Source organism: Myxocyprinus asiaticus, chromosome 29, assembly GCF_019703515.2.
Source record: "Myxocyprinus asiaticus isolate MX2 ecotype Aquarium Trade chromosome 29, UBuf_Myxa_2, whole genome shotgun sequence".
Classification (NCBI taxonomy): Eukaryota; Metazoa; Chordata; class Actinopteri; order Cypriniformes; family Catostomidae; genus Myxocyprinus; species Myxocyprinus asiaticus.
This window is the reverse complement of record NC_059372.1, coordinates 43,988,649-44,218,846: the sequence shown is the minus strand read 5'-3', so window position 1 is coordinate 44,218,846 and position 230,198 is coordinate 43,988,649. Positions and strand designations below refer to the sequence as shown.

Genomic DNA, 230,198 nt, shown 5'->3' with positions numbered 1-230,198 from the left:
GTTATACGCGGCCCAGAGCCAAAGAAGGCTCGGTTCGAGGCACACAGTGTTTCTACCCTCTTCCCCAATACTGTTCATCAAGAGCGGGTCATTGTTCAAAATGTTGCTTCTATGTGTATTACTCAAATAAACAGTGTTCTCAGAAAAGAGAAAAATGCACTCATTGTACAAACACAGGACGTTCACACATTCTCAGAAAAAGGGCCATTTCACCTTCACGTATCATACACCCCACACATTATGCTCAACCGCTTCCCTTCACTTCTCTTTAATCTCCTATAGCAAGCAAATCAATATGCCTGCTGTCCCGCTGCATGAACACGTGGCGAGCCGTCACGGGCGTGTAAGACTGGGTGATAAAAATGATCGAGCATGGTTATACGATTCAGTTTCTACGCCATCCCTTTAGGTGCGCAGTTGGCTCAGTACTCAAACCAGCCCATCTGGCACCAACAATCATCCATGTGATTATCTAATCAGCCAATCATGTGGCTGCAGTGCATAAAATCATTCAGATACAGGTCAGGAGCTTCAGTTAATGTTCACATCAACCATCAGAATAGGGAAAAATGTGATCTCAGTGATTTGGACCATGGCATGATTGTTGGTGCCAGATAGGCTGGTTTGTGTATTTCTGTAACTGCTGATCACCTGGGATTTTCACGCACAACAGTCTCTAGAATTTACTCAGAATGTGCTAAAAACAAAAAACTTCCAGTGAGCGGCAGTTCTGTGGATGGAAATGCCTTGTTGATGAGAGAGGTCAACAGAGAATGGCCAGACTGCTTCGAACTGACAAAGTCTACGGTAACTCAGATAACCGCTCTGTACAATTGTGGTGAGAAGGATATCATCTCAGAATGCATTCTGAGATGCGGCTTGGCGCTTTTTTGGCGGCACGAGGGGGACCTTCACATTATTAGGCAGGTGGTTGTAATGTTGTGGCTGATCAGTGTATATAAGCTGGCACTCAGTCACCATTTCTTCAGAATTTTCTGACTGAGGGATAAGAGTGAGTCACTCGTATTATGAAACTCCAAAGTAGTAGTGCGGCCAGCTTTCGCAATGTCTCATTCCCTTCATCTCAGGAAACCGAGGTTACATGTGTAACCGGAGATGTTCCCCTTTGATTCAGTTCACTCAACATTGCTGTAAAAACTATGGAGAACGATATCCCATCACGCCGCACTACGTGACATCACTTTCCCAGAGTTGTAACACTAAATAGAGATATTCATAAGGAGCCACAGGCCGATGACTTATAAGTCATATTTAAGTGTATATGAATAGTCCCATGTGGCGGAAGCCAGATAGAAGTGAATGTTGTCTGGGATCTATATGAACCATATAGAGTAGATACACACAGTATGGTTTATTATCCCTCTCACAACATGGTTGGAAAAGAAGGTTTTTTTCTATTGGGAGTGCTTATGACTTTTAAAGGGGCAGTTCAACAGCATATAATTAGGTGGCTGTGTTGATTATAGTCGGTAGCCCACCCGTAACATGGGCTTGGGCTCACCCTCTTGAATGTAAGAAGCGCTCTATACAGAGAACGTGTTTTGTGAGGACCATCCTGCATCCTGTCCTGTAAGGACACACCGTTTGTCCACGCCCATGAAGAGGCCATGCCTCTGGTTGAATGCATTTTGACTCCAATGGGGCAGCTAGTGCACTGTGATTCATAAGCGAGGGCGTTCACATCAACGATCCAGTGAGAGAGCCTTTGTTTGGAGACAGACATTCCTTTTGTGCATCCTCCATAAAAAATAAAGAGCTGATCTGACAGCCTAAACCAGGGGTGTCAAACTCGGTTCCTGGAGGGCCACAGTCCAGCAGAGTTTAGCTCCAACCCTAATTAAACACACCTGAAGCAGCAAGGTCTTCAGGAGTGCTTGAAGATTACAAGGAGGCATTTTGGAGCAGGGCTGGAACCAAACTCTGCAGGGCTGCGGCCCTCCAGGAACTGAGTTTGACACCCCTGGCCTAAACTGATGGGTAGGCTCAACATATGTATGCAATGCCCTCACTGAGTATAACATGTGCATAGATTCCTCTTCATCTGAATTAAATGGTGGGGGAAAGAAGGCTTGTTAACGAACCACCTGAGCCCTGAAGGGCCTTGATAAAACCTTTGGCATATAGCCTTTTCTAGGTTTAATGGAGGTTTTGACAAATCTGGACCAAACTCCAGGCATGAGCTGTCAGTTGACAGCACCTGCATGCCACCAACCTGTTTAAATGAGGACAAAGCCAATAGGAGTGTGGTCTTTAATGAAAGCACCCGCATCCCAACATATTCCAGTGGCTTGAAGGGGGAGTTTGTGAGTGCCTTCTGCATCAGATTTAAGTCTCAAGTTGGCACCTTAGCAGTGTGAGGGGTTTTTAAATGCCTCGCTACCCTAAGGAACTTTATGACTAGATTATGTTTGCCTATCAAAGAGCCAGCCTCCAGGGCATGGAATGCAGAGATAGTCGCAACATAAACCTTGAGCATTGACGGGGTAAGACCAGCTTCCAGCTGCTCTTGAAGGAATGTCAAAATATCAGCTATGGGGCATTTCACTGGGTCTTTACCACTTGAAGAGCAACAATTTGCAAACACGTGCAATTTAAATGCATAGAGGCATCTCGTGGATGGTGCTCTAGCCTGTAAAATGGTGTTCATCACCGACTGAGCCAATTCTGGCTCGTCCGATGTGCTCCGTTCAGAGGTCACACATGTAGGTTCCACAGCTCTGGCTGGGGATGCCAAATCGTGCTTTGTGCTTGAGAGAGATGGTCTCTCCTCAGTGGTATTTCCCATGGAAGGCCATCTAGTATTTTTGTCATCTCCAGAAACCAGGACTGAATTAACAGAACTGTTTCCATGTCCACTCGAACTTTGCTGATGACAGAATGAAGGAAGCACACAAGGGAAAACACATACTAGCATTTTTACGGCCATTTGTGAGCCAGCGCTTCCACTTCCAGCAGGGATTGGGATATGGAGTACCAAAGGCGGCAGTGGGAGTTCTCCGTGGAGGCGAATAGGTCGACTTCCACTTTGCTGAATATTTCCTAAATCTCCTTTCCCCTGGTAATGCTCACTGGTGTGACAATAGATCCACTCCGAAATTCAGATGGCCCAGGACATGTGTCGAACGCAATGAGAGGAGATGATGCCCGCTCCATTGGAGGAGGCGTTGTGTCATGCTCATTAATTGTGGCGATCAGAGTTTGCTCTGGCGATTTATGTACGGCACTACTGTTGTGTTATCTGAATGAATCAGAAGATGGCGATTCACAATGTTGGAATGAAAAGCTCTCAAAGCTAGAAAGACAGCCAAAAGTTCTAGGTGGTTGATGTGCCACGCCCGTTTCGCATCTGTCTAGATGCCAAAAGTCGGGCATCCATCACACACTGCATCCCTACCTGTGTTGGATGCATCTGTGGTCACCACTTTTCTTCTGAAAATTTGACCCAGCATAACACCCTGTTGGTAGAAGGCCGGTGCTGTCCATGGTGCTAGAGCAGCCAGGCAGCGGTGAGTCACCATGATGCGCATGCGCCCGTGGCTCCAGGCGCGATGTGGAACGTGTTGCTTGAGCCAGTACTGGAGAGGTCTCATGTGTAACAGACCAAACGGTATGACGGCGGATGCTGCCGCCATAAAACCCAGCATTCTCTGAAATGACTTCAGTGGCAATGTTTTCCCCAGTTTGAACTGAGACAGACACCGAAGAATGGTCTGTACATGCTCGTTCATGTGGTAAAAAGGAGATTTGCTTTCTTGGGAAAAGAGTGCTTTTCGCCCATTTGACATTCAGACACAGATTTTTCAGATGGAAAAGCAGCAAGTCTCTGTTTGCTCAGTAATGCCTCAATTTTCTCGAAAACTGGAAACACTGTGTCTCTGTGGCACCTACAAAAATTCTGTATGTTATGAGCGATTCCAATGATGGGGGTGATACAATCTGTTTGTTTAATCAATGGCAGACAGAGGGCATTTTCAGAAAGCTGTTTTAAAACAATTGCAATTCCATTCGGTGGTGCTAGTGGTGCAGGAACCATCCTGGTTACTTTCGTAACCTCCGTTCCCTGATGGACGGAACGAGACATTGTGTCGATGTAGTGACACTAGGGGTCACATTTGGGAGCCCCAAACACCTCTGCTTTTTTTGAAAAAAGGCCAATGAGAATTGGCGAGTGGAATTTGGATGCCACTCCCCCGGACATACGGGTATAAAAGGAGCTGGTATGCAACCACTCATTCAGGTTTTGTGCTGAGGAGCTGAGACCAGGTCCTGGCCATTTCAGCGGGTAGTTCAGCATTGTGGCATGAGGGACACAACGTCCCTCCATCAGGTTCCCTATCTGTCACTCACTCGACATTGTGTTGATGTAGTGACACTAGGGGTCCCTATACAAAACGCCACAACTAGCTGAACTGTGTTGCGTGAACTGGCGGTGCGTGATGGGCAGACTGCTGTGTGCCTTGTAGCCAGCGCAACAGGCCATCACGTAACCTCCCCCAACGCTCTTATGAGCGTCGAACGGTCCATCAGGAACAAATTGACTGCCCAACTTTAGGGACAGGCTAGCCCAGCCGAGGCCTCTTTCCCTCTCTTTTCTCCCCAAAAAGAGTGGAATTTTTTAACTGACTGGGAGCCATAAGTGTCTGCGTCGGGGGGTGTCCCTCCCAAGGGGAAGACACCGCTGAGACCACACCCCGCCCAAAAAGGGGGGGGGGGTATTTTGAGTGGAATACGTCACATGGTCTTGCCAAGTCTTGTCAGAAGTATGTCATGTGGAGAGGTCCCAAGGCAGGTCCTACCCGAAGGGGGAGGAGTTTCTACAGAGCATGGCGACCGGGGGCAGAGGGGCCTCTGCCCAAGGAAGACACAGTTTGCCGTCAGGGAAACAATTTTGCGGAAGATATCACATGGGGTCGCCTTCGGGGAACCAGCACATGTGGAGCACCTACCTCAGTACAGGGGCTCATTAGCGCACATACTGGTCTGGTCAGTGAGTTTCTCCGCAAACTCAGCTGCCAGAGGGCTAAGGAGGAAAGTCATCCAGGGATCACAGTCTGTGAACATGACTGGGAGTCAAGAGCACACGTCTTCACCTCAAGGGAGGGGAAAGGCGCTATGCGCAAGCGGTACACCCGGACAGTTGTCCCGTAACTAACCTGCTTGTGCCTGCCAATACACGGGACGAGACCGGCTCAACCCGGAGATTGTAGAACCTCACAAAGGTGTTGGGTGTTGCCCTACTCTGCAGATGTCTGCCAAAGAGGCATCACTGGCCAGGGCCCAGGAGGCTGCCACACTGCGGGTGGAGTGGGCTCGTAACCCCGCAGGGGGTGGCAGTTCCTGAGCCTGATATGCCATCATGATGGCGTCGATGATCCAGTGGGCAATCCTCTGTTTGGAGACAGCATTTCCTTTCCACTGTCCACCAAAGCAAACAAAGAGCTGCTCGGAGCTTCTAAGGCTCTGCGTGCGATCCAGATAGATGCGTAAAGCTCGCACTGGACACATCAACACCAAGGCTGGGTCTGCCTCCTCTTGAGGCAGCGCTTGCAGGTTCACCACCTGATCCCTAAAAGGATTCATGGGCAGCCTTGGGCACACAGCCCGGTCAGGGTCTCAGGATCATGTGAGAGAAACCCAGACCGAACTCCAGACATGATTCGCTGACAGAGAACGCCTGCAGGTCCCCTACCCTTTTGATGGAAGTGAGCGCAGTCAGGAGGGCAGTCTTCAAAGAGAGTGCCTTAAGCTCAGCTCAAAGGGAGCTCCCTGTAGATCCCGGAGGACTACGGAGAGGTCCCATGAGGGGACAAGGCGCGATCTGGAGGGATTCAACCTCCTACTGCCTCTCAGGAACCTGATGATCAAGTCGTGCTTCCCCAAATACTTACCATCTACTGCATCGTGATGCGCCGAAATAGCGGCTACATACACCTTCAGGGTGGATGGGGACAGTCGCCCCTCCAGCCTCTCCTGGAGGAAGGAAAGCACTGAACTGACTGCGCATCTCTGGGGGTCTTCGCGTTGAGAAGAACACCACTTAGCGAACAGACGCCACTTCAAGGCATACAGGCGCCAGACGTGGAGAGTCCAGAGGTCTGGTCACGGGTGCCAGATGGTACCCTGTCCCTGAGAAAGAAGGTCCTTCCTCAGGGGAATTCGCCGGGGGGGAGCTGTTGTGAGATCCGAGAACCACGTCTGGGTGGGCCAGTAGGGTGCTACTCATCCTTCCTGATCTTGCACAGGGTCTGTGCAAGTAGGCTCACTGGGGGAAACACGTATTTGCATAGTCCAAGGGGCCAGCTGTGTGCCAGCAGATCTATACCGAGGGGTGCCTCGGTCAGGGCGTACCAAAGCGGGCAGTGGGAGGATTCCCGGGAAGCAAACAGATCTACCTGTGCTCGACCGAATCGACTCCAAATCAGCTGGACCACCTGAGGGTGGAGTCTCCACTCTCCCCTGAGGGTAACCTGACGTGACATCATGTCCGCTGCGGTGTTGAGGTCGCCCGGGATGTGAGTGACTCGTAGCGACTTGAGGCGCTGCTGACTCCAGAGGAGGAGACGGCGGGCGAGTTGTGACATGCAGTGGGAACGTAGACCGCCTTGGTGACCACCTCCGCCTCCGATGCTGCGCTCGATAACTTGTCTTCTTCTCAGGCTCCAAACGAGATGTCGAACTCGCCCTGAGACGAGCCGGCAATCTCGTCCGAGTGCCCGACCGGAGCAAGCGAGCATGCTGGGGAATAGGAGGTCCGTGGGGGGATACCTGGCAGAGGTGGTCCCATTGAGGTCCCCAAATCGCCCCCAGTGCTAACCGGCACGGCCTCATACCCGTAGGTAGAAGGACCGAGGCGGGGAACCGCTGGGGTGGCTTGCTTTCTTACAAATGCAAGCCTCGACCGCAACATTGCCATGGTCATGTTCTCGCAGTGAGGACAAGACCCATCCATGAATGATATCTCCGTGTGGGCAGCGCCCAGACACGAAAGACAGTGATCGTGGCTGTCAGAAGCGAAGAGATATCGACCACAACCATGAATAACACACAGACGGAAAGGCATCTTTAAAAAGACGTTCCGTGTGTACCGCTCTTTTAGAAAGAAAATATACTTAATATACTATACTATACTTTTTTTTTTTTTTTAGAATACGTGTGCAGAGGGGGAGAAGCTGCTGAAATGCACCGTAGAATCCAGCAGATGAGGTGAATGAACTTCACGGATGAATTCAGAATCAGATCAGAATCAGAATGAGCTTTATTGCCAAGTATGCTTAACACATACAAGGAATTTGTCTTGGTAACAGGAGCTTCCAGTGTACAACAGTACAAAAACAATACAAAAACATCAGCAAGACATAGATGATAATAAAAAAGAAAAAATAATTATACACATATGTACAGACACACACATACATACATACACACATACACATGGGTAGTGCAAATCTAATACAATTTGTTATGTACAGTGCAAATGTTTTTTTGTTTTTTTTCAGAGGAATGAAATGGCAGAAGAGGTTGGATGTGTTGGATAAATATAAGAAAGACTAAACTGTGTATTGCACATAGTTATTGCTCAATGGGGCAATATAACTGTTCATGAGATGGATAGCCTGAGGGAAAAAACTGTTCCTGTGCCTGATGGTTCTGGTGCTCAGAGCTCTGAAGCATTGGCCAGAAGGCAACAGTTCAGAAAGGTAGTGGGCGGGGTGAGTTTTCCAGCCTTTTTCCTCACTCTGGAAGTGTATAGTTCTTGAAGGGGGGCAGGGGGCAACCAATAATCCTCTCAGCAGTCTGAACTGTCCTTTGTAGTCTTCTGATGTCTGATTTCGTAGCTGAACTAAACCAGACAGTTATTGAAGTGCAATGGACAGACTCAATGACTGCTGAGTAGAACTGTATCAGTAGCGCCTGTGGCAGGTTGAACTTCCTCAGCTGGCGAAGGAAGTACAACCTCTGCTGGGCCTTTTTCACAATGGAGTCAATGTGGGTCTCCCACTTCAGGTCCTGTGAGATGGTAGTGCCCAGGAACCTGAATGACTCCACTGCTGCCACAGTGCTGTTTAGAATGGTGAGGGGGGACAGTGTTGGGGTGTTCCTCCTAAAGTCCACAATCATCTCCACCGTTTTGAGCGTGTTCAGCTCAAGGTTGTTTTGACTGCACCAGACAGCCAGCTGTTCAACCTCCCTTCTGTATGACTCATCATCATCTCGGATGAGGCCGATGACAGTGGTGTCGTCTGCAAACTTCAGGAGCTTGACAGAGGGGTCCTTGGTGATGCAGTCATTGGCGTTGAGGGAGAAGAGTAGTGGGGAGAGCACACATCCCTGGGGGGCACCAGTGCTGATTGTACAGGTGCTGGAAGTGAGTTTCCCCTGTCTCACAAGCTGCTGCCTGTCCCTCAGAAAGCTGGTAATCCACTGACAGATAGACATGGGAACAGAGAGTTGGTGTAATTTATTCTGGAATTTAGCTGGGATGATGGTTTTGAAAGTCGAACTGAAGTCCACAAAAAGGATCCTTGCATATGTACCTGGTCTGTCCAGATGTTGCAGGATATGATGCAATCCCATGTTGACTGCATCATCCACAGAACTGTTTGCTCTATAAGCAAATTGAAGGGGATCTAGAAAGGGTCCAGTGATGTTCTTCAGGTGGGCCAACACCAGTCTCTCAAATTGTTTCATGACCACAGACGTCAGGGCGACAGGTCTGTAGTCATTAAATCCTGTGATTTTTGTTTTTTTGGGACAGGAATAATGATTGAGCATTTGAAGCAGCATGGGACTTCACACTGCTCCAGTGATCTATTGAAGATCTGTGTGAAGATGGGGGTCAGCTGGTTAGCACAGGATCGAAGACACGCTGTTGAGACGCCATCTGGGCCTGAAGCTTTCCTCGTCTTTTGTTTCTGAAAGACGCAGCTCACATCATCTTCACAGATCTTAAGTGCAGGTTGAGTAGCAGGATGGAGGAGGAGGGGGGTTGCAGGAGGTGTTGGTGTTTGTGTGAAGTGAAGGTCAGATTGGGTGTGGGGTGTGAAATTGGGCCTTTCAAATCTGCAGTAGAACACATTCAGTTCGTCAGCCAGTTGTTGGTCCACCACAGGGTTGGGGGTAGGGGTCCTGTAATTTGTGAGTTGTTTCATGCCACTCCACACTGATGCAGCGTCATTAGCTGAAAACTTGTTTTTCAGCTGCTCAGAGTATCTTCTTTTAGCCACTCTGATTTCCTTGTTCAGTGTGTTTCTGGCCTGATTGAACAAGACTTTATCCGCACTCCTGTAAGCATCCTATTTGGCCTGACGAAGCTGCCTGAGCTCTGCTGTAAACCACAGTCTGTCATTGTTGAACTTTAAATAAGTCCTAGTAGGAATGCACATATCCTCACAGAAACTGATATATGATGTAACAGTATCTGTGAGCTCGTCCAGGTCTGTGGCTGCAGCCTCAAAAACACTCCAATCCATGCAATCGAAGCAGGCTTGCAGTTCCCGATCTGCTTCAATGGTCCATCTCTTTACAGTCCTTACTACTGGCTTGGTTGATTTTAATTTCTGCCTGTAGGTTTGAAGAAGATGAACCAGACAGTGATCAGAGAGTCCCAAAGCTGCTCTACGGACAGAGTGATATGCATCCTTTATTGTTGTGTAGCAATTATCCAGTATGTTCCTGTCACTGGTGGGGCATGTAATGTGTGTTTGTATTTGGGCAGTTCACATGTGAGATTTGCTTTGTTAAAATCCCCAAGAATAATAATAACTGAGTCCGGGTATTGTTGTTCCATGTCTGTGATTTGATCAGCCAGCTGTTGCAGCGCCTAATTTAAACACGTGTTTGGCGCGATATACACACTCACCAGAATAAACAAGGAAAACTCCCGCGGTGAGTATAAAGGCTTACAGTTAATAAAGAGCGCTTCCAAATTAGGACAGCACATCCTCTTTAACGTTGTTACATCTGTACACCAACTTTCATTGAAGTAAAAGCATGTTCCACCGCCTCTCGTTTTCCCCGTTAACTCCGTGATGCGATCCTCTCTGAACAGCTGGAAGCCCGGCAGATTTAACGCGCTGTCTGGAATGGCTTCATTCAGCCAGGTGTCTGTGAAGCACAAGGCAGCAGAGGTTGAAAAGTCCTTGTTTGTGCAGGTGAGGAGATGTAGTTAATCCGTTTTGTTAGGAAGAGAGTGGAGATTCGCAAGATGAATGCTCGGCAGCATTGTTCAAAAGCCCCGCCGACGGAGTTTGACCAGTGCACTGGCTCGTCTTCCTCGCCTGCGTCTCCTGAACAACAAAGCCGTGCCTCCAACTAAAATGTCTAGCAAAACATCTGAATATTCAAAAACCAGGAAAAGATTGTCTGATATAAGCTGTCGAATGTTCAGCAGTTCGTCTCTGGTAAAACTGACTGGAAAAAGATTACTAAACACAGGACAAACAAACAAAAACAACAAAACAATAGGAGCGCTCCACACTGAGGCTGCCATCCGCGGCGCCATCATGTTATATAATGATCCTAAACACACCTCAAAATCCACAATGGACTACCTCAAGAGGCGCAAGCTGAAGGTTTTGCCATGGCCCTCACAGTCCCCTGACCTAAACATCATTGAAAATCTGTGGATAGACCTCAACAGAGCAGTGCATGCAAGACGGCCCAAGAATCTCACAGAACTAGAAGCCTTTTGCAAGAAAGAATGTGCTAAAATCCCCTAAACAAAAATTGAAAGACAAAAAGCTTTTACAAGCTGTGATACTTGCCAGGGGGTGTTACTAAGTACTGACCATGCAGGGTGCCCAAACTTTGCTTTGGGCCCTTTTTCTTTTTTGTTATTTTGAAACTGTAAAAGATGAATATAAAAAATAAAATTGCTTAAAATATTAAAGAAATGTGTCATCTAAGCCTTTTGGAAATCAGGCCATCTTTTGCTCGCTTAGCTATTCACAGCAACAGAAATTTTGATCAGGGGTGCCCAAACTTTTGCATGCCACTATATATATATATATATATATATATATATATATATATATATATATATATATGTGAATATATATGAATATTTTGCAAAAAAATTTAAATACATTGTTTCTATACTTATAAACAACTTTGAATCAGTACTGATTGTAGTTAATTACCTCATGAAAGACATGAGGTAATTAACAGTGTTGTACCTTTTTGTCTTTTTTGTCATATTTTCAAATACTTTTTTGCTTCAAATCAAAGTGTGCACACTAGTTTCACAGAATGAACGTTACTATAACAAAATTTTTGAACTAACTTTTACGTGCCACATTCTAAGTTTTACTGCAGTTTCCTAGTGAAATTAACACAAGACGCTAGGACAACTGGGCATTTTATACAATTTTACACAAATCACAAAAGCTGATAATGACTTTACAAACACTTATTTTTCACACTATCGCTAATACATTTTAATGCTTGTATTACAGACTCACCTACATTTACACACTTAATCCAATGTGATTAGATTGCATGGTAGCTCACCTGATAGAATGTTGGACTTTGGACTTGGAAGACTGTGTGCGGTTCAAGTCCAGTCAAGCACGCAAGCTGACATGTGAGACGAAAGTGTCATAGAAGCAACATGAGATGAGTTGGTTGCTTAAAAAAAAAAAAAAGTGCTTTTCATATCTCATTATGTTTTTGGACGTTATCGGTAGGTATAGGTAAAGGTTTTAGGTTATGGCAGTATGTTTTACTCATTAAAACCTCAATCTCATCTGAATCATAAACCTCGTCTGATTATTACACAATTTCGCTTGCTTTTGGCACCCCACGATGTACATTTCACTGGGAAACTTCAGCCAAATATGTAAAAAAGGCACGTAATTTCATTTTGCAAAAATGTTGCCACGGTCACGTAATTTTCTTGAGACCAGGCTGAAAGTTTGTAATGTTGTGATTCACCTCAGAGCTGGTTGGTGTGGTTCATGGCTTTCAACTCTTTTATGAAGTCTTTTATGAAATCCCTATGGAAAAAATGAATGGCAAAATTACTTTCAGAACCAAGACGACTGAATAAGTGAGTGGGCACTGTTGGGCTTTATTACAAGATTGAAGTCTGAAGTCTGTGAAAGCTCTGACTTGATAGTTGTGACGTCATGTAAAAAGAACCAATATGGCAGCATCCTCATATTTATGTAGTGCATAGTGAACACACATTTCTGTTTGATATTCCATTTTATCATGCCAGTGTGACATGGTGCACTTTCTTTGTTCTTAAACATTTTGCAAGAACATATGGAGGTGAATTAATGAATTGTAGTGATAATATTTTGTTGTTATCAACAAAGCAGTTATGTCATTATGAGTGTTGCCACAGAAACAAAGCACTTCCAAGGTCCCAGGATGTTAACGGCTCTCAGTAGCATCATCAGAGTTTGTAGAGTAGAGTTGCCATCTCATAATTATAGTGATTCAGACATGACGTGACCGCAATTTAACTTCATGAGGTATAATTTATAACTATAGCACAAACAGTGCAGAATGAGTTCTGCGCAATGCGCTAACAACCACACTGAACACCTTAGCAACCATACATCAACGGTCTGTCAACCACACAGAACACCTATTGTGGTGGTGCGATTGGTTTGGGTAGAACTTTACAATATGTTTGTATTTGTTAACATTAGTTAACTACAGTCGTTAACAGTTCAAGTTATTTTTATTTGTATAGCGCTTTTCACAAGACACGTCATTTCAAAGCAGCTTTACGGTAAATTATGCTGTAACAGCAAATGAAGCTATAATGTCTTAAAGACCTCATTGAGCAGTTTAAATGAAAAACGTGATTAAAAATCAAGCTTTAAAAATTATTTGTCTTTAGCAAGCCAAAGGCGACTGTGGCAGGTAACACAAAACTCCATAAGATGTTAGTTAAAGGAGGAATAAAACCTTGGGAGAAACCAGGTTCAGCTGGGTGCATGAATATAATGCCAATACCAGTCTGCTATGAGTAATACATGTCATGTTTTAATTGAGTAAACTGAGCAGATGTTGATGGGCAATGTTTAAAACTAAAGGATACTGACTGAACTGTAAGATTAATGATTAAGTGTCTTTGAAGTCCATCCCGAATTGACTGTGGAAGTGCACGTAGATGCAGTGTCATTTTTATTTGTCTGATGAATTCTATAGATGGCATTAATTTATTATACTATATGTATTCCATTTAAAGAGAGTGTTATCCATCCTATGACCAAGATGTTGCAAGCAGAGGTGAGTATAGTGTGCCCCGCAATCTAATAATAATAATTAATAATTGTATTTATTTATCACATGTTATACATATACAGTGAAATTCTTTTTTTTCACATATCCCAGCTAAGCTGGGAGTGCAGGGTCAGCCATGATACAGCACCCCTGGAGCAGATAGAGTCAAGGGCCTTGCTCAAGGGCCCAACAGTGGCATCTTGGCAGTGCTGGGGCTTGAACCCCCAACCTTCTGATCAGTAATCCAGAGCCTTGACCACTGAGCCACCACTGCCCCAAAAAAAATCTGGCTGGAAGCTTGTGGCAGTTAATTTTTGGTGAAGTCCATTTTAAGTCTGAGGTGCAAGCAGTGGCCAGTGAAGAATCCCTTGTAATATGGCTGAAGTTGGCAGCAGTTCATCCTCTATGAAGTCCATTATAATAGATTGAAGTGATGCACACAGTGATCATCGAAGTGCCTGTCGCTGTCTGGCTGGCACAGGCTGCAGTTAGTAGTCATTGCTCAGTGACACATAGCGGTGGGAGACGAACATTGGGCTGGACCGGAGCTGGATCAATGAGACAGGAAAACAAATAGAATAATATGAGCGTAGATGCCATTCGCTTTAAAGCTGAGTTATAGAATTTTCCAAATTTCCAATTCAAGCAGACCAGACTAATGCAGCATAACTATGAATTGATAGATAAATTAGGTGTGCACCTGGCTGAAAAGAGGAGTATTTAGACTAGACTTAAACTGAGATATTGTGTCTGAGTCCCGAACAATGTTAGGAATGCAATTCCATAGTTTAAGAGTCAAATAGGAAAAGGATCTAACTCTTTTTATGAATTTTGATATTATAGGTACTATCAACAGGCTGGAATTTTGCGATCATATTATACGTGATGGATTATAGCGTGATAGAAGGTCGCTAAATTACCGAGGAGCTTTGTAAGTGATTAATAGAATTTTAAAATGGACCAACAGCGAACAATACTTTTATAGGATAATTTCTACATATACTAGTAAATTTTTTATATCAAAAGTTGGAGGCTATACAGTATGTTAACATTAATCAATGTAATATGAACATGAACAAACAATGAATCATAGTATTTTGACAAATTAACAATAAAACAAGATTAAAAAATGCTGTGAAAATCATTGTTTATTATTAATTCATGATACCTAATGCATTTACTATTGTAAACTAATAGAACCTTATTGTAAAGTGTTACCAAACCACTCATATTTTCAGAAAATGGGTAAATCTAGCTTGACCTAATATTATGTGTAATACCTTTGTGACTCCAGAGGATCTTTTTTCTTGCTTGCTTGCTTTCTTGCATTCTTGCTTTCTTGCTCTTTCTTTCTTTCTTTCTTTCTTTTTTCTTGCTTGCTTGCTTTCTTTCTTTCTTGCTTTCTTTCTTTAACACACTGCTGTTTTTGCTGTACAGTCTTGCTGCCCCACACAAACACACTCATATCTAGTGTCAAGCACACATGCGTTGATCATTCACTCGGGCCTCTGGCCAAACCACAGACACGCTTCTGAAGCACGGTCAGAAAATTATGCACTTCAACAACACATAATCAGCAAAACAACACAAAAACACTCTCTCCAAGCAGACAGGTTGGTTACTTTCAATTTCGTAAACCAAGAAAAGTTATGCAAAACAAGTTGTTTAATTTTTATTGACTACAGCTTATTTAGTGCACTAGTATCTGTTATGTAAGTGGCCATGATGTTGACATTCTCTTTTATTTTATTCAAATTTTTATATGCAAATTTCATAATGGCAGAATATCCTACTGCACATTTACGCTACTGCCTAAAGACTAAATTTAAAAGTACTTATTTTGTATGCTATTATTGTTATTTAATATTCTTATAAAGAAATTCAATTAATTTGTTTATATCATTATTTGTTGATGAATATTTCATAATCTAGCAAATGTTTGGGGTGTTTATAAGCACTCAATAAACAGATAATGCAAAGTAATTGAAATTGTTGACTTTCTGATTAAATTTACTGTATTATTGACATAAAAATCAATAGCATGTTTGTTTTATGAATTTTCCCTCAATGTGTATGTTTAGTCAGCACTAAACACTAAATAGTATAGATAACCTTTTGGAACATAGGGTTTATTGATAGTGCTTACTTGCAGAGAATTGCAAAGCTGTATTTACTGTGTAAACCTTTTCATGCTGAGTTACCAAGTGTCCTTCATGTTCCCATTGTGTGACAAACCTGAACATCCAGTTTGTCAGTGGGACATCTATGGTCTGACCAGCATAAGAGCTTAGTGCTGGTGGACACATCAAAGCTTTACATTCAGACTTTCAGGAAAGAAACTACGGTGACTACACACAAAACAGAAAGGAAAAATAAGATGGCACAAAATAATCAAGTAAGTCATTTTTAAGTTCTTTGTATTGCTCTTAATTACATCCTCCAGTTGTAGATGGCTCAGCCTTTTGTTTTTGTTCATCAATGTCAGAAATTAACTTTGAACTGATTTTCAGTATATACTAATATATATATATATATATATATATACTAAACTCATAACTCATAACTCATAGCCTAGACTATAAAATTAAGAAATATCACATGCTAGATAAAAAATAAGAAACATTTTAAATATTTGGGTAATATTTTTGGTGACATTTTGGCCCTGAGGCCTGATTAATTTCTGACACTGGTTTATATATCTAACATATGTAAATATTTCTATTAGCCATTAGTGTCTTCATCAGGAGACGTCAATCTGGGAGCATCTGTCAACCCTCAGTAAGATATCACTGTTTTATTAGTAATTTGTCATAACAAAAAGAAGCAGGGACAAAACGTCCTGTAAACGTTCATATCTGTATGAATACACAATGAAGGATTTATGTACATTGATAATGATTATGAAGCATTCATTATGATATATTGTGCTTTCAGTGCCAAACCCACTGACTTTGACTTCATGGCTGTTATTGGTAAAGGAACATTTGGGAAGGTGATTATTGTCTAATACCACTGTCTGATTAGGAACACACCTTAGGTCTTCATTAATGATTAACACTTTAACAGGAAGTCTAGTAAGGTTACCTTGATGACTTATAAGTGACTTATAAGTTGATTAGCAAGAAAAACAATACAGAAATAAATTTTTTCCCAAAAAGGAAGCAACACACAGTCTGAGATTTCATGTCGATTGCAGGTGCTCTTGGCAAAACTCAAAGCTGATGGAAAATTCTATGCAGTAAAGGTTTTGCAAAAAAAGGTTATATTGAAGAAAAAAGAGGTTGGTATTTATTTGTTTTGCTAACATGCCACCTTACTCTTTTTTTTTTTTTTTTTTTATATGAGCCATTGAGAGACTATTACACAGCTCTGATAGTGATATCTTCTAATCTCATTTTACTGTCATTTGTACCATAACAATCTGATCATTGTTTGCTTTTCAAAGACATTTACATGTTGGAATAGAATTATTACAGTATTAATTAAAATGATCCCAGTAGTTTTATTAATAAAACACAAGTGGATCGTAAGCAGTGTAATCTGATTACAAAGTAATTAGTTACTGAAATGTAATTACCTTTTAGTAATTTAACACATACAATTTTTAATTCTTGTAATCAGATCAGTTACTGACATTGAATTAAGATAATTACTTTTAAAGTATATTACTTAAGTTACACATATTTCTAAAATAATATTAAACTGATGAGCCAAAACTTTATGACCACCTGCCTATTATGCTGTTGGTCCTCCACGTGCTGCCAAAACAGCACTGACCTTTAGAGGCATGGACTCTACAAAACCCCTGAAGGTGTCCTGTGGTATCTGGCACCAAGACATTAGCAGCAGATCCTTCAAGTCCCGTAAATTGCGAGGTGGAATTGCCATGGATTGAACTTGGGGGTCCAGCACATCCCACAGATGCTTAATCGGATTGAGATCTGGGGAATTTGGAGGCCAGGGCAATGCCTTGAACTCTTCATCATATTCCTCAAACCATTCCCGAACAATGTGTGCAGTGTGGCAGGGCACATTATTCTGCTGAAAGAGGCCACTTCTATCAAGGAATACCATTGACATGAAGGGGTGTGTCACGTGTCAAATTGACGTCCCCAGGCTGGACCCAGGGTTTCCCAGTAGAACATTGCCCAGAACATCACACTCCCTCCACCAGCTTGTCGTCTTCCCACAGTGCATCCTGGTACCTCCCAAGGTAAACGGCACACACGTACACGGCCGTCCACGTGATGTAAAAGAAAATCGGACTTATAGGAGCAGACAACCTTCTTCCACTGCTCCAAGGTCCAGTTCCGATGCTCGCATGCCCATTGTAGGCGCTTTCGTTGGTCGAAAGCAGGGGTCATCACGGGCACTCTGTCTGGTCGGCTGCTACGCAGCCCAATGTGCAGCAGGTTGCAATGCACTGTGTGTTGTGACACATTCCTCCTGTAATAATAATAATAATAATAATAATTCCTTACATTTATATAGCGCTTTTCTAGGCACTCAAAGCACTTTACATAGTATAGGGGGAATCTCAACCACCACCAGTGTGCAGCATCCACCTGAATGATGCGACATCAGCCATAGTGCGACAGAACACCCACCACACACTAGCTATTGGTGGAGAGGAGAGTAGAGTGATGTAGTCAATCCAGGGATGGAGATTATTAGGAGGCCATGATAGATAAGGGACAATGGGGGGGATTTTGGCCAGGACACTGGGGTTATACCCCTATTCTTTATGAGAAGTGCCCTGGGATTTTTAATGACCACAGAGAGTCAGGACCTCGGTTTAAAGTCTCATCCGAAAGACTGTGCTTTTTTACAGTATAGTGTCCCTGTCACTATACTGGGGTATTAGGACCCACAAACACCACAGGGTGAGCACTCCCTGCTGGCCTCCCTAATACCACTTCCAGCAGCAACCTTAGATTTCCCCAGTAGGTCTCCCATCCGGGTACTGGCCAGGCTCAACCCTGCTTAGCTTTAGAGGGCAACCAAGCAAGCGCTGCAGTGTGATATCGCTGCTGACAATATGGCTGTAACCATCATTAAAATTTTCTGTGACTTGTGCCACAATAGACCTTCTGTCGGTTCAGACCAGACGGGATAGACTTCGCTGCCCTCGTGCAATTGATGAGCCTTGGGCGTCCAACACCCTGTCGCCAATTTGTGGTTTGTCCCTCCTCAGACCACTGTCAGTAGGTACTCGCCACTGCTGACCGGGAGCACCCCACAAGCCTTGTCATTTCAGAGATGCACTGACCCAATCACCTGGCCATAACAATTTGGCCCTTGTCAAAGTCGCTCAGGTCTTTACTCCTGCCCATTTCTCCTGCATTCAACATGTTGACTAAGAGAACTGATTGTTCGCTTAACATTTAATCTACCCACACCTTGACATGTGGCCTTGTTAGGAGATGATCAACGTTATTCGCTTCACCTGTGAGTGGTCACAATGTTTTGGCTCATCGGTGTATATATAATACATTTCAAATATAATTTTTTCTGTTCATATGTACATCTGTTCTATGCCCTTATGACTTTCTTTCTTCAATGAAACACAAAAGATGTTTGGCAGAATGTTAGGAACTAACAGCCTCTGTTACCATTCACTTTCATTACATATTTTTGCATACAATGAATGCGAATGGTGACATTCTGTCTAACATGGGTTTGGAACAACATGACGGTGAGTAAATGCTGACAGATTAAAAAAAAAAAGTTTACTTTAAATTACTGGAAGTTACTTTCATGCCACTTTTACATGCCACTGTTTTAATAACATAACTAATGAGATCATTTTCATTACTATTCATTTAGCTAAGCAGGCAGCACCGACAAGAATTGGATTGAGTGGCTCATTGCATCTTGAAACTGCTTCAAACTGTAGCATTTTCATTTGTATGTTCTGGCCTGATGGTGTCCGCTCGTGTGTATTCTCTTGTTTTCCTATTGTGCCTTGTGTACATTAGCAAAAGAACATAATGGCGGAGAGGAACGTGCTGCTGAAGAGCCTGAAACACCCTTTTCTAGTTGGGTTGCACTACTCCTTTCAGACCCCTGAAAAACTCTATTTTGTGCTGGATTACGTCAATGGTGGAGAGGTATGACATCACTGGTATACCACTAAGTGCATCTACAATGTTACAGTGGCAAATCCTGCCCCCCTTAGACCCCAAAACCAGTCCATTGGCTGACAAATTTTCTTAAAAACTTTTCATTAGACTTTTTTCAGGCTTAGATAGATTTTATACTACATTATACACTACATGGCCAAAAGTACAGTATGTGGAAACCCCCTTTTAATGAACAGGTTTGGTTATTCCAGTTATTCCAGTGAAGACAACTCTAAAGGCTTCAGAATACAATGGCATTCTAGAGTGTTGTGTGCTTCTAACTTTGTGGCAACTGTTTATAGAGACACTTTTCTCTTGCAGTAGGATAATGCCCTTATGCACAAAGCGAGATTTATAAAGAAATGTCTTACTGAGACTGGAGTTGAAGAACTTCACTGGCCTACATAAAGCCAAGACCTGGACAGGGCATCTGTCATGCTGGAACTGAAAAGAGCCTCAAACTGTGGACAAAAAGTTGGAAGCACAGAACTCTCTAGAATATCATTGTATGGTGTAGCATTAAGATTTGTCTTCATTAAGATTTGCCTCTTTTCAGCAAACTGCACTGGTTGCCAATGGTTGCTTGCATCAAATTCAAGGCATTGATGCTTGCTTACAGAACAACCACTGGCTCCCCACCCCGTCTACACTCGCTACTTCAAGTCTATGTGCCCTCCAGAAGCTTAAGATTAGCAGGTAAGCGGCGCCTCATGGTACCATCTCCCACAAATGAGGCACAAAATCACTTTCCTTGACCTCCACTTCATTCATTCCTCGCTGGTGGAATGACCTTGCAAACCCCACCCGAGCAGCAAATACTTGACCCAATCCTTCTAATGCAAAAACTTGCAGTAGTTTTCTTTACAAAAAAAAAAAAAAAAAAACATCTCTTATTACTCGCTTCTATTGTACTCCTTATTTGTAAATTACATATTAATTAAAAGGGTGTGCCCACATAATTTTGGCCATTTAGTGTATATTAAAGTGCATATTTTACTATGTTCAGTTTTTGTCTGAACATAGTAAAATGGCAAAATATGTGACATTTACTGTTAGTAGTTGGTTTTAGATGTCCTCTGTTTTCTCTTCTCCAGCTGTTTTATCACCTGCAAAGAGAGCGCTGTTTCTCAGAACCACGGGCTCGCTTCTACACAGCTGAGGTGGCCAGTGCCATCGGTTACCTCCACTCTCTCAATATAGTTTACAGGTTAGTACCTGAGAGAGCTTATCACACTATAATCGCACTGTTGGCCTGACCTCACTTTCATATCTTTATGTTGCCATACAGAGACCTCAAACCAGAAAACATTCTATTAGACTCCCAGGTAAGATTCTTATTTAGGACTTACACTGTACATGTATGTAGCACAACATACATGGTTGAGCGCAACAATCTGGTTCCGGAAGTAAACAACTTTAAATCAACAGTTTTACATATTTCCATAATTTTTTATTTGATTATGTCATTGGCAATGCTTCATGGGACTGTAATTCATGCCCTCATTAAAGATGTTAAGTACACAATCTTGTACCTTTTTGTCTGATTTTCAAATACTTTTTTGTTTCAAATCAAAGTTTGTAATGTGATTCACCCAGGAGCTGGTTGTTTGGTTTAAGGCTTACAACTCTTTTATGAAGTACTTAATGAAATCCCTATGGAAAACATAAATGGGTAAAATACTTCAGGAACAAAGATGGCAGAAAATAAAAATGCATTTTAATATTGTAAATCATTTGTGTTTTGAATCTGTTTCAGGGTCACGTGGTGCTAACAGATTTTGGTTTGTGTAAAGAAGGTGTTGAACCAGAAGGAACCACCACAACTTTTTGCGGCACTCCAGAGGTACAAATCAAGTATTATCCAGTTTTATCCATCATCTTCACATAAGTCATATGATATTCTCTCTCTCTAAGTATCTAGCACCTGAGGTTTTACGTAAAGAGCCCTATGACCGCACGGTGGACTGGTGGTGTCTTGGAGCTGTGCTCTACGAGATGCTGTACAGCTTAGTAGGTTATCATCACTAAGTTGCTCGCAGACATTGGATGTATTTTATTCACTTAATTTTACTTAATTTTTGATGTTAATAAGATATAATTTAACTTTGGATGACTGTGGTAAACAGCCTCCGTTCTACAGTCGAGACGTATCGGAGATGTACAATAGCATCTTGCATAAACCTCTCCACTTGTCGCCTGGAAAATCTGAGGCTGTGTGTCACCTGCTCCACGGACTCCTGCAGAAAGACCAGCGTCGGCGAATAGGAGCTATCGCTGATTTTGTGAGTGACCATTGGTGATAAAAGCATTTGTGGAGTTTGTAGCTTTTATAAAGTCTGAGAATACCATATGTTAAGCAGGGGTTTTCAACCTTTTAGGACACGTTTGTCTAATTTGAGTTTGCCCGCACCATCACACAACAAACAAAGAAATGCGTCAAAAAACACATTATTATAAACCTTTGTCTGTTTCTGAGTCTGTTCCTGAATCTGTTCCTGAGTACATGTCAAGTCAAGTCATTTTTATTTGAATAGATCTTTTCACAACACACATCGTTTCAAAGCAGCTTTACAGAAAATCATGCATTAACAGAAAATGAAACTGTAATATATATAAAGTCTTAGAGTTATCATTGTGTAGTTTGATTAAATATGATTATAAATTGTGTATAAAAATAAATAAATAAATAATAATTGTATTTAGAACCCCAGTGAGCAAGCCGAAGGAGACTGTGGCAAGGAACACAAAACTCCATAAGATGTTGGTTAATGGAGAAAAATAACCTTGGGTGGGGGCCAGTTCCCCTCTGGCTAAACAGCATGAATATAATGCCAATATTAGTTATTTATGTGCAGTGCAAGTCATGTTTTAAAATGAGTAAACTAAGGACGTGTTAAGGGACAGTGTTTAAACAAAGATTTTGTATGAACTGTAAGATTAATGACTAATGTCTTTGAAGTTCATCCTAGATTAACTGAAGAAATTCACATAGATGCATTGTCCTTTGTTAGTTGGCTGATGAAGGCTTTTGTTGGCAATTCATTGATAGTCTATGTATTCCATTTTAAGAGTGTATTCCATCATTAGACCAAGGTGATGCAGGCAGAGATCAATGAGGTGTATCACAGTTCAATCGGCAGGTCATTTCGTTGAGGTCTATCCTAAGTCCAAGGTTCAGGCAGTGGCATATAAAGTATCCCATGTCTTATGGTTGGAGTTGGCATCAGTTCATCCCCTGAAGTCCATTGTAATAGACTGAAGTGATGTCTGACTGGCACTAGCTGCATCTAGTCATCATCACTCAGAGTCACGTAGCAGTGTAGTCCGACACCAAGCAGGAATGGAGCTGGACCTGGCCAACTCTGGTAACCTCGAGATATGAATCCCGAGGTTGAGATAGGGAAACAAATATAATAATATTAGCGTAGATGCCATTCAATTTATTGCAGAGTTATAGATCATGATAAATGTTTCTGGTTCCGGCAGACCTAACTAAATAAACTGAGTTTATGGATAAATTAGGTGAATGCCTAGCTAAATGGATAAGTCTTTAATCTAGAGTTAAACTGAGTGAGTGTGTCTGCATCCTGAACAGTGTTAAGGAGACTATTCCATAGTTTAGGAGCCAAATAGGAAAAAGATCTATCTCCTTTTGTGGATTTTGATATTCTAGAAACTATTAACAGGCCAGAATTTTGTGATCGTAATGAACGTGATGGAATATAGCATGGTAGAAGGTCACTTAAGTACTGCAGAGCTAGACTATTCAAAGCTTCGTAAGTAGTTAACAAAATTTTAAAATGAATAATAAATGTAACAAATTTAGCAAATATAACGATGATAAAATGGGGCTAATATGATCATATTTCTTGGTTCTAGTCTGGATGCTGCATTTTAAACCAATTTAAGTTTATTTATTGAACTTGCTGGACATCCTCCAAGTAATGCATTACAATAATCTAGTCTTGAGGTCATGAACACATGAATTAGTTTTTCTGCATCAGCAACAGAGAGCATGTATCGTAACTTAGCAATATTTCTGAGGTGGAATGCTGTTCTACAAACATTGGGAATCTGATTTTTAAAGGACAGATTGATATCAAATATAACACCCAAGTTCTTCACTGTAGAAGACGATGTAACAGTGACTAATTTGTCACTCTCATTGAGAGTCAAATTATATGTTAGTGGCTTATTTTTAGAGGTTTTTGTTCAAATAATTAGTACCTCTGTTTTGTTGGAATTGAGTAGAAGGACATTTCTGGCCATCCAATCTTTGATTTCATTGACACACTGCTAATTTGAAGAATTGTGAAATTTCATCGGATTTTGAAGAAATATAAAGTTGGGTATCGTCGGCATAACAGTGGAAACTTATTCCATGATTCCTGATAATATCTCCCAGGGGAAGCATATATAAGGAGAAAAGCAGAGGCCCTAAAACTGATGGCACTCCATACTTTTGTTTGATTTGACAATTCCTCATTTACACAGACAAAGTGGTAACGGTCTGCTAAATAGGACCTAAAACAAGCTAATGCAAATTCACAAATGCCAACATAATTCTCAAGCCTATTCAAGAGAATGTCGTGATCTATGGTGTCGAAGGCAGCACTAAGATCTAAAAGCACTAGAAGAGAAATGCAGCCATGGTCAGATGATAAGAGCAAGTCATTTGTAACTCTGATTAGTGCAGTCTTTATACTGTGATGGGGCTGTGACAAATCACAAACTCTCTTAAAGATGGAGGAGGCGGGAGTCAGGTGAACATCCAAAAACATAAGTGTGGCAAGGAGGAGGGTTTGGCTGGTCCGTGATGACACATGCCCGGCCCCTAATCAGGCTAATCAAGCCCACGAGAGGGATAAAGGCAGACGGAGGTGGCAGTTTTGGAGAGAGAGAGCTATAGGCATCTGTCCTGTATGTGTGTTATGTCTTTTGTTTTAAGTTAATCATTAAATGATTATTTTATATTGTCAAGCCGGTTCTCACCTCCTCCTTTCCCTTTTACCCCGTTACAGTAAGACTTTTATTAAAAACCATGCGAGGAGCAGATGTGTAGACGGCGAGCTCTGCGCACTTTGCTAGTTTTTTTAATTATTTTCATGTTATAATCCGGTGAGATTTGATACACCCAGCTACATATTTGTTCTTGGAGGTAAACATGGCAAAGAAGTCAAAATCCTCGGGCTCTGGAGACATTAAAAGACACTTACGTGCTCAAGCTGAAACCTCTGATGGGCCTGCAGTCCAGGGACTCGATTTGAACGGTGTGGAGGGTGAAATCCAGCGTCAACTGTCCAACATGTCTGTGATGCTGACGAAGGTTGTTGCTGACTTGGAAGATCTCGCTGTAATACATCGATCGATTACGGCGATGGAAACAAAATTCTCTGAGTTGGTTACAAGAGTGGAAGATGTTGAGAAACAGATCGATTATCTGGAGTCATTGGAAAGGGAATTGTCCGCTAATCCACTAGCGACCAAAACAGATGTGGAGGGCATTTTGGAAAAACTGGAAGATTTGGAAAATAGGAGCCGAAGAAATAACGTATGGATTGTTGGAATTCCTGAGCATGAAGAAGGCAGAGATATGGTGAAATTCCTAGACAAGCTCTTCCCGAGTCTGCTTGACATAACAGGCCACAAGCTGGAAATCGAGCGAGCTCACAGAGTCCTGGCTCAGAGATCCGCAGAGGGAGACGGGCCCCGATCAATTCTGGCCAAATTTCGGAGATCATCCGATAAAGATCTTGTGTTGCGCGAGGCGAGGAGCAAAGGAAAGCTTTCTTGGAAGAATCACAATATTTTCTTGTTCCAGGACTTTGCAAATTCGACGAGAGAACCGCGATCGATTCAAGGAATGTAAGAAACTCGTACATCAACGGAAGATCGCTTTTGCACTGATGTTTCCGGCCAAACTGAGAATAGATGCTAAGAATGGTCGCAAAGTATTTACATGTCCCAAGCAAGCACTGTCTTTCATAGAAATAATGGGTGAGTAAGCCATTTGCTGTTTCTCATGTAGCTCCAGAGTGGATTAACTCGCTGTACTTACTCTGGCTGTCTGAGGAACCTGGGTGCCATTTTTGTTTCTGTTTGTGTTGGTTCCGCCTTGCGGCTGGAGTTTCTTTTGTGGAATAACAATTCTTCAAGAAACTTTTGCATGGACGGAAGATCGCTTTTACACTGAAGTTCCCAGCCAGATTGAGAATGGATACTAAGGATGGCCGCAGAATATCTACATGCCTACACAAAGGATGTCTTTTATAAAGTTGACTGACTGTGTCAGAGTTTTTGCTCTAATGTTATATTTTGGCCACTAGATGCCCTCATTATGTTTCATTTCAGTTTCCCGCCATTGTATCATGTGTTATTGTTTTCACATGTGCCTCGTTCTGGGCTGTGTATTTAAGCTGATCACTTCCTTTTGTTTCTTTGCTTGGTTATTGATGTTCCTAGCCAGTTGCTGCCGTAAGTCTGCTCTAGTTCTAAGTACTAAACTTTGAAAGCCTTTTGGATTGTTTTTTCCCTGTGTTTATTTTTGCTGTTTTTTGGTGTCTTTTTCCTGAGTTCTTTGGAGATTATTTTTTCCTCCTTTTGGATCCTTTCTGGACTAAAGATTTTTCTGTTTTGTGGTCGTCAGTAAGAAATTGCTTTTTGTACCCTTTTTGCTATTTTTGTTAAACTCTTCTGAGTTCATTTAAGAATGCGTCTGACTATTGGGTTCAACTCCCTTCTGTGGCTCAGTGGTGGAAATTAAGACTCTTGCGCCAGAGGCCCAAGTTTGAATCCTGGCTCTGACAGAATAACCAAGCCACATTATGAACCCAGAGACGCCTAATTCTCAGGAACTCCTGGCCACAATTGCTCAGCAGGAGTCCACAATCCAACACCATGAGTCAGCACTAGTTCAGCAGGAGACTGTGATGGCTAAACACTCACAAGTGCTGTCTGATCTCATGATTTCTGTCTGTCAGATCCTGGACCGGCTGCCCTCTACTTCAGCTACTGCTTCTACTGCTGCCTCAGTACCCCTTCCGGATTCTCGAGTGCTCTCTCCTCTGAGTGAACCTCGCCTACCTCCACCACAACATTTCTCAGGTGATCCCAGTGCATGTGATGGGTTCCTGACTCAATGCTCTCTCACATTTGAATTACAACCATCTTCCTTCCCCTCAGATCGGGCCAAGATCGCATATGTTATCACCCTCCTTTCTGGCAAGGCTCTTTCTTGGGCAACAGTGGTCTGGAAGGCACAGGCACCCTTCGGTTCAAGTTATTCTGTGTTTGAAAAGGAGTTCAAGCGAGTCTTTGACCACCCCCTCAGTGGCCGGCAAGCCTCTAAGAGACTTCTCACCCTCTGACAAGGCAATGGCAGCGCAGCTGAATATGCCATACAGTTTCGGACAGTTGCAGCAGGGAGCGGCTGGAACGACGAGGCCCTCATGGTGTGTTTCCTGAATGGTCTGTCTGAGGCAATCAAGGATGATATGACTACCAGAGAACCTGCTCATGATCTCGAGACCCTCATGGATCAAGCAATCTGGCTGGATAATCGCCTGAGGGAGAGAAGACTGAACCGGCCATCTGTTTCCACATTGTCTGCCAGTCCAGCACTTGCTCAAATGCTACCAGTGCCCCACGAGTCCTCGGAACCCATGCAATTGGGAAGGACTAGGCTTTCCCCATCAGAACAGGACCGTCACATGAGAGAGCGCTGTTGTCTATATTGTGGATTGTATGGTCATTTTCTCTCCGCCTGCCCCGAGCTTTCGGGAAAACGCCCAGTCCCGTACAGGCAAGGAAGGACTGTAGCGGGAGTTACACGCACAGCTTCACCTTCCAACTCTGGATTGTTCCTTCCCATCACACTCACTTGGGGAGATCAAAAACACCAACTCCAGGCACTGATTGATTCTGGTGCTGCCGGGAATTTCATGGATATTTCCTTTGCCAAAAGTCTCCAGATTCCTATTAATTCCCTTCCTGCCCCCCTAACTGCAACAGCCTTGGATGGAAGACCGTTAGCTCCAGGGAAAATAACCCACCTCACCTCTCTCCTTTGTCTCATCACTTACCAGCACCAGGAGAGAATGTGCTTTCACCTTATACAGACTCCAGAGTTCCCTATTATCCTCGGTCACCCCGGCTCCTCCAGCATAACCCACACTTTGACTGGTCCACTGGCGCTGTTCTCAGTTGGGGTCCCACCTGTCAGACTACATGCTTGGCCCAGAACTCCCCTGATCTTGTTCTCGAGTCCCAAAAAGCCCTAGATCTGTCTCAAGTCCCTGCTCAGTACCACCACCTCAAAGCAGTGTTCAGCAAAAGGAAGGCCACCTCCTTACCTCCTCATCACCCCTATGATTGCGCCATTGAGCTGCTCCCAGGAACCTGTCCCCCCAGAGGTCGTATATTCTCTTTGTCTCCCCCCGAACAAACTGCTATGGACAAATACATTAACGAATCCCTTGCGACAGGTATCATCCAACCATCCACTTCCCCTGCTGGAGCTGGATTTTTTTCGTTGGGAAGAAGGATGGCAGACTCCGGCCATGTATTGATTACAGGGGCCTTAATAAGACCACTATTCGAAACCACTATCCCTTGCCGCTAATGGCCACTGCTTTCAAAATCCTGCAAGAAGCCTCCATCTTCACTAAGCTTGACTTGCGCAATGCCTACCATCTTGTGCGCATCAGACAAGGAGATGAATGGAAGACCGCCTTCAACACGCCCACTGGGCACTATGAATATTTAGTTATGCCCTTCGGTCTCACTAATGCTCCTGCAGTATTTCAAGCTCTCATCAATGATGTTCTCAGAGACATGCTCAACCAATTTGTGTTTGTCTACTTAGACGATATCCTCATCTTCTCGAGTTCCCTCCAAGAGCATGTAAAACACATCAGTAAGGTTCTCAGACGTCTTCTTGATAACCATCTTTATGTTAAACCTGAGAAATATGAGTTCCATGTGACCAAAGTTCAGTTCCTGGGGTTCATTGTCAAGCCTGGCCAGATACAAATGGACCCTCAAAAGGTTCAAGCAGTTGTGGATTGGCCCTCCCCCTCATCGGTAAAGGAAGTACAGCGTTTCCTTGGCTTCGCCAATTTTTATCACATGTTCATCCGGAACTTCAGTACTGTGGCGGCTCCTTTATCTGCCCTCACCAAGGGGAATACAACCAGCTTTAATTGGGGACATGAAGCAGAGTTGGCCTTCAGCAAACTCAAAAGCCATTTTACCTCTGCACCTATTCTCATTCTCCCTAACCCAGATAAACCCTTCATTGTGGAGGTCGATGCTTCGGACGTAGGGGTTGGAGCTGTGCTGTCCCAAAGGGGGGAGGACAACAAGTTGCATCCATGTGCATTCCTTTCCCACCGCCTTACACCGACTGAGATAAACTATCATGTAGGGGATCGAGAGTCACTGGCAGTTAAGCTAGCGCTTGAAGAATGGAGGCATTGGCTTGAGGGGGCCAAACACACATTCCAAGTATTCACGGACCACAAAAATCTGGAATACATTCAGCAGGCAAAGCGACTCAACCCCCACCAGGCACGTTGGTCCTTATTCTTCAACTGATTCAAGTTCATCTTATCCTACCGCCCTGGCTCTAAGAACCTAAAACCCGATGCTTTGTCCCGAGTATATGTAAACACTCCTCAGGAAGATTTTATTGCATCGAATATTCCCAGATCCAAGATAATAGCTCTTATCAGGTGGGATCTGGAAAATACTGTAAAACAAGCCCAAGCCCGAGAACCTGACGCAGGAGGGGGGCCAACCCACTGCCTGTTTGTCCCTAAAGCTGTCCGCTCCCAGATCCTCCAGTGGGGACACTCCTCTCGTCTCACTTGTCATCCTGGTACCTCTCGCACTCTTGAGTTCCTCCAAAAATGATTTTGGTGGCCAACTATCAATCAGGATGTGACAACATTTGTAAATGCATGTCCCATGTGCAACCAAAGTAAGGTCCCTCACCATTCTCCTCAGGGGCTATTGCATCCTCTCTCCATACCTCATAGACCTTGGTCTCATCTTTCCATGGATTTTATCACTGGACTTCCGCTATCACAAGGCAACACCACTATCATGGTCATAGTTGATAGATTCTCCAAGGTCGCCCAATTTATTCCTCTGCCCAAACTACCCACCGCTAAAGAAACTGCTGAATTGGTTATAAATCATGTCTTCCGAGTCTTTGGCATCCCACAAGACATCATCTCTGATCGAGGACCCCAATTTTCCTTCCGATTCTGGCGGGCATTTTGTCAATCTCTGGGGGCTACAGTGAGCCTATCTTCTGGGTTCCACCTGGAGTCCAATGGGCAAACGGAGAGGCTTAACCAAGATCTTGAGACTACACTGAGGTGTATGGCAGCTAACAGCCCATCCTCTTGGTCTTCCTTCATCATGTGGGCATAATACGCTCACAATACCCTTCGCTCCTCTGCTACAGGCATGTCCCCTTTCGAGTGCCAGTTGAGATACACCCCTCCACTATTCCCTGAGCAAGAAGTGGAGGTTGCAGTTCCCTCTGCTCAACAGTTCGTTAAATGTTGCCGCCAGGCATGGAAAAAAGCCCGACTCAAGCTCTTGAAGGTCTCTCAGCAGTATCAGCACCAGGCCAATCGCAGACACAGACCTGCCCCCACTCTGCGCCCCGGCCAAAGAGTCTGGCTCTCCACTAAGAACATTCCCTTGCGGGTGGAATCCCATAAACTTTCCCAGAGGTTCATTGGCCCCTTCAAGATTGCCAGGAAAGTAAACCCAGTTACTTATCGTTTATACTTGCCTAAGTCTTTGAAGATAAATCCCACTTTTCATGTCTCGCTGTTAAAACCTGTTTTGTTTTCTCCTTTTCTTGCGACAGGTAAACCTCCCCCTCCTCGTATCATTGGTGGCAAGCCAGCTTACACAGTCCACAGAATACTGGATGCCTGTCAAGTACGTGGTTCCCGGCAGTATCTTGTGGACTGGGAAGGCTATGGCCCTGAGGAGCGCTCCTGGGTTCCTGCCAAGGACATCTTGGACCCCAAACTAATTCAAGAATTTCATGCTCGCAAGTCCAGTCGTCCTGGAGGGAACGTCAGGAGCTGTTCCTAGAGGGAGGGGTCCTGTCAGAGTTTTTGCTCTAATGTTATATTTTGGCCACTAGAGGCCCTCATTGTGTTTCATTTCAGTTTCCCGCAAACAATAACACGTGCCTCGTTCTGGGCTGTGTATTTAAGCTGATCACTTCCTTTTGTTTCTTTGCTTGGTTATTGATGTTCCTAGCCAGTTGCTGCCGTAAGTCTGCTCTATTTCTAAGTACTACACTTTGAAAGCCTTTTGGATTGTTTTTTCCCTGTGTTTATTTTTGCTGTTTTTTGGTGTCTTTTTCCTGAGTTCTTTGGAGATTATTTTTTCCTCCTTTTGGATCCTTTTTGGACTAAAGATTTTTCGTCAGTAAGAAATTGCTTTTTGTACCCTTTTTTGACTATTGAGTTCAACTCCCTTCTGTGGCTCAGTGGTGGAAATTAAGACTCTTGCGCCAGACACCCAAGTTCATTGAGTAAGTCATTGTGTGTTTTTTTTATGCGGCCTCCGAGTGAATAATACACACTTGACCGTCCGAGAAACCGGGATGCCTGTTTTGTTTCTTTTTGTACTGGTTCCGCCTAGCGGCTGGAGTTTGTTTTGTGGAATAACACTGCTTTGGGACAGTTGTGGATGAATCTGTTCGTTCTTTGTGCTTATGAATCCTGTTGGCTGGAGTTTGTTTTGTGGAGTATTTTTGCAGGACACTGGAATGATTACGTCATCTGCTGCACTCATAAACAGCTGGCTCACTGAACACTTGTTTGTCTGTCCCAGGAAACTGAACGGATTTATATCAGCTGGAATTTGTTTTGTGGAGGAACACACCTTCGAGACAGTTCTGTGAATTAATCTACATGTCTTTTGTGTTTATTCTGCCTATTGGCTGGAGTTTGTTTTACAAAGTATTTTCTGTTATAAAATTTTGCCTCACAAAATTTGTGCAGAAGCACCGGACTTGAGCAATCCGATGGCAAAGTTGTCGCGGGGGCTCTCGTAGGCATACATGGACCTTTTGAGTTTAGAGGGATTGATGCCTGTTGGCGCTGTTGTGTGTGGGATTAATGTGCACGTTTTTCTTTTTTCTGTTTGTTTGGTTCGGTAGGGAGTTTGGGGTTTGATTGTTGCACTAATCTTGGAATGTGGTCTGTATAATCTTGTTTTTGACACAATTAATTTTTTCTATTATATCAAAATGTCAAATGTTATTATGAGTGGGTTATCTTTCTCCATGTGGAATGTGAATAGGTTGGGGCACCCTATAAAAAGAAGGAAGGTTATTTCTTTTCTTAAGCGTAAGAAATGTGATATAGTGTTTCTTCAAGAAACACATATTTCCTCGCAGGAAGCTGAAAAATTTGGGAAGATATGGTGTGGGCATGTTTTCTTTAGCGCTGGCTCAAGTAAGAGCAGGGGAGTCATTACATTGATAAGTAAACATCTACAATTCAAATCTCTCAAACAGATTAAAGCTAAATTAGGGAGAATCATTATTGTTTTAGCAGAAATTCAGGGGCAAAAGTTGGTTTTGGCTAATATTTACGTGCCTAACGTTGATGATCAGGGCTTTTTTATTGATCTGGAAGGGAGGTTGCAAGCCACTGGCACCCCTCATGATATAATATTTGAAGGAGACTTTAATCTTTTGATGGACTCAGTCCTTGATCATAGTGAAGCAAAAGTGTGTAAGCCCCCTAGAGCAACACTGACGCTTCACAGGATGTGTAAAAATCTTGGTCTTGCAGATATTGCCACATACGGAGAAAAATAAATCATATAGTTGGTGCTTTAATGTATCCCTTTTGCAAAATCCTGATTTCCAACAAATGTTATAGACTGAAATCAAAGTTTATATGGAGACCAACTGGTCCTTAGTATCCTCTGTGGGGGTGGCTTGGGAGGCACTTAAGGCGGTTCTTAGGGGTCGGATTATACAGTATGCCTCATTTACCCCAAAATACAAAGCCTGAGAACTTGTGGAGTTGGAAGGGAATATTAAAAGTGCAGAGGCAGAGCTGAAGCACAGAATGTTGTCTGATGGCCTCAGAGAATTGACCCAATTTTATTTTGTTTTTTCAGGGCAAGACAGTCATACTTTGAGTTGGGGGAAAAAGCAGGGAAGCTTTTGGCTAGATATATAAAGCAGAGAGAGTTTTTTCTACCATTCCCTCAGTGAAATCTGCTGGTGGTGAAATTGTTACCTCGGCTATTGATATTAATAATGCCTTTAAAGAGTTCTATCTTGATATTTATAGTTCCAAGTCTTCGTCTACTAATGAAGATATTCGAAAATTTGTGGAACCATTAGAACTCCCTAAACTGACGACTGAGCAAAAAAAATCTCTTGATCCTGAGATAACCTTGGAGGAGCTTGACGAGGTAATTAAGGCTTTACTTACAGGCAAGTCTCCAGGGCCAGATGGTTTGGCTGCTGAATTTTTTAGATCTTATGCTACAGAATTGGCTCCACTTTTGTTAGAAGTTTTTTCGGAATCATTAAAGAATGGAAAGCTTCCTCCAACCATGACACAAGCCCGGATCAGTCTGATTCTAAAAACGGACAAAGATCCAAGTGAGTGTAAAAGTTACCATCCAATTTCCCTGATCCAGCTAGATGTAAACATTTTGTAAAACATTTTGGCTAACCGATTAAGTAAAGTTATGACATCTCTTATACATATAGATCAGGTGGGGTTATTTGGGGCCGTAGTTCTTCTGATAACATTAGGCGTTTCATCAATATCATGTGGTCAGTAGCGAATGATCAGTCTCTGGTCACTGTATCTCACTTGACGCCGAAAAGGTGTTTGATATGGTAGAATGGGATTATCTTTTTACGATTTTGGAAATGTACGGGTTCGGGAATACATTCATTGGTTGGATTAAATTACTTTATAAACACCCTGTAGCAGCAGTACAAGCAAATTAATTAATTTCAGATTATTTTACTCTGAATAGGGGCAATCGGCAGGGTTGCCCTCTTTCCCCATTATTGTTCTGTCTTGCCCTGGAACCATTAGCTGCCACGATAAGAAAGGAGGATGATTTTCCAGGGGTGATGGCGGGAGGTGTGGCGCATAAGCTTCTGCTTTATGCAGATGATATTTTATTATTTGTCTCTGACTCTACTAGATCTGTGCCTTGCCTCCACAGAATTATTAATTCCTTTTCCAAGTTCTCAGGATACAAGGTCAATTGGTCTAAATCCGAAGCTTTGGCCCTGACAGCGTACTGTCCAGTAACGGCCTTCCAGCCGGGCGCCTTCAAGTTACTTTTGACCCTTTAATTGAAAGATTTTCGAGCGATGTGGACAGGTTGGCTTCATTACATTTATCGATGATTGGGAAGATTAATGTTACTAAAATGAACTGTATTCCAAAATTCAACTACCTGCTACAGTCACTCCCTATAGATGTTATTTCAGGCTATTTGATAGCATAGCGAGGTCCTTCATTTGGAATGGTAAACATCCCAGACTACATTTCAACAAATTACATAGGCCGATTGACAAAGTTGGGCTAGGCCTACCCAAGATTTTGTTTTATTATTATGCGTTCGGTCTCAGGCATTTGGCTCATTGGTCGGTTCCACCTGAAAGAGCCCCTCCCTGGTTTTCTATTGAACAGGAAGTCCTTGCCCCTATTTCACTGTTGCAAAGCCTTTCTATCAAAGTAACCGAAGAAGTTAAGTCACACCCCATTATTTCACATTTGCACATGATTTGGACAAGAGTGGCCAGAGTATTTAATTTGGACATTTATTTAAATGTTGCCTCAAGCATATGGCTATAGATTATATAGTCTTGGTTTTAAAGACCAAGAGGATTGGGTAATTTGGACTTGTTTGTGGGAAAGTGGAGCAGATATCTGGCATTTTTGGAGGACTCTCAGGGAGGGACAGTGGAGAGAGAGGTGTAGATGTTATGTGTGTGATTATTATATTTTATTTAATTATTTTATTTTATTTTTTTTATATTTGTTTTTGTGTGTCTATAATCATGTGGGACCACAGGGGTGTTCTTGTGGGTGGGGTTGGGGATTGGGAGGGGGGGTAGTATTAGAGGGGGTTAAGTATTGATTCTGTTTGTAAATGTTCTTGCTTTTATTTGTTAATATATGAATCAATAAAAAATGTTAATCTGAAAACAATTTTTTTAGTGTGACACAAATAAAATAGCTTTTCAGCACACAATCCTTGACCCACACACAAAGCTCCGTGTGTCTCTCTCACTGTTGGCTTTTCAGCCCAACGTGGAATGCACACGTCAACTTGGCTGCGTGCGTCTCTCTCTCTCTCTCCATGTGTCTCTCCTCCACTGTAGCTCTGGCTGCAGCTTTATCAATTGCCCGCTAACACTGTAATCGCCAGCAGCTGCGAGAGATAATTCGCCTCAGGTGTCCATCCCGGCCTCGCTCAGTACCGTCCTTGCTCGGCCACGCCCTGCTCACCACATGCCCCCATCGCCCGACTCAGGCCGGGAGCCATTTGGCTTATTCCTTACTCTCCCCCATTTCCGAAGAGGAAATGTTGCCCTTTCGGCTGACCTGGTGCTGGATGGTTTTCCCTGCCTCTGTGGAACAGGGACTAGGGGAAGGAGAGGGGAGGGAGGAGAGAGAGAGTGAGAAAGAGAGAGAAGAAAAAAATCTCGCTGGCCCCTGAACACGCCATCAAACGGTCCTCAGCCAGCTGCACTGCCTCCGTCCGTGACACCGGGCAATGGCACTGGACCCACTCAGCCGTCCCTTTCTGTTGCCAGCTGACGAATTGCTCTAGCACCGCCAGATTGAGCAGCAACTCGGCGTTGCGATCTTCAGCTAGTGGCAAGGACTCCAGGACAGCGTCTTCCACCTCCAAATCCTGGGTTTCGGCAACAATGTGACAAATCATGAACTCTCTTAAAGATGGAGGAGGAGGGAGCCGGGTGAACATCCAAAACATAAGAATTTTATTAAAAACACTTTTCAGTGTGACACAAAATAAAATTGCTTTTCAGCACACAATCTTTGACCCACATACAGCTCCGTGTGTCTCTCTCACTGTTGGCTTTTTAGCCCAATGCGGAATGCACAGGTCAACTCGGCTGCATGCGTCTCTCTCTCTCCGTGTGTATCTCCTCCACTGCTGCTCTGGCTGTGTCTTTATCTCTCACCCGCTAACACCATAATCGCCAACAGCTGCGATAGATAATTCACCTCAGGTGTCCATCCCGGCCACACTCCATACCGTCCTCACTCGGCCATGCCCTGCTCGCCACAGGGGCCTAAATCCTGACTGAAATTGTTCATATATACAATTTCTCTGTAGAAATTAACATAGTTGGGGGACACTACCTTTTCTAGTATTTTCAACATAAATGGGTGATTTGAAATCGTCTATAACTAGCCAATTCTCCAGGATCAAGCTGTGGCTTCTTAATAAGTGGTTTGATAACTGCCATTTTAAAGTTTCTCAGGACATGTCCTAAGGATAGCGAGGAGTTAATAATATTAACAAGAGGTTCTGAGATTACAGGGAATATCTCTTTTAAGAGCTTAGTTAGTATTGGATCTAACATACATGTTATGGCTTTTGATGTTTCAATACGTTTTGTAAGCTCTTCATGAACTCTGACAGCGAAGGATTGAAGTTGCTTGTGAGGAAAATTACGAGACACTGTTTTCTGAGGTACTGTGAAAGACGACTGTATAATTCCAATTTTATTTCTGGTGATTTCAATTTTATCAGTAAAGAAATTAATGAAGTCGATACTATTGTGCTGCGATGGAATATCTGGTTCAGTCGAGGCTTTATTCCTAACCAATTTAGCCACAGTACTGAATAAACACCTAGGATTACTATGGTTATTTTCTATGAGTTTGCTAAAATATGCTGACCTGGCAGCTTTTAGTGCCTGTCTGTAGCTACAGACTCTATCCTTCCATGCACCACGAAATACCTCTAATTTTGTATTCTTCCACTTGCGCTCCATTTTCTGAGCTGCTCTCTTGAGAGCATGAGTGTGATCAGTGTACCATGGTGCCAGGCTTTTTTCTTTAATCGAAGTGGAGTGACACTATCAAGAGTGCTAGAGAAGACTGTATTTATATTTTCTCTCTTATTACTTCAAGTTCTTCTAGACTTTTTGACTTACTGAGTACATGAGATAAATCTGGAAGATAAGTAGTTAAGCTACCTTTAGTGGTTGAATGAATAGTTCACCTGAACGATAGCGTGGTGTAGATTGAGTAATGTTAGCTGATCACAGCATACAAGAGACAAGGTAATGATCTGAGATGTCATCGCTCTGCGGCAGAATTTTTATAGTATCAACATCAAATCCATATGACAGAATTAAATCTAGTGTATGATTATGGTGATGAGTTAGTCCTGTCACATTTTGTCTGTCTCCAAGAGAGTTGAGAATATCGATAAATGCTAATCCCAATGTGTCATTTTCATTATTTATGTGAATGTTGAAGTCACCAACAATTAAAGCTCTATCCACAGTAACTACTAGATCTGATATAAAATTTGCAAATTCACCAAGGAAATCAGAATATGGCCCGGGTGATCTACACCGATCAGCCACAACCTTAAAACCACCTGCCTAATATTGTGTAGGTCCCCCTCGTGCCACCAAAACAGCGCCAACCCGCAACTCAGAATAGCATTCTGAGATGTTACTCTTCACACCACAATTGTACAAAACGGTTATCTGAGTTGATGTAGACTTTGTCCGTTCGAACCAGTCTGGTCATTCTCTGTTGACCTCTCTCATCAACAAGGCATTTCCATCCGCAGAACTGCCGCTCACTGGAATGTTTTTGTTTTTGGCACAATTCTGAGTAAATTATAGAAACTGTTGTGCATGAAAATCTGAAGAGATCAGCAGTTACTGAAATACTCAAACCAGCCCGTCTGTTACCATAATTATTTACTGGATTATTTTTGAATGTCGGGTGTTCCCTTTCAAGTCGGTCACTTCGACGCTGTATCAGTAGCTGACGCTATGAGAGCTTCTCTTAGGAGTACCGTTCTCTGCAACCCTATTCAACCATGGCAATTACATATTGGCAGGTGGCGCTTGTTTCTCCACCCTTATGCAAGCGTATCATGTGAAAATAGATAATTTCAAGGACTATTCGGCAGTTAGACTCTGGTTTTCAGGACAGCCTGTGGAATAGTACCCTCATACTTCAATTCACTCCTCCAGCCAGCTCACTCTCTATGGTGAATAAACAAGCAGCACCTGGTGGTCCCGTTGCATAGAGGCACAAAGTCTATTTCATGATCATTCACTTTCTCTGTTCCTCTGTGGTGGAATGATCTTCCAACCTCCACACGATCTGCTGCTTTAACAAAACAAAAAACAAAAATCTTGTATGCCATTTTCTTCTGCACTAGCTTATATACTACTCCAGCCAAATTGAGAACTTGGTAGTGCGGTACTGCAGATATGTCTTTTAACTTTTGCACGACAAATTGCTTGCTATGCTCCTCATTTGTAAGTCGCTATGTTCTTTGAGAAAAGTTGTTGACTGAGTTTTATTTAAAGGATCCGGTAATGACATCTCATTGTTTATTAAATTTATTTTCAAATATCTTATTTGTCCTGTTTTAGCTAGACTCTAAAAGTACACGTTAGTCATTGTTCTTTGACAGTCCTGGGTTAAAAATGGAGCTACCAGAAATGCTTCAGGACCAGACATGTGTAGTAGTGTTCTAATTCCTTTGTTATTGTTTACATCCTTGCAATGGTCTATAAGCTACCTCATCAGAAATCTCCTCTTCAAGGTCGCAAGATCATCGCCAAATCAGCACTAATCATCGCTGGATCTGCTCCCTTTCAGTGAGTGCACATCCTTTCTTTGCCTGTTCAGTGCACTGGTGGCGATTTGCAGCTAGCTCCAATGCGCTGCTATCATTTACGTTCAGCGAAGATGATGATGTCAGGGACATTTTTTCGCTTGGCTTTTATTAGTGAGACATGTACTGTACATGCTCAAGTGAGGCGCTTACCGCAATTTCCCCATGCAGGCAGAAAAACGGAACAAGGCTTCTCTGAGACTGTCTCTTGCACCATTGCCTTTTATTGCTTGTTATTAGCTCTACACCACGAATTGCAACTCTGGCCACAAAGTCCTCTGCCCAGGAAATTGGCAGGTCTATGGTGGCCCGGTGTCTGTGGAGTGACACCCACTGGCTAAAGTCAGGAATTTGCTTTTCGCTTTCTCTGCAGTTTGAGCCTGGAACAAGAGCATGACAACTCATCTGTAACACAGGATGGTTTGTCTTGTTAGCGACTAAAGACGTATGCAGTACAAAAGGGCCAGGACAGAAAAAACACCTCAGTATCCTCAGTGCAGCCCTCTTTCTTTCCCCAGCATTGTGAGCCAGGAATGGGTTGGCAGCATGATGCAGATCTCTTTAAGTTATTGTTTTGTGTTTTTAGCAATGTGTCAGAACACTACTAAGTCGCTACTTGGGGATTTAAGGTGTACACAGTGCTTTCTTCAGGCCTTAGGAAGGCCAGGTAAAGCAGCCCTCTCGATTCCCCACTGCCGACGAGCCGGAAACGAGAATATGGTCACAGTGTGTTCACTGTTTCTTTTGCTGTTGGTTCAGTGCCATGATTGTCACATTCCAATAATGTTTTCAAACCCCCTTGCGGTTGAACGAGGCAAAAAACTACACCCAAAAATTAGCGAAATTCCAGCTTTAATTGATAAACATGGTTGTGCTGAACTACCGCATAGGAGATCTTCAGCTGGGTACTGAACACAGTCGTACACGGCTATGTGCTTCAGCTCGCAAGGTATCCGCTTTGCTTTAATGGCGTCCTCTCCTCCACCATCATGGTGCGGGACATGCTGCATGTCTAAAGAATTGCTAGCAATAGGCCCTTTCCCACTGGCAGTACTAAAGCCCGTTTTAGGTACTTTCCCCTGGGACTATTACTTTTCTTCGCTTTCGCACCTTAGGAACTAGAGTTCCTCTGAGCCGTTTTTGGGGGATTTTTAGCTCCTACTCTGGAGTAGGTACTTTGGGGGCGTATAGAGACACTTGAAGACTGTGGGAGGGGCTTCAGTCTGTGATTGTTCAAAATCCTATGACCCACAAAAGCATTGAGAAAGGAGAGGAGTCCACAACCGCCATTGTAAAGAACTAGCTGCTAGTCTGCTACTCAGAGGGTTTTACAATTCCCTTAACAGAAATAAAATAAACCAAAGAGGATCACCCATTTCACATATGTGTGTGTGTGTGTGTGTGTGTGTGTGTGTGTGTAACTTCATCGGGAGACACACTTTGAGTTTTCATCGCATCTGTACTGTTTGTTATGTGTGACTATACAGAAAATAAAGTGATTTCTGGATTACTACATTGAATTTTTCCTGGGGTGATGGATATAAATAATCAGATGTTTATCGAGAGTGAGTAATGAACTGTATTAAACACTAAACAGTCATGAAATCTAGTTTGTATGAGGGAAGTATTGCATGCCTGTTACTGTGTGGTTAACTTGCATCAAGATGTATTTTTTAAGTCAATGAGTGAGTATTTCAGTACAGTAATTTGTGTTGAGTCATAAAAGCCTTTGTTGTATAAGATTGTGTTGATAAATAATATAGTGCTTTTAACATGTCGTCCACTAAATTCAGCGTGTACTGCGTGGTAGTCTGACCGCTCGTCTCATCTCTTACTGCTGCTGAAGCATGCACAGTGTAACCTGCTTCCGAAAACGGGAAAATGCTGCCTTCGGGGGCTGAGGTAGGATGAAATAAGGTGCTTTTAAAACTGTTCAGAGACCAGTTTCCTCTAGAGCTCCATTCATCCAAAAACGCTGTCGTTTAAACAATTAAAGGTGGCATAAGCGATTCCTGAGAAAAACTGTTGATATTTGAACTCAACAGCCAGACACACCCCTCCATTCAGTGCTTCTTCAGAAGCTCTGCCTCACTGCCCCATTTCCCCCATCTCCCCTCCCCCCCAATCGGTCTGATCCACTTTGTTTATTTTCCCATTTACAGAGCCAGGGCTGTGTACAAACACCAGATTTTTTTTCAGCGCACACACAGAACGGACAGCAAGTGGACCGTGTAGAGATATCCATGGAATTTGACAAGAAGTGTATTGGATTAAAATGACTTACTCCACCACTGATTAGGCAGCTGCCTACGTTTTCAGATGCAGCCAAAGCTCATGTAAAACAGCCCTAACAAAAGTGTAACTCCGACCCCGGCATTCTTCATCACTGTTGTTGATTTCGTCGTTGTTTATAATGAATCACACGTTCCAACCTTCTCAAAAGAAAAATGGTCGATACTAGATTATACCACTACGGTGGTAACTTTTGGCAATGCAAATGCAACAGGGGAAAGTCTCCTCGGGTGTTCCGTTCTTCGTAAAAGTTCTCATCCAGAAAGTTACTAAAGGAAAATTACAGGACTGTAGGTGGGAAAGGGCCTAATGACTGAAAATACAGGATCACAACAGTTTTAGGGGCAGGTTCACTAAACAGTTGCTCCACTTTTGCGTGTGGTATTTCAGTACTAACACCTGCAACTTATTCACTAACCACCCGCAATCACATTTAGCAGGCGCAATCAGCACTGAATCTGTGCTGCGTCTTCAGTTTTTAAATATAGTCATTGTCATTCCTTTCTGTGCAAACACGCCTCCTTCCTATGTAAATTAGGCTCATTAAAGATTGCGCTTCATTCACAAAACTTCGTGCAATTTACCGCCAAATAAAATTATTTTTTATTTTTTTTAAAGAGATGTTTGTGAACATTTTCAACCGTTCATTTTAGCAGTAATTAATCAAATAATCATCAAATGATGTTGAAAAGCAAAATAACCATGCATATATCCAGATGCGCATTGTCATCAAGCACATGTTCTGCATGTTTAAGAGATGATCCAGATGTCTGGATCAAAGTGATGCTGTTCAGCACCGGCAGGGTGGGTCAAATACGGTGGTCTCCAGCATCCTAGGCTCAGAATCGGACCGTAAGATCAAAATTGCTCGTGCGAATTGCGTTCAGCAGAGTTTTTTTGGGTGTGTTTGCACCGTTGCTTGATCTGCATAATTCCTTTAGTGAATTCGGCGCTAAACGAGCGAAGTTTGCATATGCAAAATTTTTTTTGCTTTTAATGGCCGCAATTCATTCTTTTTTCTGATTAACAATTTTTTATTGATTTACATATTGAACACAGAAAAACAAAACATATATATACAGAATCAACAATTAACCTCCACTATCCCCCCTTCCAATCCCCAAACCCACCCTGGCCCCCAACAACATCCTAGTGGTCCTACATGATTATAGACACACACAAAAAAATAAAATAAAAAATAATAACAATCACACATCCAGCAAGGTCAGATATCCGCCACATTTCTCCATAAACAGATATTCAACAATTTCTCTAGTCTTTTAAATGACCCTTCTTCAAAGGCTGCCACCCTTCTCCGAGCACCACTCCTGAAATGAGGGCGCTCCAGCCGACCTCCAACCCCTTAAAAGAATCTGTCTGGCGATCATGATGCTGGATAGGACCCAACTCTTTGTGTGTCTATTCTCAACATCGATGACCACCCCATCACCCAGAATACAGAGTCTGGGGCAAGCAATTCATTCTTAATGAATCTGCTCCTTTATGTTTTTCCTTCTCTTGAGTTTATGTTTTAACACCATAATCTCATGCCTCTCTGCCCCACAGGTTGAAAACCCTTGTGTTGAAGGACAATGGTGTTATTGAAAAGGAAATTCAGTTGATTCAAGTCAGCCAACCTTTTCATTGTGAAATTGTTTGTCAGGTCAAGTGTAATTGTTAACCTGTCAACTGTTATGACTTGCAGCTGGAGATTAAAAATCATGTGTTCTTTGCCCACATAAACTGGGACGACCTCTACCACAAGCGAATTACTCCTCCATATAACCCCAATGTGGTACGTTCTTACAAACCCTGTCTGTTCTAGACCAAATGTGCCAGCCCTTTGGTCTATATTGTTTTCAAACTGTGACAGAGGTTATTAATATGACTTACTTCTGAACTAACATCTAACATTACTTTGTTATTTATGGATTCAGTTAAACAGTTCCATCTGGCACTGTTGCTAGTGGCGAGTTGTGTAATTAGACTTGTGGCTTGTTTCTTCAGAGAGGCCCCGCAGACCTTCAGCACATTGACCCAGAGTTCACCAGAGAGATGGTTCCCAACTCTGTGGGCCGTACGCCTGAACCCACCCCCAGCCTGGCCACCAGCAGCTCCAATGCCTTCACCGGCTTCTCCTATATCTCTGGAGAAGATAGCTTTCTTTGAGGCACATTCTCTCACATCAGGAGATCTTCAAGCATCAAGCACATGTCATTTCTGGACATTGGAAAAACATTGGAATGTTTTTGAGTATATTATCCTTTATTTACCATACCTATATACCATGTTAATGAGGGTAAAAAAAACAAAACAATGCAAAGTAGGAATTGTTACTGTTGGATGATGACTTGTTGATTTTGTGCTCATTGTGCATGACTAACAAAATGAAGTTTCATCAGTATGCACAATTTTCACTGTGCAACATTGAAGGACACTGCAGCAAGTTGCAAAATCTGTAAAATTCTTGATTTCTCATATTGCTTGTCTCATAGGGATCAAAGTATGGATCTGTGTTTCTTATCTAAGGTTTAATATGCTTTATATCCAATTTCCGAAACAAGCATGGATGTGATGTTTTTGGAAAAAATCCGAAACATTGTTTTATATTTTGTAATAAGATGCAATTGTATATTATGAATAATTCATAAATGTGAACATCATTTACATTTACATTTATTCATTTGCCAGATGCTTTTATCCAAAATGACTTACAAAAGAGGAAAACATAAGCGAATCATCTTAAGGAGACAGTGGTATGAAAAGTGCCATATTACAAAGTTTCACTAGCATCAGAATAGTATTCAAAACAGATTAATGTGCAACAAGAATTTGTTTTTTTTTAATGACTGGTTAAGTGCTCATGGAAAAGATGTGTTTTTAGTCATTTTTTGAAGACAGAGAGTGAGTCAGCTTCATGGATGGAGTTGGGAAGGTCATGCCACCAACGTGGTACGATGAAGCTGAAAGTCCGGGAAAGTGTTTCGGTGCCTCTTTGCGTTGATACAACAAGGCGACGTTTCTTAGCTGACCACAGGCTTCTAGTGGGCGCGTAGCTCTGCATAAATGATTTTAGGTATGCTGGAGCAGACCCAGTGACTGTTCTGTATGCCAGCATCAGAGCCTTGAATTTTTATACGTGCATCCACCGGCAGCCAGTGGAGAGAGATGAGGAGTGGTGTAACATGCTTTCTCTTTGGTTCATTAAAGACCAGACGTGCTGCTGCATTCTGAATCATTTGCAGGGGTCTAATTGCACATGCAGTGAGGCCTGCAATGAGAGCATTACAGTAGTCCAGTCTAGTTATGACAAGTGACTGGACAAGCAGTTGTGTGGCATGTTCAGAGAGGAAGGGTCTTATCTTCCTGATATTGTAGAGTGTAAATCTACATGATCTTGTGGTCTTTGAGATGTGGTCTGTGAAATGTAGTTTGTTGTCGATGGTTACCCCTAGATTTCTGACAGTTTTGGAAGGCGTTACTGTAGTTGCACCCAGCTGCACGGTGATGTTGTGTTCAGCAGCAGGGCTGGCTGGAAAGACATCATAAATCCGCTTCATTAAATATATGTATTATTTGTAACATGGTGGGTTGGATACGGACAAACATGGAGAATTTGATCCCAAGTGCAGAGTCAGTCTAATTAGAGACAAAACAAAATCTTTAATGTCAACCTTTAATTCCACAAAAAACTCGGAGACTCGAAGCATATAACAAAGCTTGAAAAAAACCTGAAGTTCTAAAACTAAAGTAAACAAAAGGACACTTAGCTGACGCAGATTTTGCTCAAAAATCCAGAATACATGTAATACAATTACCAAGACAGACTAAGCATTGAACAACGGAAAGAGTAGTGCAGAAGGACAGAAACAAACAAAAGCAATTAAACACAGCTGTGAGCACTAACTGACAAAACAGACTGGAACTTATGGCCATAAAAGGAAAAAGAAGGTGAATGTGACAAACATTTTGAAAATTACATTACAGGTATCTTGATTTCATGGTGAAATGTCCACTGTGTGGTGCTAAAAGGGAGTTAGACTTTCTCCCAAACAGATGGTTTTTTTTATTTAATTTTTTTTATTGCATTTATACACATACTGAAAGAACCAGACAAAGCTATTGCACTGAGGGAAGAAACAAACAACCAAAAAAAGAAAAGGAGGATAAGGAAATACAAAATGGTAAATACAAATAAAGAACAGAAATATATAGATAGCAGATGTATAGAAATAATTTCAAAGAAAAGAGGATAAGAAAATAATAGAATATAGCATACATATGAAGATAAAAAAAATTATGTATGTAAATTAGAGTTGTGGCTATTGTAATATTCTTAAAGCAGCTGTGTTTCTTTATTGATTTACTTAAAAAGTATAAGTATTAAATCAAATGTCTTTACATTTGCTTTTTTTTAATTTGAAGCCATTGCTGGTCATAATGGTTGGGGTGAATTCATTTTTATAACAAAAGATAGTTGGTTGGCTAAGTAATAGTAAACATTTTGGGCATCTAGTCTTCCTTAAATTGTGGGTTTTTGCAGAGTTGCCCATTTTATTTTGGGTTTTTAGTTTTTCCAATAAAATGTACTGATTAGTCTATCTAATATTTTTAACCAACTGCTTGGTGGTTGTATAGGTGTCATTTTAAAGAGGTAGTTAACTTTGGGTAGTATTCTCATTTTTAATGCTGCAATACAGACAATAATTGATAATGGTAATATTGTCCAGCAAGCTCATTTGTCTTCTATTGATTTTGAGAGTGGTGTGAAGTTGAGGTTAAATAGTTCTGATACACTGTAAAAACTGTTTTACTGACATTTACCGTAAATAATTGCAGATTTTTTTCTGTCTTATTCATAATAAGAGAACATACCTGTAAAACACAGAAAAACCAAGTTTTTCAATAAATCTATTGTAAAAGTACAGTCAAAGTCTGTAACTTTAAATTATAAGAATCCACCATTTTATAACACAACTGTAAAATATTTTGAGTGTTAATTTAGTAGATATCAGTGTAAAAACACAGTTACCAGTGTAAAAACGCTGACCAAAAATGTTTTTTTTTATTTATTTTTTTACATTTTTCCTGCTCTGTGCGCATTTATTTAAAAACAGAATTTTTGTTTTTTACGCATGTTTGCTGTACATTTTAAGTAATAAACACATTATAAAACCTAATGAAAATAAATTTTACAGAACTGTTCTATAAAATTACTTCAGGTACAGTGTAATAAAAAAATACGACAACTGCAACTTAACAGTAATTTTCCGTTTTCTAACATTAAATGCATGGTACATTTATTTAAGTTCCACATCAACAAAGACATTACATTTAACCAAAAACAGTAGCTTAACATCTGCATTTGACCAAAACTGGACTTATGGTCAAATATTCATGATTTAAAAGTATGCAATGATTGGTCGATCATTTTTTAGTCCTTCCTGTCTGTCAGTATAGATTTATATCTATATTTGCATACCGCCGCGCAACTTGTTCACGCAGACAATCACACGTCATCAGCGCGGGTTCCTTGATGCTGTGCAGAGCGAGCGCGAGAATGGAAGGCGAACCACCAGTAAAAGGAATCAAGAAAAGAAAGACCGCGTTAGAACTTCTACAACGAAAAAACGTCTGGATCAAGAGCGTACTAAAAGCAGAATTAACATTGGTGTTGCTTTTCCACGCTGGAGGCAACTTCGGGATTCAAAGGGTCTGAAAAATGCCATGGTTGCTGTTCTTCTTTTGGACAGTGAACATCACAACTCTGCTGCTACTATAGCTAACATCACAACAACAGCATATCTTGGCAAGCTAGAAAGTAAGCTGAATGTCCGTGGGCAAGTAATGTAACGTTCCCTGACACACAAATCATGGCTGGAATATTGTTGTGTGGCTCAGTCCGAGCCACTTTGTTTATTTCCCATTTACAGAGCCAGGGCTGTGTACAAATACCGGAGTATTTTTTTAGCTTACACACTGAACGGACAGTTAGCATACTGTGAGGAGATATTCACTGAATTTGACAAAAAGATGTGTATTGGATTAGAATCGCATACCCCACCTTCAAAGTCCCAATCTTTTAAATTTTTTCAGCACACTTTCCATCTTACTGTTATTGTTGAAAATGCACTAAACAACTGTGTGTAGGCCCCTTTTAAGGACTGTAACAACTGTTTCAGTATTAGATTCTGTGATTGGCCCTTGTGCTTTGTGTGTGTGGGGGGGGGGGGGGTTATATATGTAAAAATATTAAGAACACTTTACCCTGTTATTTCACCATTTTAATTCTACTTAATTATGTGTATATATATATATATATGTGTGTGTGTGTGTGTATATATATATATATATGTGTGTGTGTGTGTATATATATATATATTAGTATATACAGTTGTGCTCAAAAGTTTGCATACCCTTGGAGAATTGGTAATATATGTACCATTTTTAAAGAAAACATGAGTGAGCAGGCAAAACACATTTCTGTTATTTCTTATGGGATTCATATTCAACTGTAGGTTATAACAGAATGGCACAATCATAAAACAAAACATGGCAACAAAGAAAAAATGAAATTACCCTTGTTCAAAAGTCTGCATACCCTTAGTTCTTAATACAGTGTATTGCCCCCTTTAGCATCAATGACAGCGTTCAGTCGTTTGTAATAGTTGTCTATGAGGCCCCAAATTCTTGCAGGTAGTATAGCTGCCCATTCGTCTTGGCAAAATGCCTCCAGGTCATGCAAATGATATTAAGGACAGGTGACTGTGATGGCCACTCCAGAACCTTCACTTTTTTCTGCTGTAACCACTGGAGGGTCAACTTGGTCTTGTGCTTAGGGTCATTGTCATGCTGGAAGTCCAAGAGCGTCCCATGCGCAGCTTTCGTACAGAAGAATGCAAATTGTCTGTCAGTATTTTCTGATTACATGCTGCATTCATCTTGCCATCAATTTTCACAAGATTCCCCGTGCCTTTAGAGCTCACACACCCCCAAAACATCAGTAAGCCACCACCATGCTTCACAGTGGGGCTGGTATTCTTTTCACTATAGACCTTGTTGTCCATAAAGCTCTATTTTGGTCTCGTCACTCCAAATTACAGTGTGCCAGAAACTGTGAAACGTGTCAAGGTGTTGTTGGGCATATTGTAACCGGGCTTTTTTGTGGCATTGGTGCAGTAAAGGCTTTTTTCTGGCAACTCGACCATGCAGCTCATTTTTGTTCAAGTATCGACGTATTATGCTCCTTGAAACAACCACACCGTCTTTTTCCAGAGCAGCCTGTATTTCTCCTGAGGTTTCCTGTGGGTTTTTCTTTGTATCCCGAACAATTCTTCTGGCAGTTGTGGCTGAAATCTTTCTTGGTCTGCCTGACCTTGGCTTGGTATCAAGAGATCCTTGAATTTTCCACTTCTTAATAAGTGATTGAACAGTAATGACTGGCATTTTCAAGGCTTTGGATATCTTTTTATATCCTTTTCCATCTTTATAAAGTTCCGTTACCTTGTTACGCAGGTCTTTTGACAGTTCTTTTCTGCTCCCCATGGCTCAGTATCTAGCCTGCTCAGTGCATCCACGTGAGAGCTAACAAACTCATTGACTATTTATACACAGACACTAATTGCAATTTAAAAAGCCACAGGTGTGGGAAATTAAACTTTAATTGCCATTTAAACCTGTGTGTGTCACCTTGTGTGTCTGTAACAAGGTCAAACATTCAAGGGTATGTAAACTTTTGATCAGGGCCATTTGGGTGGTTTCTGTTATCATTAAGATTTAAAAAGGAGCCAAACAACTATGATCACTATCCTTAAATAATATTTGATCACTATCCTTAAATAAAAGACAGTTTTTTTTGTTTGTTTTTTTTTTGCATGATCAGTCATATTTTCAAAATCGATGCCAAAATTTCACAATTTCTGCCAGGGTATGCAAACCTTTGAGCACAACTGTATATGTGTGTATGTATATGTATAGTATGTATGTGACTACACTATTTTTTTCTGTTAGTCAGACAATGTCTCTCATCAAGAGCAGCTTAATGCTTCATTTGCAGCTAAGTGGGCAGAGGGAGTCGGGTTTGACACACAGTGCTCTTTTTATTGAATCAAGTTGTTTTGAGTCGTGAATTAAGAATCGATTTAAATCTGATTGTAACACCAAGAATCGGAATCAAACTGAATCGTGAGATTGCCCCAAATTCCCACCCCTACATGGCAGTACCACCATGTCCAAATAATATTTTCCCCATGCAATCCTAATCTGAATCTTTTAATGAATGTATACTGATACAGTCCATACTACAGATAAATTGAGAATTATATAGAATGTAATTAGTGCCTTTATTCACATTATTGTTTATATTTTAGATACATATTATAAATTTGTAAAACCTTAGAAGCATTATTGTAAATATCCACTGTAACCATTTCTTTGCTTCCATTTGGTGTTTATTTTGAATGGTAGGTTCAGTTGTCATAATTGTTGAATTTCAGCTGTCAAAATAAAAGATTGAAAGCATGTATTGTTGTTGCACTTTTATTGTTCTGGCCAATAGGTTCACATTGTTTTAAAAGAGCAATAGTGTATTGGTTGGTATGTTTTTATGTAAAATTAAAGTGCACCATTCTTTTATCTGCTGAAGTAAAATGTTCACTTAATTAAGCATATTGATTCCTGTATAAAACCTGTAATTTGAAGAACAAAAGAACCACAAAAATATGTATACTTAGAGGAATATATTGTAAAATTGGTAGACCTTAAGGTGGTTTTAACAAACTTAAAATGTTATTACATCCCAAGCACTGTAAATGAATTGGAAAGTGTTGCATATTTAATGGATTATTTGATTTCTATGAATTTCTGTGAATATATTGAATGATTACATAAAATAAAAGATTAGATCTGTGAACACACTAACCATAAACTTTTATATAGGTTTAATTACATGTAATTTTACATTATTTTTCTGTATTTAACCAATAGAATCCAGTGCTGTAACAATGAGATCTCATGGATAAACAGTACATCATAATAGTTTGTAGGCAGGTCAACCAATATTTAATGGTTATCCACTGTAAATTTATAGGTTAAGAACATTTACAGTGCATCTGGAAAGTATTCACAGCGCTTCACTTTTTCCACATTTTGTTATGTTACAGCCTTATTCCAAAATGGATTAAATTCATTATTTTCCTCAAAATTCTACAAACAATACCCCACAATGACAATGTGAAAGAAGTTTGTTTGAAATCTTTGCAAATTTATTAAAAATAAAAAACGAAAAAAATCACATGTACATAAGTATTCACAGCCTTTGCTCAATACTTTGCTGAAGCACCTTTGGCACCAATTACAACCTCAAGTCTTTTTGAGTATGATGCTACAAGCTTGGCACACCTATTTTTGGGCAGTTTCTCCCATTCTTCTTTGCAGGACTTCTCAAGCTCCATCAGGTTGGATGGGGAGCATCGGTGCACAGCCATTTTCAGATCTCTCCAGAGATGTTCAATCGGGTTCAAGTCTGGGCTCTGGCTGGGCCACTCAAGGACATTCACAGAGTTGTCCCGGAGCCACACCTTTGTTATCTTGGCTGTGTGCTTAGGGTTGTTGTCCTGTTGGAAGATGAACCTTCGCCCCAGTCTGAGGTCCAGAGTGCTCTGGAGCAGATTTTCATCAAGGATGTCTCTGTACATTGCTGCATTCATCTTTCACTCGATCCTGACTAGTCTCCCAGTTCCTGCCACTGAAAAACATCCCCACAGCATGATGCTGCCACCACCATGCTTCACTGTAGGGATGGTATTGGCCAGGTGATGAGCGGTGCCTGGTTTCCTCCAGGCATGACGCTTGCCATTCAGGCCAAAGAGTTCAATCTTTGTTTCTCATGGTCTGAGAGTCCTTCAGGTGCCTTTTGGCAAACTCCAGGCGGGCTGTCATGTGCCTTTTACTGAGGAGTGGCTTCCGTCTGGCCACTCTACCATACAGGCCTGATTGGTGGAGTGCTGCAGAGATGGTTGTTCTTCTGGAAGGTTCTCCTCTCTCCACAGAGAAATGCTGGAGCTCTGTCAGAGTGACCATCAGGTTCTTGGTCACCTCCCTGACTAAAGCCCTTCTCCCCTGATCGCTCAATTTGGCCGGGCGACCAGCTCTAGGAAGAGTCTTGGTGGTTCCAAACTTCTTACATTTATGGATGATGGAGGCCACTGTGCTCATTGGGACCTTCAATGCTGCAGACATTTTTCTGAACCCTTCCCCAGATCTGTGCCTCCATACAATCCTGTCTCGGAGGTCTACAGACAATTCCTTGGACTTCATGGCTTGGTTTGTGCTCTGACATGCACTGTTAACTGTGGGACCTTATATAGATATATATACCCATATACCCTTATATACTCACGGCTGCCAGTATTTTACTGTAAATTTAACAGATTTTATTTAATGGATCAATTACAACACATTTCAACAGCACAAGAGATGACTATAAAATAATGAAGAATTTACAGACATTAAGCAAGAACAAACAGCACTGCTGCCACAAGAGCTCAAAAGGACCAATGGAAAAAAATTCTGAATGTCATAAAGATGTACAAATAGCTGATATTTCAATGTGTAAGTGAATTAATATAGGTCCACAACAAGAAAATACAGGCTTATTCATTTTAAAAGCTTACAATCTTAATTTAAAATATAAAAGCTTTGTATTGGTTTAAAAATTTAAAAAACGATTAATATCATTTAACATTTTATAAATTAATATAGCCTACTATTGAATAATTAAAAAGAGAGCACTTGGCATATGAGAAAATGGTATGCCATAAATAAGACCAGTAATGAACTTAAAGTGAAGTATTGTATGTTCATGGCCAGCAAATCCATGAAAGGTTTCCACAATGATATGTGGAAAATCATGTCAGATACTGTTGGCATTCTGAGTGATTTTTTAATATTGATATATTAAGTGATATATTGTTGCAATGAACACCACGGCAGGTTATTTATACCACGGGTCTGTTGAATCCTTGATTCTGATTGCTTGACAAACGTTCGAATGTGTGCAATTATTTTTCAGTAAACACATGGCTATGAAGTAGTTCCAGGTCTTGTCTGTATAACGGTTCCATATCACTTTGCCAAATTATTTCAGTTATTTATTAGAGTGGTACAGGCTACCACAACAAAATAACCAATTAAAACAAAGACATTGCTTAAGTAAATCAGATAAGAACGATAAACAATGTCTTTTCTGTTGAAAAAAGCCCTTGCGCTCCCTCTTTCACTCTCAGCCACACTCACACACACTGACACATAAATACTGTACATACACACACACATACACCTAGAGAGACTCGAGTCACGACCAGTTTTTTTATCATCCGAAATATCTTTTTATACCTGTGGAAAGCACCATCATGCTACCCCTCCCCCTTTCTTTCGCTCTCACACACACTCTCACACAAGGACACACACACATACTCTCGAGCAACAAACAGAGCCTTCATGTCTGCGGACCCCTTCGACTCAGTGGGGTTGTAAACAGTTGTTTACAACAAAGGCTATATACAAGAATGGCGACACTACCGCGCTGCTGCTGAGAAGTATACTTAAACTTACATCATGGCTATTTGAAGCGCTATAACTGCTGACAAGAGCTGCAGCAAACAGAGGTAATCTCACACGTGATCTCTCTCAGTTTCTCTTTCTCTCTCTCTCTCTCTCTCTCTCTCTCTCTCTCTCTCTCTCACACACACACACCAATACCTTGTTGCTCCAGTAAGAGCTTGAAAGCAGCAAGCCTCTGTTACTAGTTCAAAAGCGACGTTTTCAAACTAGAAACAAAGGCTTGGGCTGTACCAAACCAAGACTATGAATCCGTGGTGGAAGAACGTAGTTCCACTCACAAAAGCGTTTTAGGGACGAAAACCAGAAAATGTCTTGAGAATAAACCCTGAACTATGTCTTAAGGTGTGGTAACCATGGTATAAGCAGAATAACTGACTCCGGCCCATTGAAATATTGAAAAATGATGCACACCCGAGGTATAACTCCGCTACACACTGTGGCTGCATTACCATCTTGAGGTGTGCATTATTTTTTAATAATTCAATGGTACGTCATCAATTATTCCTTACATAAAACATTCTCCTTTCAGAATGTTCAGTTTTACAGGTAAGAGAACTGATTCCTTGTCAAATTAGAATGATATCTTAGTTTTACCGGAAGTAAATCTCATCTGTGAGTGATTTTATGTAACAGATTTTAAGTTGCAAAAAAGATGGTCATACAAGTTAAAAAAATTATTTGTTGGTAATAAGGTTTTTCAATAGGAACAATGGATTCCTATGGCCCTATTCATATCGGGTCCGCCAAAGTATTTTTTTTTTACAGATAGCAGTACGATTTTTTTTTCTTCGGAATGCGAAGAAAACTGACCAATGAATTTGGAGCCGTTTTTTTTTTTTTTTCATTTATTAGACGCGTGTTAATTTAAAAGTTATTAAGCAGGGAATTAGATGCGTGTTAATTTAAAAGTTACTAAGCAGGGAATTAACATCATCACAGACTTTAAAGGGAATAAAAACTCCACCATGAACACCGCTGCCTCTCTCCCGGATGAGCTAAATACTTTTTATGTTTGTTTTGAGGGAAATAACACCACCCTCACGGAGAGAGCTCTCGCGGCTGAAGCTACAGAGGTTAGTTCACTCTCCGTCTCTATAGCGGATGTAACCCGATCCTTCCGATGGGTGAATATCCGCAAAGCCGCGGGCCCAGACGGCATTCTGGGCCGCGTCATCGGAGCGTGCGCGAACCAGCTGGCTGGTGTTTTTACGGACATTTTTAACCTTTCCCTCTCTTTGTCTGTAGTCCCCACATGCTTTAAAACATCCACCATTGTGCCTGTTCCAAAACAATCAAAAATAACTTGCTTAAATGACTGGCATCCTGTTGCTCTGACCCCCATCATCAGCAAATGCTTTGAGAGACTAATCAGAGATTACATCTGCTCTGTGCTGCCTCTCTCTCTAGACCCGCTGCAGTTTGCTTACCGCAACAACTGCTCCACTGATGATGCCATTGCATCTACAATACACACTGCTCTCTCCCACCTGGAAAAAAAGAACACTTATGTAAGAATGCTGTTTGTAGACTACAGCTCAGCATTCAACACCATAGTGCCCTCCAAGCTAGATGAGAAACTCCGGGCTCTGGGCTTACACAGCTCACTGTGCAGCTGGATCCTGGACTTCCTGTCAGGCAGATGCCAGGTGTTTAGAATAGGCAGCAACATCTCCTCATCACTGACCCTCAACACTGGAGCCCCGCAGGGCTGTGTTCTCAGCCCACTACTGTATTCCTTGTACACACATGACTGTGTGGCAACACATAGCTCCAATGCCATCATTAAGTTTGCTGATGACACGACGGTGGTAGGTCTGATCACTGACAATGATGAAACAGCCTACAGAGAGGAGGTGCACACTCTGACACACTGGTGTCAGGAGCACAACCTCTCCCTCAATGTCAGTAAGACAAAGGAGCTTGTGGTGGACTTCAGAAGAAAAGACAGAGAACACAGTCCCATCACCATCAATGGAGCACCGGTGGAGAGAGTCAGCAACTTCAAGTTTCTGGGTGTCCACATCACTGAGGAACCCAGATGGTCCATCCACACTGAAGTCGTTGTGAAGAAGGCTCATCAGCGCCTCTTCTTCCTGAGATGGCTGAGGAAGTTTGGAATGAACCGCCACATCCTCACACGGTTCTACACCAGCACTGTAGAGAGCATCCTGACTGGCTGCATCTCCGCCTGGTACGGCAATAGCACCACCCACAACCGCAAAGCACTGCAAAGGGTGGTGCAAACTGCCAGACACATCATCGGAGGTGAGCTTCCCTCCCTCCAGGAAATATATACAAGGCGGTGTGAAAAAAGCTAGGAGGATCATCAGAGACTCCAGCCACCCGAACCATGGGCTGTTCTCACTGCTACCATCAGGTAGGCGGTATTGCAGCATCAGGACCCGCACCAGCCGACTCCATGATAGCTTCTTCCCCCAAGCAATCAGACTTTTGAACTCTTGATCTCCCACGATCAAAATACATCAACACTGCACTTTATTACCCTTACTCTTATATCTCACACCGGACTGTCATAAATTATATTATTATTATATTATATTCTCTCTTAACAACTGACTATCAACCGACAGCCTGAATGTCAATACAGTACAATACTGTACATTCTATATATACTATATATACTTTTTTATATATTTTTATTTTTTATTTTTATTGAATAATATGTATCTATATTGTGCGTATTGTATACTGTACAGTGTATGTTATTATTTGTATATTGTTGAGTGTAATTATGTGTATATCAGATGTTTAAATTGTGCTGTGTTAATTTGATGTTATTGTAAATTGGTATATGTCTCATCACTGTCACGACTGCTATGTTGATCGGAACTGCACCCAAGAATTTCACACACCATTGCACTTGTGTATATGGCTGTGTGACAATAAAGTGATTTGATTTGATTTGATTTGAAACCGACGTTAAACACAGAAAGAATACAACTAAGAACATCATTGAAAATAGATGTGGAATTATAATTAATGGAATTGTGTTAAACACACTAAATAAACATGTTTATGCTTTTCAGATTACATTAAATAATTATTCTGAAGAGTATCCTATATATCAAAATTAACCAGTTTACAATTGACATCTATGAACAGATAATCTGTTGTGAATAAATGTAATTGACAAGTTCAAAATGGCAAATTACCATACTACTCTTACTATTTCTATCATACAGTAGATAGACATGGTAGAAGTAGTAAGAGAAGTATGGGTGGTATGCCATTCCGAACAACATTGTTGCTTTTGTGAATATAGTGTTCATTTCACCGGGAAACTATGGTGGCCCATGGGTGCACAACACAAAAAATTTTGCAAAGCAAATAAAATCTGAGAACACAAAAGAAATAAGCCACAGCACAATGGAAATAAGCCACAACACAACAACATTATCAGAAAGTAAATATTTATAAAAATGCTGTACTTATTTGTCCTGAAGTACTCAGTCTGGACAAGGCATACCTGGTTGAGTTTCTAACAGAACTTTTATTGCACATAACTTTATCAACATTTCCAAAGATATCAAATCAATTTATATTCAAAAAGACATTTATAGCATACATGTTGTCTCTTCTGTTTGGATGGAAACCCATTACGTGTTGACCGGGGAACTTCTCTTGTGAGTGACTTGCGAGTGGGATAACAAACAATTGTGGTAAGTCATGGCATCAGCACACGTTATTTCTACTTACACTGCATGCCACATGTTTATTATAGCTTCATCTGTCAGCAATGAGGGATTTACATGTGATAAATGTAAGGAATTAGTCAGGCTGATGGAGAAAATGTATGTGTTAGAGACACGCATCTGAACGCTAGTGGAGGTCAGTGAGAAAGAGAACCTGTAGATGCTGTTTTGGATGCAGGTAGTACAGTGAGCAACACACACTTCGGTTCCGGCTGTAGAGCCCCTGTAGCAGGGCGTTTGTGTGACATCTAGGCAGCATACTCATTGGGCAAAGCAATACCACTCCCCCATTCCTGTTAGGATTTCCAATAGATTCTACCCACTCAGTGATGTACCCACTGAGAAGCCTGTTGGAAACGCCCTGGTTACAGGTGATTCTATTGTAAGGAACGTGGAAATAGAGACTCCAGCCACCATATAACAATGCATTACAGGAGCCAGAGTGTCTGACATCAAATCAAATTTACAAGTGCTGGTTAATGCTAAACGTAGGTTTTCTAAGATCATGTCGGCACTAACAGTGTCCTGCTTCGCCAGTCGGAGAACACTAAAGATAACACTATAATATGCTCTGGTCCCCTCCCTGCTCATCACGGTGATGAGGTTTATAGTAGATTAGTGTTACTGAATGGCTGGATGTCTGAGTGGTGTCCACAGAATAGCACAGGATTTATAGTCAAGTGGATGAGTTTTAGGGGTAGACCTGACCTGCTAAAGAGAGACAGACTCCATCCCTCCAGGGAAGGTGCCACTCTCCTCTCTAGTAATTTGGCTCATATTCTTAATAGTAATAGTGTTTGACAAACTGGGGCCCAGGTCAGGAAGCAGACAAACTGACTAATCCGAACATCTGCTAGCTGCCTTGAGACATCACACAGGTCACATAACACATAAACACATAGAGACTGTATCACCTAGATATAATATAGAGACTGTGTCTGTTCCCCGAGCTACCCAACACAAAACCCTCACTAAGTAATTTAGAAAAAAATTTGATTGAAATCAAACTTGAAAATAACAACAACAAAAAAATGGAAGATAAAAATCATATAAAGGTAGGGCTACTAAACATTAGATCGCTTTTATCCAAAGCACTAATTGTAAATGAAATTATTACAAATCATAGTTTAGATTTGCTCTGTTTGACTGAAACCTGGCTTGAACCAGATGAATATATTAGTTTAAACGAGTCTACTCCCCTAAGTTATTATTATAAACATGAGCCTCCCCAGAAAGGTCGGGGAGGGGGTGTTGCTACAATTTACAGTGATGTTTTTGGTGTTACTCAGAGGTCAAGATATAACTTCAATTCTTTTGAACTGATAATGCTTAATGTGACATCCTCAGTTATAAATAAATAATCTCTGTCATCTTTTGTTATTGCTACAGTATATAGACCACCAGGGCCATATTCTGATTTCCTTAGAGAATTTTATGATTTTCTGTCAGATCTAGTAGTTACTGTGGATATAGCTTTAATCGTTGGTGACTTCAACATGCACATAAAGAAAATGATACACTTGGGATTAGCATTTATTGATATTTTTAACTCTGTTGGGGTCAAAATATGACAGGATCAACTCATTGCCATAATCATACGCATAATTTTGTCATATGGAATTGATGTTGATAATAGAGCAATTCTGCCTCAGAGCGATGACATCTCAGATCATTACCTCATCTTTTGTATGCTGTGCTTAGCAAAGATCACTCAATCTACATTATCGATTGGGTAGAACTATTCTTTCGACCACTAAAGATAGCTTCATTAATAACCTTCCAGATTTGTTTCAAATACTCAGTAAACCAAAAAATGTAGAAGAACTTAATGTAGGGGGCCTGGGTATCTCAGCGAGTATTGACGCTGACTACCACCCCTGGAGTCACGAGTTCGAATCCAGGGTGGTCTGAGTGACTCCAGCCAGGTCTCCTAAGTAACCAAATTGGCCCAGTTGCTAGGTAGGGTAAAGTCACATGGGGTAAGCTCCTCGTAGTCACGATTAGTGGTTCTCGCTCTCAATGGGGCGCGTGGTAATTTGTGCTTGGATTGCGGAGAGTAGCATGAGCCTCCACATGCGGAGTCTCCACGGTGTCATGCACAACGAGCCACATGATAAGATGCGTGGATTGACGGTCTCGGAAGCGGAGACAACTGAGACTTGTCCTCTGCCACCCAGATTGAGGTGAGTAACCTACTAAGTAGTGGGAATTGAGCATGCCAAATTGGGAGAAAAGGAGATAAAAAAAAGAAAAAGAACTTAATGTAATTGCAGAAAATATAGATACTTGATCCTGGGGAGTTGGCTAATTATAGACCGATCTCAAATCTCACATTTATGTCGAAAATACTAGAAAAGGTAGTATCCTCCCATCTATGTTCATTAAAAAAAAAAAAAAAAACAATTTATATATGAAGAATTCCAGTCAGGATTTAGGCACCATCACAGTACAGAGACTGCACTTATCAGAGTTACAAATGACTTGCTCTTATCATTTGATAGTGGCTTAATTTCCGTTCTAGTGCTTTTAGATCTTAGTGCTGCCTTCGACACCATAGATTACGAAATTCTCTTGGATAGGCTTGAGAATTATGTTGGCATTTGTGGACAGGCATTAGCTTGGTTTAGGTCCTATTTATCTGACCGCAACCACTTTGTCTGTGTAAATGAGGAATTGTCAGATCAAACTAAAGTTAAGTATAGAGTGCCACAGGGATCAGTTTTAGGGGCTCTCCTTTTCTCCTTATAAATTATCAGGAATCGAGGAATTAGTTTTCACTGTTATGCCGATGATACCCAACTTTATATTTTCTCGAAACCCGACGAAATTTCACAGTTCTTCAAGTTAGCAGTGTATCAATGATATCAAAGATTGGATGGCTAGAAATTTCCTTCAACTCAATTCCGACAATACAGAGGTACTAATTATTAGACCAAAAACCTAAAAATAAAATAAAATTTGACTCTCGATGGATGCACTGTCACGTCGTCTTCAACAGCGAAGAACTTATTATATTTGACGTGTTATATTTGACAGCAATTTGTCTATTGAAAACCATAATTCCAGTGTTTGTAGAACAGCATTCTTCCATCTCAGAAATATTGCTAAATTACGACACATGCTCTCTGTTTCTAATGCTGAAAAACTCATTCATGCATTCATGACCTCAAAACTAGATTATTGTAATGCATTACTGGGAGAATGTCCTTCAGGTACCATAAATAAACTTCATTTAGATCAAAATGCAGCAGCTAGAGTGCTGAATAGAACCAAGTAATATGATAATATCAGCCGATTCTTAGCGTCGCTACATTGGCTACCTATTAAATTTCATATTAATTTTAAAGTACGTCTAACTACTTACAAAGTTTTGAACGGTCTAGCACCACAGTACTTAAGTGACTTCTACCACGCAATATTCCATCACATTCACTAAGATTGCAAAATTCTGGCCAATTAATAATACCTAGAATATCAAAATCCACAAAAGAATCAGAATCAGAATGAGCTTTACTGGCAAGTATGTTTACACATACAAGGAATATGTCTTGGTGACAGGAGCTTCCAGTACACAACAATACAAAAACAGCAACAAGACTTTTAAAAAATAATTAAAATTGAATAAAAAATAGATAAATATTGAAAAGAAAAAAGTATATATAGAATACACAATAGACTATATATATACATATATATATATATATATATATATATATATATATATATATATATATATATATATATGTATATATACACACACATACGTACATACATACACACATACATACACATATACATACATATACACATATATGAATATATATACATACATACATACACACACACACGTACATAGTGCAAATCTAAATACAAATCAGTTATGTACAGTGCAAGGGAATGTAATGGCAGAAGAGGTAGGATGTGTTGGATAATATAAAAAGACTAAGCTGTGAATTGCACATTAATTATTGCTCAAAGGGGCAGTTTTAACTGTTCGTGAGATGGATAGCCTGGGGGAAAAAAACTGTTCCTGTGCCTGACGGTTCTGGTGCTCAGAGCTCTGAAGTGTCGGCCAGAAGGCAACAGTTCAAAAAGTTAGTGGGCAGGGTGAGTGGGGTCCAGAGTGATTTTTCCAGCCTTTTTCCTCACTCTGGAAGTGTATAGTTCTTGAAGGGAGGGCAGGGGCAACCAATAATCCTCTCAGCAGTCCGAACTGTCCTTTGTAGTCTTCTGATATCCGATTTCGTAGCTGAACCAAACCAGACAGTTATAGAAGTGCAGAGAACAGACTCAATGACTGCTGAGTAGAACTGTATCAGCAGCGCCTGTGGCAGGTTGAACTTCCTCAACTGGTGAAGGAAGTACAACCTCTGCTATATATAAAATGTATATTTTAAAGGCTCATTATTACGGTTTAGTATTTCTCTGTAATGTAGAACAGTGTTAGCAATGTTACTTATAACATTCTTTCTCAGACCTGGAACTCAAACCATTTTCTGATGCCCCCCCCAAAAATATATATATTTAAGTAATTAAATTAATATCATAAACAAGTCGACTAATGGCTTAAACCAACGACTACTAGTAGACCAGGAATATCTTTGGTCGGGGGCAGCCCTATTCTAATCAGTTCTGTTTCCTGTACAGCGCCAATGCGGTTTTCACCTAACAAACAGAGGTTGAGCAATGCCCATGAGCAGCCAACATGAAATGAACGAATCACTCTCTGACACTACTCGTTCTTCTGAGTCACATAAAAGATTCGTTTAAAATGAACGAATCGTTAATAAACGACCCATTACTATTACGGTGCGAAATGTAAGTACATGAGTCGGACGTGAGTAATGGTTTTTATGACTGTAGGTATGATTTTAATATTTTGATTTAAATTGTACATAGAGCAAATAGTAGCATGAAACCATTTGAAACAGATCCACAATATTCCTGAGTCCCATGACGCTTTGCGGGCGATGTGGGCGGAACTTCCGGTTAAGCGTAAACAATCCTTATGTTATGTACTAATGCATCATTAAAATGACAGAGAACAAATGATCACAGAATTATAGTGAGGCGATATTGTTCTTCCACGCCTATCTGTTTATGATTATGGGTTTCAGGATGATGGCCAAATATTGCAAATATAAAAGCATTTTAGTTATTTTGTTGAGTCTTTATTAATCGATGGAAGAACCTGAGCAGACTAACCTGAAAAGCTATGTAGCCTATTAGCGCCTTCACAGCTGTAAAACTGGGCATGTTCTGAGAACTGTAGATAATTATGTTTAATTATCTAGGGGGTTCTGGGGCATGCTCCCCCGTAAGAAATTTTGTACATTTTAAAGTTAAATACTTCCATCTGGTGCACTTTGAGAGCTAAATTAAGAGGCTAGTGTTGTGCACTTGTAAACAATTTTGTGCCCTTAATGCTGCAGTAGGCAACTCTGAAATAAATCGAATTGTGAGAAACAGCGCCCCCAGTTCTTCCCCATATACATGATGCTATTCACCCCCAGCCAGTGTTTAACTGACAGCTGTTCACAAACAGAGCCAAGGCCTGCCTCGCCAAAAGCGATTGGCTAAAATTAGCTGGATTAACACTACCCGACCCACAATGTTCACTCAGAGCTAGAGTCTGTGGTGCTAACTCATCTCTCACAGGGCCTCATTTAACTTAGACACCATGTTTATTTAGATTTTTTTTTTCAATGAATAAATACTACCTACTGTAGCTTTAACAGTTTCGTGCTCTAGGAAACAATTTAATCAAACACATTGTATAGACAAATGGTGATGACATGGCAAAAGAGTCACACACACACAAAGCATGGTAAACGAGGTGGTAAACAAAGATTTATTATTATATTATATTGGTCAACTCTATAGGCAAACTTTGCATTGGGAATCTGTACATTTCATTTTCCTGGGTTTGGAGAAAAAGAGTTCTAGTGCCCTTCTGTAATCGAACTCCTCTGGGCTTTGATGGAGGCCCTCAGGCAGGCAGCCAGGTGCTCTCCTTGGAGCCTGTTCTGAAGGTCTGATTTGACCTGAAAATGAAGGTAGCTACAATTACCAAATGAATGGAAATCAAATGTGCATTTAGAGCACACTGTTTGTACTCTTTTAGTTAAGATGATTATGCAGTTTATTATGTAAGTGCAATGTGTTCAATGTTTGGTATACATTTTAGCAACTTGGGTTATACTGCCATGCTCTCTGTCCTTACCCTGTTCATTGTGGAGAAGTCTCTCTCAAAGTTGACACTTGACAGGGAATGACAAGTGCAATTGCTGCCAAACGGCTGAGTAATGGGTAGATCTGTCCCCATTCGTCGAACTCACTGGCTAGCAGGGTCATTATTTCAGCTTGGTTCTTGTCCTTGGGAAATCATTTTAAAGAGATCTTAATTTACATTATTTCAATTAACAATGTGTGTCTGCAGTGTGTGGACAAGACCAAATATGAGACCGTTAGTTATGACAGATGTGTAAAGTGAGTTAGGTTTATTTACAATAGGACATTTTCCAACAGGTAAGTATAAAGGTCAGTTTATTGGGTTTTACGTAGTGAACCATAGTTTTAATTTATTTTTTTTACTTTTAATCCTGCTGTAGAAGAATGACTAATTCAGATAGAAGAAAAAAAAATTAATACATAAAATGAGATGTAATGTTTGTGTTGAGGATCACGATGCTTGGTATCATTAACCCACTTTGAAAGCCCCTCCTCCACACATGTGCTCCTTGAAAGACTGCCACTCCTGGAGTATCAATGTCTCCTTCCCAGGGAGAAACCTTTTCGCCAGGGTCTGAAGGTGGGGATAGTTGTCGTCATCACTTAGTGCAGCTGCCTGTGGTCCTAAAACGCTGAAGGCCCCAATCATATTCAGATTTTGGAACCTGCTTTCTAGGTGGTGTATCAGGCCACTGATGTAAGGACTGGCACCCTACAATTAGCAGAAAAGAAAAATAAAACCCCTAAACTCTTCAAACAGCAGAGAATTTAGGACACCCTTCCAATGAATGAAAATACCTTCAATGAAAATGACATGTTCAAACCAACATGTTTACAACAAGGCTCTGACTTTTTACCTGTCTCATGAATCTTGTCCACTGCTCCTCCCATGCCAGGTCCTCAACACCCTGTCCTCTCCTGTTCCTCTCCTCCTCATGATGAATGGTGAAGGTTCCAAGTCCAAGGGGGTCATCAAGGTCTTGGTGGAGACGGGACAGGAAGGACCCAGGGAGTGGTGTCTCACCTGCATCCTTGATGCATCTGAGGGCCTCAATCATGATGGGAACCTAAAGTTAAAGAGATGTTAGTTGGCATCAGATTGCTGTAAATATAACCACTTATAGTAAAATGTCTCGAATGGTAACAACACTGTCAGTGGTAATGATAAACATTGCCAACAGTATCATAGAAAGACATAACATAAACCCAATGAAATGTATACTATTCCAGACAAAGCAGGAAAAATCACATCCCTGGTGATGTTATTCATACTAGCTTCTATTTCTCCTCAGAGATCACTGACTGCAGGGTCCATCAGATATATGGTTGTATTACTTGATGTGCAGATCAAGCTGACGAAGCAGGGAAACATCTATGGTTTCATCAAGCTCCAGGCTAATGGCTTGGGATGCTCTCATCTGCTCTATGAGAGGCTCCTCGATGACCTTGGAAATGATTTCTAGCATCTCATCAATTATGCAATGAGAGCAGTAGTTGTTCCTGCGATCAACCTTGAAATCAGAAAATGAAAAAAAAAATGCTATAATTAGTTTCATTGGGAAAGAACATCATAGACACTTCCGGGTTGGCTCATTTGACAAATTTTTCTAATAACAATTTTTTATTGATTCATATACACTACTGTGCAAAAGTTTTAGGCACTTGGGAAAGATTTTGCATAGTGAAGATGTCTTCAAAAATAATGCCATAAATAGTTTTCATTCATCAATTAATGTCATACAAAGTCCAGTAAACATAAAAAAGCTAAAACAATATTTGGTGTGACCACCTTTGCCTTTAAAACAGCACCAATTCTACTAGGTACACCTGGATACAGTTTTTCTTGGTTGGCAGATAGGATGTTCCAAGTTTCTTAGAGAATTTGCCACAGTTCTTCTAACTATTTCAGCTGTCTCAATTGCTTCTGTCTCTTCTTGTAATCCTAGACTGACTCAATATTCAGTGGGGTGCTCTGTGGGGACCATGCCATCTGTTGCAGGGCTCCCTGTTCTTCTATTCTTTTCTATTTGCAAAATAAATATTTGGGAGTCTAAAATGTATATTTCCTATTGACACTAAAGCTGAAAATCTAAATAACCATCTGTGATGAGGAGGAGGGATAATCAGCTGAGGAGAGGGATAAGTGCAGCGGGATGCGGCAGTTCGGGGAGAGAGAGAGCCACATGCAGCTGCCATGTGTGCATCTCCTCGGCTGATTAGCCCGATTAGGGGCCGGGTGTGCGTAGTCACGGCCCCGCCCCGCCCTCCTCCTCGTCACACCATCTTAAGACAAATGTTTCTGTGAAGCATTTTATGTGCCTAGGACTTTTGCACAGTACTGTATTAAACACAGAAAAACAAAACATATGTACATAGAATCAATATTTAATCCCCACTATTACCCCTCCCAATCCCAATCCCCAACCCCACACTGGCCCTCAACAACATCCCAGTGGTCATACATGATTACATGTATACATGACAACTACACCTCTCTCTCCACTGCCTCCCCCCGAGCGCCCTCCAAAAACTCTTCAAAAGCCACCACCCTCCCCATCTCCGAGCACCACTCCTGAAATGGGGGCAGTCCAGCCGAACTCCATCCCCTTAAAACTATCTGTCTGGTGATCATGACACTGGTTAAGACCAAACTCTTTATGTGTCTGTTCTCTACATCGATGACCACCCATCGCCCAAAATACAGAGTTTGGGACAAAATGAAATCTGAGTGCCCAATACATCACACACAAAACTCTGAACCTTCGACCAAAATTCTTGGATCTTAACACAACACCAAAAGACATGGGTTGTGCCTCCATCCTTTGATTGGCATCACTAGCAGGTGGGTGTGTCTTTAAGACCAAACCTATAAGGCGCACCCTTGCATCTCTAGATGCAGACTTGACGTTTTTTTGAATCCTAGCCTATGCTACTCCCAAAAATAGTACAGAGCAGGTGGCGCAGTTGTAACTAACTAAAAAACTGAGATCGGGGAATCCCAAAATATTTTACCAAATTTTCAAAGGATCTCAACACTCCTCTCTCATACTGAGTGTAGTAACCCCCCTCACAATCCACTCTGACCAGCAGACTTATTAATATATAATTTTGGGTTCAGCCATATGCTCGAGGCAACATTTAAATAAATGTCCGAATTAAACACTCTGAACACTTTTGTCCATACCGAGTGCAAATGTGAGATAATGGGGTGTAACTTAAATTCTCTGGTTAAATTGAAAGAAAGGCTTTGCAATGGTGAAATAGGGGCAAGAACTTCCTGTTCAATACAAAACCAGGGAGGGGCTCTCTCAAGTGGAAGCAACCATTGAGCCAAATATCTGAGAATGAACGCATAATAATAAAACAAAATCTTGGGTAGGCCTAGCCCAACTTTGTCAATCGGCCTATGCAGCTGACTGAAATGTAATCTGGGACATTTACCATTCGAAATGAAGGACTTCGCTATGCTAACAAATTGCTTGAAATATGAGAGAGGGACATCTATAGGGAGAGACTATAGCAGGTAGTTGAATTTTGGAATACAATTCATTTTAATAACATTAACCTTCCCAATCATAGATAAATGTAATGAAGCCCACCTGCCCACATCACTCAAAAACCTTTTTATTAAAGGTTCAAAATGAACTTAATGCCCTGTTTGGGCCACTGAAAGGTGCCCAGCTGAAAAGCTGTCAAAGCCAAAGCTTTGGATTTAGACCAATTAACTCTGTATCCCGAGAACTTAGAAAAGGAATTAATAATTCTGTGGAGGCAAGGCATAGATCTAGTAGGTTCGGAGATGAATAATAAAATATGATCTGCGTAAAGCAAAAGCTTATGCGCCACACCTCCCACCATCACCCCTGGAAAATCATCCTCCTTTCTAATCGCGGCTGCTAATGGTTCCAGGGCAAGACAGAACAGAAATGGGGAAAGAGGGCAACCCTGCCAGGTGCCCCTATCCAGAGTAAAATAATCTGAATTTAATCCATTTGTTTGTACCGTTGCTACCGGGTGTCTATAAAGTAACTTAATCCATCAAATAAACGTATTCCCAAACCCATACATTTCCAAAATCTTAAAAACATAATCCCATTCTACTATATCAAACACCTTTTCGGTGTCAAGTGAGATGGCAGCGACCATGGCAGAGTCTGATCATTCGCCACTGACCACATGATATTGATGAAACACCTAATGTTATCAGAAGAGATACAGCCCCGAATAAACCCCACCTGATCTATTTGTATAAGAGATGTCATAACTTTACTTAATCGGTTAGCCAAAATTTTTGACAATATTTTAACGTCTAGCTGGATCAGGGAAATTTGATGGTAACTCTTACACTCGTTAGGATCTTTGTCCTTTTTAAGAATCAGACTGATCCGGGCTTGCATTATGGTTGGCGGAAGCTTTTCATTCTTTAATGATTCCATATAGATTCTGCCAGTTCTGTAGCATAAGATATAAAAATCTCAGCGGCAAAGCCATTTGTCCCCGGAGCCTTGCCTGTAGGTAAGGTCTTAATTACCTCGCTAAGCTCCTCCAAGTTTATCTCAGAATCAAGATGATTTTTTTGCTCATTCATAAGTTTAGGGTTTTCTAATGGTTCCACAAAGCTTCTAATATCTTCATCAGTAGATGAAGACGTGGAACTATAGAGATCAAGATAGAATTCTTTAAAAGCATTATTAATATCCCTTCGCATGGCGTCATGTGGCTCCCCAAAATTTGGCATTATTATATTCCATTTGTGAAATATATAGAGGTCTTGATCGCTTATCAGCATCTCGCAGCATAAGCAATACTTTTAAATTTTGAAAAGCATGTCTCGAGATCCCCTGAGAGTGCTCTGTTCTATTCTGTTATGCTTTGTCTGCCTTTCTGATTGAACAGCCCCTATTGCAGCACTAGGCTTAGATATATGCCGTTACCACAGTGAGTCTGAAATGTCACTTCACAACCGAGTTCAACTGAATACAGCAACTATCTGGGAATATTACTACTGTACGTACAATGGTAATAATGGTAAATATGGTAAAAACACTGTGGTACTGCTGGTATTTTGAGGCTTGATTACTGCAATAGTAAAACACTAATTTATAGGTGCCTTTTGCAATTGGGAAATTGTTGCTTCAAAGTTGACTTTTTTAACTTTGTCTTTACCTTTTGAAAATGCACTTAATAAATATGGAATTTATTCCATCACTTATTTAAATGTTTGATTTTAATCCACAGTCAGTGAAGAGAACAGAGCAGTTGGCCATGGTAAGACAAGCAAGAAGGAAGTATGATGTCCTTTCTTCGCCGCAGTGCCTACTGGAAGGAGGTTCTTTCAAAGAAATGCAAACTTTCACTGACTAGTCCTTACAGCACAAGCAGCTATACCTGGAACTCTACAATTATCATCTTCCGTGAAATTATGCAAGAGTCTGTTTGGGGCTCAGTGATTACCATGCTAAATCAAGCCCGCGCCGATACAAAAAACAGCTCCATTTGTCCACCGTTGGTCAATGTTACACGTGAGCAAATAATGGACTTTATTGGCTTACTGGAGCCCTTTGAAGAGGCAGTCCAGGTACTTCAGGAAGATGATATCATCTTGTCCCTCATCATTCCTTTGATCATTGGACTTGATAAAACTCTTTGGACCAAGACCAAGACTACGAAGTTCAGCTTTTTCTCCACAGCCCTTCATTTTGATCTCCGTGCTTACTTCCAGCCTCTGGTTTTGCAAAGGGATCTCATACTAGCCACAGTTCTGGACCCACGAATCAAGCCCCAACCCTTTGAAAATAGAAAAGAATACTTCAAGAGCACCACACTGTTTACACCTTCCAAATTGCGTGCACATTCAGTTGTGGAGTCTGCATTAAATGAAGCTGAAAGATGTATTTCACTAGAGATGACCTATGCTAACCCAGATGGTAATACGCAGTCCACTGGCATGGAGATGATCTGCCAAAAACGTGAGAAGCTTCTGGAGGTTTTCTGTTGTACTGATCACCAGTGGGTTTGTAAGCTCTGTACAATGTGTGAACAATCATGACACTGTTTTAGCTGAAGCACAGAGGACAGAAAAAGAGGTATGAATTATAATTAACACATTTCTGTATTAGTGTCAGCACTGATGTACTTATGCTTCATTTTTTAAATTCAAGATCTCATTGCATTTTAAAATGTATATGTATAGAGGAGACCGGGGCTAAGTGTCATACTTTTTACTCCAGTGAATATTTCTCAGGGTAGGTTTATTTTTGAAAATCAATTTCTGTATAGCCACATACATTGAAGACTTTGCTGCAAAAAAGCTATTGAACATTTTTACTATTATTTCCCAATTTTCCCATTCATTTCTTCCATAGGGATTTTATAAAATCCTTCATAATTGAGTAATAAGCCATGAACCAAACCAATGGCTCTGACGTGAATCACATCATCACAAACTTTGATTTGAAGCCAAAAAAAAAAAAAAAACGTTTGAAAATCAGACTAAAGGACAAAGGTACAAGACTGTGTACTTAACATCTTCCATGAGGGAATAAACTACAATCCCATGAAGCATTGAAGAATGACGTAATTCAAACAAAAAATTGGAAAACATAAAACTATTGGTTTTAAGTTGTTGATTATAGAAATGATTAAATCGTTTGCAAATTTAAGCGACTCGATTGCGTCATTCAAAGTGTGTCGTCGAAGTGGGCGGTCCTTGCTGGGCTCTTTTGTGGGATTCTCTGATTGGTGGATTGTTTCTCTTCTGGATCAAGGGTAGTGTATTTTTCCACCAGTGGACTGCTAGCTTCAACAGAGGCATATACCATCGATTAACAATCTCAGAGCTCACAGTAGGTCTGTTTTATAAGTTATTGTTAAAAATCTATTTCCCCTATGGAGAAAATTACAATTGAATTTTTACTGTTGCACTCCATTACAGATTTGCTAAATTATGCTAAATTTAACCCATAAAACAGTAATGAAGCAAAATAATTCATGAAACAGCAATAGTGAAAAGTACGTAAAAATATCAGACAGTTGATTCAGCCAACCAAAATTGTAATTAATTAATTTATATACATATTTATAACATTTAAACATGTGACAACTTGTTCAACCTTTCATTTAAAATGTACCTTCATTGTATAGTTGATTCTTTCCTGAATGTTTGTTAATGTGGTTTTATTGTGTTCACTTGTTTACCCAACAGCGATAGAAAAAAATATGATATTGTAAATTCCCAAAAAAAAAAAAAAAAGAATGTTGTTTTTTTGTCCTGCAGAGACACTTGAAGGAAACACAGAGAAAAATCCAGCAGAGTGAGAAAGATGTATCATAAGATGAGTAGTTTGCAGTGCTGGAGCTGTTTCAGTCCCATTAAATACAGATTGTATCGATTCAGATTTCCAGATTAATTTGGGTTTATTTCATATGTACAGTATGTGGATAATGTGTAGGAACTATGTACTTCTACAGCATCTCCGACACAATGACCCTTATCCACAGAGTCCACACCACATTTAATCAACCTCTATATCCTGGGTTAAGGATTTCTGGATCAGTAAAACTTTTTCAATATAATAGTACAGATCACACTGTCGTTTGACCAATACTTTTTAATTTCACAGCATTTCACAGCGGCATGATAAATCAGTAACAGTGAGATGACCTAGAGTCTCTTATTGTCAAATCGGTAAATCAAAACTACAGCTGAATTGTGTCACTGCAATAACACATCAGATATTGATATTGTAAAAGCTCAGATTAATCTTATAATGGTGGTAGTGTGAAAGTGGGTTAAGTAATGTGTGAAATTCTCATAACATTTAAAGTTTTTATGATGACAAAATTTTACTTTGTGTATCAGTTGTTTACTAAAGGTGTGTGTGTTTATGTAAATCATATTAACTGAGCTGTTATAGGAATCTTTTTGTAAATAGAACTTTTTATCATGCACATGGTTAATTAAATGTCCTTATATCATTCTTACTACAATATATCAAACAGCTAATTCAAAACCCTCTGCAGTGGAGTCATTTTTGTGAATTCTATGCTCCAAACTAAATTTTCAACATACTGAAATTATTCAGTAATTTATTTGATGTCAGGTAAACAAGTGAACACAATAAAACCACACTTGCAAACATTTAGGCAAGAGTCAAATATATAAAAAGTAATGAAAGTGTATTTTAACTAAAAGTTTGAATGTTCCCAGGACAAGGGTATATTTCATAGATGTCAGCTTGGGGCTAAATGTAACATTTTTATTGTCGCATGTTTTAAATATCATACAATTTTAATTGTTTTCAATTTATTAATTCAATATTTGGCCAAAACAATGTTTTGATATTTTTGTATATTAGTTATTTTTTTCAGGTTTCATGAATCATTTTTTTCATTTGTTTTTTAATTGTTCAACCAGTAATCGGTTGTTTAATTCAGGTTTCGATTTAAAGAGAGGTGTAGATGTTCATATTAAACAGGCAGGTTCCGTTGTGACAACTTCAGTGTCTAAAGTGACACAGAAGTGTCATGTTTTTCCAGGTAATGACAGCGGGGCTAAACACCCCTTTTTCAGTAACTGTCCAATAAGTTAAATGATTGTATTTGACATAAAAGCCCCGGTAGTTGCAGGGGACAAAGCACATAAAATGCATGATTTTTCTAGTGGGTTGATTATAAATACTGTTCAAAGTGGATCACAATGGATATTTATTTGATTATATTTATATTTATTTAATTAATGGTGCACTCTTTTCTGATGTTGTTATTGTGAATACGCATTATCTTAATTTGCATAAGTTTAAAAATGTGGCCCTATAACTACCGAATTGCCCCTATTCTCCATGGCTGCATTCAAATTCACGCACTGTCAGAGTATATACTGCCTTTGATGAAGAACATACTTCTTTGCCGATAAAAGTAAAAGTACATTCTTTAGGTATGAAGGTGAGTTGTATGAATACTGGGATGTGGGTATTGTGGGGTAAAAGGCCCCCTGCCACCTTTTTTTTTTCTTTTCTTCATTCAATCCTTAACAACCTTGTGATATTTCATTTCACACAAACTGTGTTGCTCTAACAATATTTAATACAATGATTTTATTTTGAATCTTGATAGATTTGACCAGGAAAAAAAAACACTAACCCCATTGTACCCTATGAGACAAGGACTCCTCTTTATTGAAATAAAAATGAATAAACTATCAACAATAAAAAGATAATGAAATAAAAATTACAAATGATTAAATAAGCTTATGACTAATATACGTAAAACCTTTTTTGGAAAGCGACTCTTACTGGTGATCTTTCTATTTCCGGTGACGTCAGCGATAGTGGAACATGGCTGCCGCCGCCGGACGAGGATCAAAGATCTGCCTGCCGGTGCATCTGGCCATTTTTATGTGGTATTTATTCACTGTGTGGAGTAACTGCTCCCTGCAGACCTCAGACAAACATCCCGGCGTGCGATCATACGGAGGTCGATGGAAATATTTGACGTTTATTAATCTGGTAAGAGCAATTCAGTGATTGAGCAATATTAATCGATCCGAACAGTGTCAGTCATGATCAGACTGCGCGTTTATGTAACTTCTTTGTGTTTGTTTGGTCTGTAGGTGATGCAGACGGTGTTTTTCGGATTCTGTGTGTTAGTGGATGTAATTCACGCCGTTCTGCCTGTTAAAAGGACTCGCAGTGGGACACCTTTGATCCTCACCAACATCAGGGACTTTTATTTCACTGTTCTGGCGTTTCCTGTAGGGAGTGTGAGTAGCACTGACAGATGATACATGCGCACAAAATGTGGAAATTGTTTAGAAACTATTGTGAGAACTTACACTACCAGTTAAAAGTTTAGATATACAATGATATTATATACCATTTAATGTATAGGCTTATGCTTAGCTACAGTATATGCTTGACATTAGTTATTTAACAAATATAAATTATGGCTAAATGTTCACTTTATAAAACTAACATTTGAAAATTTTAAATGGATGATTTGGATGTAAATGAAACATTTCTTTGGTCACTACATAATTCCCATACTTCAATTTTTGTTATTTCATTTACTGTTTTCTAAAATGAGGAAAATAGTAAATAATATAGAATGAGTCAGTGTGTCTAAACTTTTGACTAGTAGAATATGGACAGAGAAAATACACACTAGTAGTAGTACAGAATATAACACTGAAAAAATATTTTAAAAGTAGTGATGTGATTTTACATTCATTTGAAAAACTTTATAGCCTTTACAACATTAGGAAAGGGTTTCAGTATAGTAGTATGTGACATGACATAACATGGACATTTTTATTAAAAAGCTTTTACGCGTAGGTTAAACGTACACAATTTTTAAAGAGTATATTTTCAGTGTTGTAACTGGTCGTTTCTTTTAAGTGTTCCACCCATTTTGAATCACTTTTTTATTTATTTTTTCAGAGTTTAGTTAAATATTCCTGCAGTGTGACAAAAGTACTGCATGTAGTTTCAACTAATATGAGCTCATAAAAACTGTATGTATAATAATTGTACAAGAATGTTGTTTAAAATGTCTTTAGATTAAGAATAGCATGTCACACTACAGGTCAATGCAGACACTGCTCGACATGTCAACAATGAATTTTATTTTATTGATGTTTTTCCCCACAGTTTGTGTTTGCTTCTTTCTGGACGCTATACACTTATGACAGAGAGCTGGTGTATCCAAAATTCTTAGATGAGATCATTCCCATCTGGCTCAATCATGCACTGGTGAGGCTTTCTCTTTTGAGATATTGAGATTTGTTGAATTATGGCCCTTGAATAAAGGTTAAAGTTGCATCAAGGGTCAATGGGTGTTCACTTGCTTCTTACATGTAGTTATCATCTCCTGAAACTCTTATTTTACACAAGATATGTGCTAGAGCTTGTACGAATGATTAATGATTCACAGTACGCCATGAGGCAGCAGCAGTGTGTGTTGACGGGGAGCATGCGTATCTCCATTAGCAGATTCGTGCTGCTTGCGTCACAGTCATGTCCCTCTGAATTTTGGCTTGTATTTGAACTCCGTTGTCAGACAACCTTGAAAGTGTCCAGCCCATGCAGCATGGTTCACTCATAATTTGCTTTGTGAACACAAAACGCTCTGGATTCACTGTTTTTTATTTTCCCGTAATGGATCATTTTCAAAACCTGTGATTGTGTTTCTGCCTTGTTTAGTAGCAAAAATCTAGCAAACATTCTAAATATATTTGCTTGTTAGAGGTTATAATACAAAGGTAATGTCACACTGCTACACTGCCTTACAAAGCCAAAACACAGTAACAGTTCACACTGTAAGTTACACTCACTGAGCACTTTATTAGGTACACTTGTACACCTACTTATTCGTGTGATTATCTAATCAGCCAATCATGTGGCAGCAGTGCAATGCATAAAATCATGCAGATATGGGTCAGGAGCTTCAGTTAAAGTTCACATCAACCATCAGAATGGGGAAAAAATGTGATCTCAGTGATTTCGACCGTGGCAGGATTGTTGGTGCTAGACAGGCTTGTTTTAGTATTTCTGTAACTTCTGATCTTCTGGGATTTTCACACACAACAGTCTCTAGAGTTTACTTAGAATCATTCCAAAAACAAAAAACATCTAGTGAGTGGTAGTTCTGCGGACGGCAATGCCTTGTTGATGATAGAGGTCAACAGTGAATGACCAGACTGGTTGGAGCTGACAGAAAGGCTACGGTAACTCAGATAACCACTCTGTACAATTGTGGTGAGAAGAATATCATCTCAGAATGCACAACATGTCGATTCTTGAGGCAGATGGGCTACAACAGCAGAAGACCACATTGGGCACTTTATTAGGACCATATTGTTCATAATAAAGTTCTCAGTGAATGTATATGTGGCCAGATCTGAATTTTTATTTTTTTTGTGCTTTTAACAACACTCATACTGGTTGTCATGGTAATGACGCAAACTTGCGTAAGTTCTTTATTTGCGAAACTTTAGCAATGGATATTTCACCATCGATGATAATTTTCAGCGTTTCTAAATCTCAACACTTTAATTGCAAACAGAAGCGTGCAAAGGGTGGCATATGCAATGTTTGTTGCTTCTGTCAATGTGGGTAAAAGTTATATGAGGTATGTGGTAGTGATGCATGATAAATCGGGCGCCGATATATTATTGGCCAATAACCAGGAAAATCAAAATATTATTATTGTGCTGATAATTTGTTACGGTTTATTTGCTTGCGGCTGAAAATCTCGGACTGCCTGTGGCTTCTTTCCTTCAAGCAGGGATTCGGGCAGCCTTAAGCGACGTATGCACACACAGCGTGTCTGTGTGAGTGAAAGACAAGCTCATGTCGCTCTGTGAGGAATATTTCAAAATCTCTGCACCTTGTTACGTTGTTTTGGGGCTGGTTTTAGTAATTTGCTGTAAGTAATGACATGACATTTCCTATTTTCTGTTTGTTTTGTGAGGCAATAAACCAAAACGCGGCATGTTACTTGGGGGCAATCATTTTTGTGTATTACTTCATGAAACATAAACAGAATATGGGAAACAGCTCATCGTTACTTACAGAACAGCATACTAAGTAATTTATTACTGTAATTAAATTACTTGTTCATTGAAAAAAGTAAAGGTATTACTCTTAATTTTTCAGTAATTTAATTACAGTTACGTCTGATGTAATTGCATTAAAATAATGTATAGACTACAGAACAATTCTATATAAAACAATAGTGAATTTAAAATCTAAATTTAATGTCTAATGTTAAAATGTATGTTTTCTGGGGGCCTGGGTAGCTCAGCGAGAAAAGACGCTGTCTACCACACCTGGAGTTGCGAATCCAGGGCGTGCTGAGTGACTCCAGCCAGGTCTCCTAAGCAACCAAATCGGCCCGGTTGTTTGGGAGGGTAGAGTCACATGGGGTAACCTCCTCGTGGTTGCTATAATATGGTTCTCGCTCTCGGTGGGGCACGTGGTGAGTTGTGCGTGGATGCCGTGGAGAATAGCGTGAAGTCTCCATGGTAATGCGCTCAACAAGCTATGTGATAAGATGCGCGGATTGACTGTCTCAGACGCGGAGTCACTATGCCACCATGAGGACTTAGAGCACATTGGGAATTCCAAATCGGGGTTTTCTAATTTAATACTGCCCTCTTAAATTCTTTGGCAAGTTCAAAAATAATTTATTTGATTTTATATGATTTATTTGAAAGAATTAAAAGAACAGTTTCATGTCTATCCTTGTATTTTTCATCTGGTCGAGATGGATAAGGATTTAACAAAGTAATTAGTGTTGGGCCTCATGTATTCAGATAGAAGACAAAGGCAGGCCTAACACAGTCGTAAAACCTAACTCAGGCCCCCACATACCAGGTCATAAATTATACTGATAAAAATCGCACCAAAATCAAACAAAGGGAGTCCAAAACAGACTACAAATCCCATGAAGCCTTGCTCACTAAAGGATTGAACTCTCAACTCCTATTGGATGAGGCACACGACAGAACGCACCTCAACCATGACATCATCAGGAGTAGAAATACCTCTGAAATGCTTCCGGGATTTGCTTCCAGCAACTTTGCTCGCTGTGTGTAGAAACAGTTAATCGCAGCTCTCAGGTGCAGCCTCGTGGCGCAAGGAAGTAACGTCCGACATGAAACTGTGGCCATACAATCTCCATCTCGCTGGACGAGTTGAGATTACTCTGTGTTCAACCGAACACTCTAACGGATCCGAAGGAGACCGCTGAGCAATCCGCATCTTCATCCGTTTGCCTGCAGAAGTGAAGAGGAAAGATTTCTCTTCCCTCTTCAATCAAGTCAACATCGCTGATTTCTCCGCCAGCCTGCCAAGAATCAGCAGCCGTACCGCCCGCCGACAGAGCGAGGAAACGGCCTCCCGTCATCACCCAAGCCTCGAGGAACCGAGTCAGAGTTAAAGGACGGATGAACACACATTCTGCATCCTCATGCGATTCAAGTAAGAGGTTTACGTCTGGGCAGAGAGAGAATATTATAGTGTGTTTTTCTTGTGTACCAAGGTTATTGCTTGTACAGTTTACGGACCGCCATGTCCGCTCATTATTAATACTCAGGGTATTAATTATCACAAATTTGATTTGCTGTATTGTGGTCCAACCACATTGGACTGTTGTGCATTTTCGCCATCGCGGGTGAGACCGGCAAACTGAGTTTATCCATTAAAGAATCAAAGACCGCTGGATGGTTTACGAGCCGTCCACCGTGTTTCTGAGTGATAAACTAACAGCTGCTTTCTCTCCCACGATCGCGAAACCGGCTTTGGGGCCGTCACTTTATTCTCTCTCTCTCGTACTAACCACGCACGCACGTGCGCGCAATCCCTCGCAAACATTCTCGGACACATTTTTGGCTAGTAGATAGCTTTGTGATAAAGCTCAGCTTTGTCCCTAAGCTATCGTACAAGCGGATACACGCGGTAACTGGTAGACGCCATTGACTGGTTTCTCTCCGCCCACATTCATAGCCATATTCTCTGGCCGGAAATCTCGCGTGATGTACTTTCCACGAGAGTCACGTCCACCATTTTGTGTGCGTCCCTCCTTACGCACACACACACACACACACTCGCTCTCTCACACACACACACACACGCACCCTCATGTGTTATAGGATTATTTTGATTTCCATATCTAATCATATCACTGTTTAGTTTGTAGTTGTAAGTCGGAAGTTTATTGACTGCATTGTATTAATTATTAATTGATATTACTGCATAAATAAACTTTGTTATATTACAAAGAGAAGTGTTTTGGTTTGTTTTACATACACCTGTGTCATGCTGACGGGATGTCAGTGCTCGGATTCAAGCCTTCATTCATTGTTTTTTTTTTCCCGAAAATCGATATTCTTCGGATGTTGATTTTCCTAAGAAAACAGTCTAATATTGAGATTGTTTTACTATCTGGTTATTAGTCCCTGACTCCAGGGTGGTGCCCTGTCAAAATTAATCCTTATTAATATTCTATTGATTTTTGATAATTGATAATCATCTTTGATGATTGTTGAATTTGAATGATCAATAAGCTAGTGTTGATTTTAATTAATGTTTCGTCGATGTTAACAATTAACGATTATCTTTGATAATTGTTGATTTAAAGGATTAGAAAAAGCTAACATTGATTCTCATCAATGTTCTATTGATTTTAATAATTAATAATTGTCTTTGATAATTATTAATTATTGATAATAACCAAACCCGCTCCTAAACGTAGCACAATACATTTACTGGAGCCCCATATGAGGTTTTAATGAGTTAGATTCAATTGATTAATTTAAATATTAATTAATAACTAAAGAAATAATTATTAATTATTTCTGATAGTAACACTGATCTAAACAACCAGTAGAGCCCTACATTAGTAATGCAGTTACTTTTCAGACAGAGTAATTAGTACAGTAACCTAATTACACTCTACAAGATGTAATGAATTACTTTTTTAGAGTAACTTACCCAACACTGATAAGCACACATACATAACACACACAATCACAGAAACCACTGCTGCACTCGCAGTCTGACTGCTAGCATAAATATCACACAGAGATTATGGTTTGTATTGTGTGTTTTGTTGTTTAATATTTGTTGCATGCCGTTTATAGCCTCATTTTGGTTTAATGCATTAAACCATCTCTCTGTTAGTGAGGTATCAGGATTACCGTAAACACTCATATAAATGTGAACCATACAATTTATGCAAATTGTCATTTATTTGTCATACAAATCAGCATACATCTGTAATTTACTGTTGGCATATTTCTGGTTTGTTATATCCTACAAACCTTAAATAGCAGCAAGTCCAAATTCCTAGCAGTTCCAAGTTAAAGGATTAAAAATGAGAATGTTTTTTTTTTTTTAAATATCGGTTATCAGTATTGGCCACAATGAGCTGTGAATTATCATTTATCAGTATCGGCCCAGAAATTCCATATCGGTGCATGCCTAGTATGTGGACCCATGAAAAAATTGATGACTGGGGGGAATTTGTTGTCTTTAGGACTTTTGGTTTGCTAACATTAAGATGTGAAGGGAAAAATTTGCTCTGTGGCCTTTTACACCCTACACCTGCCCGGATAGACATGCATTTAAGACATTCAATACCCATTGAGAAATGCATGGCGATTGCTTTGTGGTGGCTCGCCACATGGTGTGGCTTACCCACCTTATCGCATGTCTTTGGGCTGGGCCAAGAGACTGTCTGTATGATCATAAAAGAGGTTTACATTGCTTTGGCTACCCTGCGACATACGTACATCAAAATCCCCAAGGGAAATCAGCTACAAGAGGCAGTGTATGGAAGTCATAATCCAATCATCAGATCAGATATTTCAACAGGAAGGGTTGGCACTGTGATTCTTCAGGGCATCGTGGACCCCGTATACTGGTCCAGTACCTATAATTGTTGGTATTGATCGATGATATCTTTACAGGGCTCAATGCTAAGGATTTTTTCTACTGGCTCGGTCGGGCCAGTGCTTCAGATTTTTACTGGCCCCGCCAAAATTTTCACTGGCCCCAACACAAAAATGATAAATAGCTGTTTATCATGGCTTTAAAAATGTGTCAGAAGATAAATATTTTTTTACATATTATGTTTTTAAGGCAATGTCCCACAAAATTTTATCACATTTATAATTTGCAAGATATGATTTATGCCTTATGCAATCCCATATATGCACTTTACAGGTATTAATTCATAAATACATCATATTAACCTCAGCCCTACTGTCATTTACACATGAGTTTTTAAGTGAAGAGTTCTGTGGAGGAGATGTGTTTTCGGTCACCCATTTAGTCATGCTGTCATGCAACATTTGGCCATGTGTAGTGTATTCACAAGAAGGATCAAAGATTAATCACTGAGTTAAAGATGTGATTACTGTCTGAATGTAATAAACATACGAATCCCTGAGAAGAGACTTGCTACCAAATCGGTTGTGACGTGTAATATGCATTAGGGAGATATTAGGCCTAATCTGTGAATCAAGAATGTGTATATAACATGAAATCAGACAACCTAAAGACCAACACAGACTGATGCACAAAGCACTAAAACAAAAATACCTGTACGGTCCAGAAATGAGACATGTAACAGGTGTTTTATGAGGATGATATGAAGTAGACCGTTTCAAATATTCATCTTCACCCTGCAGCTAAACAGCTCTGATAATAATAGCCTAATAGCCATAGTGATCTTGCTTCTTTTCATATCAAATGCTATTATTATGTCGAATTAATGTTTACGTTTTGAAACAAACCTAATTAAATCTATTCTTACATTTTGGATATTGAGCAGCTTGTGATTTCCTGACACGTGTATAACTGGGGTTTAACAAAGTTTATTACGGCTCATTCTGCGCTTCATCTCTAAAGGCGAATTAATGAGAGAAAATGTGTTTGTTTTTTTACAGTGGGAATAAAACTAGCGCTCTGTCCCTTTGAGAGAGCACATGCATGTTAAACAGTCTACACTGCACAGAGAGAGATGATGATGATGAGACATATGTACGGGAGACATGGATTTTCAGTCCTATAGAAAGAAACTGTTGATTTCTTGTGTTGCAGTGTGTGGATTACTGCTTTTCACCAACATGTAGAAATGAAAAATGTGGGGATTTCATGCACTGTGAACACTGAATGTGCGGGGATACTTAAAATGTTGCGCAAGATGTGCAATCCTGTTACGAAATTCATTAAGTGGTTTTTTTTTTTCCTGCTATTTTCTACACATTGGTAATAGCTGCTGCTAAGACTCTTGGAAAAGAGCGAGGACAGTACTAGGAGAGTGCACTCGGTGCCTGCACGCGATTGTGCCTTGCCGCGTACAGTATATTATACACTTGCGCATCTTTGCGAGCTAAATAGAATCGTGCTTGCTCGTCGGTTAGTTCGCTCAGTGTAATTTTTGTGCTCTCTCACTTGTTGTTTTCTTGCACTAATGTTATAAATGCAGCACTGGCCCGATCGGGCAAGTGACAGTTCTAGCAACTGGCCCGAATCTCTCTCACTGGCCCCGGGCCATCAGGCAGTCCTTATTGTCGAGCCCTGTCTTTGTTACAATCGAGGTCACAGTGGAAATTGAATGCTCTCATCTTAGGTTAAGTTAGAAAGTTCAAAAGAAAAGTTTAAGTTCACAATCTGCAATATCATTATGTTGGCTTGAGAAAGCAAACATACTGATATTCTATTTAAACGTATTATTATGTTGGCTTGACAAAGCCAGCATACTGATCTACTATTTAAGCTGCTGCTTCTTCTTCTGAGCCAAAATTTAAACAGTATCTCCTCCTAGAGCTTTCAAGCTACAAACACCGAACTCGCCACAGACTTTTAGAGTGGTCTGACTCGGGTTGCTATCTCTTTTCTTACTGATCGGACTTCCGGTATTCCTGTATCAGACTTCCGAACAGGACTGATTTTAAATTGACTCCCATTTAAGGTGTGAAAGCTTTTCTCTGTAATAACTTCTTTAGAGGATTCAATCTATTTCTATCATTCTACCACTCATACTTTCTATCCATCACTCCACTCTTTTTATGCTCTTTCACTTCATCACTTTAACACCCTAGCAACTGCATACAACCTAGCAACCATTTAGTGCACCCTAGCAACCAAAACCCATTGACTGCCATTCAAAATGGCTTGGATGGATATCTCCTGATCAGAATGTCCTACAGATATGAGAGTTGGCTTGTTTGAATTAGGTGAGCAATCAGTCTTCAAGTATCATCATGGAAACTACTTAGCCACGCCCTAGCAACCATTTAGAGCACCCTGGCAACCAAACCCCTTTGACTTCCATTTAAAATCACATAGATGGGTATCTCAGGATCAGAATGTCGTAGAGACTTCATTGTTGGCTTGTATGACTCAGAACAGCAAGCAGCCTTCTTGGTATCACACTGGCAACTGCCTAGCAACCACATGGACTTACCCTAGCAACCAAGAAACAAATCACATATCTCTGCACCAGAGCATCGTACAGACTTCCGGGTTGACTTATTTCACTCAGGATGGCAAGGAGCCTTGATGAGTATAAACTTGGTAACTGCCTAGCAATCAGATGGGGTTATCCTGGCAACCAGGTAACAAATCACGTATCTCTGCACCAGAACATCGTAGAGAATTCCGGGTTGACATATTTCACTCAGGATGGCAAGGAGGCTTGATAAATATCACCCTGGTAACTGTCTAGCAACCAGATGGGGTTACCCTAGCAACCAAGTAACAAATCACATATCTCTGCACCAGAACATCGTAGAGACTTCCGGGTTGACTTCTTTCACTCAGGATGGCAAGTAGCCATGTTAAGTATCACCTTGTTAACTGCCTAGCAACCAAATGAGCTGTCTGTCTGTCTGTCTGATAGACTGAATGGTCTTATCTTTCAACTTTGAACTTTTAAAACTACTACTAAAACTTGTAACTACTTCAAACTTAAAACTTTCAAGCTTTTACAACTACTTCAAAGTTTCAGGCTAGGCTTTCTCAAGCCAACATCAAAGTTTTTCTATTTATAGTTATAGTACTGTTGCTGCTGCAGTTTCTATTGTTTGGTATGTGGCCTATAGCCAGCTAACATTATTCTTTCTCGTTCCTGTTCGTTGTCATCCATGTTTTCTTGTTGCAACACCTGAGGTGGTAACAACCTGTTGCGCACATGAATGATGAAAACAAACGCATCAGATCTGATGTAACCGTTCAGACTGAGACATTGAGACATATTAATGAAATTCAAATTTTACTCTGATTACAAACCACTGATGAATGTGGCTTGGATTGGACTTTAGACTATCTGTCTTGTGATAGACAAGTTTGGCTCAGCTATGCTCAGATTCACAGACAACTGAGTGAGACTATTAGCCTATAGTATATCCACATTTGACTTGACAATTAAAAAAAATCAGTGTTGCTGTAGTTACAGTGTTTTGGTGTTTGTAGGGCATTGCACTGGGACAGTTTGTGGGGAAATATTTCTGCTTCCTTTGCCATATAGAACATGCACAACTGAAGTCAAGTGACCCACGACTAGTCAGCACCATACCAGTGCATCAGATAATGGTAGAACTGATCGAGTAATCAACGCTACCTCGAATATGTGCAAAAGTTTTCTAGTATAGATCACATTTTAAGTATGCAGTTTGAGTTTTGAGTTCTGTTTTGACACACACTGCAACATGTTTAAGAAGTGTTTTTTTTTTTTCTACTACAGCACACGGTAATCATGCCCTTACTGCTGGTCCAGATGTACCTGCAGAATCACAAATACAGCACGCGCACAAAAGGGATTTTCAGTTTGGCTTTATTTGCTGCCCTGTATTTGTCATGGTAATAACTTTCTGCATTCTTTAAATACACAAATCTGTTCAAATACTTGCTATACATATATATATATATATATATATAATATCAGTATATTTCTTGTTAAAATAACAATTTGTGTTTGTCAACTTAAGGGTGTTGTGGGTTCACCATGCTTCAGGGATCTGGGTGTATCCCATCATGGCTCATTTAAGTCCCGTGGGATTGTGTATTTTTCTTGGAGGCGCATCGCTCACCATGGCTCCTCTCTACCTGTTAGGAGAGAAGCTCAACCACATGATGTGGAGCACAACAGGTGAGAAACTCTTCAGGTGGACATGCCAAATGTCTTTTATAGTTATCAAGATTTTACACACTTGAGTGAATTTAGGTTTCTAATGATCTTAAAAACCATTTGATCTATGATCTGCCCATTTGCGTTCCCCCACAATACCTTTATGCATCAACTATAGTATTTATAGTGAAACCATAGCCTCAAAATTTACCATGGTATTACTCCTTCAATACTCTTTAAAAAACATCTCAGTATGAACTTCCTGAAGTTGCTTGAGAGAACAAAAAGAGTGCAGAGCTGGAAACTAGACAAAGAGTAGCTACTTTGAAGAAGATAAAATATTAGTTTTGATTTATTTTTTGACATATTTCCAATACTTCCATTTGGTTATTTTATCATTTTACTGTTATTGACTTGATATTATTCTAAAATATGGAAAATAGTAATGATAAAGAATGTGTAGGTTTTTCCAAATGTTTGGTTCAGAAGTTCGTATGTTAATGTAATCTTGTAAGCAGCGGCTTATATACTCCTGCTCACGGGATTTGTCAGATTAAAATTAACATGCTCCTTCTGAACCTTGCTGTCTGTATACTGGAGGGCTCGGAGCTCGAAACTCAACTCGAGTGCTGATTACCCCCCCAAAAAAGGTGTTAAAGTGAAAGATCAGTACCATGACAATGGCATGAAATATTTAGGACATCGAGCTGGCAACAATTCTATACGGTAGATTGGCTTGGCCCTATTCCCCCCCAAAAAATATATAGAGGGAGCGCTTTACACATTTGTTTGAAGGTGCGTTCTTGTACGATGGCTGGTTGAGAGGGGCTTCACTGTGATTCAAATGGGAGACCACCACTCATCATAGAAGTGGATTGCCTCACGGCATTCGAACGGGGAAGGTGAGAACGAGATCACGCTGCATTTGAAAGGGAGGGCTCACACTGCGGTTCGAACGGGAGACTACTGTAAAGAGAGAGTGGTTTAGCTCGCGGCATTCGAATGGGTAAGCCCGGCATGCATTCGAACGGGGGTCCACTCAGCGTCCGAAATGGAAAGGCCGATCCATCGCCTCGAAAGGGGAGCCCGAGATACGAGGACATGGATGAGCTCGCATGGCATTTGATTGAAAGGGGCTAAACTGCGATTCGAACATGAGACCTCCACTGAGTATAGAAGTGAATGGGCTTACAACATCCGAACAGGGAAAGTGAGAATGAGAGTTGGCTCGCGCTGTGTTCGAAAGGGAGACTGCTCTAAAGAGAGAGTGGTTTAGCTCACGGCATTCGAACGGGTAAGCCCAGCATGCACCTGAACACGGGCCCACTCTGCATCCAAATGGAAAAGCCCACTCAGCGCTTCGAAAGGGAGATCCCACTATATGTGTGAACATGGGTGGGCTCACACAGCATTTAAATGGGAGGGCTCTTACTGTGATTCAAATGGGAGGACTCTGGTTTAAATATATACACACATACGCCCACACACACGTACATATACATACACACACACCCGCGCACATACATGTACGTACGTGTACACATACGCGTGCGGGCATGTAGGATGTATTGAGACAATGGTGGGTGGTGACATGAGTGATAGAGACAAGTGATACTGATAGGGGGATTAGCTGATTAGTTATTGATGAGCTTTCCTGATGTGGAAATGATTGGATCTGGTGTAGCTGTGATATGCGTCTGAGGACCAGCGACCGAGAGATTGAATTTGTTGTTTGGCCGGGATGCCAGATTGGAATAGGAATTATTTGAGGTGCTTTTGGAACCAGAATCTTGAAGCTGCATGGTTATTATCATCAACAAATAGCAGATCAAGAGGGGACTTAGACTGGTAAGGTTGGATGGTGTGGACAAGTTGAAAATGTAAATCTAATGCCCCTTTTAGCTTGATCTGTTCGCCTTTTTTAATGAAGAGTCTGATTATTTTGTTTGTCTATAATTTGCAGGTCTGAGATGAATGTTGGGATCGAACTTTGCATTGACAGTGATTTCTGACACACAGAAAGCCGAAAAGGCTAGGATAACATAGTGTCGAGCGTGCAAGCTGTGTTTACTGAATGGTAACCAAGGCGGAAGGTGGTTAGGCATGTGCCCTTCTGGCCCCACCTGCCGTCAGGTCTTTCCTGCCTTCTTGGACTTGGGAGGGAGACAAGGGGAGGAAAAAAAAAAAAAAAAAAAGAGAAGGAAAGACCAACTCACTGCCGACAGCGGGAGAGGAGAGAGAGAAAAAAAACGTACTCGCCGGTTCTCTGAAACACCGTAGCTTGGTCCTCGGTCACTCCTCCACCCACTAGTGGATGACAGCCACTCCTCCCCAGGTGGATCGGAGGCAGTCCTCTGGCCCCGCCGCATTTTGGTGGATGGTAGGGGTCTCCTCCGCCCCGGCAGCGGTTCTCCCGCTCCAGGCTGTCGGCAGTGAGCCCCTCCTCCCCTCGCGGTCGGCGGTCGTTCCTCCACTTTCAGGCGGCCGGGCTCCTTCATCCCTCGGCGGATGGCCATGACTCCTCCTTTGGGGTAGTAGCGAGGACTCTACTACGGCGCATCCCTCCTCCTTCCTGGGTTTTCGGCACCAATGTAACGGGGTAAAAGGTAAAGGAGGATGCGAGAACCGGCTTGACAGTATAAATAACGTTTAATGATAAATTAAAACAAAAGACATACAACACAAACGCATACAGGGCAGCTGCCTGTAGCTCCCTCTCTGCCGAACTGCCACCTCCGGCCGCCTTTATCCATCTCGTCGACTTGATTAGCCTGATTAGGGGCCGGGCGTGTGTCATCACGGCACGGCCCTGCCCTCCTCCTCGCCACATACATCTTAATAAACAAAATGATCCGAATTCGGCTTGTGTCTGTTCAGACGGAAGCTGTGTATAACTGCAGTGTGCTGTGGAATGGTCAGAGCGAGTGCTGCGCGGCAGCGAGCTCATGCTAAAATGTCTGCGTTGGTTTGAAAAGAAGTTGTAATTAGAGTACCGGTCAATTTGGAAGGAATTAGCTGTTGCATGATTGCCCCTGTGTTCAGAATGGAATAAATCACATTCCGAAGGGCACTTTGGAGGGAGAAACAATCATGATATTCATGTTAGAAGATGACAAACAATTGCTGGATAGAGCATGTCCTAAACGAGCTGCGCGGCGAGGTAATAAGGCTGACAGGAATCTCCTGTGAGGAAGAACCAGATTAAAAATGCTGGGGGGGGGGGGGTTGAAATGGTGGTTGGATTGAATAGTTAATCTTCGTTTCTCTCACTTTCAAATAAAAATTTATCTGGAATGGAACTTGAATGGCATGAAGCCAGAACGGTGCCCATTCACAGAGGCAGCTCGCGCAATGGACTGTTGGACCGGGTGGAAAGTTTAGATAAGAGAACATATGAGCAGTCGTGGAGAGCTGTTTCACATGAATACAGAGCCGAAGCAGCCAGTGTGCGGAAGCAACTTCACGCTATAAACTGCTTTGGCGAATGGAGCATAGAAAGAAAGACAGACAGAGTAAAAAATATAACACTTAACATGGTAGCTGTCAATACTGCAAAAACAAATGAGCTGCTGTGGCAGCTTCTGTTGAATAATGAGATTGTTTAGATGAAAGAGCTGTACTGATGAAGGCGAATACTTTGCAGCGAAGTTGCATCCAATGACCTGACTGCCTGGGTCTGTTCATGGGCAATGGGCAGGGCCAAATGCCGGAAAGACTGTCATGTCAGGAGAATTGTCATGGGAAGTAGGTAAGCAGCGGCTTGTATACTCCTACTCGCGGGCCGTGATTTGTCAGAATAAAATTAACATGCTCCTCCAGAACCTCTGTTAATTAACTCCATTTAGTGAATTGGAACAGGTTTATGGGATACTACCCACTAGGGTTGCACGGTATACCAGTACTAACGAAATATCGCAATACCAAAACAATTTAAATGGTACGATATCATCATGTTGTTAATTTCAGTACCATATTAAAGTATGCTGCCATTAGCAAAATGTAATGTAATTTGAGTTTGGAGATTAAATCAAAGACCATTTGAAAATAATAATAAAAAAGCCTCTATATGGCCAAGTGTGATCTTTAAACAGAAGAAGGATGCCATTTAAGAGATTTCAACTCGCGAGTTGCGGGAAGATTGATATAATGAACCCTATAAAAGCAGTTGCAATAATACTCATAGTACAATAATATAATATTAATGGTTATATTATTATCTGTAAGCAATATCACATAAGCAAGTGTACTGAATATCAGCATGTTGTGAATCAGCTATGGCAGCATTTTGCCTCAGGTAATCAGATTTTTTTCATTTAATGTAAAGATCTGTTGTGCATTTTTTTTTTTTTTTTTTTTTTACGAAAAATGATATATATATATAAAAAAATCGGACAAGTATATTTTCTTTTGTCATCATTAAGTGTGATAGTTATATATTATATTCCTGATCCATACTGACTAATTTTCTTTATAAGGGAATCAGAAGAAGAAGAAAAAATAGATGATGGCTGGAATCCACATTGACCATGTGACCATTTCAATACCAGCCATACAAAAACAGTTCTACAGGGAAAAATGGGACTGTTTGTAGCACTGCATAAGATTTTATACAAGAGGACCTCAGATCATATATACAGTATAGTATGTTTACACTTAATGTGCTGATATTTTAACCAGGTTTCATTTTTATCAAAAAATAATTGTATTATTATACTTTATTATGTCTTTGTGGCACACATAATAATAATTTGCACTTATTAATTAATTTGCAATACCCCCCCCCCCCCCCCCCTTAATTTTCTTTATTTTCTATTTTTCATAATGAAGTTTTTGTATTAAATTCCAGATGTTCAGTGGTTATGGGCCAGTTATTAGAGAGCACTTTCTCCCCTTCATTATTATGACTATGAATATGAATATGTGTTGGATAGAAAGACTTGTTTATTTTCAAAGTTGGTGGGGGTTTTTTTTCTCTTGTGGTTTACTTTTTCAAATTACTGTTTTTTGGGGGGGTTTCTGATCGTTTTCCCATTATTATCAAATGAAGAATACATACACGACTGTTTAAAAGTTTGGAATTGCCATGATATTTTAATTCACCAAGGATGCTTTTAATTGACCGGTTATTACAGTAAATTTTATCATTTTAAAAATGACTTTTTATTTAAATAAATGCTGTACTCTTCAAACTTTCTGTTCAACCAAGAATCCTCCATTTGCAGCAATGACACCTCATACACACAGTCAGTTTATTAAGATGTTCAGATGAAATTTAATCCTCTGTGTTCTGGAACACTTCCCAAAGATGTCACTGGTTTGTAAGACACTTTTCTAACATCAGCTTAACACCTCAAACTTGGTTTACCATCCAATCTTTGAAGTTCTTCTTTCAGTTTAAGACATGTGAGGAGTCTGTTTCTCAAACTAGAGAATCCGATGGACTTGTATTCTTGCTGTTGTCCACTTCTCTGTCCTGATCACCGTTAGGTGTCATCCTCAGTGTGTTTCAGTGCATCTTGTATTGATGTAATACAAATGTATCACTCTTGTCAGAGTTCAGGAATCAATCCATTATTAGCCAGTGGTCTTGTTACTGCACCTGTAGTTAACTTTTAAACAGCAGGCAACAAGATTTCATTGACCAACAAAATTTGTGACTACATGCACATTTCAATGAATGCAATTGGGTTCAAGTGAAAAAGTGCAAGCATATTAAACTTGGGAAGCAAAACCGCACTATACAACACTGTAATGGCAATGAAACTCTATGCTCTGCTCTCTGAAAAGTTGTGAAACACATATAGAAAACGTTTTAAGAATTCATATAATGGGTATACAGTATAGTGAGTGAAAGGGCTCAGGATGTTGTCACTGTTATAATTAATGCAAAGTTGTTTCTCTGATGTAAATGAAATGTGTGTTAAACTGAGACCGGTAATTCTCAAGGCTTACTGAAGTCTCCAGTGAAGTCTAGCATCAAACCCTCAGCAGAGCTAGAAAATCACATTAAGGGCTTCATTTATGAGATTACCTGAGTTCACACAGATTACAGTCTGTCAGTCAGGTACCCTTAAACCACCACATGAAGATTCTAGATACAAGCTATTTCTTTGAATAAAACAGCTTATGCCTTTGTTTAGATGCGTATAATCAAAATTACACAGTATTCATAAACTACTAACTAAACACACCCTTCAAAAATTTGGAACCACCAAGACATTTTTGCGCTTGTAAGATATTGCTGCTTTTCACCAAGGATGCATTAAATTGGTCAGAAATCCTGGCAAAAACTTTAGCATGTTGAAAATTATTATTACTGTTTGAAAAAGCCGTTTTATTTGTATTTATTTGCAAATAAAAATTTGGACTATTTTCAGCAGTTATTACTCTGGTCTACTAAGAAAATATTGTGTCAGCTAATGTGCTAATTTGAGACTAAAAAAAAAACATTATTTTGACTGTTTAAAAATGGTTGTGATAAGGATGTTGGAACATTGCAATTCAGTGTGTTTTTTCAGTTGCTGAAGTATTGAGTATGCTTGCATTTCTTGCAAGTCACTTTACACTTTAAAGTCCAATTTTGGGGTGAAAAATGGCCAAAAATAAAAACAAAATTCTGAAAAACACATCAGTCTTTTGTTCTATTTTATGCACTCCTGAAATGTAAGAAGAAATCAATCTGAATCTGAAAAGGGTAATATCTTGATAAATCAAATATAGCTTATAACACATGAGGGCCAGTCAGGGTTACTATTTGTTGGCACAAATGGTAATGATTATCAATGTTTAATCTATTATTTTTGTGCATTATTAATATACAATAAAAACTCAAAACTGTTTGGGTCTCTTTTTTAATTTAAGTGGCTTATTTTCTTTTTTCAACCTTAAATGTATATTCTGTCCGACAAATCCAGAACGCGATAACTACGCCAAAACTAAAATGGAGAAAATTGGCTTATTTTCCAGCCAAATTATTTTATTGGGTTATTTATGGATTTTTAAATGTAGATTATAAAATAGTATCACTTTGTCACAGGACAGATCATAGTCTAAGGCCACAAATTCATTTGAAAATGCATTGATTTCGGTATGTTTACTGCCAGGTTCACACTAATCCATTTAAGTTTGAAAATTCTGTTTTCCAAAGTGCAATAATGGAGAGTTTTTTTAAAGTCTTAAAAGTAAAAAACAGTGTTCTAGTGTGGATGGGAGGCATAAACTTAGTGAAATAAATGCGTTTTTAAACGAATATTTTACCCTATGGTATTTAAAAATGGCATCTTCCTTTGGTATTCTCAATCATTTTTGACAGGAAGGTTTAGATGTGTAACCCTTTATTTTTGATGATGATGATAATGATAAAAGTTTTTCCTAAGAACAATAAAATTATGCATTTCTTTTGGGATTTTATGCCATTTTTATCTTATTTACATCTTCATTTCTACATTTTACCATTAATTTGCTTATACAAATAAGCAACATTTTTGGGGAAAAAAATAAAAAACTTCAGCGCCTATAAAACTCTTTTGCCCCCTTGTGGTCCAAGGTTTGTAAAGCCAGAGCAACGCAAAAGCACACGTAATGTATGTACAACGGGATCACGCATTGGCCATGCGTTGGCGAAGCACTCGTGTCTGCGTTTGCGTACTTGCGTGAAGTATGTTTGAGCCCTTAGACTTGTCGAATCAAGCCCAATTATTTATTTTATTTTATTTTATTTTTAATGTTCAGATGGCAATTGGAGGAAAAGTCACCAAGTCTTGTACTGCTCAGATAAAGGAAACCATTTTTATAAAACTAAAAAAATATATATTTTGGTAAAAAAAAAAAAGACAAATGCAATAGGAGGGTGAATATTGTGGACGTAGCCTACGCCTCTTCCACACTTCATCCACACTTGGTGGATGGTGTTTTTTTTTTTTTTTTCACCGAAAACTGCGTTTAAAGAACGTGTTCCATTACCATATGATTTGGATAATTATGACGTTAGAGAACTGAAAATGGATGTTCTGTGGACGTGGCCTCAGTTTCCAAACATGTATGCAGTAACTGAGAGCTTTTTTTTAATCTGTTATTCTGTTGGGTGGAGGAAAACCATAAATGTAGCGAAATTCATGCGTTTTCAAACTAAAACATATCAGTGTGGATGTGGCCTTAGAGACACGATTTCAATCATAATTTAATTTTCACAAAATGTGTAACTACTGAATTTTATGTTTGTAGGACTGTATTATCTCCAAGTATCTGATAATCACACCTTACCAACTTGTAAATTAGGTTGCAGTGTCAAGCATCAATTTCACTCAGTGTATTTGAGGTTGATGCAGTAATACTGGTACTGCGTCAGTTGTTTGGTAATTTCCTATTTAAGAAACCCCTTTAATTAGATTTGCTTAATTCAATCAGTTTGTAAAAGCTTTAAAGACCTCACCTCATTTACTCTTTCTTTTACCGGTATGGGATGGGTATGAGTTATACACACTTTAATTGGTTAAATTAATGGCCATCATCAAAAAGAAGGCAAAATGTATGTTTACACTGTGGTTCTTTTATGCTGGGATTGTTGAATGTGGTGCTAATAAACTAAATAGAGGAAAGCTTCTTTTGCATGATGTGAGCGGTATTATGGTTTCATTTAAACTTAATTCAGAGAAGAAAATGCCTTACTTCTTTGGAATATAAACAATGAACAACTCTACTGGATTCTAGTTATTCGCTGTCTTTGAGGCCAGGGGCCTTTTCTTTTGCTATTTCAGGAGTAAGTGGATTAGTTGATAAATCTTGTGGGAGTCTGAAATAGCTGCCCTATTCACTCTCAGGCTTGATGGGGAACATTGCTTTGGGAAAGAGAAAAGCAGTATTAAATCTGCCTTCACTCAAACTCCTGCTCTTTAAGAAATTACTGAGATGTATAGCATATCTGGATGCATCAATAAGCTTTGCACTGTGAAATAGGTTGTGCTTCTTGATAGAAGACAAGACAAATTATATAGTGACATTTGCTTTTAAGTCATCAGTTATAGACCAACATAATGATGGAGAGACAAGTTATTAAATCAGCTGTGGATTCACTGGATGGAACAGAAATAACAATTGATTTTCTGTAGTTGTGTTTGGGTGAGTAATCACAACTCATTTATTTAGAATAGAGAGTAGATTAACCTAATCTTTTGAGATCATGTTGGTTCATGTTTATTGGATGTCTATGAAGTCTATTGAACAGTGCATTCACTGTGGACAGGTAAAGTAACTGATGAATTGATAAAAAAAAAGTATAATTCTGTATTAAATCATGTTTTATTTTTGATTGAAGAAGCTTTGGATTGTTGGATCTATGCATAGCCCATAGCATCAGGCATTATGTTACATGAAAAACATGTCGTATAGTCTGAGCTCAAAGTAATCTGAGATTTGTCCAAAATACTTACTAGTTTAGAACGGATATATTTTACTGATTTGTTTTTTCTGTGCTGAACAGAGTTTGCCATGGAGGTGGGAGTATCATGGACTTTGGTAATGAATGGCAAAAGACAAAGTTACATCCTTAGTATGAATAATTTGTGTCAATATTAGAACAATTCTAAACTGAGCCAAATTCTGTATCATACATTTGCAAATGGTGGTTTATCTGAGGAGACTGGGTAAAATGTCAGACAGTGTTTCTTTAATCCAATTGTGAAGGTGATTAAGATAATTTTAATTGTCTTTTAAAGTGAGGGGTTCCAGAATTCCCAGAGCAAAATACACAATGGTTGGAGAGGCGCTGCGTTATGTTATCCCCTGCCATATGCAGTGCTCTATGGGATGTGGTGGCCAGGCTTGCAAGTATGAGGATCCCTCACATTGGAGTGAAGACGATCAGGCCATTAAAGGAATCTATTCCTCCTGGTACACAGCATGCACTTACCTGTTTACTTAAATTAGCACCCTTTGCAGGATTTCAAAATTAGGCCATTGACTTATTTGTGAACTGAAAGCCTCTGTATATGAAGCCCCGAGAACTCCCTGCACCTTAATATAATCAGGTTCACTAATCTTTATTTATTTATTCATGTTTTCTTAACAACCTTCCCAAAGTCTTTAACCCCAGTAAATCCCAGTTTAAAATGTTATGCAGTCATAGCCTGTAATAATGGAATAGTTGTCAAATCATTGTTCCTCTTTGTTTCTTTCAAGGATTACTGATGACTTGCTTGCTATGGCACGCCCATCCACAGAAATTATCGAAAAATACGACATAGTAGACCAATTTCTGAGGTAAAACTGATGTTCATAAATGAAAAAGCCTCTAACAAACAGGTTTTCAAGTGAAAGCAGTGGCATTATCATTTAAAAAAAGTAAGAGGGATCATAAAATTTGCGTTTAGTTTTTTTATTTAGTAGTGCCCTGAAGAAGCTATTTGACATTACAGATACTCAGATAATTGAAGACAAAATATTAACTGAATTTACACAAATCATCCTGTTTAAAAATGTACATTCCCTTGGTTCTTAATATGGTGTGTTGCTTTCTTGATGATCAATGATGTTTTGTGTAATAATTGTTCATGAGTGCCTGCTTTGTCCTGAGCAGTGAAGCTGCCTAATTTTCTTAAGAAACATTTTCCCAACTACTATACTTTCTTTGTTTTCCAAGCATCTTCTGCAAGTCAAGTCAGGTCATTTTTATTTGCATAGCGCTTTTCACAACACATCATTTCAAAAGAAGCTTTACAGAAAAATTATGCTTTAACAGAAAAAGAAGCTGTAATGTCTTAGTCATAATTGTGCGGTTTGATAAAAAAATAAATAAAAAAAATACGTGATTGTAAATTGTGCCTTAAAATAAATAATTAAATGAATAAGTAATTAATATTTGTATTTAGACCCCAAGTGAGCAAGCTAACTCCATAAGATGGTGGTTTATGGAGAAAAATAACCTTGTGGGGGCCAGTTCCCCTCTGTCTAAACAGCATGAAATGAATGCATATATTAGTTATTTATGTGTAGTACAAGTCATGGTTTAAATCAGTAAACTAAGTAAGTGTTAAGGGCCAATATTTAAACAGAAATATTTTGTATGAACTGTAAGATTAATGACTAAAATCTTTGAAGACCATCCTGAATTACTAGCGGAAGTGCACACAGATGCATTGTCCTTTGTTATTTGGCTGATGAAGGCTTTAGTTTGTAATTACTTGTTGTCTATGTATTCCATTTTAAGAGTGTAGTCCATACTTTGACCAAGGTGATGCAGGCAGAGATCAGTGAGGTGTATTGCAGTTCAGCCGGAAGCTTGTGGCTGTTCATTTTGGTGAAGCCCATCCTGAGTCCAAGGTTCAAGCAGTAGACAGTGAAGTATCCCATGTCTTACAGTTGGAGCTGGCATCAGTTCATCCTCTGTAAAGTCCATCGTAGTTGACTGCTTTAGTCGTTCTAACTCAGCAACATGTAGTAGTGGGAGTCGGACATCAGGCAGGACCAGAGCAGACTCTGGTAACCTCAGATATGTATCCCGAGGTTAAGACAGGGAGAAAAATAGAATAATATTAGTGTAGATGTGATTCACTTTAAAGCAGAATGATAGAATAAGAGAAGTGTTTTTGGTTTCAGGCAGACCTGACTAATGCAGCATAACTATGAGTTGATGGATACATTAGGTGTATGCCTGTCTGTAAAGATGAGTCTTTAGTCTAGACTTAAACTGAGAGAGTCCCAAACAATGCTAGGAAGACTATTTCATAGTTTAGGAGCCAAATAGGAAAAGGATCTACCTCCTTTTGTAGCAGGATAGAAGGTCGCTTAAGTACTGTGGAGCAAGACTATTCAAAGCTTTGTAAGTAGTTAACAGAATTTTAAAATTAATATGAAATTTAACAGGCAGCCAATGTAGCGACGATAAAATTGGGTTGATATGATCACATTTCTTGGTTCTAGTCAACACTTTAGCTGCTGCATTTTGAACCAATTTAAGTTTATTTCTTGAACCTGCAAGACATCATCACAGTAATGCATGACAGTAATGTAGTCTTGAGGTCATGAATGCATTAATTAGTTTTTCAGCATCAGAAACAGAGGGCATGTGTCGAGGTGGAAGAATGCTGTTTTACAAATATTGGAAATGTGATTTTCAAAGGACAGATTGCTATCAAATTTAACACCTAAGTTCTTCGCTGTAGAAGACGACATAACAGAACATCCATCGACAGTCAAATTATATTTTATTGGCTTATTTTTAGAGGTTTTTGCTCCAACAAATAGTACCTCTGCTTTTTGTCAGAATTGAGTAGAAGGAAATTCCTAGCCATCCAATCTTTGATATCGATGATACACTCTGCTAACTTGTAGAATTGTGAAATTTCATAACAGGCATATCAGTGAAAACTAATTCCACGGTTCCTGATAATGTCTCCCAGGGGAAGCATATATAAGAAGAAAAGCAGAGCCCCTAAAACTGATCCCTGTTGTAGTCCATACTTAATTTAAGTTTGATCTGACAATTCCTCATTTACACCGAAAAAGTGGTAGTAGTCAGATAAATAGGACCTAAACCAAGCAAATGCCTGTCTACAAATGCCAAAATAATTCTCAAGCCTATTCAAGAGAATGTCATGATCTATGATGTCAAAGGCAGAACTCAGATCTAAAAGCACTAGAAGAGAAATGCAGCCATGATCAGATGATAAGAGCAAGTAATTTGTAACTCTGATAAGTGCAGCCTCTGTACTATGATGGGGCCTAAATACTGTTTATACCATTTCTCTGAAAAAACGAACATAGTTTGGAGGACACTACCTTTTCTAGTATTTTCCACATAAACGTGAGATTTGAAATCGGTCTATAATTAGTCAACTCTCCAGGATCAAGCTGTGGTTTTTTTTTTATAAGCAGTTTAAAAACTGTCAGCTTAAAGTTTCTTTGGACATGCCCTAAGGATAATGAGGAGTTAATAATATTAAGAAGAGGTTCTGAGATTACAGGAAAAACCTCTTTTTTTTAGATCCAGTACCGAGCTTGGTCGGTACTGGATCTAACGTACATGTTGTTGTTTTTGATGTTTTGATTAGATTTGTTAGCTTTTCCTGAACAATGACAGTGAAGGACTGAAGTTGCTCGTAGGAAATAATATGAGACACTATCTTCTGAGGTGCAAAGGCAGACGGCTGCATAATTCCAATTTTGTTTCTGATGATTTAAATTTTATCAGTAAAGAAATTCATAAAATCATTACTGCTGTGCTGTAATGGAATATCTGGTTCAGTCGAAGCTTTATTTCTTAACAATTTAGCCACAGTACTGAATAAACACCTAGGATTATTGTGGTTATTTTCTATGAATTTGCTTAAATATGCAGACCTGGCAGCTTTTAGAGCTTTACAGTAGCTAGAGACGCTATCCTTCCATGCACCACGAAACACCTCTAATTTTGTACTCTTCCACTTGCGCTCCATTTTCAGAGCTGCTCTCTTGAGAACATGAGTGGGATCATTGTACCACGGTGCAGGGCTTTTCTCTTTCATTTTCTTTAATCGAGGGGAGGGGGCACACACTCAAGAATGCTAGAGAATACTGTATCTATGTTTTCTGTGACTACATCATGTTCTTTTGAACCTTTTGGCTTACTGAGTATTTAAGACAAATCTGGAAGGTTATAAGTGAAGCTACCTTTAGTGGTCCAAAGAATAGTTCTTCTCTATTGATAATGCGGCATAGATTGATTGACCTTTGCTAAGCGCAGCATACAAGAGACAAGGTAATGATCTGAGATGTCATTGCTCTGTGGCAGAATTGCTATATTATCAACATCAACTCCATTTGACTGAATTAAATCTAGTGTATGATTATGGCGATGAGTTGGTCCTGTCACATTTTGTCTGACCCCAACAGAGTTATGAATATCAACAAATGCTAATCCTAGTGTATCATTTTCATTATCTATGTGAATGTTGAAGTCACCAACAATCAAAGCTTTATCCACAGTAACTACTAGATGACAGAAAATTTGCAAATTCTCTAAGGAAATCAGAATATGGCCCGGGTGGTCTATATACTGTAGCCAGAACAAAAGATGACAGAGATATTTTTTTTTTATCTAAGGATGTCACATTAAGCATTATCAGTTCAAAAGAATTAAACTTATATCCTGACCTCTCACATAGTAACACCAAAAACTTCACTGTAAATTGTAGCAGCACCCCTTCCTCAACCCTTCAGGTGAGGCTCTTGTTTTTAACAATAACCTGGGGAAGTGGACTTATTTAAACTAATATATTCATCCTGTTTAAGCCAGGTTTCAGTCAAACAGAACGAATTCAAACTATGATCTGTAATAAATTCATTTACAATTAGTGCTCTGGATGAAAATGGTCTAATGTTTAGTAGCCCTACCTTTATATGATGTTTATCTTCAATGTTTCTGTTATTTTCAAGTTCAATAAATGTTTTTCTAAATGACTTAATGAGGATTTTGTGTTTGGTAGCTCAGGAAACAGACACAGTCTCTATATGATATCTAGTTGATACAGTCTCTGCACATTTGAGTTCTTCCCAACAGTGGCTATATGATATTGACATCCAGCTTTTGACATTCAGGACAATTGAGGGATTCATAGACAACTATTAAAAAAGGTGCAAACATTCATTGATGCTCAAGAGGCAACACAAAAACCAAGAACCAAGTGGATGCAAATTTTGAACAGGATGATTTGTGTACATTTTGTGTTATTTAGCTTCTGAAGTCTACATAAAAAATACTATATTTTATCTCTTATATTTGTCTACATTCTGAAAGGGTTTTAAAACTTATGAAACAAAAAGGGTATGCAAAGTTCTGCACTTAACTGTATATACAATTTGTATATTTTATTTTATATTTAGTTTTTCACGATTTAACCACATTTTAGCTTTTTTTTAATGTACAAATTCCAGATAGCCTATTCTATCCATTCGATGTCAAATTGCATGTGTAATTATGAAATCACTTGTCATGTCAGGTACACATTTTAACACAAAATTCACAACGTTGGAACCTAAAATTCAAAACACATAATGCATTTTAATGCTTGTACTATGTAAAAAGTGCAGTGTATCTGTCTGAATGTGACATTGTCTGATTTACCTCTGTGGTCATGGGGAAATTAATATTCACAGTGACAGCAAAACACCACGCCTACATTTTCATGCGTCGCGTGAAGAAATGTATCTTCTTCTTTAAGCTCATTGTTGAAAACACATTTATATTTGGGCATTTCTAACATGCACTACCTGAAAGGACAACAAAGAGCGCGAGTGCCAAGTGCATGACGTCATTGCCATTGTAACTAGATACATTTCAGCTGATTTGCTGAAAGACTAAAATGCAATGAAATTGCTTCTCTTCTCTGCAAACAATACCAGAGACAATAGCGAGAAGGACAATGAGGATATTTAATTTAAGAAGAAAAAATCTATGAGTCTATCAGCTGAAATGGGACAAACTTTTTAGAAAATTGTCAGGACCCTGGGATACACCTTTTAAAACCAGGACTATCCCAGAAAAAACTGGGAGTCAATGAGCTTGGCCATGAAGTTTTGGTATTTTTGTGCAAGCATGAGCTAAGTCTAGGCACAATTGGATTTGGCGAAATTGAACGTGCAAAGCACTAATGGGTTGGGTCAAGTGTAGTTTAATTCTGAGGTTATTACACCATCTGCATCCTATTATATAGTCCATTCCCTGTTAACCACCAGCACATTCATAAGAAGTTGGTAGTGTAAATGGACTTACATTCTTTTGTTCATTAACTTTAGGTTACTCACGTAACCTCGGTTCTCTGATAACAGGAGTGAGGTATCTCACTATGGGTAACACCTCGGGCGTGGCCGATCCTGGAAGCACCAATAACACCCAGTCTGTCAGTTGACAGGCCAATTACAGCAGTGATGAGGGAGTCCCACCTCCCTATATAAAGCACTGTCATAGGTGCCTACTTCATTCTCTGCATATCTATTCTCTGTGCAACTGCAAGGAGGGAAATGTGGTGAGATACCTCACTCCTGTTATCAGAAAACCGGGGTTAGTTGAGTAACCTAACGTTCTCTTTCTAACATTCATTTGGTATCTCACTATGGGATATAGCCAACTCCTGTATTGCAGATATGCTGTCCAAAGCAGACCGTCAACCAACTTGTAGTATCCAATGTACACCGCCCAGTCAGTTTGTAAAGAATGGATGTGGGGTGGGGGGACAAATAACACACTTGTGCTTCACTGTGTTATTGTTGATTTTTGCATGTGTTTATTTACACATCGGCAGATTGGCTACCTACACCAAGGACTGAATGAGCCAATGACGGCTCTGTAACATCCAGTCTAAATCGGCCAAAAGTGTGAGGCGATGCCCAACTCACAGCTGCACAAATGTCCTGGACTGAAATGCCTTTAAAAAGTGCCCACGAGGTAGCCATGCCTCTGGAAGAATGATCTCTCAATCCCTCCGGATGTCATAACCCCAGGCTATTATACCTTAATATAATAGCCTCTACTACCCAATGAGATAGGTATGATATGGGTCTGCCTTTACAAGAATCACCCAAGAAACAAAAAGCGGATTACTCTTCCTCAATGCCTTCGTGCTTTCCACGTTAAAATGTAGATTATAAACTTGCTCACCTTAGGCACACAGGCTGGAATCATTTTAAGAGGTAAACTCGATAAATCCACAGCAAAGCACATACAGGTGTGATGAACTGACAAAGCATGTAGTTCATTAGCCCGCTTTGCAGTTGTTAAGGCCAATAATAAAGCTGTCTTATGCGAAAGGAGCTTGAATTCTATGCTTTCAACTAGCTCAAAAGGAGGCTGAGAAAGCACATTCAGGACCACGGACAGATCCCATGACGGAACCAGTGGTCTTGCAGAAAACACAAAACATCTGATTTGAATGGCTGAAGTGCCAGGTACCAATGGGTGATCTGCACGTTGGTATCTTTCATGCGGTGGAGTCATTGGAGTGGGGCTTGATCTGAACAGATGGTGAAGGCCCGCCCCAGCAGGTAGTAGCGGAGAGTGAGGACGGCCCACTTGATCGCCAGACAATCCTTCTCCACGGTGCTGTACTTAGTCTCTCTAAGCGAGAGCTTACGACTAATGTACAGCACCAGTCGCTCCTTCCTCTTCATCTCCTGCGAAAGCACTGGCCCCAGCCCCCTGTCCGAGGCATCCATCTGCGAAATAAAGGGGAGAGAGAAATTAGGAGCATATAAAAGTGTAGACTTTATCTTTAGAAAAGCCTGTTGGCACGACTCCGTCCACTGGACCGGATCGGGGGCCCCTTTCTAGTAAAATCAGTCAGTGGGCTGGTGATGTCAGAGTAACTAGGCACAAACCTTCGGTAGTAGCCAGCCAGCCCCAGAAACTGTCTCACCTCTTTTTCGGTCTTGGGCCTCGGACAGGCCGCGATCACTGCAGTTTTATCAACCTGGGGACGCACCTGCCCATGGCCCAAGTGGAACCCCAAATACTGAACTTCCACCCACCCAATTGCGCACTTCTTCACCAGCCATCATAGCAATCTCAGGACAGCTCTCAGATGTTGCATTTGCTGCTGCCAGACATTACTACATATAATAATATCATCCAAATATGCAGCAGTATATGCTGTAAGGGGTCTTAGGATTTTGTCCATGAGACGCTGAAACATGGCTGGGGCCACGAACAAACCGAACAGAAGCGTCATGAATTAGTGTAAGCCAAACAGTGTGGAAAAAGCCATTTTTTTTCTCGGGAGATTGGAGTTAAAGGGATCTGCCAATAACACTTTGTTAAATCCAGTGTAGAATAAAATTGATCCAACCAATTGAGCAATTTGTCAATCTGGCATTGGATATGCATCAAATTTGGACACCGCGTTCACTTTGCGATAGTCTACACAGAACCGGACCAACCCATCGCTCTTAGGCAACAGAACCACCGGGCTGGCCCAGTCACTGTGCGACACTTCTATTACACCCATATCAAGAATCGCCTCTAATTCTTTCTTAACAACTTTTTTTTGTGTTCAGGATGGCGATGGGGCGGCTACGAATCACCACCCCCGGGGTGGTCTCGATATGGTGGATTGTGCGACCGGGAAGAGGTGAGAACACATCTGCAAATTTCATTTGCAACTTGGCCACGTCTGTGAGCTGCGATGGTGAGAGGTAGACTCCACAAGGGACCGGGGTGAATGAATTTGGTTTGAGAGTCACCTCTGGCCTGAGCTCAGCCCTCTCGGGGACTACTGTCACTAAGGCCACAGGAACCGCCTCCCTCCATGCTTTTAGGAGGTTGAGATGGTAAACTTGACGTGCCCCACCCCTATCCATTCACTTAACCTCATAATCGAGATCTCCGACTCGCCATGTGACCTCAAAGGGCCCTTGCCACTTTGTGAGTAATTTAGAGCTTGAGGTGGGCAAGCACTTTATCTCCCAGTGCAAATTCCCATAGTCGAGTGCCCTAGTCATACAGTTGGCTTTGACATTCCTGAGCTCGGAGCAAATTCTCCTGTGTTAATCGACCCAAGGTGTGGAGATTTGCTCTAAGATCAAGAACATATTGAATTTTAACTGTTTGAAGGTCCCTCCTCCCAAGCTTCCCATATGACGTCGAACAGGCCACATGGCCGACAGCCATACAGTAGCTCGAATGGGGAAAACACTGTGCAGGCTTGCGGGACCTCTTGCACTGCAAATAACAGGGGATTGAGCCACTTGATTATTATATATCGCGTTGCATATTCCACCAGAACTAATACAAAGTGATGCCCGCGTGTGGTCCATTCTAATGGCCCGACGAGGTCCATACCAATTCTTTCGAAGGGGACCTCGATTAGTGGCCGGTGGATTCACCAACTGACATTCACGGCACGCCGCACACCACTTATGAATGTTCCCGTGAATGCCTGGCCAAAAGAAACAGGCCATTATTCTGTTAAGTGTTCTCTCATGCCCTAGATGGCCAGCCATTGGATTATGGTGGAAAAGGGTTTCCCGACGGCTCTTCGGTACTAACAATTGGGTTGTATTCTGTTTCGTTTGAGTGTCCTGCATCACTCGATACAACCTATCTTTGATAATAGAAAAATACAGGTATGCGAGTGCGACATCAGGCCGGAGTTGTTGACCATCGATTACACTCACTTGGTCAAATGCGTGCTTGAGAGACTCGTCCCGTGACTGCTCTAGAGGGAAATCCTCCTCAGGGTATCCCCTGAGGATGGGAACTCTCTCCCCTGTGTCATCATGATGTGGAGCAGATGTAGACGGCCCTGGCACTGCCTCTCCAGCCATAGCATTGCATGTCACACACTGAGACAGCATTCCACAGGACCCATCTACACATATTTCCCTTAATAGATTCTTAAAACCAGGCCAATTCATTCCCAAAATAAGTGGATGGGTGAGGCGGGAATTAACCGTGGCCTCTACTCTATACTTTTTTCCCCTGAATAGTATCTCTGTGGTAACCACTGCATACCTGTGAATATCCCTGTGCACACAACGCACCCTTATCCATTTATCCATGCCCAATGCCCCGTCTTGCACCAAGCGTTGGTGAATGGAGGTTTGAGAACAGCCTGAATCCACCAATGCGTGGTATGAATCACCTTTTAGGCTTACCAGTACACGATACACTCTTGCCCGATCAGGGGCCGGGCGTGCGTAGTGACGGTCCAGCCCCGCCCCGCCCTCCTCCTCATTACAGTCTTGTTTATTTTAAATCCCAGATTCGCTAAATGAGACACCAGCATTCTCTTATCTATCTCTGCTTGCTGCCGTGACGGCATGCAGAGCAGTAGATCATCTAGATAAGCAGATACTCTGAGACCCGTTAATCTCAGCGATGTTAGCGCTGCCTCCACACACTTGCTGAAGACTCTGCTAATGAGAGTCCAAAAGGCCACATAAAAAATTCGTAAATTATTCCCTGATTGGAAAATCTTAGGAATTTTCTATGTGATGGGTAGATACTGACATGAAAATATGCTTGCCTCAGATCGACTGATGTAAACCAGTCTCTGGGATGAATAAACTGAGAGTGTTTTGAGCGTGAGCATTTTAAACTCGTACCTTCTGAGGAATTTGTTCAGATATCGTTCCTCCTGTCTTTGGGATGATAAAATATCTGGAGTAAAAATCCTGACAGCTGTCCTCTGGCAACACAATTCTTATTGCTCTTTTGCTCAGCAAATTGGCTCCTCTAAAATTCGAGCTGACTCCCCCTCTACTGTTGACATTAACACACTGTTGAACAGAGGTGATTTTACAGCTAATTGCAGCTGATAACCCAGTTTTATCGTAGACAAAACCCAGGGATGAACTGCGCATGCGTGCCAACTTTCTGCGTGAAGAGAGAGGGGCCCACTGAAGCTCTCGCTCACCAGTGGTGCTAGCAGTGGAGGTGGGGATTGTAGCTCTGAGTTCGGTATCATTTTGTGATTTTTATTTATTTTGTGTTTATTTTCACATACTGTTGTCCCCTTGGCCCACTGCCTGGATGCACAGAGTAGATTTTTATTTTTGTCCCACACATGCGTCTGTGCAAACTCCCCCACTCTCTTTTCTGACCCTGTGGGTGGAGTGGTGGGATTTAAACTGAGAGGCACTGGGGGAACTTGTGCCAACACTCTCATTAAAGTCCTCTAGGCTTAAGGGGTGGAAAACAAACTCACTTCTTGAGGGAGGAGTGGAACAGAGACTCCATGAGTGCTGTTCACCCACTCCATTTCCCGAACCAGAACACTGGTTAGGATGCCCGTCTCTTCTTGTTGCCCTGAGGGTTAGACAGATGATGTTTGGCCACCGTGAAAGAAGCCTAGATTCTTTGCTGGGGCTGTTTCTGCTGTGCTCCTCCCTGCCCTAACTCCTGGGGCTGTGGGGGAGGCCTGGTCTGGGTTCTAAAACCAGATTGTCCAACTCTAAAATGGGTTGTGAACCCAGAACGTGATGGCTGCGGGGGGCGAGCAGTGGATTTTCGGGGAAGGCAGGTCTCGAACGCTTCCCCATCCTTTTTCCTAAAATCACACTGCTGCCGCATTGTGGACACCATAGCCCTGAAAAGGGCTTTCGGATCCACTGGGGCATCAAGGAAATCTGTCTTCTCCCTCTCAGACAGGCCAGACAGACCGAGCCAAATAGCCCGTTCGCCCACAACTGCGGCCGCAGCTCTGGATGGCTCCTCTTGACATACGCAGGTTGAGATCTGCAATAACGCATATCTCTTCCCACAACTCTGCATCCAGTGCTCCCGCATCCATTTTTTGGCCCATCTCCTCCATCAACTCGGTCTGATATGCTGTGAGGAGCGAGGTGGTGTTAAGAGCCCTTACAGCTAGTGCTGAAGATCAGTAGATCTTCTGGTAAATGGAGACCGACAATCTCTCCATCTGTCCCAGCAATGAAGCAGCAGCAGATGAAAAAACTGCCAGACAATCAGGGTGAAGGTGATTCGCCACCCACGCCTCAACTGGAGGGGGGGCTGGACATCCCCAGATCCTCCATTTTGTGCACATCCAGCCTAGTGAAACCTTTAACAGGCACTCTGTGCGTAAAAGGCTCATCCCAAAAATGACACATCTCCGCGACACGCTGGGACGGCACTGTCCTTGCAGCTGGGGTGGGGGGTCTTTCTCTGCTGGCGGCGGAGAACAATAGGTATCCTCATTATTCGATGTGCACCCTTCTTTTCAAATTTCTCTGTATGAAACAGGAACAATGCGGGCAACACACCTGGATTAGCGAGTGCAGCCTGTGCTTGCCTGACCTCCAGACAGGCGATACATAGCGGGTGGGAATCCTTTGGTGAGATCATAGATCCACAACTGCATGGATGGATACTTCCTCTTCGCTCTGCTGTTCGATGAACTCACAGCTGCCATGACAGAGCCCAAACTCAAGAACACAGAAGCAGTTCACCACAACATGCCACTTGATTCTGTGTTAATCCTCTTAATGTGACAAGACCGGCTGATCTGCCACACCACCACAGTGTGCCGTAGAGGTAGAAGCTTTAACAGCTTAAATACAGCAGAAATTATATTCACTTTGACAGTGAATATTCTCGCAAAAAGAACACGTTCTGCGACGTACCTGATGAAATGTTTAAGAGACCACTTCTTACAAGTCCTGCAGAGGATAGTTTCCAATGATTTTCACGGGGAAGAGAGCGAAAATGAAGTAGGCACGTATGACAGTGGTTTATATAGGGATGTTGGACTCCCTCATCACTGCTGTGATTGGTCTCTCAACTGACAGACTGGGTGTTATTGGTGCATCCAGGATCAGCCACGCCCAAGGTGTTACCCATAGTGAGATACCGAATGTATATTAGTAAGAGAACTGCATTCTTATTTAATGTCAAGCACATTCCTATGACAGTGACACTTCTTTTATGCGCATGGAAAATGTGGTTCTTGTCAGAATTTGGATGTAAGCTCTGTTAAATTATAGAGAATGCAAGTACTGTATTATTAATCATTGTATTATTAATCATACTGATCAAGTAACACACAAATCATGGCTAGTATTGATAGGGATTCTGTCTGCCTTTCAGGTTAGGCTGTGGATTTTTGCATGCACTTCACTTCTAAAAGTTGATTTTGTCACTTCTACCAGTCAGTTTTGTCACTTCTACCTAGTGTTGGGTTCAAGTCCACCTTAGTCGAGTCCGAGTCTTTAAACAATCGAGTCCGAGTTGAGTCCAAGTCCAAAAGGGGCTGAGTCGGACTCAAGACCAAGTCCATAACAGGCCGAGTCCGAGTCCAAATAAATCTGTTCATGAATCTGAATTAAGATTGTAACCGTAAACTTAACATCAATATTTGAAGCTTATTTTAAACTTCACAACTAAGAAAAACTGTTTGTCAATATAAATGTAACAGAAACACCTCTGTTGCATTTCATATATACATTTTATGATTAGTATCCTGCTGAACAGACTTCAAAGTGGTTTGAGAATGAAAGCATATGCTTTAGGTGTATGAAGACAAAACTGTCCTTCAACACTTCTTATTGCGTTCTGTTGACATTTCAGTTATTTGTTGCTTTTTCCCCTCCACTCAAACATAGACTAAAGAAAGTAAAAGCTGTGTTAGTCATTACAACTAAGGCCTATATGTTTCGAATTTTCATTTAGTTTTTATTTCAACTTCATTTTCAGCAGCTGCCACAGAAGATTAAAAAAATAAAAAATAATAATTGATATTTGCTTGAGCGGCAGCCGCGTTGGTCTGCAATCAGTCTGAAATCTATATAATAATAATTTTGAGTGATACATTTAACAGAATTGTCATGCAACATGCATAAGTTACCCAGTGGTTTACAATAAAAATAAAAATAAACATTTAAAATAAAAATGTCAAAACCAACTAAATTCATCTCATAACATGAAGTTTAGCTTCATACACAAACTCTGTCATCGAATAATACATTTATTTTATAGTCTATAATTAAATTATAAACAAAACATTTCACTGAACAAAATATCCTAATATTTTATTGTGCATGGTTGAATGTTGTGAATGGAGGACAAATGCTGTAAAAGAATGTATTTTAAGCAGCTCATCAATGCTTTGAAATTGGTCAATTAATAATAAATAGGCACTGTTTATCTGTTTAGAGTTGCTGTCTGCTTTAGTATTAATGCTTTTTCCCCCTGAGTATTTAATAAGTTACACAGTTAATTAATCAAGCTATTATGGACCAGTTCAAGCTGACAACACTGCATGGACTACAAGAGAATACATGTGTAGATACATTATGCCTAAAAAGGCTTAATATCCAATATTAATACAGTTTTTATGAATTTTTATTTCAATATGCTGTTTTTAGTGAACTGTATGAGACATGAGGATGATTTGACTCAATGAAGTTCTTGATTTTAAGTTTTAACCACGATGAAACCGCAATGAGAGCACTGTCTTGGCTGCACAAAGCCACATGCAATTTTACCAGTTGTCAGGTCCCGTGTCATGTGAAACTACCTTGTTTAGTTTCTATTAAATTGGATACATACCCATCTTTATGTTTTCGTCATGCCAGCCACCTCGGTAGTTGATGTTATACAGTAGTCTCTGTAGTAACATTCAAGCATATTGGTTGACTGATGAGTGTGGTAGAATTCAATGAAGCTGTCAGCTGAGGACATGTGAGGCGTCTATTTCTGAAACTAGAGACTCTGATGTACTTATCCTCTTGTTTAGTTGTATCTGGGCCTTCCACATCACTTTCTGTCCTTGTTAGAGCCAGTTGTCCTTTGTCTTTGAAGACTGTAGTGTACACCTTTGTATGAAATCTTCATTTTTGTGGCAATTTCAAGCTTTGTATAGCCTTCATTCCTCAGAACAATGATTGACTGAAGAGTTTCTAGAGAAGGCTGTTTATTTATTTAGCCATTTTTTACCTAATGTTGACTTTAAGACATGCCAGTCTATTGCATACTGTGGCAACTCAAAAACAAACACAATGTTAAGCTTTATTTAATGAACCAAATAGCTTTCAGCTGTGTTTGATATAATGGCAAGTAATTTTCTAGTATCAAATTAGCAATTTAGCATGAATTCTCAAGGATAAGGTGTTGGAGTGATGGCTGCTGGAAATGGGGCCTGTCTAGATTTGATCAAAAATGACTTTTTTCAAATAGTGATGGTGCTGTTTTTTACAATGTCCTGACTATACTTTGTGATTAGTCGAATGCCACTTTGGTGAACTAAAGTACCAATTTCCTTCCAAAACAGCAAAGTCTGTACATTATTCTAAACTTTTGGCCGCCAGTGTATATATACAGTATAAATATGTAACGAATGAGGCTGGTATCCCTTCAGCTGACCACCAGAGGGAGCCCTCTCCCGAATACTGACACTATACCGTTTCTTCTATGGTGATTTCCTGTTTGTACTATATAAATAGCCATGCGTCTCCATTGTGACTTTGCGAAGTATTGCCAGTTTCACTGCCTTATCAAGCGTTATTCTCATTGCCTGTTTCATTGCCTACTTGTTATAACCATTGTGCCTGCTTTACTGGATTACCGATTTTTGGATTACTGTTTTGCTCTGTTTGCCTGGTTGGACTGATTACCTGTGTAACGACTACTTTACCTGCTTCTATGTTTATGTCTCTGCCTTGTGTCTTGGATTTGTTTGCTGATTGTAATAAACTTCTTGCATATGGATTCTACCTTCACCTCCATGTCGAGTCCCATACAGAATACTTCGCCACCAATGAATCCAGTGGAAGTTTCTCAGCTCCAGGCTGCATTTGCTCACCAGAGCGAACTACTCAAAAGTTTCCAGGCACAACTGAACCACCTAAGAGCTGAAAATGAGAACCTCGCCTGCTATATCTGTTCTCTTCCATCTCCACAAGCTACACCGGTAAGATTCGCTCTTCCTAATACAGTGCATCCGGAAAGTATTCACAGCGCTTCACTTTTTCCACATTTTGTTATGTTACAGCCTTATTCGAAAATGGATTAAATTAATTATTTTCCTCAATTCTACAAACAATACCCTATAATGACAATGTGAAAAGTTTGTTTGTAATCTTTGCAAATTTATTAAAAATAAAAAATCACATGTACATAATATTCACAGCCTCTGCTCAATACTTTGCTGAAGCACCTTTGGCACCAATTACAGCCTCAAGTCTTTGAGTATGATGCTACAAAGTTGGCACACCTATTTTTGGGCAGTTTCTCCCATTCTTCTTTGCAGGACCTCTCAAGCTCCATCAGGTTGAATGGGGAGCATCGGTGCACAGCCATTTTCAGATCTCTCCAGAGATGTTCAATCGGGTTCAAGTCTGGGCTCTGGCTGGGCACCTCAAGGACATTCATAGAGTTGTCCTGGAGCCACTCCTTTGTTATCTTGGCTGTGTGATTAGGGTCGTTGTCCTGTTGGAAGATGAACCTTCACCCCAGTCTGAGGTCCAGAGCACTCTGGAGCAGGTTTTCATCAAGGATGTCTCTGTACATTGCTGCATTCATCTTTCCCTCGATCCTGACTAGTCTCCCAGTTCCTGCCGCTGAAAAACATCCCCACAGCATGATGCTGCCACCACCATGCTTCACTGTAGGGATGGTATTGGCCAGGTGATGAGCAGAGCCTGGTTTCCTCCAGACATGACACTTGCCATTCAGGCCAAAGAGTTCAATCTTTGTTTCTTATAGTCTGAGAGTCCTTCAGGTGCCTTTTGGCAAACTCCATGCACTCTCCACAGAGAAATGCTGGAGCTCTGTCAGAGTGACCATCGGGTTCTTGGTCACCTCCCTGACCAAGGCCCTTCTCCCCCGATCGCTCAGTTTGGCCAGGCGGCCAGCTCTAGGAAGAGTCCTGGTGGTTCCAAACTTCCATTTACGGATGATGGAGGCCACTGTGCTCATTGGGACCTTCAATGCTGCAGAAATTTCTGTACCCTTCCCCAGATCTGTGCCTCGATACAATCCTGTCTTGGAGGTCTACAGACAATTCCTTGGACTTCATGGCTTGGTTTGTGCTCTGACATGCACTGTTAACCGTGGGACCTTATATAGACAGGTGTGTGCCTTTCCAAATCATGTCCAATCAACTGGATTTACCACAGGTGAACTCCAATCAAGTTGTAGAAACATCTCAAGGATGATCATGGAAACAGGATGCACCTGAGCTCAATTTTGAGTGTCATGGCAAAGGCTGTGAATACCATTTACATGTGATTTTTTTCGTTTTTTATTTTTAATACATTTGCAAAGATTTCAAACAAACTTCATGTTGTCATTATGGAGTATTGTTTGTAGAATTGAGGAAAATTATGAATTTAATCCATTTTGGAATAAGGCTGTAACATAACAAAATGTGGAAAAAGTGAAGCACTGTGAATACTTTCCAGATGCACTGTATGTTTGATGGCTCACCAGAGAAATGTAAGGGATTTTTACGTCAATCTAAAGTATATTTCTCCAAACAACAAAAGTAATTCAGTCAGGAGTCCAAGAAATTACTTACCGGTAAAGCATTAGACTGGGCCTCAGCTGTTTGGGAAATGATAATCAGCTTCAAACGTCATTTGATTACTTCGCTTCCCAGATCCATGATGTGTTTGAATACCCAGACGGAGGTAAAGATGTCACTGTTCAGCTGCTTCGTGTATGCCAAGGTTCACGTTCTGCAGCTGACAGGACATTAGCAGCCCAAAGTGGATGGAATGAGATTGCACTCAAGACTGTGTTCAGAGAGGGACTGAACTATAATCTGCAGGCCGAACTCGCATGTAAGGTTGAGGATTCAACACTCACTGAATTTATTTAGTTGGTAGTAAGGATTGATAATTTTCTGCTCAATTCACCACGCACAAAGATTAGCTCCAAGTCACAACTGATGTCCATAGTCAAGTCCAGGCATGCCCCGAAGCTCCTGAACCGATGCAGATCACCTATACCAGAGTTTCTGATGAAGAATGCGATTGTCGTCATTGGGAGCGACTGTGTTATTACTGTGGTGAAAGGAATCATCGAAATTCCACATTCCCTCACAAAGGCAAGAAATATCTCCTGAACTATAGTGAGTACCATGAACATTTCATCTCCCACAAACCACAGTTTCTCTCTTCCCACTGAGCTTTCTTTTGATGATAAACTGAAATCTGTTTCTGCACTTGTCGACTCAGGGGCTGCTGTGAATTTAATTCACCAAGGTCTAGTACGAGAACTCCATATCCCTACAGTACCTTGTATACCCACCATTAACATTACTGCTGTGAATAATGCACCTATAGGCACAGGCATCACTCACCAAACTGTTCCAGTGACACTACGGGTTGGATTGTTTCACACATAGATCATATCTCTCTATGTCATTGACTCATCTCATCCTGGGTCACCCATGGCTGGCTATCCATGATCCCATCATCTCCTGGAAACAGGGTGAGTTTAAACAATGGTCAGATTATTGTCAGTCTAATTGTATTCATGTCACAGTCACCATGCCATGTTTGACTACCAGCGTCAAAAGTCCTGAGAACCAGGCTCAAGTCAAGGTCCTGAGGGAATATTCTGAATTCTGAGGTATTCAGCAAAAACAAGGCTACACAATTACCCCCTCATCATCCATGGGACTGCGCTGTTGAGTTACTACCCAACATGGCACCCCCTAGGAGCAAAGCCTATCCATTGTCAAGACCTGAAACCATGGCCATGGAGACTTATGTCGAAGAGGCTTTAGCTTCAGGGTTCATTCATCCTTCCACCTCACCAGCTGCAGCAGGCTTCTTCTTCGTTGAGAAGAAAGATGGAGGGCTCAGTCCATGCATTGACTACCGTGGATTGAACACAGTGAATATCAAGTACAGGTACCCACTCCCTCTTGTTCCGTCTGCCCTACAACAACTATGTGAAGCACACATCTACACAAAACTGGATTTGAGAAGCGCATACAACTTGATTCGTATTAGAGAGGGAGACGAGTGGAAAACCACATTTATCACCACTAGGGGGCACTACGAATACCAGGTGATGCCTTATGGCCTGGCCAATGCACCAGCTGTGTTCCAGTCATTCATCAATGAGATCTTCAGAGACCTCCTCAACAGAAGTGTCATCGCCTACATTGACGACATACTCATATACTCCCAAGGTAAAGCACAACACAAAGACGTTAAAATGGTCCCCTCCCGCCTTCTGAAACACCAACTCTATGTGAAAGCAGAGAAGTGTGAGTTCCACATTATCCATACAACATTCTTAGGGTATATCATCAGTCATAAAGGCGTTGAGATGGATGATTCCAAGATCCTGGCGGTCACAGAGTGGCCAAGACCCAACACTGTTAAGGAGCTACAACGTTTCCTGGGATTTGCGAACTTCTACAGGCGGTTAATCCACAACTACAGTCTCATCTCTGCTCCTTTAACGTCATTACTCAAGGGAAAACCACCCAAGCTACCGTGGAGTGACTCTGCTCAAAAGGCCTTCGATACTCTCAAGACAAGTTTCACGACCACCCCCATTCTCAAGCACCCAGATCCTAACCAACTGTTCATTGTAGAAGTGGATGCTTCAGACTGTGCCATAGGGGCGGTGCTCTCTCAACGCCACGGTAACCCTGGTAAACTTTATCCCTGTGCTTTCTTTTCCCGTAAACTGAACTCAGTTGAAAGGAACTATGATGCTGGAAATAAAGAACTACTCTCCATGAAGGCTGCGCTAGAAGAGTGGCACCACTGGCTTGAAGGTTCTGTCCATCCATTCCAAGTAGTCACCGACAATAAGAACCTCAAATACATCAAGGGAGCAAAACGTCTGAATCCACGACAAGCCCGATGGTCACTCTTCTTTACAAGGTTCCAATTCACAGTCACCTACCGCCCTGGCAATAAGAACTGCAAAACTGATGCTCTCTCCCGTCATCATGATCCCCTTCACAACATACCTCAAAACAAATCTATACTCCCACCTTCTGTCATCATCGCACCCAAAAGCTGGGATAACATGGAAGAGATCCAAAGAGCCCAACAAGCAGACCCTGCACCACCTGAATGCCCTCCAACAAAACATTATGTACCACGTGCTCTACGCCAAAGAACAATCCAATGGATTCATACCTCCCTCAGCACTGGACACCCTGGCATCCAGAAAACTATAAGCCTGGTACGTAACTCATTTTGGTGGCCTTCAATCATTATTTATGTCACTGCATACAATAAAGCATGTCAAGTTTGTGCAAAGTCTAAAACCCCCAGAGAACTGCCAGCCGGCCTGCTATAGCCACTGCCTATCCCTCAGAGACCCTGGTCCCACCTGTCCGTTGACTTCATCACTGATCTGCCAAACTCCAATGAGTATACCACCATCTTTGTTATCATTGATCGTTTCTCTAAGTCATGCAGACTAATCCCCATGAAAGGTCTAACCACTGCCATGGAAACCACTAACGCTCTGTTCCACCAAGTTTTCAGGATCTATGGTCTGCCAGAAGACATAGTGTCTGACCGGGGACCACAGTTCACTTCCAGAGTCTGGCAGGGTTTCTGTAAACAACTGGACATCAATGTCAGTCTCATATCTGGTTATCATGCCGCAGGCAAACGGACAGGTAGAGAGACTAAACCAGGAAATCGGCAGATACCTCAGGTCTTACTGCAGTCGAGAACAACAGAGATGGAGCGACTTCCTCCCATGAGCTGAATATGCCCAGAACTCCCTCATGCACTCATCTACTGGACTCACTCCCTTCTAATGTGTGCTGGGCTACCAACCTCCTATGTTCCCTTGGTCGGGTGAAACCTCTACAGTGCCAGCGGTGGATGACTGGATCAGGCAGAGCGAGCAAGTGTGGGACAGTGCGCACGTCAGATTGCAGCAGGCCGTCTGGGCCCAACAGATCCAAGCTGATCGGAGGCATCCCCACCCCGACTATCAACCTGGCCAGAGAGTCTGGCTATCTACACGAGACCTCAAGTTGTGGCTACCCTGCAGGAAACTCAGCCCCAGGTATGTTGGTCCGTTCAGAATTGTAAGACAAATCAATCCTGTAACTTACTGACTGGAGCTACCTGCTAACTACCGCATCTCTCCTTCCTTTCATGTGTCATTGTTGAAACCTGTCCACCCAACATCTGGCCCTGGAACCACGGATCCTGAGCCTCCTCCTCCATTGGAGATAGACAGATCACGTGCTTACATGGTCAGAGAGATCATAGACTCCCGTCGTCAAGGGGGCCAGATGCAGTACCTGGTGGACTGGGAAGGTTATGGACCAGAAGAGAGATCTTGGGTAGCCGCCAAGGACATTCTGGACCCATCATTGATCCATGACTTCCACCGAGCGCATCCGAATTGTCCTGCACCACGACCAAGGGGACGACCCAGAAGAAGAACACCGGGAGTTGTTCATGGTGGGGGGGGGTTCTGTAACGAATGAGGCTGGTATCCCTTCAGCCGACCACCAGAGGGAGCCCTCTCCCGAATACTAACACTATACTGTTTCTTCTGTGGTGACTTCCTGTTTGTACTATATAAATAGCCATGCTTCTCCATTGTGACTTTGCAAAGTATTTCCAGTTTCACTGCCTTATCAAGCGTTATTCTCATTGCCTGTTTCATTGTCTACTTGTTATGACCATTGTGCCTGTTTTACTGGATTACCGATTTTTGAATCTGTTTTGCTCTGTTTGCCTGGTTGGACTGATTACCTGTGTAACGACTACTTTGCCTGCTTCTACGATTACGTCTCTGCCTTGTGTCTTGGATTTGTTTGCTGATTGTAATAAACTTCTTGCATATGGATTCTACCTTCGCCTCCATGTCGAGTCCCTTACTATATATATATTTATATATATTCTCTGAGAAATGTATTAGGAACACCTGTTTACCTACTTATTCATGTGATTTCTAATCAGCCAGTCGTGTGGCAGCAGTGCACTGCAAATTTTCACACAACAGTCTCTAGAGTTTCCTCAGAATGGTGCCAAAAACATCCAGTGAGCAGCAGTTCTGTGGGCGGAAACGGATTCTTTTTGAAAGAGGTCAATGGAGAATGACCAGACTTGTTTGAGCTGACAGAATGGCTACAGTAACTCAGATAACCACTCTGTACAATTGTAGTGAGAAGAATAGCATCCAAATAAAGTGCTCCGTGAGGGTATATGCACTCACTGAGAACTTTATTAGGAACACTATGGTCTTTAAAAAGTTCCCGACATGGTCTTCTGCTGTTGTAGCCCATCCACCTTAAGGTTCGACATGTGCATTCTGAGATCCTATTCTATTCTGCTGAACCAGTCCGGCTGTTCTCTGACCTCTCTCATCAACAAGGCATTTCTGCCTGCAGAACTGCCGCTCACTGTGTTTTTTTGTTTTTTTTGGCACCATTCTGAGTAAACTCTGGAGACTTGTGCATGAAAATCCCAAGAGGTCAGCAGTTACAGAAATACTCAACGCAGTTTATTAGTGTATGGGCAGAGGAGTGTATTAAATGTCATTAATAATATGAGAGTGTCTGTAGTGCTGCTGATTTTGTTCTGATAATAGGAAGCTTTTGCAGAGGAGACATTTACCGAGAAGGAAGAAATCAGAGACTGATACTTACTCAGATCTGCAGAATTTATAGATTTGCACCATTTCCTCTTAGCTGCACTGAGATCAGTCCGATGTTCACAAAGAACATCAGAGCCAGGGGTTGGAGGGTGTCGCATGTGCTGACCTGGAAAGGAGAGGACAAATGCTGTCTAGTCAAGTTGTTAAAGTGGAGAATATAGTGTCCATAGCACTGTTTATATCCAGAGGAAAATAGATTTTGTGAGGGAAGAGAGGTAGAGACAACAATGGAAAGGTGGGTGAGTTAGAGAGAGCAGAGGTTTCCGACGAAAGGAAACCAGAGAAGTATGTTGTAGTCTAGATGGAAGTGTCATGATAAATTTAACAATGTAATGATCAGAGACATGTAAAGGGGTAAGAAGATCTTTGTTAGTGGTACAGTTATGCATAAAAATTAGATCCAGCTGGTTGCTCATTCTGTGCATTGCAGTAGTGCAAAGTTGTTTCAGGTTGAACAAGACCTGAAAAGCATGAAGTTTGGCAGCCAGGGGCTTGTCTAGGTAAATGTTGAAATCACCAAGAACCACAAGTGGGCTGCCAACTTCAGGGAATGAGGATAGCAGGACATCAAGCTCCTCAAGGAAGTTAGCCAGCTGATCTAAAGGACAATGTACAACAACAACATGAATTTTTCTGGGTTGCGTTGTAGTGAATTCAAATAAGTTATTGTTGCATAGTGAGAAGAGAGGTGAAAATGTCCAGTTGTTTGGAATGAGCAAACCTGTTTCCCCACCCCTACCGGTCTGACGAGGGGTGTGAGAGAAGTTATTGGAGAGGGCAGAGGGTGTTGCAGTATCCTCTGGTCGTATCCATATTTCTGTCAGAGCAAGTATGCCAAGGGATGACTGAAATTAAGTCAGCTTTGTTGACAGCTGACTGGCAGTTCTAGAGTCTGATCAAAAATGAGAGAGGATCAGGTGATGATGTGCAAAGGGGCCTTAGGTTGTGTGGGTTGCAATGTGTATGAAATGAAAATATAATCAAAATAACGGAGTGGTCAAAAAATCATATATAACCACCTCACATAAAATCCAAACATTTTACCCTTTCCAACTTCCACTGTCCTCTTTTGCAGTGACTTAAAAATCACTCTGTGACAACAGGTGGAAAATATTAATACAAACTAGATAATAAATACTAAAACATATTAAACATAGTAATAATAATAATAATAACATTTGAAAAATAAACCATGAAAGTTTAACACAAATCTTTTTTTTTTTTTTTTAAATAGTCATAAAATGGCTTCAACAGTGATTGTCAGGGATGTCATTTGATGTTCCACTATATTTTATAGTTTTATAGTTTTGAAATTAACTTTATTATCACCTGCTAGTGGAAACCCCAAACTGCAAATGCAGGAACTGAGTTTAGTCTTTGCCTTGAAAACAGACATGCTTTTGAAACGTCTTAGCACAATGACCTATTCCTAATGAAAATAACAAATTGCGCTTTGATTCACTACATTAACATATAACACACCCACAGTTTGCACGCATACACCCACAGATAGCGCAAACACTCCCACCCATACCCACTTGCGTTTTGTGCTGGCACGAAAATTTTGCTTAGAATTAGCGCTCTCACGAAAATTAGATATATCGTTACGCAAGGTCGTTGCGCTGCTCCTAGCACTTTCATGAAAATAGAGCCCTGTGGGTATTGTGCTTGATAATCTCTTCTAATTCAGTGTATCTTCATGTTAAGATGTGGCTTGAAGACACTTATTAATCTCCAATGCCCTGGTGAGCATGCCAGCTGTGGAAAACCGCTTGAGGCAGAGAGTGGATTCACTTACCAACCAGAGATATTCATGGAGGCTGGCAGTGAGTAACACTTTCCATTTGTGCATTGTCTCCATAGTTGATTCCTGTAAACTTTGAAATTTCTGCATCAATAAGATTTAAGGCTGAATTACACTACACAACTTTTAAAAACAGATCAAAATATTGTAGGCATCACACACTTACCGTCTTTGAAAATTGCTACAGACAAAAACTGGACATCACACACAAGATCACTGGGGATCACACAAATGTACACAGGAACATGTGCCGCCAGTTCTAGTAGATGCATGACAGATGTAAACAAACATGGATATGGACTGTTGTTGTTGCTATTCTGTGTTCAGAGTACATTTAGGTTGCTGTCTAGGGTGGGAAGATGTGGCAAGTATGGTCTCTAGACACTGCAACATGAGTTGGAGGTAAGTGACGTTAAAAATTAAACTCCACTTGAGTTCTTGTTTGTCATATCCATTTCTTGTGCTTTGTGGCCCTGCACGCTCGATTTCCATTGGTTATTCACTGTGTGACTTCAGATTTGAGTTGTGGAGCATCATACGCTACAAGGTTTCCTCTGTAGTCATGGATGAACATCTCAAAAATATAAAATATTTTATATCCTCCGACTAGACTCTCCTCATAGTTGAAGTGTAAGAAATCAGATTCGGTACCTATCATATACTACGTGATTTTCTCAGACTGTCTGAAAATCTGCAGACTGGAGCTGACTAGCATTTACTAGTGCAGACTAGCACCAACTCGGTCCAACTGAAAATCGGGGTTAAAGTTGTGTCCTGTAATCCAGCCTTTAGTGTCTGTGTAATGTGAGGTAAGATAAATAATGTTATTGACACAAGAAAAACAAAATTTTAAGCTGTGACTGTTCTTATGTTTACATGTTATGAAGTAACTCTTCTCGCTCTGTTTTAGTTTATTTTTACAACTTTAGATGGAATGATTATGGTGTGACCTCTCTCATGACAATCTTGGATATGGTGAAAGTCATGTCTTTTGCCATCCAAGAAGGTAAAATGGCTGTTCACTGCCATGCGGGGCTTGGAAGAACAGGTATAGTGCTGTTTTGTTCATAAAACATATATAATGTAATTAGCAGCAAAAATGTAGGAGAGTGTTGGTGGCATCTTTCTGGGGTGTGGCATACACTGTTAGAAAAAAATTGCATTTTATTAGCATAGGTAAAGCTTTAGAACTACAAAAATAAAATAATTAAAAAAAATTAACTAACCAAAAACATCAATCTTATGCACAAATTAATTATTAACTGTAATTAAATGAAATTCCAAGACTGTGCAAAAGAATAAGAAATAATTAAATTACCAAATAAAGGTAAGGTAGATGCTATATACAGTACACTTAGTGTAAATAGTGGCGCATGCTATTTGCACCCTGTTGTAAAATGTGGCAGATACGATTTGCACAGAAGTGTATTATAGTGTATAGTCTGTATATAATATATCAACATATTCAGTGTATGTAGTATAAGTACTGTGACGGTCAACGGAACGTAAATACATCGCTGGCAGCAGTACGAAACGCACCCAATTTGTTGTGTAACGGGGCCTCGTCACTCCTGCCTTTAAATGCGGTGGGCTTTAGAGCGACCGTTCTCTTCCCCGTGCATGCATCATGACCCTCACTGTATGCCAAGCTGCTGGAAAAATCCGCCACCCCCACATGTTCCAGACGAGGAAAAGCATGTTTGCGACCGGCCACCCCCCTGACTACCTAAACCAAACCATTCACTGTGTTTACTTTCAGTTATATCACACTCCACTTAGACATTTTATTAAGACCTTTTGTGTTAATTTTTATTTAAAATAAACGACTCTCTGACAGCGTACAGCCACTGTCTGTTTTCGCCTACATGGGATGGATATTGGGAGAAGAGTGAAATTTGGCAAAAGGCAGACCTGCCCACACAGAAAATTCTTACTAATGACATAAAGTCTTACTAATGTTGCCACACCAGTAAATCGGACTGTTGCTGTGTATATAGCCAGACTGTGTGGCCAATGCTTTTTACACTTAGTGCAAATAATTATTTGGCTACACTGATCCCGTGGTAGGGGGCCCCCTGGTGGTCATGGGGCCCTTTGCAGTGGCTTATGTCACTAATTAGGTACTGTAGGGCTGGCACTGGCTCCGAGTTCAGTTCCGTTTGATTACAAGTGCTGAGTGCATTGTATATAAAAGCATTGCAGATTTACTTTATTTTCATTTTTGCTTAATTCCAAATACAAATAATACACCCCATAGAGGTGGAGATGTTAAAATGAGGAGCACGATTATGCAGCTGTTGTGAACCCAGCTACACACAAACTCTTCATACAGATGTTGTCAAAAAATAGCTTGACTGTTTAGAAATTTTTGGTTTAACTGAACTGCATAGCAATGCCCCATGCAAGTTAAGCTTTTATTACAGTAATACTACATAGTATATTACTATTGTATAATAATAATAATCAATATAATATTATAAAACCATAATATAATATTCAAGTTGACTGGGTTTAAAAAAATAATGATGAATAGTGGGCTGAGACACTATCACGAAGTGGACAAAAACAGGTACACAGTGGACAGGTACAGTGTGAATACGAAGAAGACATTTTTTTTTCTCTTTGTTTCATTGTTTTATTTATTTATTTATTTATTGGTGGCTGAAGTGGAAAAAGGTCTGAGTTTGGTTCTTTTTAAGAGGACACTTAAGAGGAATCAAGTGTAGCCCATAAAGAGTCTTTTTATTAGCAGAACATGGCAAAACATTACCACATTTTGGTCGTAGGGAATTACTTACTAGTTTTTTGTTTATCATACCACAGTTCATATCGCAATCACAATATTTTTCAAAATAATTGCAAAAAGACTTTTTGTCCAAATTGTGCAGCCCTAATCATCATTGTGCCCTTGAACAAGGCATTTATCTCAGGTTGCTCCAGAGGGATTGTCCCTGTAAAAGTGGTTCTGTAAGCCACTTTGGATGAAAGTGTATGCAAAAGGACTACTTACTATGCTGAATGACTACTTACTTTTATACAATTTGTTGTCTTAGGTGTGTTGCTAGCCTGCTTCTTGGTGTTTACCTCACGGATGACAGCAGATGAAGCCATTCTATTGGTACGAGCAAAACGATCAAACTCTATCCAGACAAGAGGACAGCTACAGTGCGTGAGGCAATTTGCTCAGTTCCTTGTTCCGCTACGGAATTTGTTTGTTAACGCTGAGCCGAGAGCTCCCCCTGTTACTCTTTCACAATACTTGATCCGCCAAAAACATATGCTACATGGATATGAGGCTCGGCAGTTAAGATACATACCAAAGCTGGTCCCCTTCATTTGCAGACTTCTATTGGACATTGCAGAGAATCGTCAGGTTATTGAGGAGGACATTGTTGAGGTTCCTGACATCACACCTGTGGTAGAGAGAATTTTTAATGAAAATGCAATGTATCCATTCAACAGTGAAATTACGGGAAATGAGATCACTATGATCAAACCTCGTCTTCCAGGTTTACCCCGAGTCAATAGAGAGAAGTCACAACCTCTTTACTATGTCCGTAAGAGCCTTAGTTACAGTGATTCTGACCTAAAGAGGTTAGCTGAATCTCTAAACCTCTCCAATAACCCTCTTAGTGTCTTAGCCACCATTCACTCCTCTAACATCAGCAGTCAGTTAGAAGCTTTCAACAGTGTTTCCCTAAACTATGCTGCATCTTCTCTGGGCACTTGCAAGGATAGTCCCATCTACAGTTCAACCAACAATATATGGGAGCTGAAAACTTTTATGGACCAGCAGGAAGGATCTCCACTGTTGAAAAAGAGGAGGCAGTCTGTCCTGCAGCGAAGCCAGTCTCTAGGTGTTTCAGATACGAAAAACACCAGAAGCATCAGTGCAGTACTTTCATTCTGGAAGAAAGACCCCAAGCCAAGCGCTGATCATGAAGGGACTAAAAATGAGGAGAAAGACCATTCAGAGGTGCCCTTCATCACCATCCAGTCCGAGTTGTCTCTGGACTCACGTCGTATCTTGGTTGCTCAGTCCCTTGCGGTAGACCTTGAGCAGGATGGAGACAAGGAACATATTCAGAAGGTGTCCACTTGGCAGGTAAGTGCAAGTACTGATGTACTAAAAGGTATACCAGTCTAGGAAGGCTGAGGGGGGAGGAGCAGTGGTGTCTTAAAGAACTTTATCTCTTCCCTTTGTCCAGACATGAGTGCTCTCTTCTTCCTGTGCAGTAGGAAATGATCCATGGCTTGTTTTTGGGAAACTATTTAAAAGGGCACTGCAGTATCCCAGCAGAGTTGAAGTCTTGATCTTCTGGTCTTGAGACCACAAGGGTCTTCACTCACAAGGATCATTACTCAGTCTCTTGTCATTGGTCTGTGTCTTGGCTTATGGTCTCAGACAAGATCACAGTCTATTTCCAAAGTATTACAGGTGATATCTACCTCAACCACAGATCAGTGATGTATCTTCCCCCTTACAGAGAAATCACAGGGCTGAATGGTCACTCAGCCACTGTACAAAGTGGCTCCCTGTTCGAAATAAATGCTGCAATCCATTCAGCATTTTCTCTTTCAGTTCATTAAAAAGAACAGACTGATTCTGTGACCAACAGACATTTGTCTTGGTCTGGGCCTTAATAGACATGGAGTCCTAGGGGGCTCTGGTCTTCACTCCAACTCTGTATCCCAGCCCTTCAATGTTTTCAGCATGTAAAGAACATGTCCTAGTTTGCCTGCTCTCTCTCTCTGAGCCTTCCTTGCAGTATTGGTGAAGACAAGCAACTCTGGATGATGGGCTTTTATAATGATGAGATGCACCTAGTTGTGATCCAATGCATTAGGTTATTTTGGATAATGTATGTTCTAAACAAACAAGCTACAACAATTTTTTTTTTTTTTTTTTTTTTTTGTCTTTTGGATGCAGAATTGGTACATGTGTTTGTTCCTCTCCACAGACAGATCTTAATTACCAGGGTGCATGGGAGCGACTGTGTTTGGAAAGAGACCCGTTTATTCTTTCTGGAATCATGTGGTCGTGGCTGGAGCAGCTCAAGGAACCAGTCATCTCAGCTTATGATGTTCACATACTGGAAAAGGCCAATCAGGATGCCAAAACTGTCCTCAATAGCCTAGATAGGGTATGATTTAATTTCTGATCTGTTGTAAAATAACATTTAGGACCCTATTTTAAGACCGCCAAGTTTCCAGAACAGAGCTATGTGATACGCCAAATGCGCAAAGTCAGTGGGCATGGCCATGAAGTTTTGGTGTAATCATGCAAGTATGACTAAGTCTTACGTAATTGGGTTGGTAAAATTGTGCATGCAAAGCGTAAGTGATATAAAGACAGCTCATTCATAAGATGTTGGTAGGTAGTAAGCAATAAAAATATTGACCATTTGTGTCTAACGTTATTTTGTGCAGTAATTGTGTCCTTCGTGAACATCAGGTATACCTCTTTGACATGCTGTTTATATACGCATGGAAAAGGCTGTGTTCGTTGCGGTTAATTGAATGTCGCCTCCTAAATTATAAGGTGGTTCTCAGAGATTTTAAGCGCAATGCCTTACTTAAATTAGACTTTGTGCCACTTCATTTACATGGACCTCCCGTATATTTTTGTGAATACACCCACTGTTTGCCCACAGATACGTCCCGTATATCCACGCCAGTTGCGCATTGCCAAGGCATGAATATTGCACATAGATTCAGCGTTCTCACAAAATTTGGATAAGATGTAGCGCACGGTCATATACCATAACATTTTGAATAATGTGGGTATGAAAATAGAGCCTTTAGACTATGATTTAAAAGTAAAGTGAGTAATTTTTTCAATGATTACACAATGCCTGGCCAAAAAAAAAAAAAAGAAGAAAAAGTCGCCGTTTGGATTTAAATAAGCAGATACTTAAGAGCCTGTGATTGGCTCATTATTGCAGTGATTAATATGCTTCAGCTGGCAACAATTCTTTTAACCCTAACTGATGCAGTGTGAAGCTTCTCATTTCTTAAACAACCATGTCGGAAGACGTATCCCGTGGTCGTGAAAAGATGTTACTGTGTTTCAGAAGGGGCAAATTACTGGCCTGCATCAAGCAAAGAAAACAACTGAGATTGCTGAAATAACTGGAATTGGGTTAAGAACTGACCAACACATTATTAAAACCTGGAAGGATAGTGGTGAATGGTCAGCTTTGTGGAAGAAATGTGGTCAGGAAAACATCTTGAATGATCGTGATCGGAGATCACTAAAATGCTTGAAGTCACATCGTAAAAAATTGACAGTAGAACTCACGGCTATGTTTAATAGGGAAAGCAAGCATTTCCACATGCACAATGTGATGAAAACGTACAGGATTGGGACTAAACATCTGTGTGGCCACAAGAAAGCCACATGTTAGTGAGGCTAATCGGAAAAATGACTTCAATTTGCTAGGGAGCATAAAGATTGGACTGTGGAGCAATGGAAAAAGGTCATGTGGTCTTTATGAGTCCAGATTTAGCCTATTCCAAAGTGATGGGCGCTTCAGGGTAAGAAAGGAAGTGCATGAAGTGATGCACATAGTGCCCACTGTACAAGCCTCTGGAGGCAGTGTTATGATCTGGGGTTGCTTCAATTGGTCAGGTCTAGGCTCAGCAACGTTATGTGGCAATAAAATAAAGTCAGTTGAGTACTGAATGTACTGAATGACCAGGTTATCCCATCAATGGATTTTATCTTCGCTGACAGCACAGGCATATTCCAGGACAACAATGCCAAGAATCATCGGGCTCAAACTGTGAAAGAGTGGTTCAGGGAACACGAGGAATCATTTTCACACATGAATTGGCCACCACAGAGTCCTGACCTTAACCCCTTTGAAAATCTTTTGATGTGCTGGAAAATACTTTATGGAGTGGTTGAACTCTCCTGTCATCAATACAAGATCTCGACCAAAAATTAATGCAACTCTGGATGGAAATAAATGTTGTGATGTTGCATAAGGTTGTTGAAACAATGCCACGTCGAATGCATGCCACAATCAAAGCTAAAGGCGGTCCAATGAAATATTAGAGTATGCAACAATTTTTTGGCCAGGCAGTGTACTTTCTCTTATCCAAGCTTAATATACAGAGGCAATTGTAAGTAAGCCAAGATCGAGCCTCCAAAAAAGTGTAAACACTGCAGTTCTGTGCCGCTATCAAAACACTATTTTTGCAATATCGTTTGGTGGTACAGAAACTACACACTTTACCTTTAACTGTGATCTAACTTTGGATAACAACTTGGTAAGGCCAATATCGCCATCACTAAATTATCAATACATTTTAAGACTTAAACACAGCATGCGCAATTCTCAATTAGACTTATTTTGCTACATAATGTGAATTAATTTTATTGCCACCATCAGGCTTCAAGAGAAACGGTGATGTGCATTCTGGACTGTTTTGCTCATCTCTTCACAATACCAGAGGAAGTTGAGAATGCTTTTCTAGAGCGAGCAACCAAAGCTTTCACAAAGGTACAGTATGTTATTCTAAAATCTGTTTAAATCAATCCAGTGATTTCATGATTTCACTTTGATAAAACTCTTTTTAGGTGAAAAACACAGATGGTGGGACTAGCGTCCATGAGATCATGAGAAAGGTCTTGAAGCTTGTTCTGCATCTTTTGAGATCAGCTGCAATGAACGAGTTTGAGGTGTGATGTAGATAACTATAGCTAACTAAACAATACCTTAACTACAAACATAATTAAGTTAATTTACATCTTTGTCCATGATCAAAGACAAGCCCTGCACTTTACATCTGTGTCTACACAGGTAGTTTTTAAGTAACCGATAAAGCTTAGCACAGGACTGAAAAGAGCTGTTAAGGGAAGATTGATGTTTTAAAGGCTTTGGCTCTTATTTGGATTCTGGGTTCAGATAAGGAATCTAAAAAGGGGTAGACCAAATTATACCGCTACCCTTTGTAAAAGTTGAAAAATACATGTTATATTGTAAATTATGTTTTGATGGGAAAAAAAAAAAAAATACTCTATATTATGTGCCATGTTGCTAAGAAAAGCATTGCACCTTCTAATTTTTGTACCAAGTTTGTCCAACTATTTGCAATAAAATAATAAGACTGTACAGAACTTAAACTGATAACTGTCTTTATTTTTGTAGATTACAGGATTTATAGGCATACAGACAAACTGATAATATAGGCAAACTGAAGAAGCAAGGCATTCCAATGTATAAATGTTAACACCCTTGAGTGAATCAGGATTTTCTGAATATTTTCTTCCCAAGTCTGATTTTTATTTTCTACACACCTCAATCTCACTGTACATGTTATGAATCTCATTAAGCACAAACTATTAAAGTCTTTTACCTTTTAACAGTTCTGATAATAATATTTATGGAATGCACAATATAATATCAGTTCTCAAGGTTTTCTTTTGCTCAACTTTATTGAGTAGAGAAGATCTGAGTGCATTTGATGCTCAAAAATCAAACGTATAAGCCTTCAGAACATCCTTTCCATCCACTGACTCCACGGAGGCCACAATACTCGAATAATCGCAGGAAACGTTGGTGAATCCTCTGTTAAATATAAAAAGAATTGACAATTTACAAAATAGCTGTCAAAGGATAATGTAATTAAACATAATTTTATTGTATGGATGATAATACTGTACCTGGACATTGTGTAAGAGCCTCCGAGCAAGTGATACTGGCTCTCAAGCATAAGCCCATGTTCTTTATCATTTCTCCATGTCAGTACTCTGAGAGACAGATCACGAGATGCTGTCACCACCCGAAAACTGTCCTGTAAGACCAGCAGAATTAGTTACTCACAAACAAAGGTGAGTGAATCTCACAGAGTCTGTCAAGAACATGTCTAGCTCATATTTCACCCTGAAATCAAAAGAGAAAAAAAAAGAAATTATATTTTGCATAAAGAAAATGTTCATTAAGATTTTCCTGCACGGCAACAGGGTGCTGGACGCCCAAGGCTCATCAATGCATGAGGGCAACGAAGGCTATCCCATCTGGTCCGAACTGACAGAAGGTCTGCTGTGGCACAAGTCAGAGAAAATTTTAATGATGGTTATGGGAGGAATGTGTCACAACACACATTTGTGTATTGGGTTGCGTATCCGCAGACTGATCAGAGTGCCCATGATGACCCCTGTCCACAGCCGAAAGCACCTACAATAGGCACGTAAGCGTCAAAACTGGACCTTAGAGCAGTGGAAGAAGGTCACCTGGTCCGATGAGTCCCGTTTTCTTTTACATAACATGGACGGCTGTGTACGTGTGTCGTTTACCTGGGGATGTAATGGCACCAGGATGCGCTGTAGGAAGATGACAAGCAGGTGGAGGGAGTGTGATGCTCTGTTTATGCTTAGGCAATGTTCTGCTGGGAAACCCTGGGTCTGGCCATTCATGTGGACATCAATTTGACATGTGCCACCTATCTAAACATCGTTGCAGACCATGTACACCCCTTCATGACAATGGTATTCCCTGATGGCAGTGGCCTCTTTCAGCAGGATAATGCGTCCTGCCACACTGCACAAATTGTTTGGGAATAGTTTGAGGAACATGATGAAGTGTTCAAGGTGTTGCCCTTGCAAATCCAAATTCTCCAGATCAATCAATCCGATTGAGCATCTGTGGGATGTGCTGGACCAACAAGTCCGATCCATGGCAGCTCCACCTCGCAGCTTACAGGACATGAAGAATCTGCTGCTAATGTCTTGGTGCCAGATACCACAGGACACCATCAGGGGTCTTGTAGAGTCCATGCCATCGACGGTCGGCACTGTGCTGGCAGCACGCTGAGGACCAACAGCCTATTAGGCAGGTGGTCATAACGTTTTGGCTCATCAGTGTAATTTCATATTTTTAATTTCGATTTTTGGTTAAAATATGACCCTGACATGTTCTTGACAGGCCGGAATGAGTTGATTGGTCCAACAGCCTACCACACAAAGAGAAGTTATTGGCTGTATATGATCTTCAAAACTAGCCACAAGTTCTCCTTTCAGTGTGTAGACTTTAAGATGGTTTCCATCTGTAAGCAGAAGAGTGTTGCTCCCTCTCGCCTCTAGAATGACGTCTGAACGATGGCTCATTTCGACCTGAAACGATGCAACTTGCTGAGCTGAAACGGGAAGGGACGACATCTTAATAAATACTTCATCAATTTATAATATTTCCTAATGTAATTTTAGGGCATGTAAAAAAACTAATATGACATAATTCTGCTTGAAGCAAAATATTCAATGAGAAAAATTGTATGGTGAGACTTTATTCATGAGGAGTTGATAGGATGGTGAAAAGTGGTCTATATGACAAGTGGTTGGAGAGAATCAACTATGCCTTTAAAAGGTGCACTCAAAAAACAATTTCTCATTAAAAATGTTTTTACTCCTAAAGAAATAAAAGGTAATTTTGAAACTTAAGTATAAAATCATGAGCACTCACATGAGATGAAGACTCCAGTCATATCAGTAACCTTATAAAAGCTGTTTTATTCTACATGGAGAGGGTCCCCTTATGGGGGCTGCCAGTATAGTATCACATGACCATGTCAAAACTACTCACTTAATCTCAGTAACCACACTGTTTTTGGACACTTTCTGTTGAGGATTAATTTAACCATGGCTGACTGTGAATAGTGATTTCCTACAATGGCATCAGTAACAGAAAACTATTGCATTAGAATAATGCTGCATCCACACCACTTGATGTCAGTGCAAGTCCAAAATGACATGGACAAAAACTTACTGAGTGCACCTTTAAACAAAAATACACTCAACCTACAACAAAAAAGAACAGTTATAGTGATACATTTAGTCTTTTATTTCTGAGGCGAACCTTGTGGCTCCTTTTTGTATTTGGCTTCCTTTATGTTCAGGTCAAATACTGAGAGTGTGTTGTTGACGAGACCATCTTTATGAATCACTGCAACACGTGCAGGTTGTGACGGGAGAAACACAGCGGCACAGCAGCCAGTGACAGGCAGACTCTGACACACAGTGTCCTCATCTTCAACAGGATCACACACACTTTCACTGTAGAAAACCTCCAAAGACACACACCAGCTTTCAAATAATGCCTATAACACTATTGGTCATTTTTAAATAGAATCCAATAATCACAATGGAGTGCGATTAACTCTGGGAGTGTCTGGCTTACCTTTGGACTCAAGTCAATGTTTTCTTTGGAGGCAGAAAGTATCCATTTTTTATCTAGGGATGAGAGGAGGAGATCTAGACTGAATGAGTCGCACACCACGTGCCTTGAGACTTCAGACAGTGTGGGACAAGTCAAGACAACTAGAGAACCTAGAATAGTTCCCACCTAAAGGGCAGAAAATAAACATGCACTTATTAACTTACAAATTACAGATTTATTTACTGTGTTGTCAAAAATTCAACAAAGATTTCTATGAAAGATTATACCATAAGGAAGGAGCTGCCATTGTTGCTGAATAAGAGTAGTGTGGTCTTAGAGAATCCGGATTCAAAAGAGGCCAGCTCCTCTCCAGTTGAACCCTTCCAGGTTTTAATTTTTCCTGTGATGTCAGAAGTTACAGCAACGGACTGAACAGGATCAACTACAATGTCCTGCAGGGGGCTTTGAGCAGGACTTGACCATAAATTAACACCCTGCAATTAAATGTCAAATATATTATGGGTAAATTTCACATAAAAAAAGTAAAACAAATGAGAAAAAAAAATTGCATATAGAAAATGAGGCCTATTTTAAGACTACTAATATTTTTTGTGTTTATATTTTTAATGTAAATTTACTAGATTGTCTAAAGTTGATTATATTTTTTTCTGTGTGAAATATAAAGGAAATACCAACCAAAATAAATGAATTCCGAAAAAGTAAAGCATGTCGAATACATACGAGTTTGTAATATTCTATCATAATGTGAGTTCTATTTTTTTAGAAGTGCAAAAACACGTGTAAAAATGAATAGAAGGGCAAAATAACCTTTTTCCCCCACATCAATCTTCATATTATATTTTTATCTCTTTTTGTGGCTCTATTAACATTCTGGCCTCTCATGTGTTCAACAGATTCCATGTTCAATAAATATCCTTAATTGTTAGAACAGTAAAATAGCTTTTGTACCTCTTTGTAAATTTTTAAAGCATAACTCCTAATAAAAACAGTGATCTGATGACAAAATAAGGTAAGTGGCCAAATATCGGTATTGGCCTATAATATTTTGTTAAAATCTGTATCTTATCGGCCAACAATGTTCATATTGGTGCATCTCTTTACATTATCATAGTACACTGTATATGCTTTTAAACAATTTTGTCTGGACGATTTCCATTACTTCATAATATTAATGAGAATGGATTTTTGCACATTACAGTAATGAGAATTTGGGGCAAAATAATGTAACAATATAAAAAAAATATATATATATATATTTTTTTTTAAAAATCACAGGATTCATTATCGTTGTGTAAAATGTAATTTCTTCAAGTCTTCATGAACAAGGATGTCTGTAATGCCTTCTGAATGTCCCATGCTTTGACTGTGCCGTCTGTGGATGCACTGCAGACTACTGGTGTGCTCTTCCAAACATCTGAGCAGGCATCGTTTCCAACCAAGTATGCAAAACCAACAACCCTACCTGTGGAAAAAGATAAATATTTGTATCAGTGGCTACTAATTCAACTACTGGCCAACTGTGATGTCTAACATTTTATTATATTCACTTCAAAAGTGCAACAAAGTCATACAGCGCAGACCAAAAATATTCTCATCCATTAGACAGCGCGACATACATCATTTGTGACTCACTGGCGAGCACAGAGCGAACAATATATACGACAGAAATATGATGCAATTAGCGTATTTTGAGCTATGATTGCAGCCTTTGTATTTTTTACTTCCCATTATTTCCAAACCATTAGTGTATTTCAGCAGCTTTGTTTGGGTGGACCAACCATCACAATCAACAAAGCAGTATATGGAGATGGTTCTCTGATTTGTAAAGGCATTGTATGTGTCTGATGTGGATTTTGATGAGATCACTTGCCTTTATGACCTCGTAGGCTCTTGCAGGTATAGTCTGCACATGACCTGCCTGATTTCATTTTCATCTCAAGGTGGGCACGCCGCAGGTAATAATCCTTCCACGAGTGTGTCCCCGTGTTTGAGAGGAGCTGCGAAATGTTGCAGAAACTCCATTTCTGCAAACACATTCTCCTATAAAAATAATTCTGATGTCATTATCTTGTGTTTCACACCAAATCACCAAGTCACTTTCATCAACACATCTGGTGTGAAACACAAGATAAATAATGACATCTGCTTTGTAAGATGCATGAATTTCAGCCTGTACAGAACATTTTTGAAATTTTATTTTGCATTGAAGCCAATAATCCCATATCATCTCATGTGACTTGCCTCCACAACCACGGTGTCTCCGCAGCATGGTGCCATTCCTAAACAAAAATGTTTGAAAGAACATTATTACACATATCATGTTATTGTGTAAAGGTGTACTGTACATGTGATGTTTTCATTTTTCCGAGGCCCATATGGAATTTGTGTGTGAAGAATTCCGCAGAAGACTCCCATCATTCACAAGTTTCCACACATCCCCGACCTCATTGCATGTTCGTTTATTTATTATTTGAGCTAATTTCATAACAATACTTTCAGCAGCCATTAAGACTGTGGTACATTTTACTAGCATGTTTAAATTCATTGTGCCGAATTCCGCATATTTTCCAAAACAATCAGCACAGAAAATGACTTATTAGGAGACACACTCAGATCACTTTGGCTTGGATTTGTTAGAGAATTACAACCTTTTATTTATACATTAGGTATTTATACAATCTTTTATAATATATAATATTTTATATACAATATATTAATTATATTATTGTGTCGATATTTCTATAATTACTTTCTCTTCCTCTATGCAACCACAGAAACAGGCTAAGCAGGTAGAAAGTTGATATGAAAAGGAGTGTGAAATGGGCGGGGTTTAAAGTCCAGGAAGTTGGTTGTTTTCTAAATCATTTGTACAAGATTCATGGGGTCAATTTCCATTTGTATGTTGGGTGAACTAATAGATTTATAGTTTTGAGTGTACAAATGTTTCCAAAGACCTACAATAAAATAAATCACTGAATCATGTATGATGTGATTAATTGAAACCGACAGTTCAAAAGAACTGATTCCCGAAAATGAGTTGGACTTCCCAACACTACTCACACTTCACTTCCGTGAGGGTGGCCAAGATGGCGCTGAAGCAAGCTAACTTTTGAGATTTTTTGTGCAAAACTTAGCTTTGGGTTAGCCAAACTTAAACTTGTAGGTGCGAGACATCTTTTACAGATGTTTTGTTAAGTTTAGACCAAAACAGGATCAATATCAAACCCCTCCTAGTGAGTTTGCGATTACAACTGAATAGCTCATTTGCATGAGGGCACTTATTAGATATTTATTGGGAACAAAAGATGAAAGCAAGTACTGTAAACTCTAGGAAGATTCAACAAAAATCCAGGCCAATGGAAACAGATGTGGAAAGGGTCAAGCGGATCCACGACTATGTGAAACAAAACACTGACAATCCTGGAGACCAGCCAGTTCTAGAGACACCGGGTAATAGCCCAGCAAATAAATCAATAAGAATGGATACGCCAGAGACGGTCTCTAACAACACCTTGCTAGCTGCAATTAACAGGATTGGAGAAACACAACAGTTATTTTTGGAGAAATTGCTGTTTGTTGAGAACACTGTGAAAGAAACCAAAGAGCAAGTGAGAGGCATAAACGGCAGGATGGATACGGCGGAGGAGAAATTAAATCAAAGATGCTGGAATCTGAAATTATCTGGAATCCTGGAGCAGGATGACGAAAATGTCAAAATGACAGTAATCAAGCTTTTCTCCAGCATTTCTCCTACCACTGCAGACTCCCTACAAAATTCAGTGGATGTAGCTCACTGACTGGGTCCCAGGCCGAAAAAGGGTAACGGATCTATACAACCACGCCATATTTTTGTGCAGTTCTTAGTGAGCACTACGCGTTACCATATATGGACCAATGCAATAAAATTCTGGGGTTCTCAAGCAAAAGAAAATAAAAATCACAGAGGATTTGACATAGTACGTGAAAGATGCAAGAGCCAAGTTATGGGCTCTGGTGGAAGAGGTCAGACGGCAGAGGAAGATTGCTGGATTCAAAGGCCCCTTTGCCATTATCAGTGGCAAAAGATCTACAGCTGATGACCTTGAATAAGGTGAAAAATATTTATTCATTCTTAATACGAAATTTTTTTGTGCTGGATGTGCATAATTTGTAATTTTTTGACAAAATGTTCAAGGGCAGCTACTATTTCCAATATTTTGTTTTGTTTTATCCTTGGTTGCTGCTATACCTATTATATTTGTCCTGTAAGAAGGGGTTTATAGAAGCAAAAAGGGGTGGGAGCTAATAATGGTACACTTATGCACTATAGTTCAAATTGTAAAAGGGTACCGTTTAATGTTGAGATTTTGCATTTTGTTGAACAGACCTCTTTATCATTTAAAAGTTAGATATGTTCTCACTTTCTTGTTTTTCAATTAATGTATGGGGGATTCGTGACATTACTAAGAGAAAAGCCTTATTTTTATTTTGTCATTCTCAAAAAACTTTCTTCAAGAAATGCACTCATGTAAAAGGAACGGAAAGTTTTGGCCAAATCAATGGTGGAGGAGCTATAATTATTAATTGTACTAATCACTCTGGTGGTGTGACAATTATATTTAACAAAAACTTTAAAGGAAATATACATGAATCTCATTTCTCATCAGAGGGCAGATGGATTGCTACTGTGATACGGCTTGAGGATTTTTTTTTTTATTCTAGGAAATGTTTATGGCTTCAATAATTCTTCTGCAAATACTGTCCTCCTTCAACACATTTCCTGTAAGGGTTAGGAAAATTCCCCTCAGCCCCTTTTATTTATTTATTTTCCCAATGTGCTTTTAAGTCCCGTGGTCGCGTAGTGATTCGCCTCAATCCGGGTGGCGGAAGACAAATCCCAGTTGCCTCCATGTCTGAGACCATCAACCCGCGCATCTTATCACGTGGCTTGTTGAGCGTGTTGCCACGGAAACATAGCACGTGTGGAGGCTTCACGCCATCTACCACGGCATCCACGCTCAATTCACCACACGCCCCACTGAGAACAAACCACATTATAGTGACCACGAGGAGGTTACCCCATGTGACTCAATAAAACCAAACCAAATAAAGACTGAAAATTGGCATCCCATTACACTATTAAATTCTGATTATAAATTATGAACTTCTCTTATTGCTAAAAGATTGAAGCCTTGTCTGGAAGAAATTATTTCAATAACACAGTCAGGTATGAAGGGTAGACATATCTCAAATAATATTCGCTTTTGCCCCAAAATCACTTCCTTGCTGACCAGAGTCGGAGCCAGGATAATTTACCCGAGGGGGCATTTGAAATTCCGAAGGGAGCACAGATTTGCCATTATCTGGAGTGTACGCTGGCGTGTCTGACTGCCGCTGCTCCCCGGCTTGATCCTTTTAAACTTTTAAATTAGTTCTGGTCTGGTCTTTGTTCAGTTTCAGATTACATTCCAGTAATTTCATCCCGTCGTTCCTCTTCAAAGTCGGGCGCAGAGTTGCGGTCTGTAAATCTGTTAAATCTTTGTTCAATTAAGTTTTCATCTTCAAATCCTGAAAAAGCTGAGCCGCTGATGGTGAGGGTGGCCTTGATAAATGCGAGGTCACTATCTAACAAATCATTCATTTTAAATGACTTTTTCATCTCGAATTCGCTTGACTTTTTATTTGTGACTGAAACATGGCTGAAACTGGATGAATTATCATCTCATGGTGAACTTTCTGCTTTTTTTAGCGCTCCCAAGACTTTCTGGTCATGGTGGGGGTGTTGCTACTGTTTTTAAAAACAATTTTAAAAACAAAAAATTACATACAGATGTGTATTACAGTTTTGAGGTACAGTTAATGAGAATCGACATAGGGGGTCCTGTATTATGTGCACTGGTTTACAGGCCTCCAAAATTTAACAAGGATTTCATTCAGTTCCTCTCTAATATTGTGTCTCGCTGTGATAGACTGTTGATTCTAGGAGACTTTAATATTCACCTTTGCTGTCCATCTAAACCTATGGTGAAAGAGTTTTTATGCCTCATTGAATCTTTAAATCTGTCACAATTAGTTTTTAGCCCTACTCATAATTTGGGGCACACACTGGATCTGGTGTTGTCACATGGTTTTCCTGTAACAAATCTGAGAGTGATTGATAATGCTATTTCAGACCATTTGCCAATTTAGTTTGAATCTGTCTGTGTTTCTCCCACCTCCACAAGTTATTCTCGTTTCATTCAACTTTCCACTACCACTTTATTTTCAGAGTACTATCAAGCTAACTTTGCGGATGCTGTCTTCATTGACAAATTAAACACTGAAGAAATGGTGGAGGTTTTTACTAAATCCTGCTCCGTTTCTATAGACTTTGTTGCTTCCCTTAAGCCCAGGAAAGCTAAGGGAAAGGGCAACACTCAGCCTTGGTTAAATGATAACACCCGCTCTCTTAGACAAGAGTGTTGTAAGGCAGAGCGAAAGTGGAAAAGAGACAATCTTCAAGTCTCGTATGAATGTTTAACTGCATGCTTAACTAGTTACCAAAAGTCAGTAAAAGAGGCTAAGTCTAAATTCCTCTCCAAACTCATCACTGAAAATGCTAACCAACCGAGAATGCTGTTTATGACAATTGATTCAGTGCTAAATCCCTTACCAGCCCCTTCTCTTGTTCCATCTAGGGAAACCTGTGAGAACTTTTTTTAATTTTTTGATAATAAAGTCTTGGAGATCAAGGCTTCCATTAAGCCATCAACATATGATCCCCCATTAATTTGTTCACCAACAGATTTGCTAACTTGCTTTCATCCAGTTATCTCTGCTCAGCTAGCTGATATTGTTTCAAAGGCTAAATGCTCCAGTTGTGAGTCCGATGTCATTTCAACTCGTCTTTTCAAGGAAGTGTTTGTAACCTTGAGCCCGGCTGTAACAGCCATTATTAACAGTTCTCTAGCAAATGGAGTTGTACCTGTTAGTTTTAAACATGCTGTGGTTCACCCTCTGCTTAAGAAACCCCATCTTGACCCATCTTTCCTTAGCAATTTCAGAACTATCTCCAAATTGCCTTTTATTTCAAAGCTCTTAGAGAGAGTTGTGTATCGTCAGTTGAGTTCTTATATAAGTATGTCCAATATTTTAGATACTTTTCAGTCGGGTTTTAGATCAATGCACAGTACGGAAACCGCACTGTTGAAGGTCAGCAATGACCTGTCGCAAGTTCTCGATACTGGTTCGTATGTGGTGCTTGTCTTGTTGGTTTAATCGCTGCATTCGATACAATCGATCATAGTATTCTGTTACATCGGTTGGAAGAGGTGGTGGGTATTCAGGGTGTTGCCCTGCAGTGGTTGGCCTCTTACCTCAAAGATAGAACCTTCTCAGTGAGCATTGGGAAGTTTTCTTCTTCATTGGTTCCCCTATTATGCGGTGTGCCCCAAGGGTCCATTTTAGGCCCTCTTCTCTTTTCATTGTATATGCTCCCCTTGGGTGTCATTTTTAAGAAATATAAGATCTCCTACCACTGCCATGCTGACGATACACAATTTTATCTACCAGCTAAAACTGACAGTAGTTATCCTTTGGACGCACTTTGCGACTGTTTTGAGGAGATCAAATGTTGGATGGCTAATCATTTTTTGCAATTAAACGAAAGCAAAAGTGAAATTCTGATTTTAGGCCCCTCCAGGTCTCCATCTGTTTTTAATTCAAACAGTTTCTTTCAACTGAGATTGGTTGCAAAATTAAAACAGTTTCTACCCCCGAAAGATTTGGAGACTGTAATCCATGCTCTCATAACATCACGCCTGGACTACTGTAATTCCCTATACTGTGGCCTGCCTCAAATTGCGATCTCTCGCCTGCAAATTGTCCATGCAACATTTCTCCCATTTTAGCGACTTTACATTGGCTTCCTGTAAAGTTTAGAATCGATTTTAAAATAACTGTTTGTGTGTACAAGGCTTTATCTGGTGTCACACCAAAATACATTAGTGACCTTCTGATTCCTTCCTCTCCCCAAAGAGCACTTAGGTCTAGTAATCAGCTTCTCTTAACTGTCCCACGTTGTCGCTGTAAAACTAAGGGTGGTCGGGCCTTCTCTGCTGCAGCACCTAAACTTTGGAACAGTCTGCCCATAAATGTGAGGTTTGCTCCTTCACTAGCCAATTTTAAATCGGATCTTAAGTCTTATTTGTTCTCTCTGGCTTTTGATTAAGATTAGTTTAAGGGTTTTATGTTGAAGTTTTCTGATTGTATTTTATTTAATGTTTTTATATTTTGTGTGCTGCATGTTTTCCTTTAATGCTTTCTTTTTATATGCTCAACGTTTTATTGTACAGCACTTTGGCGCAACTCTGTTGCTTTTAAATGTGCAATAGAAATACATTTTGACTTGACTTGACTTGCATTTGATATGTTAGACTCCTCGGATCATGTTTAAGATGGTGCCATTATTTTGTTTCTAGACTTTTATTAGGCATTTGATTCTATTGAGCATGAATTTATATATACAGCTTTAGATAAATTTTGGAGTAAAATTTAAAAACATGGTTCGAAATACAGGTGCATCTCAATAAATTAGAATGTCGTGGAAAAGTTCATTTATTTCAGTAATTCAACTCAAATTGTGAAACTTGTGTATTAAATAAATTCAATGCACACAGACTGAAGTAGTTTAAGTCTTTCGTTCTTTTAATTGTGATGATTTTGGCTCACATTTAACAAAAACCCACCAATTCACTATCTCAAAAAATTAGAATATGGTGACATGCCAATCAGCTAATCAATTCAAAACACCTGCAAAGGTTTCCTGAGCCTTCAAAATGGTCTCTCAGTTTGGTTCACTAGGCTACACAATCATGGGGAAGACTGCTGATCTGACAGTTGTCCAGAAGACAATCACTGACACCCTTCACAAGGAGGGTAAGCCACAAACATTCATTGCCAAAGAAGCTGGCTGTTCACAGAGTGCTGTATCCAAGCATGTTAACAGAAAGTTGAGTGGAAGGAAAAAGTGTGGAAGAAAAAGATGCACAACCAACCGAGAGAACCGCAGCCTTATGATTGTCAAGCAAAATCGATTCAAGAATTTGGGTGAACTTCACAAGGAATGGACTGAGGCTGGGGTCAAGGCATCAAGAGCCACCACACACAGACATGTCAAGGAATTTGGCTACAGTTGTCGTATTCCTCTTGTTAAGCCACTCCTGAACCACAGACAACGTCAGAGGCGTCTTACCTGGGCTAAGGAGAAGAAGAACTGGACTGTTGCCCAGTGGTCCAAAGTCCTCTTTTCAGATAAGAGCAAGTTTTGTATTTCATTTGGAAACCAAGGTCCTAGAGTCTGGAGGAAGGGTGGAGAAGCTCATAGCCCAAGTTGCTTGAAGTCCAGTGTTAAATTTCCACAGTCTGTGATGATTTGGGATGCAATGTCATCTGCTGGTGTTGGTCCATTGTGTTTTTTGAAAACCAAAGTCACTGCACCCATTTACCAAGAAATTTTGGAGCACTTCATGCTTCCTTCTGCTGACCAGCTTTTTAAAGATGCTGATTTCATTTTCCAGCAGGATTTGGCACCTGCCCACACTGCCAAAAGCACCAAAAGTTGGTTAAATGACCATGGTGTTGGTGTGCTTGACTGGCCAGCAAACTCACCAGACCTGAACCCCATAGAGAATCTATGGGGTATTGTCAAGAGGAAAATGAGAAACAAGAGACCAAAAAATGCAGATGAGCTGAAGGCCACTGTCAAAGAAACCTGGGCTTCCATACCACCTCAGCAGTGCCACAAACTGATCACCTCCATGCCACGCCGAATTGAGGCAGTAATTAAAGCAAAAGGAGCCCCTACCAAGTATTGAGTACATATACAGTAAATGAACATACTTTCCAGAAGGCCAACAATTCACTAAAAATGTTTTTTTTATTGGTCTTATGATGTATTCTAATTTTTTGAGATAGTGAATTGGTGGGTTTTTGTTAAATGTGAGCCAAAATCATCACAATTAAAAGAACCAAAGACTTAAACTACTTCAGTCTGTGTGCATTTAATTTATTTAATACACAAGTTTCACAATTTGAGCTGAATTACTGAAATAAATGAACTTTTCCACGACATTCTAATTTATTGAGATGCACCTGTATATACAAATGTATAAATAGCAGTGTTGCCCTTGCAGGAGGAGCTTCAAAACGTTTTGTACTTAGTAGGTGTTTACAGCAAGGTTGCCCGATTTCCCCTTTCTTATTTTTGATAGCAGTGGAATTACTTAATCTTTATACAGTGTATTAGTATTAGTGCTGAGGGTATAAGAATTTATGACAATATTGTCTTAATCAGTCAGCTGGCAGACGACACATGTATTTTTCTTCAAGATGAAAACCAGGTTCTGAGTATTATGGATGGATTGGAAATCTTTTCAAAAGCTTCTGGCCTTAAAATTAATAGGGATAAGTGTGAGATACTAACTGTTCATGAATCAAACAAATCTTCTATTTGTGGAGTGAAAGTCAAACAATCAGTGAAATATCTTGGAATCACAATCAACAAATCGGCTCGTGAAAGACTGACAACTTTTCTCCTAAGATGCAAAAAACAAAGACTATTTTCAATGGATGGCTTCAGAGGGACCTAACCATACAGGGAAGGATACTGCTCTCGAAAGCTGAAGGCATTTCAAGAATGGTTTATCCTGCCTTATCTTTATATGTTAACTCTAAAACAGCTGCTTCATTTGACTCTCTTTTATTCAAATTCATTTGGAAAAATAAGACTGAATATATTAAGAGGAAAACAATGATTAGGAACTATGCTGACGGGGGCTTTAACGCTATAGATTTCACAACCCTTAACCAGGTGTTTAAAGTCAACTGGGTTAAACAATGCCTGTTAGATAGTAATGCTCCCTGGTTCTTTATTCCAAATTTAATATTTGATGGTTGTGGTGGCTTAAAATTTTTGTTGGGTTGTAATTTTAACTGTAACAAATTGCCCATCAAACTAGCTAATTTCCACAAGCAAGCACTGGATTCATGGAAGTTAGCTTTCAAGGAACAATCAGTAAGTTTTGCATAGAAACAGGACCATATTTAACAAAAGTTGTGCTGAGAAGAATATTATTTTTACCTCAAACTTCATTGAGAATAGCGGGAATCCAATTAATTATGAAAAATTGATCAAAGATAATGTTAATGTCACTCGTATTGAGTTTTCAAGGGTGATTAATGGCATATCAATTAAGCTTCTTAATCTTATTAAAGAGCCCATATTATGCTAATTTACAGGTTCATGATTTTATTTTGGGGGTCTACTAGAATAGCTTTAATGAACATGCATGTTTTTGAACATGCTTTATTGTTCAAAAAACATTATTTTTCTCATACTGCACATTTCTGCTAAACCTATTTTCATCCTCTGGCTCAAACGCTCTGAATTAGCCCCCCTTTCTGCAAAGCCCAGCCTGCTCTGATTGGTCAGCTGACCCAGTCTGTTGTGATTGGTCAACCGCGTACATTGCATCCGGAAAGTATTCACAGCGCTTCACTTTTTCCACATTTTGTTATGTTACAGCCTTATTCCAAATTGGATTAAATTCATTATTTTCCTCAAAATTCTACAAACATTACCCCATAATGGCAATGTGAAAGAAGTTTGTTTGAAATATTTGCAAATTTATTAAAAATAAAAAACGAAAAAAATCACATGTTCATAAGTATTCACAGCCTTTGCCATGACACTCAAAACTGAGCTCAGGTGCATCCTGTTTCCACTGATCATCCTTGAGATGTTTCTACAACTTGATTGGAGTTCACCTGTGGTAAATTCAGTTGATTGGACATGATTTGGAAAGGCACACACCTGTCTATATAAGGTCCCACAGTTAACAGTGCATTTCAGAGCACAAACCAAGCCATGAAGTCCAAGGAGCTGTCTGTAGACCTCTGAGACAAGATTGTATCGAGGCACAGATCTGGGGAAGGGTACAGAAAAATTTCTGCAGCATTGAAGGTCCCAATGAGCACAGTGGCTTCCATCATCCGTAAATGGAAGAAGTTTGGAACCACCAGGACTCTTCCTAAAGCTGGCCGCCCAGCCAAACTGAGTGATTGGGGGAGAAGGACCTTAGTCAGGGAGGTGACCAAGAACCCGATGGTCACTCTGACAGAGCTCCAGCGTTTCTCTGTGGAGAGAGGAGACTCTTCCAGAAGAACAACCATCTCTGCAGCACTCCACCAATCAGGCCTGTACAGTAGAGTGGCCAGACGGAAGCCACTCCTCAGTAAAAGGCACATGACAGCCCGCCTGGAGTTTGCCAAAAGGCACCTGAAGTGAAGCGCTGTGAATACTTTCTGGATGCACTGTAGAGCATGTGTCAGAAATGTAAAGCCCCTTACCATAACCGAGTTTCAGGCTTCCTTAACAGCTGTAAACACTATTGTAACTATGGTAACAATGGTTTTTGCTGTACCAGTTTGAGTCCGATAATAAAAGTTTGGAAAAACAAGCTGATCGACCCGAACCACCTTAGCAAGCACGACTTGAGCAGGATGTTTCACAGTGGTAAGTTTTCATTTTGTAGCTTTCTTACAAGTACACTGTTGATTATTGTGAACCTAACAAAGCTTCAAATAAAAGACACATAGTGAATCTAAGTTAGTCATCTTTTGCTGGAATGGGTGTAGCTGAACATTTTTCGCCAGAGATATGAATGGAGAACAGAGGCTCACTTGAACATTACCAAATAATTTTAATTACTGTATTATTAGAGAGTTAGTGAGCAAGTTTGCCGTGGACTACCGATAACGGCCGTAACATTACAGCCTGTAGTTATATCATTATATAAGACTCTTCAGATCGACCATTTTGTTACACAGTTTTAGGTAAAAGCCAGCCCAAAGCTGAATAGTAAACCCTTACCAAAACAATAACGTTACATAATAAGTTAGCCAAGCACTACTGTGGATTGCAGATGTAAAATTACTATTTGTAAAAATAAATCCATCTACACACTTGATCACTATTCATGATAGTAAGAACGATAAACAATCTGCATAATTCTACACAACTGTAGGTAAAAGTGGCCCGCAGCTGATTAGCAAATCTATTTCAACACAATAACATTAGTTAGCAGGTTAGAAGAGGCCTACAGCTGTGCACTGGGTGTTCACCATAGCTACAACACAAAATTCTGCATTTGAACTCTTGGTAGCAGATAAATCTACAAATAATGAAACCTACTTGGTTGTGATCCTGAAGCTCCAGATTGTCCCAACAAAGTGGGAACTGCACCATCTTTCAGGAGTAACCGACTTGAAAATCCAGAATTGGTTGTGGTTGTTCTGCTAAATAATTCAAATAAATTAACCAATGATTCGTCAATTTGTCTGCCTTTGGAAGTCCAAACGAAGAGGTTTTGCTTTCTCAGTGAAGAAAACAGAATCTTCTCGACCTGGCGACAACACTAACCCAACTCAATGTGTTACATAGTGACGTAGATACTTTACGGAAGAAATGGTCCATCTGTTTCTTGTAGTTCTTGAGCAGTGTTGTCTGTGGGAGAGAATAACTCCCTTTTGCGTGGACTTTGTGCTTTGTAACTTCACATGCACAAACAGCTATATTACACCCTAAAAGAAAGGTAAAATCCCAAAAAGCATAATAGGGCCTCTTTAAATCCTCGCTACAATATTCACCACCAAAGGAAGGACCACCTCATTTGATGATCGTAGATTTTTTTTAGATTGTAAGTGCAACAACATACATATTAGAAAAACATTACTTTCTACAACCAGTGTTGCTCCAAAAGCAATGGTTTTATGGTGACAAAGTTACAACATCTTTTCATAATGTACATAACCTTTTTGTAATACCAAACAAGGTCAGAGAGATTCAAAGTAAAATCCTTAACAATTTTTACCCTTGCAATTTATTCTTATCTAAATTTATGGACATTTGACCGGAATGTTCTTTTTGTGGTTCTGAAATTGAATCATGCCTCATCTATTTTTTAGGTGTTCCTTTTCAAATTCATTCTGACTGAGATCTCATTACTTATTTTTACTTCCTTTAATAATCTAATTGACATCAAAGAAGAAATGGTCCTGTTTCTATTCTGTAACACTGGTTGTGTTCTCTTGGACAATGCTGCCAAAATCCTGCGCTTGTTGGGAAAATATCATTTCCACAAATCCAGAGTGATAGCTTCTAAACCTAACTTTATTTTATTTCGCTCTGAGATAAAAGGTTTTGTTGATTCTCTATATAAACTTAAAAGAAACAAAAACGCCTTTAAAACATCCCAGATGTTGAATGGGATTGTGAAATCTGTTATGAATGGAGATGCAATATTGGAATGAGATTTTTCTCCTTTTTGTTTTTTGCTTTGTTTGTTTCTTTGTTTTCCCTTTGTGCCTTCGTTTTGTGTCCCTCGTATATATTGTTCTGGAGATTGTCTGTACAAAAAAATCACTTCCTTGATTTTCCTAAACTTTATCCAACCAGAGGTACATCTGCCTCTTCTCTCCATATTTTCCGGTTTACTAGACATTGCAACCCTTTCATCACTTCTCATATCAGGGTCTGATTTAATCGAGTAGGTCTGTTTTTAAGGGGTGTTGTTGTTTCCCGATTGACAGTAAGATTAAACGGCCTCGCATGCTTTATCTGTATCTGGATGAGTGCACTTATACCGGGCTTCTACACTATGTGAATCCTCATTCAAAGTCCATTCTTGCCAGTATGAGAGCATTAACTCTCACATCACTTACCTTACAGACTCTGGACGCTTTGATTAAATCTTCGTCCTGGAGAAGAGAGAATATACTGATCAGACAGTCCAGAGGTAAACTCTGGCAAATCTCCATTCTGACGTCAGCTCGTTACTTTCAGTTTCGTGTTGACGTCATATTGATACCCTCTACGGTATAACCTCAGGGACAAACCATACACATAGTTGACTGATAATGTTGTGAATATAGAGATAAACAGGGGCCCAAGTTCATACAATGATCAATGGAAATATGTAAATTCTTCACACTGTAAACTGAAATATATTCATACTACATTCAGTCCCATGTGTGCTTCGAAGTCATAACCATTAATGTTTTTAATCGAGCAGTGTGAAATCGTTACCTTTCATTGTAGATGATCTTTCAGACAGTGTGTGAATTGACTTTGAACCCCTTTACAGACTCGCAGACATAAACAATTGATTTCTTCTTAAAATCTTAAAGAGCTCTTCTGATGCTGATATGAGCTGTTAAGACCACAGATTTCTGATATATGTATGGAAAATGTCCTCAAAGTAGTTTATTGCTTTCTGCACCTGATTGTAATTTATTTAATCAAGTGTACCAGGAAAAATGCATTTAATTTATTTAAATAGTACAGATGAGAATGAAATGTGACCGTCATGACAAAGAGTTTACACATAATGCAGATGACCTTTGTGGCCAGTGCCTACCTTACATTAGATATTCTCATACTTAAACATATATAATAGAAGTCCACATCAATCTAATATTCAGTAAGAGAGAGAAAGATCATTGACAGCAGTTTTCCATTCCAGGACAGAGCATCACCAAACCTTTTCTGTAATGACCTTCAAGTTAGTCATGCGGTTGAATGCAGTGCAGTAATGAAAGGGAATCTTGTCTTGATATGATGCCCAACAGGAAAAGACACTTAATGCATGAGCCGGGCAGGAGGTGAATGAAACTGCCCTGACTGAGGTAAGGCAGGACGGAGAGAGGAAAACTATAGGCTACAGTCTTTTACTGTACTAATATTAATAGAGTGGACTGTTTGATAACTCGCAACATGCGCTGCATTATTATTAAGTGAAATTCAGAAGAGCAACACTTTTCATCTGGCCAAAATTTAGTTGAAATTTGTTATTTCATCCAGTGAATTGTTGCACAATATTTTGTATAATTTTATTATCGAAATCATCTTGTTAATGTTGTATTATTAAGAAGTTCCGTGCTCAAGTTCAGCTCAGTCAGCAGCATTTGTGGCATAATGTTGATTACCACAAAAATAATTTTGACACATCCCTCCTTTTAAAAATAAAATGAAAAGTAAAAATCGAGGTTACAGTGAGGCACTTACAATGGAAGTAAATGGAGCAAATTTTTGGAAGTTGTGTTTTGTTTTGACGATTATAGTTTTATAAAAGCACACATGAATTATTCTGTTAAAACTTGAGTATTATTTGAGCTGTAAAGTTATTTAAATGGTTGTTTACCAGGATTGCAGGCGCACGGCTTATTATTTCTGTCATGTGGCTATGCTTTTGAAACTGAGTATTTTAATGTTTACAGATTGGGCCCATTCACTTCCATTGTAAGTGTCTCACTGTAACCACATTTTTGCTTTTTGAAGAAAAGGAGGGATGAGTCAAAATAAATTTGTGGTAATCAACATTATGCCACAAATGCTGTCGACTGAGCTTAACTTGTATTGAACCCGGAATATTCCTTTAATAATTTCTCAGGTATAGTTCAAAATAAATAGCATCTTTTTTTTTTTTTTAGCTCAAAATTATTTCAGGCCAAAGATGTTCATTATATGGATAATGTTATAACTATTTCAACAACTGCTTTTTCTGTATGAAAAGGCATAATTTTTGAAAGTTTAGCAGAAGGAATATGTTGGAAAAGGTCTAATTGTGGGAAAATGTGACAATGTGAAAAAGAAAGACTCCTTATGGTACACAGATACGTTGTTACAGTTGTTTCAGTGGTGTCCTGAACATTAGAAATCTACTTGCATTTGTGTCAGGTGTTAGTGGTCCATTTAACTAATGATGCCAATAGGGGGAGTAATTGCAAAATAATTTTCACTTAAATGTTGTTAATTCAAGTGTAAAACGTTTTTATCTTCATTAAGAGTTATTATGTGCCATTCTTAAAGTAGGAGGGGCAGGAAAATCATACCTTTTCAAAAATCTACTGTATAACCTTATCTAAAGCACCTGCAACCAACTGCAATCCTCAGTTTTACTAGCTTACATTTCTAACAACATCAAAATAAACCAGACTGATTGTTCCCTAGAAGATTTAACTGAAAATATACTACATTTTATGTTTGGAAACACTATTTTGATGCTAAAGAAACTGATGCTTCTCCTTACCTAGAATGCATTAACTTTATAAAAACACTACCTTAAACATGAGTAATGCTGCAAATGAATTCAACTGTTTGAAATAAATGTTTTAGATTTGTTAATTATCAAAATCCAATTTTTACATGTGTTGTCAGCCCCATTTTCTGCAGTCATGACTCCAGTCTACTAAGAAAATAATGTCACGTAATCCATAAATATAATTTTTATACTGTGCTAATTTGGTAATCAAACCTTTCTTATGGTTGTAAATGGCTGTCCTGATCAATGAAGTATGAACATCACAATTCAGTGTGTTTTTTCAGTTGCTGAAGTATTGAGTACACTTGCATTTCTTGCCAGTCCCTTTACACTTGCAAGTCACATTTTGGTTTTAAAAATAACCGAAAAGAAACAGATTTCTCTAAAAATTCATCAGTCTATTGTTCTTTGAGATGAATGCTATTCTATGCACTACTTTCTTGAAAGAAAAAAAGCAAACTGGATCTGACCAGGATAGGGAAAGAAGTGGACGGCCTAGATACACCACAACAAGAAGACAAGACAATCTAGTCTGAGAAATAGACTCCTCACAGGTTTTAAACTGGTAGCTTCAATGAACAGTACATGCCAAACACCAGTTTCATCTGTAACAGTGAAGAGAAGACTCTAGGATGTTGGCCTTTAAGACAGAATCTCAAAAAGAAAGCCACATCTGACACTAAGAAGAAACAGATACAATGTGCAAAGAACTTAAAGGAGCAGTATACCCAAAAATGAAAATAAATTCATCATTTACTCATCCTCATGCCATCCCAGATGTGTATGACTTTCTTTCTTCTGCTGAACACAAGCAAAGATTTTTAGAAGTATATTTCAGTTCTGTAGGTCCACACAATGCAAGCGGATGGTGGCCAGAACTTTGAAGCTCCAAAAAGCACAAAGGCAGCATAAAAGTAATCCATAAGACTCCAGAGGTTTAATCTATATCTTCAGAAGTGATAAAATAGATGTGGGTGAGAAACAGATCAATATTTAAGTGTTTTTTACTATCAATCTCCACTTTCACATTCTTCTTTTGTTTTTGGCTATTCACATTCTTCATGCATATCGCCACCTACTGGGCAGGGAGGAGAATTTATAGTTAAAAAAAAAAAACTTACATTTTGATCTGTTTCTCACCAACACCTATCATATCACTTCTGAAGACATAGGTTTAACCACTGGAGTCTTACGGCTTACTTATATGCTGCCTTAATGTGCTTTTTTGGACCTTCAAAGTTCTGGCCATTATTCACTTGCATTGTATAGACCTACAGAGCTGAAATATTTTCTAAAAATCTTCGTTTGTGATAAACAGAAGAAAGAAAGTCATACACATCTTAGTAAATGATGAGAGAATTTTCATTTTTGGGTGAACTATCCCTTTAAAGATTTGGTGGTTAATGATTAGAAATGAGCATTATGGACAGATGAATCAAAGTTTGAGGTGTTGAGCTGTTGTTGGAAAAGTTTGATCGTAAGGTCCATTAGAAGTGTTCTACAAACAAATTACATTTTTGTGAAATGCTGCAGAAAGGAATGAAACTTCATCTGAAGATCTAATAAATTGACTGCTGAATATATGAGGTGACATTGCTGCAAGTGGAGGATTCTAGGATGAACAAAGTTTAAAGAGTACAGCATTTATTTAAACAGAACATTTAATTTATTACATTTGAAATGGGTTTACTGTAATACTTGATGAATTGAATGCACCCTCAATTAATAAAATAACCATTTTCTTTCACAAACATACAAATATGTTTACAACATTTTTTTTCCGGGATCCTGTTGATATTAGTTCCTTTTATATGGACTGTGTTAATCAGATGTACAGATGCTTTTTAAAAACTACATTCAAAACAAATCTGCAATTTTTAAATAAAAGTAATATGATCAACTTGTCAATGTTTCTACCTTTCCTTTTAAACTGAACTGAAACTTCACTACTATCTGTTGCATACCATAAACATATTCTTTGTTAATTATGTAAAAATATAAGCTATTTGTGTAATCATTTAAAAAATGTTAATAAATATGTTAATTATTTTTAATTTAATGGGCTGTTCAATTCAAAACGATTTTTATAGCCAGTTTGGTCTAAAAAAAAAAAAAAAAAAAAAAAGATACAGCTCCAGTAATGCATTTGAGATTTGGCGGAACACGCCCAGATATATAAGCAACAGGCTGAGGAGACAATAGTCAGACCGGCACATTTCTTCTACCTGCGCCACAATGCTCACTGAACACAGTCTGGATTCATCCTGAAGTCTTGGACAGCGGGATCTGTGTGTCCTGGAAAATTATACTTACTGGAAATTTGCTTCAGATTGACTTGAGTTACTAACAGACTGGATACTCACAGTAAAAGTTCACTTTGTCTTTACCATTGAGTGAAACGATTAGAGACCATAATGAGCCGAAAAACACGACGCTGGATATTTCGCATTTTCCTCTGTCTCGGAATAATATACTTGAAAATGGGGTGAGATGATGAAAAAGGCATAAATGCAAAGAACAGCATAATGTCTTTTATTTTTTCTCTCCTGTTGGAATAGTATATTTCCACAGTCTGTCCTGCATTAGCGAGTTTTGTTCTGATTTTAAGTCTGTGTTTAGAGATTTAATTAGGAAATTACATTTGCAAGTTCTGCTTTTCGCTCTGTAAAAGTATTTAGCTGGGTAACCTAATAAATGTACTTTAGTGGCAACTAAATTAGGGTGAATTTTACTAAACCTGTCAAGATGTCCTGGTCCTATTTTACTCCAAAATCAAAAGAAACAAACAAGAAATCGTACTTTGCATAGGCCTTTCATAAGATTTTTTACAGTGTGACATTAATGTCATAACAGTTATACAATGCGGAAAAAAGAGGTTATGATAGGCTATTATTTTGTATTTAAATTTTAAAGTAACCAGTTCATACATCGTCAGTTTTCATCTATAGACCTACACCATCCCTTGGTATACTGCCTTTCATTTTCGCTGATTTTTATTAAAACAAAAACACACAACTGCATCTTTTTCCTACTATAATCCAGTTGCGGTGTTGAGAATCATCGTTGAAAACATTTGGAATAGTAAACGTAAAACGTCCAGACGTGTTATACGGAAATTACAGGCTTATCTTAATGTTCCCAAATGTAGTCTTCATTCACTTTATGTAATTTAATATAATATATTTTTTTGTATTGATTTGGTGTTCATTTTCTTGACAGGTTTCTTGAGAATCAGAAGTTAGTGCTTTTATTACGAAAAAAAAAAAAAAAAAAGGAAAAAAAGACAAAAAGATTTGATACGACGGAATAAATCTGACTACATTAGGTTACAGAAACAAAATCATTTTGAATGGCTAAACTGGTAGAAACAACTCTGTAGGTACAACCTGCATGTCAGAGTCTGGTGCGCACCTCGCAGGGCTCTCTGGGAATGATCGGACCGCCGTTGGGCGCCTCCGATGTGCGCTTGCCGGTGTGCATTGGCCGTCAGGTGCCCAGAGAGCCCAGCGCTAAAATAAAGCAAAGGATGCACCAGATCATTCTTTCCTTGTCTTGAGATTTTGGTGCATATGTCTGGCATTATGAGCTGTATCTCTTTTTAATTAAAGCCATAACATGTATTTTGGCCAGCAACATGCCTCCATTTTTTGCTCAATTGTGCAAGTATCTCGTTTACTAGTTGTTCTCTGGTCAATTGTAGAGGGTTCTCTACTGTATTGGCGCTGGGAGCGAGCATTATATGCAACAAGATCCCCGGACTGGCCCCCCGACAGCGGATCATCTGTCAGAGCCGGCCGGACGCGATCATCGTGATTGGAGAGGGCGCTCAGATGGGCATCAACGAGTGCCAGTTTCAGTTCAAAAGCGGCCGTTGGAACTGCTCCGCGCTCGGCGAGAGGACCGTCTTCGGAAAAGAGTTGAAAGTGGGTATGTTGGAAATCTGCACAAGCATGTCTAAAACAATATGAAAATATCGCGGAAGTAGCCTATTTACCATCGTGGTTACAAATTATTTGGTTTGTTTAATCTGAGGTAAAACAGTTACCTCCTTTACTAGTCACAGTTTGCTCGACATAAAGATCGACCGGTGAAGATTTCCGTGCCACATGCCAGAGATGTCTGGCAGATGAGATATATGAGCGCATGTTTTTTTTTATTTTTTTTTACCTGGGGTTATATTGCGCACCAAAGCATCGTTTTAAACCATACAAACCTTTCATTAATGATTCAAGCGTGGGGAGGTATCTCTTAAAAATAAAGCTTCTTCAATTGCTCTTTGCTGCAGCACCTATTCATAAGATAACCCTATTCTTATCAAGAAACATGTTGGGCTGTATATGGTTCTTTGGAAATTAAAAAAGTTTTTAAAGGAGTATTCTAGGTTCAAAACAAGTTAAAGGTGCACTTAATAACTTGAATTTGTCATCTTGGACTTACACTGACACCTAGCGGCGTGTATGCAGCATCATTCACACACAATCATTTTCAGTTTCAGATGCCATTATAGAAACTCACTATTCATAGGCAGCCATTATTAATTTAATCCATCAGTGATAGTGTCCAATAACAGGATGGATTGGATTCCTCATCTCATGTGATTGGTCATGATTTTATACATATGTTTCAAAATGACTATTATTTTTTTGTGGAGTAAAACTTTTAATCAGGAAAAAATGACTGTGAACCTTTAAGCTCAATCGACAGAACTTGTGGCATATTGTCGATTACCACCAGTGTTGGGTGTATCAGATTGCAAAGTAATTCGTTTCTGTAATCTAATTACTTTTAGTCAAAACATTACATTTAAAATTCTTGTAATCAGATTACAGATACTTACTTTCATTGAAAGAAATTACTTTTAAGTATATCACTTATGCCAGTGGTTCTCAACCCTGTTCCTGGAGGCCCCCCAACACTACACATTTTGGATATCCAAAATGTGCAGTGATGGGGGGCCTCCAGGAACAGGGTTGGGAACCACTGGCTTATGCTAAAGTAATATGCTACATTTAAAATATGAATTTATATATGTCTGTTAGTGTTTCTGTGACAGCTGAAGGGTGTGTAACAATGAACGAGGAGAAAATATAGACATTTTGAATTTGAATGGAAAACCAAAAACTCTTCTAGGAAAACTGATTTAGAAAGTAACGTAAAAGTAAAATGAATAGTAATGTGATACATTTAGATAAAGTAACCAGTAAAGTAATCTGATTCAATTTTTGGAGATGTAATTAGTAATTTGTAGTGGATTACTTGTTTTGAGTAACTTGCCCAACACTGATTACCACAAATATTAATTCTGACTTGTCCCTCCTTTTCTTTAAAAAAGCAAAAATCTTTGTTCCAATGAGGCACTTACATTAGGTGGGTTTCCATCCAACTATTTTTATGCACATTTTGAAATTGCGCATAAGAAATCCTAAATGGAAAACTTGACATTCGAATAAACTTTCTAAATTCGCATAAAATTTAATGCGCTAGGAGGAGGTGGATTTTCTAGAGTTTCACATTAGTTAAAATGTGCATTAAAGTGATGGAAACGGTTTATTAGCAAAACGATGACATGTTTTAACTATTTGTGTTAAGAGTGTGTGATAGCTTGATGTGACTAGCCCACCGAAATGTCTGACCTTGGCACATAATTCTTTGAACATAGCGCTTGTCATTCGGAAGTGTTTAACCCAAAACTGGTCGATAAAGCGGGTCCTCACAATCCGCCAGAACAGTTTTGAGAGCAGGTGCTCCCAGGTATGCGGAGACTGGTGGTGTGTGGGCATCGCAGCTCTTTCAGCCCACATTATATCAGATATTATACTTATTCTGCAGTGTCTCGTGAATGCATTTAATAAAATTAGATACATGCTCCAATCTTGCAAATAAAACTGTCCCCAAAGCAGGCAGAGGTCATTCAGCTGCTCCATCATGACGAGACGGCTCATTCATGATAATGCGCATTACGTAGTGGATGGAAACACGCAACAATTCATATTTTTTTAAGTCGAATTTTTAGAAATACACATAAAAAATGTTAAACATTTTGGATGGAAAACCAGCAAAGGGAATCCGTAAATGTTAAAATACTCACTTTTTCAAAACTATAGCCACAAGATGTAAACAATATGCGTGTTAACATAACACACATATCCCAAAGAAACAGATTTAAACAACTTTACAGCTCAAATATTAATGTAAGTGCTTTTGTAAAAGTATAAGCTTCACATTTCTGTCTTTAAACCCTTCACAAATTGGCCCCTTTCACTTACATTGTAAGTGCCTCAATGTAACCTTGATATTTACTTCTTTATTTCTTTTTTTCCAAGAAAAGGAGGGACGATCAACATTATGCCACAAATGCTGCTGATTGAGCTTAACTTGTATTGAACCTGGAATATTCCTTTAAAGTTAAATTATAGGTTCTTTAGATCAGTGTATTGGTTTCTGGGTTATTTAAATTGTCAGTATACATTAGTAGATGGTTTTCTAAAGAACTAGAATGTGAAAAGGTTCAGGCTATAAAATATGATTAGGGCCCAAGCACTGAAAGTGCGGGCTCTGTAGTGCCCCCTTGAAAATAGGCATGTAAGGGGGGCTCTGTAGCACCCCATTTTCACCTACAGTCACCAAAATTGGTACATATATAGTTCTTCAACTTTCATACTCACAGTCATTAGCTCCGCCCAACAGGAAGTCAGCCATTTTGGATTTTCTGAAAATCGCAGGCTCTGAACTTTTAAATACTCCTCCTAGGGGATTCATGTGATTGGCACCAAATTTGTGCAACATCATGCCAAGACATTGTAGGTGCTAAATTACGATCTGATTTTTGATATTTTGAATGGTGTCACCATGGCGAAGCAATACATTTATGGCGAAAAATGGTAAACAGGAAGTGCCTTATATCTTCTGTGTGCATTGTGTGATTTTGATGAAAATTCAGCTGTACGTTTGGTAATGAGGGCTGATCACATTTATGCAGCTATTATGGGTCACAGTCATAGCGCCACCAACTGGCAGCAGGAAGTATGGCACTTTTAACAGACTTGAAATAGCCCTCTTGTGTTTACATGTATTGCTTCAAAATTCTTTAGAATAGTGTCAAGACACTGCTGATGTAAAATTGTAAAGGAATATTTGATAGCTTAAATACTGTTGCCATGGCAACACATTAATTGTTATTATTCCTTTCATCCTATTTTTGGGTGTTTTTGAGGCGCTTGACATTTCATGCAAATTTGCACACACATCAGAGTTGTTGGCAATTAGGGATGGGCAAAATTTCACTTATGGGTGTGTAGGGGGGGGCTCTGTAGCACCCCCATTTACACCTACAGTCACCAAAACTGGTACATATATATTTCTCATCAAGCCATACAAAATTATGCCAAGACACTGAAGATGCTAAATTGTGAACAGATTTTTGATATATCGAACTGTGTTACCATGGCGAGGCATTAAATTAATGGTGAAAAATGGGAAACACGAAGTGTCTCATTCCGTGTACAATGTGTGATTTAGGTAAAAATTTAGATGTATGTTTAATCTTGGGGGTAATCGCGTGGATGTGACTATTTTGGATCACAGTCGTAACACCACCACCTGGAAGCAGGAAGTGTGGCTCTTATAACAGACTTTAAAATAGTCCTCTTATATTTACCCAAATTGCTTCAAAATTATTTAGAATAATGTCAAATGCCACATGCACGTGTCCACCTTGGATTGTTTTCCGAAAGCCACCAGGTGGAAATGGACCCATGGTGATTGGGCCCGTCATCGCTGCTTGCAGCTACAGTTGAAGTCAGAAGTTTACATACACTTAGGTTGAAGTCATTAAACCTAATTTTTTAACCACTCCACAGATTTCATATTAGCAAACTGTAGTTTTGGCAAATAATTTAGGACATCTACTTTGTGCATGACACGAGTAATTTTTCCAACAATTGTTTACAGACAGATTGTTTCACATTTAATTGACTATATCACAATTCCAGTGAGTCCGAAGTTTACATACACTAAGTTAACTGTGCCTTAAAAGCAGCTTGGAAAATTCCAGAAAATGATGTCAAGCCTTTAGGCAATTAGCTTCTGATAGGAGGTGCACTGAATTGTAGGTGTACCTCTGGATGTATTTTAAGGCCTACCTTCAAACTCAGTTTGAAAAATCAAAAGAAATCAGCCAAGACCTCAGAAAAAAAAACTGTGGACCCCCACAAGTATGGTTCATCCTTGGGAGCAATCTCCAAACACCTGATGGTACCACGTTCATCTGTACAAACAATAGTACGCAAGTATAAACACCATGGGACCACGCAGCCATCACACTGCTCATGAAGGAGACGCATTCTGTCTCCTAGAGATGAACGTAGTTTGGTGCGAAAATTGCAAATCAATCCCAGAACAACAGCAAAGGACCTTGTGAAGATGTTGGAGGAAACAGGTAGACAAGTATCTATATCCAGTAAAACGAGTCCTATATCAGCTCAGCAAGGAAGAAGCCACTGCTCCAAAACCACCATAAAAAAGCCAGACTACAGTGTGCAAGTGCACATGGGGACACAGATCTTACTTTTTGGAGAAATGTCCTCTGGGCTGATGAAACAAAAGTGTAACTGTTTGGCCATAATAACCATTGTTATGTTTGGAGGAAAAAGGATGAGGCTTGCAAGCCAAAGTAGTGATCATCCCAGCAGTGATGGGGGTGGCAGCATCATGTTGTGGGGGTACTTTGCTGCAGGAGGGACTGGTGCACTTCACAAAATAGATGGACATCATGAGGAAGGAAAATTATGTGGATATATTGAAGCAACATCTCAGGACATCAGCCAGGAAGTTAAAGCTCGGTCGCAAATGGGTCTTTCAAATGGACAATGACCCCAAGCATACCTCCAAAGTTGTGGCAAAATGGCTTAAGGACAACAAAGTCAAGGTATTGGAGTGGCCATCACAAAGCCCTGACCTCAATCCAATAGAAAATTTGTGGGCAGAACTGAAAAAGCATGTGTGAGCAAGAAGGCCTACAAACCAGACTCAGTTACACCAGTTCTGTCCGGAGGAATGGGCCAAAATTCCAGCAACTTATTGTGAGAAGCTTGTGGAAGGCTACCCAAAATGTTTGACCCAAGTTAAACAATTTAAAGGCAATGCTACCAAATACTAACAAAGTGTATGTAAACTTCTGACCCACTGGGAATTTGATGAAAGAAATAAAAGCTGAAATATATAATTCTCTCTACTATTATTCTGACATTTCACTTTCTTAAAATAGTTAAAAATAGTGATCCCTACTGACCTAAGACAGGGAATGTTTTCTATGATTAAATGTCAGAAATTGTGAAAAACTGAGTTTAAATGTATTTGGCTATGGTGTATGTAAACTTCTGACTTCAGCTGTATGCTTCCTGTTTTAACCTTTTTTTTTTTTTTTTAACAGTGCAGTCCCCTTTTAATACTGAAATCCATCCTGTGAGGTTGATATTCACATCTTTTTTTATGCCTGTATCAGTGTTTGGGTTGGTATTTGCAGCTTGAAGAGTTTTTCCACAGGTGTAAATCACAGAGCATGAAAAGATGTCAACTGAGAAAAATGCACTTTTACTTTGGCAATCCTAACTGCTTAAATATATGGCAGAACTACCGTGTCAGTTTAGAAAGTCTGAAGTCTTGCTCAGGTGTATTTAACTAAAATTGAGCAACTTGAAAGTGCAATATTGTGTGAAGTGAACAAAGATGTACATATTTGACTACATTACCAATCAAAAGTTTGACTGAATTTATGTTCTCATAGATCTCAAACACCTTTTGATCTAAAAGCTTTTGCTTAAAATCTTTAAGATTCATTTTAAAGACAAATAAAAAATTTCCAAAAATGAAATGAATGCATTTTTTTTTTCATTATCAGATGTCCAGCGTACATGTGAAGTCCTTCAGTGCTGTTTAAAAAAGCATCTCAGGATGAAGCTGATGTGTAGCAATCTACACAAAGACTTGATACTTTGAAAAACTAAAATTATCATTTAGACTTGTTTAACTTGTTTTGGTCACTACATAATGTTATTTCATAGTTTTGATGACTTCACTATTATTTTAAAATGGAAAATAGTACACTACCAGGATAGTACAAGCTTTTAGTCAACCCTTTGATTGGTAGCGAATGCGTTCATTCTTGTAAAATCTAATCTTGGATGACAGCTTTAATTTACAATTCAAGTTAACTGTTATCCATCAGTGAATTATACAAATACTTCAGTGTTTGTAAATGATTTATGAAGCGAGGAATGAGTGATAACCTCAGGATGTAGATGTTGTGAAGTTAATTCCTTTAAATGAATAAATCAATAGTTTCTCCTTTTGAGCTCATTCATAAAGCACCAACTATTCCACCAGGACTGGTGTTTCTAATTCAAAGGGATAGTTCACACAAAAAAGAAAATTCTCTCATCATTTACTCACCCTCATGCCATCCCAGATGTGTATGACTTTCTTTCTTCAACAGAACACAAACAAATATTTTAGAAGAATATCTCAGCTCTGTAGGTCCTCACAGTGCAAGTGAATGGGTACCAAATCTTTGAAGCTCCAAAAAAGCATATAAAGGCTGCATAAAAGTAATCCATATAACTACAGTGGTTAAATCTATATGTTCAGAAGTGATATGATAGGTGTGGGTGAGAAACAGATAAATATTTAAGTCCTTTTTTACTATAAATCTCCGCTTTCACTTTCTTCTTTTGTTTTTGGCGATTCGGATTCTTTGTGCATATCGCCAGCTACTGGGCAGGGAGGAGAATTTATAGTAAAAAAGGACTTAAATATTGACCTGTTTCTCACCCACACCTATCATATCACTGAAGATATGGATTTAACCACTGGAGTCTTATGGATTACTTTTATGCTGACTTTATGTGCTTTTGTAATTTAATATTTTGTTCACCATTCACTTGCATTGAATAGATCAACAGAGCTGAAATATTCTCTAAAAGTCTTCATTTGTGTTCAGCAGAAGAAATAAAAGTCATACACATCTGTGATGACATGAGGGTGAGTGAAGGATCAGAGAATTTTCCTTTTTGGGTGAACTATCCCTTTAAAACGTTATTTGTTATTTGTTTTTGGCTGGTAGATTAAAATTTGTATACTACTTTTAAATTGGATTTCCACACTTATTGAACTCACAAGTAATTACCTTCTCCAATTATCACACAAATCTGGATGTGATACATTTAAGGTGTTCAAAGCAAACAGTTCATTTATTCAATGTGATTTGTTTTTGAATATGTTCAAATACTTCCTTCAATCCCAGCTTAAAATGCAGAGACAAATATAAATTAGCCATTTCTAAGTTGATTTCCCCAAAAGTGTGAAACATTATCAAAACACTGTTTTGTTTGTTTGAGCGTCCCGACCAGCCTGACACAGCAACATTGCTTAACCAGTAGCGTGAGTTTGGGGTGGGACTATCTTGCATATTCGACCAACGGAAGACAGGAGGAGTGTTTGGGAAACTTGTTTAGATACAGTCATAATTGTTTTTGCAATTCCATTTGTAGTGACGCAGAAATGTGTAGGTAGTGTAACATATTTCTATGAGACCAGGTTGCTCATTACTGTAATATAACTGTAATGTCATGAAGTCTTTGTGTTGTGTCATTTTAATGAAGCATCATTTGTATCTTTCTCCTCTGTTAACAGGAAGTAAAGAAGCTGCATTCACATACGCCATCATCGCGGCAGGAGTGGCCCATGCTATAACAGCCGCCTGCACACAGGGCAACCTCAGCGACTGCAGCTGCGACAAAGAGAAGCAGGGGTTCAACGGTCATATAGACGGCTGGAAATGGGGCGGCTGCTCGGCAGACATCCGTCATGGCTTGGGCTTCTCCAAGGTGTTTGTGGATTCTAGAGAGATAAAACACAGTGCCAGGACACTCATGAACCTACATAACAATGAAGTTGGACGAAAGGTGCGTACTTGATTATTCTGGGCAAAGTTTGTTTGAGTTCCCAACATTAAATATAATTTAATCGTTTATCTTAACTGGTTCATTTACACAAACTCTCAGAAAAAACAATTAAATCAAATGATTTGGTTTTCCCAGCACTACATGAGAGAGACTGGGTGTTTCATTACCCTCTCAGCTCCGCTGATGCGTTCATAAAAGAATGTGGCTTTTGTGGTGACAAATGTAGTGTTTTATGATGCTACAGTGCTACTCATTGAAAAATGTAGCTCGTAACCGGAAAAGCTACACTATTGTGAAAATAGCTTAACTAGTTTCACGCCACTGAAAAATTTAATTAAGTTAGTAGCATTGCTACTTTTAGTTGACAACTCCCCAACACTGAATACAATAGCTTTGTGTGAGGAACACACAGAAATTTAAGTAATTATTCATTGATAATCTTCCCCTCTGCTGTAGCTCTCAAAACATATTCAGACTTACTCTGTCCCATTTGGTTAAAAGACACGAGAACTAATGGCGATTGGTGTCATTCATGTCAAAACTGGCATGATACGTCTTGATACACATAGCAAACAGAGAAAGTCACACGGGTTTGGAACGACTTGACAGAGTTTTCATTTTAAGGTGAACTGTTTCTTTAAGAGGTATTATTTATCTGTTAAGTAATGTTTGGTTACACTGAATGGATCAAGTGAAAGTCAAGTACTGGGAAGGATTCAGTAACTATGGCACTGCGGTTTGCGGCCATCAACAATCCCTTGGCTTCTCAGCCAAGACTCAGCTGGCACGGCAATAATAGGAAGCTTTTAGGGGTAAGAGCAGAATAAGTGGTAGAGTTTGATTACAAATCAGATCAGGATGAACACACTGAGCACTGTACAAAACCACTCCCATTTTCTGCTCAGTTTAATAGACATGACTTACACTGGTATCCCCTATCGCTATACCTCTGATGGAAATGTTTCATCTTGATGTTGTGCTTGCATCTCAACTTTCAATGCTCAAACTGCCGAAACTCCTAAAAGGCTTTTTCACTTTCACCTGCATTTAGAGGGCATGTTTTTTTCCATATATAATGTTCAGTTGTCTCTCACATATTTCATGTGGAGTGATACATTGATTGCTGAATCCCATGTCAAATCCATCATGAGTTTTTGATTATTAAAATGGCACAGCAAATTCTTCCATTATCTATGAGAGTGCATTTCTGCCACAATAAAAAACATCTATTGCACAAGTCATTATTTTGAGACAGTATCTGAAAATAATGAGATACTAACTCAAAATAATTAGTTAATATCTCAAAATAATGAGATAATCTTATTGAGATACTAACTCAAAATAATGAGATAGTAACTCAAAATAATTTGATCTCAAAATAATGAGATATAAACACAAAATAATTTGATAATATCTCAAAATAATGAGATACTAACTCAATAAGATACTAAATAAAAATAATGATTTACTATCTTAAAATAATGAGATACTGTCTCAAAATAATTAGTTAATATCTCAAAATAATGAGATAATATCTCATTGAGATACTAACTCAAAATAATGAGATAGTAACTCAAAATAATTTGACATCTCAAAAACTCAATGAGATAACTTAAAATAATGAGATACTGTCTCAAAATAATTAGTTAATATCTCAAAATAATGAGATAATATCTCATTGAGTTACTAACTCAAAATAAAGAGATAATATCTCAAAATAATTTGATCTCAAAATAATGAGATACTAACTCAAAATAATGAGAACTCAATTAATTACTCTCAAAATAATGAGATACTATCTCAAAATAATTTTATATCTCGAAATAATGAGATACTATCTCAAAATAATTTTATATCTTGAAATAATGAGATACTAACTCAAAATAATTTGATACATATCTCAAAATAATTTGATACTATCTCAAAATAATTTGATTTCAAAATAATGAGATACTAACTCAAAATAATGAGATACTAACTCAAAATAATTTGATAATATCTCAAAATAATGAGATACTAACTCAAAATAATGAGATACTAACTCAAAATAATTTGATAATATTTCAAAATAATGAGATACAAACTCAAAATAATGAGATACTAACTCAAAATAATTTTATATCTCGAAATAATGATATACTAACTTAAAATAATTTGAAATCTCAATAACTCAATGAGATACTAACTCAAAATAATGAGATAATAACTCAATGAGATACTAACTCAAAATAATTTGAAATCTCAATAACTCAATGAGATACTAACTCAAAATAATGAGATAATAACTCAATGAGATACTAACTCAAAATAATGAGATAGTAATTCAAAATAATTTGATCTCAAAATAATGAGATAATAACTCAATGAGATACTAACTCAAAATAATTTGATAATATCTCAAAATAATGAGATACTAACTCAAAATAATGAGATAATAACTCAATGAGATACTCAAAATAATGATATACTAACTCAAAATACTTTGAAATCTCAATAACTCAATGAGATACTAACTCAAAATAATGAGATAATAACTCAATGAGATACTAACTCAAAATAATGAGATAGTAATTCAAAATAATTTGATAATATTTCAAAATAATGAGATACAAACTCAAAATAATTTGATAATATTTCAAAATAATGAGATACAAACTCAAAATAATGAGATACTAACTCAAAATAATGAGATAATAACTCAATGAGATACTAACTCAAAATAATGAGATAGTAATTCAAAATAATTTGATAATATTTCAAAATAATGAGATACAAACTCAAAATAATTTGATAATATTTCAAAATAATGAGATACAAACTCAAAATAATGAGATACTAACTCAAAATAATGAGATAATAACTCAATGAGATACTAACTCAAAATAATGAGATAGTAATTCAAAATAATTTGATAATATTTCAAAATAATGAGATACTAACTCAAAATAATTTGATAATATTTCAAAATAATGAGATACAAACTCAAAATAATGAGATACTAACTCAAAATAATGAGATAATAACTCAATGAGATACTCAAAATAATGATATACTAACTCAAAATAATTTGAAATCTCAATAACTCAATGAGATACTAACTCAAAATAATGAGATAATAACTCAATGAGATACTAACTCAAAATAATGAGATAATAACTCAATGAGATACTAACTCAAAATAATGAGATACTAACTCAAAATAATTTGATCTCTCAAAATAATGATATACTAACTCAAAATAATGAGATACTAACTCAAAATAATGAGATAATAACTCAATGAGATACTAACTCAAAATAATGAGATAATAACTCAATGAGATACTAACTCAAAATAATGAGATACTAACTCAAAATAATGAGATAATAACTCAATGAGATACTAACTCAAAATAATGAGATACTAACTCAAAATAATGAGATAATAACTCAAAATAATTTGATATCTCAAAATAATGATATACTAACTTAAAATAATTTGAAATCTCAATAACTCAATGAGATACTAACTCAAAATAATGATATACTAACTTAAAATAATTTGAAATCTCAATAACTCAATGAGATACTAACTCAAAATAATGAGATAATAACTCAATGAGATACTAACTCAAAATAATGAGATAATAACTCAATGAGATACTAACTCAAAATAATGAGATACTAACTCAAAATAATTTGATCTCTCAAAATAATGATATACTAACTCAAAATAATGAGATACTAACTCAAAATAATGAGATAATAACTCAATGAGACACTAACTCAAAATAATGAGATAATAACTCAATGAGATACTAACTCAAAATAATGAGATACTAACTCAAAATAATGAGATAATAACTCAATGAGATACTAACTCAAAATAATGAGATACTAACTCAAAATAATGAGATAATAACTCAAAATAATTTGATATCTCAAAATAATGATATACTAACTTAAAATAATTTGAAATCTCAATAACTCAATGAGATACTAACTCAAAATAATGATATACTAACTTAAAATAATTTGAAATCTCAATAACTCAATGAGATACTAACTCAAAATAATGAGATAATAACTCAATGAGATACTAACTCAAAATAATGAGATAGTAATTCAAAATAATTTGATCTCAAAATAATGAGATACAAACTCAAAATAATTTGATAATATCTCAAAATAATGAGATACTAACTCAAAATAATGAGATAATAACTCAATGAGATACTCAAAATAATGATATACTAACTTAAAATAATTTGAAATCTCAATAACTCAATGAGATACTAACTCAAAATAATGAGATAATAACTCAATGAGATACTAACTCAAAATAATGAGATAATAACTCAATGAGATACTAACTCAAAATAATGAGATAATAACTCAATGAGATACTCAAAATAATGATATACTAAATTAAAATAATTTGAAATCTCAATAACTCAATGAGATACTAACTCAAAATAATGAGATACTAACTCAAAATTATGAGATACTAACTCAAAATAATTTGATATCTCAATAGCTCAATGAGATACTAACTCAAAATAATGAGATACTAACTCAAAATAATTTGAAATCTCAATAACTCAATGAGATAATAACTCAATGAGATACTATCTCAAAATAATGTGATACTATCTCAAAATAATGTGATACTATCTCAAAATAATGTGATATCTCAAAATAATTTGATATCTCAAAATAATTTGATACTATCTCAAAATAATGAGATAATAACTCAATGAGATACTAACTCAAAATAATGAGATAGTAACTCAAAATAATTTGATCTCAAAATAATGAGATAAAAACACAAAATAATTTGATAATATCTCAAAATAATGAGATACTAACTCAAAATAATGAGATAATAACTCAAAATAATGAGATACTCCCTCAAAATAATTTGATATCTCAAAATAATGAGATACTAACTCAAAATAATGAGATAATAACTCAATGAGATACTAACTCAAAATAATGAGATACTAACTCAAAATAATGAGATACTATCTCAAAATAATTTGATATCTCAAAATAATGAGATACTAACTCAAAATAATGAGATAAAAACTCAATGAGATACTATCTCAAAATAATGTGATACTATCTCAAAATAATGTGATCTCAAAATAATGTGATACTAACTCAAAATAATGAGATACTAACTCAAAATAATGAGATACTAACTCAAAATAATGAGATAAAAACTCAATGAGATACTAACTCAAAATAATGAGATAATAACTCAATGAGATACTAACTCAAAATAATGAGATACTATCTCAAAATAATTTGATATCTCAAAATAATGAGATACTAACTCAAAATAATGAGATAAAAACTCAATGAGATACTATCTCAAAATAATGAGATACTCCCTCAAAATAATTTGATATCTCAAAATAATGTGATACTAACTCAAAATAATGAGATAATAACTCAATGAGATACTAACTCAAAATAATGAGATAAAAACTCAATGAGATACTATCTCAAAATAATGTGATACTATCTCAAAATAATGTGACATCTCAAAATAATTTGATACTAACTCAAAATAATGAGATAATAACTCAATGAGATAGTATCTCATTATTTTGAGTTAGTATCTCATTGAGTTATTATCTCATTATTTTGAGTTAGTATCTCATTATTTTGAGATATTATCAAATTATTTTGTGTTTTTATCTCATTATTTTGAGATCAAATTATTTTGAGTTACTATCTCATAATAATTTGATACTAACTCAAAATAATGAGATAATAACTCAATGAGATACTAACTCAAAATAATGAGATAGTAACTCAAAATAATTTGATAATATCTCAAAATAATGAGATACTAACTCAAAATAATGAGATACTAACTAAAAATAATTTGATATTTTTATCTCAAAATAATGAGATACTAACTCAAAATAATGAGATACTAAATCAAAATAATTTGATATTTTTATCTCAAAATAATGAGATACTAACTCAAAATAATGAGATACTAAATCAAAATAATGAGATACTACCTCAAAATAATTTGATATCTCAATAACTCAATGAGATACTAACTCAAAATAATGAGATAATAACTCAATGAGACACTAACTCAAAATAATGAGATAATAACTCAATGAGATACTAACTCAAAATAATGAGATACTAACTCAAAATAATGAGATAATAACTCAATGAGATACTAACTCAAAATAATGAGATAATAACTCAAAATAATTTGATATCTCAAAATAATGATATACTAACTTAAAATAATTTGAAATCTCAATAACTCAATGAGATACTAACTCAAAATAATGATATACTAACTTAAAATAATTTGAAATCTCAATAACTCAATGAGATACTAACTCAAAATAATGAGATAATAACTCAATGAGATACTAACTCAAAATAATGAGATAGTAATTCAAAATAATTTGATCTCAAAATAATGAGATACAAACTCAAAATAATTTGATAATATCTCAAAATAATGAGATACTAACTCAAAATAATGAGATAATAACTCAATGAGATACTCAAAATAATGATATACTAACTTAAAATAATTTGAAATCTCAATAACTCAATGAGATACTAACTCAAAATAATGAGATAATAACTCAATGAGATACTAACTCAAAATAATGAGATAATAACTCAATGAGATACTAACTCAAAATAATGAGATAATAACTCAATGAGATACTCAAAATAATGATATACTAAATTAAAATAATTTGAAATCTCAATAACTCAATGAGATACTAACTCAAAATAATGAGATACTAACTCAAAATTATGAGATACTAACTCAAAATAATTTGATATCTCAATAGCTCAATGAGATACTAACTCAAAATAATGAGATACTAACTCAAAATAATTTGAAATCTCAATAACTCAATGAGATAATAACTCAATGAGATACTATCTCAAAATAATGTGATACTATCTCAAAATAATGTGATACTATCTCAAAATAATGTGATATCTCAAAATAATTTGATATCTCAAAATAATTTGATACTATCTCAAAATAATGAGATAATAACTCAATGAGATACTAACTCAAAATAATGAGATAGTAACTCAAAATAATTTGATCTCAAAATAATGAGATAAAAACACAAAATAATTTGATAATATCTCAAAATAATGAGATACTAACTCAAAATAATGAGATAATAACTCAAAATAATGAGATACTCCCTCAAAATAATTTGATATCTCAAAATAATGAGATACTAACTCAAAATAATGAGATAATAACTCAATGAGATACTAACTCAAAATAATGAGATACTAACTCAAAATAATGAGATACTATCTCAAAATAATTTGATATCTCAAAATAATGAGATACTAACTCAAAATAATGAGATAAAAACTCAATGAGATACTATCTCAAAATAATGTGATACTATCTCAAAATAATGTGATCTCAAAATAATGTGATACTAACTCAAAATAATGAGATACTAACTCAAAATAATGAGATACTAACTCAAAATAATGAGATAAAAACTCAATGAGATACTAACTCAAAATAATGAGATAATAACTCAATGAGATACTAACTCAAAATAATGAGATACTATCTCAAAATAATTTGATATCTCAAAATAATGAGATACTAACTCAAAATAATGAGATAAAAACTCAATGAGATACTATCTCAAAATAATGAGATACTCCCTCAAAATAATTTGATATCTCAAAATAATGTGATACTAACTCAAAATAATGAGATAATAACTCAATGAGATACTAACTCAAAATAATGAGATAAAAACTCAATGAGATACTATCTCAAAATAATGTGATACTATCTCAAAATAATGTGACATCTCAAAATAATTTGATACTAACTCAAAATAATGAGATAATAACTCAATGAGATAGTATCTCATTATTTTGAGTTAGTATCTCATTGAGTTATTATCTCATTATTTTGAGTTAGTATCTCATTATTTTGAGATATTATCAAATTATTTTGTGTTTTTATCTCATTATTTTGAGATCAAATTATTTTGAGTTACTATCTCATAATAATTTGATACTAACTCAAAATAATGAGATAATAACTCAATGAGATACTAACTCAAAATAATGAGATAGTAACTCAAAATAATTTGATAATATCTCAAAATAATGAGATACTAACTCAAAATAATGAGATACTAACTAAAAATAATTTGATATTTTTATCTCAAAATAATGAGATACTAACTCAAAATAATGAGATACTAAATCAAAATAATTTGATATTTTTATCTCAAAATAATGAGATACTAACTCAAAATAATGAGATACTAAATCAAAATAATGAGATACTATCTCAAAATAATTTGATATCTCAAAATAATGATATACTAACTTAAAATAATTTGAAATCTCAATAACTCAATGAGATACTAACTCAAAATAATGAGATAATAACTCAAAATAATTTGAAATCTCAATAACTCAATGAGATACTAACTCAAAATAATGAGATAATAACTCAATGAGATACTAACTCAAAATAATGAGATAATAACTCAATGAGATACTAACTCAAAATAATGATATACTAACTCAAAATAATTTGATATCTCAAAATAATGATATACTAACTTAAAATAATTTGAAATCTCAATAACTCAATGAGATACTAACTCAAAATAATGATATACTAACTTAAAATAATTTGAAATCTCAATAACTCAATGAGATACTAACTCAAAATAATGATATACTAACTCAAAATAATTTGAAATCTCAATAACTCAATGAGTTACTAACTCAAAATAATGAGATAATAACTCAATGAGATACTAACTCAAAATAATGAGATAATAACTCAATGAGATACTAACTCAAAATAATGAGATAGTAATTCAAAATAATTTGATCTCAAAATAATGAGATACTAACTCAAAATAATTTGATAATATCTCAAAATAATGAGATACGATCTCAAAATAATTTGATCTCAAAATAATGAGATACTATCTCAAAATAATTTTATATCTCGAAATAATGAGATACTAACTTAAAATAATTTGAAATCTCAATAACTCAATGAGATACTAACTCAAAATAATGATATACTAACTCAAAATAATTTGAAATCTCAATAACTCAATGAGATACTAACTCAAAATAATGAGATAATAACTCAATGAGATACTAACTCAAAATAATGAGATAATAACTCAATGAGATACTAACTCAAAATAATGAGATAATATCTCAAAATAATGAGATACTAACTCAAAATAATGAGATAATAACTCAATGAGATACTCAAAATAATGATATACTAACTTAAAATAATTTGAAATCTCAATAACTCAATGAGATACTAACTCAAAATAATGAGATACTAACTCAAAATAATGATATACTAACTCAAAATAATTTGATATCTCAATAGCTCAATGAGATACTAACTCAAAATAATGAGATACTATCTCAAAATAATTTTATATCTTGAAATAATGAGATACTATCTCAAAATAATTTTATATCTTGAAATAATGAGATACTAACTCAAAATAATTTGATAATATCTCAAAATAATTTGATACTATCTCAAAATAATTTGATTTCAAAATAATGAGATACTAACTCAAAATAATGAGATACTAACTCAAAATAATTTGATAATATCTCAAAATAATGAGATACTAACTCAAAATAATGAGATACTAACTCAAAATAATTTGATAATATTTCAAAATAATGAGATACAAACTCAAAATAATGAGATACTATCTCAAAATAATTTTATATCTCAAAATAATGATACTAACTCAAAATAATGAGATAAAAACTCAATGAGATACTATCTCAAAATAATGAGATACTCCCTCAAAATAATTTGATATCTCAAAATAATGTGATACTAACTCAAAATAATGAGATAATAACTCAATGAGATACTAACTCAAAATAATGAGATACTAACTCAAAATAATGAGATATCTCAAAATAATGTGACATCTCAAAATAATTTGATACTAACTCAAAATAATGAGATAATAACTCAATGAGATAGTATCTCATTATTTTGAGTTAGTATCTCATTGAGTTATTATCTCATTATTTTGAGTTAGTATCTCATTATTTTGAGATATTATCAAATTATTTTGTGTTTTTATCTCATTATTTTGAGATCAAATTATTTTGAGTTACTATCTCATAATAATTTGATACTAACTCAAAATAATGAGATAATAACTCAATGAGATACTAACTCAAAATAATGAGATAGTAACTCAAAATAATTTGATAATATCTCAAAATAATGAGATACTAACTCAAAATAATGAGATACTAACTAAAAATAATTTGATATTTTTATCTCAAAATAATGAGATACTAACTCAAAATAATGAGATACTAAATCAAAATAATTTGATATTTTTATCTCAAAATAATGAGATACTAACTCAAAATAATGAGATACTAAATCAAAATAATGAGATACTCCCTCAAAATAATTTGATATCTCAAAATAATGAGATACTAACTCAAAATAATGAGATAATAACTCAATGAGACACTAACTCAAAATAATGAGATAATAACTCAATGAGATACTAACTCAAAATAATGAGATACTAACTCAAAATAATGAGATAATAACTCAATGAGATACTAACTCAAAATAATGATATACTAACTTAAAATAATTTGAAATCTCAATAACTCAATGAGATACTAACTCAAAATAATGATATACTAACTTAAAATAATTTGAAATCTCAATAACTCAATGAGATACTAACTCAAAATAATGAGATAATAACTCAATGAGATACTAACTCAAAATAATGAGATAGTAATTCAAAATAATTTGATCTCAAAATAATGAGATACAAACTCAAAATAATTTGATAATATCTCAAAATAATGAGATACTAACTCAAAATAATGAGATAATAACTCAATGAGATACTCAAAATAATGATATACTAACTTAAAATAATTTGAAATCTCAATAACTCAATGAGATACTAACTCAAAATAATGAGATAATAACTCAATGAGATACTAACTCAAAATAATGAGATAATAACTCAATGAGATACTAACTCAAAATAATGAGATAATAACTCAATGAGATACTCAAAATAATGATATACTAAATTAAAATAATTTGAAATCTCAATAACTCAATGAGATACTAACTCAAAATAATGAGATACTAACTCAAAATTATGAGATACTAACTCAAAATAATTTGATATCTCAATAGCTCAATGAGATACTAACTCAAAATAATGAGATACTAACTCAAAATAATTTGAAATCTCAATAACTCAATGAGATAATAACTCAATGAGATACTATCTCAAAATAATGTGATACTATCTCAAAATAATGTGATACTATCTCAAAATAATGTGATATCTCAAAATAATTTGATATCTCAAAATAATTTGATACTATCTCAAAATAATGAGATAATAACTCAATGAGATACTAACTCAAAATAATGAGATAGTAACTCAAAATAATTTGATCTCAAAATAATGAGATAAAAACACAAAATAATTTGATAATATCTCAAAATAATGAGATACTAACTCAAAATAATGAGATAATAACTCAAAATAATGAGATACTCCCTCAAAATAATTTGATATCTCAAAATAATGAGATACTAACTCAAAATAATGAGATAATAACTCAATGAGATACTAACTCAAAATAATGAGATACTAACTCAAAATAATGAGATACTATCTCAAAATAATTTGATATCTCAAAATAATGAGATACTAACTCAAAATAATGAGATAAAAACTCAATGAGATACTATCTCAAAATAATGTGATACTATCTCAAAATAATGTGATCTCAAAATAATGTGATACTAACTCAAAATAATGAGATACTAACTCAAAATAATGAGATACTAACTCAAAATAATGAGATAAAAACTCAATGAGATACTAACTCAAAATAATGAGATAATAACTCAATGAGATACTAACTCAAAATAATGAGATACTATCTCAAAATAATTTGATATCTCAAAATAATGAGATACTAACTCAAAATAATGAGATAAAAACTCAATGAGATACTATCTCAAAATAATGAGATACTCCCTCAAAATAATTTGATATCTCAAAATAATGTGATACTAACTCAAAATAATGAGATAATAACTCAATGAGATACTAACTCAAAATAATGAGATAAAAACTCAATGAGATACTATCTCAAAATAATGTGATACTATCTCAAAATAATGTGACATCTCAAAATAATTTGATACTAACTCAAAATAATGAGATAATAACTCAATGAGATAGTATCTCATTATTTTGAGTTAGTATCTCATTGATTTATTATCTCATTATTTTGAGTTAGTATCTCATTATTTTGAGATATTATCAAATTATTTTGTGTTTTTATCTCATTATTTTGAGATCAAATTATTTTGAGTTACTATCTCATAATAATTTGATACTAACTCAAAATAATGAGATAATAACTCAATGAGATACTAACTCAAAATAATGAGATAGTAACTCAAAATAATTTGATAATATCTCAAAATAATGAGATACTAACTCAAAATAATGAGATACTAACTAAAAATAATTTGATATTTTTATCTCAAAATAATGAGATACTAACTCAAAATAATGAGATACTAAATCAAAATAATTTGATATTTTTATCTCAAAATAATGAGATACTAACTCAAAATAATGAGATACTAAATCAAAATAATGAGATACTATCTCAAAATAATTTGATATCTCAAAATAATGATATACTAACTTAAAATAATTTGAAATCTCAATAACTCAATGAGATACTAACTCAAAATAATGAGATAATAACTCAAAATAATTTGAAATCTCAATAACTCAATGAGATACTAACTCAAAATAATGAGATAATAACTCAATGAGATACTAACTCAAAATAATGAGATAATAACTCAATGAGATACTAACTCAAAATAATGATATACTAACTCAAAATAATTTGATATCTCAAAATAATGATATACTAACTTAAAATAATTTGAAATCTCAATAACTCAATGAGATACTAACTCAAAATAATGATATACTAACTTAAAATAATTTGAAATCTCAATAACTCAATGAGATACTAACTCAAAATAATGATATATTAACTCAAAATAATTTGAAATCTCAATAACTCAATGAGATACTAACTCAAAATAATGAGATAATAACTCAATGAGATACTAACTCAAAATAATGAGATAATAACTCAATGAGATACTAACTCAAAATAATGAGATAGTAATTCAAAATAATTTGATCTCAAAATAATGAGATACTAACTCAAAATAATTTGATAATATCTCAAAATAATGAGATACGATCTCAAAATAATTTGATCTCAAAATAATGAGATACTATCTCAAAATAATTTTATATCTCGAAATAATGATATACTAACTTAAAATAATTTGAAATCTCAATAACTCAATGAGATACTAACTCAAAATAATGATATACTAACTCAAAATAATTTGAAATCTCAATAACTCAATGAGATACTAACTCAAAATAATGAGATAATAACTCAATGAGATACTAACTCAAAATAATGAGAATAATAATATCTCAAAATAATGAGATACTAACTCAAAATAATGAGATAATATCTCAAAATAATGAGATACTAACTCAAAATAATGAGATAATAACTCAATGAGATACTCAAAATAATGATATACTAACTTAAAATAATTTGAAATCTCAATAACTCAATGAGATACTAACTCAAAATAATGAGATACTAACTCAAAATAATGATATACTAACTCAAAATAATTTGATATCTCAATAGCTCAATGAGATACTAACTCAAAATAATGAGATACTATCTCAAAATAATTTTATATCTTGAAATAATGAGATACTATCTCAAAATAATTTTATATCTTGAAATAATGAGATACTAACTCAAAATAATTTGATAATATCTCAAAATAATTTGATACTATCTCAAAATAATTTGATTTCAAAATAATGAGATACTAACTCAAAATAATGAGATACTAACTCAAAATAATTTGATAATATTTCAAAATAATGAGATACAAACTCAAAATAATGAGATACTAACTCAAAATAATTTTATATCTCAAAATAATGATACTAACTCAAAATAATGAGATAAAAACTCAATGAGATACTATCTCAAAATAATGAGATACTCCCTCAAAATAATTTGATATCTCAAAATAATGTGATACTAACTCAAAATAATGAGATAATAACTCAATGAGATACTAACTCAAAATAATGAGATACTAACTCAAAATAATGAGATATCTCAAAATAATGTGACATCTCAAAATAATTTGATACTAACTCAAAATAATGAGATAATAACTCAATGAGATAGTATCTCATTATTTTGAGTTAGTATCTCATTGAGTTATTATCTCATTATTTTGAGTTAGTATCTCATTATTTTGAGATATTATCAAATTATTTTGTGTTTTTATCTCATTATTTTGAGATCAAATTATTTTGAGTTACTATCTCATAATAATTTGATACTAACTCAAAATAATGAGATAATAACTCAATGAGATACTAACTCAAAATAATGAGATAGTCAAAATAATGTGATACTATCTCAAAATAATGTGATATCTCAAAATAATGTGACATCTCAAAATAATTTGATACTAACTCAAAATAATGAGATAATAACTCAATGAGATACTAACTCAAAATAATGAGATACTAACTCAAAATAATGAGATATCTCAAAATAATGTGACATCTCAAAATAATTTGATACTAACTCAAAATAATGAGATAATAACTCAATGAGATAGTATCTCATTATTTTGAGTTAGTATCTCATTGAGTTATTATCTCATTATTTTGAGTTAGTATCTCATTATTTTGAGATATTATCAAATTATTTTGTGTTTTTATCTCATTATTTTGAGATCAAATTATTTTGAGTTACTATCTCATAATAATTTGATACTAACTCAAAATAATGAGATAATAACTCAATGAGATACTAACTCAAAATAATGAGATAATAACTCAAAATAATTTGAAATCTCAATAACTCAATGAGATACTAACTCAAAATAATGAGATAATAACTCAATGAGATACTAACTCAAAATAATGAGATAATAACTCAATGAGATACTAACTCAAAATAATGATATACTAACTCAAAATAATTTGATATCTCAAAATAATGATATACTAACTTAAAATAATTTTAAATCTCAATAACTCAATGAGATACTAACTCAAAATAATGATATACTAACTTAAAATAATTTGAAATCTCAATAACTCAATGAGATACTAACTCAAAATAATGATATACTAACTCAAAATAATTTGAAATCTCAATAACTCAATGAGATACTAACTCAAAATAATGAGATAATAACTCAATGAGATACTAACTCAAAATAATGAGATAATAACTCAATGAGATACTAACTCAAAATAATGAGATAGTAATTCAAAATAATTTGATCTCAAAATAATGAGATACTAACTCAAAATAATTTGATAATATCTCAAAATAATGAGATACGATCTCAAAATAATTTGATCTCAAAATAATGAGATACTATCTCAAAATAATTTTATATCTCGAAATAATGATATACTAACTTAAAATAATTTGAAATCTCAATAACTCAATGAGATACTAACTCAAAATAATGATATACTAACTCAAAATAATTTGAAATCTCAATAACTCAATGAGATACTAACTCAAAATAATGAGATAATAACTCAATGAGATACTAACTCAAAATAATGAGATAGTAATTCAAAATAATTTGATCTCAAAATAATGAGATACTAACTCAAAATAATTTGATAATATCTCAAAATAATGAGATACTAACTCAAAATAATGAGATAATAACTCAATGAGATACTCAAAATAATGATATACTAACTCAAAATAATTTGAAATCTCAATAACTCAATGAGATACTAACTCAAAATAATGAGATACTAACTCAAAATAATGATATACTAACTCAAAATAATTTGATATCTCAATAGCTCAATGAGATACTAACTCAAAATAATGAGATACTATCTCAAAATAATTTTATATCTTGAAATAATGAGATACTATCTCAAAATAATTTTATATCTTGAAATAATGAGATACTAACTCAAAATAATTTGATAATATCTCAAAATAATTTGATACTATCTCAAAATAATTTGATTTCAAAATAATGAGATACTAACTCAAAATAATGAGATACTAACTCAAAATAATTTGATAATATTTCAAAATAATGAGATACAAACTCAAAATAATGAGATACTATCTCAAAATAATTTTATATCTCAAAATAATGAGATACTAACTCAAAATAATGAGATAAAAACTCAATGAGATACTATCTCAAAATAATGAGATACTCCCTCAAAATAATTTGATATCTCAAAATAATGTGATACTAACTCAAAATAATGAGATAATAACTCAATGAGATACTAACTCAAAATAATGAGATACTAACTCAAAATAATGAGATATCTCAAAATAATGTGACATCTCAAAATAATTTGATACTAACTCAAAATAATGAGATAATAACTCAATGAGATAGTATCTCATTATTTTGAGTTAGTATCTCATTGAGTTATTATCTCATTATTTTGAGTTAGTATCTCATTATTTTGAGATATTATCAAATTATTTTGTGTTTTTATCTCATTATTTTGAGATCAAATTATTTTGAGTTACTATCTCATAATAATTTGATACTAACTCAAAATAATGAGATAATAACTCAATGAGATACTAACTCAAAATAATGAGATAGTCAAAATAATGTGATACTATCTCAAAATAATGTGATATCTCAAAATAATGTGACATCTCAAAATAATTTGATACTAACTCAAAATAATGAGATAATAACTCAATGAGATACTAACTCAAAATAATGAGATACTAACTCAAAATAATGAGATATCTCAAAATAATGTGACATCTCAAAATAATTTGATACTAACTCAAAATAATGAGATAATAACTCAATGAGATAGTATCTCATTATTTTGAGTTAGTATCTCATTGAGTTATTATCTCATTATTTTGAGTTAGTATCTCATTATTTTGAGATATTATCAAATTATTTTGTGTTTTTATCTCATTATTTTGAGATCAAATTATTTTGAGTTACTATCTCATAATAATTTGATACTAACTCAAAATAATGAGATAATAACTCAATGAGATACTAACTCAAAATAATGAGATACTAACTCAAAATAATGAGATACTATCTCAAAATAATGAGATACTAACTCAAAATAATGAGATACTAACTAAAAATAATTTGATAGTTTTATCTCAAAATAATGAGATACTAACTCAAAATAATGAGATACTAAATCAAAATAATTTGATAATATCTCAAAATAATGAGATACTAACTCAAAATAATGAGATACTAACTCAAAATAATTTGATATCTCAAAATAATGATATACTAACTCAAAATAATGAGATAAAAACTCAATAAGATACTAACTCAAAATAATTTGATATCTCAAAATAATGAGATACTAACTCAAAATAATGAGATAAAAACTCAATGAGATACTAACTCAAAATAATTTGATATTTTGATATCTCAAAATAATGAGATACTAACTAAAAATAATTTGATATTTTTATCTCAAAATAATGAGATACTAACTAAAAATAATTTGATATTTTTATCTCAAAATAATGAGATTTTAACTCAAAATAATGAGATACTAAATCAAAATAATTTGATAATATCTCAAAATAATGAGATACTAACTCAAAATAATTTGATATCTCAGTAACTCAATGAGATAATAACTCAAAATAATGAGTTACTAACTCAAAATAATGAGATAACTCAATGAGATACTAACTCAAAATAATGAGATACTCAAAATAATTTGATATCTCAAAATAATGATATACTAAAAATAATTTGATATCTCAATAACTCGAGATACTCAAAATAATTAGATAACTCGAGATACTAACTGAAAATAATGAGATACTAACAAAATAATTTGATATCTCAAAATAATGATATACTAACTCAAAATAATTTGAAATCTCAATAACTCAATGAGATACTAACTCAAAATAATGAGATACTAACTCAAAAAAATTTGATAATATCTCAAAATAATGAGATACTAACTCAAAATAATGAGATACTAACTCAAAATAATGAGATACTAACAAAATAATATGATATCTCAAAATAATGATATACTAACTCAAAATAATTTGATATCTCAATAACTCAATGAGATACTAACTCAAAATAATGAGATACTAACTCAAAAAAATTTGATAATATCTCAAAATAATGAGATACTAACTCAAAATAATGAGATACTAACTCAAAATAATGAGATGGCTCATTGAGATATTAACTCAAAATAATGATTTGTCTGATGTCGTCATTTTTTTTTAATTATTTATGTAACGTGGTGGAAACGGGCTTCCACAAACTTTTTTTTTCATAATCAGCTGTCATGATCAAATTAACATAAAGGAATAGTTTACCCAAAACAAAATCTCCAAAAAGGACAAAAGCCACAACATTAAAACCACCCGCCTAATATTGTGTAGGTCCCCCTCCTTCTGCTAAACAGCATCAACCCGCATCTCAGAATAACATTCTGAGATGCTATTCTTCTCTCTACAGAGTGGTTATCTGAGTTACCGTAGAGTTTGTCAGTTCGAACCATTCTGGCCTTTCTCTGTTGACCTCTCTCATCAACAAGGCATTTCCATCCACAGAACTGCAGCTCACTGGATGTATTTTGTTTTTAGCACCATCTGGAATAAATTCTAGAGACTGTTGTGCATGGAACTCCCAGGAGATCAGCAGTTACAGAAATACTCAAACCAGCCCATCTGGCACCAACAATCATGCCACGGTCCAAATCACTGAGATCACATTTTCCCCATTCTAATGGTTGATGTGAACATTAACTGAAGCTCCTGCCCCATATATGCATGATTTTATGCACTGCACTGCTGCCACACGTGGTCAACAGAGAATGGCCAGAATGATTCGAACTGACAAAATCCACAGTAACTCAGACAACCGCTCTGTACAATTGTGGTGAGAAGAATAGCATCTCAGAATGTTATTCTGAGATGCGGGTTGGCACTGTTTTGGCGGCACGAGGGGGACCTATATATTAGGCTGGTGGTTTTAATGTGGCTGAATGGTGTATATAAGCACCATAAAATTATTACACATTGCTCGTGTGTAATATTCCAATTACTTGGAAGCTCCCCAAAACAACATAAATAATGACAGAAATGTAATTTTTGGGCAAACTACATATTCCTTTTATCACAACATGTGTCCATTCAGTTGTTAAGGTAGACCTTTGCCAACCAGAAAGGAACTAGAATAATTACTCTCACTCTCCCAGTCAAACATAATGAGAGGTACAGAAGCCTCCATCTCAGGCCTGGATTGTTCCATGTTTAGTTACAGAGAGCTAATTCACAGCACTAACACTCCTCTCTCACCCAGGTCCTCCACACTGACATTGTGCAGCTAGTTGAAGCAACCTTTTCTGTGGACCATGTTTATGCCATCTTGCCGTCTTATCTGAGGAGCTAAATTGCCTCTTAGTGAACCGACTTGCATTACAGGTTCATTCTACCCACAGGTTTTGTCTTGGCAGCACTAAAAGAGTGCTCTGTTTGAAACACCCCCTCCTGTTCTTAATTTATGCCAGCTAATGTAATGACTTTGGCCGATGGTGCCCATCTCTGATGAACAGATAGTAAAAGTGCTTGGTATTTGTCACTGGAACATTGAGAGATTTGTGAGGCCATTTTAATTGGTGGTATGTTGTTGGGGAAAACAACATTGATTAAGGACAATACCTTTTTTGAATACTGTGCCTTTGGTTGTTGAATGTGAAGTCATGGAATGAGCAGATAGTCATTAGTGGGGTTTGCTAAGTCAAGCAACACTGTCACTATTGCTCAGATGTAGGGTTAGGGGTTTGCTCCAACTGAACACATTGCACCATTTGTGCTACAGACATTAATCATACCTCATATCATGCCGCTTGTTGAGGAGAGATTCTATTGCTTTCCTGGTGATCTTCCACAAAACAAGTCATACCTGAAGATAAGTCACTCCTGAATATTGTTGAGAAAAATAAAAGCACAAGTAAATCACACCCTTTATAATATAACGTTGCACTGATAGCCTTACAGAGATTAAATACGGCAGACATCAGGACCCAGGAGTTGCCGACTTCCTTCCAGCCGCTCAGTATGTCAAGTCATTCCAAAGATTAAATCTATGTATCATATCACATTGTATTTGGGCTTAGCCTAAAGTATACTTTGGTTTAGACACGGCTGCTTAGATTATGCTTACATTCGAACACTCACCTTTTCAAAGTATACTCCATTTGACAGCGTTCATACACAGGCGGTTAGTGCATGCGCGCTACAACTGCTATGAGATACTGGACTATTTATCTTCGGTAGTTTAGACCCAACTCCTGACCTTCTCACAAATGCGCTCTTGATGTGCACATCCATTGTTGTTATTTGCACCTTCGTCTCCTATTGTTCACAACAGCCCAACGGTTAGTGTTACAACCTTGTGGACCCACTAATTAGTGCAAATAATTCCAGGTGCATGCACAGCCTGTGTTCAGAGCATGCACAATTAGAAAAATCGGGAGCTTGAGCACTCTACTGATGACAAATTTACATCACTTGCCTTGTACACATTCGCCTAGCTTTTGTGCAAAACTAAAGTATACTTTGGGCTAGGGATGTGCCCGAAGCCTAATATCTTATTCGATAAGGCACAAATAATTACTTCAAAATGAATAACAGATTCATCCGAATAATATAAAAAAAGATTCGTATGACTGATTATCCAAAAGGCACAAGGATAAAGCAACATTTTAAATAAACATATACAAAATTACAAAGAATTTATGAATCTGTGCAGCCAATATTTCTAAAGTGTAAACCTTATGAATGTAAATGCGCCTGTTGTGATTTCAAATTGGATGGGTGCAGTCTTAATGTTTGCGGGCCTCTGTTAATTGTGCACGTCTGGAGCTTATCAAGTGTAACATTAAGATACGACACTATATACACTTTCCACTTCTTGTAATGTCTATGCATTGGCACGTGGAGGGGTAATCACTGGCATGCCAGCAATGGCGAAAGAGAATTAGACTGTTATTTTTAAATTCTGCACCTGCATTCTAATCTACATCTTGATGTAATCCTTCCTCATGACCACGCAGCATGTTTTCATGAGACTGCAGTATACCCAACAGACTCGTGCAGCTCGGTCAAGCCATTCACGCATCACCAGTTGGCAGCGCTAAACATTCGGTTAATCACACAAGTAAAGGCGCCCGCTTTGCTTCGGCCAGGCTGCGCGGATGACAGCCTACATTCCGTGATTCATTTGGTTTTTTTTGCTTTCAGAACAACACGTGATGTAATAAGCAAAACACCACTATTAATCCTTGAGATTTTGTATACAGGTACACCCTCTTTAAACCATGGTCACATTCAAAATTACATTAAAAAATTAAAAGATAAAACATAAATCCACATTGTGTGTTTAAAAAATCTGAGTCTATTCAAAATATAAATTAAACCTGGAAATAGAATGGACAATTGAGGAGCCAGGATAGGTCAGGAGGACAGCCTGGGAAACAGGACAGACTGGATGGAGATTTAGGGAACCAGGATAGTTTTGGCAGATGGCCAGGGAAACAGGGCAGACTAGGTGAGGGAATGGGAACCAACAAGGGAGCAGACCCAGGGATGAGGAAGGGACCAGAAAGGTGTTTGGTGCAGGATGGAACTAGAATGGGGCTTAGGAAAAGTGGCAGGGCAAGTGGGAACTTGGGAGAGGATGAGGGTAGTAATGAGGGTGATAAAGGCAGGATGAGCCTGGGTGGTAACTGGGTAGCGGGAGATATCAGTGATGGCCGCTGGGCAGAGGGAAAGGTCTGGGTAGAGGGTAAAGTCAGAGATGGCTGCAGGACAGGTGGTGAGGTCAGATATGGCTACAGGACAGAGGATGAGGTCATACATGGCCGCAGATCAAAGGGATAGGTCAGACATGGTCGCAGGACTGGCCGCAGGTGAAGGAACTGCCTGACTGTGGATGGCCACTGGACAGGGGTCTGGTTGACAGTGAACGGCCACTGAACTGGGGTCAGACTAGACGTGGGCAGCTGCTGGACTGGGGTCAGACCGGACATAAGCAGGCACTGGGCAGTGGTCAGACAGGACGTGGGTGGCCACTGGGAAGTGGTCAGTCTGGACGTGGGCAGCTGCTGGGTACTGAACAGACTGAGCAACAGATTGTTAACTGGTGTCTGATGGGTGCTGGCTACTGGGCTGAGCAACAGACTGGTAGTTAGTATGTCACAGGTGCTGACTACTGGGCTGAGCAACAGACTGGTAGTTAGTGTCTGACAGGTGCTGGCTACTGGAGTGAGCAGCAGACTGGTGGTTTGTGCCTGACAGGTGCTGGCTACTGGACTGAGCAAAGGGCTGGTCAATGGCTGCAAGGGACTGGACAGGATAGTCAACAGTCACAGGGAACTGAACAGGCTCGAAGGTCACCGGGAGCTGGACAGGATCGTCGACGGTCACAGGGGACTGGACAGACTTGTCGACAGCCACTGGGAACTGGACGGGCTCGTCGACAACCTTAGGGAACTGGACAGGCTCGATGACCACTGGGAACTGGAAAGGCTCATCGACGAACACAGGGAACAGGACAGGCTTGTCGACAGCCTTCAGGGAACAGGACAGGCTTGTCGACAGCCTTCAGGGAACAGGACAGGCTCGTCGACTGCCACAGGGAACAGGACAGGCTCGAAGACCACGGGGAACTGGACAGGCTGTGTGGCGACCGCCGTGGTCAGGAGCGCTGGCAGTGACTGGGAAACGGCCTCCGTGGCTGGAAACGCTGGGGAACGGACAACTTACTCTGCTTTCTTCTCCTCTTCCTCTGGACGGTCAGAATCACTGCAGCAGGAATGGCCCATGGTCAGCACAGCCTTCTCCGCCTCCTGTCGGTCAGCAACGGCCTTGAGCAGTGGGGCTGCAGCTGACCCGTTCTTCCTCCTCCTCTGTTAATGAGTCATAGGAGGACTGGGGATTGGGCTTGTTGAGGGTGGGACGATGGTATGGTCTGCCTGGGGAAATCCCTCTTGGGATGGGAGTGCAGACTCCCTACACTTGTAAAGGTGGTCAACAAAGTCCCTAAAGCCCAAATGTCCCAGCTTCGTCATCTCCCCCTGACTGAGAGGTCGGTCGAGGCAGATGTTATAAACCTATTTAAGATCCATCTCATCATAGTCCAGCTGGTCCACTGCAATCAAAACCAAATGTGAAGTCCCTCTCATCAGTTCCCATCTGATGGACATCGCAAAGGTGGACTAGCTAAATCATGGGCTGACAAATTTAAAAGTCAGTGAGGGGAGATGGAAAAAGGAAGACGCCCATTGTGCCTCTGCTGGGTCCAGAATTGGTTGGATTGTTATGTCACGGGTTAGTAAGAGGACCCAAATGCAGAAAGGCAGAGATGGGCTTTTATTAAATAAACAAATTAAATACAAAACAAAAACTCTCACAAGGAAGATTAAATTACAACTGAAAACAAAACAGAAACTGGACCGACAGAAAACACTTGGGACAGGAAACAGAGAACAGACTAGCAAGCTAACAAAGTAGCAACACAGCAAAACAATCCAACAAAGACAGAACAACAAAGGAGATAATATATTGGAGCTGGTAATTGGAGGCAGGTGCCGCTGGTGATGAGCTGGGTGGAGAAACAATCAGTCGTCCTGGCCACAGAGCTGACGTTCTCCACGTGGCACCTGCAAAACACAAGAGGGAGAGAGAGGGAAACACAGACACACACACCAGCACATGTCCAGCCCAGACTGTGACAATTATTATTATTATTATTTAACTAAATAATGGTGTCTTATTGTAAAATTCCTGATAAATTTACGCGACTTTCACCGGTTTGTAGGCTATATTGATTTTATTTTCATTTCTTTTAATGTTTGAATTTGTATTTATTATTCACTGCAAAATGTGTGCTTGACATTTCACATTTTGCTTGACACCTCTTACCTCTAGAATAATGTTGTTATACATGCACAGACAAACGAAAATTCTGTTTCATGCAGATATTAATATCAGAAATACCAGAAGAAACCACAGTTAACAATATTTCTACAGTTAATGTAGCCTACAATATTACTATTATTATTATTATTATTATTAGGCTATTAATATGAAAAGGCATATACAAGGCATATTTTATTAATAGAAACTATAAATGTAAGAGTAACATTTAAAAATGGGCATTTCATTTAGTTTTGACGCACTTCCAGTTTAAGCCCCGCCCACACATGGTTCTATCCGAATACAGAGACAGATACAGATAATTTGTCATATGAACAAATACAGATACAAAAACAGATAATGGCTTCGCTGCACACCCCTACTTTGGGCTTTACACATGTTAATTGGACATATCAATTTTAAGTAATTGTGTATAACCATTTATATATATATATATATATATATATATATATATATATATATATATATATATATATATATATATATATATATATATATATATTCTGTTTATTGTTGCATTTAAGTCATGTTTAAACATGTACAAATAGTGTCTTCAATATGTTGATTTATTCCTATTCACAATGATGAGACATTTGATTAATTCAACTACTGATTATTCATACTCTTCATGTTGTCCAGGTCTTAGAAAGGAACATGCGTCTGGAGTGTAAATGTCATGGTGTATCTGGATCATGCACCACCAGAACCTGCTGGACGACTCTCCCCAAGTTCCGTGAGCTCGGCTTCATCCTCAAAGACAAATACACCAACGCTGTCCACGTGGAGCCAGTGAAAGCCACCCGCCACAAACGGCCCACCTTCCTCAAAATAAAAAAACCCTACTCCTACCGCAAGCCCATGGACACGGATCTTGTGTACATTGAAAAATCACCCAATTACTGTGAAGCAGATCCCGTGACGGGCAGTGTTGGGACTCAGGGTCGGATTTGCAATAAAACGCTGATGCATCATCCAGACAGCTGTGATCTCATGTGCTGCGGCCGAGGATACAACACGCATCAGTATTCACGCGTGTGGCAGTGCAACTGCAAGTTTCTTTGGTGCTGTTATGTAAAGTGCAACACTTGTAGCGAGAGGACAGAGGTGTACACGTGTAAATGAGCAATTTTTATGGACTGCTTTACCTTAAGCATAGTTATTTTACCTAAAGGATGACTCAATAATGTGGTATGTTGTTGTGTTGTTTTGCACAAGACCTTACTAAGACATGCTTCCTTTACTTCAGTGGAATATCATCAAGATTGTCAAAGCTTTACTCTGGAGAAAGAATTCATAATGAGAAAAAATGTGCAACTGAAGCATGTAAATAATTTGTGAGGCCACATATATCAGTTTCCATCTGTCTACTCTAGATCCAGAGCATTATTCCAGTCTGGAGAATCCTGAGGATATCTGGAATAAAATAAGGCTCTCTTGCTGTACATGATGTAAGACTGATAACCTGCACCTTGACTTTAACAATGGAGCTACTGCGACAAGGATGTCTTGGCAAAAATGCAATAAAACTTAGGTGGTTTTTACACTGGGCAAGTTTGCTGCGGTCCGAATCTGAGCACGATTGTTCCCTTCGTCCCCTGCAGTGTTGGTCTGGTTTCAGACTCATGTATGGTACTGTTGAACCCCGGAGCTTTTACGTCATCAACTTGTGTCATCCCAAACGTGCACATGATGGAAAGCACAACTCGGGTCACTATATTTGTGTGTTTGTTATTCATTTTGTGTCATTATGCACACCAGAGTGAACAACACTTGCGCCTCTGTGCTTTGCATGCTGTAATTCAGCAGTTGCACATGTCCAGGGGAAGGAGACTATATCTAATGCTCACAAACAATCTTTTGAGGACACAGCTGGATGCACGCTCACTCACTCACATATATAAAAGGCACCTCACCTTTTCTGTGTCCCTCAGTGTTTCCCTGCCACTCATGATGCACGTGTGTGTGTTTGTTTTTGTGCAACTGATGATGTCATCATGCGCATGCACAAGTCATTTTACATCCTGAACAAGTGCGGACCTGAATACAGGTTGCTTTCTCACTCATGCGAACCACGCTACAGTCCCAGTGCAACCAAACTCAGACCACCTCCTACAGGTAGTCTCGGGTTCTGTACTGCGGTCCACCCCATGGTCCGCAAAACAGCTTTCAAATGACCAACTTTTCATGCGAACCGGGCTCTGTTTTGGACTAAACTGTCAGTGTGAGACACAATATTCAGAGATATTTAACAAATACTCCAATAGAGCACATCAGTAGGTATCCATAAGTAAAAATCCCATTCATTTTATCTATAATGCTTTTTTAGCAATAATGTAAACCTTTCAAGACAGATCTACTATGGGCTCTGAGGTTGTTAAGTGATGATATACAGTATATGCTTCTGTAGAAGCCACAAGTCAGCTTCTTTTAAAAAAAAGAATAGTTGATGATTTCCTGAAGAACTACACTACACATAATCCTAAAGATAGATTGCCCAATCAGAGAACTTGCTGTTACCATGACAACATTAATTGCTGCTGCTGCTGCTGCTGCAAAAAAAAAAAAAAAAAAAAAAAAAAAACAGTCTTAGTATTTTTGTCTTGTTTCCAGACATCCAATCATTCTTAAAAGAATATTCTGGGTTCAAAACAATTTTAGCTCAATCAACAGCATTTGTGACGTAATGCTGATAACCACAAAAAATGTATTTTGACTTGTCACTCTTTGAGGAACTTACAATGGAAGTGAATGGGGCCAAACCGTAAACGTTAAAATATACTGTCCGTTTCAAAAGTATAGCCACAAGACGTAAACAACATGCGTGTTAACATGATTTTAGTATGATAAAATCACCCACTAAACTTTTCTGTGCAAACGTATATAAAACTTTACAACTTCTGTGCCATGACAACGTAACGTTGTAAAGTCTAAAACCCTAAAACGGCTGTAAAAATTACAGTTTAAACAACTTTACAGCTCAAATAATACACAAGTTTTAACACAAGAATTCATATAAGTGCTTTTATAATATTATAAGCTTCACATTTCTGCCTTTAAACACTCAAAACATTGTCCCCATTCACTTTCATTGTAAGTGTTTCACTGTAACCTCGATTTTTGATTTTTTTTAAAGAAAAGGAGGGGTGAGTCAAAATGTTTTATGTAATCAACAATATGCCACAAATGCTGTCGAATGAGCTTAACTTGTATTGAACCTGAAATATTCCTTTAAAAAGGATACATTTACTTGAGAAGCAACATGACAATATATTTTGTTGTGTTTTCAGAAAAATCAAACAAAATGTTACAATGTTTATTCAACAAAAAAGGACACACAAAAAAATCAATAATAATAATAATAATATTTGCCAATGGGGTAAGAAAAAAAACGATTAAAAGGGAAAATAAATAGTTTTGCCTTTTTTTTTTTTTTTTTTAAGTATAAACCCCATTAAATTTAGTTAGATTTCTTTGAAAACAAGACATAATATCTTGTCATTCTGCTTCTTAAGTAATTTCTCCTTGTTTTAAGGATGTTCAAATTTTTTTTGCCATAAACTCCCATTAAGCATTGTGAATAACATAATTACACTCTCTTAAAACTCTCATAAAACTACTTATATATATTTGCATATATTTAAGTATTTTGCAATAAACTTATATATATATATATATCGTTGTTTATACTTATTTTCAATGAGTCGATAGTTTAATTTGGTACCATTGTTTCTGATTTGATTGTGTAATTTACAATGCTTAATGGTAGTAGTACATTCCTCAAAAAAATTAATAAAAGTACACAGAGTTGTATACGTTTCCTTTTTGTCAGATTGTTAAATACTTCTTTGCTTCACATCAGAGTTTGTAATGTTATGATTGGCTTCAGAGCTGGTTTGTTTGGTTCATGATGGCTTAGAACTCCTTATTGAATAATATTTTTAAATCCCCATGGAGTAAATGAATGGGAAAAATACTTTGGAAACCAAGACATCTGAAAAAGCAACCTATCACTATTGCACTGTGTTGTTAAATTTCTCCAAACAACTGATTTTATTTATTTATTAAAGCCTATTGATAACTGTAATTCATGAAAACTTAAGTGGATGTGGGTAAAAAGCAGCTCTGCAGAAAAATAATTTACACTGAACTTTGTATCTACTGAAATAATAGCTTTTATTAATTTACATAATGCATTGTTATGAGACAACAAGTCCCGATTTCCTGTTTGCTGCTAGTCTGGAATAATCACATTTGCTGTAATACTGAGAAACTACTGACCACAAACTTTTTGTAACTGGAATAGTGATAAACCAGACACGTAGAATTTACACTGAAAATATTGGTAAGAGAGTATATTTTTGAAAGAGTATTTTTATATGAATGTTTTATTTATGATGTCATGTCTGAAAACTGAAAAAATACATTCCAGTTGCATTAAGCAATAATTGTAATTTGTGGGTGACAAAGTTGAAATGTGGATGTTAGTTATTAAAATCAAACTTAGATGGTGAAAACCTGTGATCATGTTATTTTTTCTGTGTTTTAAACATTCTTCATATGCCTGAGCATATACACACATATAGCTTATCAGGCTAAATAATCATCACACAGTAGTAATATGCACAAGCGCTCAGTTCTGGACAGTAATTCTGTGTTTCTGATGCAATTGATGACTTCAGTGAGTGTGGTGGTGATTACTTGGTTTAGTGGGCGGAGCTGCAGCTGTCAGGTAATTCATCACTCTGACATTTCTTTCATTCAAAGCTTTGCTGCAAGTTGCTAAACAACTCCATTGACTGTTACAAAATGTCAGCCAGTCACCCAGAGAAAGCCAGATTTGCCTTTAGTGCTGATGTGTCTTTACAGTTTCAAAAGGAAAAAACCTATACACTTGAATAACTGTAAGGAAGAATACATGGTATTGCTTTCAAAATCATTGTAAATTTTGTCCTATAGTGTTAGCATGCCATTTTACATCTGTAATTTTACATCGCGTTGAACAGCTGACAGATTAAAAACGAAAAGCCAACTAGATAAAACTAAAGCCTTCAGGATGACAATCAATGCACTATCATTGGGTCTCAAAGATTTGTGTTGGCCTACTTGTTATGTAGTTTTATGGAAGCTTTGTTTACTCATTGTGCAGAATGTTTGATGCCTGAGCACTCTCATATGCTGAGCATGAAATTCACTGTTGCATTTCTACCCAAGTACAGTAATGTCCAATTTGTGATATTTGTGTTGCATAAATCACAGACATCCATTTAAAGGGATAGTTCACCAAAAATGAAAATTCTCTCATCATTTACTCACCCTCGTGCCATCCCAGATGTATATGACTGTCTTTCTTCAGCAGAACACATTTGAATAAAAATAAAAATATATCTTAGCTCAGTAGGTCCTTAAATTCAGGTGGATGGTGATCAGACCTTTGAAACTCCAAAAATCACAGACAGTCAGCATAAACGTCAGGAGCAGTGCTGTAGGAGGAATGCTGTACAGAAGCTCCGTTGGTTTTTGTTTAGATCTGTATTTGTATCTGTTTGATTACTCACAATGGTGCATTTCTGTGCTCATCCTGGATGTCTCAACCAAGAGAAAAACATGATTACATCCGAACATGCCAATGCAAATACGTCACACAGCAGACCACGTGAACTCCACCCTCTTGTGAATGCGCATACTGCTGCTGACCAGAAGCAATGATTTATAGGTAAGCTTTCCTCTGACAAGTGGATATCTCCATGCATCCCAAACAGTATCTTGCTTAACATTTCAAGGATCAGATTCATTGGAATTGTTACACAAGTTAAAAGTAAAGTCATCTGTCATGTTGTCACACAGCTGTGCTGTCCTGTGAGTAGGATGACAACAACTGATCCACATGAACCTTCACCAGACTATCTCTTATTTTCAGGTCATAGGTGAGTGGTCCATGTTGAAACAGGATTACTCCTGGAACCCAAACACCTCTTGGATGCTTATTATCCCGAACCATCACTTTCTGGCCTACCACAAATTATCGTAGTTTCTTGTAAGTCAGGTCATGAGCTCTTTTCTGCTTCATTTGGTGTTTAGAAACCACACTATAGGTGTCTGGTTTACGAAGTGTGAGATGGGTCTGAGGCTGTCTTTTAAGAAACAGTTTGGCAGGTGTACATTCCGTCACTGTATGTGGAGTGTTTTGGTAGGTTAGCAAGAACCGAGCCAAACAGAGATGGTGCTACTGACTGTGTTTTGAGCCTTTCCCACGCCTTTTTGAAGTTTTGCACCAACCAAGATTAGAAGGCGACAAAATGTGTTGCATTCTTCTTGAGAAACTCCTCAAACTCTTTGGAGGTAAATGCTGGACCATTATCAGATACCAGTTCCTTTGGGAACCCGTACGTAGCCCAGAAGTGTCTCAAGAGATTTAAAGCCTTTTCTGCATTAGTCAACTCAGTTGGGAAAATGTCTACCTTCTTTGAATGGACATCCACAATCAAAAAGAAATGCTGCTTGTCTATTTCTGCGTAGTCAATGTGAATGCACTCCCATGGTGACGTCGCCCAGGACCATGGATGCAGAGGTGTGCTGGGGGGGCTGATTGCACACTAACTCGCATGGACTGCACTTACTTCTGTATTTCTGAATATCTTCAAAGTCAGAGTCAGGTTTATTGTCATTTATTCCTTTGCGGTACAGAGAAAAAAAACAAAATACAGTTCTCCAGGAAACCTTGGTGAAAACATTGAACATTTAGCAGAATTACAGCAGCACCATGTTACAGACAGACAATAAATAGACATGAGCGACACTATGTCCAGACATGAGGGACAGTATATACAGTCCTTCCTGATGGCGGTGCTCTTCCTTCTGCACCTCACAACATAAGTGTCTTTTATGGCAGGAAGGTGGGTCCCAGTAATGTGTTGGGTAGTTCTCACTTTCCATTGGTGGGCTTTCCTGTTTGAGACGGAGCAGCTCCCATACCAGACAGTGATGGAGTTAGTCAGTACACTCTCAGTAACACATCTATAGAAGCTGACGAGGACAGGGGTTTTCAGGCCAGCTCTCTTAAGTCTCTTTAAGAAGTAGAGGCACTGTTGTGCCTTCTTCGCCACAGAGGAGGTGTTTAGTGACCATGAAAGGTTATCTGAGATGTGTACATCTTAATCCAGCCCAGGCCACCAGAGGTATCCTCTTGCCAACAACGTCATTCAGTGATCCCAGGGGGACCCTCATGCAGCTCTGACAACAGTCTTTCCCTGTAATATGGAGGAATGATTACTCTTGAACCCCAAAGAAGGCAGCCTTAGTCTGTTGAGACTTCTTCCCTCCTGATTTATCAGGAGGGAAGAAAGGAATACCTTTCTTTAGAAAGGTATTGTGTGTTCATCTGAGACATGACTGGGCCATCCAGCCAAAGTGAAGTCCACACAGCAAAGGATTTCTCCTTGTTTCTGTTGCAATACCTTTTACACAGACAGGCAGCTCTTCTATGTGTTAAATTTGAAACACAAATTTGGGCACGTGGTGAGTTGTGCGTGGATGCCGTGGAGAATAGTGTGAAGCCTCCACACATGCTATGTCTCCAAGGTAACGCGCTCAACAAGCCACGTGATAAGATGTGCGGATTGACGGTCTCAGACGTTGAGGCAACTGAGATTCATCCTCTGCCACTCGGATTGAGGCAAGTCACTACGCCACCACGAGGACCTAGAGCGCATTGGGAATTGGGCATTCCAAATTGGGGAGAAATTGGAGAAAACAAAAATAAAACAACAAAAAAACGTGCAGAGGCAGAGCTGAAGCACCGTCTGATGTCCTCAGAGAATTGACCTGATTGAAATACAGATATAACATTATTTTGTCACAGAAGGTGGAGTTCTGGCTATTCAGGGCAAGACAGTCATACTTAGAGTCGGGGGACAAGGCAGGAAAACTTCTAGCTAGATATATAAAACAGAGAGAGTCTTTTTCTACCATTCCCTCAGTGAAATCAGCTGGTGGTGAAATATTTACCTCAGCCATTGATATAAATAATGCTTTTAAAGAATTCTATCTTGATCTCTATAGTTCCACATCTTCGTCTACTGATGAAGATATTAGAAACTTTGTGGAACCATTAGAAATCCCTAAACTTACGAATGAGCAAAGAAATTCTCTTTAACCTTTTTGGTGGTGTGTTAAGAGCCAAGAATTTTGGTTTGGTAAAAAGGTTCAGAGTTTTATGTGTGACGTATTGGGGGAAAGAATTTCGTTTTGCCCCAGACTCTGTGTTTTGGGCGATGGGGCGGTCATCGATGTGGGGAATAAACACACAACAAAATTGGGTTCTGACCAGTTTTATGATCGCCAGACAAACTGTTAAGGGGATGGAGGTCGGCTGGAGCGCCCCCATTTCAGAAGTGGTGCACGGAGATGGGGAGGGTGGCGGCTTTTGAGGAAGTGTCATTTAGAAGACTGGGTAACTTAGATTTGTTTGTTGGGAAATGGGGCAACTATTTGGAGTTTTTGGAGGGCTCTCAGAGAGGGGCAATGGAGAGAGAGGTATAGGTATTAATGTGTGTGATTATTATAGTTTGTTTTTTGTGTGTGTGTGTATACTCATATGTGACCACAGGAATGTTTGTTGAGGGTCAGGGCGGGGTAATAGTGGGGGTTAAATGTTGATTCTATGTATATATGTTTTGCTTTTCTTTATTTACTGTATGAATCAATAAAAAAATGTTAATCACAAAAAAGTGGGTACTTTTTACTCTCACTCAAGTAAATTTCTAATGAAAAAAAAACTTGCTTTTACTTCGTTACAATGGGTGGTGTTCCTGTCGTTACATTACTGGGTTTAATTTTAATTCATGCGTAATTTATTGAGAGATTATTGAATCACACAGCTGCAAACGCTGTCACAGACTGTCACTCAAGCCGAGTCCATCACTGCTGCAGCATCAAGCTCTTCAAAGTGAAACACTTTCTTCACTCCGCACAGTTAAATATTATAGTTTCGTTATGCAGTGCCTTCATTTAACACCAAGACAAGCGGATATTTCAAGATTAAAACCGAGTTGTGTAGTTAGAGGTTTGTGTTTCTTTACATATTAAAGAGTACTCCCAATTAGTTCCACACAATAATGTAAAGATATTCTAAACTGATTATGCAAAAAAACAACACTGGTATTGGCTTGGGAGCGATATCGGCTGATACTGAGATTTCCCATATTGGAATTGGATCAGAAGAGAAAAAGTGGTATCGGTGCAGCACTAGTACCCTGACGAAACATAATTTATTGCAAGCAAAATTCAAATCGCAAATATTATTAGAGAGATTTTTCTTGGAATTAGACCTCCTTGGTTCTGGCTTTCGTGTGTGGATGTGTTTTTAATTGGTATTATTAGTTGACTGCCACGTAATGTATGATGGGCATATGGTGTCTTATTCATTGTGAAACTGTGTTTTCTTAATGGCATGAATCACACTGTAGGCCTAGAATTAAAATGCATGGGCCACGGCTGACTTTTACAATACTTGGGCCTTACTTGTTCTTCTTACTAAATGATATATTAATGCAATAAATCTTCATTCTGTTTGTCATTTTTAATATATATGTCAATATAACGAGTAAGCACATTTTATCAAATGTACATTATTGTATTTATTTGTTATAATTTAGTATCTTTAAACTCCAATACAAGCTGGGTAGCGTTTCTCATCTGACCATAAACAGCACCAAAGTTATCATAACCTACATGTTTTAAATGAATATTTCAATCCAACACAGAATTATCACTTCCACTGTGTGCAGTCTCCTGAGTTAAAATAATATCACCTCAGTGAATTATTTGGTAAATAAAGGATTCTTCATCTTAATGGCAATATTCTGTACAAATATAAATAAATTTTAAAATATATCTGTATGTTTTGCCTCTCTATATGTTATTATGTTATTTTAATCAAGTAATGATTTGCCAAAAAGTAATTTAATACATTCAGCATGAAATAAAACATTGCAGGAGTGAAGGAAGCCATAAACTCTCAGCTCGTACGTCTTCCCCACGGTGGATTATGGGCAATTAATCGTTGTCGAGTGTACATCAAATATACACTCGAAATTAGAGTGCATTGTGGGTAAGAATGAGTGAACAAAAGTAGGGAACGAGTGGCTCACTCAGAATTTAGACATTCCTAAAAAATGGTAATCCATAAGACTCCAGTGGTTAAATCAATACCTTCAGAAGCGATGTGATAGGTATGGATGAGAAACAGATCACTTTCACATTCTTCTTCTTGTGTTTTTGGTTATTCACATTCACTTCTCTGCATATCGCCCCCTGCTGGGCAGGGAGAAGAATGTCTAGCAAAAAATGACAAATATTGATCTATTTCTCACCCACACCTATCATATCACTTCTGAAGATATTAATGTAACCACTGGAGTCTTATGGATTACTTTTATGATTCCTTTATGTGCTTTTTGGAGCATCAAAATGTTGGCACCCATTCACTTGCATTGTACTGACCTACAGAGCTGAAATATTCTTCTAAAAATCTTAATTTGTGTTCTGCAGAAGAAAGTCACATATCTGGGATGGCATGAGGGTGAGTAAATGATGAGATAATTTCATTTTTGGGTGAACTATACCTTTAAAGTGTGTTGTTCCAAATCCATGTTACCTTCTGTATTCTGTGGAAAACAAAAGATGTTAGACAGAATGTTAGAGATTGACAGTCTCGGTCAACATTTACTTTCAAAATATGGAGAAAATGAAATAATTTACTGAAAGTAAATAGTGACTAATGCAAACATTCTGTCTAAAATCTCCTTATTGTGTTGCATGGAAGAAAGAAAGTCATACAGGTTTGGAACAACATGATGGTGAATGATGACAGAATTTCCATTAATAATACTAATAATTCTGTAATACATGTTAAATATGTATTATGTAATGGAATATAGGGTAGATAATGTCCATTATGTCATTTGTGAAAGTAACGAGTTACTCTCTACTTGAGTACTCTTTTAATTGGGTACTTTCTTACTCTTACTCAAGAAATTATTTATGTTAATAATTTTACTTCTACTTAAGTAAATTTTTTTTTTAAAGTAATTGTATTTACTAATTTGTAAATTGTTTTACTTGAGTACAATATTTTGCTACTCTACCCACCTCTGGTGATGCGCCATGTTTGTTTGTGGACAAGTGAGATAGTCACAAAAAACTACCAGTTAGCCACGTAACCCGTTATGTCACTGTTCGGGTTTCAAGTCAGTGGAAAAGTGTGGCCGGTTTGCGATAAGCTTAAGATTGCCTCGACCTTGAACCAGCCGAGCACAGGCTCGGCACGAGAACCATTGCAATTTCGGTGGAAAAGGGCTAAGTATGAGTTTTCATGAACAATACACTACACGAGCATGCAACAGAAGTTCTTGAACTAACTTTAGTTCAACCAAATTATTCATTGTACACACCACAACATTAACCCAATGAAGTCTGCAAGCAACTAAAGTTGCTGAAGACTACCATCATTTTTCCACCTGTATTTTTGGTGACTATAAATGTTTTAAAATCAATTGCCATACAAGTAGACAACTTTACGAAGAACTTTTGACAGTGTACTGGATAACGTGTCATGTGTTGTTTAATTCATGATGCCATATCTACAGCTGGCTTTTACTCAGAAATGCAACTAGTATCTTTAGTGGTCAGTGGACAAAAAACGTTTAGTTCAACCTTTGCGCAGGTTTATTATACTGTAGGGGTCATTGACAAATAAGGTAATCTGAGGCGATAACTATTTTAAAGCACACGTCAAGTTTGTAGAAATGTAATCTTTCGGTCCATTTTGGTTTCATAAATTTTTTTTTTTTTTTAGCATTTTCTGCTAAAATAAAAAATAAATAATTTAATCACCCTAAAATTGCCATATGGTGTAACCATCAAGTAAAAGGTAATAAATAGAGTATACAACTTAATCATTCATTTAATTTAAGTTTTCAAATATATTTTCAAGGTGCTTTTTTTTTTACTCTAAGTCCCAGAAAAACTATTCAAATGACTTTGAACTCAGTAACTGAAAACATGTTTATCATAGAAGAGGTGTATTCAAGCAATTGTTTTTGTTAATTGCATTTTTATGTATTTTTCAATAACTTAACAGATCCAGTCAAAAAATTAGTGTCCTTTATTGACCCGAGTTTTTATATGGAGATATGTGCCCCCTCGATCACAAAAATTGCCGGATTTAAATAAAAAAAATACGCTTATATAGAACAGGACAGTATGTTCATATGGAAGATAAATCTAATTAAGACATCTCTGTAAAAAATCTGATCATTAATAGGTTAAATGACACAAATATGCAACAACTGTTTATGCAACCCTGAGTCTGTGAAGCCAGTGGCCGGATTTGGCAACATTACTTTAAAATCTGTGAAATTGAAATTTTAAAGAAAGACAGTATGACGAGATCCCCCCATCTTTACCCTTTCATTAAACAGTAAGCTTCTGTTTTGTCATTAGAGCATTTGTCAGAGATCAAATAGTACAAAGTGATCACTTAGATACTTAGAATTAAGTTCTCAGCTGTGTTTCTATATAAACATCACTATTTCATTGCCAAAGCAGACGTTGCAAAAGCATGTACTGTACAGTCTCCATTTGCTTAATGTAATCTCAGTGCTGTCTAGGAGAAACAACTGATTTATTAAAGAGATCTAATATTTCTTTCATTCGTGCTTTGCATCTGTGACTCATTAAATATTTTTTTACAAGCTTGTTCAGGTTCTTCATGTAAATTGAATATTCTTACTTGAGGCAACATTGTGTTGCATCAGTTCTCAAGTGGAGGTCTGTTCTGAGACTGTCACAGACAGCAGGATAAAAACAAACCTAAATACAAATAATAAAAGATATCTAACCATATAATACAACTTTGTTAAGATTGTTATCATCTTGTAAATCAGTGGAGAAAATGCATCTTATGCTTCTCTGTTGACCTCCAGGTTGTGGATCTAATCAAACTATTGTATTTTGGGACAAATGTATCTATAAAATTCCACAAAAAAAAAAATTAAAACCAACATGGACACAATGATTTCTACGAACTTGATACATGTGTTTTTAAGACTTTTAATAGATTTCTAATTTTTATCAACTCGGACACCCTTATTTGTCAATGTGGGTTCACAGGTAATCCACACTTCTACTTTTGTTAATGAATTTATAAAATTGTTGTTTTTCGCCTTGAGCCTATGTCATGTTAATAATTTTTCAGATTGGTAGTTCTATGCAATTGATTTTAGAGACATTTTTGCTTACTTTTGTACAATAAGGTATTTTAGTACCATGTTAACCAAAGACAGAACTAAATTTAAAACAAATATGCTATTTAAAAGCACTTATAATAACAGTGTGTAGCTTTGTATTATGCTTGTTGATTATAAAGGACAGAAAATGTCAATGTGACCATTTTTCACTCCCACAAACACAAACAATCAGAAGTCAGAAGGTAATAACAGCAGTAATTGCATGTAGTGAAGTGGGGGAAGGAGAGTGTGTTTTGCACCCGCTGCCTGTCTATAAATCACCCAACACATAATTCCATCAGTAATACGTTTGTTTTTCATCTGGTTGAGACATGCACACGCACCTCAGAAGAGCGCTGCAAATTGCTTGGCAGTTGCTCTCTAGTCTTCATACATACATTTGGTGAATCTCAAAACATAAGGGTGTGTGTGTTTAACTTCTGAAATAAATAACTCCACTGTGATTCTATATGAACTATTTTTACCAGCACCAGTTCTGCGGTGTCTATGCTGAATTCCTGTTATGGATTGCAAATGTTTTATGTCTACTTTCCTTTGCTTGTAACCTTTCCAAAAGGGTCAAAGCTTGATAAACCCCACAGGGAAAATTACTAGACGCTTAGATTAGACGTGTGAAGGTGCAGCTCTCAGGCAAGCACAGCAGATATTTTGTTTTTTTAAACCTTCCCTTTAGGTCTGTATTTCGCAAGAGTGTTTGAGATATGGGGAGATGGATTTGTGAGTGAACTTTAGTAACAATTGCCTTTGAAGTTCGTGCATGAATTCTGGCATGTGTAAAAATTGCTGAGTCCCATATGATATTTTTTCATCGTTTGCTGTGTGGTTTGTTGTGGGGTATGGTGGTCCCTCATATACCCCTGTACACTTAACGTCACCTGAGCCACAATTACTGAAAACTTCACATGTCTGAAGAATCCAAGTGTGAAAAAAAAAAACAGTAGATAATTTCCCCTGTAGAAATGACCACTTTTTTTTTTTTTTTTTGAGCTTTCCTGACACAAGAGAACATGGGTGAATCTCATGAAAACATATTAAGGTTACATTTACTCTAAAATCATAAAGAAAATGAATCCTATTTTAGGAAAAAAAAAAAAAAAAAATTATTTTCATGACAATTAAGCACATTTTGCACAAATTCTCATTACCATAGTGTGAAAAAGTCTCATTCTCATGCAAATTATCCTGTCCGGACACAAGTGGGCTTTTCTCACCTGACATTAACACAGGATCATTCTTAACTCTGTATTAATGTAATCCTGGGTAATCTTGTTCCATGCTTCACACTTTTTCCCCTAGGTTAGTAATTAATCCAAGTAATTACACAGCTCTCTGGAATTGAAGAAAACCTCTGGATTTTGATCGGTCAATAATGGTATTCAGAAGTTAAATATTTCTGAATGATCAGCGCTCATCTTGGTTTAATCGTGTACTGTTACACCACAATCTCTACAAGTAAGCTACAACCCCAACTACAAAACAGTTTTAACAGGGATTTTTAAAAATTCTAATAAAAACAAAAAGGATTTGTAAATTATATTCACCCTTTGCTATTGTAAAGTTTGGAAAGGATGTCACGAGAGCTGGATCTAGATGCTGCAAGAAGTTTAATAAAGAATATAAGCAAAGTAAAAAATAACTCTGTAGAATTTGTAACTAGAAACATAAAACAAATGAAACATCCACAATGGGACCATGCACATACGTATGAACAACAGAGAAACACAACAACTCACAAAGACTGGGTAGAAATCAGGGCATTATATACACAGGGGTAAATGAGGAAATGAAACACAGGTGAGGACAATAGGGAACAGCTGGCCGTGATGAGGGCAGGGAATTATGGGAAGTGTAGTCAGGGGGAAACAGATGACGGGGCAAAACACAAGGCAAAACAACAGTGAATCATGACAGCTATATTGAAAGCACTACAACTACACATTATATGATGTTTTACCTTGTGAATTTCATTGTTTTTTGAAAATGTACAGTCATTTCAAATCAGATGATTGCAACACACTCCACAAAAGTTGAGACAGTGGCAATTTAAGACTAATAACAATTTGACGAGTTGAAATAAGGCAATGTGAAACAGGAGATGTTAAACAAGTGAGGCAATCATGTCATAGTATATAAGGAGCCTCCAAAAACAGCCTAGACCTTCAAGAGCAAGGATCATTCAAGACTTGTCAATTTGCCAACAGATTCTTCAGCAAATAATCCAGCACTTTTAAAACAATGTTTCCCAAATACAAATTGGAAGAATTTTGGGCATTTCACCCTCTACAATGCACAATATAGTTAAAAGTTTCAAGGAATCTGGTCAAATCTCAGTGCATAAAGGGCAAGATGAAAACCACTTCTGAATGCCCATGATCTCTGGTCCCTCAGACATCACTGTCTTAAAAAACAGCATTCATCTGCAATAGATATCATGAACATGGGCTTGGGATTACTTCAGTAACCTTTGTTAGTCGACACCACTCTCCGCTGTATCCACAGATGCAAGTTAACATTTTACTATGCAAAGCAGAAGCCATACATCAACGCTGTCCAGAAGCGCTGCCGAATTCTCTTGGCTTGGTCTCATCTTAGATGGAAAGTAGAACAGTGGAACTGTTTTTTGGTCCGAAGAGTCCACATTACAAGAAGTTTTTGTGTGTTAAAAGAGGACAAAGGGGAAAAGGACCATCCAAGCAGTTATTAGCATCAGGTCCAAAAGCCAGTGTCTGTATGGGCCAGAGGTATGTCAGTGCCCATGGCATGGGTAACTCGCACATCTGTGAGAACACCATGAATGCAGACAGATATGTAAAATTTTGGAGCAACATATACTGCCATCCAGCACCATCTTTTCCAGGGATGTCCCAGAATTTTCAGCAGGACAACTTCAAACCACATACTGCCCAGATTACAAGTGCATGGCTGTGTAAGCAGAGTGTGGGTGCTAGACTGGCCTGCCTGCAGTCCTGACCTGTCTCCAATTGAGAATGTGTGGTGCATTATCAGGGTTGGGGAGTAACGAAATACATGTAACGGGAGTAACTGTATAGGAATACAGTTAATAAGTAACTGTATTCCACTACTGTTACAATTTAAATCATTGGTATTTAGAATACAGTTACATTCAAAAAGTATTTTGATTACTGAAGAGATTACTTTGCATTTTATTGTCATTTGTTTCATTTAATATTTAGTCCTTTCAGATGGAAAACATTTATACATATAAATGATGCGATCCAAAGTGCATTTTAACAGCGGTGAAACACTTTCTTATGATGTGTTACATTCATACGAGCAGACAGAGAAGTAAGTTTGAAGTAAGTTAGGAGCAGAAGAAATAGAAATAAACCTTGTGTAATTTGTCAGCTTTACGCTAATCTAAAATGCTATTTCTAGCCATTTTACATGCACGTTACCAGGCATGATCATATTTTTCTTATTCACATTTAAAATTCACATTGGATCATGATTTCTTTTTTTCTAGTAAGGCCTTTGATATTAGGGCAAAAATTGTATTCTTGATAATTTTTGTATTGTTTTCCTGTAAAAATATCTAAAAATCCTTCAAACAAGATCAGTTTGATTGATCTTGTTTTAGAAACAACACTGCATAAGATATTTAGGTTTTTCAGAGAATGTATTTTTAACGTGTATTTTGTCTTACTGTACTGGCAGAGTTTTTCTAGTCAAAACAAGTGAAAAAATCTACCAGTGCTGAAGAAGTAATCCAAAGTATTTAGAATACCTTACTGACGATGAGTAATCTAATGGAATATGTTACAAATTATATTTTACAGCATGTATTCTGTAATCTGTAGTGGAATACATATCAAAAGTAACCCTCCCAACCCTGCGCATTATGAAGCAACATACGGCAACAAAGTGTGCAATTGTGCAGCTAAAGACCTACATAATGGATGAATGGGGAAAAATTCCACTTTTTAAACTTAAACTTGTGTCTTCAGTGCCCAAATGATTAATAAGTGTTATTAGAAGAAATGGTGATGTATCACAATGGTAAACACTTGACTGTCTCAAAATTTTTGGAGTGTGTTGCAATCATCTGATTTGAAATGACTGTACATTTAAAAAAAAAAAAAATGAAATTCACAGGTTAAAACATCATATAATGTGTAGTTGTAGTGCTTTCAATATAGCAAAGGGTGAATATAATTTACAATGCACTCATTTTGGTTTTTATTATCATTTTTCATACTGTCCCAACTTTTTCGGAAATGGGGTTGTGATAAAATAATTTCAACTCAAAATCAATATTTAATTTCTCTGTTTTTTTATTTTTTAAGTAGTTATGTTATAAGTGGGATCAAATGGTCATTGAGCATGTTTACAAGTACAGAAATCCTACCAAAAATCAGCTTATCAAAAAAATCGAACAACAACCATGTTTACATGAGTCTTGAAATCATCTGATTATTCTCTGCTTTTGATGTCAAACAACACTTGTGCACATTGGAGAAGCCGGTAAGAACTAGAGGTCTGCACAGGCCATAAATTAAATACCTGAACCATACCGGAGACCACGTGACCAGACCCCAATGGTACCATCAGATTTCAAGCCCGAACCTGACCCCAACCCAAAATCACTCACTCTCTTTATAAATTTCTTTCCAAGCAAGTATTGTTGCAATTGGCTGTATTTTATTTATCGCAGGCAGCATTCCTAACAGTTCTTTTTAACTTGACATGGTGTCTAAAAAAAATATGGAGGTCAAAGACGTCCATCCAGCATGTGTTTACATAGGAAAACAATGGAAAAACAGGGCAGACAATGAGCAGTTTTCGCATGTCTGTGCGTGAAACAAGTTAGGCATGCCTGGTTATTTTTTCATTAATTACAAAACCGAACATGACCCAAACCCGAAGTCATACTTGGGACCATACTTGGTCCCATCGGGCCCAGGTTGGGTTGCAGACATCTAGGAAGAATGCCGTCAAAGGGGTTTACATGAAATAAATAATTTGAAGTTTCAGTGTGTACATGATAAGACATCTTGCAGGCAGAAGTAAGCAAAAATGTTTACTTGACTTACAATAAATATAATATAATTGAGGAAACTGTCAACAAGTTAAATGTAAAGGTTTATATTCACTTACTGTTTATGCAGTATATCATATTTAATACATTATTGTTAGGTTTTTATGTCCATTTTAGTTATAGCACAGTAATGTACATTGTATAGCAGAAATGTTTACTTGACTTACAATGAATGGAATATAATAATAAACGGAAGCTGGTAGTCTGTTTCGCCATGCAAAGCCACACAGACAGCTTGTACCTTTAATTAGATTTTTTTTTTTTTTTTACTTACGTGATGTAAAGACTGACATTGTAATACAATTTTCACTTAACCTAGGATGTGGCATTTATTTCATTTTTATTCTGGACTGGTAATATTGTTCATCGAACATAAGCTAAAGCAAATTATATATGAGGTATATTTACAATATGAGCCTAGAGCCAATTTAGTTGATTTCATTGTACATTTAACACATTCATAAAGATTGCATTTGTCTCAGACTCAGCCTCTTTCGGTCTCGGTCTTGACTCGGACTCGACTCAGATTCAAACTTTTCTGGTCTCGGCCTGGACTCGGATGAGCTGGTCTCGACTACAACACTGGTTAAATGTAAAAATAATAATCTGATTTAAAGTCTAGTATATTAGTGATGGATGGAGATGAATATTTCCCTTTGAACCTGCTGTATGTCTTTGATGGGCTGTGTTTTAATGACCACATGTGTAGATCCACTCACTGTTGTGACAACAGCACACAGTCTTAGTCCAGATAACTGTTGTTAAATGAAAGACATGTTTACAGTGACAACAGTGCTTTAATAAACAGTAACAGCAGAAAGGGGCTGATTTATTAGGTTGCGAGACTTACAGTACACAAGATGAATAATTTTGGTAGGGACTTCTTTTCGGTTCCTTCACAACGAGAAATCAGTAGTGTGGCTAGCGTACATAGCGTGTTGTTACTTCCTCTCATGGAAACATAGTCATGAACTAGATGTTCCCTTTCAAGTTGGCTACTTCGATGCTGTGTCAATGGCTAACGCTGTGGCAACCGTATACCACAGCGCCGTGCTACTAATTCACACACAAGGCATTGCCTACTAGCCAATAGGATAGTCTTCCATTCATACTGAAAAACAGAGTGAAAAGAGAGAACTTCAATAACCATGTTTGGTTAGGAAATATAACAATGACAGTCCATGCAGGGAGTGAAACATTCTACAGAATTTCTCACCCACACCGTGGTGGGGAAAGAGTTCAGAATGGTCTTCCATTCATATTAGAAAATAGGAAGGAAAAGAGAGAACATCAATAACAATGTATGGTTAGGAAATATAACAATGTGGTGGGGAAAGAGTTCAGAATGGTCAGCAACCGTCAGAATAATGTAATTCCAATAACCAACAGGGTAGCTATCATTAAAATCATTGTATCCAGAAGAGTCAAGGAACGACAAGTCATGAGACCAATGGCCAATACACAGTGACACCAGCCCTCAGGTCAGTGAACAGAGAAATCAATTTTCCTTCGCATCAGGAGTCAGCGAGCGCATTTGCGTCGACAACCCAGTGAGCTTTGCTTGGTGATGGCCAAACCTTTTGAATGGCCTCCAAAGCAGACAAAGAGCAGATCTGTTAGCCTAAATTGACCTGTATGGTCAATATACATGTGCAACACCTTCATGGGACCGAGCATGTATAGTCCCTGTGCTTTGTCCGATTCAAACGGAGGAGGAGAGAAAGCATATAAGGTTACCAACTGAGCTCTAAAGGGAGTGGCATAAAATCCTTCCTGGGCTTGAGAAGGGATTTTGACAAGCCAGATCTGAATTCCAAGCAAGAATCATGGATGGACAGGTCCTAATTGTCTCCAATACACTTGGCTAAACAGCGCAGCCTTCATACAGAGTAGGGCAAACTTACTGCATCAAGCGGCTCGAACGAAGAAAAAACGATTAGTGCATTTAGCACAAGCACCAGGTCCCAGACAGGGACGGTAGCGGGGCGAAAGGGTCTCAGCCATCTCGCTCCCCACAAGAATTTAATGACCAAAGGTTGCTTACCCACAGACAAACCATCCAAAAGGGCATAACCCATAACTTTATCAGCAACATACACTTTAAGCATGGATGGAGTGAGTACTGCATCCAAGCGTTCTTGCAAAAAATGTAGTGTTGTATGCACAGGGCAAGATGTAAGCGACCGTGTTGCCATGAATGACGAGGCACTCGACTGACCAAGAACTGAAGAGGCTTCATATGCAACAAGCCCAACAGGGTGACTGCGGCCACTGCAGCCATCAACCACAGGGTTTCAGTGGCAAAGCTTCCCCTAGCTTGAAGCATTGGAGAATAGACTGAGTGTGTTCATTGGTCAGATGTGCCAACATGGTCTAAGAGAGCAGTTGTGCAGTACAATGGAGCTCACAATAGGAATTGGAAATGAGTTAATTATTGTGTTATTTGAGCCTCGAGCAGCTGCAACGACATCTGGAATTTTAATTGGAACAGTACAAACAGTAACAGTTTTGTGAAAATCTTCTCTATCCTGTCAGTCGACAGGGAGGGCAAGGAAAACATTTCGGGGACATGGAGGAGTGGATCGAGCCTTCTTTGGAGCTAGAGTATACAGTTCCATGGGCTCTTGTCCTCGCTTCATGGTACTCGAACCAACAGGAATGCTTGCCTTGCCCAGGAGGAGGATTTCCATTGGGACAAGGGCCGGAGAGCACAATTTTATGCATTGTCCACAGCCGCTGTGGTCTAACCTCTGGCTCAGTCTCCACTTTCTGGGGAGCTGATGCAGCAGGGGCACTGTGCTTAGCAGGGCACTGTCCGAGAAAGAGCGCGAGCGAGCTGGCTGCAACACAGGGGCACCTCAACTCGGCAAAAGATGCAAGTATACTTGGGACAGCTTTTTAGCTGTTTAGAACCGCTCGGTGAAGGCACTCATGACGTCACTGAAGAGGCCCTGCTGCATCACCGGAGTATCGAGGAAAACAGCAATCTCTGTCAGACTGAGCCTCTATGTGACACTCTATGGACACTAGGCTACCCATAGACCTGCCAGTGGCTTAGAGGTGATCTTTGTAGCCTGGGGCGCCAAATCAGTGGTGCATATCCTTGAGCAGGTTAGCTTGGTAGGCCTGCAATACTGGCATGGTGTGCAGGGCTGAACAGCCTGACCTGACGCAGCACAGGCCTTGCCAACGAGCGAGGACTTGACACAATGCAGCATCTCCAACATGTGTGATTGTCATTAAAAGTCACTGGCAAATTCAACATGAACATAATCGTCATTAGCAAATTCAGTGGGTGAAGATGCATGTAGTAGATGTGGGGAGAAATGCAAGATTTGCGGTGGTGATAAATCCTCCTCAATCTCTCTGCACTCGATATTCAGGCCTCGTGCTCCTCCTTATACAGTCCACTGGGATCTGCAGAGGGAGTATGTTGGGTGGGAAGGGGACTGGCATCGTCCTTCAGAATGAAGGCAAGGTGTGAGTGAAGTCTTGAGTTTCAAGCGTTCACAATTAACACAATCAGTTTCACTGAGTGCCACTTCCGCGTGGGCTTGGCCCAGGCATACATTACGCAGTGCTCGTGCCCAACTGGCTGAGAGACATAACGTTCACAAGGCGACAAACAAATCTTGAAAAATATGTTATTATGCAAAAGGCTCTTTTATGTGCTTTACACTCTTTACACATAACACCAATCACAATATCAATAGCGTTTCAAATGCAGCAGTGATAAAGTATACGCTGTTCATCGGAGCACAAGCCACTCGCTATTAAGGTATGCAGATTCAACGAAGAAGCAAAGATTCGGGCATTCAGAGCATGACAGATGTTATCACGACCCTGAAGAGAAAAATTCTTATGAAATGGCGCTGTGCTACATTTGATATGCCTGCAAAGATGCCTGCATCAGGGGCGGAGCATCAAACGGCATCTATCAATAGACTGGCATGATTTTAAAGGGCATCTGAGATCTGGAAAGGAAGAGTTCCCAGAGTGTCCACTTCTGAAGCAGCCTGACTGACTTGAAAAGGAACTACTGTGATAGATACTTCATAAATATTACTTTTCATAATTAATGCTGTAAACTACAAGGTAATAATCATTGATGCCTGTAAATTTGCCAAACAAGAAATGTACTGGATTACTAATGAAGTGTCAATCATATTTTGGAGTCAATCCTAATTCATCTTAATGAGATCAAATAAGTATCATCTAAGGTCCAACTGAATTAACTGAAATTCTGGGAAAAATATATAAATAAACTGAAAAAATGGAATTATGGTTTATTCAGTTGGGTCTTATGATTATGAAATTCCATTACAATCATTCCTTATTTTTTATAGGGGATACATTTATGGCCAAAAATTTCAGTGCTTAGAAGCCTATCTTCCTCAATTGGTCATTAAATTGTTTGCTATGGTAGTAGCATGAACTGTATTAATGCTGTTAAATTTACATAATGAACACATAAATTAAGAACTTATCTTAAACAACCAATGTTGTCAGTATATTTTTATTCCATATTTTTGTAGCCATGAATTCCCCTTTTTTCACTAGAAGATACAAACTGTTTATAAAACCCTCCTCAGTTTGTTCGTCTCTCTTTTTCATTTTGTTTGAAGTCAGTGTATTTGTGAATTAGAGGAAAGATTGATGTCATAATGAGTGTGATGGCATGCTTTAGCCATTTAAACTGGCAGTATCATCTCAAATTATTTCATGGCTTTCTGCAACGATACATTCAGAACAGGTCATGACAGGTGCAGAAATTTAAGAGGAAAGTTGAGAGAGACAGCAGAAGCTGTACGTTACAGTGCCCGAAGGCCATACCTGTGTCTGTGTCTGCATGAAGATCACACTGTAGAAAACATCTGCAGAGACGTTTTAAACTGTGATCACTGGAGCCGCTGCTGTAGAATAAAAACATGCATTGAAAGTGCTTTTACGTTGTGTTTTCTCTCTTCATAACGTAATGATGAAAAATATTTCAGTTTACTTGGCTGAAAGCTTTAAAAAAAGTTTTTTAATGGTTATATATGCCTATGCTTTAAATTCTTTTAACGCTATAAATTTCAGCAATATCACATGAGTAACAGTGTTATATGGGAGATGTCGAATGTAAGTAAATCGGCATAATGGGGCCAATATAAGGGTACTAAAACATTCTGAAGCAACATTCCGACTTCCCGTGTGATCATGTTGAAAATATAGATGGTAAATGATGAGATAATGTAACTTTTAACCAACTTAGATTTTAGGTCAAATTTTAGGAGGCATAAGATCAAAAGGTAAAACCTGAATTCAGTGACTGTATATGATCTCTATTAGTCAGAGTTCAGAGCAAGGTCAAAGGTCATGCTCAGTGTTCCACAAGCTCAGTTGAATAAAAGGCATGTTAATGAGTAAAATCAACTGAGACAAAAGACATAATGGATAAAAGATAAAAGCCTTTGTATTTTACCAAAAAGACAGAATCCCTAGTGACACAGGGATCACAGATAGTCAGTTTCCCACTAACTAATTGCTTCGATGACCCAATGAGTTTAAATGCTTTAGTTAGTGCAACAGCTGTGCAGTACAACAGCGTCCAAAGACAACGTCAAACAGAGACGAATTTACTTGGAAAGGGTATTGTCTCCTTTAGGGTTTCTCCTGGCTTACAGAAGCAATCTCTGCCATTTGAGGGAGCTGACGGTGGTTTTAGCCGGTCACTGAATGTGGGAAGGTGTCAAAGAAGTCTTTTCAAGCTACGTCTCGGAGGGGAAAGAGTACACCAGCGCTGCTATCTTCCATTGTTAAGGGTGTCTTGGGAATAGAAAGTAGTACACTGGCATTCTGTGCTGTAACTGGTGTCATAACCCTCCTTTGTAAATGACAGACTTTGTAAAGACTGGATCTCCCTTTACATTAATGACAGAAGATGCTAGAAAGCCAGTGAGGACACAGAGGGAGGAGTCCAACAGCATCTGAATGGACCTGTTGCAAGGAGATGTATATCATGCCATAAAGACATTAATTAACCACAGGGGCTTCCTATAGAAAGACCAACTGAACCATTAGCAGGCCATTGTCTTTTAAGGCCATTGTTTCAAGGTACACAGGGCACGAATGCGGGGCAGCACAACCCACCAAACTAGATTTTATAGTCTTTTTCAATGTTCTCTCCTCACTCAACAATGACTCAATTAAGATAGCAGCTAAACTTCTGTGTAGTGTTAAAAGATTTCTTTGAATGCAAACTGGATGAAAACTGTCAATTACATCAGCACAGATGGCAGAATACTTTGCAATATGACATAAATATTATTAAAGTTGAAGTCAGAAGTTTACATACACCTTAGCCAAATACATTTAAACAATTTCTGACATTTAATCGTAGAAAACATTCCCTGTCTTATGTCAGTTAGGATCACTTTTTTATGAGAAATATCAGAATAGTAGAGAGAATGATTTATTTCAGCTTTTATTTCTTTCATCACATTCCCAGTGGGTCAGAGGTTTACATACACTTTGTTAGTATTTGGTAGCATTGCCTTTAAATTGTTTAACTTGGGTCAAATGTTTTGGGTAGCCTTCCACAAGCTTCTCACAATAAGTTTCTGGAATTTTGGCCGATTCCTCCAGACAGAACTGGTGTAACTGAGTCAGGTTTGTTAGCCTCCTTGCTCGCACACAATTTTTTGGTTCTGCCCACAAAATTTCTATTGGACTGAGGTCAGGGCTTTGTGATGGTCACTCCAATACCTTGACTTTGTTGACCTTAAGCCGTTTTGCCACAACTTGAGGTATGCTTGGGGTCATTGTCCATTTGGAAGACCCATTTGCGACTGAGCTTTAACTTCCTGGCTGATGTCTTGAGATGTTGCTTCAATATATCCACATAATTTTCCTTCCTCATGATGCCATCTGTTTTGTGAAGTGCACCAGTCCCTCCTGCAGCAATGCACCCCCACAACATGATGCTGCCACCCCCATGCTTCACGGTTGGGATGGTGTTTTTCGGCTTGCAAGCCTCACCCTTTTTCCTCCAAACATAACAATGGTTATTATGGCCAAACAGCTAAATTTTTGTTTCATCAGACCAGAGGACATTTCTCCAAATAGTAAGATCTTTGTCCCCATGTTCACTTGCAAACTGTAGTCAGGCTTTTTATGGTGGTTTTGGAGCAGTGGCTTCTTCCTTGCTGAGCAGCCTTTCAGATTATGTCGATATAGGACTTGTTTTACTGTGGATATAGATACTTGTCTACCTGTTTCCTCCAACATCTTCACAAGGTCCTTTGCTGTTGTTCTGGGATTGATTTGCACTTTTCGCACCAATCTACGTTCATCTCTAGGAGACAGAATGCATCTCCTTCCTGAGCGGTATGATGGCTGTGTGGTCCCATGGTGTTCATACTTGCGTACAATTGTTTGAACAGATAAACGTGTTGCCATCAGGCATTTGGACATTGCTCCCAAGGATGAACCAGACTTGTGGAGGTCTACAGTTTTTTTTTCTGAGGTCTTGGCTGATTTCTTTTGATTTTCCCATGATGTCAGGCAAAGAGGCACTGAGTTTGAAGGTAGACCTTAAAATACATCCACAGGTACACCTCCAATTCAGTACACCTCCTCTCAGAAGCTAACTGGCTAACTGCCTAAAGGTTTGACATCATTTTCTGGAATTTTCCAAGCTGCTTAAAGGCACAGTTAACTTAGTGTATGTAAACTTCGGACTCACTGGAATTGTGATACAGTCAATTAAAAGTGAAACAATCTGTCTGTAAACAATTGTTGGAAAGAATTACTCATGTCATGCACAAAGTAGATGTCCTAAACGACTTGCCAAAACTATAGTTCGCTAATATGAAATCTGTGGAGTGGTTAAAAAATTAGGTTTAATGACTTCAACCTAAGTGTATGTAAACTTTTGACTTCAACTGTACATACTTTCTGAATTACCAGTATATTGTTTATATGAGGGGTGTATAAAGAATTTTTTTTTTTTTTTTTAACGAGGTGGCAAAGCAAGCGTCCATGCAGAATTCTTGTGGATTAAGATCCAAGCTTCATTGCTACAAGCACTAGTTCATTTTTTGCAGTCACTATCAAATTACAAATGCCCTTTAGTTTGCGATACATTTACATTTCGACTGAGAGACCACATAGTTATCATTTTGCTACTGTTTTGTTAACATTAAAAGAAATAACTTTATTTTACATTTAGAAATTGTTTACATTAAATAAATTTTTTTTTTTTTTTTTTTTTAGCATTTTTACATAACATTAAAAATAAATAAACTCCCCAGAGCACCAAGAAATTGTCTGTTAAACACACCAACAGATTCTAAATGTTGCTTAACTTGACTGGTGCTAGTTGTTACACTTTTTACTCCAGTAAATATTTCTCAGAGTAGTTTTTTTTTTTATGTTTTATTTTTTATTGTATTTTTTTTATAGCCACATTCATTGACGTCTTGGCTACCAAAAAGCAAGTAGCCCTTATGACAATTAGCCCCTGTCTCCCTATATCAAAATAATCTCTCTTCAATAATTATAATATTTTTCAAAAATAATTAAAATGTTTTACATGTACAACTGGCAATCTAAGGTCAATGAATAAATCACACTATTAAGCATAATTGGAGAAGGGATGGGAAAGGCAGGAACACGGGATGAATAAAGAAAAAAATATATGTGATTAATAATGACAGGTTATGTAGAGCAGGGGTGCTACACTCATTTTAAATTGAGGGCCAGATTGAATTAAAAGTCACCTTATGCAGGCATTTTTTTTTTAAACCTTGGTATACCCTTGGATGGAGAGTGCATTTAGCTAAGAAGGTCCTGTATCATCTTTGTCACAGCTGAAATAAGCCATCTGAAAGTGAACTTTAACACCTAAGGCCAGGTGAACTCCCACATCATATCTGTATTAGGCTAATAATGGATTCTAATAATGAATGAATAAATAATTATTCTTTGAAGACTTGTGAAATTCACTTTTTATCAAAACTGTTCTGTTCATGTTGTCCTTATTGTTGTGGTTGAGGAAAAATGATCCAGTTTCTGATGAAAGATACAAGTCACACAGCATTCGGATTGGACGTGTGTTTGACACAGCTGATGTAGAGTGCGACTTGAACAAGCCCAGAGTCTCTAATAATAAGTGGACTTGGCAACTATGGCTGTCAGATGCAGAATCACTGTGCATGCTCTGTGGTAGCTAAATACATGATTGGCCACTGCTGTTATTAATCACGCGATCAGCCGTGGAAGTCAAGGACCTCATTAATGCGTTGGGTTAGAGCTGAGGCAGTTTGATATGAATACAATCTTACATAACATTAGATCAAATTATAATACTGTATACTTGCATTTATATTTTATGCATTGGGATACCAAATGCTGGGGTGGCAGAAGGGGTGGCAATGCTTTTTCTTAGGGTGGTAGTTTCCACCCCATGCCACCCCGGTAGATCCACCCCTGGTTTATATTGTGTTTACATTATATTGTATCTACAGCTAATATCCCACCAATAGTTTAAACAGTGGAAACATGCATAAAAAGTTGGATAACGGAGTTTATTCTATTCCATATTTTATTTATATATTTCAAATGTTTTTTATATATAAGTCCGAGTCTTTAAACAATCGAGTCCGAGTCCAAAAGTGGCCGAGTCGGACTCAAGACCGAGTCCAAAACAGGCTAAGTCCGAGTCGAGTCCAAATTAATCTGTTCATGAATCTGAATTCAAATTGTAACCGTAAACTCAACATCAATATTTTAAGCTTATTTTAACTTTCACAACTAAGAAAACACAACTGTCAATATAAATGAACAAAAACACCTCTGTATTTTATTCGTTTCCTGCTGAACAAACTTCAAAGTGGTTTCAGAATGAAAGCATATGCTTTAGGTGTATGAAGACAAAACTGTCCTTCAACACAATTCATATTGCGTTCTGTTGACTGTGCCAGCGGGGGCGTGGTCAAGAGTCCGTCCGGAGAGAGAGAAAGTGGTAAGGGCGCTTGCACCTGAGCTAGATTATTTGTAACACCTGTCTCTAATTCCAGTGAGCATGGGGAGAGCGGCATAGAAACAGTGAGTATTTTAACGTAAAAAATGTGCCACATTCACTTCCATTTTAAGTGCCTCACTGTAAATCCGATTTTTGCTTTTTTAAAAGAAAAGGAGGGACGAGTGAAATAAATTTTTGTGGTAATCCACATTATGCCACAAATGTTGTCGATTGAGCTTAACTTGTTTTGAACCCGGGATTTTCCTTTAAGTGTAGCTGTCTGAATGTGACACTTGCCTGATTTACCTCCGTGCTCGTGGGGAAAATGAACATTCAGAAAACACCCCGCTTACATTTTCACGTGTTGCCCAAAGACATGGATCGGCTTCTTTTGGCTCGTTATTGAAAACGCATTTTTGTATTATTTTGGACATTTGCGCTGACTGACAGTAAGACAAAGAGCGCGTGACGTCATTGCCATGGTAACCAGACACATTTCAGCTGATTCGCTGAAGACTAGAATGAATGTATCGTCAAATCAACGTGCGACGCAACAAAACTGATATTCTTCTCTGCAAACGATACCAGAGACAATATCGAGAAGGACAATGAGATTTAATTTAAGAAGAAAAAAAAAATCAGTGACCCTACCAAAAACCGGGACTGTCCTTTGTAATAAACCGGGACGTCTGGTCACCCAATATATAATTAAATTATAAACAAAACATTCGCTGCCCAAAATAACTTAATATTTTATTGTGCATTTTATTATGGAAAAAACTGTAAAAAACTGTTTAATATATATATAATAATTTTTTAAAAAAATTAAGCAGCTCATCAGTGCTTTTAAAATAGAAAAACAATAAATAGGTGCTGTTTACTGTTTAGAGTTGCTGTCTGCTTTAGCAATAAAAAAATTCCTGACTATTTAAAAAGTTACAGTTAATTCATCAAGGGCCAGTTTAAGTTGACAACACTGCGTGGACCACAAGAGACTGCAGATGCCTACATGTGTGATACATTACGCCTAAAAAGACTTAACAGCCATTATTAATAATAATTTTCAGAATTTTTATTTTGATATATTGTTTTAGTAAACTGTGAGAGACATGATGTGTGTGTCTTGACTTAAGTTCTTAACCACGATGAAACCGCGACGCGAGCACCATCTTGGCTGCACAAACAGCGCACGCGATTTTACCATTTGTCTGGTCCCGTGCCGTGCGAAACTGCCGTGTAGTTTCTAGTACATTGGCAACATACCTGTCTTTATGTGTTCATCATGCCAGCCACCGTGGTAATTGAAGTTATACAGAAGTCTCCGTCATAACATTAAAGCATATTGGTTGCCTGAGCGTGCCACTCTGCAGGTGTGTTTGCTCAACGCGGTGTAACAAACGCGTTACAAACGTGTTTCGTTATTTTTATTTATTTATTTTGTTCATTGCATCACAAATCAAATGCCACGGACTCGGCTGGACTCTGAAAAAAAAATCTGAGTCCCAAAGGCTCGAATCTGCGTCAAGTCTGAGTAAAAATGCATCGGAGTCCTTGACAAGTCCAAGTCCATTAAAATTGGACTCGTGACTCAGACTCGAGTCTGAACTCGAGTACCCCAACTCTAATAAATATATATATATTGGAAATGTATTTTCTTACCCCTAAAGTACATCTTGTGATACATTTTGAAATGTTAAGGTTTATATATATATATATATATATATATATATATATATATATATATATACACACACACATATACATACAGTGTTGGGGTAACGCGATAAAAGTAACGGAATCAGATTACTTTTTTCGAGTAACAGGTAAAGTAACGAAATATTTTTATTTAGACCATAATATTGGAGTTACTTTTTAAATAAAGTAATGCGTTGCTTTTGTACACCTCTACTGTCCCCGTATTGTGAGAAATCAGGAGTAAAAGTGTGCAAACTTCGGGGAGGAGATGTAGTACATGATGGGCATTGTAGTTCTTTAGAGTGTGAGGCCAGAAAATATTTAGCAGAGAGGAGTCACTTCTATTTACTGTAAATGTATGGGTGAATTTTGGAAGCATTGAAAACGATTCCATTCAAACTGAATCAACATGCACCTTTGAAGTTGTGGCATCTGTACACACCATGGATCAACACAAAACAAGTGTGTACTGAGATGACTTAAGTGAAAAATATTATTTTATTATCAGACACATTCCTTGAACATGTTAGGCTGGCATTCCCCACTGAATTTTCTCCTGACTTTTGAAAATCATCTTAAGTTGACACTGACATTGTTGATGGGCACCACACATGATGACATATATGATGCAGTTTCAAGTGTTGGACTTTGCTGCTTTTGGTAAGACAGTGGTTATTCTTCATTATTCATATTGGCTGCCCTGTTGATGGAAAAACAAATCATGCATATTCATGTTATTGATTCTTTATTATAAATATGACGTGAAGACCTACTTTCTAAATATCTGTTTGTTTACTATGTTGTTTTGACAAGAGTGTTGTACAATAGCTAGCATGACCTGTAATGTCTCTTGTATGCAATGCATGGCTTATTTGTATGGAAAGCATAACAGAAGAGAAAGTGGCTGTGAGAAAAAAGTAACGCAAAAATAACACAAAAGTAATGTAACTAGGGATGAAATTGTTACCGGTTTCACGGTAACCACAATAAAATTCCCAGATGGTTAGTATTACTGTGTCACATTTAATTATCATTAAAACCGTGCGCGATTATCGTGATTTGTAAAACTCGCGGTAAATGCTGTCCACACACACCCAGCATGAGTCTGACGCATGGGCGCAGCATGCAACATTGTTGTTGTTTTTTTAACGTGAAAACATGGCAGAAGGCAATGACAGCGCTCTGAAGATTTTCCAACCTTCCAAGAAGACCAAATCGGAAGTGTGGTCATATTTTGGATTTTATAAGAATGCTGAGGGAAAATTAGTAGAAGATGGTAACCCTGTCCGCAGAGCTTGCCAGAGGAAAGTTGCTGCGAAAGGGGGCAACACGTCCAATCTGGCGATTCATCTTCGTGACAACCATCCATCACTTTATAGTGCATGCAAGTTAAGTTAACTTTTAGCTCAGTGCATGAGTTGGGGAAAAGTATGAGGAAAAGTAAATAGTTGGACACAAAATATTTAATTGGGTTGAAATAATTTCTTCTCACTTGTAAAAAACGCAAGCTTCCGCAAAGAAAAAGTTCACTTTGAGCCAAGACAAACGAACAAGAAAACAAGACAGTAACAAATAACAAATACGTGCGACAATTAAGGGATGTACATTCATACCACTAATATACGGCTTTTCAAATATTATGGGGACATGAAATAGTGATTTGAGATTAATGTTTTAAAATTTTACCTGTTCTTAATTATTTTATAATCCGTTGCAGTCTACAAAACAATCGTCCAATGCAAATACTGAAGTCCTCCAATTTCATTTTCAATACAATCAATAACTATAACAGAGACGCACGATGGCACCAGTTGTGTTTGTATGAAAGGAGAGAGCATGAGACATTAAAGAAGCCGGAGTTTCAGGATGAGTGACCAGAATCAAGAATTTCAGAGAGCTATGTAATAACATGTTATGTAGTTTAGTCACCCAACCAACATATTTTGATCATTTAAAATGTGTAAGTTAATAATAATAATAATAATAATAATAATAATAATAATAATTATACTGCATTTGCTATTCCCTTTACAGAGTGGGCCTGCAGCAGGCAAACCCAGTGATGCTCCTGGTTTGTCGACTCACTCCTCCTCATCTACACCTCAGACACTCGAGCAAGCATTTATAAGGCAGACTGCTTATGCACCCTCATCCAAAAATGCTCAAGACATCACTGCAGCCATTTCATATTACATTGCAAAAGACATGATGCCATTTCAAATTGTTGAGAGGCCTGGCTTTCTGAGGCTGATGAAGGTTGCTGTGCCTCACTACAAATGCCATCATGAATATTCTTTTCCAAGACTGAAATCCCAAACCTGTACAACCAGGTTAAAGCTGATGTTGTAAAACATTTGGCTCAAGACACATGGTTTGCTGCAACTACTGACCTCTGGACTAGTGAAAGTGGTGGTGGTCAACCCTACATCAGTTTAACTATACATTACCTCACCTCAGACTGGCAACTGGAATCAAACTGCCTTGAAACACAGTTCTTCCCAGAAGATCACTCAGCTCAGAACATCAGAGAGTTTTTGAGAATATGCTGGAAGAGTGGGGGATCAACAAAAATGACCTGGTCTGCATAACTACAGACAACGCATCAAACATGATCAAGGCTTTTGAAGATTTCCCAGAACTGTGGCTTGGGTGCTTTGGGCATAATTTGAAAAGGCTCTGAAAATTCAGAGAGTTGACACAGCAGTCAAGGCCTGCCGTCATCTGGTCCAGGGCATATCACAGAGCTGGAAGAGAAGGAGAGAACTGAGAGAAAAACAAGCTGCCCTCAACATGCCACAGAAGGCTCTAATCCATGATGTGGTGACCCGATGGGGATCTACGCACAAGATGCTTGAGCGTTTCCTCAGCCAACAGCAGCCAGTCTGTGCTACACAAGCCTGTCCTGGACCACATCACCCATGATGTTCTGGTGGAAAAGGATACGGATCCTTCCCTGACCAAAGAGATGAAAAAGGTAATGAAAGAAGACATTAACAATAGATACACAGAGAAAGCAAAGACAGTCATGCGCATGGCTAGTTTAATTGACCCTTGTTTCAAAAGGAGCTTTGTAGATGAACCTGAGGCTGCAAAAGTTGACACTGACAGCTGTGTCCAGGAGGCCTTGAAACTGGCAGATGCACAAGTTAGGGAAGAACCACAAAGCAACAGCAGCACCTCCACCAGCAGCAGCAGCACCTCCACACCCACCAACACCCCGACAGCAGTATCAGAGGGGAAAGGCCTGGCTGGGTTGCTGAAAAAGATTACTTCAAGTGAAGTGAAGAGGGTCTGACCACCCCAGAAGACAGAATGAAAGAAGAAATCAAGGTCTACCTGACTCTACCACCCATTCCAGCCGAAGAGGATCCACTGGTGTGGTGGAGGGGCCATGCATCAGAGCTGCCTCACCTTGCCTTGGTTACCAGGAAGCTTTTGTGCATCCCAGCAACCAGCGTTCCATCAGAGAGAGTGTTCAGTGCCAGTGGGCACATTGTCTCCCCTCGCAGATCACTACTTAAACTGGACAAAGTAAATATGCTGACATTTTCACATTTCAATCTCAAGTGAACAAAGATGAATACAGGATGTTAGACCAGCAGCACCTTATTTCTTTACGAAAGAGAGAACGGACATACATCATTGCTGTTCATTTGATTTGTTTACATATTTTGTATTGTAATTTTAGTGTCAACACCCGCACATTTGATTTGTTTACATATAGTTGTATTATTTTGTATTATTATGTTGTATTATAGTTGTACATGCACATTGCTTTACTTGTTTTTATATGAACAATTAGGGTTGTGTTATTAAAACCTGCACTGGAGAAACTTTTACCTCATGGCTACATGGTGCCAAATTTAATGTTAATGTTATTATAATTATGCTGCTAATTTTATTTGTTGTTTGTTGATTTTCAAATATAAAACCTGTTTAAATGATTTCAGTGTGTGTATCAGTACTTTTTGTACATTTTAAGCATATTTTAACAATACCGTGATAATACTGATAACCGTGATAGTTTTGGTCATGATAATCGTGATATGAAATTTTCATACCGTACATTGGATAAGAATGACAAACAATGCCTATAATATCCTACCTTTATTTAAATTTTGATTGAAAAGCATCCTTGGGCTCTCTCTCTCTCTCTCTCTCTCTCTCGGTGTCGTCTCACCCACACACACACTCATCGTACATGCTACCACAGCAAATTAACCATATAAACAAAGACATTGGTTAAGAATGTCAAACAATGTGGGGCCTGGGTAGCTCAGCGAGTATTGACGCTGACTACCACCCCTGGATTCACGAGTTCGATCCAGGGCGTGCTGAGTGACTCCAGCCAGGTCTCCTAAGCAACCAAACTGGCCCGTTTGCTAGGGAGGGTAGAGTCACATGGGGTAACCTCCTCGTGGTTGCTATAATGTGTGGTTCTCGCTCTCAGTGGGGGCGGGGTGAGTTGTGCATGGATGCCGCGGAGAATAGCGTGAAGTCTCCACACGCATTACGTCTCTGCGATAATGCGCTCAACAAGCCACGTGATAAAATGCGGGGATTGACGGTCTCAGAGGCAGAGGCAACTGAGATTCGTCCTCCACCTCCCGGATTGAGGCGAGTCACTATGCCACCATGAGAACTTAGAGCGCATTGGGAATTGGGCATTCAAAATTGGGGAGAAAAGGGTAGAAAAGAAAAAACAAAAGTCAAACAATGTCTAATATCCTACATATATTTCAATTTCGGTTGAAAAGCTCCCTCATCTCCCCCGCACTTACACATGCTCACACATACATACGCATGTGCATGCGCGCACACACATACTGAGACTTGTGTCGCAACCAACAAATAGAGCCGCACCCGCAACTTGATCAATACAACAGTTTCTATTATCCAAAATAACTTTTAATATGTGAAACTTTTTATGTTTCAATGTATTTCGCCCTAATCAGCTTCACATAGCTATAATGGATATCACCGTGCTACCACTCCCCCTAGATACACTTGATCAACAAAACTTCAACATTATCTGAAATATCTGTGGGAAACACCCTGGCGCTCCCCTTCCCCCTCTCTTAAGCTCTCACACATGTGGACACACATACATTATACACATTACGCACACACTTATGAGTGAAAAACAGAGCCGTCATGTCAGCACACACCTGTGTCTCTATAGGGTTGAAAACAGTTGTTAAGGTTTACGTAAGGAATAACTGAAGAAGGAATTCAATTGAATTATTGAAAAATCATGCATATCCGAGGTGGTAATGCGGTCACAATGCACAACGGAGTGACCATTACACCTTGGTGTGCATTATTTTTTAATAATTCAGTGGCTCAGAGTCAAATATTCTGCTTATACCATGGTTATCACACCTTAAGACATCGTTCAGGCTTTTATCTCAAGACATTTTCTGGTTTTCGTCCCTAAAACGCTTATGACTGGAACAACTTTCTTCTGCCACGGATTCAGCATCTTACTCTGATACAGCTCAAGCCTTTGTTGCTAGTTCCAAAACATCACTTTAGAACTAGCAACGGAGGATTGCGAGGCTTGTGCTGCTTTACTGGAACACTTACTAGAGTAATAAGGTAGTGCGTGAGTTTGTTTTTGAGTGAACAAAAGAGAGAAACTCATAAACTGAGAGAGATCGCCTGTGGGATTACCTTTATTTGTTGCAGCTCTCGTCAGAAGTAACACCACTTCAAAATTGCCAAGATGTAAGTTTAAGCACTTCTCAGCATCAGTGAGTGTCATCATTTTTGTATATAGCTTCTCCGATGTATACCTTAACAACTATTTTCAACCCTACTGAGATGCAGGTGTGTGCTGACATGACGGCTCTGTTTTTCGCACGCGAATAAGTGTGTGCGTAATGCGTATAATGTATTAGTGAATGAATCATTCTTTTGAACCAGTTCTGAATCGCATCTCGAGTCAACACTGATCCACAAGTTACTCTGTCTAAACCTGTCTCTTGGATGTGTATGACACTCACACTCGAAATGAGCCCTTAACCGGGAGTTATATGATCCTAGAACTGGTGATATCTGCTTTTCCCAACTCTTCTTTGCAATGAACCACTCCAAATAGTTCACAAATCGGACTGATTTGTCGCAACAGTCCTCGAGTCAACAGTACAATGAGTGGCTCGAAACAGTTCTCGAGTCAACAGTACATGGACCGAGAATCGCCTCTTTCGGAGATGTTCGGCATACTGAGAACTGATGAGCTGCTGTTACTGAGCATGCATGTGATTAAGGGACAAAATTTATGTTCTGGTGTATTTTGCTGAACAGCAGAATGTTTAACAAATAAAACATACTGGAAATATGTTTATGACTTGATTGTATTACCGTTTTATCAACTTGAAGATGATCTGGTCAACAGCTCTCAAGTCAACTGTACACTGATCCGGGAACAGCAGCTCTTGAGTCAACAGTACATTTGGGGATTTTCCACTGCAAGGTACAGCTCGACTCGACTCTGCTCGCTTTTTGGGAGTTTTCCACTGTGGATAGTACCTGGTACCTGATACTTTTTATAGTACCACCTCGGTCGAGGTTCCAAGCAAACCGAGCCGATACTAAATGTGACGTCAAAACCCTGCAGATCACTGATTGGTCAGAGAGAATCGTCACTACCAGCATTACTGGATTTGCGACACGGGACATCAACCTGCTAGTTTTAAAGTTAGCAACAGTGACAGCAATATCATTTGTTCATGCGATTTTCGAATTGTAAAAAGAAATGGCTGTGTGCAAAACCACGCCATGGTCAATAAACGAGGTGCAGACATTCCTCTCGTTAGCGACGAACAAAACAACGCGAAACAAAAAAGTCTTTCAGGAAGTGTCTCAGCTGTTGGCCGCACACGGCTACAACCGGACCTACCAACAGTGTAGGGAAAAGTAAAAAAAACAACTTAAAAGTGACTACAGAACCATCAAGGACCACAAGAGCCGGAGTGGTTCAAACAGAAGAAAGTGGAAGTGGTTCGACCAAATGGACGCTATCTATGGCAATAGACCAGCGAGCAATGGGAGTGAGAGTACACTGGACTTGGCGTTGTTGGAGTCCACGATGGAGGATGGTACGTTTTGTTACATTAACTCTATATTCTGCTTGAAAGCTTCACTTTATTTAGTTGACCAGCTACTGGAAAGCTTGCTTCTAAAACAACCAGGCCAATTTAACTGTTACACTTGTGTAAAATCACCATGCAACAACTGCTTTATGCAACACAATGAGCTAGTAGCTAACAGCTAACGGTCGTGTTATTGTTTATGGTCAGTAATATTTGTGTCACGTTTAAGATGATGTCATGGCAGTAGAGGCGGCGCAACTATGACGATCAGCCTATAATCCCATCCATGTTGAGGCGGTAATCAACTGCAGTGGAAAAGTAAGCTCAGAAAAGTAAAGCGAGCAGAGTCGAGTCGAACCGTAACATGCAGTGGAAAAGTGCCAATAGAGTCACCCACGGCAGATCTCGAGTCAACACTACACTGATCCGGGGACAGCAGCTCTCGAGTCAACAGTACATTGAGTCGATCACAGCAGTTCTTGAGTCAACAGCACACTGATCCGGGGAAAGCAGCTCTTGCATCAAAAGTACATTGAGTCGATCACAGCAGTTCTCGAGTCAGCTGTACACTGATCTGGGGACAGCAGCTCTCGAGTCAACAGGACATCGAGTCGATCACAGCAGTTCTCAAGTCAACAGCACACTGATCCGGGGACAGCAGCTCTTGCGTCAACAGTACATCGAGTCGATCACAGCAGTTCTCGTGTCAAAAGCACACTGAGCCGGGGAGAGCAGCTCTTGTGTCAACAGTACATTGAGTCGTTCACAGCAGTTCTCGAGTCAACAGTACACCGATCCGGGGACAGCAGCTCTCAAGTCAACAGTACATCGAGTTGTTCGCGGCAGCTCTCGAGTCAACAGTACATCGAGTCGTTCGTAGCAGTTCTCGAGTCACCAGTACACTGAACTGAGAATCGCCTCTTTCGGACATAATACTGAGAACTGCTTATCAGTGAGCTGCTGATGAGCATGCATGAACCGACGACTTGAATGAGGGGGCGAAACATTTCAATCAAGAGATGTAAATGAATTTGACTATTGAGTATTGTGCATGCAGATTATATTTGAAGTTGTTATAAGCTGGATCATAAAAAAGGGTGAGTTGATTAAGACTGGTTTACTCATTTTATATGCTTTAAAAATGTAGAACATCAGCGTTTGTATATCAGTGTCAGTATTGGGAGCTTTAGGTGCAAAACTTTAATGTAGGATGTATTGTAAGATCACTGAATGAAACACTGATGACAATAAACACCCTTATTATTATAATTTAATTAAATACAATTTTAAGATTAAAATTTTTATTGATTCATAGAAATTACAAAGAAAAACAAAACATATATACAATGAATCAACATTTAACTCCCACTACTACCCCTCCGCCTCCCCAATCAACAACCCCACCCGACCCCCAATGAACATCCCCGTGGTCTCGCGTAAGTACACACACACAGAAAAAAAAAAATCATACACATCTAAAACTATGCCTCTCTCTCCACAGTCCCTCCCTGAGAGTCCCCCGAAAATGTCAAATAACTGCCCCACTTCCCATCAAATGAATCCCAGATCCCAGTCTTCTACATGACACCTCCTCGAAAGCTGCCACCCTCCACATCTCCTAGCACCACTCCCAAATTGAGGGCGCTCCAGCCAACTTCCATCCCCTTAAAACAATCTGCCTATCATAACACTAGTCAGGACCCAATTTTTTATGTATTTATCTCCTATATCGATGACTGCCCCATCGCCCAAAACAGAGTCTGGGGCAAAACGAAAGTCGAGTGCCCAACACGTCACACACAAAACTCTGAGCCTTCAACCAAAATTCCTGGATCTCAGCACACCACCAAAAAACATGGGCCATGTCTCCATCCTCTGATTGGCATCGCCAGCAGGTGGGTGTGTCTTTAAGACCAAGCCTATACAATCTAGAGGGGGTCCAATAGAATCTATGTAAAATCTTGAATTGCATAAGGTGCACCCTTGCATATCTAGATACAGACTTAACGTTTTTTAGAATCCTAGCCCACACTCCCTCCTCCAATACCAAGTAAAAATCTTTTTCCCATAATTTCTTGATATAAGTTAAAGCTCCATCCCCCCAGACTCTGAATTAGCAGAGAGTAATACTGATGCCTCATGACCTTTTCCAAAAGCAGTAATCACCAATCCCAGAGCGTCTGCTGCTTTAGGGGGGTGTATGCTACTCCCAAAAAATAGTACAGAGCAGGTGGTGCAGCTGTAAATACCTAAAGAACTGAGATCTGGGAATCCCAAAATGTTGAAATTTTTTTCAAAGGATCTTAACACTCCACTCTCATAAAGGTCACCGAGTGTAGCAACCCACCTCACAATCCACACTGACCAGCAGAAAGGGGACTTATTAATACATAATTTTGGATTCAGCCATGTGCAAGGCAACATTTAAATAAATGTCCGAATTAAACACTCTGGACACTTTTGTCCATACCGAGTGCAAATGCGAGATAACGGGGTGTGACTTCTCTGGTTAGTTTGATAGAAAGGCTTTTGTAACTTACTGAAATGTAATCTGGGATGCTTACCATTCCAAATGAAGGACTTCACTATGCTATCAAATTGCTTGAAATAAGAGAGGGGGACATCAACAGGGAGAGATTGTAGCAGGTAGTTATATTTTGGAATACAATTCATTTGAATAACATTAACCTTCACAATCATAGATAAATGTAATGAAGCCCACCTGCCCACATCGCTCGAAAAATGTTTTATTAAGGAGTCAAAATTAACTAACTAAATCAAATTTGTTTGGAATAAAATGCCCAAATATTTAATGCCCTGTTTGGGCCACTAGAAGGCACCCAGCTGAAAAGCAGTTACTGGGCAGTACGCTGTCAGAGCCAAATCTTCAGATTTAGACCAATTGACTCTGTATCCCGAGAACTCAGAGAAGGAATTCATAATTCTGTGGAGGCAAGGCATAGATCTAGAAGGGTTGGAGACGAATAATAAAATATCATCTGCGTAAAGCAAAAGCTTATGCGCCATACCTCCCGTCACCACCCCTGGAAAATCATCTTCCTTTCTTATCGCAGCTGCTAATGGTTCCAGGGCAAGACAGAACAATAACAGGGAAAGAGGGTAACCCTGCCGGGTGCTCCTGTCTAGAGTAAAATATTCTGAAATTAATCCATTTGTTCGTACTGCCGCTACCAGGTGTCTATAAAGTAACTTAATCCATCCAATCAAAGTATTCCAGAACCCGTATATTTCCAAAATCTTAAAAAGATAATCACATTCTACCATATCAAATGCCTTTTCTGCATCAAGTGAGATGGCAGCGACTGGAGTCTGATCATTCGCCACTGACCACATGATATTGATGAGGTGCCTGATGTTATCAGAAGAGCTGCGGCCCCGAATAAACCCCACCTGATCTATATGTATAAGAGATGTCATAACTTATTCGATTAGCCATCTAGCTGGATCAGGGAATACACTCGCTTCGATCTTTGTCCTTTTTAAGAATCAGACTGATCCGGGCTTTTGTCATGGTTGGCGGAAGCTTTCCATTCTTTAATGCTTCCGTATAAACTTCTATCAAAAGTGGAGCCAGTTCTGTAGCATAAGATCTAAGAAATTCTGCGGTAAAGCCGTCTGGCCCGAGAGCCTTGCCTGTGGGCAAGGCTTTAATTACCTGCTAAGCTCCACCAAGTTTATCTCAGAATCAAGAGATTTTTTTTTTTTTCTCAGTCGTAAGTTTAGGGAGTTCTAATGGTTCCACAAATTTTCTAATATCTTCATCAGTAGACGAAGACGTGGGACTATAGAGATCAAGATAGAATTCTTTAAAAGCATTATTAATATCAATGGACATAGTAAATATTTCACCACCAGCAGATTTCACTGAGGGAATGGTAGTAAAAGACTCTCTCTGCTTCATATATCTAGCCAAAAGCTTCCCTGCCTTGTCCCCTAACTCAAAGTATGACTGTCTTGCCCTGAATATCCAAAACTCCACCTTCTTCATCAAAATAGTATTATATCTGCATTTCAAATGGGTCAATTCTCTGAGGCCATCAGATGACATTCGGCGCTTCAGCTCTGCCTCGGCACCTTTAATATTCCCTTCCAGTTCCATGAGTTCTCATGCTTTGGATTTTTTGGTGAACAAGGCATACTGTATGATCTGACCCCTAAGAACTGTCTTAAGTGCCTCCCAAGCCACGCCCACAGAGGATACTGAGGGCCAATTGGTCTCCATATAAACATTGATTTCAGCCTTTAACATCTGTTGGAATTCAGGATTTTTCAAAAGGGATACAATAAAGCGGCAACTATATGATTTCTATTTCTCCGTATGTGGCAACACCTCTAAACTCACCAGGGCGTGATCTGAGACTAAGATGTTTCCAATTGGGCAATCAACAACAGATGAAATGAGGGACTTAGATATAAATATATATATATTCTAGAATCAATCTTATGGACTGATGAAAAAAAAATTATTGTCTCTACCAGATGTGATCAGAAGTCACCAAATATCTGTTAGACCAAGATTTTTACATATTCTGTGAAGCGTCAATGTTGCTCTAGGGGTCTTACACACTTTTGCTTCACTATGATCAAGGACTGAGTCCATCAAAAGATTAAAGTCTGCTCCCAATATTATATCATGAGGGGTGCCAGCGGCTTGCAACATTCCTTCAAGATCAATACAAAAGCCCTGATCATCAGCATTAGGTGTGTAAATATTAGCCAAATCAACCTTTGCCCCTGAATTTCTGCTAAAACAATAATGACTTATCATTAATCTGTTTGAGACATTTGGATTGTAGATGCTTACTTATCAATGTAATGACTCCCCTGCTCTTATTTTTATAGCCAGCACTTAAGAAAAGAAATGTCCACTCCATATCTTCCCAAATTTTTCAGCTTCCTGTGGGGAAAGTTGCATTTCTTTAAGAAACACTATCATATTTCTTACGTTTAAGAAAACAAATAACCTTTCTTCTTTTTATGGGGTGCCCCAACCCATCCACATTCCACATGGAGAGAGACAATCCACTCATATTTACATTTGACACCTTGACAAAAAATGTAAAAATTCCAACATTAGTAAAACAATCAAACCCCGAACAAAAAACACAGAAAAAGAAAAATGTGCACCTTAACCCATGACAGCACCAACTGTTGTCCATCCCTCTAAACTTAAACAGTCCATGTATGCCTACGAGAGCCCCCATGACAACTCTGCCATTGGATTGCTCAAGTCTGGTGCTTCTATACAAATTTTGTGAGACAGAATAACACAATAGAAAATATTCTATAAAACAAACTCCAGCCAATAGGAGGCATAAACACAAAGAACATGTAGATTCATCCACATAACTGTCATGAAGGTGCGTTCCTCCACAAAACAAACTCCAGCCGCTAGGTGGAACCAGCACAAAAAGAAACATAAAAGGCACTCAGTTTCCTCTGACAGTCAAGTGAATGTTCAGTGAATCAGGCCCACTTGGCTGTTACCTGAGTGCAACAAATGCCCTAATCACTTCAATGTTTTGCAAAACACATTCCACAGAACAAACTCCAACCAATAGGAGGCATAAGCACAAAGAATGTGCAGATTCATCCGCAAACTGTCCCAAAGGAGTGTTATCCTACAAAACAAACTCCAGCCTCTAGGCAGAACAGCACAAAAAGAAACAAAAAAGGCGCTCAGTTTCCTAGGACAGTCAAGTGAATGTTCATTGAGTCAGGCCCTCTCGGCTGCATAAAGAGCATCACACAATGACTTACTCATTCCACTGACTTTATGAAGGACATCACTTGATGTGGGCATGTAAATATTTTGCGGCCATCCTTAGTATCTGTTCTTAGTATCTTAGTATCTATTGGCCGGTAACATCAGTGCAAAAGCGACCTTCCGTTGATGTAAGAGATTCTTGCATTCCTTGAATCTATGACGTTTCTCACTTGTTGAATTTGCAAAGTCTGGGAACATGAAAATGCTGTGGTTCTTCCAAGAAAGCCTTCCTTTACTCCTTGCCTCGCGTAAGACGAGATCTTTATCGGATGATTTCTGAAATTTGGCCTGAATTGATAGGGCCTGTCTCCTTCTGAGGATCTACGATTCTCAACGTCTTCCAACTTTTCCCAAACGCGCTCCAAGTCTGTCTTGGTCGCTAGCGGATTAGCATATAATTTCCTCTCCAATGACTCCAGATAATTGATCTGTTTCTCAACATCTGCCATTCTTGTAACCATCTCCATGGCAGTGATCAATCGACATATTATAGCAAGATCCTCCAAGTCAGCAACGACCTTCGTCAGCATTGCCGACATGTTCAACAGTTAACACTGAATCTCTTTCACCTCACTGGCCAAATTGAGTCCCAGGCTTTCGGCCTGTTGCTCAGGGGCTTCAGCTTGTTGGACCTCATGTATTCAGATAGAGGACAAAGGCAGGCCTAACAGTCGTAAAAGCCTGACTGAGGCCCACATTCATAAATCTTACTGATAAAAACCGTGCCAAAATCAAACAAAGGGAGTCCAAAACAGACTACAAATCCCATGAAGCCTTGCTCACTAAAGGATCGAACTCTCAACTCCTATTGGATGAGGCACACAACAAAACGCCCCTCAACCATGACGCCATCGGGAGTAGAAATAACTCTGAGATTTGCTTCCGGCAACTTTGCTCGCCGTGTGTAGACGCAGCTCATCGCTGCTCTCAGGTGTAGCCTCGTGGCACAAGGAAGTAACATCCGACTTGAAATTGTGGTTATACAATCTCCATCTCGCTGGACGAGTTGAGATTACTCTGTGTTCCACCGAACACTCTAACGGATCCGAAGGAGACCGCCGAGCAATCCGCATCTTCATCCGTTTGCCTGCAGAAGTGAAGAGAAAAGATTTCTCTTCCCTCTTCAATCAAGTCGACGTCACTGATTTCTCCACCAGCCCGCTGAGAATCAGCAGACGTACCGCCCGCCGACAGAGTGAGGAAACCTCCCATCATCACCCGAGCCTCGAGGAACAGAGTCGGAGTTCAAGTTTGGTGAACTTTGACAGGCAAATTCGCATTGTGGCCAACAGAAAGTTGCTTGGTTTGGCAGTGACCTCTGTGTGGGCAGTGCTTCCTAGACTGCTACACTGAATATTGACAATGGACAAGGATATCATTTTTGCGGTGATTTTCTTTTGAATTTCACTCTCCCAATGTATAAAGTGCAGCATTAAAAGGAGGCTGCTCAGGGGCCTGGGTAGCTCAGCGAGTATTGATGTGACTACCACACCTGGAGTCGCGAGTTTGAATCCAGGGTGTGCTGAGTGACTCCAGCCAGGTCTACTAAGCAACCAAATTGGCCCAGTTGCTAGGGAGGGCAGTCACATGCGGTAACCTCCTCGTGGTCATGATTAATGGTTCTTGCTCTCAATCAGTGTACTGTTTCAGTGTATTTCGCCCTAATCAGCCTCACATAGCTATAATGGAAAGCATCGCGCTACCCCTCCCCCCACTCTTGTTCGCACACGGAGAGTAGCATGAGCCTCCACATGTGGAGTCTCTGCGGTGTTATGCACAACGAGCCACGTGATAAGATGCGCGGATTGACGTTCTCAGAAGCGGAGGCAACCTGGATTGAGGTGAGTAACTGCGCCACCACGAGGACCTACTAAGTAGTGGGAATTGGGCATTCCAAATTGGGAGAAAAGGGGATTAAAAAATAAAATAAAAAATTAGGCAATTAATTTTTTGCTGGTTTCACACGCTCAACATCCGCCCAAGCCTTCTCCGCCCACAGAATTTTACATTGCAAAGGTAAATGTGAACGCGCCTTTAGTATGGACATGGCAACATTTTTTTAAAAGAGCTTTTAGGCCTATATCACAGTTCATGTGTTGCCACATCCAGCTTTAAATAGTAGCATAATAAAAACTCCACTGTGAAAAGGTTTTTTAACACTCTAAAGGAAGAAGCGGGAGCTGGGTGAACAATCCAACCTGAGTCTTTTATTTACAACAATCTTTCAGTGCAAAACACAAACAAATGGCTATTCAGCCCAAATAGAATCACACTCCGTCAGCATCGTGTGTGTGTCTCTCTCTATCTCCCCCCTCCGGCAGTCTGGACACCCTTTTTATCCCCCTCCAGCTCTCACTGAAACACAGAACAGCTGTTAGAGATAATTTTCCACATGTGTCAATCCTTACCGTTCTTCCTCTCCCGGCCTCGCTCTCCACAAACATCACTCGGCCACGCAACATGGGAGTTAAGGGGATCTGCCAATATCCCTTTGTCAAATCCAGTGTAGAATAAAAGCAAGCAGCGTCCAACCAATCGAGCAGTTCATCAATCCGAGGCATTGGGTACGCTTCAAATTTAGACACCACGTTGACTTTTCTATAATCCACACAGAACCTGACCGAGCCGTCATTCTTCAGGACCAGCACCACCGAGCTGGCCCAGTCACTGTGGGATTCTTCTATTACCCCAATATCTAGCATGGCCTTTTATTCTTTCTGAACGACTTCTTTTTTTGTGCTCAGGTAATCAGTAGGGATGACTGCGTACCACTACCCCTGGGATCGTCTCAATATGGTGCTCAATGAGATTTGTATGACCGGAAAGAGGCGAGAACACATTGGAGAATTTTCCTTGCAACCTAGCAACCTCTGTGACTTATGACAGTAAAAGGTGGTCTCCGCAAGTAACCGGGGTGACTCGATCAGTGGCTTTTAAGTTCACTTCCGGTCCGAGCTCCTCCCTCTCCAGAACCACCAAAGTCACGGGCCGCCTCTCCATGGTTTTAGGAGATTGAAAAGTAAACCTGACGTGCTCTCTCTCTACCTCATAATCGATTTCCCCAACTCGCTGTGTGACCTCAAAAGGTCCTTGCCACTTGGCGAGTAATTTAGAGCTCGATGTGGGGAGTAATACAAGGACTTTATCTCCCAGTGCAAATTCCCATAGTCGAGTACCCCTATTATACAGCAAGCTTTGACGTTCTTGAGCCTGAAGCAAATTCTCCTGTGTCCCTCCTCCCAATTTCCCCATAGGACGTCGAGCATGCCGCACAGTCGATGCCCGTACAATAATTTAAATGGGGAAAATCCAGTGGAGGCTTGCGGGACCTCTTGTACTGCAAATAATACAGAATCGATCCACTTGTCCCAATTTCGAGCATCTTCATGCACAAACGTACAAATCATATTCTTTAATGTCTGATTAAATCGTTCGACCAAACCAGATTATTCAGATTATTCTGAAGAGTGCCTCCACAACACTACGTGCTGAGATGTTGTGCAGAGGCACTGCTTCCGGATATTGCATTGCATAATCCACCAGAACCAACACAAAGCAATGCCCGTGTGCCATCCACTCTAATGGCCCGATGAGTCCCTGCCAATTCTATCGAAGGGGACCTCGATCAATGGAAGAAGGGCAATGGCGCTCTTGGGGTGGCATGCCGCACATCACCTGCGAACATCCCCGTGAATGCCCGGCCAATAGAAACGGGCCATTAGACAATTTAGTGTTTTTTCTTGCCCTAAGTGGCCCGCCATCGGATTATGATGAGCCGTCTGGAATAGCATTTCCCGACGGCTCTTCGGTATACAATTGGGTTGTATACTCCTTTGTCTGAGTGTCCTGCATCACTCAATACAACCGATCCTTAATAGTATAAAAATACGGGTATGAGAGTGCAATGTCTGTCTGGAGGCGTTGACCGTCAATCACTAAGGGTCTCGTCTCACGTCTGATCCAGAGGGAAATCCCCTGCAGGGAATCCTCTCCCTCCCTTGTGTCATCCTGACAAGAATTTGATGTAGATGGCACCAGCACCGTCTCCACAGCCAGCGAAATGCACCCCACACACCGATACACTTTGTTACAGGACCCATCCACACAAATTCCCCTCAATAAAGTTGTCAATTCCAGCCAATTCGTACCCAAAATTAGTGGATGGGTGAGGCGGGGAGTAACCGCCACCTCTATTCTATGCTTTTGCCCTTTGAATTTAATAGTGATGGCACTAAGGGGTAATCGTGAATATCCACATGTACACACCTAACCTTCACCCACCGGCTTGTATCCAAAGCCTCAGACTGAACCAAGTTTGGTGAATGGAGGTTTAATTACAACCTGAATCCACCAAGTCTTGATATGTACCCCCCTTAATACTCACAGGTATCTGGTATGCTCCTGCTCGATCAGGGGTAGCCTGTGGCGGATCGGGGACCCAGACCAATGTCTCCATCTCCATCTTGGGGCATCAGTCCTGGAAATGCTCATGTTCCTCACAGATCCAGAAGTCCGGCCCAGACTTCACGCCCACACCCGTGGCAGCAGATTCACCAGCCTGTGGGGGAGAGCAGAGAGGGTTTTAGAGTCAGAACTTCCCACTTCTGGGGAACAGGACAGGATGAGGGGAAGGAGAGGGTGAGGGAGGATAGAGAGTGGGAGAGAGAGAGAGAGAGAGAGAAGAAGAAGAGGGCTCGTCGGCCCCAGAATACACCGCCATATGGTCCTCAGCCAGCTGGACCACCCCATCCAGCGATGCCAGTCAGTGGCACTGGACCCACTCCGCTGTCCCTTTCGGTAGCCAGGTGATGAACTGCTCCAGTACCACCAGTTCGAGTAGCTCCTTGGCGTCGCGATCTTCAGCCAGCATCCACCTTCGGCAGGCGTCACAGAGCTGTCGGGAGAAGGTGAACGGGCTGCAAGATGGCTCTTTTCAGATTCTCGTACACAAAACTGTTGTTGACCGGAAATTAATGGGCCACGAGTTTGCCTTCCCCAGTCAGTAGTCTGCTCGAACAGCTCGATGTAAGCCTCAGGATCATCTTGCGGTCCCATCTTAGCGAGCATGGCTGTAGTCACGGCTGGGGTCGCAGTGGAAGATCCCTCCTGGAGTACTAAGCTCCATAACACCTGCCGGTCCTCTGCTTGAGCCTGGATGTTGAGCCTGGTGGATGCCGGCAAGGGTCTTGAAGATTTTGGCCAGAGGCGAGGACTCCTTGATGACGTTTCCTTCCTCCAAACAATCCTGGGTTTCGGCACCAATGTGACAAGGTTCTTTAACACTCTGAAGGAGTGGAGGAAGCGGGAGCCAGGTGAACAATCCAATGTAAGTCTTTTATTAACAACTCTCTTTCAGTGCAACACTCAAATGAATGGCTTTTCAAACCAAACAGAATCACAATCCATCAGCATCGTGCGTGTCTCTCTCTCTCCCCTCCGGCAGTCTGGACGCCCTTTTTATCCCCCTCCAGATCTCACTGGAACACAGAACAGCTGTTAAAGATAATTTCGCACAGGTGTCAATCCTTACTGTTCTTCCCCTCCCGGCCTCGCTCTCCACAAACGTCGCCAACAAGACCCAAATCACCACATCCACCTTTAGTTCTGTCAGTGGACTATCACACTTCCCATGTGATCATGTTGCACTCCCACGCAAGCCATAGTGAGAAAGAAGAGTATGTATTTTATTTAGTTACAAGTCCATCAACATGTTGAAGACCCTTGAACCTGCATGCCAAATTTACGTCTTGCAGTAATCCTTCCTCATATTTGTGCATCCTATTTTATTGAGTTATGAACTGAATGAAATGGCAAACATTATTAAAGTGTAACACAAATACATTAGTCAAAGGAAGCACACACCACCGACAAACCATTCGTGTGAACACTGCTCACCACAAGCCATGGTAAAAATTACTCTTAATTTTTTGGGGTATAAAACTTTGTAATGAGGAAAAAATACTACTGAGTTACCGTCTTGCATGTGTGGAATGTTAAGGACAGTGTAGCCAATGACAGCTTGATAATCTCAGTGGTAACTATTTATTTACACCAAGTAGGCTATTGTTTTGAAAGCAAAAAGCAACTAAAAATACAAGAAACTGTATACTGTTATCTGTTCA

The 230,198-nt window shown here is 38.7% G+C and overlaps 5 protein-coding genes across 14 annotated transcripts; 4 read left to right on the top strand and 1 right to left on the bottom strand.

The window, feature by feature from the left end:
• Positions 1 to 14,746: 14,746 nt before the first annotated feature.
• On the top strand, positions 14,747 to 45,079 carry LOC127419799 (serine/threonine-protein kinase Sgk2-like). 4 transcript variants are annotated; one of them, XM_051661541.1, is made up of 13 exons: positions 14,747 to 14,870; positions 15,505 to 15,652; positions 15,983 to 16,035; positions 16,192 to 16,249; positions 16,454 to 16,537; positions 19,236 to 19,367; positions 20,474 to 20,586; positions 20,668 to 20,704; positions 21,136 to 21,222; positions 21,294 to 21,389; positions 21,506 to 21,661; positions 42,373 to 42,402; positions 42,615 to 45,079. In XM_051661541.1, the coding sequence occupies exons 2-13, from the start codon at positions 15,635 to 15,637 to the stop codon at positions 42,774 to 42,776; spliced, it is 1,026 nt and encodes a 341-aa protein (XP_051517501.1). In that variant the 5' UTR covers positions 14,747 to 14,870; positions 15,505 to 15,634; the 3' UTR covers positions 42,777 to 45,079. The 4 variants fall into 4 exon arrangements, with proteins under 4 accessions (XP_051517501.1, XP_051517499.1, XP_051517502.1 ...); XM_051661539.1 differs by having other exon boundaries at positions 42,313 to 42,402; XM_051661540.1 differs by having other exon boundaries at positions 14,763 to 14,870; positions 15,581 to 15,652; positions 42,313 to 42,402.
• A 26,417-nt stretch (positions 45,080 to 71,496) lies between these two features.
• LOC127419803 (androgen-dependent TFPI-regulating protein-like) lies at positions 71,497 to 89,433 on the top strand. Of its 2 annotated transcripts, none has more exons than XM_051661553.1 (6): positions 71,497 to 71,679; positions 71,784 to 71,933; positions 72,820 to 72,921; positions 82,424 to 82,539; positions 82,668 to 82,828; positions 87,291 to 89,433. In XM_051661553.1, exons 1-6 carry the CDS (start codon positions 71,509 to 71,511, stop codon positions 87,329 to 87,331), a joined length of 741 nt encoding a protein of 246 aa, XP_051517513.1. In that variant the 5' UTR covers positions 71,497 to 71,508; the 3' UTR covers positions 87,332 to 89,433. The 2 variants fall into 2 exon arrangements, with proteins under 2 accessions (XP_051517513.1, XP_051517514.1); XM_051661554.1 differs by having other exon boundaries at positions 87,283 to 89,433.
• Positions 89,434 to 91,639: 2,206 nt separating this feature from the next.
• On the top strand, positions 91,640 to 124,778 carry LOC127419784 (protein tyrosine phosphatase domain-containing protein 1-like). Of its 3 annotated transcripts, none has more exons than XM_051661509.1 (10): positions 91,640 to 91,924; positions 92,286 to 92,320; positions 92,521 to 92,695; positions 92,984 to 93,064; positions 116,583 to 116,701; positions 117,590 to 117,727; positions 119,733 to 120,784; positions 121,641 to 121,823; positions 124,077 to 124,187; positions 124,265 to 124,778. In XM_051661509.1, exons 2-10 carry the CDS (start codon positions 92,311 to 92,313, stop codon positions 124,370 to 124,372), a joined length of 1,977 nt encoding a protein of 658 aa, XP_051517469.1. In that variant the 5' UTR covers positions 91,640 to 91,924; positions 92,286 to 92,310; the 3' UTR covers positions 124,373 to 124,778. The 3 variants fall into 3 exon arrangements, with proteins under 3 accessions (XP_051517469.1, XP_051517468.1, XP_051517470.1); XM_051661508.1 differs by having other exon boundaries at positions 92,286 to 92,354; XM_051661510.1 differs by lacking the exons at positions 92,286 to 92,320; positions 92,521 to 92,695; positions 92,984 to 93,064.
• Positions 124,779 to 124,805: 27 nt separating this feature from the next.
• Positions 124,806 to 142,718, bottom strand: LOC127419787 (F-box/WD repeat-containing protein 12-like). Its single transcript, XM_051661518.1, has 10 exons — positions 142,599 to 142,718; positions 130,101 to 130,138; positions 129,726 to 129,899; positions 129,200 to 129,317; positions 128,126 to 128,332; positions 127,860 to 128,024; positions 127,539 to 127,746; positions 126,644 to 126,822; positions 125,351 to 125,481; positions 124,806 to 125,255 (listed from the first exon to the last, which is right to left on the bottom strand). The coding sequence occupies exons 1-10, from the start codon at positions 142,692 to 142,694 to the stop codon at positions 125,156 to 125,158; spliced, it is 1,416 nt and encodes a 471-aa protein (XP_051517478.1). The 5' UTR covers positions 142,695 to 142,718; the 3' UTR covers positions 124,806 to 125,155.
• Positions 142,719 to 147,196: 4,478 nt separating this feature from the next.
• On the top strand, positions 147,197 to 215,046 carry LOC127419800 (protein Wnt-7a-like). 4 transcript variants are annotated; one of them, XM_051661546.1, is made up of 4 exons: positions 147,197 to 147,461; positions 148,677 to 148,903; positions 156,665 to 156,936; positions 213,229 to 215,046. In XM_051661546.1, exons 1-4 carry the CDS (start codon positions 147,391 to 147,393, stop codon positions 213,541 to 213,543), a joined length of 885 nt encoding a protein of 294 aa, XP_051517506.1. In that variant the 5' UTR covers positions 147,197 to 147,390; the 3' UTR covers positions 213,544 to 215,046. The 4 variants fall into 4 exon arrangements, with proteins under 4 accessions (XP_051517506.1, XP_051517505.1, XP_051517504.1 ...); XM_051661545.1 differs by lacking the exon at positions 213,229 to 215,046 and adding an exon at positions 181,770 to 185,638 and having other exon boundaries at positions 147,197 to 147,340; positions 148,677 to 148,899; XM_051661544.1 differs by lacking the exon at positions 213,229 to 215,046 and adding an exon at positions 181,770 to 185,638 and having other exon boundaries at positions 148,677 to 148,899.
• Positions 215,047 to 230,198: the final 15,152 nt, after the last annotated feature.

What these genes read in the sequence shown, in the direction of transcription:
- LOC127419800 (XM_051661543.1), top strand. Translation starts at nt 147,391, where the DNA reads ATGAGCCGAAAAACACGACGCTGGATATTTCGCATTTTCCTCTGTCTC. An exon ending in CGGAAAAGAGTTGAAAGTGG is followed by an intron (nt 148,904 to 156,664) that starts GTATGTTGGAAA and finishes CTCTGTTAACAG; the next exon opens with GAAGTAAAGAAGCTGCATTC. An exon ending in ACAATGAAGTTGGACGAAAG is followed by an intron (nt 156,937 to 181,769) that starts GTGCGTACTTGA and finishes CATGTTGTCCAG; the next exon opens with GTCTTAGAAAGGAACATGCG.
- LOC127419787 (XM_051661518.1), bottom strand. Translation starts at nt 142,694, where the DNA reads ATGGAGATTTGCCAGAGTTTACCTCTGGACTGTCTGATCAGTATATTC. An exon ending in CTACGAGGTCATAAAGGCAA is followed by an intron (nt 129,318 to 129,725) that starts GTGATCTCATCA and finishes TTCCACAGGTAG; the next exon opens with GGTTGTTGGTTTTGCATACT. An exon ending in ATACAAAAAGGAGCCACAAG is followed by an intron (nt 126,823 to 127,538) that starts GTTCGCCTCAGA and finishes TTCCCGTTTCAG; the next exon opens with CTCAGCAAGTTGCATCGTTT.
- LOC127419803 (XM_051661553.1), top strand. Translation starts at nt 71,509, where the DNA reads ATGGCTGCCGCCGCCGGACGAGGATCAAAGATCTGCCTGCCGGTGCAT. An exon ending in ATTTGACGTTTATTAATCTG is followed by an intron (nt 71,680 to 71,783) that starts GTAAGAGCAATT and finishes TTTGGTCTGTAG; the next exon opens with GTGATGCAGACGGTGTTTTT. An exon ending in TCTGGCTCAATCATGCACTG is followed by an intron (nt 72,922 to 82,423) that starts GTGAGGCTTTCT and finishes TTTCTACTACAG; the next exon opens with CACACGGTAATCATGCCCTT.
- LOC127419799 (XM_051661539.1), top strand. An exon ending in ACATTCTATTAGACTCCCAG is followed by an intron (nt 20,705 to 21,135) that starts GTAAGATTCTTA and finishes AATCTGTTTCAG; the next exon opens with GGTCACGTGGTGCTAACAGA. An exon ending in ACGAGATGCTGTACAGCTTA is followed by an intron (nt 21,390 to 21,505) that starts GTAGGTTATCAT and finishes TGTGGTAAACAG; the next exon opens with CCTCCGTTCTACAGTCGAGA.
- LOC127419784 (XM_051661508.1), top strand. Translation starts at nt 92,294, where the DNA reads ATGGAGGTGGGAGTATCATGGACTTTGGTAATGAATGGCAAAAGACAA. An exon ending in AGAAGGTGTCCACTTGGCAG is followed by an intron (nt 120,785 to 121,640) that starts GTAAGTGCAAGT and finishes TCCTCTCCACAG; the next exon opens with ACAGATCTTAATTACCAGGG. An exon ending in CAACCAAAGCTTTCACAAAG is followed by an intron (nt 124,188 to 124,264) that starts GTACAGTATGTT and finishes AACTCTTTTTAG; the next exon opens with GTGAAAAACACAGATGGTGG.